General features: G+C 37.9%; 14 protein-coding genes and 1 long non-coding RNA gene across 27 annotated transcripts; 6 read left to right on the forward strand and 9 right to left on the reverse strand.

Moving 5' to 3' along the window:
- Nucleotides 1-1,080: 1,080 nt before the first annotated feature.
- Nucleotides 1,081-8,135, reverse strand: LOC133533358 (cyclic GMP-AMP synthase-like receptor). 3 transcript variants are annotated; one of them, XM_061872315.1, is made up of 7 exons: nucleotides 8,004-8,135; nucleotides 6,765-7,062; nucleotides 6,273-6,501; nucleotides 5,082-5,387; nucleotides 4,490-4,699; nucleotides 3,890-4,051; nucleotides 1,081-2,957 (listed from the first exon to the last, which is right to left on the reverse strand). In XM_061872315.1, the coding sequence occupies exons 2-7, from the start codon at nucleotides 7,052-7,054 to the stop codon at nucleotides 2,589-2,591; spliced, it is 1,566 nt and encodes a 521-aa protein (XP_061728299.1). In that variant the 5' UTR covers nucleotides 7,055-7,062; nucleotides 8,004-8,135; the 3' UTR covers nucleotides 1,081-2,588. The 3 variants fall into 3 exon arrangements, with proteins under 3 accessions (XP_061728299.1, XP_061728300.1, XP_061728301.1); XM_061872316.1 differs by lacking the exon at nucleotides 8,004-8,135 and adding an exon at nucleotides 7,922-7,991; XM_061872317.1 differs by lacking the exon at nucleotides 6,765-7,062 and having other exon boundaries at nucleotides 8,004-8,112.
- A 6,418-nt stretch (nucleotides 8,136-14,553) lies between these two features.
- On the reverse strand, nucleotides 14,554-28,670 carry LOC133533361 (cyclic GMP-AMP synthase-like receptor). 3 transcript variants are annotated; one of them, XM_061872323.1, is made up of 8 exons: nucleotides 28,201-28,670; nucleotides 27,296-27,408; nucleotides 26,094-26,295; nucleotides 23,704-23,921; nucleotides 21,086-21,221; nucleotides 20,154-20,285; nucleotides 16,817-16,960; nucleotides 14,554-16,112 (listed from the first exon to the last, which is right to left on the reverse strand). In XM_061872323.1, the coding sequence occupies exons 2-8, from the start codon at nucleotides 27,346-27,348 to the stop codon at nucleotides 15,741-15,743; spliced, it is 1,257 nt and encodes a 418-aa protein (XP_061728307.1). In that variant the 5' UTR covers nucleotides 27,349-27,408; nucleotides 28,201-28,670; the 3' UTR covers nucleotides 14,554-15,740. The 3 variants fall into 3 exon arrangements, 2 of the variants coding, with proteins under 2 accessions (XP_061728307.1, XP_061728308.1); XM_061872324.1 differs by having other exon boundaries at nucleotides 28,197-28,670; XR_009801862.1 differs by having other exon boundaries at nucleotides 15,995-16,112; nucleotides 16,671-16,960.
- Nucleotides 28,671-28,725: 55 nt separating this feature from the next.
- On the reverse strand, nucleotides 28,726-39,796 carry LOC133533360 (cyclic GMP-AMP synthase-like receptor). The gene is made up of 8 exons (XM_061872322.1): nucleotides 39,594-39,796; nucleotides 38,424-38,546; nucleotides 37,361-37,568; nucleotides 35,823-36,064; nucleotides 35,458-35,581; nucleotides 34,415-34,567; nucleotides 33,780-33,941; nucleotides 28,726-32,057 (listed from the first exon to the last, which is right to left on the reverse strand). Exons 2-8 carry the CDS (start codon nucleotides 38,465-38,467, stop codon nucleotides 31,677-31,679), a joined length of 1,314 nt encoding a protein of 437 aa, XP_061728306.1. The 5' UTR covers nucleotides 38,468-38,546; nucleotides 39,594-39,796; the 3' UTR covers nucleotides 28,726-31,676.
- A 561-nt stretch (nucleotides 39,797-40,357) lies between these two features.
- Nucleotides 40,358-55,171, forward strand: LOC133533359 (cyclic GMP-AMP synthase-like receptor). Of its 3 annotated transcripts, XM_061872320.1 has the most exons (7): nucleotides 40,358-40,725; nucleotides 42,823-43,014; nucleotides 43,740-43,966; nucleotides 44,891-45,139; nucleotides 47,080-47,239; nucleotides 49,943-50,359; nucleotides 54,173-55,171. In XM_061872320.1, exons 2-7 carry the CDS (start codon nucleotides 42,841-42,843, stop codon nucleotides 54,221-54,223), a joined length of 1,278 nt encoding a protein of 425 aa, XP_061728304.1. In that variant the 5' UTR covers nucleotides 40,358-40,725; nucleotides 42,823-42,840; the 3' UTR covers nucleotides 54,224-55,171. The 3 variants fall into 3 exon arrangements, with proteins under 3 accessions (XP_061728304.1, XP_061728303.1, XP_061728305.1); XM_061872319.1 differs by lacking the exon at nucleotides 54,173-55,171 and having other exon boundaries at nucleotides 49,943-51,478; XM_061872321.1 differs by lacking the exons at nucleotides 40,358-40,725; nucleotides 42,823-43,014; nucleotides 43,740-43,966; nucleotides 54,173-55,171 and adding an exon at nucleotides 44,069-44,235 and having other exon boundaries at nucleotides 49,943-51,478.
- Nucleotides 55,172-63,996: 8,825 nt separating this feature from the next.
- On the reverse strand, nucleotides 63,997-74,352 carry LOC133533362 (ADP-ribosylation factor-like protein 8). Its single transcript, XM_061872325.1, has 5 exons — nucleotides 74,110-74,352; nucleotides 70,022-70,102; nucleotides 67,873-67,946; nucleotides 66,668-66,829; nucleotides 63,997-65,510 (listed from the first exon to the last, which is right to left on the reverse strand). Exons 1-5 carry the CDS (start codon nucleotides 74,230-74,232, stop codon nucleotides 65,387-65,389), a joined length of 564 nt encoding a protein of 187 aa, XP_061728309.1. The 5' UTR covers nucleotides 74,233-74,352; the 3' UTR covers nucleotides 63,997-65,386.
- A 6,345-nt stretch (nucleotides 74,353-80,697) lies between these two features.
- Nucleotides 80,698-122,221, forward strand: LOC133533351 (uncharacterized). Its single transcript, XM_061872308.1, has 7 exons — nucleotides 80,698-81,393; nucleotides 110,940-111,039; nucleotides 115,400-115,583; nucleotides 117,461-117,622; nucleotides 118,191-118,361; nucleotides 120,631-120,818; nucleotides 120,983-122,221. The coding sequence occupies exons 1-7, from the start codon at nucleotides 81,341-81,343 to the stop codon at nucleotides 122,198-122,200; spliced, it is 2,076 nt and encodes a 691-aa protein (XP_061728292.1). The 5' UTR covers nucleotides 80,698-81,340; the 3' UTR covers nucleotides 122,201-122,221.
- LOC133533363 (transcription factor cwo-like) lies at nucleotides 122,204-127,674 on the forward strand (the record flags this gene model as incomplete). The annotated part of the gene is made up of 3 exons (XM_061872327.1): nucleotides 122,204-122,680; nucleotides 123,163-123,253; nucleotides 124,114-127,674. Coding segments are annotated over 3 exons (762 nt in total), but the record flags the coding sequence as incomplete, so codon positions are not given.
- Nucleotides 127,675-136,924: 9,250 nt separating this feature from the next.
- Nucleotides 136,925-159,310, reverse strand: LOC133533354 (uncharacterized). Its single transcript, XM_061872312.1, is given in 12 exon segments — nucleotides 136,925-137,316; nucleotides 139,031-139,147; nucleotides 146,604-146,826; nucleotides 148,746-150,398; nucleotides 150,467-151,084; nucleotides 151,658-151,844; nucleotides 152,773-152,951; nucleotides 153,220-153,474; nucleotides 153,525-155,631; nucleotides 155,848-157,556; nucleotides 158,294-158,412; nucleotides 159,063-159,310. Coding segments are annotated over 11 exon segments (7,179 nt in total). The 5' UTR covers nucleotides 158,333-158,412; nucleotides 159,063-159,310; the 3' UTR covers nucleotides 136,925-137,224.
- Nucleotides 159,311-163,864: 4,554 nt separating this feature from the next.
- Nucleotides 163,865-175,190, forward strand: LOC133533355 (GPN-loop GTPase 1-like). The gene is made up of 9 exons (XM_061872313.1): nucleotides 163,865-164,722; nucleotides 164,802-164,927; nucleotides 165,242-165,409; nucleotides 167,130-167,326; nucleotides 167,636-167,830; nucleotides 169,286-169,338; nucleotides 170,067-170,152; nucleotides 170,724-170,864; nucleotides 171,568-175,190. The coding sequence occupies exons 1-9, from the start codon at nucleotides 164,656-164,658 to the stop codon at nucleotides 171,648-171,650; spliced, it is 1,116 nt and encodes a 371-aa protein (XP_061728297.1). The 5' UTR covers nucleotides 163,865-164,655; the 3' UTR covers nucleotides 171,651-175,190.
- Nucleotides 175,191-175,338: 148 nt separating this feature from the next.
- Nucleotides 175,339-194,065, reverse strand: LOC133533353 (FAD synthase-like). Of its 2 annotated transcripts, none has more exons than XM_061872311.1 (6): nucleotides 194,033-194,065; nucleotides 189,697-189,778; nucleotides 187,144-187,313; nucleotides 180,769-180,955; nucleotides 179,664-179,785; nucleotides 175,339-178,402 (listed from the first exon to the last, which is right to left on the reverse strand). In XM_061872311.1, exons 2-6 carry the CDS (start codon nucleotides 189,763-189,765, stop codon nucleotides 178,237-178,239), a joined length of 714 nt encoding a protein of 237 aa, XP_061728295.1. In that variant the 5' UTR covers nucleotides 189,766-189,778; nucleotides 194,033-194,065; the 3' UTR covers nucleotides 175,339-178,236. The 2 variants fall into 2 exon arrangements, with proteins under 2 accessions (XP_061728295.1, XP_061728294.1); XM_061872310.1 differs by lacking the exon at nucleotides 194,033-194,065 and adding an exon at nucleotides 193,118-193,434.
- LOC133533352 (tRNA (guanine(37)-N1)-methyltransferase-like) lies at nucleotides 191,156-193,124 on the reverse strand. The gene is given in 2 exon segments (XM_061872309.1): nucleotides 191,156-192,640; nucleotides 192,642-193,124. Coding segments are annotated over 2 exon segments (1,338 nt in total). The 5' UTR covers nucleotides 193,080-193,124; the 3' UTR covers nucleotides 191,156-191,740.
- A 2,418-nt stretch (nucleotides 194,066-196,483) lies between the features above and the next one.
- On the forward strand, nucleotides 196,484-200,548 carry LOC133533349 (uncharacterized). 5 transcript variants are annotated; one of them, XR_009801861.1, is made up of 5 exons: nucleotides 196,656-197,120; nucleotides 197,405-197,548; nucleotides 197,783-198,729; nucleotides 198,887-199,064; nucleotides 199,699-200,548. It is a non-coding gene; the product is annotated as an uncharacterized LOC133533349 (long non-coding RNA). The 5 variants fall into 5 exon arrangements; XR_009801860.1 differs by lacking the exon at nucleotides 196,656-197,120 and adding an exon at nucleotides 196,484-196,636 and having other exon boundaries at nucleotides 197,783-199,064; XR_009801857.1 differs by having other exon boundaries at nucleotides 197,783-199,064.
- A 25,958-nt stretch (nucleotides 200,549-226,506) lies between these two features.
- Nucleotides 226,507-234,718, reverse strand: LOC133533364 (odorant receptor 49b-like). Its single transcript, XM_061872328.1, has 5 exons — nucleotides 233,849-234,718; nucleotides 232,289-232,388; nucleotides 231,116-231,220; nucleotides 230,363-230,518; nucleotides 226,507-228,073 (listed from the first exon to the last, which is right to left on the reverse strand). The coding sequence occupies exons 1-5, from the start codon at nucleotides 234,655-234,657 to the stop codon at nucleotides 228,023-228,025; spliced, it is 1,221 nt and encodes a 406-aa protein (XP_061728312.1). The 5' UTR covers nucleotides 234,658-234,718; the 3' UTR covers nucleotides 226,507-228,022.
- Nucleotides 234,719-239,986: 5,268 nt separating this feature from the next.
- LOC133533366 (odorant receptor 49b-like) lies at nucleotides 239,987-248,057 on the reverse strand. Its single transcript, XM_061872331.1, has 5 exons — nucleotides 246,765-248,057; nucleotides 245,201-245,300; nucleotides 242,081-242,185; nucleotides 241,291-241,446; nucleotides 239,987-240,175 (listed from the first exon to the last, which is right to left on the reverse strand). Exons 1-5 carry the CDS (start codon nucleotides 247,580-247,582, stop codon nucleotides 240,125-240,127), a joined length of 1,230 nt encoding a protein of 409 aa, XP_061728315.1. The 5' UTR covers nucleotides 247,583-248,057; the 3' UTR covers nucleotides 239,987-240,124.
- Nucleotides 248,058-251,793: 3,736 nt separating this feature from the next.
- On the forward strand, nucleotides 251,794-272,696 carry LOC133533365 (kinesin-like protein KIF18A). Of its 2 annotated transcripts, XM_061872329.1 has the most exons (11): nucleotides 251,794-252,585; nucleotides 253,128-253,346; nucleotides 254,225-254,430; nucleotides 255,842-255,986; nucleotides 256,790-256,955; nucleotides 257,656-257,742; nucleotides 259,566-259,660; nucleotides 261,223-262,123; nucleotides 262,407-262,514; nucleotides 265,322-265,413; nucleotides 269,286-272,696. In XM_061872329.1, exons 1-10 carry the CDS (start codon nucleotides 252,037-252,039, stop codon nucleotides 265,405-265,407), a joined length of 2,562 nt encoding a protein of 853 aa, XP_061728313.1. In that variant the 5' UTR covers nucleotides 251,794-252,036; the 3' UTR covers nucleotides 265,408-265,413; nucleotides 269,286-272,696. The 2 variants fall into 2 exon arrangements, with proteins under 2 accessions (XP_061728313.1, XP_061728314.1); XM_061872330.1 differs by lacking the exon at nucleotides 265,322-265,413.
- The last annotated feature ends 15,662 nt before the right edge of the window (nucleotides 272,697-288,358 follow it).

Below are 288,358 nucleotides of genomic sequence, written 5' to 3' on the forward strand. Positions count from 1 at the left end.
TCATAATTTCATAGAAGTTTGGCATTTAAAGTAACACTTGCAGCCCAGTCAAATTCACTGCCAACGTATCTTAGTCTGACTCTAGATATTTTCAATTTTCAAAATGAACCGGTTCTGAAGCTTAACCAATGCGACAAATAAAATAAACAAATACTGGGCTACCAAAACAATACAACAAACTTAATTAGTCACAATTTTTTAAAGGAAAGATTCATTTTCGTTTAAGAACTAAGATTTTGTAAGCTGCGGCCTACTTTATGTGAAGAACATTACGGCCCAAAGAATCTGGAATTTCCTGGATTCAACGGGCATTAGTAATGAACTTTAAAGGGCTGTCACAATAGACCAATGCCTGGTCGACGTGGCATTCAAAGGCCCACAAACTACAATAATATAATACTTTATGTGGTCATTTGGGTTGTCAAAAGCTCACGTTTAACACTCCAGTAAGCACAAAACATGGCACCATTGATATAGTATAATATGTCAATCATTGGGACAGGACAGCGTCAAACAAGCCAGTTGTCAAAAAAGGTATTTCAGCTTTTTTGACCACTAGGTGCACGAATTTTTCTTAAGACTTTACGAGTACATCTTTTCTACTATCAATGACTCTAAGTACCTATATATATATATATATATTTATATATATATATATATATATATATATATATATATATATATATATATATAAGTATTTCTTAATTATAAATACGCGAGGACTATTATAGACACTTCATAAGCACCATACGTACGGGGTGAAATTGTTATCTTTGACCATTACGCTGAGGGGTGGATATGTGGGTCATACTGAACAACTTTTACTATGGGGCTAAGCCCATAATCGTGAAAAAATATTTGTCGTTCCATAGAAAATAGATTTTTTTTCGCGATTCCAGGTTTGTGGTCCCATAGTATAAGTTGTTCAGTATAACCTACGTATCCAACCCTCAGCGTATCGTCAAACATAACCATATCACCCAGTTTTTTAATGGGTTATTCTCCAGGACTAAACCTGTAGTAGGTTTAGTCCTGGAGAATAACCCATTTAAAAAACTGGGTGATATGGTTATGTCCGGGGTCCGTGCTACGGGGAAGGCCGGTCAAAACTAAACATAGATGGCGGTCTCGACGATGGTACACTTTTATTTTATTTACCATAAATAATCAAATTGACGATTACCTTCCCCATTGCCCCCATAGACCCGGCAGATATGGATGGATACATGTATTTAAAAAGGTGAGTCCCACTCCTTGTCATTTCGTACTAATTTATAAAATTAGTACGAAGTGGCGAGGAGTGGGGCCCACTTTTGTGAATTTATTTATTACAATTAATACTGTAATGTCTAGCGTCCTTCATAATTATATTACACAATTATTTTAAGTAACCATTGCTGTAGGTATCTTTGAAAATGAGATATTATAATCTTATCGAAATAACTTTTCGATAGGTATTATGTAATTACACACAATTATTATAAATATTATTAAATAATTATAATTACGATACAAGTGCGAAAAATAGGAAATTCGAAACGAGTGGCGATAAATAAAACACGAGCGAAGGGAGTGTTTTAAATCGACACGAGTTGCGAATTATCTATTCGCACATGTATCGTACAACGTTTTACAGTACATATGGCGTTTTAAATGTTCGACACAGTAACGTAATATGCTAATTTTCGCGCTAGTGCGGCTAAGTAGCACCATATGTACTGTAAATAATATTTATATAACTAGCTGCTTTATAATGTGGCTTTCCATCAGAGAAGATCCTCCTTTCTTAAGCTTCATGCGCAATAAAGACCTTTCTATCAGAATTTCTGTTGGGATTTCAGATAAAAGGACCTTATTGCACTTGAAGCATACCCTTACCCATACCCTTTTGTAATGGAAAACCAAAATCGAAAGGGTCGTTTTTCTTTTTTTACCGACAATGATTGTATCTCCCATAACTTGAATAAGGAATTAAGTACTTGCATATTCATAGCACGCTAGATGTATTAACTTTGTATCAGAAATGGGGCGCTTGGCACTGAAAGTTTTAAAGTTATCACTACAATATTTAAACGTTTCACATGAAAACAAATCCTATATCTTGCCAACAAGATCGGCTACGTCAGCCACACGAGATCATACGAGTATGAACGCCAACAAAGGATATATATACAAATGTAGTATGGAGACATGGACCGTCGGAAAAAAAGAACTACACAAAAATGTTTCATAAATGCAAATAATTTCTTATCATAAATTTTAATCCTAAAATATTTTTTTGCTCAAGATAAAAGTTTAACTGGCAACAAAATTGGCCGTATTTTGTATAAAAAAATATTTTTTCGAATTTGACAGCTAATGGTAGATGGCGCTACACGGCTTCATTCGCGTCCGGTAACTAACTAACAATTGTTTTGGGAGTTACCGAATCAATCAGTCAATTGACTGATTGATTGATTGATTCAGTTACCACACAGCGCAATCTTATTCAGCTGTCCAATTCAAGGGAACGATGTTTTTTTAGACTACATATCTTACAGATTTTCACAAATACGTCCAATCTCACTGCCAGCCAAAAAAATCACTTTTCAAATGTGCAAAAATTTATCGTTGTACTCCTTAAACTGACTATCCGTCAGCAAATACTTCGCAGCCCACTTATATTTCGACGGATCGTCCAAAATCGGCACCAGTTTCTTCAGCTTATTCGCATAGCCTGTCAAAGTGGATCTCTCAATATGGCCGATGAGGTTATTTTCTTTATTCCAAAAATAAGCTATCTCCCCGGACTCTAGATGCTCGATGAACTTTTTTACCATAATGTTGAACAGGTCGGCGGGGCTTCTTCGCCAGAAATGGGGGTCGCTTTGCCGGGCCATAGCCTCGTGGTAGAAGATTGTTTTGATGTAGTAACTTGCTATTTTGTTTAACCCTTGGGAGTCGCGGAGTTTTTTGATCTGAAAATGAAACAGTATTACCTACTATACTTCTTTGACACTAGTTTTTATCGTTTATTACGTAGAATTGAATGGATATATCAATATGGGTTTGATCTAAATATGTCGTTACTGATTCCCATCTATTATAGAGGTATTATAAGTACATTAAAATCCAGTCAGTAGTTTAACGGGAACATACCAACTTTCGCATTTAATATTAGTAGGTATGGATAAGCATTATCACATTTACTTATATATATATGATAACGCTACTATTTATGTATTTCAATATCTTTGCAATGTGTCTAAATTATGATGCAACAATAATATTAAAAAGATACAAAAGAATATCGAGTACCTGTTATCTTGAGATTATATTATAAACATTAAACATGTGATTCATTTCACTTCAGTAACTATCACCAAAGAGAATTGATTGTAATAGAGAGGTAAAGTGTAAGAAAAAAACGTGCCCCTAATTTTGACATCCAAAACAAATTGCGCCGTACTGCGACATATGTTCGAAGCACGAAATTGTCTTAGATTTTACACATCTTACTCAACAAATGTATCTTTGCTATCACTAGAGACGAAGCCATCACCAGCCAATTTTCCCACCATATGGGTCTAGGGATAAACCGCTCTGCGGGATGGGGGAGGGATTGGGGGTCTTGGTTACTCAGATGGCAGAGCGCTGGAGTATCGATCCAATGGCCGTGAGTTCAAGTCTCACCCAAGGCAGTAATTTTTTCGACTTTTAAATTTATTCTAAGCTTAATAGCATCGTTCGCAGACGTTTCTACTTGTTCAAAATTAACAAGGTTAGGTATTATTATTTCCAAAATTGTATGCCCGAGCAGGGAATCACGTACCGACTATAATTATAAGACTAATGTAAGCCCACTGAGCTGGGATTGCTGAGAACATGATAACAATTGAATATAAATTACCAGTCGTATGGCCTGGCGCATGTTCTCTGAGGCATGCATGATGTCGCGCTCCTGCAGGTGCATGGCGATCCGCCACGAGCGGTCCGTGTCGTATCGGTTCAGCCCGCCCTTCATAGGCTTCGGCACCACCATGAATATTTCGTGGTGGCATTTGTCTGGCACCTGCGAGAATAAGCTGTATCTACATTTTTCGTATTTTCAATTTGGCTCGATCCAAAGCTTTGAAAAGTGAATTAGTAAGATGCTGACGCCAGCGACAGTCAAATTCCGAAATGGAATGAATAAATAAGTTAATTAGTTATAGTTTAGTTACGTATGAGTATGAGTTGATTAAAGTGTTATCTTTGTTTTAGATTCAGACAGATTGCATGTGGCCAGCCTAGATTGGTCTCTGACGGATATATTTAGCTCCTTATTTTGTATTCGCTTGGAGCCTGTTTTCTTTATTTTGGACTAACACGAATAAGTACGTATAGTAGGTAAGCCGAGTTACAAAAGCAATATTTGTTTTATTTGAAACTTATTATTCAATAAAGATTCAAACTGTAATTTATAAACAATATTTTGTACTTTGAGCCTCACGTAAGTAATAAGTCCTACCTTTCTATACGGTCTGCAGATAGGCCAGCGTTCCTCGGGGAACTTCAGGGCCGGGACCAGGTCCACGTCCAACCGGAACCCCCTCGAGTTCTCGATGATGAGCGTGATGGCGGGCCCGCTGGACGACAGCCGCAAGGTGTACGCAATACCATCCACGTTCATTACGCGGCGACCGGGGAAACTGGGGTGTACGGGGAAACTGTTCATTGCCTATGAACAGAGAATGCTAATTAGCCTTTGAATAATAAAGAATATAAGCTAGGTAAGGTAAAAAATAACAGAAGCCTAGAGTGATATAGTCTTGGTCTTCAGAGATATTGTGGTGTAAGTATGTCTGCAATAGTTACCTACATAATACAAGTTGCTATACTTCTATAATTTTATAATTATTGGAAACAGGTTTCTATGCAGGGGGGTTAGTTATATCTGCAGCTTATTATAGGTGCATACTATAACTTTACAGCTGCTTAACTGCTTTAGGTCAAAGTGAACGTTAGAAAGATGCAAAAATTATTGTAACTAATAGAGCATGTCAAACAAAATGTTATGATAAACATTTTGTTAATTTGCACACAATATCAAAAAGGTTTACCTTGTTGACAACGCTTTTGAACCAGTCAGTAAACTTCGAGCGGAGCAAATAGTTTCTCTCATCCAACCAGTCATGCGCAGTTCTATTGATAACCCAGTCCGCGCCGTCTCTCTTCGGCAGGTTTTGGAACTGTGTCCCGGCCTTCAGCTGTATGAAGCCGGGGGCCTTGGGCTCGAGGACTATGTCGCTGTTGGCCGGGTTAGGGGCCTCCTTGAGGTTGACGGGTAGACCGATTATGATGTCCATGTCGAATTCATCGGGCTTGTTGATGCGTAGCCGGTCGTAGTGGCTGCCCGCAAATTGTACCTGAAATTATTACAATGTAAGTAGTTATTTTAAAAACTTGTATGAGATTCATCTGATTGTTCGTTTTACTGCTCTTGGGAACACTATTATTTAATGTATTATCAATAATCTTCACTATAACCTTAGGACAAACATTATAAACATGATAAACATTATACAGTGTTCTAATTTTTTTTTCAAGGCACTTTCAGTTTAGAGCGATGTCTACTGTAGTGAATAGAATCTCGAATGGGACCTGTTTTCGTTGAATCTGTTTGTTGTCTTACGTTTGAATTAGGATCCTTGAATCGCTTTTTCAGACTAGGCTGACTGAACGAATATTCCGGTCCGTTTCAAGGGTGTCACCAGGTGGGAGCAGGGGGGAGGCAACTGCCCCCTCCTAGAGACTAAAATTCGTAACTATATTATTATTATTATTTATAAATGCACAGGCAGCTTATAGCTGATATGTGCACATCAATGTCCTGCACTTGTGTTTTGTCCATTAATAAAATGTTTGTCGAGTCTATTTTTAAAAGAATTCACTGAGGGTGCACTGATTACGGATTTGGGCAAACTGTTCCACACTTTCACTACGCGGTTAGACAGGAAGTGTCGTCTTGGGTTGCTACTACTCTGCGTCCGTGTCAGCTTCAGAGAATGTCCTCTCAGTCTGTCACACATATTCCGAGTGAAAATATCACTCAATGCGGGTACGTTGGAGTGTCCTGTAAGTATTTTGTATGTTTCTATTAAGTCACCGCGTTGCCTTCGCTGCTCTAGGGTTGTCAAGCCCAATTCCTTTAACCTATTCTCATATGGTCGGTTGCGAAGAGATGGAACCAGTTTTGTTGCTCTTCTTTGGACTTTTTCAATAATATGTATGCAAAACAAAATAATACTCACTGTGCTTGAATAGCGGTTGTAGTATTTATCTGCTACCTTCATCTGCTCATGCAACCGGTGAAATATGTTCATAAACACATTATAATGCACCTCAAACTCTTTATCCTTTAGCGCTATGTACCGCACATATATGTCATGCAGCAGCCCATTCATGTTTGTGATCACCGGCTTCTCCGGAACAACCAGCACAGGCTCTGCGGGTAAAGCTGCAGACAACTGGGATCCCATTCTGAAAAAAGACATTGTATAAACAGAATGACTTTGTTGCCATTTTCAAACAAAGTTAGTTACTGGGCCAGACTACAGACTGGATCCCACGAGGATTGATATCAGGGCAGAGGAAGACCAAATAAGAGTGGCAGGCCAACTACACACACATTGTTAAGTGGCGGCACAGCACATTATTATTGTGGGATATAGGACCAAATCGTGGGAAAGAGGGTAGGCCTTTGCCCAATAGTGGAAAACTAAGACTAAAAAAAAGGAACTAACACAGCGCTGCCTACAGCACAGACCACGTTGGTAAATAAATTCCACGCAGAATATCCTCCTTGGTTTTCCGCTTCTTGCCTGGCCAGTTCCCTCTGCCTTGCCTCTGCCCTCTCTCTTTCTTCTTTTTTCTTTTGTTCCTCTGCCTGCGTGGACGAGGATGAAGTCAGGTAGTATGCTCCGGCACCTATGGCTAAGCCGGCTAGGCCAACCAAGCCTGCTACTTCCCAGCTGCTTAGTGACTCATCATCATCACTACTATTGCCGTTGGTGCGATTTCGATTTTGACTCATGATTACGGCTGAGAAAAATAAAGCATATAACAATTCCAAGTACCTACGTATTTTAAATAGATTACTTATTACATTATAAGCTAAACCTCGTGGTCAGTATTTTGCTTTGACATATATCTAAGGATGGGCCTTGGTGTCACTCTCGAATTCGAGCCAATCATGCAATCTAACGGAACTAGTTGCGACCAATCGCGCGCGTGATGCGAACTCATCAACTAATCGCGTTGCGGCGTTAGACTGCACGATTGGCTCGAATTCGTGTGCGTGACACCGCTGTACTGGCCCCATTCTTATTGTTCGTAAGGCCCGTCCTTATACATGTCAATGCCTTACGGGCACTAAGAATGGTGCTAGTTCAACGGTGTCCCTCACGAATTCGAGCCAATCGTGCAGTCTAACGCAACTAGTCATGCGCGTGATGCGAACTCACCAAACAATCGCATTGCGGCGCGTTGTACGATTGGCTCGAATTCGTGTGCGTGACACTGCTGTACTGGCCCCATTCTTATTGCCCGTGACGCCCGTCCTTAGATATTTGTCAATGGTATTTTGCGGTTATGGAGCGGCGAACCTGAAGCCCATGGCACCAAACATCTTAAAATAAGCCACTGACACGGATAATTCTAAAAAAAGATATCGGTAGCGGAACAATATTAAATTCTATATTATGAATGAGTTGAATGCCTAACCCGATAATAATTAGAAGTAAAAAAGTAACGAGTCTTATTAGAATACAATATACTATGAACTACATTTACCTATCTCTCATACTTATTTGAATCGAATAGCATAGGAACATGGGCACTTGAAACGATAATCAAGTGGCGTGGGCGTGGCGCAGCATTTACACACCAAAGATATACCTACTCGTATGTGCCGCTATCACACATTGAATGTACGTTAGGTACACTGAGCATAATTATTTTCAGGTTAAGAACTAAAAACTTACATTACAAAACACAAATGTAACACCGGAATTCTGATGCCAAAGTGTGCACTTGCGATAATATCTTCGCGAAAATTGTTTGCTCTTTCGACGACAGACTGCTTTTATACCGACGCGTCAGTTGATACCAGCGACAAAAATCTTTTATTATTCGGGGAATTCCAGCTCCGCGCTCTACACTTCTACACTAGGGATGGGAAAAAATAATCAACTGCACAAACAATCGATACTATTAATCGACTTGCATGTTAAAATGAATCATTAGACATTTTGTGTTTTATTACTGAGGGCCTACCGCGAAACACAGAAATTTCCAAATTGCAGGCATCTTTCTCTTTTACTACTCGTACGATTAAGGCTTACGCCTTAGGCTTAAGCTTACTAGGTATATACTTAGTGTGACAGAAAGATGCCAATTTGCGAACTTCGGTGTTCGCGGTAGACCATCTGTTGATTAGTAGAATTATCCTACTTTTCCTTTAGAATTATCTATCAGTATAAAAAAATGTAGATTCATAATGCAAAATTGATTTATTCTTTACAAAATCGAATGTGGCGTCTCCTCTCAGTCAGACAAATCTCAGTGAACTTCGGTCCACATACACAACTCCCGCCAGGACAGAGTACTTTCTATTGGCCCTCTCTCTAGAGAGGGCTCTAGATGTTAGTTTTAGTAATCGATACACGTCACTAAAATGAATTGTGTACTTAACAAAAATTGTGTTCATAAGTGTCAAATACATCCACACTTTATGAAGTGCCAATTACATCCACACTTTATCAGACCTGATATCAGACCCGATTTCGGGCCCGAGAACAGTATTTTTACAGTTTTTTTAGTTATTAGAAAACAATTATCAGGAGACGTAGTGATTATATGCTCTTTGGAGGCCTGCCGCGAAACCGAAATTCGCAAATTGCTGGGATCTCTCTCTTTTACTCTCACTAAGACGTAATTATTAGAGTTACAGAAAAACTCTCGTAATTCACGAACTTCGATTTTCACGCCCAGGCCCGAAATAGGGACTGATTTCGGGCCCGATACCGGGAAGTGTTTTTTCATTTTAATTGTAGATTAGTAGAATCAATAATACATTTACGATACCTATTTAAAAAGATTAAGAACAAATCGATTATAGGGTATTATAAAAATATTACATTAACCTCTTCAGTTATTTTATTCGATTCAGAGCTCAACGAGGGGGGGGAAATGCTCAGTCAGCAACGCGCATGTGACTCCTCTGGAGTTGCAGGCGTACATAGGCTACGGAGACTGCTTACCATCAGGCTTGTTTGCCACCGACGTAGTATAAAAAAAAATAGATCAATTTTATCAGATTTCTAATGCTAAGGAAAATAACCTAAAGGGCAAATTATATCCACACTTCCCGATATCGGGCCCGAAGTCAGTTCTGATGTCGGACCTGATAATCGTTTTCCGTTTCACGGAATATCAGCACATCGTTTACAATATTTGAAATGTAAAAAAATGGTTCATATGCAAAAATATCAAACATTTTGGCAATTAGAGACAAAGTATTTTTTACATGTCAAATATTGTAAAAGATGTGCTGATATTTGGCGAAACGGAAAAACTCTTACTCGGGCCTGAATTAGTGTGAATGTATTATTAGTGTCAGACATCATTATGGACTCTGTTAAAGACTATACCTTTGTAAAGGGTGATAAAGTTGTTTTATCGCTTGGAGAGCACGACACTAACCCCATGAAGATTGTTACTGCCTTAAATAGTGTCCTAAAATCATTAGAAAATTGTACCGTTTTTATTTTAGGGATTAGAATTAGTAAGGACATAGATGTAAATGTCTTGAATTATCTGCTTCGCCAAAGCTGCATACAAATCAATAACTTTAGATTTGTTGAAATTTTATGTAATAAAAAGAGTAAACTGAAAAATAAATATATGTACATGAAAGAAATTTGTAAAAAAATAAATGCAATTCTTGATCAAATGGATTATAAGGAAGCATATTATAGCTTTGTAAATGATGTTGCTGCTGCTGATCTCAAATGTTCTGCTGTACCTTCGGAGGCAGCTGAATCAATTGTACAGAACTCTGTAAATATATGCACAACATCAAATTTGCAGGAGCCATTACCAAAAAAAGGAACGATTCCTTATTATTTTTTTCGAAACCGGGAAGAAAACCCAAACTAGCAAAGCTTTTTTAACTAAAAGTGAGACAAATTACCTTAGTATATTTCATCAAAATGTCCAAAGCCTGAAATCTAAGATAAATCAAATAGAAATATTAACATCAGCCTCAAACATAGATATATTATGCTTCTCTGAAACGTTTCTTAAAAAAAATGAAACTTCAATTTTACAAATTGATGACTATAAATTGGTCACATATTTCTGTCGAACACGTAAATCTCGTGGTGGTGTTTGTATTTATACAAAAAAGTCGTTGAATTGTCAAAGCATAGACTGGATATCAGAAATGTCAATCGAATTACACTTTGAGGCTTGCGGAATTAGTATTTCCGAAATAGACCATATAGTTGTATGCGTATACAGATCGCCTGATGGTGACTTTGACTTATTTATCTCTCAGTTTGAAACTCTTGTAAGCAAACTAACACTTAGATCTCGATATTTAAATCGCAAAATTATTATAGCTGGTGATTTCAATGTAAACATTTTAAATACAGATAAAGCCACAAACACATTTCTAAATATACTAGCCAAATTTAACCTTAGACATACAATAGATGAGCCTACAAGAATAACTCCTACTTCAGAAACATGCATTGATAATCTACTGACAAACTCCCATAAATATACATCTAAAGTAATGAATTTAGGAATGTCAGATCATACTGGTCAACTCATTGAATTACCAACAAATTATAGCTATAATCAAAAGTACTGGTTTGTTGAAAGACGAAGGATTGATTATCATCTTGACATCTTCAAAAAGTATATTGCTCAAATTAACTTCGCGGACGTTTATAGGGAATCAGATCCTAACACAGCCTATAAATCATTTGCCGACATTTTTTCACTGGTCTTTAATCTCTGCATCCCACTAGAAAAAACCAAAGTCACATATATGAAAAGACCAAACTGGAAATCGAAAGGTATTTTAAAATCCAGTAAAATCAAACGAAAGTTACACGTTACCAATCAAAAAACAAAAGATAATAGGCTCACTCTGATGAAGTATAAAAAATACTGTAAAATATTAAAAAATGCCATTAGAAAATCTAAGATTATATCAAACGATAGATACATTTCAAATAGTACAAATAAGCAAAAAGCTACATGGGGCTTAATAAAATTGAATACCTGTTCCACGAATACAATACCAATAACTTTAACGAAAATAGACAAAGATGGAACAACATTTGAAAACCCTCAAGACATAGCACAAGCATTTAATAAACATTACACATTCCAAAATATATTAAATACGTTTGACCCCAAAGAATATAAATATAAATTAAATTGTATCCCAAATAGTATTTTTTTGACTCCGGTTGATACTAGTGAAATTAAAAAGATTGTGGCCTCCTTAAAAAATAAAAAATCCTCGGGTCACGATAATATACCAATTCAAGTAGTTAAATCATGTGTGGACTATATTTCAGACCCTCTTATGCACATTATAAATTTAACGCTTGAAACTGGAATATTCCCCGATGACCTTAAGAAAGCAATAATAAAACCACTCTATAAAAAAGGAAACAAAACCAACTTGAGCAACTACAGACCCATAGCTTTATTACCTACTTTTTCTAAAATTTTTGAAAAGGTAATACACATTAGATTAACTAAATTTCTTAATCAAAATAAAATCCTGAACTCATGCCAATTTGGATTTCAAAAGGGGAAATCTACTACAACAGCTATATTTGAAACGTTAAAGCTTGTTTGGGAGAGTGTAAACAACAAAAACCTTTGTGCCTCCCTCTTGATCGATATGTCAAAAGCTTTTGACTGCGTAAACTTTGAGATTATTCTAAAACAGCTTGAAAATATTGGAATAAGAGGAAATGCTCTTCAACTATTTTACACTTATTTGTACAATAGGGAGCAAGCTGTAGAAATTGTTAGTTACAATGCTCAGACAAAAACAGTTGCACGGGTACAGTCATCATTTGAGAAAGTTCAGCTTGGAGTTCCCCAAGGTAGTATTCTCGGCCCACTCCTATTTTTAATATACCTAAACGAACTTCCAAATATAGTTGACGTACCGTGTACTTTATATGCAGATGACGTTACTCTTTTGTTCTCAAATGAAAATACATATGAAAACATGCAAGAACATATAAACAGTGTACTAACAAACATTTTAAAATGGCTAAACAGTCTTAACCTCCATGTCAACCTAGATAAAACTAAACTTATACAATTTAGAAATTATAAAACTGTGCCTGAATCTATTGTAGCGTCAAATGTGAATACGTCAGTAGATGACGTAAGCCATGTTAGTTTTCTCGGCGTTGAAATAGATACACATTTAAATTGGAAGGCACATATAAATGAGCTAAATAAAAAAATTTCTAGTAGATGCTATGCTTTATCGATATTGTCAGAAACTTGCTCCGAAAAAATTGTTATCAGTGCATATTATGGAACAGTCTACCCATTACTGACGTACGGAGTAATTTTTTGGGGAAATTCTGTTGATGTTGATAAAACATTTATATTGCAGAAAAGATGCTTAAAAACTGTTTTTAGAATGTACGTGGATGAATCGCTACGTGAAGTGTTTAGAGAGAAGCGCTTTTTGACCCTTACCGGTATTTATATATTAGAATTAAGCCTATTTGTAAAAAAACACCCTGAATATTTCACAAAGCGTTCATGCAAAGAAAATATCAGATCACAATATAAGTACAATATGGTACTTCCGAGAACTAGCACCTCAATATATAAAAAAAGTACGTTCATATCTGCTATTAATGTCTTCAACCATCTGCCAAACGAAATAAAAAGCCTCGAAGGAAATACTTTTAAAAGATGCTTAAAAAACTTTTTAATAGACAAAGTTTTCTATAATTTAAAAGAATTTTATAACTATGTAAACCTAAATGTATATTAAAATATAGTTTAAGATAAAATATTAAAACCTAGTTTAAGTTAAAAATAATTGTATACCCGAGAAGGGTAAAACTGTTGATACTCATCAAAAAATGTACCTAAGTCATATTCTTGTACCTACACAGTTTGCACAATAAATATTTCTGATTTCTGATTTCTGATTTCTGTAATTGGCCCATTCAACGATTTTGATAGAAACTGGCACGTATATGTGTCTAGACTCTAGCTGAAGCCCTGAAGATGAGTAGATAAGAGTGCAAGTTAAACACGAGTTGCGAATTACCCATTCGCACGTGTAAGGTATCGTACGATTTACAGTATATGTGGCCCTTGAAATTTTCAACATTGACACGTATAGTGCTAATTACCAGGGCTCGGAACTCGGAACCGCCGGTTTATTTTTAAATCCCGAAATAGCCAATATTTTTAATTATTTTATACTCTTTACGTAGGACTGGATCATGTATTTAGGTAACAACTTCGCATTATTAGATAGTCCCATTAAAAATGAAATAATAAACCAAAGAACGAAAAAGAACGTAATAATACCGGTATTTTTTGTATGAAGATAAAACCGGTTCCGAGCCTTGCTAATTACCGCACTAGGGCGGTAAATTAGCACCATAATATATTTAATATAATTAACGATGTCCTTATATTTCGTGAAACCGAAAACGACCTTTGCTCGGGCCCGAAATCGGATTCGTCCGCAAGGATGGATGTACCAGTAATAAGCCTTTGCTGCGGTCTGATAAACGTTACCGTTTTGCTAGATAACGGTGGAAATAAAACAATTTAGATGTTTTACAAAGTTTATTACAAGTCTAAGTATAACAAGTCTGCACTTAGGACTTTTGTCCAATAGGGCACACATCTGACATCATACACAAACATATATACACATAGGGGTCACATGTTATATTTTATAACATAAGTAGTAAAATATAGGTAGCAAATGAGCAATTTATCACAGTAAAGTGGATATTAAAATAAGTACCTGGGCGACCGAGCTTTGCTCGGTTATAACTATTTATTGTAATATGGTGGTGTATAGGTGATAATCTTAACTACATTTTTTTACTAATTTAAACTTGTCTAAAACAATAAAAATTAAAAAATATATATAAACTTGAACATACAAAAAAAAACAAAAGTTAATCACCGGGCGAGATTCGAACCCGAAACACTCGTTTAGCCGTCCGCGTCTTAACCCGCTGGACCAGACGGACAGTGGCCGGCAACATGAAATTAGCGACCATATTTTGCGTCGAAAGAAAAACGCATGAAAACTCGAAAACACGCGTTTTCCCAAACATAAGACTAATCTAGATCGATTGTATACCCCCAAAAACCCCCATATACCAAATTTCAGCGAAATCGTTAGAGCCGTTTCCGAGATCCCAGAAATATATATATATACCTTTAAACGAGCAATTCTTGTATATATATATACAAGAATTGCTCGTTTAAAGGTATAAAATTTTAACATTCGATTCCTTACAGTCTATCCAAAAAGATTGTATAGCGGCTATAAATATTAACGCAATATTTAACCAACAAAAGGGCAATTTTCTTGTTTCCTATAATTACATCCATACTTTATCAGGCCTGATATCAGGCCCGAATTCGGGCCCAGGCAAGAGTATTTTTCCGTTTCACCAAATATCAGCACTTCGTTTACAATATTTGAAATGTAAAAAAAATGGTTCACATTCAAAAATATCAACCCTTGAATATTTTTGGCAATTAGAGAAAAAGTATTTTTTTACATTTCAAATATTGCTAACGATGTGTTGATATTCCGTGAAACGGAAAACGATTAACAGGCCCGAAATCGTAATTGGCGCTAAACATTCCTAAACAAATTTAAACATTCCTAAGAATGTTTCGCGAGTGAACTACTTACGACTGTCGGACTGACTATCATTTCTGGCTTGTGTATTGCTTGAATGCAATGGGTCCCATATAGACATTTGATCCTAAAAACAAACCTGATCGATTAGAATTGTCATCTAGTCTAGCCTATTACCTTTAACACGCAATCATGTAGCTTGTTTTTTTTCTTTATGGTAGAGGAGGCAAACGAGCAGTTGGATCACCTGATGGTAAGCGATTACCGCCGCCCATGGACACCTGCAACACCAGAGGGGTTGTAAGTGCGTTGCCGGCCTTTAAGATGGGAGTACGCTCTTTTCTTGAAGGTTTGGTTTCTACAGAGATCTGTCATTGAATAGTGTAAAGATTTCATTTCATTTTCAAAGATAAAGTATTTTGTTCCATCAACGGTCTAGAGTTAGACCAAGCTATGTTGGCAGCGATTTTGATAGCACAGACTGTATAAGTGTTATGCTAAACGTCAAACTACTATGGAATTATGACGTTTACCTAAATACCCTTACTATGATCTTAGCTAAATACCAAGGTCGCGTTTATATTTGTTAGAAAGAGTAGCAAACAACAGTTACTAGTTAAAGCTGAAACTTGGTCGGGTCCATGGCTTAATCGATCGAGTGGTCCGCCGTACTTCTGTTAAGGACGCAGCTTTAAGTGTGAGCGAGAAAGAGATATGCGAACTAGAGCAGAACTAGATACAAGACTACGCATTTCAGCCAATCGCTGTAGTTACTTTACTAACAGTCTGTAACAAGTGTAACATGGCTTGGCAAAGGTTAGATCTTTAAAACTTTCTTTTTATATTCCTTAAACTGACTCTCTGACATCAAGTACTTCGCAACCATTTTATACTCCGACGGATCTTCTAAAACATTAATAAATCTCTTCAGTTTTTTCGCGTATCCGTCTAGGACGGGCTCGTCAATGTTGCTTAAGAGATTATAGTCCACATTCCAAAAGTAGGGAATGTTTTTAGTCTCCAGATATTGATGAAGTTTTTTGACAATATGTTTGAAGAGTTCTGCAAGGCTATTTCTACTCCAGAATTCGGGATCATGTTCTTGTCCGATGGACTCATGGTAGAATATAGTCTTGATGTAATAGCTCTCGATTTTGAGCATGCCTTGGGAATCCCGGAGCTTCTTGATCTGAAAGAAATCGTTTAATGTCTTAGTGTTTTATAGGATATCTGAGCAAAGCAGAGTTTTTGGCCAGTTTGACTTCGGAAACGGCATACTTTCATCAGTGGTACATTATGCCCAGAATATAACTAATCTAGGCGGGTACAGGATTGCCATACGTTAGGAATGTCAGGATTTACCCTGAATCTATTTTCTGAGGATTTTATCCTGATATAGGACCAAAAATCCTGTTTTTTTATCCTTTGTCTGGATTGCGGGAGGACTGCTTGGACTTTGTCTGGTTTTTCAGGCTTTCTTTGGAGAAATAGTGGTCTAGGGAATGTCAGGGGATTTTTACGGTTATATCAGGTCAGACTTGTCAGTATTTGATTTTTTTATATGGTTCCCATATTCCAACCTTAATCAAGTACAGTGCTGGTATACCGCGGACATGGAAAGCCATCATCACCATCTCCAGCTTTCTTCAGCTACCCGTACATCATACGGTGATCCTGGTCCCCAAGGCTTTACAATTTTATTTTATTCTTCTATAATCAATTTTCGTAAGTAAGGAAATGTCCTAACCTTACAATGATAGTTGGAAGTAGTTTAGGGAAAAATAGTCCAATCAACAAAAAATGACAATAAAATTTGGACGTTCTGTCGCAAATTTTTGAGGATGAATCTTTTTCGATAAACTACCTCTACGTCTAGATACACATGTTTAATACCAGCCGAATAGCCTGTTTCATGTACAAGAGGTCGCACTCCTCTAGCTGCAGGGGGCGCCGCCAGGCCGCTGCGTCGTAGGGTCCACCTTTCATAGGTTTAGGCACCACCAAGAAATTTCCTTTTTTACGTCGCTTGCTGGGCATCTGTAAGAAATTATAAGAATTAAAAAAACCGGACAAATGCTAGTCGGACTCACCCACCGAGGGTTCCGTACTTTTTAGTATTTGGTGTTATAGCGGCAACAGAAATACATCATCTATGAAAATTTCAACTGTCACGGTTCGCGAGTTCCTGGTGTCAGACGGACAGACAAACAGGTGGACGGACAGCGAAGTCTTAGTAATAGGGTCCCGTTTTACCCTTTCGGTACGGAACCCTAAAAACCCTACTTTCAATTAAGCTCGAGATACAGAAATGACAATTCGATTGGTAATTTTACCCAACCAATTTTTGTACTACAATAGATCGGTTTGACAAGCTGGGGGACATTTTCAATTTCAATGTAGGGCGATAGAAGATTTTTATTATTTTGCATTACACATTTTTTCCACACGTCTATTTTAGGAAAAGTATAATAAAAAAAATCATTCGCACGTCCAACGTCCGAGCGGGATGTCGCTATAATACGCGCATAGCGTTGTCTCGCTCAAACATCGGAGCGATGTGTGAATCGGTTCCAGTGTGCTAAGTATGGTTGTCAGCTAACAAGATGCAACGAATTCAATAGGTCGATAAAATGTATTAAATATCGCATACGATTTGTTGCAAGTTAGAGTCTGTGCGGAAAGAGAAGAGTCGGAGGATCTGAGGGCGTGCCAGTGCTATTTTATGGTTTTTGTGATGCTGACAAGGTAGATAGATAGATAAACACTTTATTCATTTCCACAACAAACACATGGTAATTACAAGGAGAGATACTTATTAAACATTAACATGCAGCTTAAATTAAAAGATGAACTAACGATAAGAACAAAGAAATTAAAACATAAAAGGACATAACCATGTGTCGTGGCAGAGAATTGGCGCTGGCTCAGCATGATGATGCGGCAAGCCATGGCAAGCCACATCGCTGATATTCTGCCAGGACCTTACATAATGTAAGAAAAATGGTTCATATGCAAAAATATCAAACATTGAACATGTTTGGCAATTAGAGGCAAAGTATTTTTAACAGACTTCAAGATTTCAAAAGGAGACGGTTCTCAATTCGGTTGTATGACGTGTATGTTTTTTATATAATGTTTGTTATATGGAAGGTAGAGGTAAGGAATGCAATCTCCATAGGCTCAACTGATGCAAAAGTGTCCAGCTGTCAGCTATAAATAATAGTTCCAAATCTCTCCAGAGTAGCGCTAGAGTAGCTAAGAACCTGGCGTTATTGACAGAGTGAAGTGCGCTGTCTATGATTTGATTTTTTTTCAAGTATTCTAGGTATTGTAGCGTCACCTATTTAAGGTTTTTTGATGACACTTTGGGATATGGAGATTCCATTCCTTACCTCCACCTTCCATAGTTTGTTACTTCATAACTCCGTCATTTCTGAACAGATTAAAAATTTTTTTTTTGATTTAATTTATATACAGGGTGATTCATGAGACGTGAGCTGGACTAAGACTACACAATCAGTAAATGTTAATGAATCGTTCACCATCATATTTAAGTAAAACAATCACGCTTTTTATCTGTTATTTAACTTTTTCTTAAGGACAAATTTGATTATCTACAATCATGGACACCCTACAACAATTAATTAACAAAGATAAAACCTCTTTAACTGGTATGACAGCACTTTGATTATGAAGAAAATAAAATGTCACACTTGAGTGAGATACGATTTTATAAAAGTAACCACACTCCGATGACATTCAATTTGTCACTTATTATGGATAAAACAAAGAGGGTGACCATAAATATCGTAAATAAAATAAAACTCTTTTTTTTGAACAGTAAAAATTAAATTAACGTTAATCTCACAAATACTGGTACGAAACAGTTGCTGATAATTTACCGAATATGCAGGCTTGATCCTGCTCACGTCTCCTGAATCACCCTGTATATACAGATTGGTCCCGTTTTTGTCAAAACTCAGTTCTGATGATGGGATCCATGAGGAATCTAGGGAACTATTAAAATGTGAAAGGCATACATATAGTAATTTTTATATTTTCATCAACAAATCAAGCACTTACATTTAAAAAATAGAACCGGCCAAATGCGAGTCGGACTCGCACAGGAAGGGTTCCGTACCATTATCTATAAAAACGGTCACCCATCCAAGTACTGACCCCGCCCGACGTTGCTTAACTTCGGTGATTGGATGAGAACCTCGAGATTGGAAAGAAATATTTATTTTATTCTGTTTTTAGTATTTGTTGTTATAGCGGCAACAGAAATACATAATCTGTAGAAATTTCAACTGGCTAACTATCACAGTTCATGAGATACAGCCTGGTGACAGACGGACGGACGGACAGCGGAGTCTCAGTAATAGGGTCCCGTTTGACCCTTTGGGTACGGAACCCTAAAAAAGTGACATTTGATGAAGTGGAACTGCGGATGTGCTGATGCTGATCAGAGTGGAACTCTTCAACCACGAATAGTTCCCGTTCCCGCTTGGCGATTTGTCGGCTTTGTTGTCTTTGTTAGGCAAATTAGGTTTTTAAGACAATTTTTTGTCAAGCTCGAGATCTGATGGTAAAAATCTATGAGGAATCGAGGGAACTCTTCAAATGTGAAAGGCATACATCTAGTATTTCATTAACAAATCAAGCATTTACATTAAAAAGTGACATTTGATGAAGTGGAACTGCTGATGATGATCGGAATGGAACTCTTCTAAGACGCATAATTCACGTTTGGCGATTTGTCCTCTTCGCTGTGTTTGTTAAGCAAATTGGTTTTCAAGACAATTTTTGTGAAGTTCGAGTTCTGACGATGGTGTCCATGAGGAATCGAGGGAACTGCTCAATTCTTTTAAGCAGACTTATAGCCATTTTTATTATTATTTCATGCATGGTGTGAAATAAATTATTTTAAATAAAGTCGAATACCCTATTGCGGGTATCTTACCAGTCAACCATAAGGCAAATCTGAAATGTGTCAAGGTGGGTGCACTGACAAAAAAAAAAAACATTTTACCTCCATTTCTACATAAATAGGCGTAAGACGCTGTCGTTTTAATTTCATTGTACATATGAAATCCAAAATCAACAATAATCTTTCATTCACCGGTCTCCCTCATTGAAGTCGGTTATTTTTTTCTTTAACGTCGGGCTTGACATCTGGCGATAGCGGGTGTGGATGTAATTGGCACTAATATTCTTTATGGACTCTAACCCTTGTACTCTCCTTGTCAAGGAACTCGAGTGCCGGGACCAGATCCACGTCCAGCCGGAACCCGCACTGCGGGTCCTCGACGATCAGTGTGAAGGACTGGCTGTTTGCCAATCGCAGGGTGTACATATCCCCCTAAAAATGAAAAACACGCATCACTTCAGGCTGGGTTGCCATATGGAATATCCTGACAAAAGTCCGGATATCACCCTAAAAATCCTGACATCTCTTGAAGCGTAATTTCTTCAAAAATCCGCCCATTATATTCCTTATTCCGAAACCTTTCGTGGGTTACTAAACCTAATAGAATAACCTTCCCTTTCCTCTGCCCAACTCTAAACTTTTAGCCAGCTTCTAGCGGTGAATTGAGGTTTCTAAAAAACGCTGATAATCGCCAAGTCCTAGCAAAGGACTGAAAATTCTGACATGTCAGGGGAAATCCTGACGTATGGCAATCCTACTCCAGGCGGATGGGATGAATTGAGCACTTTCCTTAGCCGGTAGCTTATTATAGTTTTTAATCATGAACGGTATAAATTTAGGAATTTTGATGTGAACATGATATCAGGTACTTTGGCCAAATAAGTAGAGGCAAACATATGTATAGATCGTGTCATTCACGAAGACGTGCGCCATGACTAGTATTGTCATGTAATTAAAGGTTAGATTTGACAAATCTTCGCGTCATCGTGGATGACACGAACTATAAGTGGCATTGCATAAATCACTGGAAGGTGCAAGATTATTTGCTTCTTAATTAGTTAAACTTGTAAGTATAAATTAACCCCCTTATTCATAAACCTGTACTAAAGTTACGATGCCGCTAATAGTCGTTTGTCCCTTTACGACGTATTAGTATGATGGAAAGGGACAAACGATTATTAGCGGCATCGTAACTTTAGTACAAGTTTATGAATAAGGGGGTAAATGATTACCTCAACCATTATGCCATTCATGGCAAAGGGGAGGTTATCTTCAATCGCATCGACAAGGTTCAACGCTTTGTCGACTACAGTCTTGTACCAGTCCATGAACAGGGAGCGGAGCAGGTAGTTGTCCTTGTCTAACCATCTGTACAAATAGAGAAAGAAAGCCGGCATCGGTAGTTGTTATGTAGGAAATCATATAACAGATGTCACATCGGCGAGTGCACGTTCAAGTTCAAGATTTCGGTTTGTTAAGAGGGAAGTATACTACGTGATTGAATAGAATAGAAATCTTTATTGCGAAACCATGGTACATAATAGTTGTTACATAGCATAGCAAATAATTTTTACATCTAGGCAATTTTTGAACAGTAGGACTAGTGTTTGTACATAACATGTAATGTTCCTAATTAAATATAAACAACATTGTCCTAACTTATTTCTACTAAGAATTAAATAGTTGTACCTAACTTAATATTTATAGTAAGTACACAAGGGGTTAATTATATAGGGATATATAATATATGCAATATATAATATGCAGTAAAGGAATTGTCCATACAAAAAGAGAAAACTTTTCTAATTTTAAATATATTCCATTCTCCATGATTTTTTAGCATGTTATTGACACAATGAAAAAATTAGGTCTATAGGTTTTCCTTTTTTTTCAAAATTTGCATTACAATTTTTTATTCTAATTATTTAAAAAGTAGCGAAACCTATAAACCTAGAATATATTATGCTGAAGCGATCGACATAAAAATCAAAGTGATTTGTTAAGATTTAGTAAGTGGAAAACGTTTTCTCCCGAAATGGAATTTAATAAAAAAAGTACCGTTATTTCGCTAGGATCGCAAATCTATTCTTTCCTCTTACGGCCCGTTCAGATGGATGGTTAAATTAACAAAATATGTTTTGACGGATGCTTTCGCGCCCAAAACGCTCTTTGAAAATTGTGTGACGTCCTGACGTCACAGTTTACGGTTTGACACATAACTACATACACACGTAGAAGATACGAACTGTCAACTGACATTTGTCATTTGTTGTTTATCGCCTAACTGTCAACAGTGTCAATCCGAGAGTTGTGACGTCATCAGAATCTTCAATGACGTTTCGAGTTTGATCACGTGACGTGTGCGAAAAGATATTTTAAATTCAATATTTACAAAAATATGGTCATTACAGGTCCCCTAAAAGTAGTTTTACATGTTCTTATAATCCAAAAGAATTTATTGGGATACAATTCTGCCCTAAGATTTGTAGATGGAAACAACCCTATTTTATCAGGTAGTGTCGTAGTAGTGTAGACGCAAAAATGAAATTGCAGGACATTGGCTCGCCGATTCTACTATGAAATTGTGCACGTGTGGACGCTCGATTTTATTATTTAAGGTTTTTTAATGGACACTTTTTGTTACATGGAGATTTCATTTCATTTTATCATTCTTATCTCTACCTTCCATGCCGTTTGGACTTGGTTCACGTGACGTGTGCCAAAGATATTTTAAATTCAATATTTACAATATTGCTCTTTCTCCTTTAGGTCCACTAAAGGTAGTTTAATATGTTCTTATAATCCAAGAGAATTTATTGGGATACAATTCTGCCCTAAGATTTGTAGATGGAAACAACCCTATTTAATACGATAGCTCCGTTGCTCCTACTTAAACGCTTGACACACCTTAAGGGCCCTCCACACTCGTGCGCGAATCGAGGCGCGAAGCCGCGAACGCGAGTGTGGATGGCCCTCGCGTCGATTTCGCAGATTGTTCACGCCTTCGCGCCTTATTCCCCGTTTTTTTGTCGATATTTGGCCCGCGTCAAAGGAGACGGGAAGCGCGAACTTGCAAGACTCCACACTCGCAATCGCTTCGCGCCGCGATTCGCTCACGAGTCGGTTAATCTGTTAAACTGGCATAACCTTCTATGGCGGCTACTTGGTTATATTGGGTGCGAACTTGATCAACCAAAAATCTATTTGACAGTACCCAGTTTGAATCAGTGTCTTGCCGCAAACTAAATCCGATCAGCTGACGCTTCGGCGCCATCTTGCCGCGAACCAAACTGCGAAATCGCCGTAAAGTTGTGCGAGTGTGGAGTCTACGTCAACGTCGCGGTATGTTCGCTCCGCGAAGTCGCGCCGCGATTCTCGCGCATAGTCTGGACGGGGCTTTACTTCCGTCAGAGTACAGCACTAGCACCTATCGTATACCATAGAGTAACTTATTCATACTGTGCCTTAAACTGTGTTTTGACAAGTTTTCCCAGATAATCAAATATGACATTTATGCATCAAGGCGGTTTGTTTACAAAGGTCCTACCGGGAAACGCGTTGGTTGGCAAAGTAAATCATCTGCGAAAAGTTGGTTGGCAAGTGAAATTCGGTCAAAAAAACTTCGGGGAAAAGGCAGGACATCTTTTTTTCTATGTCTTTAAGTATTTATAAATATCTATATATATCGTCGTCTAAGTAATCCCCACAACACAAGCGTTATTGAGCTTGCCGTGGGACTTAGTCAATTTGTGTAATATTGTCCCATAATATTTATTTATTTTATACCTAAGTTCTTTCCCAGCATAAAGTATCCGGCGACCAGATAAATTTAATAAGCCCTTTAACTGACCTGTGAGCAGTTTCAATTATTCGCCAATCTCCGCCTCTATCCAGCAAGCCTTGCAACTGGTCTCCAATGTTCAGCCTCACAACGCCGGGAGCTACGTCCTCTACGATGTCGCCATGCGCAGGATCATGTATGTTGACAGGCAGCCCGATGACGATTTCCATGTCGAAGTCGTCAGGCTTGTTGATGCGTAGACGGTCTCTTCTACCCTCAAATCGGACCTGCGGGTTGCATTTTTATCACTTGTCAATAGTGACAAAATAGTGGCATATACCTGTCCCTTTCGCACTTACATACTCGTTAGAATGTGACAGGCATGGTGACAGCCGCTGGATTCGTTAAAAAAATAACATTATTGTATCTGTACTGGACTGATGGTGGTCCCACACTAGCTGTTTTATAACATTATATAATATTGTGTGACAGAGACAACATAATAATACAGTATCAATACTATCATGTTGTCTGACACGATGGTGCATAACATTTTATAACCTAGGATCCTATAGATGTGCTATACGCGTGCGCCCGTGAGGGACAGAACATACGCAATGCGATAAAATTAAAAACACGTTTTAATTACAACATACCAAACCTGACAACATACCAAACCTTCGTAATTTGGTCGGGTTATTGTTGCCCACCATAACATAAACCATACTAAAATTTACGGTGGGGAATAAAAAAAATGACACTGTGACAAGGACAAACAATAATAGCGCTTTCTCAGCTACTCCTACTGAAAGATACAAAATACTATCCCGTTCGGTCATTTTCCCCCCTCCGCTCATGCCTGATCCAGTTATACTAGATTCATGGACCGCCATAAAGCCGTCTTATATGGATCTCATACGGACACTTTAAAAGCACGCGGTTGAAAGAGATGGACGCTCAGCGGCGGATTAGGGGCGGCAGCAAGGCAGCAGTCCAAGGCTGGAAACCGGTGAATACCGGTTTATTTCGGTTCGCCTCCGAACATTTTACAAGAACGCGAACGTTTTAAGAACTTTATTGTAACCTAAAAAAACCGGTTTATTCGACGAGCGACGAAACGACCGGCCGGCCTGGTGGTGTGCCACGTAAACATAGACACCGACATGGGAAGAAACCGTTTTTTATTGCTCTAAACCGGTTAAGTTGACAAGAACTGTTGTCATAAAAACAGGTTTAAAAATAACGGTTTTTCGAGCGAAACTGAAATTAAAAGGTTTTGCGCCAAGTACATGATAACGGTTTAGAAATTTAACCGGTTTCCGAGCCTTATAGGCTGCAGCAGTCTATACGATGGGTGCTGAGAAAGAATCGGCTAATAGTTACTACAGGGCGTGGGGCCTAGGGCGGCTAACACTGCAAATCCGCCACTGCGGACACTGTCTTCCAGGGAACGGAAACCGGTATTTTCTGTATGGGAACGAAAACGGTATTTTTCGTTCTTTGTTAATTATTTCATTTCTAATTGGGCAATCTAATCATACTAATAATACTGAGTCCTACATTAGGAGTATAATAAACCGAAATATATGGTTATTTCGATGTTTTTGCATAAAACCGGTTCCGACCCCCGCTGTCTTCATCACGCTGCCGCGTAGACAAATACAACCGTCATATCTGTTATCAGTAAAGGATTTGTAATAAGAACCGGGGCCAGATTTCCACCTAGGCCTACAAGGCCCGGGCCTAGGGGTCCAGACGCCCTTGCAATGGTTTTGAGATGGAGAAGGGAGCCCCCTAAATTCTAAGTGCTATACCAAGTGCCTAGGGTAGGTCTCTAAGTCTAAATCCGGGCCTTATAAAAACTGGACTTATTTTTTATCCCACATCAAGGGTATACAATTGTAAAGGCCTTCCTAACTTGGGTAATTAGCGTAATACTTATGCCTTATTTACTAATTTCGTTAAAATTTCGAAAGATGTTCTTTCTTACTCAATTCATCGGGATCTCTCTTTGTCCCCGTTCTCGAAGATGGCTGAACCGATTTTGAATTATATATATAATTTTTTTTTGTTACAAAGGGTAGTTTCATTATTCAAGTTATCAGTCAGAAATGTCAGAATCTAATGATCGGATCATAGACGATTTTGGTATTTTTTATACTAACTCGTGCAGTTTAGTAATTCTGGATATAGATAGGCCCACTGCCAACATCTAAAAACGTTATTTTGCCTCTCGGTCGGTGGAAAATGCCGGAGCGATAGAGGCAGATATTTTTCGATGTTTCTTGCGCCACCAGAGGGCCTCGCTGAATGTGCCTTACCCTCATAAAATCTTGGTCTTGCCCCGCCAGTGCAGAGGCGGCGCTGGGTGCGGCCACGTCGCACCAATTCCTTAATATTGCAAAGGGCTTTAAACACGAATAATTGTACCTACAAGTTGTAAGATTGTACATACTCACTAAGGAATACCGCTCATAATATGGATCTACTTGCTTCATCAGATCGTTCAACTTTAAGGAAACAGCTTGGAACACTTTAAAGTACTTCGGGAAATCCTTGTCCCTCACTGGTTTGTCTCGCACTTCGTATATGTCTTGTAATAGATTGTTTAAATCTCGGACTAGTTTCTTCGGCTTTTCTCGTGGTTTCAAAGTGTGGACTCTGGAAAATAAGACATCATACTTTCAAGTTTAAACCGATCTTGTGTGTGCAGTGTGCGTGGTGGGGGCCTGGGGGCTCTTGCTAATTGCTATACAAAGTAGATACAGTCTGACCAAGTTAGCAGCGATTTTGATAGCCCAGCCGGCTGTGCAAGTGTTAAGTAAACGTCATAATTTCATAGAAGATTGACGTTTAAAATAACACTAAACAGTTACACTGTCTGGGCTGACAAAATCACTGCCATCTTATCTTGGTCTGACTCTAGGTAATTAGGTATTATTAAAGAGAATTTGAAATAGAGGTGGATTTTCAAAGAAAACTTTGTAGCGAGGTAAATTTACTGCCATCTTTCGACACATGATTAAAACTTTTAAAACGCCATTTGACTTTGATCATTATTCTTTCACTGATACGTGTTCAATTTGTTCAATATCAAAAAGTGGCGCCATCTGGTAAGGTCTGGTAGGTACTCGGTAGAGTACTACCTAAAGGTTATGGCGCCATCGCTCGAAACGATGCTGCTATACCTTTGGCCTTTGATCTATTAGATGGCGTCACTTTTTAATACACAAATTTAACTCATATCAGTAACAGAATAAGGATCAAAGTCAAAAGTTTTAATTATGTGTCGAAAGATGGCAGTAAATTGACGTCGCTACAAAATTTTCTTTGACCATACACCTCTATTTCAAATTCTCTTTGATATTATCAAACGCAGCTTGAGCCATACGGTACAGTGTACGATAGCGGTAATGTTTATTTATAGTATTTATACCTACCAGCCGGTGAGCTCAGTACATAGATATGTTTGTTTACGCTTACAGTGCAAGATGGTAGATAGATTACAATGAATCGTGATAAAAAAATCGTGTATTTAAACCACAGGCGAGCCGAATAGAATAATTTTGTTTTTTAAATGATTATATACTCGGTCAGAGTCCTTATCATCAGACACACAAGAGGTTAATAGTACCTACCTACTATTTACTAAAATACTTACTGAGCCCCGCTGGCCCGCAGTTCTTGAAGCTCATTTGAATAGAACATCTTCATTGTACGTTTCCCCTTAAGTGCGAGTTTTCAAGTCAGCTCTCCAGTCATTGGCAACGATATCTGTAAAGCGCTGTGTATAAGTAATAGACAGGTCTCTTAAGTTATTCTAAATGATGTTGACTCATGCTAGAAAGGTCCAGTTCCGGGCCAATGCGTCCGATACTTCGTTTTCTATAATGTTGATGGGTGATCGCGCGAAGTTTTCTATATAAAATAGTGGGGAACAGTTTAAGGGCATATTCGGTATCGTGTAAAGTAAAAAAAGTAGAAAACATTTTTTGACGCGAAAAAAATATTTTGTTTTCTATGGGGGGTCGTTATGCCCGCCATAAAGTTGTGCCCGCTCGATCTTTAAAAAGAGCGCTCCGAACTCGGTCAGTCGGTCAAAGGAACTAGTTCGCCCTTTGAGTTCCTTTCGTTCAGGAGCAAATCTCGAGATCTGAATGAAGATGACTAGGTATGTGTCTTGCTCTCGCTCGCAAATAAACAGAGCGAGAGCGTAAGCGAGCGACTTTCTTGACCTTGACTCATTCCGATCATTCGCTCCCGACCGATTTGTTACTAGGTACCGACGTACCGACTACCGAACTAAAGGACAGAGACCGATTAAGAGCGCTTAAGATGAACTAGTTCTTTTCGGTCCGTGGTGGGATGTCGTTCCTTTTAGTTCTTCGAATAATACAAAGACCAAAATTTTTCGCGCCTGTGGAAACGGAAAGTGTTGAACGCTTCGACCCGGACCATTCTAATGTTAGTCGTCCTTAAAGCCATTATATTATTAGATTTATAAACTTGATTAAAATAGCTGTCCTAATAGATAAAGAAACAAAATATTGAAGACAACGTACTTACTTTGGTACCGAAAGTAATTCCCATAATATGTATTAAGTACCTATTGTGTTGAGACTATATGTGTGGTTTTATGCAAAACATGTGTAGCTTGTGACGTTTCTAGAATCCAACTGGGATTTAATCATCTTGTGACGAAGTTGTTGTTTATTGGTCGATGGTTGCCAGTGGAAAAAAAACAGTTGCATATTGCGGGAAAATATGTGTTGTTAACTTTATCTTGTTTAACAAATAATTAACATACAAAAGTACCTTAGTAACTTAGTGCCTGGTAAACATAACTTTTAGATATCAAGTAGATTTTTTTATTTAAATCGTATTTAAATAGGTAAGGTGGTAAATACATTAGGTGCTTATTTACAAATACTTATGAATACTTAGTTCATAGTTTTCATAAATTAGTAAAAATAACAGGGAAACCTTTCTGGTTTTTTTTTTTATGTAAATAGTTGTTGACCGCTTTTTAATTTGTACATTTTACCTACTATTGATTTTTAGAGAAATTATTTTTAAGTAAAATTAAACATCTTTTAATATATCCAATCCAGCTTTTATTAGAAAAAAAATGCGGCCTGCCATCATAACATACAAATCTCAATTATTTCAAAATGAAGACTACCTAAAGTAAGGACGCCAATCACGAAGATTTTCGTAGATTGACGTGCCTGTTCCTATCTCTATCACACGCGCGTAATTATATTGCTTCCCGCCCATGATTCCGGGGGTACCGGTGGGGAAACCGGTTAAATTTCGAAACCGGTTTATATGAGAACAGTTCTTGTCGATTTAACCTGTTTAGAGCAATAAAAACCGGTTTCTTCCTATGTCGGTGTCTATGTTTACGTGGCACACCACCAGGCCGGCCAGTCGTATTGTCGCTCGTCGAATAAAGCGGTTATTTTACAATAAAGTTTTTAAAACGTTCGCGTTCTTATAAATATTCGGAGGAAAACCGTTATTTAAAGGTATTATTAAAACCGGTTCCGAGCCTTGTGGACAGCAATATAAAATTATGCGCGTGCAATAGAGATAAGAACAGACAGGTCAATGTACATTATTCTTAGTGCTTAACGTCCTTACTTTATCTAAGTATGACCTAAGACCTAAGAGTAAAGCATAGACTACCTCCATAAATCATACTATTAAAAACTACAAGACAATTATGCATTACGCGGTTACCACACTGATGCGGATCCGAATAACGCTCCGGTACGTGATAGCGTTATGCACGTAAGTAAATAGCGATGTCCCGCTCGCACACCGGAGCGGCGTGCGGATCCGCATGCAATGAGAAAACTGCCTTATACTTAAACAAAACTTATACAACTAAAAATAAAATCAGTCGTTAATTTACAACCGTCATTAATTTTACTCAACACCAGAAGTTGTACCTAAGCCGCCAAGGTGTTCAGAATAAACTAAAGAGCGTGCGTAGCTCATTTTGAACACGTGACCCGCATAGCTCTCGCTACTGACTGTACAATCGCCATCAGATATATCGGAGCGGCCAAGGTGCTCAAAAATATCTGAACATGCACGTTAACGTTTTCATAATAGATCAGATATTTGTGAACACTTTAGTCGACACCTCCTCCATCATCAGATTAGCTCGATGATACCATAATATTGCAATGTCACCCGACTTACATATGAATGCAAATTTTCAACTTCATCGGAAACCGTGGGTCAAATTTAACTTGAGAGATTTGACCCGTACATACATAGTTACATTGCAAGTTAAATAAAAGCTTGCAAACGACCTCCTTAGGCGTTTATTACTTATTACGCTTATGCGGATCCGCACGACGTTCCGGTGTAAACTAGAAAGCATTATGCATGTACAGCGATGTTCCGCTCGCACACCGGAGCGGCGTGCGGCTACGCATACAAATGCAAAGCCGCCTTGGCGCCTTGTACGAAACGGAAGACGGGTGGTCTTAATAAATATCTAAAGCCCGACCAGAAATACATGATCATTGTCAAGAGGGCGCTGTATTCTCATGTATGGGGTGACAGGTCAGTTAAGTATGAAAAATTTAGTTCCAATGAAATTCCGCAATATGGCGCGTGATCATAGATTACTGGTCAAGCTTTATAAGAGATCCGACGAGATCTATTTACGTATCTAATAACTTAAGTATTATGTCTAAAAATATTATTTTTCTTTTTCCACCTGAGTGTTTATAATAAACTATACCTACTTAAAAACATCTATATAGAAGGTGTAACAAAAAAAATGGGGATCGGTTTTGACGCCAAAAATGTAGGCCGACTTAGACGACCTACTCCATAGATTTTTTGCCCGTCAAAAAAATGTTTCTTTTACTTTCCCTAATCGGAACACGATATCAAATATGCCATCAAATCCCCGCTATTTTTGTTACACTTTGTATGCGATTAAAATATTTTGTTAGCACCATATACTTTTATATGTTTTATAACATTACATATTAATTCCATAAAATCAAATGTATGCATTTAAAAGTTGCTGCAAGAAGCTGCTAAAAGAAGCTGTCCCAATGAAAATAAGACTGTCATTGTCAAAATAAAATATTAAATGGAAAAGATAATTTTAACTCTAGCCTCGTAAGGCCCAAGGTCCTACCTATAGGACTTATTCAGTTCGATGAAATTTAAATCATATTCAATTGGAACAGAGTTGTTTTGTTTCGTTCAATTTTCAAAGAAAATAAAATCGACTGTATTCCCTGCACAATAAAATCTGCCTTTCGAAGCGTATAGATTCGAATATGGAAGGTAGAGGTAAGGAATAGAATCTCCATTTACCAAAAAGTGTACGTCAATAAACCTTAAATAGGTGGCGCTACAATACCTAGAATACTTAAAAAAAAAAAAAAAACATATACAGCGCATTTCACTCAGTCAATAACGCCTACGTTCTTAGCTACTCTAGAGTGCTACGCTACTGTGGAGAGATTTGGACCTATTATTTATAGATGACAGCTGGACTGGACAGTTTGGCAACAGTTCTGCCCATGGAGGGTATAGGTAAGGAGAACAATCTATGTGTATGAGAAGTGTCCATCAAAAAACCTCAAATAGGTGGCGCCACAATACATCGCGAACAAAGGTTTGATTTTGATTAAAAAAAAACAAATCACTGACAGCGCACTTCACTCTGTCAATAAGGTCTAAGTTCATGTCATGTCCTTGTGCTACCCTAGCGCCACCGGAGAGATTTTGAACTATTATTTACAGCTGGCGCTGGACACTTCAGCAACAGTATGTTTGTATGTATATACTTTATTGTACATTGAAATAATAACACGAAAACACAGTTACGGAGTAAATTAAATACAACAAAGGCGAACTTATCCCTGTATGGGATCTCTTCTAGTTAACCTTTGAGGAACTGACTAGAACAGTTTCCCAAAAGAGATGGTTCTTCTTACCTCTACCCTCCATAGTTCTGCCTATGGAGATTGTATTCCTTACCTCTACCTTCCATAGTATATAAATTATACACGCAATATTTTCTTCCTGTACAACTCATATTGACTCTCCGTCAACAAATACTTCGCAACCTCCTTATAGTTCGATGGATCATCCAGATTGTTCAAAATCTTGACAAGTTTCCTCAGTTTATTTGCGTAGCTGACTAAAGTCGAGTCATTAATGTGTTCTATCAAATTATTTTCCGGGTTCCAGAAGTATGGAATGTTCTTATTTTCAAGGTATTGTAGAAACTTCTTGACCATATGTATGAAAAGATCTGCAGGGCTGTTCCTGCTCCAAAAATCTTCATCATGTTGTTGTTCGATGGCCTCGTGGTAGAAAATGGTCTTTATGTAGTAGCTTGCAATTTTGTCCATGCCTAGGGAATCGCGGAGCTTCTTTATCTGAAAAAATAAATAAATATTATAGGATATTCTTACACAGATTGACAAGTCCCGCAGTAAGCTCAAAAGGCTTATGTTGCGGGTACTCAGACAACGATATATATAATATACATATACTTAAATACATAGAAAACATCCATGACTCAGGAACAAATATCTGTGCTCATCACACAAATAAATGCCCTTAACGGGATTCGAACCCAGTACTATCGGCTTCATACGCATGGTCACTACCCACTAGGCCAGGCCACTAAAACAATATTAAAGGTTAGGAATTCGTTTTAAGTTGAGTCACAAGAACCTAGCCTTGTCATAAAATCGATCGACGCGTTTTAATAAATAAATAAATATTTGAGGACAATCTTATACTCTGTATCTTTAGGTATTTTAATAAAAGTAAACAAACAATTTGTATATTCGGGTAGTTAAACAAAACCGCCTAGATGTCTCACTGAACGACCTGACTTTAACCTACATTATTTGATCATGTAATGTTTTCATCTACCCTCAACTGGCTTAAGGGGCCATTGGAGGGTAGATTTTGTTTACATTTATTTAAATACCTAAAGGGACGGAGATTAGTATCTTACACAGAATTTTGCAAAGCTTATACTATGGGTACTAGGCGACGATATACATACGTATATACATAATAAGTTTTAAGCAAAATTTCATTTTAGGTACAAGCTTTTATCGCTGACTGTACTATTTTTTCCATTGTGGTAGTTATAATCCGCCATATTGGATTTAATGTGACGTAACATTAATTTTCGTGTTCTCCTTAGCAAGCCCTTTTATTTGATACCCATATTGTGGTAATGCAGAAAAAAATACTAGTCCGCCATCTTGGATAATCCGCCATATTGAATTTAGTAAGTTGTCTACTGTACTAACCATGCATTGTCATGTACCTAAACTAAGCGTGTATACAAAATTTCAGCTCAATCGGTTGAAGATAACTGGTTCAAAATTAAGTTGCAAGATTCCACCCGGATTAACATATATACATTGCAAGTTAAGTAAAAGCTTGTAAAAACAGCCATGACTCAGGACAAAGCCAAAGCCATCTCACACAAAGAAATGCCCTTACCGGGATTCGAACCTGAGACCATCGACATCATAGGCAGTGTTACTACCCACCAGACCGGTCGTCAAACCAAGTCAAGTTTTTTTTAAATAACTTGCTGAAAAGACATGAAACTTTGCATGAACATTCAAGTAACCCATATCTATGTCTCGTACTAGTTTTCGTTCGTAGAAATTGTAATATGTACAAAGAAATTAGATCCACTAGAAGTTCTCCAATTTCTCCATACAAAACTAAGGTACGTACCTATACTCGTATGTTACCTAGGACGTAAATGTTCATGCTACGTTTCATGTAATTTAAGCATGTTGTTTTAAAATGACCGCGTAACTTCGTTTGTATGGAAGCGGTTTTTGGAGGGTTGGTGTGACTCTTAAGATTTCCAAACTTAATTGAAATTAAATGAAACTTAAATTACAACAATTTAAACGGATTAGGCTATCGCGTAAAATTTACTTCAACTTTGACATCCCAAAATCGCAATATATAAAGGGATTTGGGAAAAATAGTATACACACCTCGGTCAGTAAATAAGAAATCGTCATGTTTTTCGATCTCAGCTTTACGATTACATGCGATCCGAGACAGTTCTTACTTCACTGCCCTAGGTATGTAGGTAATATACTATTACCTACCAGGCGTATGACCTGCTTCATATGACACGTGTCGTACATGAGGTCCTTCTCCTGAATGTGCATGGCCAGCCGCCAGGAACGGTCCGAGTCGAACGGGCTGCGACCGCCCTTTAAGGGTTTGGGCACCACCATGAAGAAGTCCTTCTTGCAACGCTTGGGTATCTGTGAGAAAAATTTAATATTTTATAGTTTTAGCGCTATTCAAACTGTTATTTGACAATTGGTAAATCTTATTAGAAAGACGCAAAGTCCGTTAGGGATTGCCGGTCAAGTAGTACGCTCGGCCGCAAAAGATACGAGGCTCCCATTTCAACCGAAGTATTTACCTAGTGCTTTCCTGACAAGAAAACGCTAACATACGTGTTATTGATAGGCCAACGTTCCTCAGGGGACTTGAGAGCTGGGAAAGCCTCTACTCCCTCTTTTGACTTCCTCCTCCACTTTGCACGGTCTTCTGTATCCTCTTGTGTTCTATTGGCCCGCATGACCCTCAACGCCCAGCCCGCATTTCTTGGACTTTTACCCTTCTATCGGTCCCAAGCGAAGGCGGCATACAGAGAGGCGAACCAGTGCTGACGCTCTTACAGTATCTGCTAGGTATGTCACAAAAACAAGAAGAATTACTAATGACTAACCCTTCTATATTTCTTGGTGATAGGCCAGCGACCTTCAGGGAACTTGAGGGCCGGGACCAGGTCCACGTCCAGCCGGAACCCGCACTGCTTGTCCTCGATGATGAGCGTGTAGGCGGGGCCACTGGCAGATAAACGGAGAGTGTACGGTTCCCCCTAAAAATCATTTATTAAAATATTACTAAAGGGACTTCCCATTTGGCAGAAAAGTCCCACCTGGGATAACTGGGAAAAAATACTCTCTCGTGACGTGACCACTAGACAAGCAAATGATTCGTTAACAAAAGGTTAATCACAATAAATTTATGAAGATTATTTTAAAACTGTTGTTAAGTACTTTTTTAGTTTCACGCGTTGTTTTATTATTTATTCTATAGTTATCCCCAGTGGTAACAAATGGAGAAAGTAGGTATACAAATTAAACAAAATAATAGATTCATTTAAACGAATATTCGGAACTTGGCACTCATAACATAACCTAGCCGTCATTTAAAATATTATTTGTGTACAGTTTGTCTTCGTCACCAAAATAATAGTAAAATATACCTACGCACTTAAAAACAAGAGTGTATACTAGTATATGGGAAAAACATCTAATTAAAGTTTATCGATACGATACAGGAAAATCCTGCCTGTGATTAAATTTAGCCCCCCAATACGGGAGATAAATTACACCAGATTCTGAATTTATCCGTGTAATCACTAATTAAGTTTTTTTTAAAGTTACAATTAATTATGACTCCGTAATTACCTTTTGAATATTTACCGAACAGCAATGTACTGCAAACATTACGGAGATAAAATGACATAACATTACGAAATACGAGCTTTTTAACAAGCGTTGACAGTTACTTTAAGAAGCTCGTATCTCGTAACTTGTGTTGTTTTACATTACGGGCCGAATTATTTTGTTTGGTCATTGTATTTCTAAGCAAAATTCATCTCAATATACATCTTAAGTCCTATGCTATCCCGTATTGAATTTACACATGTATATTTAGTGTTTAGGTTTAGGAACATGTACCTATGTTTATTATTTTGTTTACCTCTACATCCATGTAGGGTTCACCATACTCATTCTGTTCGAAGAGGTTCATGGCTTTGTCGACCACACTCTTGAACCAGTACATGAACTGTGAACGCAGCAGGTAGTTGTCATCGTCTAGCCATCTGTACAGATTTATATTTTTAAATTGACTGTCAAAACATTTATCTTTCTAAAATCTAATTAAATAATTAGGTAGACATATAGATCCAGACTGTGGTAAGGTAAACATACGATAACGGCGCCATAATCCATCCGACATTTTAATGTCACTACACTTTTTCATAAAAAAAATATTCAAAGAAACTTTTGAACGGCATTTTTTTAAATAAAGTTGTTTGCGTTAAACCATTTGTCAATCCTTACTTGTAAGCCGTCTGGTTTATTTCCCAATCTTTCTTTTGATCCCTATTCGGCAAGTTCTGAAACTGTTTCCCCATCTTCAGCCTCACGAAACCGGGTGCAATGTCCTCCATGACCACGTCGCTTTTAGCCGGGTTTTGTGGGTTTTCGTCCGCGTTGACCGGCAGCCCGATGACGATGTCCATGTCGAACTCGTCGGGCTTGTTGATGCGTAGTTTGTCGTAGTGGCTACCCGCGTATAGTACCTATATTTATAAATAGGTATTAAATCAAATATTATGGGATTTATGGGACTAAATCGACCTAGTCCACAGTTTATTTGGGCGAGAGGATTTTTTCCATAGAGATAGATGGAGGTAACCACAATAAGTATAGAGATGAAATGGTAGAGCCAGCAGATGACCGAACGAGAAGCTCTTATGGAACTTTCAGTAGGAGTAGCAGAGAAATCGCTATGATTGTTTGTCCTTGTCACAGTTTCATTTTTTTTATTCCCAACTGTAGATTTTAGTATGGCTTAAGGTGGGCAACAAATAACCCGACCAAATTACGTAGGTTATTTTTGGTATGTTGTCAGGAATGTAAAAACGTGTTTTTAATTTGGCGCATTGCGTATGTTCCGTCCCTTACGGGCGCACGCGTATAACACATCTAGTTGATCCTACCATCTATGATTTTTTCTTACATTTTATGAGTGTGGAATTAAAAGGAGTGAAATCTCTTATTGTAGAACTGTTGCAAGTGTCCAGCTGTCAGCTATAAATAATAGTTCCAAATCTCTCCAGAGTAGCTAAGAACCTAGGCGTTATTGACGGAGTGAAGTGCCCTGTCTATGATAATAGCGCCACCTATTTAAGGTTTTTTGATGACACTTTTTGGTACATGGAGATTCATTATACTTGTATTCTACCCTTAGTGGGATACTCGCTTGAACGCCTGCCTAGGCAGTAGGCAGTTACTGGAACAACGCAAGCGCAGGCGATTGTACATTCGGTAAGAAATTCTTGGGCGTATGTGAGGTCCCCAATCCGCATTGAGGCAGCGTGGAGATACTGGAGATGGAGACTATAGCCCACGCCCTCTTGTGCATGAGAGGCCTGTCTCTGCCCAGCAATATGTATATAGGCTGAATTATTATTGTTATATAATACCAGTAAATGTTAAGTAGCAAGTTTTAAATGGCGTTCAAACAGCATTCAGTCAGCAGTATTAGGGGAGTGACTCACAGCAATTGTTTATGGCACAAGGATTTTAATTTGATATCGTTAGTATTACACGTATAGGTATAGGTATAGGTACCTATTCTATGCGGATCTTTCTATTGTGAATTCAATGGATCTGTTTCTGGGTAAAAAATATTATTATTTTAATATTTTAACTTGGGCGAGGTTGGGCACCAAGCGTAAAGTTAGGGTTCCCTATGGTATCTACCATAGCCATTTCGCCAACATTTTCACATTTTCAATAAATTTTAATATTAATAAAGGGGTTTGTCAATAGAATTATTGAATTGTTTTTAAATACTTGTTATATATACTCACATTGCTGGAATATTGCCCATAGTAAGTATCTGCTTCCTTCATTAGTTCATGTAACTTGAAGAATATTGTTTCAAACACATAGAAATATTTCTCAAAATCCTTATCTCTTAGTGCTATGAAACGCACATATATGTCCTGGAGGAGGCTGTTCAAACTTCTGATGCTTGGTTTCGCTGGAACTTTCACTTCGGGCTTCAAAGGGAAGATTCTGGTAAAGACACAGGATGTATTACTTATTATAAAAAGTTAAAAATATAAATACCGAGACATAAGATTATTTCTATCTTATCTGAAAATATGTGGCTTTCCATTACAGAAGGATCTTTATGCTTCAAGTGCAATAAGGTCCATTCCATCTGAAATTACAACAGAAATTCTGATAAAAAGGTCCTTATTGCACATGAAGCATAATGTCCCTTCTCTGATGAAAAGTCACATATACCTACAACTTGCTACAAGAGAAGAAACAGAATACCACTGCCTATCACTCCCATAAGTCTCATAACATAAGACAGGATAGTGTAGTAAGTGGAGTTTTGCATAAAAAGGAGTATTATGAAAAATTAATATTTCCTTTTTTTTCTTCTACTTTTATTTTGTCATCCAATTTTTTTTACTACAACTCATGTACATAGAATGCAACAAGCATGTGAGATGAGAAAGCAAAACCAATAAGGCCTAATTTCTACCAGGGATGTATCAGGATGCATACTGCATAGTGAGGGATGTGTTCGTTAACCCTTTATTAGGATTATATCAGAAATTATGCAAAATTGAACCCTATTACTTTGAAATAAAGTTCAAAACCAGGTGAGTAATATATTTTCTCTGCCTTATAAAAGCTTAAAAACCAATAGAAACACTTTCTTTTACCTATCTTCCCTCAGGGCAGCTCTAGTTGCCATTATTCGATTGGTTCCTAACACACAAACATCCCTCGCTACGCATCCTCGCACATATCTGGTAGAAACGCATCCTAATTAGATTAGGTACCTGGTACCCTTTTTTTTACCCAAAGAAAGCTTGCTTATAATGTAGAACTCATGACTATAAAATTACTTACTGAGCACCCTTGGCCCGCAGATGATCTGTAAAGAATACCACCATGATGTGCTAAACTTCTCTCCCTGTTTTGAATTTTTGGGCTAATCTTCTGTTTTTGTACAAGGCACTATGGCATTAACTTCTGCAAAGGAAAAAAACAAACTTCTGGTATACAAAATTAAAATAACCACCTCCACCATTATTTGTTGACTTGATCAACTTGTACAATGTACATATTTGACCGAATGTTCGGTTCAGGTCTTGCCGAACTGAATATTCAGCCGAATTATTTGGTTCATACATTCTTATAAAATTTCCTGAAACGTTTGAATCGGGTTGGCCAATTAAAGTATTTTAAGGATGGCGCCTGCATAGGTTTTTTATGTGGAATTTTATGGCCTGGATGATAGGCTACCCTTTAAGCCAAATCTCATAGAATATAACCAGATACAGGGAAAATTTATGCTGGCGCCATCTATGCATGCAACCCCATTGCTATCGCAATTAAAGAAATAAACTGCTCCCTAGAAGCAATCAGGTTTCATAAGAGGCCAATGAAACAAATTTTCTATACTTGTTTAATGATCTTCGAGTCCTATGGACTATGGATTCCTACCTAGGTACATTTTACATTGTTAATTAAATTTGTGTGGTTACTTAGACAAAAGTGGGTACTTAGACAATGATATATATATTATATACAAATTTATAAATACTTAAATACATAGATAAATTCCATGACTCAGGAACAAATATCCATGGTAATCACACGAATAAATGCCCTTACCAGGATTTGAAAGTAGGACCATCAGCTTCATAGGCAGGGTCACTGCCCACTACGCCAAACAGATCGTCAAAGGTGTTAATTAAATAAAAATGCATGCAATATTGGATGTTGCAACGAGACAATCATTAGAAATATTTGGCATTTTATGCGAATAATTCGGCCGAATACCAACATTGAAAAACATGCCGAATAGGTACCGAATAATTACCGAAAATTCGACCCTTCTCTAAACTTCACGTAATATGCACAGTAGGTATAGATTACACTTATTAGCGAAATTTTTATTTAACGATTAGACCCTGTTGAAAATAAATTCACGCAATTAAATTGAATCACTGTTAACCAAGAAAACTGAAGATAAATATTAGAGATTATTAGTTAAAAGAAACTTAGTAAACGTACCTTAGCATGAAAATACCCTGTGTTTGTAATTCAACTGCTTTTATATTTGCGGTGTAGTGAATCAAGCGACGTTATCTTTCTTAACTAAAATGTAATCAAAACAAACTAGAATTTTCTGCGCGAACGACGAAATCGGCGAAATCCTTGCGAAATATTATGCGAAGGATTGATTGTTACCAGCGGAAAAATATGGAACAGTCATAAAAAAAATCCTATATTTTATATTTTTTAGAGTTTAACATAAATAAATATTACAAAAACTATGTATTACTACATTATAAAAGAATAAATCTCATTTGAATAATATCAAATAATGCTAAAGTGTATTTGTGACTGATAGGAGCATGACAGAAGTAATTATTATTTTACACACAGCAACAATTAACGGGAAAGGCCGGGATTTTATAATAGCGTTCGCGTTCACCTATAAGTGTGACAGAGAAAAATGCCCGCAATTGTCGAACTTCGATTTTCGCGGTTGTAGCCCAGACGGGATGATCCGACCGACCGATTTGATCAGAAAAAAATCTACAATTTTATCATACATTTTAGGTTTAAGGCGAAATTTGAGCGCTTTAAATTTAAAAAAAAATGCCTCCAAATGTGAATAGTAGCGTAACAAATTGCTATTCTTGGATCCACACCTTCATTTTATCAATAATATCGGTCATAATGCGAGTAAAATTCGATGGCCTGATTTGATCAGACAGTTAATCAAATTGGCGAAATAATGTTTCCGTCAGGACTGGCCTTTATCTTGGTTTTCTAGAATTATTTTTACTTTTACTACATCACATCGTAACACACTGACATAAAATACTTAATAATTATGAACGCAACTGTTATAGAGGATAGATAAAAGTTATTTCTTGTAGCGGTGACTTGTACATTATCAAGTACAGCAACACCACAGTTCGCTGCCGGCTGGGATTGTGATCGCCGGCCGGGGAAGATTTGGTGAACTCGTGAGTGAGAAGGACGTGATATTCCGGAATGCAGTGACCAATAATAGAAGGGCCACGTCTCCCGAAGTGCGACCACCACGGCATGCCTTCATTCCGTACTCCCAGAATAGACTTGTGCGCCGGCAAAAATACAGGAATAAACATCGCAAAGCCAAGAAACATTCTAGGTAAACATGATCGGTCTTATCGTTTTTAAGTATCTACTTGTAATTACGTGTCTGTCTAATTTATTATTATTGATACTGCGCTTTCTGATAATTTGCATAAACTGTTATATTACTTTCTCTACTTTCATTTTTCTAAAAAAAATAGAAACTAGCCAGTGCAGGTGTAATTTTAAACGTCCAACTTCTATGAAATTATGACGTTTACTTAACACTTCCACAGGCTGGGTTATCAAAATCGCTGCCAATTTAGATTGGTCTGACTCTAGTGCTTTATCAGTTTTCACCTTAGTAGGCTAAAATCAATCAAGTTCAATTGTTCTGGGGACTATAACATTAGTATTTAGATGAGAGCTCAACAAGGGTGCGGAGTGTTAGGGTCGGCAACGCGCATGAAACTCCCCTGGAGTTGCAGGCGTACATAGGCTACAGAGACTGCTTACCATCAGACGGGTCGTATGCTTGTTTGCTACCAATGGTGTTGTTGTTGTCCTAGAGCACCCTGAGGTGCAAAGGGCCTTCACAAGCTCGCGCCACGCCTTCCTATCTTCAGCTCACCATCTGGCCTTGCTCCAGTTCAACCCGACCGCTCGTAGCTCTCTTAGGACGAACCGTTGCCAAGAGTGTACAGGACGCCCGGAGCTATGGCTGGCCCGTCTGGCGGTTACCAAGCGAAAGCTATGGTAGCATTATTCATTTTCCCTCTTCAAATAGTCCTGTAGTAATGTCCTATCCATCTCCTTTTCTGCCACCAATGTAGTATAGAAAAAAAAGATGAATATTAAGTCCATGAAAGTTCCCATTCCCATTTTTGCCATGTTGGGTATTTCATTGCTTTTAATTCCTCCACTATGCCCAGGCATGCTTTTAGTTGCCCTAAAAAGATAGCTAATCCAAATAAAGTTCTTATAAAGAGCCTGGAGCCATACACAAAGATGCATTGTCTGACATTCTGTCTCTCTGACTTGTTGTGTTTAATGTGCACTGTATTTATCATATTCATATTTTCCTTATCATGTTCATGTGCATGTTGTTTGAGGTTCCTATGGTAAGCATGTAATTGACGCTGCCTTCGGTAATTAACAAAAACAGTATTACTGGTATAATAAGAATTTTATAAGATGCTTGAATTAAAAAATTCCATATTCTGTTTCTGTAGTCTGGAAAAAAAAATAGAATAAAATACTATACTTATCCCTCCTTCTGGGCTTAGAATACTAATATAAAACAAAATATATCTTTTTCCCGAGCGATTATTTCCGAAAATATTCATTTTATCAAAAAATGGTCAATGGAGCCCCATATTCGTTTTGAAAGACCTATCCAATGACGCCCCATACCATTGGGTTAAAGCGAAGGAAAATATTTTAAAAAAATTGTATGAAAAATTTATAGTTTTTTATTTTAGTATTCCGTCGCCATGTATGATTTATGTATCCATGCCAAATGGCAGCTTCTAGCACTAACGATCACGGAGCAAAGTCGCTGACGGATAGACGGATGGGTTTGGCGAAACTATAAGTGGACTACGGAACCCTAAAAAGAGTATCCTTTCTTTGTCTATGCTCCAAATATATACTCTTTCTTGCCAAACTATACAATGTCAACTGTTTATAACTTAATAATATTGTATTGGTAGGGATGTGTTACTACACGCGTTTTTTAAAAATTTACTCTGGTTTAGATTTAGATTTATTTATTACACAACATACGATTGCATTACAAATTACATTCATGTCAATTTATATGAATCTATATTGTGATTGTCAAAAATAAATTCTAATTATGACAAAAAATAACATCATAATCCAGATAGCAACAATTAATAAATGGAAATGTTCACCTGAAAAGGATCGTCAAGTCAGAATTTATTGAAAAACAATAATAAAATGAAATAGAATCAAGAAACAAAAACAATGTCAAATATGCAAAAATAAATTATACAGTTATGTCAAAAAATTCACTAATTGAATATAATGGGTTCTCCACCAAAAAGTTTCTCAATCGACACTTGAATCGACCGATGTTTCCCGTCCTTATTTCTGCAGGTAATCGCTCATAATAAATTTATAAAATGTTTTTACTGATGTATTGTTACAGCGTACAGATCAGCTCAAAATGGCAGTGAACAAGAAATATATGGACTTGTACCTTACTGAGGTGTACAAGAAGTTCATAGCTATCAAGGATGATGATTATAAAAAGTCACAGGATATTTTCAAAAAGGTGTTTGACCAGGTCAAACAGAAAATGGGCGAAAATTGCAACTACTTCAGCAAGTACAGCAAGGAGGTAGGTCTGGTTTAACTGCGATCCATGACTCTTAGATCATGCCTCTCCCTCACCCGAAGACACGACTATGCCTCTTGTTGCACATCGCACTACGCGACGCTGCGGGTTGTGTCGCGCGAGACAGCCCAACTCTTTCTAATTGATCTGGACGATTGACGACTTGACAGACGGTTATGTGAATAAGTCTCTCTGAAACATACATAAGGGGGGACTAGCTCGAACATTATAATTATTATAATACTGTTTCGTCAATTTGTTTCTCTTTCCTAGCATAATCGAGCGATAGAGAGGCAAATAGACGAACAAAGTGATTTGCTGGTTATAGCCCAGGATGCTTAGCCAAGATGCCAGTCGTTTGCGCCGTAGCGAAAGAAACGGTAATCTTTCTCTCTATCACTCTTCCATATTAGTGCGACAGAGACATTAGCGTTGCGTTCGCTACGGGGCGTACATAATTGGCATCTTAGCAAGGCACCCAGTTCGGAGAAGAGAAGAAAGAAAGATAATGGGAATTCTAAGGATTGTACTTTTATCATATCATGACAAGACAAAAGGCCCTACCCAGTGGTGTAACTAGGGAGCCCTGCGGAAACCAATCCTTTTTTATTACCTCACGACTTCTCTCACGTCCAGACTAGTTCACGCTACCCTACCTAATATTCGTTCTTTAATAGGTATTATTAGTTCCCATACAAAACATCTCAATAGATAATTTCACGTCCCAGGTACTATACGGCGGGAGCGTATCCGACGGCATAAAGGTGTCAAAACTGGACGAGTTCGATATGGACATCGTGATCCGCCTCCCCATCAACTACGAGCAAGGTGACGACGGGATCTGCCTCGAGACGGATATTCCCGGCTACGTTAGGATGAAGATCACGAATGCCTTTGACCATTTAGATAAACAGCCAGATTGGGAGAAGTGTCATAAGGTCACTAGAGAGTGGAGGTAAGTCCTTTAGCCTTAGATACTCACACAAATGCATTCCAGCAGAACAAAATTACCTGATTCTTCCCTTGTTGAAACTCAAAACCCTGAGTTGAAAACTCAATATATTCGTGAATCCACCTCCTCATCAACTACGAGCAAGGCGACGATAGGATCTGCCTCGAGACGGATATTCCCGGCTATGTGCGGATGAATATCACAAATGCCTTTGACCATTTGGATAAACAGCCGGATTGGGAGAAGTGTCATAAGGTGACTAGAGAGTGGAGGTACGTACGATATTATCTAGTCTGATCTGATATACCTATATACGTCTGATCTGCCACAAGAACAGCATTCCAGTTATGTGACTCAGTACCTGTATTCTTGAATCAAATGCATTACTTTCATCCATAAGATTACCGATACATCAACTGTTTCCTAAATATCCCGTAACGAGTAATACATTCATTGGGTGCATCACTCCATTTCACCCAGTGGGTGTTGTGCACAAGCAAATAAGGAGTTGTGCAACAGGAGACACAAGATTACGTTTTTTTTAAATAAATTGTGAACATTTGGATCCCCTAAAATACACATTTTGCCAAGACTTCCGAGTTCCACGACCAATATTCCTATCACCTTGTTCGAAAGACATCTCTGCTTCACTGCTACCAATTCAACATTCCCTCTAATTTCCTATAATACGGTTTGGTAATCAAAATTACGTGACCAGCTAAAGATCAAGATTACCTGTTTGAAGCCGGTTACGTATTGGGTCTGCGTGGTACCGTTTGGTAATTAAGTTTCTTAACTGGCTAGGAATCGTAAATAGAAAATTTCCACTTTGAAGTCAGTCACCCATTGGGTTTTATTTCTAGTTTGAAGCTGGTTAACAATTTATAGTTATCAAACGGTACTAAAAGTTTAAACATCTTTTTCTAGGGACAACGACAAATACTTCCTCCAGAACAAGTTCCGCGCCTGGATGCACGGCATCGTGCAGCGCGCCGTCAACGACATGAAAGGGGAGGTCCGGGTAAACGGGGACCTGTATCTGCTCAGCTATAAGTCATCTGGCCCAGCGTTTACTTTGAATGTGAAGAACGGGCCTGATGTTGCCCCGTTCACGTTGGATGTGGATCTGGTGCCGGTTATAAGGTTTTCGGTACCACGATGGCCTGAAGGATACAGGTAAATGTCTTGCTGTCTACCGATTTCATTTTAGAATATGTGGTAGAATAAGGATCTACAAATAAATCTGGCAGCAGGACGATTAGTTGCCCCTTTAGGGCTCCTCCATGAAGATGTCAAGATTTTGCGCTGTAAGATGTGCGACATGAGCTGTAAAGAAAAGGCCGCCATTTACACTTTGAACGAGAACTGTCCTACTAAGTATGTGTCACGGGTTTCGGTCATAGACCTACATAGCTACAAATCATTTGGCCCCGGCCATTGTATGCTCTTTCGGCCCCGCATTCACATTGAATGTGAGGAATGGTCCTGATGTTGCACCGTTCAAGTTGGATGTGGACCTCGTACCGGTTAGGTTCTCTTTACCATGACTGCCTGAAGGATACAGGTTAATATGTTTACTGTTTGGGTCAGAGGCCTATAAGTTTCTCTATAGTCTAAAACTGTGAATTTCCACCAAACTCTACATTATTCATTAACATAACTTATGTTATAATAATAAGCCCGTGTAATAATAATTGTGGCGAGTTGAATGGGAAGTGACGTCCCTTGGGTCCCATACCCCCGGAGTCGGTCAGGCCCCTCTCTCCGGCTTGCCTTGGTTGGCCGGCTAGAGTGAACACTGAGCAGGGGCCGCAGGACTCACCTCTGGTATGCCTGTACCGGCCGTCCAGAGTGGGGTGTCAGAGTTTTATGCTCGCAGGGTGGAAGTGAAATATGCATCAGACGCCAGTTGGCACAGTGGCTGTTTACAGCCACTGGGTAGAAAGCGGCGCACACCTCTCCACACCCTGAGCCGCTCACGCAATGTCCCCTTGTCGCTCTGTGTGAGCGACCGTTTTCGGGGACCCATATTATGATTTGGCAGGTGCTATAGTATCCTCCATAGTCTCGGTAACCAGTAGCAACTCAACCCAATAGCCCGGTTTCATTTTGTACCTTTTTCTTAACTTAACTAGTCTAGCCGTAAGGCATAGACCTCCTCCAACTGTCTGCATTGGGCTCTATCTGCAGCAACCCTCATCCATTTAACTTGCTATTCATTTAGAATTGTTAGAGTATATATTGACCGTGACCATTTCTACCTACGAGCCCTACGAGTATATAAATAAAGATACTCGTATGGGGTACAGATATGATTGTAATAATGAATGTTAGTCCCAACGTCATAGAATGACACATCGCTAGAAAACCCAAAACGTTTTATCAAATTAAATATCCGGACCAAGCCATTGCGTTCGAGACTCATTCGGGAATTCTACAAATACTACCACAACTGACCACTATTGTACCTTATCTCTTTGCAATAAGGTCTACGAATTGTCAGGTTGTGGACGATGGTAGATAACGACACCCACTTGAGTATGAGAGGGTCCCGATAACTTGTTGACGTGAAATCTCATAATGTTTCCTTTGTTTCCTGTGAACAAGTTTTTTAGCCCGAGTCTTGGAGCCGTATTTGTGAAAATAAGAAAATATACCAGGCAGGGTCAAATTATTATGACGTGGTTTCCAAAACTAGACGTTTCGACTACAACTCTGATAAAAAACACTTGTTTATTATGTTTAGGCGTTTTTCTATTCCACCATTGTAAGCAGGTAATGGCTGACAGGTGTATTGAATACGTATTATATTATTGTCTATGGTATTCTATAACCGTTGTAACTTTTCTGTCACCCAGTAATCCCAGTAGTGTTATGGATTTTCACACAACTTTACGGCACAGATATTTTTTTAATTCGTGAAGGTGGCATGGCATACGAAGTGTACACAACTAGGCCTTAGAACACTCGTGAACCACACATGTTTTAAGGCATATTATTATTATGTTACATTACCTACAATTTCTTCTCCAAAGCAGTTGATCATAATTTATTTAAACCTTTACTCCCTTATTCATAAAACTTTATGAGCCTGAATTTATTAAATTATCCTCCAGACAAATAGAGGGCAGCCAGTGTCGCGATTGGCTGGTGGTGCCTAAACCCAACAAGGGCCTCGAGGACACGCAGCAGAACCGGTGCTGGCGGCTCTCCTTCCAGGACTTCGAGAGGGACATGATGAAGGGGTGCCAGCAGCTCAAAAGCACCATACGATTGGTAAGTGTTGTTCTGCAGAGGCTGGTGGTGGAACCCAACAAGGGCCTTGAGGACACGCAGCAGAACCGGTGCTGGCGGCTCTTCTTCCAGGACTTCGAGAGGGACATGATGAAGGGGTGCCAGCAGCACAAGAGCACCATACGATTGGTAAGTGTTGTTCTGCAAAGGCTGGTGGTGGAACCCAACAAGGGCCTTGAGGACACGTAGCAGAACCGGTGCTGGCGGCTCTCTTACTAGGACTTCGAGAGGGACATGATGAAGGCATGCCAGCAGCTCAAGAGCACCATACGATTGGTAAGTGTTGTTCTGCAAAGGCTGGTGGTGGAACCCAACAAGGGCCTTGAGGACACGCAGCAGAACCGGTGCTGGCGGCTCTCCTTCCAGGACTTTGAGAGGGACATGATGAAGGGAAGCAGCTGAAGAGCGCTATACGATTGGTAAGAGCTGTTCTGCAGTAGCTGGTGGTGGAACCCAACAAGAGCCTCAAGGACACACAGCAGAACCGATGTTTGCGGCTCATCTTCCAAGACTCCGAGAGGGACATGATAAAGGGAAGCTGAAGAGCTCCAACTGATTGGTGAGGGTTCAATGAATCAATCAAAATATTTAATTACACCGGCCTAGCCAAGGTGCCAATCTTTATCAAACACAACGGAACGCTACTAAAGAAGTATTCAAAACGTGAAGTATCGAGACAAACCAATCTGGTTCAACGATGCTTTTATAACAAATTATATGTAAATAATCGCGATTTATCTGAATGAAATCAATTTATAACATAAGTCAGCCTTGTGACAAAGGTTTACGCTATGCTTCCACCTTGTTTTCGGACTCCCTTTGGATAGTTTGGAGTACCTGAGTAGGGTAATGTAAAACACCATTGTCAAAACTTATGGCTATTAATTTCTGTAGAATACTGCAATAACTAATATAAATATATGAACTGGCACCTACGCTCCTATGATTCAAGGATTATTTTTGGGTCAATGACTTTATGATTTACTACTAGTGAAACCTTCCAATAGGCAAATCCGAGGTAATGACAATAATACACTTTGGTACAAAACCGCTTATTTTATTCACTTTCAATATCAAACAATACTTTTTTAAATTCAACTGTACGAGTCTAAGTTAAACACAAACTGTCCGTTTCGAGCTGGATCCTTACCTTTTATAACGTCAAGTACCCCAACTGGTTGTACCCGAGTTATATGTACCCTAAGTACTAACCGGTGGTGGAATAATAATCATATTGCAATAGAGGGTAGGCGAGTTGTTACATTAGGAATAGGCAGGCTTTGCCCCATATTTTGCACAATAGTATTTTATGCAACAGTTGTATAAGAAGGGTCAAAAAAGGCGAGTGGCGTGAGTTACAATGTGAGCCGGAGCCGAAGGCGTAGGCGAACATTGTAAAGGAATACGCCACGAGAATTTTTTGACCTACTTATACAACGTTGCATACAATATTTTTCCTACGAGTCAACAAAAATAAATCTTAATTTAGGTAAACAAATTACAGCAAAAGTATATAGCCAAGACGCGCCAGCATAGCTTGTTACGCGCCCGGCCTGCCCCGGGCCGCGGCCGGCCGGTCGGCGACACCTCCTCGTAACTCATGAGGCCCTGGTACTTGCTACTTGCTAAATTAATTTTTTGGACAGTTTTTTCTCAATTTTGGCCACCGTAGCCTATGGAGACTAACAAGCAACGCTAAGCGGTCTTCGTAGTCTATGGGTGTTGCTATATTACGGGTGTCACATGCGTGTTTCTGACTTATGAAGTAATTATTTTTACTATGCAACCAAATAAATATTTTGTAAGTTGGCAGCAATGCACTTAGTTTAAAACTGTATTCGTTTTGGTTTTGTTAGGTTGGTAGCCATTAATCGCAGTAACGTTATAGCTTATAAAAGCACAAGAGCTTTTATGAGGAATAGACAATATAGACTTTTCTTGAAATCTTTTATGTATGTTCTTATATTCGTGTTAATGAATGCATAAATGACAGATAACAGTAGAGGAGTAGGAAAAAATAATTAAAGACATGGCGTCATAGAGTAAAAACTAACAAAGCATTCACTTGTAAGTACTTAACGACGGCCATTGTTGACTTGTATGGACTGTAACATCTTTTTTTGTTACCGCAAAGGAATGATAGCAACAATTGTCAGGATGCGACGAATAGAATACTAACGAACTAATTATATTATACACGAATATACTTAGTTCCCTTACTATTTTACCCGACTGCGACGAAAGGAAAAGGGAAAATTATGATTATGCAGTCTATATCTGTGGATGTTCCACCGTAGCTTCGATACTATTGAGTCGATTTTTATGAATAAGATGTCATTCGAATCGTCTTTGTAGATTGGATGACATAAGGGAGCGTGCATAAACTGAAGGAAGCAGCACAGGAGACGTCAGATTTTTGGCGCGAGGTGTAAATGCGAAGTTTATGCTTCCAATGTAGCCCACTAGATGGCAGAATGCACAAAAAAACGTACGAGAACGGTAGATGGCAGCACTTGTTTTGGCGTAAAGTGTCAACGTACATGTTTATGTTTCCGATTCAGGCCACAATATGGCAGACCCTCCAACGCGCACGGAGGAACCGTGCGCGTTGGAGGGTGGTGATGAGTTAAGTAGTTTCAAAAATTCATTTTTATTTACTTCTAAAGTACTTATATTTATTTACAGTTAAAAAAGCTGCGCGACGCACTCTGCCTCAAATACATCGCCAGTTACTACATCAAAACCCTTTTCCTCTGGAAAATCACTCAAGAAAACGACCGCAAATATTGGCAGAACAAAATCTCCTTCCTCTTCCAAACCATGCTCGAAGAGCTACACAGCGCCATCGAGAAAAAAGAGATCAAATATTACTGGAATGAAGAACTCAATCTCATAGAGGGTTTAAGACCATCCTTGCAAAAACTCTACGCTGAAAAGTTACTAGAAGTGATAAATTCTTTAAAAGCAGGCGCTATTGAGAAAGTAGTAGCCGCTTTGCTGAACGCTGAGGAACTCGCGGAATATAAGGAGTCCGAGTTTTATGAACAACATTTGGCCGTTCTTAATAATGCTACGCTCAAACACCAGAGTTCAGTGAAATCTGTAAGTAGCAATTGCAGTAATGGGAATCAGGACGACGTTACTGACGCAAAAACCACACAAATTGACGCGCTCGGTTTAAAAACCCTTATATCAAAGATGGATAAGTTGTCAGACAAGTTTGACAAAATGAGCGTGTGTTTGTTGGATAAAGTCGACGCGTTGTCGGATAAAGTTGACGCTTTGGTAGATAAAGTGACGCTGCAGGAGATGAAATTGGAGGGTTTGGGTAAAAAGAAGGTTGAGAATGATATGGTTTTGAATCTTCTTGGCGCGGATCCGCTGCCGGGGGGTTTTGCAGATGTAGTACATTAAGCAAACTTGTATTTGCCAAGGCTCGGAACCGGTTTTTTCTTCATACAAAAAATACCGGTATTATTACGTTCTTTTTCGTTCTTTGGTTTATTATTTCATTTTTAATGGGACTATCTAATAATGCGAAGTTGTTAGATAAATACATGATCCAGTCCTACGTAAAGAGTATAAAATAATTAAAAATATTTTGCTATTTCGGGATTTAAAAATAAACCGGTTCCGAGCCCTGGTATTTGCACAGTTAAGGTACAAGCTGGAACCCGGCGACGTATCGCGACTGCAGACAACACATCGCGGCGACACGACTGGTTTCTATGTATGCAACGACACGAAGTATGTAATCAGTATTGCCTGTCTCGCTTTCACTCGGGACCAACTGCATATAGCGCTACCGTACTGCAGTCGGGGTCGATATTATAACAGCGACATATATGACGCTGTAATATTTTTGTACATAGAGACAAGTCCCTTAATGTGTTTCCGGACCGATATGACCTTTCATTTCGTTCAAAAAAAGAGCGTACTCCATCTTAAATGCTGGCAACGCACTTGCAACCCTCTGGTGTTGCAGGTGTCCATGGGCGACGGTAATTGCTTAGTATCGCGTGTTTCGTCTCCTTGTTTGCCTATTATATCATTTAAAAAAGTAAGACTATTAGAGATGGGTGGATGGGCACCTTTGACGTGTAGTCTCATCCGCTACTAATTAATTATACTATACAATCGCCGTCAGTAATATCGGAGTATGTGCTCATTAATATCTAAAGCCGGATACACATTTGTCTGTCGTGTTGTATTGTGTCGTGTCGCATCAGAACGGCAATCGGTTTCATACATTTAATATGGAAGTGCACATTTGTCTGACTCAGCGTGCATCACATAAATGTGAACGCAACCATTTTAAATGTGAATCCGGCTTAAGCTTGCCTCTATTACGGGGTTAAAGTTGTATAGACATTTTTGCGTATCTTAGCTGTCCAGGTACATCTGCGATAGACTGCCTGGATGGATAAAATAAGCTCATTCGTATAAATTCACATTCCATTGTGTTACAATGGGTAATCCCATTATTACATAACCAAAAAATGTAACCTAATTCAGATGCATGCTGTATTTTTGTTCCGTCTAAAGGTACAAGTTGGAACCCGGCGACGTGTCGCAGCTACAGACACGACTGGTTTCTATGTATTTCTATGAAACACCATTCGCAGCTACATGAAGCCAGCGACGGTACAGATCAGAATTGCGTCTCTCCTCACTCGGAACCAACTCGGGTTCCAACTCGTACCTTAATGGTGCTTTTTAAAGATCGCAACGAAAGCACTTTTAGATCTCTTTCTTTTGACTATTTTATATAGGATTTAAGATTTATTATAAGGTAAGGTAACTAAGGTATAGTACACGTAGGTATCTACTCGTAATAAGTTAAAATTATGGTCGTAGTGCAATATACAAGACATCACTTTTTAAATTATGTATATAAATACTATGCGAATATTTGCATCATTTTAAATATTAGTATCAATATTCGCATCAAATGAAGCGAATGTTTTGCGAATGCGAATGTGCGCAGGTCGTGTCCTGTGTCGTCGACTCACATAAAGGCAGTGCGCGCAAACTGTTTTCAAGTAATGAATTTTTACCAGTAAACAGCATTTTTCAACATTTTATAACATCCCCTTCTAAGGCCACCTATGTTTTATGTACTAACTGATTTTTTCTAATTAGGAATGATAATAAATAACAACTACATATTCCCTCACATTCGTATTCGCATTCGGACATTCGCATCCATTCGCCTTCGCGAATGCAAAGAATGCGACATTAGTGGCATCCCTGATAAATACTTATTGAATGAATGAATGAAAATCTTTATTTCAGGCAACTAGTGGCCCATAGATAACCTTAAAACTAGCATATATATCATAAAAATATATTTTAAAATTAACCAGTACAATTCACATTATGGTTGCGATGCATTACGCAATCCCGCAGTGTCAGGGAACCGCCGGGACTTGACACCCATCGGCCAAAACTCCCTGTTGAAGATTGCTAGACATACAGTCGGAATGCTCACCACAAACGAACGTAGGTACAGTCAGTTAAAGGAAACTGCATTGATTTGGCAAGCTTTAACTTCCTAAGCCGGCGGCCATACAAGAAATAAAATCAAAATATGCCAGTGAAATTTTTCATTGGCGGTGTATTGTTGTTGATTTTGCTTTGTTAGAAAACTAACGAAACAAAAGAAAATGTAACTCAAATTAAAAATAGTAAAAAATATTTTTTTCGAACTTAATAAGTACTATAGTTCCTTTTATAGCATTAAAAAGAAGGTAAGAGATCTTGACGTGTGTTTTTTATCAAAAAAACTATTTTGAAAAATAAGTCCTAGCAAATAGAGTTAGACCAAGCTAAGTTGGCAGCGATTTGGACAGCCCAGATTGTGAATGCGTTCACCTTTTGACCGTCACCGTCGGCTATGGCCGACATCTGAATGACTTGCCAAGGACGCCAACGACGGCTACAGCCGACAGTTTCGCCAATGCAATAGCGACTACTCGCTACTAGCGCGGGACTCTGTAAAGTTCAATTTCGCTTAAATAATCGTGATAGCCAGCGTCCGGGGCACGGCATGTTCCTTTGTCGTCTGGCGTTCAGAAGGTTAAGTAAACGCCATAATTTGATAGCAGTATGACGTTTAAAATAACCCTTGCACAGTCTCAGCTACCAAAATCCCTCTCTAATATTAAGCCTAACAATAATTAGAAATCAGATACGATTATTTACATTCGTTTACTTTCATAAGTAAAATAAACAATTTTTATAAATCATTATTCAACCATTTTCAATAAAAAGACACGTCAAAATTGTGTACCTTTCTAATAATGCTAAAAAATGAACTATGACCGTGACACGAGGATAGTTTGGGAAATCCACCATAAACTTCAAATCCCTCTGGGAACTAACATACAGGTCGTTTATTTAGTCACCTGCAATAATGTAAAAGGTAAATATATAGGTCATACTGAGCAACGGGACCAACCCCGAAATCGCGAAAAAAAAATTTAATCTTCCATAGATAATGTCAAGGTCACACAGCCAAAATGTATGAAACAGCCAATTTTTTTCGCGAGTTCGGGGTTGGTCCCATAGTAAAAGTTGCTCAGTATGACCTATATTTACCCCGGAAATTATTGGAGGTGACTAAATAAAAAACCTGTACTTATATGGTGGTACTTTATCTCTGCGAAGTCAGTGCAGAGATAACTTAGACGGGCTCTTGTAGTTATTATTATGAAAAAAAGAAGAAAGAAATGACATTTATTCCATAATTATGCGTATTATTATTTTAGAATATAACGAATGTCCCCATCTGATATGATAAAGGAAAAGCTATTAATTAAATGTTCGTATCTTGTATGTTGGTATTATTGTACCTAATTATGTGACAATCATGAAAATATATAAGTAAATTAGTAAATAAGCGTTTCGTTGCAGGAGATACATCCCTTCGCATTCGTGTCGCAAGCGAACAGGAGCAAACTATGAGTAAGCATTCCTATACTCAAGATTAATAGTTATTGTGTATCGTACACATGCGGGGGGAATTTGCAATAAGAGGCGCTAAATCAAAACACGACCGAAGGGATTGTTTTAAGGGGGTCCCTAGCGCCAATGACCTTCGATCTGATTCCCTTAGTTATGTAATGTTTTTCTCTGCCCTCCGGGCGGAAAGCGTCAACTTTGCTCCAAACGAAGTTACCGCTGTCCGCTTCTGTCGAACAAAAAAGTAGTATGTGCACCACGGGAGGAAGCGTAGGACACTCCATCCCGCGTGTTTGCCACCCTCGCCTTCGGCTCAGCTGACAATTTTACACGCGGCACGGAAGTGGGAACTTTTCCTCCCTTGGGACACAAATAACTATTGCAACTTATCATATTAACAGCAACGGCTTTAAGCAATATAGCATACCATATTTACTTCAAAGTTCACTGTCTTCGAGATATTTGGCATTAAAGTTGAACAATTTTTTGGCGAAAAAACTGGTTTACTGGCCATAACTTTTGCGTTAATTAGTTTAAAATTAAAATATCTGACCAGTTTTGAAAGACGTCAAAGACGAACCCAAATGTGTAGATTTCGTACATGTAAAATCCTTCACAGCACTAGATGTAACGAAAAAAGTGTTTTTTAGACCATGTTAAAAAAAATAAGTGTTCATTTCTTTCAAAATCCGGCAGACCAGAATGGAGATAAAAGATTGAAGAACCGATAACCGTTTGTCTTATACTTCTATCTATAGTACAAATGTAGGAGTAACGACTCAAAACTAGTCAAATCGACAAATAGGTAATTCGCATGTATATCATTCAACGTTTTACAGTACATATGGCCCTTTAAACTCTTCCGCACTTGTATCGTAAATAACTGATTCACCACACCAGCTCGTAAAGGCTTTCTTTGTACTTTTAAACTGATTAGAAAGTTGCATTTATTCACATGTGTGGCAAAGTAATTCATTTTTTAATTTGATTTTGCTCGTGTTTGTGTTGTGTGTCGTGTAGTTTCGGTGTGGTGAATAATTCTGTATTTCACTCGGAAACAGTCTGTTTAATCCTTGTGTGCCTTCAAACCCTCGTAACGCTTAAGATTCCACTTTTTATTTTAGTTTCTTTTATTTGCTCGGATATCAATATTAGCACGAAGGCTTTAACAACAACTTACTATTGCTCTTCAAATAACTATTATTCTTCAATTTAGGTATTTTAAATACGCTTTCATAACGTCAAAAAGGAAAACTATTACACCAAAGATTCATAAATTTTACAAGATAAGGGTGCCGCCACACATATCGGGCTTCGGCGAATATTTGTAATCTCGCTACCCAAGGAAAATAACAAAGACGCCATCATGAATCCCCGCATGTCTGGCCGCACCTTAAGACAAATTCGTAATGCCAATTTGACAGCAAATTTAGATGCCGCCATACTTAATGCAGTAACTCTAGTTGTCAAAATGTCGGCGGTCAAACTCGGGGCATGATCTCTTTGACACATCAATGAATCTTTGATAAGTACAAACGCTATTTCCAGGGTCACTTGCACCAATCACTAACCCGGGGTTAACCGGTTAAACCTGGAGTTTCCATGGTTAACAGTACAATTTGACACTGGGGTTAACGGTTTAACCCAGTGGTGGGCAAACTTGGTGGGACAGAATGTATATGAAAATTCAGAGGAGGGCAAGAATTACAGCAAAATATATTTTGAATTAAAACTGTTAATTAATCATAAAAGATAAACATTAAAACATTTTGGCTCGGCGGCGGGCCGGATGAAAACCTTTCGCGGGCCGTACTTTGCCCACCACTGGTTTAACCGGTTAATGGGGTGGTGCAAGTGGCGCTGAGGTATGTTAACCCACCGATTGATCGTTTGCATAACTAATAGTTGCATATGCAATATGCATCACCGGTCTAAGAATAGATGATTTTCCTCTTTACTTTCTTTAAGTTATTTTCGTACAGATTTGGCAACGCAAAGGTGTAGTGATGGTAGCGCATTCACACTGGCCCTTGCCAAGTCTGTACTTAAACGGACTATGCTAATATTATTTATATGCAGATAGTTTAATTTGTATTCTGTATCAATTATCCAATTCAATTGAAATCTTTGGCTTAATTAAAATATTTTTATATTTGACTGTCTCATTAAGTAATATATATTTTATTACTATTTTAATCAACTATATCGTAAACGTTAATTATATTTGGCATTACTCACAACAGTGACATAAACATGTTCAGAACTGTTGTTCCCGGCACATGTGTTAACTAACTTATAAAGGAAAATCGTAAAATATCATCAGACAAAAAACTTGCTTTCTAGTATTCTTCAGAACTATTAAAAAAATGGCATTCTGTGAGCGATACTGAAGGAATAATCCCTTACTTTAACTTGCTAATATTTTCCATTCTCCATGATTTTTAGTATGTTATTCACACAATAAAACTAGGTTTATTTTTTGCAAAACAAAAAAATAATAATTTAAAAAGTGAAACTTATAAACCTATAATATATAATGCTTATGGAGTGTGGAATTTAAAGGAGTGAAATCTCTTATGGTAGAACTGTTGCAAAAGTGTCCAGAGGGCCTACCTTAGCCACGTTCGACGTCTTGCCTCCCTGTCACACTTACGTACGAATTTACAAGTGCGATAGAGAGGCAACACGTCGAACGTGGTTCGCGGTAGGCCCTCAGCTATCAGCTATAAATAATAGTTCCAAATCTCTCCAGAGTAGCGCTAGAGTGGCTAAGAACCTAGGTGTTATTAACAGAGTGAAGTTTAGTGTGCTATGATGTTTTTTTTTTTTTTTTTTCAGGTATTCTAGGTATTGTAGCACCACCTATTTAACGTTTTTTGATGAGACTTTTTTGTACATGGAGATTCCATTCCTTACCTCCACGGCCTCCAACTTCCATAATTATGCTGAAGCGCTCGACGTCAAAATCAAAGTGATTTGTTAAGATTTAGTTGGTGGAAAACGTTTTCTCCCGAAATGGAATTTCATACAAAAAGTACCGTTATCTCGCTAGGATCGCAAAGCTATTCTTCCCTCTTAATAACTTCTCTTCAAGATTCACCGCGCTGTTATAACACTGCCTATTGTTCCCTCTAACAATCTCCTTCCTTTATTTTTAAATAGGTATTTAGGTTCGACTTCTATAAATAAGTAATTAAAAAAATACACTAAAAATAATACAAAATACATGTTTTTATTGCACTTATGCGAGTTTCAATAAAATAAACCTAATGATGCCGTGGAAATAGAAAATAAACTATTGCATACAAATCTAAATTAAATTCGACACCATAATTAAATCTTATTACAAAATTAAGCAAGTTGTAATTCATCGAAAAACAATCGATTACTTTGTTCACTGACGAAATGTTATTTTATCTGTCGAGCGACAATTGTTATTGTCAGTTGACAATTGTCAAGTTGGTACCTAAAACGGATTTATTGGCTTGTATAGTAAAAAAAGACGTAACCTTTATATTCATAAAAAAACTTTATATGATGTACATAATGACGTTTTTTGTGTATAAAAAGTGGCACGTCGCGAGACTAACATAAAGATTAGTTCGATTATATAACTAAGGCTACCTACGTCGTGTTTTTAATATGCTATTTAACAATTTCTAGAACTACTGTCAAAATTCTGAGCAGTAAGTATGCCTACATTTGTTTACCACATAGCGTAGTAGCTCATCCGAGAATTGAAAAACTGAGCAAGTGCGAATCGGACTCTTCCACCGAGGGTTCCGTACTTTTTAGTATTTGTTGTTATAGCGGCAACAGAAATAGATCTGTGAAAATTTCACCTGTCTAGCTATCACGGTTCATGAGATACAGCCTTGTGACGGACGGACGGACAGCGGAATCTTACTAATAAGGTCCCGTTTTACCCTTTGGGTACGGAACCCTAAAGAATAAGTCCTTAATGTAAGTTATGTAAAATAAGTCACGACACTTTGGTGTCAAAACGTAATGTACAATAGTCTAATCTTGTATTATGTTATTATTCGCTCCCTGCTGCTGGGCTGGGCTGCTCGCTGGCCAACACGTTAGTACCCATAGTTATTTACTGAATTTATTCCGAGGTTTAATGGTTAGTTTAGCTACAATCTACAGCTTCAAATATCTTATGGCCTTAACATTTACATTCTAACTGTTCTGTACTTAATTTGACCTTTTAGCGTATTTTACTTATGGCCTATGGGGTGTTAATAAATTGACAAATTGTATAAGTTACCGTATTTTATCGATGTAACTGCTAAACAATACAGATTTATGTTTTGTGTGTATATTTTGTCTCATTAACAGATTTTCAAAACCAAACCGGGCGTTAGATTAGATTCTTAAATGTTATTGGTCAACCTCTTCCAAACATCTTCAATAAATACAAATTGGCATTTTACATATCTGTTATATTCGTGAACTCTTTACTACTATTCCCATATCATATAAAAGAGATACATAATTTTATTTATATATACTATATATACAGCGCTTGTCATTAAAATCAGGTGCGATCAAGTTTGAATCAAGGCCCTTATTAAACCAACTTGACAATTGTCACATGACAATAAAAATAGACACATTTGTGGTCCAATTAGTAGACTGTTACTTATCGTTTTAGAAATGAACGTCGAATTGTGAAGTGTCAGACGCCAATTTGTCATGTTGGCTAATAAGAGACGTGGGCAAACATTAACTTACTGAGTAAATACTAAATTATTAACTACATTCGTTTTATGCGGTTATATCGGCTGCAACTTTATAGTTGCAATTTCCCATTGTGAAAACAAAAATATTTTCGCGTATTATACAGTAATCCAAAATTTTACGATTTTAATGACCGCTCGTGTATAGGTAAGGTATAAACTATTTATATATATTATTTGATTCGGCCAACTCCGAATTGAACGAGTAAGTAGGCACCGTAAACATACTATACATACACGTAACATAATTTTTGTGATCACATTAAAGACCGCCTAACAACAACAGGTTTACGTTATTTTTTGGCATAACTTTACTACTGGGTTCTTTTAAATGGCATGTTTGCATTACCCCGCCGCCTCGAAACGGTACAAGAGAAATCAGTCGCTGGCGAGCGGACTAAATTAAACATGGCATTTTTATTACAAAACGAAATTCTTGAATATAGGCACCATTACAGTACATTGGTTGCCGCATCCGTACAAACAGGTCAATGCACGTTAAAATTAGATGTATACTGACAATGACATTTCCTATAAATTATACATTTTACATTGCTGGTCCAACAAGTAAACATTGGCGCTAAGTAGGCAGCGTCGTTACTAACCGACGCAGAAATTGTCATAGTCAGCTCACAATTATCAAGATGATGAAATAGGAGCATATTATGGTCGCGTTTTCATGTCTTATCTCAGTAGATGAGACATAAATACTTTTCAAACAAGTATGCGAGTGATGAATGAACGTCTCATCGAAAACGATAAATACTTATATTGAAAATTCAACCATAATAAGTCTAAATACTGTAACTATGCCTTATCTAATAACTGGTTACTGTAACTAATGCAAATAACAACGTAATCCTATAAACCCATCGGCATTCTTTCCCTCATGAATTTCACCTTCAATTATTCTACAGTGTGCATTCAAGCTGTAAACAATTACAATTCTAATGACTTCATAACTATAACATAAGAATAATAAATAATATAGCGCATATCAACTCGTAAAGTACCAAAACAATAAATTTGTCTGAAATTATTGATTGTCACTGTTAGGAGACTGAAAGCCCGTATATACCAACATGACAATTTACAACTGGCACTGACAATTCGCCATGTATTGGCAAATCGTCATTGTCAGGTGACAATTGTCAGAGTGGTAAAACAGGCTTAATTCAGTTTTTTTTTGTTTCAATGGCATGTGATGATGATGATTTAATTACGCTAATATTATTTACTATTAATATGAATAAACTCGTTTGTGAGCCTAATTTTGCTAGATAATCTTAAAAAAAAATTTTAAAAACTTGTAAATAATAAATATTTCCTACGTATACTGAATAATTTATGGAGCAAAATTAGTCCCTCATTAAATTTTCACCTTATCGTTACTAACAGTATGAGATAAGTATATTTATAATATATATATAATGCGTAATACTAGTATTAGAGGATCTAAATATTCTAACATAGTACATTAGTCGCTCAACATATAGTTACTTTAGATTTTGAGTGGGTAAGCGAACAGTAATCAACATATTGCCACCTTACAGACAATCCTAAATGTACCTAACATTTCATTTGAAATTTATTTTAACTTAGGCTTGATTTGACCAATATGAAATGAATTATTTAATAATTTATGATTAAATGGGTGTGTGGCGAAAATCGGAATCACCGCGTTTTTTTTGCAACATGATAATTTTCATAAAACGATTAGTCTTCGAATGTACGTCAGTGTGCTTGGTATCACAGGTTTTCGGCTTTTTTGTATTCTTATTATGTTTGTTCCACCGTAGCGTCAAAACTACTTAACCGATATTAATTTGATCAATAACGTGTTAATCATTTAGTTTTATAGTCAATATTTTAACAGACTTCCAAAAAAGGACGAAGTTGTATTAAAAAAAACTTCAAACTCATTACTGGTTACGTACGCCCACAGGATTGTCCTCGATGCACAATAATAAATAAAAGAAAGCTAGTGATATGTGGCTAACGTATCCATCAGTAACTATACACTGGCCGAATGTACGAATGAGGCAATATTCTCATTTGGAATGAGGCAATTTTGAAAAAAAAAATGTTAGAAAATACTGCCACAGTCATGGATGAAATCTCGACGTTTGATCATTAAAAAAAAACTGCCTGGATCCAGTTCTTAGAGTCCGTCTAAGCTATAGTTCTACCATTTAACTGAGGCGGTGTAAGAAGAAAGGGGACTGCCGCTTCTCTATACAAACGTAATCCCCATTTTCCTCTCTGGATGATTACACTTTGAAAAGTATTTTTACACAGTGGATGATAAAAACTTTCTTATTCATAATATGACGTATATTGACCATAGCTATGCCCATGCCTATACGTTAGACTTTTTTAGATTTTTTGATTATTTTAAAAATTAGGAATGATTTTTTAATGCTTCTTACTCTTATTATAGTTATAATAATAATAAATCTAACAAACGTTGGGGCATAGCTGTTATAAATATACATTATATTATGTAAAAACATTTTCAATAATGTAATTAGAGATTCACATATGTATTGTCACTGCAGTTTGTGCAGAGTTAGCTCGGTCGGACTCTAAAGCCGTATCACATGTATCACCTTAGGGATTTGAAAGCAAAAACCTCGCGCGCTGAGCAATACATACAAAGCAGACAATAAAACAGTTTCCATCTATCTCTAATTCGTCCAACAAAGTGTATATTAGGTGCGGCCTGTAACACGAGCATATAATTAAAACATAGATTGTACTCCCTGACACTTTTGTTCAATAACTTTAGAAAATCAGCAAGTCTTTAGATTTCCTACTTCTCATACAAATTAAATCTTTAATGTATCATTGAAATTGACGTCGACTGTTACGCCTTAAATGTAACAAAACACAAGTTATTTTTAAAAGTCACTGAACAAATACGCCCACAACTTATTTTTTGCTCCTGTTACAGGCCACACCCGGTATATACAAACGTGTACATTACACGGATCAATTTTATACGTCACACGAATCCGACGCGAAAAAACCGCTTCGTACCGAAGTTACGCCCTCATTTCAAAACGGCATGCTTAAATTACATGAACATTTACGTAAGGTACATTGACATATATCTAAGGACGGGCCTTACGGGCCATAAGAATGGGGCCAGTACAGCGGTATCACGCACACTAAGTAGAGCCAATCGTGCAGTCTAACGCCACACCGCGATTGGTTGATGAGTTCGCATCACGCGCGAAATGAGTCGCAACTAGTTGCGTTAGACTGCACGATTGGCTCGAATTCATGAGTCACACTACTGAACTAGCACCATTCTTAGTACCCGTAAGGCCCGTCCTTAGACATATGTCAATGGTAAAGTACGAATCTGGCACCAAATAAAATAGAGCGAGTGGAAGTTTTGTATGTAAAATTTATACTCGCTCTAATTTCTTTGTATTACATTTTACAATTTATACAATGTAAACTATACTCTGTATCTTTAGATATTTAAATAAAAGTAAATAAACAATTTGTACATTTTCGGTAAGTTATAATATAGTATTTATTGGAATACAAAACCGCCTGGACCTGTCTCTGAACAACCTGACTTTAAACCTACACTATTTGATCATGTAATGTTTTCATCTACCCTCGACTGGCTTAAGGAGCCATTTGAGGGTAGATTTTGTTTACCTTTTTTTAAATACCTAAAGATACAGACAATGACCACCCATTTAATTACAATTTGTTGTGGAACGATAAATGGTCACGTACCTTCCTACATGCGCCTATTTCACCAACATGACAATTGGCATACCCTCAATACTTACTTGCTGGAACATCAATGTACGGTGAATTGTCAATGTCAGGCGACAATTGTCAGCGTGGTGAAACAGGGTACTAGGTGCCAAGAAGACAATCGTAAATCGACAAACGCCGTTTGATCGAATAGAAAAAATGTATCAGGATGACAGATGCAATGAAAAGGCACGTGATCATTTTCATATATTATTTCACTTTCGATTGGCGTTTTCTATCGACGATTGCCACTCTGGTGGGCAAATTGTCACGTCTATATAACCTTTAAATATCAAAGCCAGGGTATTATGACGTCGCTTATTATAATTGACAACAATCTTGAGGTGCAAGGAATTTCTAAATACTTGCAACCATTTCCAAAAAGTAGTAAGTTTTTTTTTTTACTTTTTTTCTTGTAGTTGTGACACCATCGAAGTTTACATAATAGACATACGCAATGGAAGCCAAGTTAATCTTACATGTGCGACATTAAGCCTCCGAATATGCGCGTTTAGACGCCCTTACGCGGTTATCACTGATGCGACGAGACAGCGCTATGATAATATAGCGATGTCCCGATCGCATACCGAAGCGGCGAGGGGATCAGGATACAATTTGAAGACGCTTTATTGGCACAGTCAGTAGGATGTGCAGATTCAACACTTAAATAATTTTATCACACTCGTGCGGCGATTTAAGATTTTTAAGCACTTATTCACATTTCCTAGGTTTTTTAGCCAGGAGACATCTATTAGGCACAACCAAGCGTTACTCAAATTTTTAAATCTTGTAAATTTACTTGTACTTTACCTATACCGTCAAATGAGGTGGCAGATATTATTGCGCGATTTATCGTACGAAATATTATTGCACATAAAACTGGACGACGCCGGATAGATGGAAAAAATAATAAATTTATTTCTATAAACGGTAATACATCAACTTTTTGAAAAAAATATGTATTTATAGATTAGCTATTTTTAAGGTATAATGCAAAACTCGAGCGTGCTTGTTTCCTTTAAACATTAAATATGTATATTCATGATATATTTAATGTTTAAAACAATTAGCAATTGAAATATCTTTAAATCGAGTGCGAACATAGACCGCTTACGCACCACGCTCGATCTTCATGCGAGGAAACAATTTAATATTGTAATAGAAAAAAGCATATTAAAATGTGTCGAATTTTGGGAAAATGGACCGTAAAATCGTGAGCGCTTACAAAGTTGATCAATTGCACAAAACAGATTCTTTGATTGTCCTAGATGTGTCTAAGAAAAATTCATGCCCGAATTTGACAGTAGATGGCGCTGTTGTACAGTTCCGCACTTTATGCTGTAACTCTGGTCGTCAAATATTAACTTAATTTAATTAAATAAATAAGTGGAGGCAAAGACAATTTGAAATAGAGGTGGATTGTCAAAGAAAACTTTGCAGCCACAGTAAATTTACTGCCATGTTTAAACCATGATTAAAACTTTTAGAACGCCATCGTTATTTTTTCACTGATGTGTGTTCAATTTGTTAAAAAAGTGGCGCGATCTTACCGGGCATAACCCAAAGGTTGTGGCGGCATCGTTACCTTTAGCCTTTGATCTATTGGATGGCGCCACTTTTTGATATTTAACAAATTAAATACATATCAGTGAAAGAATAAGGATCAAAGTCAAATGGCGTTCTAAAAGTTTTAATCATGTGTTGAAAGATGGCAGTAAATTTACTGTGGCTACAAAGTTTTCTTTGACAATCCACCTCTATTTCAAATTCTCTTTGGTGGAAGGTACCAAAAAACATATGGCGCCGTACTATCTACTTGACCAATATAAAATTTTACAATCGACACACGAATTTTTTTTTAGACTTTACAAATCTTATTCTATACAAACAAGGAATCTTTGATTGTACTAATGTGTTGTGTGATCCACCCGTCTAACGTACTTATCCATAAAAATCTAGTCCGCATTTTCCTCCCTAGATATTGGCAGTAAGGAAAATATATGTATACAATTCATTATATATTAAGCATATCTGTGCCCCTTCGTTAGAGTTTTTTCGATTTTTTGATTATTATAAGAGTTATGAGCGAAAAACAAATTACATACAAATTTTTAAAAGCTAACTCTTACAATATATCATCGAAAAAATCAAACAAAGGGATGCCCCATCGCTGTTATTAATATACAACTAATCGTGTAAGTAAAAATATTTTCTATAATGTATTACCAGAGAAGAATCTAAGGACTACGTTTGTACGGAGAAGTGGTCACGTGACGTCCCCTTTCGTCTTAAGTGGTCTCAAAATCAGATCGAGTGTTGTGCTACACGGGTGTAGGGCTACTAGCGGTACCTAGTCTAGAGCTAGGTCTACTAGCGGTACCTAGTCTAGTGCTAGGTCTACTAGCGGTACCTAGTCTAGAGCTAGGTCTACTAGCGGTACCTAGTCTAGAGCTAGGTCTACTAGCGGTACCTAGTCTAGTGCTAGGTCTACTAGCGGTACCTAGTCTAGAGCTGAGTCTACTAGCTGTACCTAGTCTAGAGCTAGGTCTTCTACTAGCGGTACCTAGTCTAGAGCTGAGTCTACTAGCTGTACCTAGTCTAGAGCTAGGTCTACTAGCGGTACCTAAGTGTAGAGCTAAGCCTAGCGCGCGGCGCCGGACTTGCTGTGCTGGATGAGCCACTGCAGCGTGATGTCGATGTTGTCCTTCTCCTTGCACGAGATCGAGTAGCAGCAGATCTCGCGGTCCTGGATTGCTGACAGGTTCCTGGAATTCATGTTGTATAATTATGGGACAGTTTTAGTGATATGGGTACCTACAAGACGATGATATACATTATATAAAGAGTATCGAGTTGAGTACGGCTCGAAGGCCAATGATAGAGGCCCGTTTCAGGAATGGAAAGGGACAAACGATTATTAGCGGCTTGTCAACTTTAGTAGACGTTTATGAATAAGGGGGTAAGGCTGTCGTTCCATGATTCGTGGTACTGTGAAGAAGCTAGAGTAGTGTAGAGTGTAGAGAATATCAATATTTGGGCGGCTATTTGTCAAAGAGCTCGGTTCCTATTTGACAGTTGATATGTTGTGACGATAATTATTTTCTTTAACTAAAAACGTTTCTGAATCTCCGAAAGTTTCACATTCTTCATCTCTTTCGTTGGTACAATACGCAGGCGCGTCCACACTTACGTTCGCTCGATGTGTCGCAACAGCACGGGGATGGCGGTGAGCTCCATCTCAAGCGGACTCCCTAGTCAAGGGACGCTTCCCTCCAGCAAGATCAACAATAGAAACATATGGCTTGACACTTTTTCAGCAATCGAATGTATTATGTCGTCTCGTCGGTACATTACTCGCGTCCACACTTACACTCGCTCGATAAGTCCGTGCTCGTTAAGCGCGTGCGACAAGTCGAGGATGTCGGTGAGCTGCTTCTCAAGCGGACTGCGTAGCCAAGGGACGCTGCTCTACAGCAAGATCAACAAGAAACAAAGACTATTATCTCGTTTCGTCGGTACATGACGCAGGTGTGTCCACACTTACATTCGCTCGATGAGTCCTTGTTCGTTAAGCGCGTGCGGCAAGTCGGGGATGTCGGTGAGCTGCTTCTCAAGCGGACTTCCTAGTCAAGGGACGCTGCTCTGCAGCAAGGTCAACAAGAGACAAAGCGTGTATACATTACTCGCGTCTACATTTACATTCTCTCGATGAGTCCGTTACTGAGTTACTTACGCAATAATGTCGTCAATCGGTCGATAAACGCTGTCGTTGCATGATTTGTAGTACAAGGAAGCCGTCAGGGAGGATATCAACATTTGTACCACTATTTTATCAACAAGACTTCTGTTTGACACTTTTTGACTCCTTACATTGGTCTCACACTCGTTCGGTAGAGGTGCTAACTGTACAGTGTGGACTTACATTCGCTCGATGAGTCCGTGCTCGTCGAGCGCGTGCGGCAGGTCGCGCTTGTTGCCGAGCACGAGCACGGGGATGCCGGTGAGCTGCTGCTTCTCGAGCAGACTGTGCAGCTCGTTGCGGGACGCCTCGATCTTGTCGCTGTCGGCCGCGTCTACCATGTATCTGTAATTTATACACTACCATCAAAAAGTTTAAGACCAAACACAGAACATGCCAATAATCAACATTTTAATGATTTTTTTACGAAAATACTACTTTGCAGTATATACCCACAATCCGAAAAATAAAGCGTTAAACAATTTATTAATTAACGCTTACTCTTTTGGAAAAGAGTCAAGGATTTTTCGATGAGAAACTGTGAAAAAAACTTTTTATTAGTATTATACTTTATTACTTTTTTTTTAATATATCCTAATTAATAAATTGTTTAACGCTTTATTTTTCTGTAGTGGACTACAGAGTAATCTTGACATTCATTCTACAAGTTTGTGTAGTAGCGCTTCTTGGCTTATGGATTTTCACTCATATTGCAGTATGACCCATAGAGTTTTTGCTGATGTCGGACATTGTTTTTGGACCTTACGGGCGAGTTCATCCCAGGAAAGCTCGATTAGGTTAAGGTCTGGTGATTGTGGTGGACAAATTATGTTTTTTAGCACACCTTGCTGTTCTTTATTGGCTGTGTAGCCTCTACAGATCTTTTCCGAATGCTTGAGATTGTTGTCTTCTTGCAAAACAAATGGGTTACCGATCAAACATGTTCTCGAAAATGAAACTAAAAATTGGTATTAAACTTTTTGACGGTAGTGTATATCACCAAAGCTAAAATTAGTATTTGGAATAAAAGGAAAATTGGAAGAGGAATAGGAAAATAGTAATACTCCTAAAGAAAAGACAGGCCAGCAGGAAAGAATTGTTTTGACTTCTGGACACGAGCTCGCGGCCGTGGGGTACCAGCCCACGGGCGAACATATTCTACATGATTGGGAACCTCCAGCTTCCCACGGTCCTAATACTAGTTTCCTCTCTTTTTTTGTTCGATTTTAAAACAAAACAAATTCTATTGTATTTTATAATATTATTGATTCAAATTCGACTGTCAGCTTTTCTTGTTAAGGTGAACCGCTAAAGGATAAATATACAATTTCGACAAAAAACTTTAACAGCTGGTATTTTATTAATAAAGAGAAGACGAAAAAACTCACACTATAGCGTTGACGCCGCGGCAGTACCTCTCCCACATAGAGCGGAACCTGGGCTGGCCTCCAATGTCCCACACCTGCACATACAAATATACACATTCATACATATTCATAGAAAACATTATAGCCTAGCGACAATGGTTGTATGTCAACGCAACGACCATGCAAGTTAAGCCGTGACCAATTTTATTTAAATAAGTCTTCCGAAAATACCATTAATATAAAAAGCGGCCAAGTGCGAGTCGGACTCGCCCATGAAGGGTTCCGTACCATTTATGACGTATTAAAAAACTACTTACTAGATTTGGTTCAAACCAATTTTCGTTGGAAGTTTGCATGGTAATGTATATCATATATTTTTTTTAGATTTTTCATTCCGTTATTTTAGAAGTTACAGGGGGGACACACTTTTTTTCACTTTGGAAGTGTCTCTCGCGCAAACTATTCAGTTTAGAAAAAAATGATATTAGAAACCTAAATATCATTTTTGAAGACCTATCCTTAGATATTTTTTTTAATTTTTATGACGTATTAAAATAAACTACTTACTAGATCTCGTTCGAACCAATTTTCGGTGGAAGTTTGCATGGCAATGTATATCATATATTTTTTTTAGATTTTTCATTCTGTTATTTTAGAAGTTACGGGGGGGCGGGGGGACACTTTTTACCACTTTGGCGGTGTCTCTCGCGCAAACTATTCAGTTTAGAAAAAAATGATATTAGAAACCTCAATATCATTTTTAAAGACCTATCCATAGATACCCCACACGTATGGGTTTGATGAAAAAAGATTTTTTGAGTTTCAGTTCTAAGTATGGGGAACCCCCAAAATTTATTGTTTTTTTTCTATTTTTGTGTAAGCATCATAATGCGGTTCATAGAATACATCTACTTACCAAGTTTGAACAGTATAGCTTTTATAGTTTCGGAAAAAAGTGGCTGTGACAGAATCGGACAGACAGACGGACATGACGAATCTATAAGGGTTCCGTTTTTTGCCATTTGGCTACGGAACCCTAAAAAAGCGGCCAAGTGCGAGTCGGACTCGCCCATGAAGGGTTCCGTACCATTTATGACGTATTAAAAAAAACTACTTACTTTTTTTCGGTGGAAGTTTGCATGGTAACGTATATATATATTTTTTAGATTTTTCATTCAGAAAAAAAAAGAGATTTTTCATTCTGTTATTTTAGAAGTTACGGGGGACACATTTTTCCAATTTTGAAGTGTCTCTCGCGCAAACTATTCAGTTTAGAAAAAAATGATATTAGAAACCTAAATATCATTTTTGAAGACCTATCCATACCCCACACGTATGGGTTTGATGAAAAAAAATTTTTTTTTTCAATTTTATGACGTTTTAAAAAAAACTACTTACTAGATCTCGTTCAAACCAATTTTCGGTGGAAGTTTGCATGGTAATGTACATCATATATTTTTTTTAGGTTTATCATTCTCTTATTTTAGAAGTTACAGGGGGGACACATTTTACCACTTTGGAAGTGTCTCTCGCGCAAACTATTCCGTTGAAAAAAAATGATATTAGAAACCTCAATATCATTTTTAAAGACCTATCCGTAGATACCCCACACGTATGGGTTTGATGAAAAAAGATTTTTTGAGTTTCAGTTCTAAGTATGGGGAACCCCCAAAATTTATCGTTATTTTTTTTGTATTTTTGTGTAAAAATCTTAATAATGCGGTTCATAGAATACATCTACTTACCAAGTTTGAAGGAAAAAAATGAGTGAATCTATAAGGGTTCCGTTTTTTGCCATTTGGCTACGGAACCCTAAAAACATAGTTCCCACGGGAAAAGTTCACCTACCACGCCTACCGCGAACAGCGTAATAGTCTGTCTATCGCTTTCGCGTTATTAGTTTTATTCCCATTTGTCACTACCACACGTAACCGCCGCCATATGAGGCAGTGACAACTGGGAATGATTTATATGAAAACACCTATTCCCTTTTGTGCCCGGCGGGGACAAATGGGAATACACCCAATATTCGAGAAATAAGAGGTAAATGACTGCACGGTTATCCTGATACAACAGGGGAATTTAACTTGGGGACCGCTTGAAGCCACTCGCTTTAACTGATCCTTTTCCTGATATAAGGTTGAACATGCCAATAACTGGAGGTGCTTACCTTGATAGTGACGTTGCCTTTAGTGATTTTGCGCATATTGAAGCCAACGGTGGGGATCATATCTTCACTGAACTGGCCAGACTGAAACAAACAACGTTCATGTAGTTATAGCCAATCATTTACAATATTTTGGCTTTTCATTTAACTGTTTTGGCTAGATAACGAGGATGGCGCAGTCTGCACTGGGCATATGTTGAGACAAACAGTTGTAGTGGAAATCCTGACAGACGTATCCAAGGGTCTGAAAACGGCGCCAGACAAGATCCCACCTTTTTTGACATTATTACACAAATTGACTAAGTCCGACAGTAAGCTCAATAAGGCTTGTGTTGAGGGTACTTACACAACGATATATATAATATATAAATATTTATAAATACTTAAATACATAGAAAACACCCATGACTCAGGAACAAATATCCATGCTCATCACACGAATAAATGACCTTACCAGGATTTGAACCCGGGACCATCAGCTTCGTAAGCAGGGTCACTACCCACTAGGCCAAACCGGTCGTCAAAACCTTTTACCAGTGGTAACCAGTAGTTACCTCCAAGCCGAACCAAAGCAAGTTGATGGCAACTACTGGGAATTTTATTTTACCCAGTGGTTACTACTGGTGAAAGGTGGAAAAAAAATTCCCAGTAGTTACCACTGGTAACAACTTGGTGGTAACTAGTGGAAACAACCCATATGGGAGTATCGACTTAAAGTAACGCTGAGGAAAGAACTAGAGAAGGCATTTGCCAAGCGGAACAGAGTTAAGAGATGGTTATAAAAGTAACTAAACTAATTAGAAAGAGAAGGGCCATTTATCTCGCACGTCAGATCACTATATGGTCAGCATCAAACAACTATATGGTCCTCTATTCTCCTCTCCTCTAACCTGTAGAGTAGTTATTAAATTAAATGCCATTAATCTTTTGAACGCCAAGAACACCTTAAGGCGTCGTTACTAGTTATGCCTACAGCGCCAAGGACAACTTTAGGTGTTATGGCGGACGCTCTCAAAGTAACCTTCACACTTCAGAGTAAGGTTTACATTAGCTCCCTTGCGCCCGGGACCTTGGCGTTTAGTGATGTTTGTGTTTATGATCAAAGGGTTAAAGAGTCGGCAATGCGTATGTATTACCCCAAAATTTGCAAGCGTCCGTAGAACCAATTAGTTTAGATATTTTAAGTTGCAGTTGAAATGCAATTCTTATTTGTACTGTAATTTCTGTAAGTCAATAATGTTACTGATATGATAAGCATGTCAATGAACTTAGGCCGATTGATAGATAGGCACAACCTGAACATTGACATTATTGAGACAGTCAAGGTTGAAATGTTAATCGGATTGTAAACTTTGCCATTGTAATTAGAATCTTACCAAGACGGCGTAAGATCTGTTTTCACTTTACAAGCTAGTCCGTGACTAGTCTTTGAAAACTACGTATCTCTATCTATTTTAGTTAAGTTGTCAAGCAACTACATGTTTTTTAGTGAATTGATTCTAAATTCTTTAGAATATTAGTTTAGCGCACGATACATTAAATGATAGGTTCTAAATCAATTTAGATTTTATTTATTTAATCTTTATTGCACAAAAGAAAAACAATCTTATAGTACAAAAGGCGGACTTAATGCCACGAGGCATTCTCTATCAGTCAACCTTAAGGCTAACCAGAGTGATTGTGAGCGGTGCTACAATTACAACAGGAAAACAAATCAATTAAAATCAATTAAGATTTTAGACTGTTTTTGATGTATTCAAATAGGTACTATAATACCTACAGTCGGTTATTCTCAATAGTTGCAACCAATTTGTTACCAATGGTAACTGAGAAAAAAAAAACCCGTATTTATTTAAATATATAATGTATGTAAATAAATAATGAAAAATATTTATATAAATCGAGTTTTAGGGGTGAACCTGTAGTGACAATTATAGTAGAAACTAGTGAAGAATGCTACTCAATAGTGCTGCTTCAAACATAGCTGTTTCAAGTAAAACTGCACTGATATGTGTCTAGCACTTTTTGTTAACGCTTCATAATTTAAAAATAAAATGTGGTGTCTGTGTATGTGTAATAAGTGCATAAGTCTAACAGATGACTCATTACCCTCTAGCGGTCGACCTTACAAGAAAAACTGGCAATCAAATTTAAATCGAGTAGCGATCGAGTTAGATTTATTTCTTTGTTCTTTGAGCGAATTCACAAGGGCCACGCTGTATGTATTGTGTTACTGTAGTTTGTAATACTTAATCTATTTACTGTATACCTATGTAATTATTTTATTTTGTGTGTCAAATTCCATACTGTCAAATTAGGATATCCTGTAACGATGGTTGTGTGTATGTAATAGAAAAAAAAAAAAAAACAATCCCTACAAATATTATAAATGCAGAAATAAGTCTGCCTGTCCTTTTGTTACCTCTTCACACTGCAACCTCTGAACAGATTTTGATTAAATTTAGTATGGAGATAGCTTGCGGCCTGGCAAAGCTTTTACTCGTATATGTAAAGAACAAGGTGGTTAAAAAGAGATGATTGTGACCATTTATAAAGACGGGATGCAATACTTAAATACGATGGCAGTCCTGTATATGTGGGACGTATGGCAACCTTACATATATTTAAGATAGACTATCAAGTTTGTACTACTAAAAAATACAACTTGAATGTTTTGTTTTAAAATGGAACAGCAACGCGCATGTTACCCTAAAATAGAAAGATAAAAGCATTTCACATCTAAATATGAATCATTGTATTAACAATATGACAATAATTGAAATTGTGCTTTTGAAGTGTGTTTTGACATTCAATTTAGAGTATGGGTCAGGGGTGCAGTTGATTATGGATACTGTTGAAATATTTTCAGTAGTATAAATTGAGAAAAGCAGAGCAGACAAATGCCGTAGGCTTGAACGGAATAAGCCTAGAGGCATTAATACAGAGTTCATTTTACCCATCTCTCTCTCTCTCTCTCTCTCTTTAGCCCTTCTCTACCCTTCGGGTGTAGGTATTTTACCCATATGTATCCTTTATTATGAGGTTCACTGTTTGCTGCACGAAAGGACTATGAGGGCCTTTTGTGATGAATTTGCCACATACATAGTACACTACTCCTTTTAATACATTATAAATATATATAGGGTTCAGCTGGAGCGAGGCCAGAAGGCAAGCTGATGATAGGAAGGTGTGGTGCGAGCTTGTGAAAGCCCTTTGCACCTCTGGGGTGCTTTAGGACAACAACAACAACAAATATATATATGATTAAGTTCTGTAAGAAATTAATGAGAAACTTATTTGATTTTAGCACACTTAAAGAAAGTGAAAATAGAGAACCTTAAGGGACAAATAAGAAATAGTTTCATGTAATATGTATCTTGTAGAGCGGTCTGGCCTAGTGGGTGACCTGTCTATGAAGCCAATGGTCCCGGATTCAAAACCCGGCAAGGACATTGATTATTGTGATGAACACAGATATTTGTTACCGTGTCATGGGTGTTTTCTATGTATTTATCTATATACATATGTATAAAGATTGTCTCCAAATATTTCTTTATTATTATTTATCTTACATATCAGGACAGGCTAATAAACCAATTTCTTATTCACAATTGTCTCATTTATAAATATTAGATATCAATATAGGAATTGCAAGACAATGTAAGTCTTGTGACTGATTTATCATTGTCAACAAAAAAACATATTATTATTTAAATTATCCTTTCACTTGTTACCTGCAAATCATGAGGCTCCAAATGCTACAATAATTAATAAGTCAGAAAATCTCAGGTTCATAGAGATTTTCAACAGTTATCTATTTCTATTTGAAAAGTTTTGTTGACTCGTTCAATTCTTTACCTAATATAGAAGTTTTTACTAACAAAGCACATTATATAAAGCAATACGCAAGCCCAAATATCTTAGTCATTATTCACGAACTCTACAACATACCAATATTACAATATTGGTGTCTGAAATACGATCCCTCTCAAAACTAACGATATCAACGTTCAACAGGCGTTTTGTTTATCGCATAATCGCCAACCATAACTATGTTTAACACTTATTTATTGTTTTCCAATGATACTAACTGCAATGACGTTCACAAATGTTGTTTTTCCAGAGTACTGCAAGCCGACCAACGTGAGCTCCATCTCTTCTTTCCAGAACAGGCTTTTGAACCAATCAAGGATACGATTAATCAAGGCTAACATTTTGAATTATAATAATCACAATAATTTAGCCTTAAAACGTAAGAATTATAACGCCTCTCGCGAAAAACTGCTGTCGACAATCGACATCGACTGTCATCAGTAACGTTTAGTTCACGATTTGGAAAACAGTTAGTAACGACGTGTCACAAATTATAGTTGTTTTGTCACTTTATAATTACATTATAATATGTTATTCTTAATTTCTATTACTGAAATTCATGGCCTAAAAATGAGGAATACACCGAACTATTGTAATAATATACATATTTATGTCTAGTTTGAAAAACATTCTTTTTGCTTTATGTAAAACGAAACGTTGCAGTATTGCAATGTTGCCATGATATAAAGTAAAATTTCCCTATAGTGAGCGTGCATAAACTGTGGGGGGCAGCACATGAGACATCAGGTTTTTGGCGTGAGGTGTAAATGTGAAGTTTATGCTTGTGAAGTTTATGGAGCTCACAAGAAGGCGGAACCTACTATGCACAACAAAACATACGAGAAGGATAGATGGCAGTACTTGCTTTGGCGTGAATTGTCAAACATGTTTATGTTTCCGATTCAAGCCACAAGATGGCAGACCCTCCAACGCTCACGGTCCCTATCAAATGTCAAATAGTTAAAATAGTGAAATGTTTGAATAACAAAATCATAATTGAATATTAATTAGGCCTTTAAAAAATATATTAAATATAAATAAGTATACCGTAAGTATAAGTAGACCAGATATATAAATATTTATTAAAATGTGTATTTGTTCTTATTTTTGTTTTTGTTACCTTATGTTTTATTTTATTTTTAATAATTGTCAGTAGCAAAAGGCGTGAAATTCAAATTCTGTCAGAGATGAACCCTTTGCGCCTACATTTTTTTTAATTTGCAGCCTTTTTCTACTGGTAAAGTGTAGTCCTGGGTCCGAATCCCGGTAGGGGCATTTAATTGTGTGATAAGCACAGATATTTGTTCCTGAGTCATGGATATTTTCTATGTATTTGTATATTATATAAGATCTGAGTAGCCAAACAAGTAGGATTTCTGCTCGAGAATTTTAAGGCGAGAAATCTTGAGAAATTTGTCCTTTGTCGAGGCGGAAAAAAAAACTTAATGCCTCGAGAATTCTCGAGAAATAAATCTCTTGCAATAAGTAAAATAAAAACACACGTGTACTCGTAACACGTGATGTGTCTAGCTTCGTTTGTCCGTTTGTCTGTCCTTTATCCCGGAAATGCGTGGAGGTATCGAGTAGAAATTAAAACCATATACTCAGGTCTACAGTTCCTTGAAGCTGTGAAAAAATCGGACGTTTATACCGCAAAAAACGTATATATCGACACTTTCAAGGGAATTCATATTTATAGGGTACTTTTCATTACCTAACCTCATTTTCATTTTCATCAGATATGAAATTTGGCAATTATACGAAATAAATCTAAACTAAAACATAAAAAATATTGTCTTTATTTAAAGTACGTAATTAATCATCGAGGTTAAGAAACGGTATGCGCGGTCATACTCATAATTGTATAGGTAAGTGACCTCTTTGTAGATTTTTAATTTTTGTTTTTACTAATTTGTACAGAAGAGAAAAATCTGAAAGCCTTATATTTTTATGTACGGAACCCGCACTTTTTATAACCCGGTTTTATTTACTTTTAGATTGTTGTAACATGGAGCAACTGGTATAATTGACAAAATATTATTTGCGCCGATCTTTGGAACAACTTGTATGTATGGCGAAACGCTGCAAATTAATTGTTAATCATGTTACCTACTGTTAGAGTAACTAATAATTTTAAAAAGTTAAGTACCTCTCTTTTTTATTTTTATATACTAGACAGGTATAGATTTTTTGTTTGTTGTTGATTAGTAAGTGCAATTTATGGTTACCTAAAACCATTACCAGTTTTGTTTGATTATTTGTCTTACTTACGCGACTTCTATGTTACAACCTTACCACTTTGAGTTAAAGTTTAAACTTGAATGACAGTTGCGGGGTACTTATGTTTCTTTGTAAAACATGTCCTAATAAGAGCGCTGACAAGCCTTATCGGGATCTTGTTCTAAAAGTAATTGGAAAAATAGATAAATTTAGTTCAATTCAAATTGTCCTTTAATAAATAAATGCTGGTCTGTTTTCCTATTAAGGGTATTGTAAATACTCACACAGTCGGGCCAAGTTAACTGGGCCAAGCCAAAGTGTAATTTTGTCATTTTTAATGTCAAATTTCTATGAAAATATGACGGTTATTTAATTATAATGACACTACCTCACTTTGTTCGTTTAAGTCGGTGCAATGTTAATTTAGATGGACTCTAGCTTATACTTGATTTTATTTACGCAATTTTCCGATAGATGTCTCTGACTGTAGAATAGAACACGCTATTGTTTGTTCTTCGTGGTTTACGTAAATTAATTTTAAATATTTCGTTGTCTTAAAAAGGATACATACGTTAATTTCTTTTTTTGGATTCGTTCTTATTAATCCCAGTAAGAACGAATATTGAATATGGTGTAATGGGGAAACTATAAGCAAAATAGATAACAATACTACGTAGATATTTGTCAGTCTTACAGAACTGATGTTCGTGAGCGTCATCTAAGGTAAGCTTATGTGATACGGCAAAAAAAAATGACATGGTGTTTTACTGAAACTTTTAAATTTTCTCGAGATACTCGAATAATCCTCGTCGAGAATTCCCGTGCATTGAGAAATAAAAAAAGTCGAGAAACCCTAAACACGAGTCTTCTTGAGCTTACTGTGGGACTTAGTAAATTTGTGTAATAATGGCTTATAATATTTATTTATTTATATTTTGTAAGTATAAGTGAACAAACGTATGTAAATAAAAAGTGGCTGTGCTGTGACATAATCGGACAGACAGACGGACATGACGAATCTATAAGGGTTCCGTTTTTTTGCCATTTGGCTACGGAACCCTAAAAATATGAAACAATATAACTTTATAAATAGGTACTTTTAACGAAAATTATGTTAAGCTTGAAACTTACTTAATACGTACTTAACGTTAAAAATAAAAAGCGGCCAAGTGCGAGTCGGACTCGCCCATGAAGGGTTCCGTACCATTTATGACGTATTAAAAAAACTACTTACTAGATCTGGTTCAAACCAATTTTCGGTGGAAGTTTGCATGGCAATGTATATCATATATTTTTTTTAGATTTTTCATTCTGTTATTTTAGAAGTTACGGGGGGGGGGGGGACACACTTTTTACCACTTTGGAAGTGTCTCTCGCGCAAACTATTCAGTTTAGAAAAAAATGATATTAGAAACCTCAATATCGTTTTTAAAGACCTATCCATAGATACCCCACACGTATGGGTTTGATGAAAAAAGATTTTTTTGAGTTTCAGTTCTAAGTATGGGGAACCCCCAAAATTTATTGTTTTTTTTTTCTATTTTTGTGTAAACATCATAATGCGGTTCATAGAATACATCTACTTACCAAGTTTGAACAGTATAGCTTTTATAGTTTCGGAAAAAAGTGGCTGTGACAGAATCGGACAGACAGACGGACATGACGAATCTATAAGGGTTCCGTTTTTTTCCATTTGGCTACGGAACCCTAAAAAATAATCAAAAAGAGCATTAGAAATCCACAATTGTAATATAGCATAGAAAAAAAAACAGCAATTATTACGATTAAAACATTATATCGGCTGCATAACCAATTACTTTATTTCACCCCTTTTAACTAAGTAATTCGTAACAGTATTAAAGATAACGGTTCGTTAAGTGACGCTTATTAAGTTTTCATAACCATAAACATCGCAAGACGAGCAATTGAGCATAGATGTGCGAGGATTATTTGTTAATTGTTTCCTAGGAACGGAACTAGGTACTTCTTACTGTAAGTATCTACCTAGTACGTTAGTAAATTAAGTAGTAAGTACTTAATTTATCTGAAATTTACTACGGTGCGTAAAATGTTTAAGTACATGCTTTGTACGAAGGATTAGTTATTAAAAATAAGTTTGTCATTCGATTTAGACTTTGTCCCAATACGAAACAATAAAAAAATCTCATTAACCGTCTCAGTTAAGTGACGAATCCATGAACAGCTAAAAACTGTTTTTATTTATTAGAAATGTTTTTTTTACAACAAAGTCTTGACCCATACTATACCTTTCACGTCGAATGATGGTCCCTACCCTACCCATAGAAATAGGATGTAAAAGAACGACGAACGACTGTCAAACTTCAAAAGTGCGACCAAAAATAAAATGCAAGTGTGTGCGTAAATTGTCTATGTGAGATCAAAATTAGTGATATCATGTTACAACATATTAATAATCTATCACTGTTTGACTGCTTTATCGACTACTTTTTCAAATGTGTTTGTTTTTATACAAAAATGTTTTAGGTATGAGTATAATTACTACTATTAGACCCTATTAGCGCGCATAGTACCTTTAATTTAATTTATTTTTTAAATTTGATATTCGTGCCTCTTTCTGGTTGGGTGTGTATTGTGTGGATGTACGTCTTTTTACTATGAAGGGGAAACTTTTTGCGGTAACTTAAAAACAGCTAAACTGATCATTTTTCTTTCGAAGCGATTATCTCCGAATATATTCATTTTATCAAAGAAATGTTTTTTCAAGTCCCCTATTAGTTTTGAAAGACCTTTCCAACGATACCCCACACTGTAGGGTTGAAGCAAAAACAAAATTTCTCCCCTACTTTACGTGTAGGGGAGGTACTCTAAAAAAATATTTTTTTAGATTTTATTGTACGACTTTGTTGGCTTTATTGATTTATATCCATACCAAATTTCATATTTCTAGCACTAACGACCACGGAGCAAAACCGCGGACAGACGGACAGACAGACAGACGGACATGGGGAAACTATAGTTGACTACGGAACCCTAAAAATGGTCACGTTTTCTCATATGTAGTCTGCCTCTTTCGCACTCATGGGATGTTCATATACGTGATGGCTTCCCTTTCGCACACTTCATCTGTCTGTCGCGCGAAGCGTTTGAGATGTCTGTGTCCCTACCTAATCCCCATGACAGTTCCTTCAAGTCTCTCTTGGTTGGGCTTAAATAAAATAAAAAAATTCTTTCACAGTATTTTTATTACTTAAAATTTTCAAAAAATGTCTACAAACATTGTACGTAACAGATACGTCACATAAAAATGACGTGAGAGAAGTAGATATACATATGTATATGTATAGGATTCAGTTAATTTCACGGTTTCACACCTCCTCAGTTGGACCCTCTTTGTGGTTTACGAGTATGTTATGGTGGAGGGAGACTTAGGTTCTTCGAAACATGTCGCGCAAGTGCAATGCATGCAACGCAAGTGACTAAAAAAAACCAAAACCGAAACTGAAAAAGTAAGCCGAAGTATTAATTTAATCTTAATTTATTTTCCTAATTTTAACGATATTACCTACCTAACTCTGGATCATCAATTATCAAGCTATATAACTAGGCGCCTGTAATAAAATTCTGTACGACATTACGAGTACACTGAAAGCAGTAATTGCTAGGCCTAAAATTTATTTTTTACTAGTACTTATGCCAAGTTTTAATTTCACAATACAATTTTTATAAACTTATTTGTAATATTGGCTTAGGAATGTTGGTAGCATACCGTGGTTCTAGAATCTATGGAGTCGCAAAATTTAATTTTTTCAAAGCAAAGAAAATATCTATTATATGTATATATTTTTATGTTAAAACTATTGGAGTGGTTGGAGGGTCCTTTGGAACATAATTTTTTTTTTTTTTTTGCTTTTACCATCGTAAAGAATGTGTTTAAATAAGTATGTTTTGTTAGATACAGTTTTTTCTCTGATAAATATTTAATAAGATATTGAGGTTTTTCAGTATATCTCGGTAAATATTTATCGCAGAATAGAAGTGAACATAACATAACACTCTTATTTAAACACATTCATTACGATGGTAAAAAGAAAAAAAATCCATCAAAAATTTTCTGTCCCAAAACCGACCCCCTACCCCATACCCCAACCGTTTATTTAGTTTACCAGCATTAACTTAATTATTACATACAAATATACATGTAATATTTTATATTTACTTTGACTTTGACATTGAAAAATAATAATTTCGCGACTCCATAGATTCCTAGAACCACGGTGTGCTACCAAAAATCCTAAGCCTAAACATAAGAAAACAAAGGATCACTAAGCAACTATTGTCAGAAAACAAAAATTAACATTTGATATTTGAATATGAATCAAAAACGATGACTTATTTTTTACTCCTAGGTCACATAAATGGTGGTAACATTTTCGAAAACGTATTCATTCTTTAGAAAAAAAAATTGCCCATAGACGAACAAAAATTGTCATGTGATTCGCAATAGTGTCTTATTAGTAATTATGAAGTTGATATGAATTTAACCGGTTATTTGTATATTAATTTAATTTATGTTTAAGTATAATAACATCAGCAGTGGGATAAAAATGCTGCCTAAGCTGTCTCAAACCATTTTCAGATGCACACTTTTTTTTGAAAAAGACGAAATCACAAATAGAAAGAAAATAAAATAAAAGCAGTTTGAAGCTTTTTGATAGTAATAATCCTTATTGGGAACCCATAAGTCGCTTATATGACCTTTAACCAACCCAGTATGATGTCTTTAATCACCTGCGTGCAGGGCAGGCCACGTTCACCGTTCACACGTTACGTTCTTCTCCAGGCACGTAACGTGGTCCTAACAATGAAGAGTCGGGCCCGGAGGGGGCAGCGGCGTGGGCGGCGAGGTCCCAGTCACGTGCAGACAAGCGTGGCCTGCCGCGGGCGCCGCACATTCCTTTGCCCGTGCCGTGCCATATTTTGATGCCGCCAGTCATGTGACTAAACCGGCCGGCATTCAGTCAGTCTTGTTCAAACGTTGAGTCGGGGCGCTCGCTAGTGCCACCCGTACGTTTCGTACATTATACATGCAGATTAACGGAAAAACCTTACTCTACTACGGCGTTTGGTTACCGAAAATGGATTGCGAGGACCTCACTTAAACAAATTTGTGAAGTGTGTGTTAACAATTCAGGATTTACGTGATTGTGTCCGTGTTGACATTGTGATCTTTTCCGTTGCGAAGTAAATATGGAAACAAGGCATTATTGGGAGGAGAACGGGCATGCCGTCAAATACGAAAGGTATAGTAATATCCTAATAATTATCTTATAAGAACGCAATTTCTTCAATTTCCAATTTCCAACCGGACATGTAGCTAATTTTTAAAATAGAAGGAAAACAATTTGAAAAGTTGAATTGGATTTCAAGATTAAGGTGCTTATTAAAATTAAGAAAGGAATGATCCTGAGATTTTCGAAAAGGGTTATTTTGGCTATCACACTCACACAACACATCAACGGCAGGCAGCTCTAAAATATTTCAAAATTTTCGCTGCTCACATATAGGTGTACTACTACACGATCACCTGACCTGCCTATAGGTATTTTTCGTAAGATGCACCGTAATTATCATCTACATCATATATACTAACACTGTTTCAACATACCTACAATAGTATACATTTAAAAAGTCAACCCGAACATATAATTTATTTAATTTTCCATGGATGGCTCACTGCTCACTTCCACTAAGTGCTATATCAGGTTATCTGTCTTTTCCTATATTTGGTCAGGAGAGGCGAGCCGATCGATATTTTTTGATATCCATATTTTTAGGAAAATAAAGCGCGAAAGGGAAAATCCAGAGGAAACCTCCGCTATTATGCCAATTGTAATAAACAGGAATAGAGAGCAGAAAATAAGCAGGAACTTTTATCATACGCTCTAAGGCAAGGTGTTTCAATTATAGTCGTGTCGAAGTTAGAAATTTCCATGTACTGACATTACCTGTTCGTGTAGGTAAAGCAATACTATTCGCTTAGCACCTTTGCATACAAACTTATATGCAGGGTCACTTTTCTCTGCAGCTGACTGTACCTGCTATCCATGAATATAGAAAATTATTTATTTCAAAATAGACACGTGTAAATAATGTAAGGTCATTATTTAAATGTCGCTGAATATTATATACCAAATATCTTTACCTAAAGGAAGATTAAGATATTTTATTTAATATTGCAAACCTCGTAACTCCGCTTCAACGACATTAGGGATTTACAACTTAAGTCAACAATACCTTAAGTTGCATGCGAAATGCAAACCTCTTAACTCCTTTTCACGAAGATACAAGGTTTGCGACGTAAGCCGACGATAAGGACAATTTAAAGAAAACACAGACTTATGCGATTGAAAAGCAAAACAACAATACATACTTACGTACCCTAATGGTTATAATTGTTATCAATAAACGACTCCATTCGCAATTTCGCAGTGCCTAATTTAGAGGCAATAGTCATACCGATAAGAGAATTTTCACTGAAGATACTCTGAAGACAAGTATAATAACAAAAGTACAACAAAACAAGGAAGTAAAAGGTACCAATTATATATTTAGAGGAACGGATTACCAAGTAAGTCTTCCATGGCATCACGTTTCCATTTTCCGATAAGCGGATCACGTGAACGGATCATAATGATATTATTGATATTAGAGAAAGTGCAATATAACTCTCTATCAAAGCAATTGCGATAAGCAGAAAAGTAAACAAAATTATATGTACGAGTACTAACAATTTCCTTCAGTTTCCGGGAATCTGCAGAAGAGTTTTAGAAATTAAATACGGAAAATATTAATTTGCAATTTAGTCTGAAGAGTAGGCGGAATATAAAGTATAATATAGCAAAATGCCAAGTTTAGTTAGGACAAAATGCCAAGTTTAGTTAGGACAAAATGCTAAGTTTAGTTAGGGCAAAATGCCAAGTTTAGTTAGGACAAAATGATAGATTTTTTCTCTTTTGATTTGGCTGAGTTAAAAGAAAAGATCAGATGAATTCTTATTAGATTCTCCAAATGGCAAAGGGGTATTTCGATTCACATTTCCAATCGAAATAACTCCGTTTAAGAGCATATTCAGTGTCGTGTTCTGATTAGGAAAATGTACCTAGAAGAAATAATTTTTTGGGGTGAAATTTTTTATTTATTTATTTTATGGGCCAGGTCGTCTAAGTCGGCCAACCCTTCATACAAATACTTACCAATTTTTTTCTCTCCTGAAATATTGTCCTCAAGAGAATTAAGGAGAGACAAACTCAGTTATGGCATCTTTACTCCAATTAAGGAGAAGTTAAAATTGACAGATATAGATGTCCGCAATTTAAGAACTTCGGTGTTCGCGATAGGCCCTCTGCTGGGTTTAATGTCGTATGACCAAAATTGTGGCTGACAAAACGAATAAAGTTCTTCCAGTAAAAAGGTAAAATCGGTAAGGTAACATACCGAACACATACCAAAGCGATATATAAAACTAAACTTCCAAATCAAGGAATTTGAATGCAGGAGTGAAAACTACCACATGAACAAGAAAGATGTCTAAAATACTAAGTAACACCCAAAATTACGCTAATACAACGAAAAAGATTTAGATATATGGTGGAGTAGTAGATCGAACACTGAAAATAGTGATGAGAATGGGTAGGGCAAATTATTACGCGTGGAATGTGGACACTACGCGAGACAAACTGTCCTATGCAACTAACCAATGTCTATGCACAGTAGAGTAGAGGCGGACCGTCCATAACACGAAAGAATGATGGATTGTATGCAGAAAGCAACAGATCGATGATAGTGGAAAAATGGGGAAGAGGCTGACATCCCAAAAGGGCGCAATAAAGGTGAGGAGTGAGAGGAATTCTTTTGGTTCAAAACATCTAAAAACACAAGCTTTCATAATCAAATGCAACGAATATAGCGACAGCTATTATTAGGATATGATGACTACCTATATAATGTGCTGTTGTGTGACACTGACACGTGAGACCGAAATAACGCACGAGTCATGAAGCCCTGAGTTACATTGTGTTTGCAATTCACTTTTATCATTAACGAGCGCATTATCGCTGCGTGGCGCGATAGTGTTTAAAATGCTAATAAAAAAGGCCAGCTAATCTTGAATGAATTCCCAATTTAGACGTGGACTTACTTTAGTAAAAACCGCGTAATATGACATTTTTCACTGGTCCCTGCAACTCTTCCGCACTAAGCATAAGAACAGTAAATACGATATACTTTACAGCATAGATTTATTATGTACTTATTTTGCCCTATTCTGCGTCATCTGCTTTGAAGTATGTGGTTTTTATACCTTATATTTTTCTCGCGCATGAGAGGAGGCCTGTGCCCAGCAGTGGGACGTATATAGGCTGAATTATTATTATTTATATTTTTAAAATTCAGCGCTCCTTACAAAGTAAATGTATAGTAGAGGATTTTGCAATAATCTGTGCTAATGCTAACCTTCGATAGCATGTGCGTCACGAGCCGAGAGTTCAATGCTATTGATGCAAGTACATCTGGTGCAGTGTGAATGGTGTAATGCTTACGAATCATGTGACGCGTACTCCCGCCAGTTAGTGGTCAGAGAAGATAATCTAATGACCATGGAGAAGATGGATGAGATAGAAAGGCTACTGGTATAATGGCATATCGTATCAATACGCATCTGTATGGAATGGATATGATAAATATGAAGATTATACTAGATAGGTATGAGTGTCTGTAACTCTCTTCTATTCGCGCAGCAAACGTGACCTTTGCTCTATCACATGGTAGTGGATGACCTCAGTCATCATACGCTAGCTTGATGTAACTAGACACTTTGTTTTCCCGAAAGGTTTATTTTCCATAACCCTGCGAATTTCTACAAAAAATATTATTTCTCCTCCTAACTCTCCTAAGTTCCAGACTCATTTTTGCAGTGTTGAATTTACGAGCTTCTTTTATTCCATTATAGTTCAAACTTCGGTTTGATTCTGTCCATAGGGACATAGGGACTTAGGAGGCCTATTTAATAATTTAAACATTTTAAACAACCCTCGAAGTTGAACTTCTGTTTCTTAGAACCATAACACAGAACAGTACACCTGCACATGTTGTAAACGATTACAAAACTGTGAAAATGTCAGCGTTAGCCTTCGTGCAGCACGAGGCCCACGAGGCGCGACTCATCACTTTCCTGTTTTACTGTTGTGTAGTTGCCCTGTATCCGAAGTCAGGTTTTATTAGGCTAAACTAGGCTAAATTGATGGATGTAAATTCCGAATACCTACAATAGTTAAATATTTGAGGCTTTTTTCATATCTAAAACTGATATTAAAATTATACAATTTTAAAAACAAACCCATTGCACTATAGGCAGCAGCGGGATGAAGAACTGTTAACTACAACGTCAGAATCGTAAAATAATGTATAATTATATGTATATTGAAAACATTGGGAATTCCTCCAAGGTGATTTAACCCATTGTGAGTGTGACTCATTTTTTAAAATCCTGGTTTGCCTTTTTGTTATCTTTTCCCGAGCACTAAAATTAAGGATACCATTTATGAATACGGTCTGAAAAACAATTATATGCCTATTATAAACTAATACAACACAATTGTAACTAACTAAAGTGTAACTAACAATTATAACTAAATTTAGTTCAGCCAAAATAGACTTAACGAAGGAAAAATGATACGCAGCAATAAGTAGCAGCTGTAATTATAATTGGGTATCGGAAGTCAATGGCGAAAGCGGGCGTGATCGAAAATAGAACCTAAGTACCTACTGCGCAGATTTCCCAAGGACATGTTCACATCTGCCTACTAGAATGTTTATATATTTATTTATATAAAAAAAATATTTTAAATAAAAATTATAAATACAAATAATATAAACTAATATTTTATAATTTAATAAAAAATAAAAATACAATAATTATAAGTTATAAATAAAAATTAAACCGTATTCAGAAATAAAACTACACTAAAACTTAATGAAATAAAATTATAATTGAAAATAAACTAAACTAAAAAAAAACTTTAAACAACTCGTCCCGCGTCTTTCCAAACGCAAAGGTCACGCTTGCTGCATTACCACATTGAATCACGAATGATACATCAACTAGGTATAAAAAATAATATTAATATGAACACATGAATATGATATTACTATGTTGTTCAGATATTCAGAATATACCTATTTTATGTAATTTAGTGATGAGGCCAATATGCGTAAAGTTTTCACGCAGTGCAAAAATTCACTTCCTGAACTTCATAAAAGTAATTCGAGGACAATGTATTGCTTAAAATTGTAGGTATAGTTGTTGTAATATACTTAACGTATCCTTAGTTGTCTAAAAAATGTACCTTCATATATGGAAAATGTAAACCTATGTTGAGAAAATCAGTGTTGACATGGGAAAACATTACTAGTCACTTTGGTATATTTATGGTGGAAAGTTTATTCGTAGGTAAAACCACTCAGAAAAGAGGTCAAATGTAAATATTATGTACCTATGAAATTTTTATTTATACGAATAGGCAATCGTTGATGGGCGTCGCCAAGAGAGGCAGGGAGGTGGTAGCCCCCCTAGAGAACAAAATTTCTAACCAAATGGATGCCCCCCCCTCTCCTTGGCCATCGGCCTTATGAACCCCCCCCCCCCCAGCCGATCAGCTGGCGAAGCCCTTACGTTGGGCATCGTGGTATTTTTGTCACATACCTATGTCAAATTAAAATAAGGTATACCTATGCGCGTTTCAGCAACCATTAAACTATAAACATGACATTATAAATAATATGTATAATACATATTATAAATAATATGTATAATACATATTATAAATAAAAAGATTACCCATTATAATAGGCAGGTACTAACTGAAAATGATGGGTTGCCATTTGGCTTGGTTTTCACGTGATGCAGCCCCTTTTGACAGCGAAACAACAAACGCCAAACCATTTTTCAATCACTTTCCCTTTCCATCACATTTTCCGATCGTAAAATAGATCGCGAAGTGTGAACGGGTGTTAAGTTAACACGAGACCCGGCGCGGGGGGCGGCCTTGCACGCGCGCGGCCGCGCACGCCGCGCGAAACGTGACCGCACGCACACAGCCATCGCTCACACACACAGACCCGTCTTATCGCTACACTACTGTGCCGCTATATTCGTTGCATTTTGTTTACTTTATAGGTTTTTGTTCTTTTAGTTAACGATTCTTGAAATGGGGCCTAGGTTATCTACGTGTCAATTAGGTTTCACAAGTTTCACAACGTTGTAAAAGTGACGTTGATGACTTATTGCATTCCTTGAAGGCATTGACCCTAACATTAACATAGTAGGTATAGGTATCTACATATTATATTCTGCCAAAATATTATAACATTTTCTCTTAATTTGCCTTAATAATAAACTTAAAAACTCTTAATTATTCATGTTTTCGAGGAATAAAAACTACACATTTACTTACGCGCTTGGGCACCTACTGTCGATGTTTTTTTTAACGCCGATTGCGCGTTTTAGAATCTGCAACCGAAATAAATAACAAATATTACATTTACCAATAAAAGAACAAAACAAATAATTTTATGCAACTACTTTATGTATAACCCTAATTCATTTTTGCGATATCGTACAATTCGTACATATACATATTGTATTAGATTAAACACTGATTACTGAGCAAAACATTATGACCGAGAGATGACGTAGGGTATAGGTACTTACACGCTATGCTATGCTATTACTGTTTAGGTACCAACGTTTTCTTTTCTACTGTGATATTCAGATTTTTTTCCTTTTCACGTATATTTTTAATAGGAAAGGGATGCTGCTGCTCTCCTGATGCTTCTCCATTCCAACGTAGTCCTCATTTTCCTTTCGGGATATTAACATTATAGAAAGCATATTTACACAATTTGTTGTATAATGACATAGCTATACATGCCCCTTCATCTGACTTTTTCGATTCTTTGATTGTTGTAAGAGTTATGCATATGAGGGAAAACAAGTAATATACAATTTTTGTATGTGCCTAATTCTTATAATAACTAAAAACATGAAAAAACGAGACAAACGAATGAGCATAGCTATGGTGGATATACATCAAATTGTGTCGAAAAATTAGTTTTCAATAATGTTAATAACCAGAGAGGAAAAGGGGGCTATTTTTGTATGGAACAGCGGTTTTAGGGCGATTGCCCACTTTCGTCTTAATGAGATTAACGCGTTGTGGCACTGATTGAATACTTTTTATATGTTAAAGCTACTTTTATTTTCTTGCTTTAATCTTTCTTATAAGTTTGTAAGTATACACGTACTAACAAAAATATGGATTCTAATTGTCTGAAAAACTTAAATGCATTTTATTTATTTTTAATAAAAAAATCGTTTACTCATTTTTAATAATGAATGCCACGTAAATACTAATATAGCTGATCAGCTGATCCCTAATTTATCCATGTTACTGTGTATTGACAGGACTGTATGCACATTTACATGTGTCAATTTAATGTAAAAATATAGCTTTATTAATAAAACATTATGTTTTTATAATAAACGTTTAACGTTCTCAATTGTGACTTGCGTTGCGTAACCTACTGGTGCCATATATCTTTGTATAAAAAATGATTCACTGAAAATTAAACTTGAACCTTACAAACTTCAAAATAAAGACAATATTTAATGAAGACAACCAACTTCCTTCATTACAAACACATAATATATAGATTGTCCTCGTGAGCTGCGTCGCCGTCGTACCACTTGGCACAGGTAATTTATGGGTAATTTATATTTCGACAACACCAAACACCTTTTTTTATGTAATTTAAATGTCTACTGAAGATGAAGTGATCTAGGTCAAAGTATTCATTTATCTATACACATTGGATGTTTGAATGTTAAGTTAAAATATACACGATACGAGTGGGTACCTGGGTACCTAATTGAATACCAAGAACATACAAACCCCGAAGCAGTGGAGTTCATCTAGTTATGCACAAATATATTGTATCTAATGATGAGCCACATGATTTTTTAAAACTTTTAGTTACATTTTATATGGAGTATATTATATATTTAAAAATATATTCTACATTTTTTTTTCGAAACTAAGAATCTACTAACATAATACATATACACCTACGTTCCAAAGGTTATAAAATTTATCGTAGAGTTTTTGAGTAAAATGACTGTGACGCACGCACAGACCGACAGACATAAGGACATGAAGAAACTATAAGGGTTACATTTTCGCCATTTTGGCTACGGAACCCTAAAAATACTATTTAATAGCGCTACGAATTGATTATGATAATTTTTTTTCTGATAAATCGTTGAATTTCAATTATACAACATTTTTAGTGCAAGATTCGTCTTTTTTTTCTATTTTATAAATTCTTGGTCTCGGTCTCGGCCGAGAATCCAATTGAATCTCGGTCTCGGTCTCGGCCAAGATAAAAAAAGCGTTCTCGGTCGGACCTTAATATATTGTTAAAGTCAGACCGATCTTGATAGCCCAGCCTGTGTAAGCCTCGTAATTTCATAGAAGTTTGACGTTTAAAATAACATTTGCACTATCTGGGCTGTCAAAATCGTTGCCAACTTAGCTTGGTTTGACTCTATTGTAATAATTTTTACGCATGGATCAAACGAGTCACTAATAGGAACCGTAATAGTAATGTTTAATCTAGTTTATTCTGATTATATAATAAAATTGCATGAGACTTTTATTGCTAAAAATTTACTTTATAAAAGTGGACAACAAACATATTTCTACATGTTATATTATATCCCGAAAAAAATATATAAATATATATTTTGGCAAATGGTATTTCTTGTATCCTTAATTAATTTTAAGATTTGTTGTACTACGAACACTATAATTATGGAGCTCCCACATTCGAAATACATAAAAACATTATTGAATTGAATTAAATTGAAAATTAAACTACATTTAAATTTAGTATGAACATTAAACGTCAGTTTTAAGAATTAAAACATTATGTTTGAACAAACGGGAGTACCTATGCATCGGGGTTCGTATTACAGAAGTACCCTAAAAATTGGGTAAACTTATTTCATAGATATAATGGCAATGCCATATAAGGTGTCTACACACCTTGCAACAAATAGCATGCGATTTTAGATAATTGCCAGTTAAAGCGCTTCACACTTACTCAGAATCCTAAATCCTGAAAGGTGCAACCGCGCTTAGAAAGTAAGCATTCTAAACAGCAATGTAGTCTACATTTAGGATGCTATTAGTTAGGTCGACCGGAATAAGTAAGGTGTGTGACTGTGTGAAGCATTTAAGAAGGAGCAACGAATTCAATCGATCGTTCAAATGTAGAGGCCATGAATTTGAACAAGAACAAGAAACATATCATCAAACATAGTCATAGAATTTTAATACACCAACAGCTCTTGAGAAGCAAAAATACCTCCAATTTACGTATTAGCATGCCCCTTTTAACCTTTTGAACGCTTTCTCTCTCGCATCAAAATGTGGCATACACGGCAACATCTCAACTAGTGAGAAACGAATTTAAATTAAACCTTATCTGTCAACAGTAAAATTGCTTTGACAGCGTCTGCCATGACCCCTTTAGTGGTCGTTGGCGTGGTAGGCACGACAGCACACGACCACTTTAGTGGCTCTTGGCGTTCAAAGGGTTAAGGGTGACGCCCATAGTTGCACACAATATTTTTTTATAAGAGTAGCAAACGCCTATCAGAGAAACACCAAACAGCACACCTACCTAAACAAGAGTAAATCAATTTTGTTTGTAGGTCTTTGCCTAGCACGTTAGTCTTTAAAAAATTCAACTACTACTACTAACTAACTACTACTACTACTAACTACTACTACTACTAACTACTACTACTACTACTACTACTAACTACTACTACTACTACTACTACTACTTACTATATTGTAAGAATATTCATAAGATGACTGCTAAGGAGTTGTATTATGATCCTAAAGATAAGCGTCACCGCGCCTTGATTTAGATATCACTGGCAATCATTTAATTGACTGATTGAAATGCTGGAGTAGAAAAAACTAATTAAGAGTCACAGGCACAATGAGGTTAAAAACCTTCAACTGGAACCGAAAGTCTGTAGCTAGTCTGTTTCTTTGGATTTTTTATAGAGTCGACCGAAGCGACCTCTGCAAAAACTGCATATCACCAGACTTCGGAGATTTTGTTGCAAAAATAAATATTGTTTAGCACAAGATGCACACTTTTGGGTTGTGGTAGCGATTGATAATAATCATGTTTTTTTCGTTCGCTAGGTTGTGGTTATGAATGAAATAAATTATTAAAATATTAGTACGAATTTAATTTATTTTGTTTTATTTCGGTGTTATATTTGTTTTGCGATATTTTTTACGACGAATAGCCCTGGCAATGACGAAGTGTGGCGATGTCATGATAAATGTCAAATTTCTTGGAAACTATGACAATTATTTAAGTACCTAACTACATTTCCACACGTTTTGTTCTGTCAAAGTCTGTGCAGTTAGCGTAGACGAACTTTAGTTTAGATAGAGTCCGTCCAAGTTTTTTTTAACGATTGCAGCGCCAACTGCGTTAAGCTGCGCCTTTACCCTCAAGTAGGGATTGCAAACCGGATTGATTTTCAATCCGGCCGGATCCGGCCGGATTTTGGCCATGATCCGGCCGGATCCGGCCGGACCGGGCCCGGTTTGGTATAGGGATATTAAAGTTAATTAAGTGACATATTTTTCTAGTTTTTTGCGTAATGCGTATTCCTAAATCTATAATTTGAAGTTAATAAATAACTTCTTAAAAATAAAATAGAACTTAGTAGTAAAAAGTGTTACAATGTCAATATCACTTTAAAAACAAAATATGAAATCGGTTTTTATTATATTTAACCATTCACAAGTACTCAAATTTTCGATTATATTTATGAATTTGAGTAGTTTACAAAGCCTGATGATGGGATTTGGGGTGGGAAATGGAAGTCCTTGAAAGGACAAGTTTTCGTAACTGTTCTTTGATTGAATTCTTTGTAACGTTGACATCCATTCTAGTAAGAAAAGAAGATATATATTTTGCTCTCATTTTTATGTGCGTGAAAGTAGTAGAATGTATGATTTAAATAAATGTTGTTTTGTATAAGTCTAAGGGCAAATTATAGGGAACGAAATACGACACAGCGATCTCGTGCAAAAATAATAGAGTGTAGGATTAAAACCATCGCGGAAAGAGACTCCCTAAGAAAAGTTACATGGATCAAGTAAAGAATTGGCTAGACGTAGAGTAGCACGTACGTACGAAGATGTAGGAATATGCATAAAATTGGATGAAATTGTGAAGACAAAAGATTCCTTCTTAAATTTGAATAGAGAAGAATCTAGATCTACTAAAGATTATCGATATACATATATATGATGAGCTCAACTCAAGTCGGTTGAGTACCGGCGACTTAATCCTGTTCATTTGTTTAGTTTTAATCTTCTATCACAACATTATGACATAACATTAACCTTCTCTCTAGCATAAATTACAAATGCCTTCCATGGCATCTCCATCCCTTAATTTTTCCTTCTATTACAGTATTTATGTAATCGTCATATCGTGCCACCAAAATGAAAGAAGAAGAAATTCTCTCCTGTTCCCAGTTATGGTCATAATAAATATATTTTTATCTCACTATATTTAAACTTCTTCACTAGTTTTTTGTTCTATCCAACTTTATATCTCTCATCCGTCGCTTTTTCCTCACCTAAAACGCACAGCGCGTGCTGTATTTAGGCGTCTTTTTTATTTTACCGGATCCGGTCCGGATCCGGTGATTTTTACCGGATCCGGTAGCTCCTGAAAAGTGCCGGATCCGGCCGGATTACCGGATCCGCCGGACCGGATTGCAATCCCTACCCTCAAGGCTTCTTTTTTTACATTCAGCATAAGTAACCTAAATTGTTAGGACTTAAGGCTTTGCTTTGATATTATAAACAAATATTTTTTTAATCATCCAATCTCCTATAAAAATGATTTTAAATAATAATTATTAAAGATGAGCTGAATATGGAGCTAGCCAAATATGGGATCTTACCGAATCGAATATTCACCCGAAATAATCAGGTCATCTGTGTCATTTAATAAACTATTTGAAAACGCTTCCATTAGGTATTAGCAGGTAAAGGTGAATCGCTACCTAAAAACAGCTAGAAACAAACAAGTCAAAAGGCAAGGGACTTGCAAACAAATTTTCAATACTTACTCCAAATAATTAAAATATTCCATGGATTCAACGTGTGTTTTATGGAAAAATTTTGATCGAATAGAGTATGTACTTGAAATGTTCTCTTGACAGAAATAGATGTCACATACTAACTAAAGAAAAAGTGTCGAAGCCCTCCAGTTCCCAAAGTTGAATCCAAGGGGGTAAAAATAAAAATACTAAAAATAGGATTGGAAAACTTTCTTACAACTTCGAACAAAGTTCCGGAGGAGCTCAAATTTTACAGTGTTGCAACAAGACAAATATAGTAAAAAATGTATGCCGAATATTCGGCACTTTAACCGAATAATTTCTTTTGTTTTTGTATGTCATTCATTCATCGTTACTGTTTTTCTACTCATTTGCTCAAAGGTTAACTGGAAGAGATCCCATACGGGGATAAGTTCGCCTTTGTTGTACTTAATTTACTCTGTAACTGTGTTTTTCGTGTTTTTATTTCTATGTACACAATACATAATATATAATTTTATTAACTTTCTAAAAACAATTAACTGAAATAGATGTCACATACTAAAGACAAAAAGTGACGAAGCCTTTCAGTTCCCAAAGTCGAACCCAGGGGGGTAAAAATAAAAGTACTAAAAATAGGATTGAAAAACTTTCTAACAACTTCGAACAAAGTCCTATTGTCATGATTATTTGTATTTTGTTCAACTTTAAATACCAGCCTAAAATTAATTCCAGCTTTGTTTGTTTTGTTTATATTTAAACGTTCGGCAGCGTTGGCGTCCACGTGTCAGGGCACGCGGAGCGCAACGCGACGTGACATAACGTGGTGGTTGGTTTCCCTAGGGCAGCTATTTGTGCGTAGTCTATTTTGTGGGTGGATGCATGATGATAATGATAATACCCAGAAATAGGAACAGTATAAACTGATAGCAATTTGAAACCAGAAATTTATACCCAGGCACGCGAAAGATTCCAAATTTCGGTTCGAAAAGTCTAATCTTGAGTGTTGTGTGGATTTCAAGATACGATCGAGGGTTAAATAAACTTTGCTTCTGAGTGAATCACAAAAATTTTCACCACCCCAACGCGTGGAAAATACTAAGTATAAAACGTTACAAATCAAATTGATCAAAATGTACGTTATTACATATTTATTATTCTAAATCATCACTTAAAAGTAAATTCTACCAACAACAACTCAAAAAATGAGATTAGTACTTGCAATGCAACTCTTCTGGATAAGATGCAACTTTCTCGTCAGTTCTTCAAGAATAAAAATAGCTGGTGTGGTGAAAAAATATGAATGAGTGAATTCGATATAAGTTGTAAAATATTATGAACTATTTAACGTACTATTAGGTATTAAGTTTGTGTACTATTAGGTGTTTCAATTGTTAGAATTCCCGAATAATTCGGATTCCAATTGTTAGAATTGGACTTATTCCAATTGTTAGAATTCCAGAACAGGGATCGGAACCGGTTTTTTGCAAAAACATCGAAATAACCATATATTTCGGTTTATTTTATACTCTAAATGTAGGACTCAGTTGTGTTTTCAGATAACGACTTTGTATTATTAGATTGCCTAATTAGAAATGAAGTAATTAACAAAGAACGAAAAAATACCGTTTTCGTTCCCATACAAAAAATACCGGTTTCCTATCCCTGTTTCAGGATAATTCGGATTCCAATTGTTAGAATTGGACTAATTCCAACTGTTAGAATTCCCGAATAATTCGGATTCCAATTGTTAGAATTGGACTTATTCCAATTGTTAGAATTCCAGAACAGGGATCGGAACCGGTTTTTTGCAAAAACATCGAAATAACCATATATTTCGGTTTATTTTATACTCTAAATGTAGGACTCAGTTGTGTTTTCAGATAACGACTTTGTATTATTAGATTGCCTAATTAGAAATGAAGTAATTAACAAAGAACGAAAAAATACCGTTTTCGTTCCCATACAAAAAATACCGGTTTCCTATCCCTGTTTCAGGATAATTCGGATTCCAATTGTTAGAATTGGACTAATTCCAACTGTTAGAATTCCCGAATAATTCGGATTCCAATTGTTAGGATTGAACTAACTGGAACAAAAACACCTAGACACCATCACCAACTACGTAAAATAGTAGGATTAATCACAAATCACTAGACACACTACTTATAAACAAACACCAAACACCTATTCATATAATATTGGGTAAAACAGATATTTAGCCCCATGTGCAGAGCGCGCATGGAATCAGAGGAAACAGCAACATATTTTTCTGGACTGTAGACATGTATATAGGAGCAAATACCTAGGGACTCCATGCACACTTAAAGGAGGCAGTCAGCAACCTGCAGACACTGCTAGGCTTCGTGGAGGAGCTGCATGGGGCGGTTAGAATAGCGCTACCTCGTTTTTCACGCAAAATACGCAATGGTTGTCGATTCGCGGAAAATGCCCAGCTAAACTAACTAGTAACTAACTGGACTAATAATTGGAGAATGGTGGTTTAGAAGTTTAGGGGACCGTGAAATCGTAAGTTTTTACCCCGGCCAGACTGAAGTGGCCCCGTTATGGACATATACCTATAATTCTACTTATATATTTGTTCATAGTTACACAACCGACCAAAAGGACACGTTATTAATCTTCATTAGCCCAGGAGAAACTTTTGTGCTTTTGAATTTGGGACTTACTTATCTTGGTCTGACTCTAATCAAATCGGTGAACAAAGTAATGGAGTTTAATTAGGGGGCATACATTAATTGCGTGAGGTGTTTTTAAGGATTCTTTGACACACCCTCCACCCCTAATCTCATGTGAGATCTTTCAAAATTTGTATTTTGAGTATACATGCGTTGGATTTATTTAAATAAACATTGGCCTGTGTACAATATTTGGCTCAATATGTACAACGGCCATAATAAATGAGTACCTAGGTGGGGTACCATGAAAGAGCATCTACATTTAGTGCAGAGAGCGTCGCGCCGCAACTACGGTATCGGTAGGGTAGGGTGGGACACCGATCACCTTGAACTTGGGGCACCTGTCTGCATTCATTTACTGACGTCTATATTTGCAATTCTATATTTTGCTGGCAGGTGGAATATTTGGAATACTTACACTGTCACGTTTACCGCAAATAACGTGTTTGCATGTTTCCTTAATACCCTACCTGTTTACTACGCGGCGGTGAAATGAACAACGAATGAATGAAAAATGTGTTCAACTCGGCAGCAAAGCTTGTTCACTTTTCGTGCTTTAAATGAAACTGAAACCCCTGCAACGCTTGAAATTTCACTTTTTTCCGTCTTAATCTTTAGCACGAGGACAAGTATTAAAAACTCGTGGCTCTGTGAGCTTTACTCTACAGCTCACTTCGCGGGGCTCTCCAAGTCTCCACCAATTCCGCCATTTTGAAAAGTAAAAACTTCGTAAAAAAACGGGTCTTTGCGTTCTTTTGACCCAGTCAATTAAAACTAGCATTTAAAAAATGAGATCTCAATTATCGAACTTTCTCACAAATTTTCACGAAATCGTTTGAGAAATGTGACTCTGTATTTAGAGGAGAACACTATTAGAACAGCCGGGCTATACTTGTCGCAAAACTAAGTGGCGAATCAGGTCATAAACTCATAATGCCACCTCGTTCACTCTTGGTTGGTCTTCACAAGGGTATATGAGATAGCATTATGATCTCAGCCGCCAGTTAGTTTTGCGGCAAGTATAGGCCCCCGATGAAGGCAAAACGGCAATCGAAACTTAAATAATGTACATATATGGATAGTCATGTGACTTTTCGTAGCATCTGTCATTCCCATGCATTATTTTCTTTTCGTTTGGCGTCTGTCGATGGGCGATTTATACGATTGTCATCTTGGCTAGGTTCCCTGGACAGCCGGACAGAAAGGGGGCGTCGATTAATTACGTGACGGGGTTTTGAGAAAAATTACGCGCTATTTGGGTAATTAGAACACTGATTTCGTGTCCCTAGACTTCCTATAGCGAAGGAAAATCGATTTTTCAAAAACCATGTTGGATTTTTAACTTTTTTGTTTACACGGACATTATTAGATCCATAAGTATTTAATTAACACATTAACAACTAAAAGTTTGCTCCTAAGCAAAAATCAGGGACACTGCAACTTTTTTCTGCTGCGTAACCGTACAAACTTTTATCAGATCAAGTTGTCCCCTCTCCCCCACGTGAGATTTAGTGAGATTCGGCTTGACCCTCCCCTTAAGCCCTCACGTAATTAATGAAGCCCCCCAAATACGCGAAAGCATTTTCACCCAAGCTGAAGCGGAGACCCGCAGCACGCACTTCGCACTTGCACGGTCAATAAATCCATTACAAAAGTGATCATTTGATAATTATCTTACATGTGTCATTCTGAATGGCCATCACAAATCCGCGACGATATCGGTTATCACTTATCAGGTTATTTGTGTTATCAGTAATAATGTTGTGATGACGCTGACAGTGATTGATTTTGAGGATCTACTGTCATTCGATGTGAACTTTTACGGTTTTATTTAGGTGGGTCGTATAGTAAACAACTAAACACCAGTGGCGGATCGTTCAAAGAACTCGATTCCCACCGGCTTGTCTAATTTCAGCCCGTTGAGTACTTTCACGATAGGTTTATGGAGAAAAGGAAACCAAAATTAGCTCCGGGTTCCCTACGAATATTTGTGACGCGCCGCCACTTTAAACACCCCTATAATGGAACAGGCACCAGTAATGGGATGGTATAGACAAATCCTGTAAAACAAGTATTTACCGTCAGTTTTTAATCGCTGGCAACATTTTAATATAAACAAGCGCCAAAGAGCTGCTTAAGTTTGATTTTTCATTGATATTTGTTATTTTGAAAATGAATGGCGCCATACATTCCATGACTGCAAAAAAAAAAAACACAGTTTTAATTGGTTAATAATATTGAAACCAATTGCATTAGTTTTCATTAAATACATAGAAAACATAAAGGACGAATTGGACATTTAACTTTTAAAGCGTAAAGCGGTCCCTAGAAATTTTACAGGAGTCGGTGAAATATTAAAAACACTCCAAATTTTCTCTTAAATGTTCCATGATTGGTGCCGTTAACATAGGTACCTAATACCTATTAAGGTCGACCGGGATAATGCAACCATGAGGTTATTGCGTCTATTTGAGTTATTTATTTAAACAGCGTGAATGACTAGAGCGCGATCTAGCGGCTCTAGCGATAAAAGCCAGAACTTGTAAATAAAACGTAGTAAGGCGTTCCGCCTAATCGTTTTCGAGAAGTAACAAATTACCAATCCACCTAAAAAAAGTGGCTGTGACATAATCGGACAGACAGACGGATATGACGAATCTATAAGGGTTCCGTTTTTTGCCACTTGGCTACGGAACCCTAAAAAGTATGTCTAAGTATGGAATTTAAAAGAAAACTTTTTCATTGGCTTGTGGAAAAATGTTCCAGCATCTGTGATCAATAAAGTGTGTAATATCAAGTAAATTTGTAATGTCTAGAATAAGTTAATTAAAATTAAGTTTCCATATCCATATCTAACGCCTCTGAGGCAGAACATAACAATGAAGACCTGTTGTAAATTATAATAACATCTCTGTAAGTCATGACCAAAAATATATATTATGATTTCGTGAAATTGACCGTCTAGAACTTTTTACCCGCAAATGGGCGATAGTAGCGGATGAAACAACGCTGCAAAACTCCACAGTTAGCGGTCTAAAGGTGAAAAGTATCTGTCACAGACCCTCACAGTCTAATTGTTCTTTATACACCATGTGGGCCAATTAAACCCGACCCGACAGAATTTAAAAATGTATTCTTAGACTATAAACTTTTTCAAATGTTTCATTTTGGAGTGGCTAATAACAGTTTTTGAATCGTGCTCTTGCAAGAAAAACATACAAAGTGCAGGAAAATTTCCAAAACGTCGGAAAAGTTCTAGTATATTTCAGAAAAAAATCAGAGAAACTAAAGGAAAATTTAGGACGGCGTATAAGTGGCCAGTTATTCTGGTGCGAATGGTGCGATCGCTTATCCCATTAATAAAATTGATATTGCCCACCTGTTGTCTTGTCATGTCGTGGAGGTTACTTATAGTGTCTATCGGAAATAAGAAATAACCCTTTTAAAGGCCAGTCCCGCAGCGCCGGAAGTTTCCGTTCACGTGACGTCTGCACGTGTCGATGACGTCACGTCGCCCTTAGCGCTGTATAGAGGAGACTTCGAGATCGTGAGTCGTGCCCTTCATTTAAATGCCAGTCGTCCCTCGAATATTCCAATTTTAAACACACAAACACACAACTTCCACACAAAACACAAAACTTCCGTGAGGCTCAGACATATTAATTATATTAAAAACCGGGTCAATCACGTTTTTCGAGTCGAACGAATATTGCCCGGAACGTTTCGCTTTGTGACGTGGAGTTTTATAGAAAGCCTCAGAAAATAAATATTGTAACTAAAGGTATGGCCCTCCGCCCTCCACTTGGCCATCGGCCATATCAACTGCCCTCCCCCAGCCCACCAGCTAGTGACGACCTTGGATTTACTGTTTTTAGGGTTCCGTAGTCAACTAGGAACCCTTATAGTTTCGCCATGTCCGTCTGTCTGTCTGTCTGTCCGAGGCTTTTGTCGTTAGTGCTAGAAAGCTGAAATTCGGCATGGATATATAAATCAATAAAGCCGACAAAGTCGTACAATAAAATCTAAAAATTTAATTTAGTAGGGGTAAAAGTAGGGGTGATTTTTTTTTGCTTCAACCCTACAGTGTGGGGTATCGTTGGAAAGGTCTTTCAAAACTAATAGGAGCCCTCAACAAACATTTTTTGAAAAAGTGAATATATTCGGAGATATTCGCTCCGAAAGAAAAAAAAAATTGTGTCCCCCCTCTAACTTTTGAACCATAGGTCCAAAAATTATGAAAAAGATCGTGGAAGTAGAGCTTAAGAAAGACATTAAATGAATACTATAGCGGACATGATCAGTTTAGCTGTTTTTGAGTTATCGCAAAAAGTTCCCCCTTCATAATAAAAAGACTTACTTTACCTAATAATTAGGTACTGATTATGCAAATTTGCCTATTTGTTTAACTCGCGTGAAAGGTACCGTTTCATCCCTTGGTTAACAATTTACTATACTTTAAGCTCCAGTTTAGCTTATTGTGACGGAAGAGTAACTACGGAACCCTACACATTTCTACACTGAGCGTGGCCCGACATGCTTTTGGCCGGTTTTTTATTATTACTAGGATTAAGTATAAAAGCGCCCATTGTTCCGAAACTTTTCGTGGGTCACTACTTACCTCGCCATGCACTATATTATACACCGTGTTTTTTTTGATTTCCGTTAATTTCAAGGGTGCATCCCGAGCTTAAATTAAGTAACTTTCTCAAAGACACCGGTATTCTAAGTAATTTCATGTCACACATGTGTACACTTGCCTTAAGGCCTGTTTACATATTGATTAGTGTTTAGTACGAGTTCATACATTTGCTACTAAACGTAAATGCTATCTCGGACGATCGATGTTCGAAAAGACATTGATATGTCACAATTGTCAATTGTTTGGTTGAAATAAATGTATTGCTCGTAGTACAACACCGCTTTACTTTTTAAAAAAGTGAAAATACAATTTTTTTTTTAATTAACTAGGTACTTATTTATTTATTTAGTCTTTATTGCACAAAAGAAAACCTTATAGTATAAAAGGCGAACTTAATGCCATGATACATTCTCTACCAGTCAACCTTTAGGCAAAGCAGAGAGATAACCATGTGATTTAGTTTCTTTGAACGTACTTACCGATACCCCGAAGTTAACGGAATTCAATAAAAACACGGTGTATATCAAACTGTAGCTACAGCATAACCTAGCTTTTCCTCTACATATCTCCAAACTTTTAGCTAGCTTCTAGTGGCTGAGGTTTCTAAAATACCCTGCCACTCGCCAAGTTCCTCCGCAATCCTGACAAAGAACCAAAAATCCTGATATATCCTGAATAATGTCAACCCTAGTCCCATAATGAAAGTTGTTTGGTATAGCAAGGTATAGGTAAGAAGTACCTATTCTCCTCGTTGAATATTGTTACAGAGTGAAAAATATCTATACATGTTTACGTACCTAGTACCTACGAAATAAATAATACAGCCTGATTACTGTGTTTGAGTTAACATAAAGCAATGGCCGTACCGGCGTAGCCGGTTTGGCATGGTGTGTATTCACGTGACCATAGCACGTGCGAGACAGGGGCGCTACCGAGAAGAACGAAAATGCGAGAAAAGTTATGTTCCTCTCTATCGCTCGAATGTACAAGAGCGATAGAGAGGAAGATAACGAAACTTCAATTTCCGTTTTTGCAGTAGGCCCTCAGAACAGCTACCGCGAAAAGTCTACGATCTACGTCCGTTACTATCGTTCTTCCGGTAGGTATAAAGGAACACAAATGGCCTACCGCGAAAAACTAAAATCGAAATTTCGTTATCTACTTATCTATCGCACAAAAATGCAAGATACATACAGTACATTGGTAACGATGTCCTTAATTCCTTATATTTGTACTACGTGGAACGGGAAATTGCTATACCTATAATTAACAGCCATTGTAAATAAACACATTATATTATTTGTTTATCGTATTGGCGCGCAACAATTCCAAATTTAAATTGGTTTTTCAATGGCTGTTACTACTATTTGCGTCGTGGGTAGGGTAGGATTTCCCCTGACATGTCAAGATTTTTGGTCCTTTATCAGGATTGCGGGGACTTCAGGACTTGGCGAGTTCAGGGTTTTTACTTCAAGTAACCACTAGAAGCTGGCTATTTGAAGTTGGACAGAGGATAGAGTAAGGTTTTATGCGAGGCATAAATCGTAGCGCGACTAGCCCAGTGACCCACGAAAGGTTTTGGCATAAGGGATGTATATTTATGAAGGTTATTTAACTTATTTTATTTTTATTACTTGTGTGTAAATGTATTGGGTTGATGATTGAGAAATGGCCGCCTAGAAAATGTCAGGATTTTTAGGGTGATGTCCGAAACTCCGGATTTTTGTCAGGATATTCTATTTTTTCTTATGGCAACCCTAATCGTATTGGTGCGTAACAAATCCCAAATTCAAACTGGTTTTTCAATGGCCGTTACAACTATTTGCATCGTGGGCAGTAGGTATAGTGATACAGATAAGCGTGTCATGCAAGGATTTCGGGAGGAGTGTGCAATGAAATTCGAAAATTGTCTACCTGCATCCTTGTCACTCGTATAATGCGAGAGCGCTAAAGACGGGCGTAGGCTTTCTTCGAATTTCGAATGAATTAACTCCCCAATTCGCGTTCACGTGACCGCAGCACGTGTGGTGACATCACTGTGCAGGTGTCGCGAGTTGTCGACCTTTCCTATTTGAGACATCTTAAATAAATATGTAAATAAGAACAGTTGCAATGTTAACTATATTAACCTATCCTACGTCATAAGTTATACACTTATCTAGTCACGTATATACTAAATAGGTGAGAACATTTGCCGATTTTGCCGTGCACTAAATGTTTCGATCGGACTTAGCCGCCGCCATACAATCGAAATTACGTTTTAATCGAAGTACAAGAGGGGAGTTTTTGAAAAATCGTACCGCTTTTTTTAGATAACAATACAGTTACCAAATATTTAATAAGCAATCTTGAGGATTTTCTCTATCGAATCCAGATTTTTGACATGTCAGGATTTTAGGTTTATTGGCAGGATTGCGGGATTGGGTTTTTAGAAACCTCATCTAACCACTAGAAGTCAGCTAAAAGTTTGGAATTGTGCAGAGGAATAGAAAGGTTATGCTGCAGCTGCAGAATATCGCAGTGCTGCCTGTGGCCCGCGAATGGTTCTGGAATAAGGGATTTAATAAAATAACCTCACTACGCTTGAGAGAGAGCACGATTGCCACTCGGAGCGAGTGTCACGTCAAGTCGGTGGTCGGTGACATTTTGGTTTTTAGGTATACGTGGTGGGGGCAGTCTGTCACAGGTAATGAGGCTTAAAGGGTCTATCCTTTTAGGGACACTTTGTGCTGAACGCTGGTATATGTATGTAAATAATAACAGATGTCTGGCGAAAGGATAAACATAATAAGTATAATAACCCAATTTTACTGATAATACGGACATTAGCCTTTTTTCACCTCTATCACGTCTAGCAAGCAAAAGACGACTTTAAATTACTGTCTACACGGTTGGGCCCGGAAATCCTTGACTAACAACTAGTTTTCTTTACACATAGTTAACACAAACCAGCAACCGCCGGAAACGTGGTAGAACACGTGAGAGATACGTTGCCAACGTTTTTTCAATAAAATGTCGCAATCTTATTGTTTATTAATAACTTTCATATCTGACATGACGGTGATGAATTGGTAAGATAGGGATTTAGGGATCTCTAGGTACAGAAAAAGTAACTAAATAAACATTCTTTATTGCACCAATAGTTATACATTTTACATACAAGTAAAACTACAAATATTTTTTTAAGGAAAATGGAACGAGGTAATAACAGGCGGTCTTATCACTAAAAAGTGATCTCTTGCAGACAACCTATAGGTTGCAGGAAATGTAGAACTCATACAAAAGTGTAACCTAAAGTCTACCTTTTCACGTGGAACGTAACAACACAATTGCCAATACAGGCTAATTCGAACGTACACTCACATCAGAATGTTATTTAGTTATTGTGCGTCTCGCTACTCTCGCTTGCGCCAAATACAAGTACGCACAAGTACAAGCAAAATGCACGATAACTGAATAACATCAGTTAGATGACATTCTGATATCAGTCGTGTATGTTCGAATTGGCCTGTGTAGGTAATAAAAATAGAAAATCGAAAAATATGTAAAGAGAATTATATAACAAAAATACATTTCATTAACTGAAAAAATACTACTGATTATGTAAAAACCAGAAAATGTATTGCCAGTTACCTACACAGCAACGTGTAACCTGCAGTTTCGAAACCGGAAAATCGAAAAAAGCTACGTTAACCCGCAGTTTCGAAACGGGAAAATCGAAAAGAGCAGTTTCGTAATCGGATATTAAATAATAATTGAAAATTGACGTCAAGAATTTCCCAATGCCTGGAACCCGTGACGTCACATGCCGGACCTGCCGTCATGCACAAAAACTTTCACCACCACGCGACGAAAACAGCACGAGTTACGTTTTCCACGTGACAAAAGTACGGTCGAAGAAATTTATTCTTTCGCAATTTGCGGTTCAAGTAAAGTTGGTTGTACATACTTATGCTCTGAGACCAATGTAAAGTGAACCGTAAACTGCTAAGAGTCAATTTCCTCCACTGTACCTAAACAAGGAAAATCCATGGCCGACATTTTGGAAGCCTGGTCTTGCTCGTGAGTTTTCAGCGTGAGGACTCTCTCTGAGATCGTGTTCGTCATTGGTACATGCGATCCCGACAAAAATGAGTTTATATTGTTAAATAGTCTGCCCGTAAAATAGTAGTACCTGGGCGACCGGCGACTGGCGAATAACTATTTATTGTAATATGGTGGTGTATAGGTGATAATCTACATAAACTTAAAAAGTAAAATGTGAACTGACAATTATTATTATTTACAATCGATTAACCTAACCTTACAGCACTTGTCACAGAGTAACGCCATCTATTGTCAATTTCTCTTATTACATAGGTCATTTTTTTACTAAATTAAACTTGTCTAAAACAATAAAAATTAAAAAATTATATATAAACTTGAACATATAAAAAAAAAAAGTTAGTCACCGGGCGAGATTCGAACCCGTAACACTCGTTTAGCAGTCCGTGTCTTAACCCCCTGGACCAGACGGACAATGGCCGGCAACACGAAATTAGTGACCATATTCTGCGTCGAAAGAAAAACGCATGAAAACTCGAAAACACGCGTTTTCCCAAACATAAGACTAATCTAGATAGATTGTATACCCCCAAAAACCCCCATATACCAAATTTCAGCGAACTCGTTAGAGCCGTTTCCGAGATCACAGAAATATATTATATATATATATATATATATATATATATATATATATATATATACAAGAATAGCTCGTTTAAAGGTATAAGATATATGTTACGGGCAACCTGATTAACCGGGCATAATAAATAATGGCCGGTCATCATGAACAATCCCATAAGCGTTGGACAAAGTGAAAAAATAATTAGGTTGGCTGGTCCATATTAATAATGCCCGACGGCCCGTGGTCCATTTAGTAAAAGAAGGGTTAAGATAGCTTGAATTTATCAGTTGGACCGGGCAGTGTGATAATTCCTAACCTAACATAAACAAAACTACTGTGCTGAATATTCTGTTTTATCACATTGCCCAAGGTAGGGTGGTTATTATTCATACTGACCGGTCGAAGTGATACATTATGCAGTATTACATAATTACATTTTGCCCTCTTGATGCAGGCATTATGCATACAAACCAATCATGCAGTGACCGGACTTATCAAGTTGCCCGTAACATAAATATCATACACTAAAAAAAAGTGACCAAGTCCACCGGTGGTTACGCGGCTAACGTCCTAAGGGCCTACCGCGAACCACGTTCGACGTGTTGCCTCTCTGTCGCACTTGTAAATTCGTACATAAGCGTGACAGGGAGGCCCGGGCCGCCGCGCCATCTCTCGCTATACCGTAATCCAGTCTGCCTCCAGAGGTTACGTGTGCTTACTTCTATTATTTGAAAACCGTTATCAAAGTTTGAGGTATCGTGAACTGTACAGGCATTTAACGCATAATTAATGTACGTCTATTTAGCCGAGAATATAGGATGAAGGCTGCAGTGGCCGTGACGCAAGTTCACACGTGTCGCGTCATTTGCCGCTACCACGTGTAGTAGCTGGTAACAGGTAAGTATAGCAAGATGTCGATTCTAATTTTAAGTTTTGTATGGTTATAATTGGTTTTGATACGACCTTGACGATCGTCTTTGCGGTTGGCGCCAATCTCGCAAGTACTAAGTCATATTTTTTCATTCATAAACAATTTACATATAACATTTTCTTATGTAATATACACAAACAATTATTATAAAATACTTATAAGACATAACATAACGTAAAATTAAACACAAATTAAAAAAAGTGCCCAAGACTTTCACTTCATTTCACATGTATCAATATACAAAAAAATACAATTAAGGTCTTTGAGAACATGTTATTCTTGCCCCTAGCGACGAAGGTCTCCCTTTTGACTTGGGAATTTTGCTTTCATATGTCCGGATGTGGTCGCAATTCTTAACCGATTCTCACAAAATTGGAAATAGATTTTCTTTTGTCGATTCAGTTTTTGGAATTTTTTCAAAATGCGGAAGTTGCCATCAGGTACTTAAGCGCCAATAGTGTATATGGCGCTTAAGGTCATTGTGAGTTCACTGTGATAACGACTTAACGAACTAGGTATTTTTCACTTTTACAGTTTTTTTACCTTAACGCGAGGTCTACAGCTCACATAGCCACTAGTGTAAATGGTTTTACTTTGGGACTGTTACAACATTTATACTTAAGCGCCACATGAAGAGCAACATTGCATTGCAACCCATTTCTGTAGGAGAACCAGGCGGCCGGCCGCCCTGTAAGGAGATTTTTCGTCGCTAAGGTTCGTCCATTATTACATGAGGGGTTTTTGAGGATTTTTCTAGCCTGACTGCTTTCTGATGCACCCTAGGGAGCCGAGGTGAAGCGTGGTCTATTATAGGGAGCTTTACTTTCCTTTGCTTTTCATCCATTGGTTAACAATCTACTATAAGGTCAGTATGGATAAGTGTAGCTGTCGGGTAAGTGTAGCTCACGTGTGGCTAGCCTTCACATTGGGTCCTCTTTACACATTGATTAGTGCTTGTCACTAGTTCATACAGTTGCTATTGGCAAATATAAGAACTCGCTGTAAACACTAATAAATTCGTAAACAGCCCCAATGTGAAGACCAGTCACACTTAGCCGTTAGCTATACTTAACCGTATTGCACAGATTCTTTCTATTTTCTAGTAGACGCTCTTCCGAAGGCCTACCACGAACACAAAAGTTCGCATATTGTGGGCATCTTTCTCTGTCACTCTAATAATTACGCCTCAAAGAGAAAGATGACTGCAACTTGCGAACTACGGTGTTCGCGGTAGGCCCTTTGAGGGCTCTCCTCCTTAAACATGCGACAAAAATAAAACATAAGTTGAAAATTTGTTTATAAGTAGGTATAACTACAACTATTTACCAAAAACTTATTTTTGACTGTATCCTCTCGTATAATTTATTTTCTCTACAACGTGACACTTACACAAACATTATACATATTAATATAACTCCACAAAATAAATATAAGCGCAGGCAAACACGATTTGCTACGTGTACAATGCACGTGTACCAATATGAGTTATGACAAGTATAAATGTATACCGGCATGTTTTTTCTTCGAGTCACGCGCATCGTACCTATTAATATTTTTAGGGTTTCGTACAAAAATGATAAAACAAAATGCTGACCTCATTCATAAAGACCTATTACCTATGAGACATGAGACCAATTTTCCTCATCACTCGCACAAAGGACTTCTACTAGACTTCATAAAGTTTAGAAGTGAAGTGGAAATCACTTCCAAATACCTGTACCTATAAAAAAAAATCTACCGTGAAAACATGGAGGTTATATATTTTTGGCCGGTATGCAATGATTGCCGATGCGGAGGCGACCATTCGTTATGTGCCCATCTATCGCTATTAGGATTGCCATACGTGAGGATTTCCCCTGAAATGTCAGGATATTTGGTCTTTTGTCAATATTGCGAGGGAACTTGGCTAGTTCAACCCTGACACTATACAAAAACATTTTTAAAAACCTCAATCACTAAAAGTTAGCTCAAACTTTGAAGTCGGTGGTGGGAGGAAAGGGAAGAGGTTATGCTGTAGCTACACTATAAAGGTTTTGAAATAAGCAGGGCCGGATTTAGGGGAGGGCAACCGGGGCTACTGCCCCGGGCCTCCACAAAAGAGGGGCCCCCCACAATAGAGAATTCGGTAAATTTACCATTTTATTTGGAAAAAATTTGGGGCCAGGGGGCCTCCACTCCTTTATTGCCCGAGGCCTCCAGACCTCTAAATCCGGCATTGGAAATAAGGGATTTATTTTGGGTGAAATGACCGTTTGTCAGGATTTTTAGGGTGATATTTGGACTCCTCTCAGGATATTTCGTTCTTACATATGGCAACCCTAATCGCTCTTGCATATTCGAATATTAGGCTTAAGGTTTAAGATGTTTGTTTCTCAAAAGATTACAAATAATGACTTACTGAGAAATACATATTTAAACTTACATAATACAAAGGAGAGGGTAATTATACAACTTAAAAACCAATTTTAAACAACTAAGTATACAATTAATTATGTACCTAAACTATTGTATTACTTACTAAAACTAAAGTGGGTAGATATAAGTAACGAAATATGCATGCGCTTCTACTAAGTTGCATTATAACAGGGTTTCGCCGTAAACTCTACAGAACACTAATGTTTTTGCTCGGAACTTACTCTTGGCCGATTTTCACAAACACATTGTACCTACACTGAATGACAATCGGATCATTTATTCATCGTTGTGCCGATGAATAAATTCAAAAGCTGTCGTATATAGGTTCTTGAATTGGTAAGTGACTACCTGGCGCGTAACACAAATTTGAGAGTGGGTACTATTGTCAGGGGCTCGAAACTGTTCCTTTCAAGCATTTTCAGCTCCGTTTGGCTCAGCTTTGCTCCGAGCAATTACGCACAACTTGACGTCCTTTGGGCTTGTGCACAAATCACGCGCTACCTTACTGCTACTTTTTGACTCCCCCCTCCGGTCTTGACTACCCCTCGTTCCCCACATAACCTCACGTGTATTTTTTGTTTTATTTTTCATTCGACCTAATTTTGAGATAAACAGTATTCTATATAGTAAATCATGTTTATCTTTCTGTTTGCGTTATGAACGTGATGTATATTTTACTATACGCGCTCCAAAATTTCGTAAAATAGTAATTTTTTCTCAGTTTAATTGATTGTAGAAAAATACACGTGAGGTCTCCGTATACGTCCCCCAACGTGGCCGCGTAGACAACGTTACGTATATTTTTTAATCAAACTATATCTAGAAAATCCTTGATTCGTTAGTGACACGAAACAGGAGACACACGAAAAATTAAACGACCGCTATTTCGTGAGTCGATGTATTGCAGTTTTAAGGTACTTGTATGCATACTCGTATAGTTATTTATTTTTCATATCAAATTAATGACTAAGGAACCCACAGAAACACTCTCATAAACTTTTATTCGAATAGATTTACATTTTCCTTCCTGTAAGCTTAACAACTCAGAGCGCGTACCTTACGGCTACAAAAAGTACGCGCATACAACCAGTTGATCGCGGCCAATCGCGGCCGTCTGACAGTTTCGAGCGTCGTATTACTTTCAGTTTAGGCACTAAAATATTGGTCCTTGGTTTTTTAAAGAGATTAAATAACACAGTTTTTTTTCTTACGTATAATTTGAATAAAAAATATTGAAATTGCTTAATATTTGCGCCAGAAAAAAACTAACGAAATAACGTACTATCACGAACTTACGGACCTTTACCTTATTAGCGCGAGCGAAATGCATAGAAAGTAAGTTACGCAGCGTTAGCGAAGATGTCAGTATGACACTGCTGAGGCAAGGTGGTAAGGCTACTAAACCACGATCGATGGCATGACGTGACGTAGATATATGACGTCGCGAGAATGACTAACGACAAATCATCGTAGCAGCTCCAGTCTACACGTGAAGACGTATATGATATCAGTCGTCATGAGATGTGAAAACGTGACTTAAATATGCATGCTTCTGTGGTGATGGACCACGGGGAATTTAAATCGGCAAAATCCTGATCACTTGCATAAGTTATAATATTGTAGAGTACGCCTTGAAGAACACTTAAACATAAGTCGTAAAGGTCTTGTCCTAATCCTATCTCAGCGTTACTAAACATATGCAGGGTGAACAAGAAAATGGTTCTGTTATACCGAAACTATGTATAAGAGATATTAAAGTTTATTTTTTTATATGTTATTTAATGTGGCGCATTGGTGAAGTCGGACTACTGATGATACGTTATGAGCGTTTCCGTCAAAAAATCCACTTTCATAAATGTTGTATTTTTTTCATAAATTTTGTGTATTTTGTACTCAGAATCATGAGCTCTTTCGATCCTAATGGGATAAAAAAATGTCCCTTAGTTTTTCCGAGTGTGTTACCATTCCACCGTATACTTTTTATGGTGGTAACAAAAAGGAAAGTTTGAAAACTGCATGGAAATTTTGGGACACTTTTTTTCTCCTATAAGGGTGAAAAGGGCTCGTGATCTTGACTAGAAATAACACAAAAGAGCCAAAAAAGGGTACATAAATAAGTGGCAACAAAAAAGAAACGCTGTTATAATGATGACACTTTAAACTGTGTACCGAAATCGGTTCTTTTCTTGTTAAAAGTTGAGTTTATTAACTTATTTTTGTCTTGTTGCAGCTACAACACGACCGAGGAGTTTCGGAACGGCGAACAACTGGGCTTCGCGGCGCCCTCGGAGGACGAGGACTACCAGGCCGGCTTTCTGAAGAAGGGGAAGGTCGCCAGGGCAAGTTTATACATGCCCGCTTTTATATCTACTTTTGCATTTATAGTCCTCCTAACTACCGATTTGGCAGCAACTAAGTATGGCAGCGCAATTGTAAAAAACATAATTTCATAGGAATTTGATGTTTATTTTATGGTGACGCTTTAATTCCACATTCTGTCATTTGCCCGATCACTGCAGAGTTAGCTTAGTTAGATGGACTCCACATACATAGACTGCTAAATGTCTCTTACTGTCATGTCGCTACAATTTTTAACTTCAAACATAAGGAGACTGGTCTAATCGCTCCCACAACACTCTTGACATCCCTGCAAAGAAAATATTGACAATATAATATGTAGCGGAACCAGTACTCTTTATAGAAAACCTTTAAAAATAGGTTTTTTTTTCACTAATTTTGCGTCACCTAAGAACAAGGCTTTGTCGTCACCTAAGAACCACGTACATAAAATTAACCAAGTTCAAATGTCAAAATGGGATAATAAGTCAAGATATCCATCAACCGTTTGATGCAAATTGTCCAGAGATGCAGATAATTCCATCTTATCTACTAGTCTGAGACATAAAATAGAAGAAAACTGTCGTTTACACTACAATTTGTGAGATATTCGCGTGATGTTAGACCCGCTGGTCGTTACATATCTTTGTATCTTGCGCGCTATGATGGTCGATCTGACTGATGTGAGCAATCGAGATATATAGGCAAGTGAAAACGTACCTAATACCTACGGTCAACATTAGGAATTTTCCGTGCTTGGTGATCAAACTTGTTCAACTTGTAGTAGTACTAGTAACTACTCAGTTATTAGTTAGGTAAATACAAAGAATCTTCGTAGATAACCAGTTATCTAAAGGGAAAATTCTACCCAATTCTCCAGTTATTTGACCCCGGCGATTATCTGCGCTGCGCACAACAAGGGTGCTCGACATGTTTGGGCTGCAATTATGATTTCACTTGTCCATGAATCTCCTTAGGGTCGGTTTACCTTAAATACTAAGTCCTAGTCCAAAAAAACAAAACATTAGAGATTTAAATCTAGTCCGAAACGCAACAGCGACACACCAATGACATAAAAACCCGATTGCAGTGTCAAATACCTCATCCAGTAACAGGCTTAAGGCGCCGATCAAATCCATCGCAACTTAGACCATAATTCACGGTAATGAAGTATATTTTTCGAGTCCATAGAGTAGGAGTTACGTGATCCAGGCGCGAGCGAGTTGTGCAACGTGGACGCCGCACGTGGCTCGCCACGCTCCGGCCTAATGCCAATTATACTGCACTATCTCGTATTTCTGTACCTGGAGGCGAATTCGACTTGTTTGAATGACGGCTGGTGATATAGCGATTTTATAGTTAATTAGTTAGATAAAGATTTGAACTTATCTTTTATGTGACTGATTAGGGTTAGATACGCTTGTTTATGGTAGGTATATGAGTTTTGATTTTTTGCAAGAAACTTAATATTAAAAATATTTCCTATTTTTAATTAATTTGTTGATGGCTACTTACTACTAAATATCCCATGTAGGTAACTACAAGTTTAACTGCCAATTTTTCTGTAGGATTCATCTTTATTTCCATCTCCATACCAAATTATATCTAAACTGGCTCGGCAATTTAAGCGTGAAATGGCAGACGGACGAAGATACTTTATTCAATATAATATAAGTCTGACTACCGACGACCGGTCTGGCCTTGTGGGTAGTGACCCTGCCTATGAAGCTGATGGTCCCGGGTTCAAATCCTGGTAAGGGCATTTATTTGTGTGATGAGCATGAATATTTTGTTCCTGGGTCATGGGTGTTTTCTATATATTTAAGTATTTATATATTATATGTATCGTTGTCTAAGTACCCAAATTGACTAAGTCCCACAGTAAGCTCAATAAGACTTGCGTTGTGGGTACTTAGACAACGATATATATATTTTTTAGGAATATTTATAAATACTTAAATACATAGAAAACACCCATGACTCAATTTATTTATTTATTTTTTCGAATACTTTAGGCACACATTGATTTCTGTATTTTCTATCGGAAAGCATAATTTGGTAAGTTGGACTGCTAAAAAAAGGCATTTTATACACTTTTGTGATGTCGGCTTTAAATATGAAATATAAGTTTTTCCGTGAAAATCTCGGGAGCTGCATATTTCTGGCCAAGGCTGCATTCTAATGAGCGCCACGCCACGCACGTGTACCACGTGTCGCGTTTCTACCTACCAAGTTTTATAGAAGACCTTTACCATATTTCAACTTTACTACTACTAGTTACCCATAGTAATGGATCCACGGTTATATTAAATCAGTAAAATCTCCTAACACTACACAAAATTTCCCTGTTTTTAAATTTCGGTTAAATGTCGTTTGTGTGATAAAGAAAAGTTTATGACCGGTTCTAATTACTTAGATTGAAACGAAGTGTACTAGTAGGTACATTATACAGTATAATTGCACATTGAACTTTGCGAGTTTGTAAATCAATATGGCTTAATATTCATCTATTGTCTTGGTTAGATGAATATTAAGCTATATTGATAAATTAACACATATAAGTTGGTAGTTTTACATACGTATATTTTTATGTATGTACCCAGTGTGAATTATCAAGAGGACGATGAAGAACATTTGTCAGGAAAATGCTTGCGCAACATGCCTTGAAAATAAAAGACTTGATATGCACTTGTCTGATAGTGTGGGAGAACGTTCCAGAGTCTGATTGCTTGGACAGTGTAAGGATTGGACATGTAACCGGTTTGATATCGGGGGACAATTAATTTAAGGTACGGGAATAACGAAGATCTGTGCCGTGTGGGGTAATATATTTTAATTTTGAAAGGAGATAATTTGGAGCGCACACGACGGGACTATCGGTATATGGAGGGGCAGGATCGTAGGTTTTTGAGTTATTTATTCAAGGTATACGTACTCTACAAGTATAGATTAAAACGCTTAGGAATTTGCTAATTTCAATTACTCGTGACTCCATTAGATAGGTACAGGTGTTATTGGCCATGATATATATTCGCTCGAATCATAATTTTGCCATAATTTCAGACCGAGGACAGGTTCTCGCATGTAAAATGCGTACATGTATCTTAGACCATAAACCACAAGAAGAGCTGTTATAATCCAAATTAAAAATGATTAATAATCATGTAGACTACGAATTGACGTCTGCGTATAGTCTGCGGTTTAGTAGCCTTACCCTAATTGTCTCTGACTTCCACCGTTTTACTACAGAATAATAGAATTTTGACAAAATAATGAAAAAAATATTGTATTTACCTGGGAAAATGGAAAAAAATAGGACAGATTTGAGGCGAATTGCGGCGTTTCAAATCCAAGTCGCATACGAGGCAATATCGGTGACATTTGTTACATTTGTATACCCCTTTCTTTAGTGATGAAAATACAGTATTTTTCGTACTATATTGTTTTTGTATAATATATCTTCTCTCTTCTCTTAATCTTTCTTTCACCGGTGTCCCTCATGTAAGTCGGTTTTTTCTTAAAAAATATTTATTACCTATATTGGTAAAACACTACGTGGAACGGATAACTGTTACTTGCTTAGCTTCCGTTGACCGGCCTCCCCACAAAAAGTCCCCTTGGATCGTAATCCGTATACTTAGTATCACTATGTCTCTCGGATCTACGGCCTGCAGGCGTTTGGAAGCCCCACCCTGACCTGCCTCAAACTACTCTTGAGTCTGAACTGTTTCAAGTACTAATTGTCTCATCCGCCACACTCGTCCATACCTAGACGTGACGTGATGCTACTGCGTAGTTCCCTACTGTGAGAAACGTGTGCACGTGTTCACTATGAATTGGTAATTTTAGCGCACTGTTTGCGGCTAAAATATGCAGCTGAGCGTATTTTAGTCGTTATATTATTTTTATCTGACTCATATCTACGGCAAAAGGATTTTAGCAGTCTATCTATGTATTTGTATGTGTGTAATATATAGCGCCTACTATGTATGAATGTATGTTGATTCCTATGAACCATGTAGAAACTACCATGGAGCCGATTTTGTCGATTTATTTTTATGACCCGGGTAACAATATTGAATAAAGATGTCCAATAATGACTAGTCTCTTTACGCAAAAAAGCTACATATGATTAAAGTTTTAAAACTATCTTCCTTTACCGCTTTAGTACTTAGGTACATACTACAACTCTCGTAGCTTATCTGTAAAGCCAAACCGTATGATTTTATAAATCGTAAACATTTTATGGTCCGGTTTTAGGTATAAGTAGATATCATCGGAATAAATTATACGTCGGTACTGATTAAGTGCTCGAGACATGAAAAAGCCTATCACGTTCCCTTTTGTCCACAGCAAGATCCGATGTCTCACAGAATCATCGAGAAACGGCGGCGGGACCGCATGAACAACTGCCTCGCAGACCTCTCCCGCCTCATCCCCCCCGAGTACCTCAAGAAGGGCCGCGGCCGCGTCGAGAAGACCGAGATCATCGAGATGGCCATCCGACACCTCAAGTTCTTACAGGAGCGAGCCAATGGTTTGTACCATGGCCTTGCCTTGGGCTGCGACTACGGTAATGTCTTTACTTATGTCGGTGGAGTTGTTAGCCGCACGGGTTGCCAGTTTTGAGTTTGAGGTAGAGGTAAGGATGTAAGGGCACCGATGGGTTATTCAGGAGGGTTGTTTCGATTGCGGTTTGCGTTAGGTGAAAGGGCGAATGCAGAGGTAACGGGTCAAATAGGTGACTGTTTCAATAGTTATAGGTAGAATTATTGGCTAGTGTAGAATAGTTAATTTATTAAATAACTTCTATATTTTCTTGTTTAGTAATAAACATAACGTAATCAAGCCAATAATTAATGTTAATGCATTACTTACTTAAAGGGAGTCCAATAACTAGTAAGTCTACGTGTAAATCAATCAGTGAAATCGTGTAGTGAACTCTGATTTAGACGTACCAGCTTCAGCTGCCTGTCTTAAACCAAATAATAATAATAATAATAATAATAATAATAAATATGAATTTCCTGCATCCGTTTTTTTTTAAATTTGCGAAATGAATTTTAATTTTTGTTATATTAATGTTGTTTTATTATATTCTCGGTTGTTATATCTTTTGGGATTATTGGATTTGAATATAGTTAATGTGGTCTGGGATAAGTAAGCGAAATTGCTAGGTATTAATCGATAACTAAGTTTTATTAGGTACAACTCTGATTTGTTGTACAAGAATCGAGTGGCAGTGAATATTCAAATAACCCTTCTCAATAATTTACTTACACCTGCTTAGTTGGTACTCAGACCTCCGCTGGTCAGATTTGGTTAGATTTGTCTGGCAATCAGGATTCACTTTTTATGTTTTACCGCGGATGACAGCTCCTTGCCCGTTATTTTATAAACATTAGGGAATCCGCTCGATAATTTTGCACTTAGAAGCTTCCAACGAACCTTCAAAATATAAGCATTATATTCGGTTTCGATGAACGACATAGCATATGATACGCAGGTCTATGTATCAACAAAATATTGCTTATCTATTTTTATTAATGATTGATTAAAAATGCAAAATAGATAAATTTTCAGTTATTTCTGTTTGTTATTACATTTAATATCATTTAGCTATTCTAGAAGATATCTAGGACTCACTGGCTGCATAAATTAAAATTGTAAAAACGTCGTGTAAATTGTGAAGTGGCGACGGTGCTAATATTATAAATAAATGAGTACGAGTATAGTAACAAGCGAAGCACGCGTCTGACCGCGTTTTCTAAAGGCCGCGGTTCGAATAACAAACGCTTCATACCGACTCATATAAAAAACAAAAAAAATGCTAAAACTGCTTCAGGATTATCTGAAAAAAAGAATTTTCCTAATAAAGACTTTAAGAGGAACGTAAATGCAGTAAACGGAGTACCCGTTTTACACTTTGTCATGGTTCCTGCTCTGCCCATAACGGCAAAGTATAAACGGAATTAGGTAGGAATTTCCATTGCAACAGATTTTAAACTCGTCGCGTTACCTATTTGCCCAATGTGATAACATTTGGCAGAGTAGGCATTATGCCTTGTCGATCTATTAAAAACGAAAAGTTTGACAACTCCGCGTAAAGGGCCCCACTGATTACCAGTTCGCCGGACGATATCGGCCTGTCAGTTATTCGCAAAAGCTGACAATCGCGAATAACTGACAGGCTGATATCGTCCGGCGAACTGGTAATCAGTGGGCCCCTTTTTGCTAAAACTTTTATTGAGTTCCGGAAGTTTAGTTTAGACAAAACCCCCTCTTAGGCCATAACAAAAGCCGAGACAGCGCCTTAGCGATGAAGATGACGATGTTTAGCTTAGGCAGGGTATGTTTAATCCAATGCGTTGGCACCAGCGCATCAGTACCATGTTGTCGCGGATTCTGTTCTAGCGGCCGATCGTGTGGCGGGCGAGGAGTTCCGTGCTGGCTTCCAGGAGGCGCTCGCCGAGGCGGCCAGGTTCCTCGTGGAGGTGCAGGGCTACGGGCCGGCGGACGGGCTGTGTGTGCAGTTGGCCTCGCATCTGCAGAGACACGTTGAGATGATCACTAAAGGTAAGCTATTCAGTTATATTCCCCTCCAGTTTCGCGTCGGGTTCCAGGAGGCGCTCGCCGAGGCGGGCAGGTTCAGGTGCAAGGATACAGGCCGACGGACGGGCAGTATATGCAGCTGGCCTCGCATCTACAGAAACACGTCGAGATGATTACTAAAGGTATTTGGGATTATTTATCCTGCTGTATGGTTAGTCAGAAATAAGCAGTACTGCTTACCCTGTACTCCTGGACTGTGTGGGATAACCTATACTTAATTATATATCTAGCTGAGTTTACCAAGTTCTCGGAGTGTTGGCAGCTGATTTCACACATGGTTTAAGTTAAATTAGCCTCATGGACCTTAACTATTAAATGGTGAAGATGCTGGGATAACCCAGTAACTCCGCCATGGCGCATGCATTGTGTTACGTTCAACTGATCCCCAAAATTTAGCATCCAAGGTACAGTACTAGTCCCTATCTGTCCGTTTCTGCGTGTTCTGTAATTTGTATGACTCGACTCGAGAAATATCTATTTTTTGGCTTAAAAAATAAACTTTCATAGACTAATGATCTTTATCACTCTCCAGGCGAAGCCCCCCGCGAGAAGCGGCACCCCACCTCTTCCTCAGAGACGGCCAGTTCCTCCAGCTCCTCACACAGCCACGCGCAGCGCGACGTCGTGATTGCACGCCACCTGGAACCCCCGCAGCCCGAATCCTATGAACAGCCCGAGCAGTACCCGATGGAATGCGATAGAGGTACGAACTAGTAGTTAAAGTTTTTAGTCACAGAGTCTGAAGGCTTCTCCGTTGGCTACACGCTTGCTTCGTGTAGATAGCCGGGGTTATAATGAGTGATCGGTAAAGATTTTTTTAACTTTGAGCACCTGCTCGCACCCACACACCCGACACAAGCACGCTCCGAGCATGCAAGGCTATTGGTTAAAATAAACGTCCAGCGTGCATTCCGTACCTCTCGGGACAAAATTCATCTCGTTCTTCGAGATCACTGATTGTTAACTCAGCATCTACTTGGCAAGGGAAAGTAGGTATAAACTTGCCACTAGCCAAAACAGCTGTCAGTGTTCATATCGCTCTATTTCAATTATACTAAACTTGCGAGGAGTAAAAGCCATTTATGGAAAACATCTAGACTTTCCCGAAAGTTACCTTATACGCCTTATTTAGGTAATATGTACAATTAGGTCTCAATAGCGCTTTTACGCCTATGTGACTAATCCTGAGGCATCGCTTTTACTAAAAATTATGTGTATTTATTCCGAGATTACTCTTTTCACAATAAAATTTGACCTATCGTAACATACGGGTACGAGTACTTGTATACTCGTATGATCACCAAGTTTCCAGCATGATATAAAATATGAGAGTAATTCCACAGAAGGTCTCATCTCTCTAGCAGTACGCAGACTTCAAGGTCTGGCGGTGCCATGGACTATGCCGGATCGCAAACGCACCGGTAAATAACTATAATATCTGGCTGTATGGGGAAGGCCGGTGAAAGACAATTGTAGATGGCTCTCTTCTAGATTCCATACGATAAGGGAGAGAGATAGGGAGACCTGTAAACCATATACAATCAGAAAACAGTTACCTTCCCCAGAGCTTTAATCCTTTTAAATGTGTTTGTATCTAAAGACAGTGGATTTTGGAATAATTCGAGATCAAACACTGGTCATTTACGCAAAAGTAAAATAAGAACTGATTCCCGCTATAGAAAAATACCGATCTTGAACGCTTAATTGTCCTAATGATTCTGGTTCGGAAAAAAAGATTATAAAATAGGGTCAAAAGATTGGGTTTCTGATTCTGTAGGTACCTACATATTATACACATTGGATAAACTTTATCCAATGTGTATAAATTATATAATCCTTTATCCGATAAAGGATTATATAATTTAATAGATTAAATAACAGGAACGTACGTAACAGGTACGTGTTGTAAATTTTCGTGTGCCTTACTTACGCGATACATGAACTAAATAAAAGGGAATTGAAAAAAAAAAAACAATATCATCATTTCCGTACCTACATGTTTGGAAAACTATAAGTACTGTAACGAATCTACGTCCTTATTTATGTTTTTTAGTTTAAAATCATCAAAAGCCTAAATTTTGGACTTTTTATTTTTTCTTTATTTTCTAAAAATTTCGTGTTCTAGCCGCTTTCATTCAATAATATGCTTAAAATATGGTAACAAGTTTTTAACAGCGAAAGCTAGTACCAGACATAGATACGTGTTACCTACTTTAAGCAATTCGTTTTCAAAATGAGAGCGTAACTTCTGTTGTATGGGAGCAGCGACGGGTTCATGTAACTCTTAAGAGGAAAGGGGACGAAGCCACGTGACCGCTTCGCCATACAAACGCAAAACAAAATTTTCCTTTCTGGATAACAAAACAACATACAACACAAAAGAACATACAACACAAAAAACATAAAAGAAAATAAGTATGTTTAGCTATTTTATGGGTATTGACCACAAAGCTATTTGATTTTTATTGGTTTTTTAATAAGGATGAGAGTTAAGATTTTGTATGGAATTTGTTTTTTGCTCCTAACGTTTGTAATAATAAAACAATCGAAAACAGTCGAACGAAGCCATGGTTAATATACCTACATCAAATGGTGTAAACATATTTTCCATAAACTCAATATCTAGGGCGGAAAGTTTGGACTACGTTTGTATGGAGAAACGGTCGTCCACTATCGTCTTAACCCCATATTCATAAACCTTTACGGGCCTGATATTTAGTTACCTAAATTATGTTTCATCCCTTTCTTACAAATACATAAGTCAAAATGACAGAAAAAGACAAAATCAGACAGAGAAAGACAAAAAAGAGTCATAGCTATACTCTGTATCTTTATGTATTTAAAAAGAGTGTAATTCAGGCCAGTAACGCGTTTATGAATAACGCCAGTAATTTATACAATAGTAAACTGGCGTTTTGTGTGATTATGTATGAAGCGGTTATCACTCGCTCGCATTCTCGCATTGCTTCCAGTGGCCAACGCGATCCCAGCACCCGAGGAGGTACCTCCGGAGGGCGAGCCCATGGCGCTGGACGGGCGCCGCAAGAGGGAGCCAACGCTGCGGACCGTAAGGAAGCCCGAACACGGCGAGGACTTCTTACATTCGTACAAGTTCAAAAATTCTATTGAGAGAAGATTTTCGAGGTCGCAGGATTGTGAGGTAAGCTTTACGAAAAGTTACGAATCGTCGTAAAAGTCGTCCATCCCTATTGTATAACACGTTCTTTTTCTCGCTCGCTAGGACTAAACTGATGTGCTTCAATTACGTGTTTTAAGGTACTAACAAAACCACTAACAAAAGTAATAATGTAGTGCAATTTTCAGGCGACGGACATGACGGTGCGCGGCGCGCCGCACAAGAACTACGGCCACAAGCGGCGACGCGCCACCAAGCCGGCGTCCTCCACCACCTCCACCTCCAACTCCAACTCCAACTCGGGCTCCACGGAGGACGCCCGGGACACCTCGCCACAGGTATATACTACATTGAACAAGAACTACGGCCACAAGCGGCGACGCGCCACCAAGCCGGCGTCCTCCACCACCTCCACCTCCAACTCCAACTCGGGCTCCACGGAGGACGCCCGGGACACCTCGCCACAGGTATATACTACATTGAACAAGAACTACGGCCACAAGCGGCGACGCGCCACCAAGCCGGCGTCCTCCACCACCTCCACCTCCAACTCCAACTCGGGCTCCACGGAGGACGCCCGGGACACCTCGCCACAGGTATATACTACATTGAACAAGAACTACGGCCACAAGCGGCGACGCGCCACCAAGCCGGCGTCCTCCACCACCTCCACCTCCAACTCCAACTCGGGCTCCACGGAGGACGCCCGGGACACCTCGCCACAGGTATATACTACATTGAACAAGAACTACGGCCACAAGCGGCGACGCGCCACCAAGCCGGCGTCCTCCACCACCTCCACCTCCAACTCCAACTCGGGCTCCACGGAGGACGCCCGGGACACCTCGCCACAGGTATATACTACATTGAACAAGAACTACGGCCACAAGCGGCGACGCGCCACCAAGCCGGCGTCCTCCACCACCTCCACCTCCAACTCCAACTCGGGCTCCACGGAGGACGCCCGGGACACCTCGCCACAGGTATATACTACATTGAACAAGAACTACGGCCACAAGCGGCGACGCGCCACCAAGCCGGCGTCCTCCACCACCTCCACCTCCAACTCCAACTCGGGCTCCACGGAGGACGCCCGGGACACCTCGCCACAGGTATATACTACATTGAACAAGAACTACGGCCACAAGCGGCGACGCGCTACCAAGCCGGCGTCCTCCACCACCTCCACCTCCAACTCCAACTCGGGCTCCACGGAGGACGCCCGGGACACCTCGCCACAGGTATATAATACATTGAACAAGAACTACGGCCACAAGCGGCGACGCGCCACCAAGCCGGCGTCCTCCACCACCTCCACCTCCAACTCCAACTCGGGCTCCACGGAGGACGCCCGGGACACCTCGCCACAGGTATATACTACATTGAACAAGAACTACGGCCACTAGCGGCGACGCGCCACCAAGCCGGCGTCCTCCACCACCTCCACCTCCAACTCCCACTCGGGCTCCACGGAGGACGCCCGGGACACCTCGCCACAGGTATATACTACATTGAACAAGAACTACGGCCACAAGCGGCGACGCGCCACCAAGCCGGCGTCCTCCACCACCTCCACCTCCAACTCCAACTCGGGCTCCACGGAGGACGCCCGGGACACCTCGCCACAGGTATATACTACATTGAACAAGAACTACGGCCACAAGCGGCGACGCGCCACCAAGCCGGCGTCCTCCACCACCTCCACCTCCAACTCCAACTCGGGCTCCACGGAGGACGCCCGGGACACCTCGCCACAGGTATATACTACATTGAACAAGAACTACGGCCACAAGCGGCGACGCGCCACCAAGCCGGCGTCCTCCACCACCTCCACCTCCAACTCCAACTCGGGCTCCACGGAGGACGCCCGGGACACCTCGCCACAGGTATATACTACATTGAACAAGAACTACGGCCACTAGCGGCGACACGCCACCAAGCCGGAACCCTCCACCACCTCCACCTCCTACTCGGGCTCCACGGAGGACATTAAGACATTATAGAATTTCCCTTAGCATAAGTCGTATCATACATACGACATTGGTTTTCAGGGCAGGTTAACTATTAATTGAAGTAGGTACCCATAAATTCACTGCAGGTATCTATGTATGTGTCCGCTTAGTTGTTAGAAATTTTTTGTTGGGTTACAATACTTTTTAAGCTTGTGCTTAAAATAGGTATAATATAAATGAACTTTGCCCAAATACGCCAGCTGCATTTTGCCACGCTGAATAACCTAAAGATAATTTTCTGGATCAGATGAAAACCTGGGGTCGCAGCCCCTCAAGCAGCGCCCTATTGACCTGTAAACAATAGTCATCGTCATACAGCAGAGCACCAAAATTAATATAAAGTAATTGTTCTACAGGACACGTCGAGCGAGTCTCCCCACCAGCACTACGAGAAGCCGCTGGCGCCGCCCGCGCAGTACGTGCCCGTGTTCGCGCTCAACTCGCTCGGTCAGTACCCGCCTGCTACTACTACCTGAGTTACTGATAGCAGAAGAGTTGTAGACTATTGTAGAGTAAAATAAGAAAAATATGAATCAGTCCAAAATAGATTTGAGCAACCATCTAACAGTAAAATCGTGCTAAGTCAACCAGAAGTATCAGGGACAGCTGCCTGTTCTAGTACCTACCTATATTTATAAAAATACAGCTGAAGTAGGTTATGCTTTACGGCGTCACCTGAATTGTCGAACGGTGCGTGGTGTTTGATAATCTAATTATTGTATATAGTACGAGTACGGTTGTATACTGTAGAGGTGCGTCTCTGTCTAGCGAATGCCTCGCCATTCAGAGGGGCTACCGCGAACCACGTTCGACAGGTTGCCTCCCTGTCAGACTTACGTACGAATTTACAAGTGCGACAGAGAGGCAACACGTCGAACGTGGTTCGCGGTAGGCCCTCAGATTACGCAACTGAAACCTACCTATGGCAAACATGCGTTTGTTAGATTTTGACGCACCTTTCCACTTTTGACATCACGATTTTAGTAGTGCGTTTGCGATGTTTATACATTTAATAAAACGGGACGTAATCGCGTATAATTAAGTTTTAAAATTTACCTCTCACGTTTTGCGGACGGCATTGTCCTCGTGGTCTCGGGGAAAGACGGCTAAAGTTGACGTCAACATCTTCCAGTTCGAAAAACTCGCGCAGTTAAAAAATGTCGATATCAACTTTAGTCGGTATTTCTCCACGAGAATTAAGCCCCGTTTTAGAATTAATAAATTTATTAGTGTTCGTTAGTAAGTTTTGATTTCAAATTTCTTCTCCTATAGCTATAGAGACATTAACATGTATAGTCTGAGTGCAGGCAAGTACTACGTGCCGCTGAGCGTGGACTACTCGTGCCTGGCGCGGCACCTGGGCCCCTACGACGTGCTGGACGCGCGCGCCGCGCAGCTGGCCGCGCCGCTGCACCCCGTCACCATCCACGTGGACTTCCAGCCCTGCCTCAACTACCACGTCAAGCGCGAGCCGCACGAGCGCGACTGGCGCCCGGTCTGAGCGGCCGAGCCTTCCTGCCCCACTACACTACAGCTGTCGCTGGTGGGTTTATCTGTTGACTAACAATTAAGAAAGCTAAGACGAGATCCGCCAGTCAATTACTTTGAGAAACGCGAACGTTGCGACTCCGAAGCGCCTCACGCGGTATTATGATGGTTTGAACGGCCGAACTTCGTCTACCAAACTGAGCGTCTTACGGGTGATACCTATAGAGGTACCGCTGAAAATGGTGATTGAGTTATTTCTACTTGTTGGATAAAAACGCAAGGCATGTGAAATTGAATTTTCATAAACAATACAGCTGTTAACTGGCAGACAACTATGTTATATTACGCCAGAGTGACCGCAAAATCCATTAGTCATGCTGAGAGAAAATAACGCAAAGCAATGGTCACAGACTATAAGGTCGCATCAAGACCAAGAACGGCAACAACAGTGGCTTGGAGAGAAAACGAAAGAACCACTAAACACAATCACGTCATCATTCGCTTGCCCTTATCCCATACATTCGGCGCAGCATGTCTTTTTCTTCCATACCTCTCTCTCGCCCACCTCCAAATACAACCACAATCATATTCAATTAAACTTGCTGAACCTGCGAAGTTCAATACATACTCCATACCTATGTAACGCGCTCAACACGAGATTATTGATTACAGTATAAATGCAGTGCTTGGAAAACAAATAGACGCTTATGTAGACGATAAAGTGACGGTCTAGTGCAAAGACGATTTTAAGTTTAACGGTAGCGGATTTAAGTAATTTAAGAATTTTTATCTATTTTTATTCGGTTTAGTGTTAAAGTGACTTTGGGGACAAAGTGTTGAGACAAAAGGGATGGGAGTAATATAGTGTAAGTACATATCGATGACAATAATCGATGATCGGTTCGTGGAATATTAAAGTTTAAGTTTTGACGAATAGCAGTCGCTTTACAGAACCACTCAGGGCTATAACCGCGAAAATCGAAGTTCGTCGATTGCGGGCATCGACCTCTGTCACTCTAATTACGTGTTAGTGAGAGTAAAAGAGAAAGATCCCCGCAATTTGCGAATTTCGGTTTTCGCGGTAGGCCCCCTGTTTCACAAAACTTGTAACGCTTCGTAACCATACCAGTGTATGTCTGACCTGCAAAGACGCATCGATGCGTATCTCAAATTTTAAATTAAGCTAACAATACCGACCTACTTATTTAAAAAGGATCGAAACATCTCGCGAGTCGACGATATCATTATTGATATTTTAACCTAAAACTTAAAAAGTAACATACCCAATGTTAAAATAGTTTTTTCCACTATAATATTTTTATCTTCTGATTATCATATGTCATGCGAAACGATGAGTCTTTGCAGTCTTTAAGATGCTGTCCCTGATTATTATACTTGAATTTCATAATAATATTTGTATTAAGAAGTGGTGAAACGGGTTTTAAAATTAAATGTTATTTTAACAGATTGTTATAAATGCAAGTACTGTGTACCTTTTTAAAGTAACTATATCATGGTATATTTCAATTGGTAATTGCAATGTACTTATAAGAAACACTGACTGTACCAACTTCCAATGTTAAATGTTTGGAAAAATTTATACGTAAATATTTTAGAATTGTTGTTTAAGTAAGTGTCATGTTAATATTTATTGTTAATATTAACTCATTCCAAAACAGATATGCTATTTTATTTACCTTTGGTATGTTTGTCTAGAAATAGAAAACGCGTGACAGCTTTCATTGGCAATATGCCTCTGCCCAAGCTGTAATTTTATAAGCTTTTAAGGAAGAATTTCATTAAAATGTTACATTATTAAGGGCTTTACTTTGTTTGCATATTAATTGGTTCCATTGTGTAACCATTTAAATGTATGGCTCTAAGATCATAACATAAAGGAATCGACTTATTGTGGACGAATTAAGATCTAAGTTAAGGCCTTATAATATCTACAAATATATGTACTTCACACATTTAAATATAGGTAAGGTGTATACGGGTAATTCCGAAAAAAAAAAACACTTTAAAAGGGGCGGATAATTCCGAAAACGGACTCTTATTACAACGGAATATGAGCGATTTTTAAATAATTTTCGGTATTTCCCAATTTCTGGAACTACCCGAATATACCTTAGAAGTAAAGTTAATGATTCTAGTTCTTAGTTATGGCTGTGAACCAACGGTAGTAGTCAAAGAGCGTTATTTTATATGACAAATAATTTGTTGCAATTGGATATAGGCGATTAATTAAAATTACACAAAGTACACGTTTTTTTTATTACAGGAAGAGACTAATTATTTATTAAGCTGATACTCTGTTGTCATCTTGTTGAATTTCGAGATAACATTTTGACGGTATTATTAAAAGTAGAGATATATAATATTATATTAGGTATATTGTTATCTCGTTGTACGGGCATTTTCAGAAAAAAGTGTACCATGTAAGTACTTTGTTTTAAACCTAACAAATTTTGGTTTATTTCTATTCCGAATCTCGAACACTATCGATTTAAGCAATAAAAATGTCTCCCACATTTAATTATCAGTTTTGTAACGCAGTTAACCATACATGTTATATGGACAATGAAACTTGTATAATAAATTTTTGTATGGAAAATTAAGGATAAGATGTTTTTGACTCTGACTATAATTAATAGGTACATACTCACCCCACTTTTGTAGAACTGCAAATATTTTGTTTAGCCTGATTGCAACAATGAATTTGTTTTTATCTATATTTTAAGAATAATTCATTATATGGATATTTTTATATGTGTACGAGCATCTACCACAAACTACTGAACTAATATGTACGTTTTAAGCCAGGCCTATTACTGTTAACGCCATGTTTTTACTCTCCCAGAGCGCTCACTAGATGGCGTGCGTGACGGTGTTAACTGTTAAGTGAAGGGCAAACTTAAATCTGAGCGACTCTACAGAAATTGAGGTGCATTATCAGTCCTTATTACATTCTAAGCGTCTACCGCGAACCACGTTCGACGTGTTGCGTCTCTGTCGCACTTGTAAATTCGTACGTAAGTGTGACAGGGAGGCAACACATCGCCTTTGAACGCCATTCTTAATGTGGGGCGCGTCATAGTGAACCTTATCTGAGTGCACGAAGATTGTTATTGGGCTGTAGGCGCGCGGGTCAGTTGACGTCTTAGGGTTTGGGTTATAGGGTTTGTCCTTCACTGAACATGTTCCACGACTTCCACGAGTGTACGCTCTAAGACTGAGTTGTTAATCATAACAGAGTAAAGATGGATGTACTAAGTAGTTAGGAAATACGTGTCAAATGTATATTCGATGTTGAGTTGATTGTAATAGATATTTTTGTAAATACAGTTAAGAATTATACGTTAATATTTTACGATAAATTATGTGTTTGCTTGCAATTCGAGCCCTTTTTAGAAACACGTTGCTGCTTTGCTGAAAAAAGTAGCCAAAAAATGAAATTAAAAAGTGATTTGTGCACAAGCCCTTTACATATTTGAAGCCATCTACTTAAGACGAAAGTGGAGGCCTCGCGCGAAATCACCTTTTCATACAAACGTAGTCCTCATTTTCCTCTCTGGATATTAACATTATTGAAAATATTTTGACACAATTTGTTGCATATCAATCACAGCTAATACAGCTATGCCCCAATGTTTGATATTTTTCTAATTTTTTATTATTAAAGGAGTTAGAAGCATTTCAAATTTTGTATGAAATCTGTTTTTCACCCCTAATTTTAATAATAATACAAAAATGTAAAAAGTCAAACGTAGGGGCATAGCTATGGTAAATATACATCAAAATATGTTAAAAAAAAAACAAAATGTCAATATCCAGAGAGGAAGACGGGGACTACTTGTGCATCGAGAATCGGCCGTCCTCTTTCCTCTTAATGAATTGTTTATTTGTATAAAACTTATAACTGACCGAGCGCTAATGAAGAAGCTTGGGCGAAAATGTTTTCGTGTGTCCGGATATTCTCCTCTACAGGTCGCATATTTCTCAACCGATTCTCGTGAAATGTTGTGAGTAGGTTCGGTAGTTAGATATTGTGCAGTTTCGTTTTTTGGAAATGTTCAAATTGGTAGAAATTGATATAAAGGACTTAGTGCCAGTACGGTATATGGCGGTCATTGTGAGTACGATGTGATGACTCAAAAAAATAAGTATATTTTATATTTAATTTTATGAAGCTTATCGCGAGGGCTACAGAGGTCTCTTTTGTACCACTAATAGAGGTAATTCAGTGGCAAAGTGTCGGGACCGCAGCATGCGTCCCAGTTATAGAGTTATCTCACTTACCCAGGTCCCACTTAACCAAGTTTCACCGTAGTAATAAGTAGTATGAGCGCTATGGTTAAACGTTTTAAACTAAATCTTAATACTTATTAGCTATTCTTATTAAGCTACTATAAAACTTTAAAAAAAATCATGTATGGTACTCTCAGCTTCTTTATTTCTGTACCAAAAGTCCCTTTCCAAGTGATTTTACAACACCTGTGCTGGCCTGCCATTTGCATCCGCCAGAAGGCTGGATAAAGTTCATCAATAAAAGTATGGTACCTACTGCAAAGGTTGTGCATTAGTCTCTTTACTTTGACTTGCGCTTTGTTTAGGTAAGTACAGGGGCGTAGCTACCGCCGTATCTGCCGTATCAATTATACGGGGCCCCCGGGCCACGGGGGCCCCCAACGTGCGTTTTTGTGAGAAATCTTTACCCTTCCTAAGGGCCCCCAAACAAATTTTTATACGGGGCCCCGCCAAGGCTCGCTACGCCACTGGGTAAGTACTTACATACTTTTGAGTGCCAGGTATCAGGGCGGCTACCGGGAAATTCGAAATTCGTCAATTGCGGGCATTTTTCTCTGTCACTCTGTCTCAATTACGTCTTATTAAGAGTAAGAGAAAGATCCCCGCAATTTGCGAATTTCGGTTTTCGCGGTAGGCCCCCAGAGGACCTACCGCGAACCACGTGCGACGTGTTGCCTCTCTGTCGCACTAGTAAATTCTTACGTAAGTGTGACAGGGAGGCAACACGTCGAACGTGGTTCGCGGTAAGCCCTCTGGTCCCTACATAACCCAGCTTATCATACCAGCCCAGCCCACAAGTACCTAATCGTATTCGTTATCTATACTATTTTTCAAACAGGAAGGGTACGCTGACAGAATAATGAACAATTTGATAAAATTTGGCGTTTTAAGCTTGTTACGGAGATGACACCTGTCACCGTACTCATAGTGTTTGAAAGATATAGTGGCGGTGAATGCAAAATAAAATACTTCACTTTCGTATATTTTGAATATACTTACATTCATACAGAATGGGTTAATTGGGGTTACCATTTAGATAAAACCTACAAAATATTGACGGATTCTATAATAGGAAGCTCTTTTTTTAGAGAGTTCCGTAGCCAAATGGCAAAAAAACGGAACCCTTATAGATTCGTCATGGCCGTCTGTCTGTCCGATTATGTCACAGCCACTTTTTTCCGAAACTATAAGAGCTATACCTACTGTTCAAACTTGTTTCAGCGTAGTCTCGTAAAAACAGATTTAGACTTAAAGGACTCCTACCAACACTACTCTGACACCAACTGATACTTACTGATACTCGAAGTACTTACATAAAATTGATTACTCGGGTGTTTTTTATACCATGACTGGCAGCATATGATCCACTTCTCAGTAAGCTGACATCGAAGATTGTTGAATAAAGATGCTCAAGGTATTTCGTCTGGGCTGCTAAAATATGTAGACACCAAAAATATATTAAAGAATGCACTATCTATATATATATATATTAAACACGAAGATAGAGTCAGACCACGATAAGTTGGCAGCGATTTTGAGTGCAAGTGTTATTTTAAACGTCAAACATCTATGAAATTATGACGTTTACTTAAAACAGCACACCCTTGCACAGGTTGGGCTATCAAAATCGCTGCTAACTTAGCTTGGTCCGACTCTCAAGTTCCCGATTCTTATTTCGTCGTATTCTGACGTACACAACTGTACGTGACGTACGTAAATCCGGCAATATAAGAATCCGACGAATCGGGAACTAATCGGCGCGAAGGGCGACTATGTGTGCTGTCGTTAACTTTCCAAAATTGCGAAAATTCCTCCAGGAAGCAAATCCGTTACTTCTCATATTTTTGTATACGAGTCGAAATTTTCCACTCCCAAACTGAAAGTTTCCTTTTTTCTGTGAAATCCTGTAATTTTAAAGAACCTTTCGCAATTTGCACATAGCATTTAAAGGAAAAAGGAAAGGCGAGATTCAAACGAAGATTTTATGTAATTAATTATCATAACATCTTTTATTCTATATTATTATTTTAAATTTTACATGCTTAGTTCAAACATTAAGAAAGAAATAATAATATTTAACATCTGGATAATATACAGCTCTATTTTATGATCACTTAGTGAATAAAAAAATTATATTAATATATTGCAAAATATTCCATTGTTAATCGCAACACGCTACAGAAACGATACGGGCTGGGAGCACAAAAGGATTGCGGTATGGCAAACTAGAGGGCGCATTTCGTTTTACAATAACAAAATATAGCTTTTCACTTACATATTACCCGCTACTATGTACATAAACGCTCTACCGATGATAATAGCTTCCGTGATTATCACAAACATTGTATCTAAAACCCTACGTGTCTTGATTATGCGACGGTCCGCGGCGGACGGCCTCTATATTACAACCTCGTCTCGCACAATACTGATAAAATCACTTTACAAGTGACAGTTCGCAGTTTGGACGTAGAAGGTAGTTGAAATTATTTGTTACAAATGCCGTTTTAATTAGAAATATGCTTTTACTAACCAGAGGATCTAGCCAAGAAGACATTCGTTGACAGAAAAAGCTAAACTATAGAAATACTCATGTGACTTTTCGTAGCATTTCGCATCCCGGTTTAGTTTTTCTATTAATTTTGTCGATGTCCGGTGGTCATCTTGGCTAGACCCCTGGAGTGTAGATTTGAACGCTCAGCTCAAATAATTTCAACCACATTGTAAAATAACCATTTTCATTTACTTTTCACAAAAATTAAAACTGGTGGTTATTTCACTTCAACAGTCCGACACAATAAGCAGTATGTTGTAGTCTAATAAACAACCAGATCGAAATATTTACAAGCTCATTTCATCTAAGGACAATTTACCTATTTAGATTATTGATCTAAAATTGATTGTATCACAAAAGATATACAAAAAAGCTATAATTCGTTATACAAAACAAAAATATAAAGCATTAAAATCAAATATTATTTACGAATCCATCTTGAAAGCTGCTAAAATTATAATTGTAACCTTTAGGTGAAATATTGCAACATAACGACTTAGATATAATTATGCATTAAAACCGAATTGCTATTAAGTAGCCCGTGAGACGCCAGGCGGTTTGTGAAGGTAGCGTCTAAAATTATAACCAAGTAAATAAACAATCATAAAATTGAACACAATTTTGTCCGGTGCGACTTAGCGTCGCTCACGAGAACTGGCAATTAAGCTGCATTGGAATAAATATTGAATAAATGTTTAAAAACTTGTCTGAAATGGACAGGTGTAACGAGACAGAATAGGGGAACATAATTCAATTATTGGCACCTCTATTGAAAGCATTTTAACAATTCTGTCAAAAAGTAGTCTAGTTGCCAATAAATGAATTTACCCTAGTTTATGTAAGTTAAAATTAAATCAGCATAGTTTGTGTACCGGGTGCTGCAGTGCCTTCAAAATTAATAAACCTAACGGAACTTACAGTTCGTGCTGTTGAACTGATGTCTATGCCCGTGCGCTTTCAGATACACGGTTGGTATGGATCGATGGGGATATGCCATTAATAAACATAATCATTATGCGTATAAAATATGTGTTTTTCTAAGGAACTCTTTTGAGAACTTGTACATATTTAAGATAATATGTGATAAAACAAGCAAATACATAAACCAATATGGAAATATCAAGCCTATCATGACACGAAAAAATGTGATGTGTGTGTACTAAATATACGAAACGAAATAACTAATATGCTTAAATATAACACTGGAAGCGCACAGACTAGACAGCCATCTATAAATGCTGTATTTGAGAAATCATTGGCTATTCCTATTTATCCCCGCTTTTCTTTATGCTAAAAAAGTTCACCGGTATTTACCGGTATTCACATAAAATAGTTTACCGGTATTTACCGGCGAAATGGGGACTAATAGTAACCACCCTGAATCATAGCACTGGCCTAAATAAAGATAAAAATTCAAATCACATTCTTAATTATTCTGCTTATCAAGAACGCGGGTACTACTCTAACATCCAGATTAGGGGGATACTAAAATCTTAAGTTTATCGAACACGAAAAGCACACGTTTCGTCATTGAGCAACTGTGAGGGATGGAGTCGCACGACTGGGCGCTTGCACGTAGCTGCTACATTACACAGGCTTAGGCGGTAAGAACAACTGCTTTATAGCCATTTTTGTGAAATGTATCTATTTTATTGTAATCGCAAAACGACTGAAGAGAGTTTAACTCTCCTAGGAAGTAGGTAATATAATTCGAAATACATAAGACATGTCAGGCACGATTTTCCGTACCTCCACGAGAAAAAGTAAATAGGTTCAGCCGTATCCGAACAGGACCACACGTAAAAACACGCGCCTCCTAATTATTGGAAATAAAATCCGTTGTTAAGTTTTAGAACCGGCCAAAAATAGAGTCGGACCAAGACAAGTCTGCAACGATTTTTATATCACACGCAGTGCAAGTGTTACTTTAAACGTCAAACTTCTTTGAAATTATGACGTATTAATAACACTTGCACCGCGTGCTATCAAAATCGTTGCACATATCTTGGTCTGACTGTAGTCTTTTGTATTTGTAGCATATTGGACCACCTGTGCCACTACGGAAACTTAACTAAACTGCAACCTCATCTCTCGTTGGCTCGTCTATCGTACGTTTATTAAATTATTAGGCCACATATCATCTCATACATCTTATTTCATAATTCTATGTTACAATGAATCAAATAAATGGGGTTCTGTTATCAGATCTCCTTATAGTGTGTAGTAGGGCTAAATACCTGACCATGACAACCAAGTATTGCTATTGCTATTTCCGCTACAAGTCCGCAATTGGCGAGGTTACCCTACGAGATTTTTAAATGCGTATTTTCGAGGAGAGTAAAAAAAGAAATAATAAAAGAATTACGCTGTTCCTGTCTATTTTTTTAACAGGTTTATAATTAGAGTGTTTAACTGTGTTATGTGTAAATGCAACGTTTTAGCCTATTAACGAATAAAATATTTTGCAAATGTTTAAGTCACTGGGTTTAGTGTCGCACAACATTTACTCGTTGTCATCGCGATTATTGTATAGTGTATGTATGTATGAATAGTGATGATCTCGCAGCCATAGTTTGGACCACATACATATATAAATAAAAATCTCTACAACATAATTATTTCTGCAAGGTGCATGCTCGAAATTTTAGCATAAGTGGTTATTCTTAGGAGTTTCCTATATATTTTGAACAAACTTTGTTTTTTTTTTTGCTGTTCCACTTCTTTGAAGGAGAAATGTCTGTCTGTGAAATGTAGCGGAGAAATCGGGAATATGTAATCGCCGTCTAAACTGTAGCTGCGTGACTTATATGAGTTTGGGGAAGCATGAGCATAGTTTTGGTTACGACCCTTCTTATTTAAAAAATAGCTAAACAGAAGTTTTGTGATTATAATCAAAACGGAGGGTGAAGGGAATATACTGCGATCTATGTTCTCAATGCTTGTTGTAGCGTATGACAAAAAGACTCAGAGGATGGCCTGTTATAGAAATGACATAAAACTACCACAAAAATGCATGTTTGATACATTAAAATACGATAAATGGTTTTAAAGTAGATGGCTAGTTGATGGAGGGTAGATTTAGTTTTTTTTTTTCTGCCAACAAACTGTACTGCAGTTTGGCAGATTAGTAGTTTAAGGCTTTTTGTAATCTTCTTTTGATTCAAATAAATAAAAAAAAAAAAAAAAGAGTGGTTGTCCAAGGGAAAACCGTAACCATAGCAACGAGTGACACAAAAAAGTTGTTCCACCCTTTCACGTTACACCACGGAGAAAAATAGTTAATCTTTTCCTGTCGTTTTTATATTTCTGCCTAAACGTTGATTATGATTGAAGGAAACATAACACGAAAACTATGCCCGCTTCCAAATCTTATTATACAACATGAAATTTTTACCGATTATCCTACAGACCTACAAAATCATTTAAAAATCACGGCTTATTTTATTAAAATTGTATCTATAGAGTTTATAATTGGCTATTTAACACTCAATTGAATATGTACAAAGTTCCCCTAATTGCAAGATAAAAACATCATGTTGTATAGACACAGTACTTACGGGGGGTTGCAGTCGGTGTGACATCGTTTTGCTAAAATTATTTTAAAATAGATTGCTGAAATGAACCCAAAATAGTGCTGTCAAAACAGCGTCTTACGAGACGGTTTTTTCACGCGGATAGATTAAAAAGTATCACGTCAAATCGTCTTCAATTTATTTGATCAAATCGTCTTCAAATCATTTATTTGTCATCATTGTGTAACGAAAGTTACCCTAAAGTACGACTAATTTTCGTGGCACATTAATCAAATAAACTGTAGACGTAATACAAAGCTCGTTCCGTCCATATATTTTCTAATAGATTGGCTAGTTTTTGTAAAAATACTACAAAAATCCCTATTTTGTCAGCAAGATTTTTGTTCAACTTCAGCACTCTATCTCAGTATGTCTCTTATAATTCGGCCACTATACGATCGCTTCGATGAGACGAATAACTTCTATTTACTATAAATAGCTATTGTTAAATCTTATTCACTGCGTGTATGCACCTTGTCTTGTGTACAATAAGGGCTAAAATTCACTGATCAAGTGTATGCCATGATTCTCTGAATATGGCAGTGAAGGCATAGTTGCTTATGAAGTTATAGAAGCAAATCATTGCTGTACGGCTTTTTAGTCGAAACAAGTGAGCCTATACGAGTAAACTTAAAATATATGTCATATTTTAATAATTTAGGGTTAACTTTTGAACGCAATATATTTGCTAGTATCTCAAAGCTTCAAATGTAAATAGCCTAAAAAAGGCATTTGCCTATTAGAATATAAGCATTCTTTAACCTTTTGAACGTTTATGTCATAAACACAAACATCACTCAAACGCCAAGATCTCGAGCGCAAGCGGGCTAATGTAAACCTTACTCGAGAGTGTGAAGGTTACTTTGACAGCGTACGTCATGACACATAGTTGTCCTTGGCGGTGTGGACACGACTAGTAACGACGCCTTTAGGAGTTCTTGGCGTTCAAAACGTTAATTGGTAAATACCAATTAAGGAATGCTTATTTTTGTACTAGCTGTGCTCGCGTCTCTGCTCTTGTGGGATATGGTTTGTTATTAGCCCTCCTGCCTCCTAGTAGGGGGGGTAGTTTCCTAAAATAAGTAGCGCCTACGTACATCCCCAATTCCCTACCAAAACGAAGACATGAGCATCCTATATTTGCATCAAAATTGGTTAAATTGTAAATAGGTGACAGAGATACAGACGCTTACATTCGCATGTATTATATTAATAGGGATTTGCTACAAAACTGTGCTAGAGTAGTATGTGCGTCTCGAAAAATTATGCTAAAAACTAGTCAGTAATTTTACTAGTTACTGAGAGTGATGCCCGCAAATACAAACTTATATGAGGCGATGCATTTATCTTTACAAATGGCGGACTTAAAGCCATTCACCAGTCAACCATTGGATCAAACAGAAACTTGTTGCTACACATGTTGACTATTTTGCCGTTTGCAATAATTTGCATCGATAACGTGGGTGTGGATCGGAGCTAGCTGCCTCAACTTCGTGGTGCGGGACCAGATGCCCAGAACCTTGATCATGGGACGATGAAATCAAAATGGAACGTGCCATGTTATACAACATGTACAATAACGTTACATAACTCGGATGGTTACTTTTTTACTTACTAATAATAATACAGTCACACATAACCTTGAACAAACACACTACAGTCAACCATGATAACTTTTCACCAACCGTCTGAGTTAAGAGATAGAGCTATACGTAAGATTAGTATAGACTTGCAAGGATTTATTGGACCTTCTCAGTGAGCCACCAGATGGCGCTATAAGTCGAGCTTAAACGCCAAACAATATTTATATGGATCTGCTTCCTTGCCTAAGACGCTATCTTGAAAGATGATGAGGAACCTAACATTTCCTATATGTATCATTTCCTTGTCCTTGCTTGTACAGATTGTGTGACATGTTCATTTCCATTTCGATTTTTAACGTCTCACATTCATAGATGTTCGTATAGGCTGTCCCCCGCACACGAATGATTGCCTGAAAGTGCTTCCGCAGCCGCCATTATCAGCGCAGTAACAAAGCGCTTACTTAAATTATAACACAGATTTAACCTCTAATAATGGCTAACACGAAATCGGTATCCAAACTAACCGTTACACCGGAGACGCCTACCCTAACGAGACCTACACTTAGGAGGAGCCCGCATAGCTCTATACACGCTAAAAAAGTAAAACAAATAATAAAAACAACTATAATTTACTTAAACATTATGCGTACAAAAATCCTAGCAATCCTTCTATAGACGGTCCTTCTATTAAATAAATATATCCGACATACATAAACATTATACATACATAAAAAAAATATACCATTATACATATGTACCACTACATCCTATCTTAATTCATCTCCTATGTACAATATTTACAAAGGGAAATAAAAACAATTTGTACTTGCAGAAAAACCGTGAAAAAAACACTGAAGTGAAACGGAAATATACAGTTTGAGCGCTCGGGCGCTCCCGCGGTACAAAACGTACGTTAACTTAGATCAGCTGTACAGCGGCGCCCCGCGCCGTGAGATTTACAAAAATATGCCTTACGCTCTATCTGTCGCAGCGCCGCGCCACCGCCTCTGGAACAACGCAACCTACACTTTACTGTGCGGCTATACATACAGGCAAGCGGGGTCGGGTGTCTTGCTAAAGGCAGAAATGCAGCTTGTATATTTTGCTAATGAAAATAGAGATTTCATTACCAAAATATACAAGGTGCCCACGTGGAACCCGAGAGATTTTAACCATGGATTTCTGAGGCTAAAAGAAGCTAACAACCTTATATGGGTTTAGGTCAATTTCACAAAAAAATGTTTGTTTATTTTTATTTTCGATTTTGTGTATGTATTTGTAAATAAAATTTAAACGCAATTTGTAAAACTGTAACTAAAAAAAATTTGAACTTATAACCTATTTTCGGCAAAATGTTACTTGTCACTTTTTGACATATCTAAAACAGAGACATTAGTCTTTAAATATGATCAGAAACATACTGTTAAAATCTCTCGCAATGCTCACGAACTCCGTGCATATAAGCATATTATAGACTCTGTATCTTTAGGTATTTAAATAAAAGTAAAACAAAATCTACTTTTCAAATGGCTCCTTAAGCCAGTTGAGGGTAGATGAAAATACATGATCAAATAATGTAGGTTAAAGTCAGGTCGTTCTGTGACAGCACAGATTAATAAATAGTTACCACGTAACAGATACATCATTCCCATACAAAAGCGAAAATACAGAAGCGCTGCTGCTCAGGACGAGAAGAAATGTATCATAAGTACGCGCACAAAGAGTCGAGACTGTGTTGCCCGCCGTGCGAGTCACGTGCCAACACGTCGTCGTAAAAATGCGCTAAGGTTGTACCTAATTATTGTAATAAAACGAATGTTGCGAATCAACCAATTTTTTTTATTAGTCAATCAAATATGTTTTAGTTTTATATAATGACATACTTGTAATTTTTTTCCCTTCTCGGAATTCTCTGTTATTAAATTTTGTAGTTGAAAATATCCTAAATCGCGTAAATGATTTTAATAATACAGAAACCAGGACTAAAGCGACGGAAAATCAACGGTTTTTAAAAGTTGTAATACGGTGCTACAAGGCTAATTCATTATATGTCTTGTCAAAATTATTTAAAAATACTTTTTTCTAAGTCTTCAACATAATTATTAAACGTTTCAGGTGGAATAAACGGCAAATTTTCCTTTGATTTTTGCCTTTTACACCCATGTACTGCACAATAATTACGTGGTTTCGGCATTACGAAGCGTAAGCGCGGGAAACGTGCGGCGCAGTGCGGTGCGAGCACTCGGGCGGACGTGCGGCGGCGCTCTGTGGGTTGTATCGCCGACGATACGCCGAGCGGTAGGCATATAGCGCGTGGCCTTGAGCCAGTGACAGATCCAGGCGGTTTTGTATTTGGTTGATGAACCAATAAATGTTATAACTACCCGAAAATGTAGAAATTCTTTGCTTACTTTTAGCAAAGAATTTCTACATTTTCGGGTTCATTTAAATACCTAAAGATACAGAGTATAGTCATTGGTACCTAAGGGGAAAGCTAATACCACAAACATCGTTTTGGGGTAGTACACAAGCACAGCCGGACGATCGATCACGATCCGTCAAAGGCGCACTGCGTACAGCAGAACAGAGCAAGAGCTAACAATGTGGCTCAAAATAGGAAGGCAAAGGGAGCTTAACAAAAATCTCTGTGCCACCTATGAATTTCAAGAATTAGGGGGAGCTTTGCTAATGTATACTAGAATTAGAAAATATTAGTTACCTGCGGGGGGCTCGTGCCGCTCGTCCTCGGGCAGGGCGAGGCCGAACTCGCGCCGCAGCCGCGAGCTGAGGTTCTCGCGCTGCCGCTCTGACGCCGTAGGCTGTGCGTCGAACACTCCTGCGCATAGAAAGAGATCTTGTTATAACACACATTCCAATTTATTAACTTATTATTTGAACCTAAAACTTAATAAATGTAGGAAGTGGAAATGTTCTTTTACAATTTCAAGTTTTATTTATAATTTGCACACTTAAAAAGTTTAAAAGCTTTAAGTTTAACCAGAATATGGATTTCGGAAATTTCAATCCACCATATAATACGTCACCCGGCCATTAAAAATAATCCATCGACACCTCGCTTATAAAAATCTGCCGTTGTTTGGTGGAATTAGGGTTTACGGGTCTAAATAGGGTTCCAACATATTCAGAGCCGTAGGGTTCCAATATGTAAATTTGCTCAAAGGCAATGTGAAATGCAAGCTTAAAAACACTTCAATTTTGACATACGGCGACCGCATGGTCCGACATAAAAATGTCAGATTACTGCCCATTCGGAATACTGACTGAAATATCAAGAACGTCCCCACTTCCCGTTTGAGATAATGATCGCTACCTGTAAGCGCCCCGCTGTCCGATGGTACGACTAGTGAAAAGAAATTCAGAGTTTAATCAATATGTAGAAGACTACTAACATACATTTATGAACAGCGTGTTCTTTCGACCCTTGGCCAATACTCGGCGAGGTTAATATGTAAATCATACATCATTATGGGAGGAAACACGAAATTCACATTTTAGAATAAGGCTAAGGGTTGGAGAAACACTAGAGATACCACGAGAATTGTGGTTTTGGCCGAATACCGAATATTTGTCCACACTCTCGGCTGAAGCACCCAATATTTGGCGGCCGAATATTCGGTAGAGCACGTGTTCACTTTTCAGCACTATTCGTATGAAAAATAGTCGCCTACAAAGGACAATGTTTGCTAACATTTCAGTTTTATTGCTCAGTAAGTCTAGCAATAAGCTCAGTCAGAGTCGAGCATATTTAGCCGATGATAAAAATAAAATCTTTTATAAGCAACAATTGCTCAAAAAAATCGTCATTAATAACAACATCCCATTAATACAGTTTGAATATAAGATGATTTGCGGTTCACTTTTTTAGTGCAATATTTTTCCTTAGGAGGGATATTAGCTATTCAGTATTCGGCCCAGTGAACAAGATACCGTGTAACTGCGTCGAAATATCAGGAGCTCAAAAACAATATAAAAGGTTATCACGGTGTATATCCCGTTCGATTTAAGACTAGTGAAACTAACCGTGAATCGTTCAAAACTGTTATCGAATACAGAATAGTTGCCGAATATTCGTAGCATCTCTAAAAAAACACCCTGAATTAGAAACATACATAAATCTAACAATCAGTGGCAGGGAATCCTGCTAAGCGTTATATATATTATGTGTAGGTAAAGTTCTGTGTTAAACTTCGGCTAGGCCATGCATAACATTGGATTATTTTAGATTAGAGATAATGAAAATCTGTGGTATCGATTTCTGTTGCGATAAGTAACGCAGTAACATTTGGACAAATACCAAAGTATTTAACAGGCACAGACAACTTCTTTAAAACTATGTTTGTTTGCTAACATACACATGTATTCACAATAAGAACGCGGTGATCTCACCACTTACGTGCAAGTGTACTAACAACAACACTGTTAATCACTGACCATTCGCATACCTTATGTTTTTATAATAAGGATTATTATCAGTCACTGTGTCGATTTACTAAAAAACTGCTCAACTCATAAGCTCTGATCAAAGGTAACCATTATGTCGTAGCAATAAGGATTACAATAAGTCGACTGTGTCGATGATGTTGGTATGGGTTGCACGTGTATCGCATACACGGATGCTCGGGTCTGCGTAAATGAGAATCGTATGCAATTAAGGTGCCCGAGCTACACGTTTTATACAGTCATGCTATGGATTATATTAGCATTACGATGCGTACGAATCGCGCTCAACGTATTTAAGAGCTCTTTAACTTGTTAAGACTTTGCCGCACCATTTTACCTTAGACTGCAATAGCTCATGTTTATTGGTAGTGTGCAGGACATGCCCACAAAAGTTTACATTTTGACGTTTAGTAGTGCAGGAGATTGCTAAGCACATAGAAAATTATTCTCATGCCTTTCTTTTGGGTGCTAGTTCTAGCATAAGACAAAGACAGTCTGATTCTCTCTCTCTGATGTTTGAAATGAGACAGTCCTGAGCGAAACTATAAAGCATACATGGCATATAGTTTGGCTCAGGACTAAAAAGTTATGACTTTTGCTACTATATTGATCGTAAAGTGTGCTTTCATACTATTCGTGGCGCGTTCTGTTCTAGACGTCATAAATGTTCCATCTAGAGTAAGGTTTTAGTGATCTGCCCCCCTCCCTCCCTTTCCCTAAATAAAAATGTCTAACTAAATGTATGCTCCCCCCCCCCTTGGCCATCGGCCATATCAACTGCCCCCATAATCCATCAGCTGGAGACGCCCTTGTATGCAGTGTCGACGAACTCAACTGCAGAAGGTTAATGGTATAAAGATGTTGAATGCCGGGAAACTTACTACGTTTTTGTTTTGTAGATGAGTGACATTTGTAAATTTTATAATAGAAACCTTGGCTTGGCTTAAGACGTAGTGGTAAGCATATTGATTTTTAACTAGTTTTCAATGCTGACTTCAATATCATTTTCTTACAATATTTATATTTTTTTGGGTTTTGTTTTGATCAAGCACTTCGTCATAAATCCTTTCTAAATTAGTTTTTTGGAACGAAAGGTTAACTAACTCGCAGACAGACAGGTGGACGTAAATGACGAATATTTTCCTTGTTGACTTTGGAACCAACACACAACACAACGATACAATTTGGAACAATATTCAAAATTACGCGTTCAAGTTTGTATCATTTCAATCATAGCCCCGCCATACAATACAAGAACTAGGGAAGTTTGTATTTTGTTGTATTTTGAATTGGGTTGAACTCCATTTGTTCGAAAATTTTACGAGACAAGAAATGCTACTCGTACTTTGTTTAGTTTTAGAAAGTTGAAATCCATTGAAACGGAGTGTAATCGTAATGTACATTGGGCGGCACGAGGATAGCACGTAAGTCAAATTTCTTAACTTTCCATCTCGCAATTTATTCGCACGGGTGCTCCGTTAACTTTGCCCGTGCGAAGATTGAGGATATCAACTCAATTCGTGGAACATTGCACCGCGGCGAGAATTGGGTCAGACGTTCGTCAGTCGGATCTGGCAGTTCGCGGTGACACGAAATCAATACGAGACGTCGCAACACTCGATAGGTTACGTCTCGCGATTTGAAGCGACGAATGAAAGTAATGATGAAAGAATGGAAATGGAATGGAATTACACGAAAGTATGCAGATAGGAATACTATATCGCAATAGCGCTGATTTTAACACGCTTAGGTCGACTGTAACTATGTAATGGAATCTAAGGTAACTAATTTAACCATCTTCCAAGGATCGTAGTGTCATGAAAATTGGCAGTTGTATGTAGTTCTGATGACAATACAATAATATGGTACTGTCGAACTGATCTGATGATGGAGCCGGAAGATATGAACTGGAACTTCATGATGAAAACCGTATCATAGCTGTGTTTGGATTTGTTACAAAAATCTTGTAATGAACTTTGACCACGATTAGGTTTAAAGGTCTGTTGATGAAGCCGGAAGATAGGCACTGGCATTCCATGATGGAATATCGCATCATAGTCGTATTTGTACTTGTGAGAAAGGTCACGTAATGGACTTTTTACGTGCATTTATAAAAGCGTGTTTTTCTAGTGTTTTTTTTTAACTATTCATTTATTGATGTGTATGAGACTGTTGTGTGAGGCCTCTCTCCATAATCTCTCTCTTTGCGATTCCACGATTTCTAATTTAAAATCTAACTGTCGATAGCGATTACGAATAGCAACCACAAAAACACTGTTTTAATTAAATCGTAATAAAATAACTTGCTAGATTGCTAACGGTACACTAATATTGCATTATCAGAAAATCCACAATATCCACATTTAAAGAAATCGTTCACACAAAGCTTACAGGGATCGGTATGAATGACCCTAAAGCGGCAATACCTTACGTATACACGTAGACGTCGCTACTACGCAGCAACGCCGTAATATTGAAATCGCGTTTTCAAGGTCCCAAGGGGCACGGTGAATCGTTGTGCGCATATTGTTGCGTACCTGACTATTCTTAAACCTTATTGTGAAGACATAAGGTCCAGTTAAGAATGTTGCTGTAGTGTTGATACCTATACTTTGACTGGCAGATTTGAGTCTAAATAAAATAGCGAGTTCATGTTTTGCTTCGTATTTGTGATGATTAAATTAACCTATATCTTAAGCTATAACATCATCTTTTTGTATTTTTTTTTTCTTGACTAGTCTAACACAAATTAATTTTAATACTTTTTAGCCTCGAATGCCTCTTTATAGTTTTGCAACCTTGGCGTGAGCATATAAAAGCTTACAAAAACTCCTTTCTTCCTCCTTATAAAAGTTAGTTGACGTTAAACTGGATGGCAATAAGTCACAATAAGTTTCCGTCGCGATAAGACCTGCCAGCGAGTTGCACAATCTCAGTGTTATTGCTACTCGCTTCCTCTGCCGTATACGCGAATAGAAAAGTGTTGGCTTTTGATATTTTTATAAATTGGAATCGGGCAATATTTTTTGTCAATAATGATAAAAAAAATGATCTGCATAATAATTCAATATTAATTTTAACATCAATAAATTATTCAAATTTAGCTTAAGATAATATGTGTTTACAAAATACAAAAATTTTTTTTTAATAATTTTGTATTCTTTTAGTATGATTTTTTGTATGATTTTTTTGTGTTTTACTTTTATATTCAATGCCTAACCTAAGACCCAAGAAAAAAAATAGATAATGATAATATTCTTTATTGTGCACAATGAAAACATGATTAAGTATAGTTTTACATAAAAAACTAAGCAACAACAGGTGGTCTTATCGCTAAAAAGCGATCTCTTCCAGACAACCTTCAGGTAGAAGAAATTACCGTAAGGAAAAAATATGTATAATGGTAGCAAAAATAAATAAATAATACCGAGATAACCGCTATGTGGGATGTTGACTCGACGATCATTGTTCCGATAGTCGTGTCTGCGAACAGTCTCATAGCGAAGAGTCTCGACCAACACCTAGAGAGACTCTCGCTGGGTGGATGGATCAAGGGTCAGATGCAGAAGGCGGTAGTTTTGGATATGGCGCGTATAGTACGTCGATATCTTTCTCTGCGGCCCTGACTACCGGCAGATTGGGCCCTGCTCCGCTGCTGGCGGCACCCTAGATTGCTATATGCTATATTAATAAGAGTATATTTGAACTTGACAGGAAGGATGGGTCGAACGGTTTTTCGTGTCTCACCGTATGGTTCAATCAAATGACACGGCAAATTTTCAACCAAACAGACACCAAAAAAGAATAAGCTTTCTCTACAAAAAAAAACAATGCAGCAAACCAGTAACACGACAAAATACGTTATTATTTTAACTAAACTTCCGTGAGACTCGGACATGTTAAATACCTATAATAAAACGAGTAAATTTGTTTAAATTGAAAATACTCGACATGTTTCACTCCATAACGGTGATAAATTATAACACGGAAAATTCGAATTATGTTATATTTCTGGCACAAGCACTCGATACTCTAAGATCTATTTGCCAATTCAAGAAATAAGGTTGTATATAATTACACAACATTTTTCTTAACAATAAGTCATACAATCATTTTAATTATGTTTACATAAACACAAGTGTCACAAAATGTGCACACCAGATACGTAAACTACACGTGATGTAATTACTGTAACTGTGTCAACACTGACTCATTCAATGTTACACTTTCCAGCTCGACGGTACATCCTTTCAAAAGTGCATTTACAAAGGAAGCCGGTCGATAAAGCGCAACAATTTATTGACAAAACGACTTAAACAGCTCATTCTTATAATGAACCTTAATCCTTGGGAGTAGACATGAATTTGTCTTGAAACGTAGCAATTGAACTTTTCAACGACATTACAGTGACAAAATGACAATCGATTATAAGCTATAAATTACGGGAACAGAGTTGCAAATAGTTTGTTTGTACATTTACATGCGGCATGCGTTTATCTAATTGAGGGAATTAGTCGCGGAACGTGAACGCGGTCACTCGAAGCTTAATTTGTACGTTCCGTTGTTTACTGTCAACAAACAAGTAGCACTTGCATAATATAATATTGGGCCAGCGTGAGGACTATAGCCCAAACCCTCTCGCGCATGAACAGAGGTCTGTGCTCAGCAGTGGGACTATATATAATAATAAATAAATAAATGTTACTGACCAAAATGAGCAATAAAATAATAATCAATAGTCATTACTTACATAACATCAACACTTACCCCCTTATTCATAAACGTCTACTAAAGTTGACAAGCCGCTAATAATCGTTTGTCCCTTTCCATCATACCAATACGTCGGAAAGGGACAAACGATTATTAGCGGCTTGTCAACTTTAGTAGACGTTTATGAATAAGGGGGTTATGCTTAGCACACTGGATCCGCGCGTCGCTCCGATGTATGAGCGAGACAATGCTATGCGCGTATTATAGCGACATCCCGCTCGCACGTGCGAATCGGATCCAGTGTGCATAGCACCTTATCTGACCATCGATGGACCTGTTTTTTTTATCTTCAAAACGTCATTTTGTGAACAAAAACTGGTATTGCAACATTAGCAACGTGGGTTGATTTTGCACGGGTGGCAGATTGAAACAGTTGAATAAACTGATTTACGTTCAAGGCCACGACATTGTTTTGTCTTTGTGGCGCGGACTTGCAATTTTTTATCAATATAATATACATTTTTAGTATTAATAGCCGTTTAAATGGTTATTATTAAGATTTTGGTTTGAATGCAGTAAAATGGTGCGGCTCTCGGCGTGATATTTTAAAAGTAAAAGAGCACTTATTGCGGCAATTCTCTTAGCTTATTACTCACCGCAAGCACAAATTATCTTTTACACTACACATCATGAATTTGGAAAAGGGGTTTTTCTTCCTTGAAACGAGTGATCAAAGTGGCACTTTTCTGTTCTAGGATACAATTTCATTTACCTCAAATAATATTTAGAAACATAATAATTTCCTTATAGGTGATGTGAAAAGCAGCATGTTACATGGTAGCAAAATTATTTCGCATCACGCATTACTTTGCGGGCGGGACATAAGTGATAAGGTGCGTATTTTTTATATGTTCATGTGACCAGCTGACGGTCTTTCCACCGCGATACAACCGGTTATTTTTTAGTTCACGATAGCATCTAAACTATCATCTGACAAAGCATCATCCGGGGGGCGATGAGACGATATATGGTCTATAATAGTAGCTGCATAAAAGTGGCGAACTCAAGATGCTCGTAAACGCTTATAAATATCGCTATAGATAAAATATGATAGCACTAACCTTTAGGCAAATGCGCATTAGCGAGCTCCCGATGCAGCCTCTGCTCCAGGTCGTCGGCGGCGGCGGCGGCGGCGGCGTCGAGCCGCTGCGGCGACAGCGAGCCGGCGCCGGACGCGCCCGACGACTCGGACGACCACTCCGGCCCGTGCGCCTCGCTCTCCGACGGGTGCGGCTCCTCGCTCAGGGGCCCTCGGTGCCGCTTGCGGTATTCGGTGATAGAGAGCTGCCAGAGTGGACTGATGTTACTTTTCAGGGTTGGACGGAGCGATAACACGCGTCGAGATATAATGTATTATGGTGTATGGGTCAAAAGTCTTTCCGTTGTTTTGTTCCTAAGTACTCTGTCACGCTTCTATTTTTGTCTTTGATCAAGAAACAAGACACGAAAAGAATTTTAACCCGTTTGCTCGATTGAATTGATTGTAATTCAGTAGTGTAGTCGGCCATATAATAGTTATTTGTTTTATAAGAGGGCAAAGTTGTTGTTTAACCGCTCGTGCTAATATTGATACCCGAGCAAGCGAAAGATTCCAAAATTGAACCACGAGCGTAGCGAGTGAAATCTTGAGCGTTGCGATGGTTTCAAGGTATGAGGGCTAATAAATATATTTCTATTTCTATTTCTATATTTCTATGAAATACCAAAAAAAAACAAACCAAATCAAATCCAAATGAATAAGTTCATTATTAAAAATATATCATCCAAAATCATCATTTAAAAGTCAATTCTACCAGCTAACATAAGGAAACGACTCAAAACTTGCATCTGATTACTTTGCCCCACATGTGGATAAAATGCAACTTTCTCATTAGTTTTTGAACAATCAAGAGGGCCTTTATCAGTTGGTGTGGTGAAAAGAAACTTATGAGATTTCGCGTACATTATAGAGGGTGGTTTATATGTGGCTTAAATGGTGAACCGAGACATATTCTCAATACCGCTGCTGGTCAATGCCAAATACACTCTCAAAAATTATCAAACAAAATTACTTCAGGTTTTTTTCAGATCAGAAAATTTGTAACCTTAAAACTAGCGATAACTTTTTCCTTCAAAATTAAATTTGAGTAACTATACACTGAATTATAGAGTCGTTTACATATTATTGTACCGCAATATTAGATATCATTTTGCAGCATTTCGGAAGGAAAAGTCAATTACCACTTACTTTTGAGTTTAGAAAAATTCTAATCTTAAAAAAAAAAGGGGTGTAATAATTTTCATTCTCCGTAAACTATGTGCAGTTTTATCTAATTATTCAAAGAAAGAACTTCATGCAGTTGTCAACTCTTTACATTATATTTGTCTGGTGGGATTTCTTCACACACATATTGCCGAAAAAGCACAGACAATTTTTCTTCCAAAAACCCTTAGGTTTTTGTCTTATTTTATACGTTTCATACCAGGCTTCATCCGCGCAGTACAACTGACCCCCACCAATAACTCACGTGGCTTCCGCAATGCTTGCGGAATAAACAAACATCTGTACAGGTCAACGCACCCATTAGAGAAAGTGCTTCGCAGTACGCCACATGTTTTATGTATGTCAAGGCAATTGTAACTTTATGAATGATTAATTGTCACAAATTGTGTTAAAAATGGAATAACGTTTGGTAACTTTAAGTCGTTATGAAATACATGATAAGTGGAGATACGAGTTGTTGACATGTCCAGTCTTATCTGTGACCTTGAACTAAATTGTGTTAAGACGAGATAGTCTTAAATGTAATTAAATTGCATGAGAATGCGTTTACATGATAAAGTAATGCTGTTGTAAAAAAATAAGTAACCTGCAGATTTTCAATTGAAGGCCGTTTTTATCTTGGTGGCAGATTAATAATTTGACGTGATTAATAAAAAACAGAATATGGATTGCTAAAAAAAAAACAGTTTACATTTACACTTTTGCACTTCCTTTGTAATGAGGGCATAAAATAAACACATTTTTGACGTCGAAATCCAGGGGAGGGGTCACCGGAGGAAGAGATTAATTTGAGAGACTTTTAATGTGCAAATAGGTCAATAAGATTAATTTTTAAACTAAAACTTGTCACGCGCTAATGCGAGAACAGTCTGAATTGACTAAAAATAGTAAGGCACTTTAATTGACATATTGAATGAATTTAGTAATGCAGGCGAGTTACCTTCCTCCTGACGGGTTTGGGCTTGTCCTGCGGCGGCGGGTGCAGGCGCGGGTCGGCGGCGCGGCAGGGCCTGGCGCCGCCCGGCGGCCTGTGCGCCGCGCCCGCCTCCGCCAGCGACGTCTGCAGCACGCCCGACAGCAGCACACTGTTATTCGAGTCCATATTGCTCACGCGAGTCAGTATCTCCTGCACACTCTTCAGTTCGTCCACACCCGTAATACTATCTTTGTCGAATATACTATTGTCTAAACTTGTAGTCCTATCTATTGCACTTTTTATTATGGACGGCACCGGGTCCGCGGACGCCGGCACGTCGTAGGGTTGCGAGAAGTTGCTGAAGATCCCCGAAAACAGTCCGGTCGAGCTGAACCTCGACGAGAAGGGGAGCGGGCTCTCCAGAACTGAGGGTTTATCTTTCCCTGGTAAGTGTTTTTCTTCAGGTTTGCTCGCGGGCGACGCGGGCACTCGCACCGGTTCCATCGGTTCCTCCGGCAGAGGGATAGCCTCTAGTGAAGGGATGTCGTCCGGTAGAGGGATGGACTCCACTTCGGAGTGCACCTCGCCGTTGACTTCGGACGACTTTGAGTCTGTATCGTTGGATAACGCCTCCTTCTCCTCTTTTTCGATCATCTGCTTGACCCGGGCCTTGAGCGGCCGCCGCGGCTCCTCGGGCAGAGGAATCGTCTCCAGCGGCGGTATCACAGATAACAGGCCCTGGTCTTCCGGCAGGGGGATGTTCTCCGGCGCCGGCAGAGCCATCGAGTCCCCGATCGTGTAAGAGTCGTGCATGACTCCATTAATCACCAGTTTGGAGTTCTTCATGTTCCCCGTAAATTGCTTCTTTATAGGCCGCATCGGCTCCTCCGGTAGCGGTATCGCTTCTAGAGGAGGAATCGGGCCCGGATCGTCCGGCAAAGGTATGTTTTCGGGGGCCAGTAACGCCGAATTGCTGATATCGTCGTGAATGTCACCATTAATCTCTGGCGACTTCGAACTTTCTTTCTCTGTGCGCAATTGAATACTGATTTGGTCGTCCACCATGTTGAGATCGAAGTTCAGATTGACCTTCTTCCGCTTTTCTTTCGGAGGTTTCTTGTTCCTGCTCTTGAGGATGAGAATGTTTTCGGTGTGGAAGGAGTGTATCTTCTTCTGTATGTCGTCCATCTCGTCGCGCTGCGGAGACGAGTTCCCGCTAGTATCTGCGGATCGGGAACTGTTCTGTTTATCATTGAGCAGGTCCATTCCTTTTATATCACAGTTTGTGGGTTCACTGCTTTCTAATTTCGGTTGAGGGGTGACAGTGGTGTCGATGTCCATCGGGACGACCTTGTCGTAGTTGGGGTCGTCGGGCTCGACGTTGTTGTTGTTGGTGGCGAAGTCGGGCTTGGCCGGCGGGGGCAGCTCGTCCTCGGGCGTGGGCACGCCGATGATGCGGCGGATGTGCTCGGTGTCGGCGGTGGCCACGTTGACGTTGAGCACGTCGTGGTCGGGGTGGCACTGGTCGTCGGAGCCCTGGCCGCTGTCGGAGCGCGTGCGGTCGCGGCCGTACACGCCCTCCATGATGCCGCGCACGTTGTACTGCCGGATCAGACCGCCGTCGTCCTTCACCGGAGAATCCTCGGACGTTAAATTGGGTGACGTTTCGTCGTGACACTGCAGAAAAATTCAAGAATGAGAATCGAATATGACACGATGTTAGATTAAGTTGATGTGATACTTACAGGCACAATATTATTAGGTTCGCAGGATAGCGATTCTCTCGCTAACCGTCGCTTCTTCAATGGCGTCACTATTTCGTTGGGCGGAGATTCTACAACAAACGCATCTAAATTTAAACATTAAAACATTTAGTCTTTACAATCTTCAAGGTACCTCAAATGAGCATGTCAATACGCACCCGCATTAGGAGAATCGCTTTCTTCACTGATGGCCTGTCTGAGCCACCGTTTCTTAGCACTATGCTGGGGTATCACAGTAGGCGTCGTTTCCACGACTTCAGTCGGAGGGGTACTCCGAGTAATCCTCCTAGCCTTCTTTGGGGGTCTGCTCCGATCCCGGCTGGGGGTTCTGGGTGGGGATGCCGCATCTTCCTCGTGGAAATCTGGGGCCCCACTTAAATCGCCAATCATCGTCGAGGCAACTCTCACGAGGCTCTCTAAAGATGTGGCGGACATCAAAGGCGGTCTGTACGGAGATCTGTAGGGCGACGGCGTCCGCTCGGGCGACCGACCGATCCATTCCGTTGCCATCGTTTTCTTAGTTTTAGGCAGTTTAAAGGCGGATTCCACTGAACCGACGGCGGCTTCTACTAGTAAACATGCTGAGCTTAGGCCAAGATCCTGAAACAACAAAAAAAAGATTTTTTAATTATATTCGCTCCAAGTAGGGTTTTTTCGGCAAGATCTGTACACCCAAGGTCAGGGTCACATTTTTGCATAATATTATCACCTTATTCCATAGATAAAAAATACACACAAAAGGAACCTCGAATAAGCACTTGAGTGGGTTATCTTTATTGCTATGTTAACATTTTAGCTCAACTTTCGAACGTCAATAACGGATATATTTGTACCTCCAGTTCAATGTCAACAACAGATAAACCTCAACAGGTCAAATGAGGTATTGAGGCTAAACGTTCGGTGACAAGTGTACTTTACGTTTCATATTATGCTTATTATTTAATATTTTGAAACCAATTTCCGCCCATCTTTGTAGTGCAGAATTGGTAAATTCACAAATTATCGGATAAAGTCTGAAACTTCTCACTTCAATTTAAAGAGTGTCGAGAAGTTTGTGACTTTCTCCGACTATACCTAGTCACAAAATTCTCAACTGCATAAGTTACGCGGTTATCACACAGATGCGAATCCGAAACAGAGCACACGAAGAGGTTGTAAGTTTGGTTCGCTCACTTCGCTGATGGCATCGTTGTTCCTGTCGGCCTCGTTGTTGTGCGGCGCGCTGTCCCTGCGGGGTGGGCGCGGCGGGCGCGGCGGGCGCGGCGAGCGCGGCTCGTCGCCCGACGTCACCAGGTCGCTGTCGGCCGAGTTCAGGCGCCGCCGGTTGGACTGCGACGTGGTGCGGGCGCGGCCTTTGCGTCTACAATCCCACAATTTGTTACACGTAAATAATAGTATTTTATACAATCGTGATATGATAGAAAGCTTTTCAGTCGATTTGCGTGTTTTGGCAACGAAGCTTGCTGAGTTGCCTAAGTAAGGTACGAGATGGAAAAGCTTGATTATATCACTATTGTATACAATAATTTTTCTACAAGTCATCTAAAATAATACTTTTTTTACTATAAAACTTAAAAATTAATGAAAATTGGTAAGTATCTCGGTAGACAAAAATGTAGTACAAAAGATAAACTCCGCGACTCCGCGCCCCGTGCCCTTTAATCTTTTCTATGGGAGCGCGGCGACACGTGATTGGTAATTTTTATAATTGACTATGTAGTATCGAAAAGAATCTTACAGTTAAGTTGGGAGCCCACACATGAAAAGTACGCAATTATAGTTTGCTATACGAAATCGAGTAGAAAAAGAAATTAAAAAGAAAAATATAAGTAACTAGGTAACAACAGGCGATCGTATGGCTAAATAGCGATCTCTTCCAGGCAACCCAATATAGAATAATTATAACAATAGAGGAGCCTTAATTCACGACTTCTTGGATGCATTAAAATATATCAGCTCTGATAAACTCTGCAATCAATAAGTTTCCACCAACATTTTATATTCCATTGAAGCACCTTTCTTGTTAAAACTTAATCTTTTGACAGTAGTTGACTGGAATTTACTGTCTAATGAAAAGTAAGGTCGGGAATGTACATAAAATCAATAACATATTTGTTCATTATGATAAAATAATTCGGTCTCTGTCATCAGATTCATCGAGCTAGCTCATTGACACCTTAAGCTAGTTATTTTTAACATCTTGGTTAGTTAAAAAAATTAAGGTGTCTTAAATTTTCAAGACATTAAATTTATTTGATATGCCAAGTTTTAGTATCAATTTAACTTACTTCTTCCTCTTTTTCGAGCTGCACTGGAAGTCATCATCCTCATCTTTGTCCACCGCATTTGGGTGGGGATCGGATTCCCTCCGCTTTTGCCGTTCTTTCACCTCCTGTTTGCGCTGTTCCGCTTTCTCCATGCGTTCGAACGCCTTCATTATGGCTTCCATTTTACGCTCCTCACGAGTCTAAAATAATAATAATAAATTAGTTAAAGTTCAATTTATCTTTAAATTTTTTCTACAAATTTCTGTAAAGTGTAAGTGATAATTTAAGCAAGTTTCACATCACCAGTAAATTTTAATAGTACAAATAATACAATTGTTTTTTTCTGATTCCACTTAGTAACTTAAAAATCGATCATCGAATCGTAAGGATGTGTAATCAAAATATGATAGACAATTACTAAAATAAATATGAGTTTTAGTTATTACACATTTTTAAAAGATAACTTACCATTTTCTTCTTATCCTTCTCTTTGTTGGTCGGCAGTTTGTCCTGCGAATCATCAGTTTTATCATCCAAGGAGTCCTGGTTGGTACAAGTGTTCCTACTAGACCTGGATGATCGGTCGTGGCACGCCGACTTGGCTGTATATTCCCGTGTAGCCGGTCTTTCATCATCAAGCCCATCTCGTCTAGTCCTACGCTCCCTTTCTTCCACTTTAGGAGACTCTTTCTTTGGACTAGGCTCCTGTTTAACTTCTTTAGGCTCTTCTTTTATTTCGTCTTAATTTCCTCTTTCAGCACTTCTTGTTTTACAGGTTTTTCTTCATCAGATTCAGGTTCTGCCTTCGTTTCTTCCTTTTTAGGAATCACTTCCTCTTTGATTGGTTCTGGTTCTGCCTTAATCGGTTCTGGTTCTGGTTCAGGTTGAGGTTGAGGTTGAGGATCAGGTTCTGGCATAACCGGTTCTGCCGGTTTCTCCTCCTCAGTCTCCATTTTCACGTAATCCGGCTCGTCTATTTCCGGTTTCATCTCCTCTTTGGCCGTTAAATCCATTTCTGGTTTGGTATCTTCTGGGGCCTCTGTTTTCACCGGCTGGTCAAAGTTGAGGGCCATGATGGCGCTTTTTACGGGAGACATTGGTGAGTATTCGTATTTGATAGGCGATTTCTTTTCCAACTTGATGGGTGTTACTGGGCAAGGGTATTCTTTAGCTGGGGAAGCTAGGACAGCTGCTAGCGGTGGCGATGCAGGGGAAGATGAGCTGGAACACCTGTTTCTGCTCCTCTTTTCTCTTGGAGGGTAATCAATGCTTTTCCTCGTAACTAGTGAGGAATTAAATCCGTTGATCTTGCAGTGTTTAGGGTTTCCGCAGGCGCATGGCTGTTTGCTGCCGTTAGTGTCGTGTCCGACTGTTATTTCTGTGTTCGAGGGGATCGTCCCAATAGTGTATAAGTAGACGTGTAGCGCGCCTTTGATGATGCAATGTTGGAGTTCCGCGTTGGGTTTGCAAGATCTCCTAACAAACCTGGCTTCGTTGCCATACGTTCTTGTATCAATACAGATCTGCGTGTTATCCTTGGGCAGTCTGTAGAAGAAGACGAAAGGCCCTGGTTTCTGGCTGCCCGCACGCGCTGAATTCTGCAGCTGCGGCCTGTGCTGGTTCGACAGCATATATTTCCCTCTGAGTTCTATCACTGGTGTGTTTTCTTTCAAGTCCTTTGTCGCAATAAGGATTTTCCCTCCCGCATGCGGCACAGTAGTACATAAATGCGCTGTTATAGCGGAGGACATGTTCGGCGTATTGCCTAGTTTACTGCTATATTTCATTATTTTTGCCCTCAGTTCGGGGCTGTAATGGTTAGTCATCGCCTGCTCAAATGATTCTCCCCAATGGGATTGACTGGATACGGTCGTGGCGTATTTGCTTCGGTTCATCATCAGCTCCTTCTTACGTTTGACCCTCTTTTCTGCGAGTTTTCTCTTGGTTCCTTTTCTGACAACTTCGGCCTTCTTAGGGCGCTTAGGGCCGCGTTTTGGTAAAGTGAGGGTCGGCTGCGGCATGGGAGGTAGCGGTGGTAAGGTAGGTACGGCCGGGGAGGCCGAATTATACGTAGTGACACAAGACCCGCTAGTGTCAGTGTAAGTGGTGACAGTGAGGAGTCGCTTGCGACGCGCTCCGGGCACCCTGGTGCTTTCTGAAGAGTCCGTATCTGAAGCGCCGAGTGCGCTAAGTTCCTCTCGCTTGCGTAGCTGAATCGCTCTCGCATGCCTTCGGTCAACAGCTCGAGGTTGGCACAGTTCACACATGTAAGCATCGGGGATGTTGTTACGGTCGATGCCCATGCAGTCAACGTGCTGCCATTCGCCGCAGCGGTCGCAACAGATCATGTATCCGTCGTCGTGTGTAAACTCGCAGATGCATCTAGTTTTTCCTTCCTCCTCGCCTTCTGGTGCGGTTTCAGTGTCGCTGCCGCCGGCGGCGGGGCGACGGTCGCCGTCGATCGATGAGATGACGGAGGCGGTATCGTCATCTTGTGTCGGGGGAGGCTTGTAACTCAGAGTGCTCAGTGGCAGTGCTGGAGCGGCGGGAATGGGTACTACCAGGGGTGCCGGCGGTTCGTAAGGCGCGGTTGACATTATGACCGGCGAGTGCCTCTTCAACGGGCTCGGAGGCGTCGGTGCCGGCGGAGGCGACACGACCGCGGGCGGCAGCGGGAGCGGGAGCGGCGGCGCATAGACGGGAGCGGGGGCGGGCGGCGGAGCGGGCGCGGGCTGCTTCTGGACCGGCAGCGCGTATGTGTGGTCCAACATCACGATGGCCAGGTCGTGGAAGGTATACCGCTGTAATTCTTCCGATAGATTCGGCCGCTCCTCGCTGCCGATTATATCGTCTGCTGTTAAACGTGTCGACTTGTCACCGCTGAAACAGGAAATAAACATTAGTCTTAGCACTGAAATTTACAAAACATTGTCTATAAAAGTTCTCCTATTGTTAATGGTTTTAATTTTTAATCTTGCAAGCAAAGCCCTCTCACATCCCCTGATGCAATGGAAATTGCTTAATAGAATGAATTAAGTACAGCAATCCCATTACTTGAATGAGGTTAAAAAAAAGCTATGAGGAGTTAGCACTTACAACACAATTCTCCTTTGATTAATCGGTTTTGGCTCCATGGGTTCCTCCACAGGTTGAGGAGGTGGTATCAGTGGAGAATTTGCACTGGGATGCAGCATCAGCTTAGGCTGCGCTAGCGACTGCAATATCTGTGCAGTCAGCTGCTGGTTTGCAGACACTTGAGACACAGTAGAGAGCTGATTATCTGTCGGAGTGTACGTCTGTACGTATCTTAAGTTGGGAGTCGCACCAGACTGTACATAGTGAGGCCCGCGCGGCATACTTGTGCTTATAGGTGCTGTAGATATAAGTACGGGCCCACAAGGAGATTGGAGAACCAACCTCTCCCCTTTAGAAGGCAACTTTTGAATCTGATGATGACTCTTATGTGTCGGACTTCCCACTTTTTGTATAATCTTAGATGTGTTTGAGTCCACTACACCATATATTGGCTGCTGGTTCTTATATGTAGCCACACTAGCAATAGGCCAGGCCTTTGACTCTGATTTATGTACGGTGCCTGCCTGCTGTATTATCTTGATAGCTCTTGATTGATTCTTCTGTCCCGAGAGCTGTCCAGAATTTTTTGCCTGTTTTAAAGTATTTACAGATTTTCTGCCTGAGTGAACAGACATCTTATTAGGGCCCGAGACAACCCGCGATAGTATATGGCACTGTGTGTTGCCCGAGGACGCCGCAACCACGGCGTTTAAGTTAGCACCATTGTTCACTTTGCCCAGAGATTTTAAATTCGAGCTTTTTGTAAAAGTGTGACTATAAGAGACATTCTTGATAGGGCTGCTGATTACTGCAGGTGACAATGTAGAGCAGCCGATTAGAGACTGACTCTTTGGAGGCTTCGAGCATAGTACTGAATTGTTTAAATGCTTTTGTGACATCACATTAGTGCTCAACTTGTACACATGATTCTGTGTGCCATATACTGGTGAGGAGAGATCTTTGCCCTGGGTTATATACTGTGATGAATAACTCGTGTTCTTTGGGATAGATATGTTGCTCAAAATTTGCACTTTTGATGATTTGGGTCGGCTCGCATAGCTAGTCTCCGTGACTATATTTGTCCGCCTTCCCAATTGATTTGTATCATTGACATAGCTTTCACTGGTTATAATAATCTGTGATAGACCAGATTGGGATCTGTCCTCTTCACTTTTGCTGTCAGTAGGGGCAGCACTTGTGAGAATAGTGGGCAGCCATAGGGTCTGATTGCCCACATCTTGTGATACATTTTGAATAGCTGTAATGTTGCTAACAGTGGCATCTACATTTATAGTGAAATTCTGTGGCAGCTTTGCGACATTCTGAACAATTGCAGTGTTCAGTGGAGCCTGGATGAGAGTGGCACTTGTGTTTTCATAGTTGCCATCACCAGAGTCATCTCCTTCTTGAATAATAGGGTAAGTAATGCGTCCAACATTATCAAGACCTTCCTCAATCCTTACAAGTCCAGCTAGTGCATCCACAGACATCTCTGTGTCCCGTCTCTTGTCAGTAATGTGGTATTCTACTTCTTTATCAATATTACTGCGTGCAGACTGAATAATACTTTCAGGGTGAGTAGAATCAGGTTCAGGGTCACCATCGGGGGGGGAAAGGGGCAGAGCCCTTAAAACTGGAGTTCTAATGCTTGGTACACTCATATTATCTGCTAATTTATGTTCCATAACATGTTCATACACATTTTCACTGGAGGTGGCCGGCCGGTAATCCTGTAACAAGGTATAGCAAATTAAACATGTATATTTGAACACATGCATATTCCTCACATTATAGTTGTAACAATGTCAGCTGTAAAATAACTTAGCATATTTAATGAAGTACAGAACATATGCAATTGGCTGCAGTAATATTTCAGAAACATTTTGTAAAGCTTATACCTATTAACAATATTAATAGCTTGTGTCAGTGAACCCATGAATTTATAATTGTCCAACATAATGTAATATAGGATTTCATGATGTTCATATCAAAATTTTGTTTGTTTATGTAAGGATGTGGTGATAAAATGTGAACCTGTTTGCATTATCAATAAATCCTTATTACTACACTTACCATATATAGAAAAACATAACATGAATAATGATAAGACTACTAATCCTAATAGGTTATTAAAAATGCACCTTGGTTTCAAAATCTTTATTAAACACAACACTCAAAATAGTAGAAAACAGATACCGAACAAAAGTAAACTGATAATTTTTTTACTGAAAATAGCTTCAGTTTAAGTAAGATACCTATACATCTTATGTAATTAAAGATTATCTCAATAAATGGTATTCATTGTAAGAATGAAACTGGATGATATTTTGCGCTTCTCAACAGCAAAAAGAGTAAGGAAGATCATGCCAATAAGAATAATATAATATGGTTATGTAGTGAGTAGCATGGTTAGCAAAGGCAGGGCATTGGTGTAGTGAAGGCGGAGGTGTAGGGGTTCAGGACTTACTTGCCGGGCAGCAGGATCAAAGTCTGGAGAAGCTGACATGCTGTAAATATTATCATCTTGGGTCAAGCCCGAGATGACGCCGAGGAGACCACTGCGGCCTCCGACCTTATTTCATGTGACTGCAATCGAAAATTGACTCTTTACCCACAAATCTTCACAGTTCACACGACAACACGCGATGCACATCGTAATTTTCTCGCTCAAATATTTTTAGTCTACAAATAGGATAATGTGACAGTCGAGGTCATTGTACAAAAAGTGATGAAACTCGATTTATTTCATGCCCTACGAGAATGAATAAACAATTAATACAAAATAAAGCATATAAAACGCAAGAATACTGGTAAAAAAAGGTTAAAATAAGTAGATAGGTTAATCCACTGCCGCCATTATTGTGGCACGAAAACTGAAATGTCTCACTGATAAACATCAAAAGAAGTAAACACTAACCTAATAACGCTAAAAGAGAAAGAAATAAAGCATTGAATTGATTACTTGGGTGGAAATAATGCATAATTGGAAGTCTGAAGTAAGTAGTAGAAACAAAGACCCTACAAATATAAGTACATACGCAAATGAGGTTTGTATATTTATATAAATTGGATATAAATAATATTGACTCAACCAAACAAAAATCCCATAATGTAAACCTTTTATAACATAAACACACAGATATTCTATCATAAAAGTGAGTATCGCATTAGATAGGAACTTAGAAATCCAGATGTAAACACTTGTACAGCAAATACTTAATAAAATTAATACTAACCTGTGCGTGAACGTAACAATAACTCCTACAGTGTAGCGAAACAATTTCCGTCAAATAACTGCATAGCACTTGTAAAATTGCCCTCAAAGTCCGAAACTACGATCAAAACATTCACGAGAGTCGAAGATGGCGGCCATTGCATTTTCTTGATGCAAAACAACGGGGTTTCACGAAACATGTCGAAGTTCTGAGTACTTCCGGTTCAAATAATGCCTTTTTTCTTGTAATTATTAGAATGTGTTTTAGATGTCATAAAATAATATGTAAGTATATAAAAAATTATTATTAAATCTGATTTTCTCAAAACCTAAACAAAAATATCAACTATGAAAGAAATATTAATAAAAAAGTATTGTTATTAAGTACAAAATATTCTGGAATAAGTCTCTAAAGTGTGTTTATGGTTGCTTGTCTCTGGTAACGAGTTGAGCATAGACAACATTGTGTTTTACTTTTTTTCGAAGAGATATGGATGCGTTCAGATATAAGCAAGCCAAAGGTTACCATAGACACTTCAATGCAGATCCTATCTTTATAGAGCCAATTACATCCAAACTCGCTATGGCCCGATATCAGGCCCGACGTCGGGCCCGAGCAAGAGTATTTTTCTGGTTCACCAAATATGAGCACATCTTTTACAAAATTTTAAATGTAAAAATACTTTTAATCTCTCCTTTTCGGAAAGTTCACCTTTCATAGGCCGATAGTTGGGTTAAAAATTGCATTTCCCACCTTAGGGCAGAAAGTATTTTTATTTAATTTATACTTCAAGCTACGGCTAACAGCCATATATGCCATTTATTCAGTTACAACAGACGTCAAGTGCTAATAGGGTTGTTTCCGTCTACGAATCTTAGGGCAGAATTGTATCCCAATAAATTGTTTTGGATTATAAGAACATGTTAAACTACTTTTAGGGGACCTGTAATGACCATATTTTTGTGAATATTGATTTTAAAATATCTTTTGGCACACGTCACGTGACAAATGTCAGTTGACAATTCGTATCTTCTACGTGTGTATGTAGTTATGTGTCAAACCGTAAACTGTGACGTCACACAATTTTCAAAGAGCATTTTGGGCGCGAAAGCATCTGTCAAAATATATTTTGTTAATTTAACATATTTAAAGCCGTTCTTAGTATAAACGTTGAATTTTAGGGCAAGTTGTAGTTACTATAGAACGTAATACAAGCGTTTCAAAAAATTGAAAACAACCCTATTGCATCCACACTTCCCGATGTCGGGCCCGAAATCAGTCCCGATCTCGGGCCTGATAATTGATTTCCGTTTCACGAAATATCAGCACATCATTTACAATATTTGAAATGTAAATAATACTTTGTCTCTAATCGCCAAAAATGTTCAATGTTTGATATTTTTGCACATGAACTATTTTTACATTTCAAATATTGTTAACAATGTGCTAATATTTGGTGAATCGAAAAAATGCCTGGGCCCGATTTTGGGCCTGGGGGCATACAGACCGAGAGCCAGGAAGAGATTTCCATTACCAATCACCAATCCCGGTCCTCGTGTAGTGGTTAACGGCTATGTATGATGAACCCTCGTGAACGTCAGCTGCCACTCCGTTGGTAAACACATAAAATAATTTTAGGTCATCGCTTCCCGTTTGATACTTTGTCAGATGATAGTTTAGATTCTATTGTGAATTTCAAAAAAATCGTCAGCCGGTTGTATCGCGGTGAAAAGTACGTCAACTGATCTCATGAACATGTAAAAAATAAGCGCTTTACTTTTTTTATGATAGTGATAACAAAATCATGAAGCTTTGCATGTAGCATTCCATCAGGCGTTTCAATAAACGGATTACGCATTAAGCATACTCTGCAGATATTTGTGGTAAGGCACGCATTTTTTACATATTCATGTGACCAGCTGACAGTCTTTCCACCGCGATACCTATTTATATAATATTATTCTCATTGCGCCATATAACCGGCTAGCCCAGTTTTTTATATTTAAAATAGCATCTAATCTAAACTATCATCTGACACAATATCAATTGGGAAGCGATGGTTGGAAAAAAAAATTATTTACATGTTGATGACAAAAAAGTCAGCCGGTTGTATTATGGGGGAAATACCGTCAGTTAATGGTCGTTTTAATTCATGATAGCATCTAAACTATCATCTTACAAAGTGTCAGTCGGTAGGCGATGACTGACGATATATGCTCCTTGCCCGCGGTCTAATACCGCGAAAACCGCAATTCGCGAATTGCGGGGATCTTTCTCTTTTATTTACTCTCACTAAGACGTAATTAGTGACAGAGAAAATGCCCGCAATTGACGCGGGCATTTTTCTCTGTCACTCTAAGGCGCGTATTCAAAAGAGCCTATTACATCCACACTCGCTATAGCGCCAATAGGGTTGTTTCCAGTTTTTTGAAACGTCGTATTACGTTCTATATTAACTAAAAGTTGCCCTAAAATTCAACTTTATACTAAAAACGGCTTTAAATATGTTAAATGAACAAAATATATTTTGACGGATGCTTTCGCGCCCAAAACGCTCTTTGAAAATTGAGTGACGTCACAGTTTACGGTTTGACACAAAACTACATACACACGTAGAAGATACGAGCTGTCAAACGACATTTGTCATTTGTTGTCTATCGCCTAACTGCCAACAGTGTCAATCCGCGAGTTGTGACGTCATCAAAATCTTAAAAGACGTTTCGAGTTTGGTCACGTGACGTGTGCCAAAAGATATTTTAAATTCAATATTTACAAAAATATGGTCATTACAAATCCCCTAAAAGTCGTTTAACATGTTCTTATAATCCAAAAGAATTTATTAGGGTACAATTCTGCCCTAAGATTTGTAGGTGGAAACAACCCTATTACATCCACACTTCCCGATTTCGGGCCCGAAATCAGTCCCGATTATGGGCTTGATAATCGTTTTCGTTTCACGGAATATCAGGGATATAACCGCGAAAATGGAAAATTGCGGGCATTTTTCTTTGTTACTCCAATTACGACTTAGTGAGAGTAAAAAAGAAAGATCCCCGCAATTTGCGAATTGCGGTTTTTGCGGTAGGCCCCCAGTACATCGTTAATAATATTTGAAGTGTAACAAAATACTCTATCTCTATGGTTCTGCTATCGAAAACGGGTATACGCCTGCGAGCGTTACTCCAAATTTTATATTAAGGGGAAGAATGGAAAAAGTTACGCTTCGGCAGGACCCGCAACCTCCGCAATCCGTGCGTTTTCTCTTAACCAATTGATCTACGGAAGCCTACCAGAACCTCGCAAATCTTTCCATTCCTTCCCCTATGTATACACGCCTTTGGGGTGGCGTTAAGCGACATCTACCGAAAGATGATTACATCATCAACGGCACCAACTTACAACTTGATACAACTTGAGACTGGTATCCCACATACATATAACTTCATGGTCCCGCTAATTAGAAAGAGATGCAACGGCCCACTTTGACTTCTCATGTGAACACATTTTTTGGCCAATGTACACTATCCGGATTATTTTTCAGGTCCGTGCCGGAACGACCTTTATAGGGCCAATTACATCCACACTTTCCGATATCGGGCCCGAAATCAGTCCCCATGTCGGGCCTGATAATCGTGTCAGTATATCATTAACAATATTTGAAATGAAAAAAAAAGCGGCCAAGTGTGAGTCGGAGTCGCGCATGAAGGGTTCCGTACCATTTATGACGTATTAAAAAAAATCTACTTACTAGATCTTGTTCAACATTTTACCACTTTTTGGACACACATTTTACCACTTTGGAAGTGTCTCTCGCGCAAACTATTCATTTAGAAAAAAATGATATTAGAAACCTCAATATCATTGTTGAAGACCTATCCGTAGATACCCCACACGTATGGGTTTGATGAAAAAAGATTTTTTGAGTTTCAGTTCTAAGTATGGGAAACCCCCAAAATTTATTGTTTTTTTTTTCTATTTTTGTGTGAACATCTTAATGCGGTTCATAGAATACATCCACTTACTAAGTTTGAACAGTATAGCTCTTATAGTTTCGGAAAAAAGTGGCTGTGACATAATCGGACAGACAGACGGACATGACGAATCTATAAGGGTTCCATTTTTTGCCATTTGGCTACGGAACCCTAAAAATGGTTCAAATGTAGAAATATCTTATATGAAATACTTTTGCCAGTTAAAGACCAAGTATTATGTCAACTCAAATATTGTAAAAGATGTGCCGATATTTGGTGAAACGGAAAGATACTGTTGCTCGGGCCCGATGGTAAACCAACCTAAAATGAACAAATAACTGTTATAACACAACTTTATACATTCTTATCAACCAGTATCAATTTGTGAGTTTGATATTACAATAATCAACGGCGGACATCCATGGTACACCGGCCAAAACCAACTAAAATATGTTTTCCGCAAAAATTAAGTTATTTTATTATATCATAAAGTATTCATTATCCATTAGCATTTCTATGATTTTAATTTTTAGTGTAGATATCAAAGCTTCAATTAATCGCTATTCCGTTCTACTGTATAAAGACATCACGCTATCACGTGAATGTCACGCTAGACAACGTCCATAATGTGTTTATTTAACTTTATTTGGGGTCGCCGTCATCGAAAACGATGAGGAGGACTATATATATATATATATATATATATATATATAAAGACATTGTAGAGATCGACAAATCCTCATTGCTAAATACATACCAATAACCTACGCATACACAATTACACATTTTAACGCACACATACACAGCTAGCCCACCACCTAATTGACTATTGCTTGATAATCAAATTGTGTACTCTGAAGAGAAGGGTGGGGGGGAGAGGGGGGCTTGGTTTATTCTCTAGGTTTTTTTTATACCACGACGGTGGCAAACAAGCATACGGCCCGCCTGATGGCAAGTAGTCACCGTAGCCTATGGACGCCTGCAACACCAGAGGCATTACATGCGCGTTGCCGACCCTTTAAAAACCTGTACACTCCTTTTTTGAAGAACCCCATACTACAGTGAAACGGAAAACAATTATCAGGCCCGAAATCGGGACTCATTTCGGGCCTGATATCGGGAAGGGTGGATGTAATTGGCGCTATAGCTATTTATTTGAAGTGCTCCTCCCCCGCGAAAAATCGGCAGACTGTTTTGTATAGAAAACATAGATAGAAAATTATAGACTAGGTGTCTCCTGCGGCTACCGGGAAAATCGTAATTCGTCAATTGCGGGCATTTTTCTCTGTCACTCTAATTACGTCTTGTGAGAGTAAAAGAGAAAGATCCCCGCAATTTGCGAATTTCGGTATTCGCAGTAAGCCCCCAGTTGTTAAATCCTCCACGGGACGCTCCCATAACAATGCCGCAATGTATCAAAAATCGCATGCGATTTGTGACAAAGGCAAAGAAGCCGTTATGGCAATGACTCGAAGAGCTTGAATGTCAATGTCAAAATATCCATCAATCTCAATCATCAAGCCATCCAAAACAACCAACATTTTGAATGTTAATTTGTTGATTCATAAAAAAATCTCCCTTCTGTTTCTAAAATTACGTGAAATACGCGTTTTCTGTTTAAACCTAATGACTTTGGCTTCATAATGGCTGCACCTAAAGTAGAGGCAATGGATCTAGATTCCAAAAAACCTATTTGTTTGATAATTTTAGGTTAGGAAATTGTATGATTTTCATGGTAATGTTTTTTGGAATATTTTGTATTGTTCTCGTTCCTTAATCATGTTTTTAGGTATGGCTGGTGCTGGAAAGACTTCCTTTACCAAACGTATTGCGGGACATGTCGTGGAAGGCGCCAGACCGTATATAATCAACTTAGATCCTGCATGCCGTGAAGTGCCGTATCCAGCTAACATTGGTAATATTTTTCAAGTAATATATATCTATTTAAACCAGCTTCAGGCTTAGCTTTCCAGCCTATCCTTTAAAAGAACATTATCATTACAACTTATAATTAATATGCATTAATTAAAAAAAAAAACTATTTGCGTAATTTATCTGAACTGGGCCCCCTACTATAGTCTCCTAGACATAATGCAACACAATTACAATTTAAATCTTCTGGTTTAGGTTAGGTTATGCTAGAAGGTTGAAATTACAGATTGAAAAAATGTAACCAATCATTACACCATTGTTTGAAAATCAGTTATATACAACCTAGTTCTGTTGCAGATATCAGAGATACAGTGAATTATAAGGAAGTTATGAAACAATACGGCCTAGGTCCGAACGGAGGCATTGTTACATCCCTAAATCTGTTCTCCACTAAGTTTGGCCAGGTTGTGGAACTCATTGAAAAGGCCGGACAGAAACACAAATATTGTGTCATTGATACTCCTGGTAAGGTCCTTACCTATTCATTCATTATATTATTCATTATTATTAAAGCTTTATTTGTTCTACAGTCAGATTGTTATTTTTATTTTTTAATTCTTTAACTTTGTTTTGGGGCTGACTGCAGATCCCATCTGCTGGGTGACACTTTTTACTTCTTTCTTACAAATATATAAGTAAAAATGAAATGAGTCAAATGGATTGTAGCATGTTTTTGAATAATTACATAACTAGTTTTTAAATCTGCTGTGTTCAGAGCAGGATAAAATATATTTATGAGAGATAACTACTGATTATAGTGATGTAAAGTTATTTTTGTTTTATTATTATTTATATAGTCCGTGTCATCCATGACGACACAGATTTGTCATATCTAACCTTTAACCTTATGAACGCCATGCCTATCGTACGTGGCTTGTAATTATGAACCTTGTCTGTACACATGAAGGGTGATATTGGGCTGTAGCCGCGCGCGCCATATGACGTCTTTGGCGGTCAAAAGGTTAATAACATGACAATATGAGTATAAATAATAAAATAAAAATAAAAAAACCTTTTATTTCGGGGTGAAAATATTACAAAATACTTAACCTAGGATCTTAAACCTAATATAATTTTTTGTGAGATAACACACCAGAACCCTTAGGAGGTAAAGGCCTCTTCTAGAACCCTCCACTTCTTTCTGTCTTGGGCCTCCCACATCCAGCTGGCCCCTGCCAGTTTCGTTATGTCATCTGACCAGCATGCCAGTGGCTGTCCACTAGTCCTCTTACCAATGGGCCCTTTCCAGCCTGTTGCTTCAGCGGTCCATCTTCTGTCTTGTAATCTAGCAACATGGCCAGTCCATCTCCATTTTTGTTTCTGGGCCTGACTTAGTGCATCTATAATTTTTGTCATGTCTCTAATTTTGGAGTGCCTAATCTTCTGTACTTTTCTTAGGCATTTGCCCTTTGGCATGAAACTAACATCCTCTTTGCTTTTGATGTGAATTTCCATGTTTGACGTGCGTAGGTTAAAGTTGGGAGTAAGCACATGTCCATGACTTTCTTTTTCAGCTGAACAGGCAGGTTGCTCTTTAAAGTCTCTTTAAAAGCTCCAATATGACAATATGAGTATCGTCAAGTATCTATATAATCCTGCATCTATATGTTCAAGTCTACTTGCTAATAACAAATAGACGTAGATTAAGCCCTTACTTCATTTTATACAATTAGATTTTTGTTTCTTCTTGGTGATTTAGTATTGGACGTAATTAGCCGGGTCCACACAGAGCGAGCATACGCGCGAGGCAATTTCCTCACGCACAAGTCGGAGACGGCGCGCTCGGGCGAGGAAAACGCACGCGCCGCCTCGGCCGAGGCACGTCTACACTGGCCGGTTTGAGCGTGAGGAAATTGCCTCGCACGTACGTGCTCGCTCTGTGTGGACCCGGCTATTTAGGAAAAAGAAACCTATCAACAAAATTAAAATGAAAAATTTTAGAGGATGGATCCACTAAGTCCCATTTATAATTCATATCACATCATGAACATATACTATGCTTGTCAAAAACCTGATGTCAATAATTGATGATCAATTTCGAAGAAGTTTTATTTTTGCATTATGTTGTTTTAGTATTTATATCAGAAACCTTAATTTCAGAGACAATTTTTTGGTCAAATGAAATTGATGCATTCTATTTCATTTATTGATACATGGCACTTAAAACTATTTTTTCTTCTGTCAGGTCAAATAGAAGTATTCACATGGTCAGCATCTGGGACTATAGTCACTGAGACACTTGCTGCCTCCTGTCCTACTGTAGTCGTATATGTCATGGACACTGTCCGCAGTGTATCACCGGTGACATTCATGTCCAACATGCTGTATGCCTGCTCCATACTCTACAAGGCCAGGCTGCCGTTCATTGTTGTCATGAATAAGGTTGGTATTTAGGGACTAAAAGCGATATAGGGTATAGGAAATTGTGATGTAATGGAGAGCTTTTAAAAGATAGTAGATAAAAGGATACTTAGAACGAAAGACATCAAGAAGCTTGTTGAACTCTGTCCTTTGGGTTTGTCCGCTTGACCGCGGCGAGACGTGATTGGTCAAATTCATTATAGTTCACTAAAGCATTTCGTAATGAAGTCATTATAGTTGACTCTGTCCACAGTAAAAAGTATGCGATTATATAATTTAACCATTAAAGTCGACAAGTAGAGAAAACAAGTTAATTTGTGTGTATTCCAGACGGACGTAGTAGACAATGCATACGCCGTCGACTGGATGCGCGACTTCGAGTCCTTCCAAGAGGCGTTAGACGCCGAAGGGGACGCCGAGGGCGGCGCCACCTACGTCGGCAATCTGGCGCGCTCCATGGCTCTCGCATTAGACACCTTCTATAAAGACCTCAAGTGTTGTGGCGTTAGTGCACATACAGGCGCGGTGAGTAATGAACCATCTATTGTGTCTTTACCTTTAGTACCCCTACGTTGGCAATCTGGCGCGCTCCATGGCTCTCGCATTAGACACCTTCTATAAAGACCTCAAGTGTTGTGGCGTTAGTGCACATACAGGCGCGGTGAGTAATGAACCATCTATTGTGTCTTTACCTTTAGTACCCCTACGTTGGCAATCTGGCGCGCTCCATGGCTCTCGCATTAGACACCTTCTATAAAGACCTCAAGTGTTGTGGCGTTAGTGCACATACAGGCGCGGTGAGTAATGAACCATCTATTGTGTCTTTACCTTTAGTACCCCTACGTTGGCAATCTGGCGCGCTCCATGGCTCTCGCATTAGACACCTTCTATAAAGACCTGAAGTGTTGTGGCGTTAGTGCACATACAGGCGCGGTGAGTAATGAACCATCTATTGTGTCTTTACCTTTAGTACCCCTACGTTGGCAATCTGGCGCGCTCCATGGCTCTCGCATTAGACACCTATAAAGACCTTAAGTGTTGTGGCGTTAGTGCCCATACAGGCGCGGTAAGTGTATTGAAGTATCCATTGTTGTATCTTTGCATTACAATGGAATAGTGCATTGGCACCTTAGCCTTTTGATTTAATAGACTTTATTAGATGGTGACGGTATGGAAGAAACGAAAATTTATGGAAATTTTAGGACACCTTTTTTCTCTGTCTAAAAAGAACAGTGAAGTATAGTGTAGTGTAAATAAACTTGAAACAAAATTACCCACCTACGTCGGCAATCTGGCGCACTCCGTAGCCCTCGCATTAGATGCCTTCTGTAGACCTCCAGTGCTTAGTGCCCATACAGGGGTGGTGAGTGTAATCTATTACTGCGCAACTTTTTTACCTACCGTCTTAGTGGCATCTCGCACGCTCTATTGGCTCGCATTAGACACCTTTTATAAAAATCTTTGTGGCGTTACCGCTCACACAGGCACAGTAAGTGTATATAAGCATCCATTGTTGTATTTTTTATTTAACCTTTAATCCATAAAAGAACAAAACCTTACAGTACAAAAGTCGGACTTCAAGCCATAAGGCATTCTTCTAACCTGCTATTCTTTGTATCTTTCATTGTTTGCGTAGAAACCGAGCGTGTTGAGGGATAAATTTAAATAAAAAAACTTAATATTGACACTTCACGCTACGGAGTGCTACCTATGTAGTTCACGCTCTCTTGTGTATTTGAGAGACCTTGTGGCTTGAATTGGAAACGAACTTGATAATAAGTAATAACACTTCGCGCTGAGAAACGGAAAATGCTACAGTTCACCATGCTTTTAATGAAGGCATAACTTACATGTAGCGTTCTCCACACCAGAGGCGGAATAGTGTAGTGTAGCGTTCTCCACACCAGAGGCGGAATAGTGTAGTGTAGCGTTCTCCAACCAGAGGCGGAATAGTGTAGTGATCGTTTTCAATTTTTTCAGGGCCTTGACGAATTCTTTACACTTGTGGACAAGGCAGCTGAAGAATATGAGACGTAAGTAAATTTTATCACTTTTGCTGTTAACGGTGTATTATACGTAGGCGCTGCGGTCCGTAAATCCTAAATTTCAACCGAGGGCTGTATTGTATTTTTACAGTACATATGGCGTCACTTTACTGTCCTGGTGTGGTAACTCGCACTATACGTGCGTATGTGGAAAATTTAAAGGGCCTTATGTACTGTAAAACGTTGTATAATACCCGTGCAAAAGGTAATTCGCAACAAGTCGATTATAATACTCCCTCCAGTCGTGTTTTAATTTATAGCCACTCGTTGCGAATTTCCTACTTTTCGCACTTGTATCGTAATGTACTATCTAATTCATTACATGGGCCTAGGTGATGCGGTCCGCAAATCGAATCTAAATTTCGACCTAGGGCTGTACCTAATGTATGTCCGAAACCAGTGTAACGAAAAACTCGTTTTTATTCAATTCACACTCGCTTAATTCTTGTTTACCGCCCTTAATACACAATGTACTATTTCTTGCTACCTATAGTGTTGTCTGCTTTGACAGAGGATGGAATATTGTCACACTACGGTCTCACAATACCTAAATAAAATACTATCTCGACAAGTCTGCCATCTCGCCTTCCAACACAGAAGGGAAACTGGGTCTTATTAGCAAGAGTCTAGTTTCAATATTGTCCTTTAACGAAAAGCGACTGGTAAATATCATATGAAATAGGTATTGAGCTATTAAATTGCGAAATCTTTTACAGTGAATACAAAGCCGATTGGTTAAAAATGCGAGCAGAGAAGCTAGAGGAACAGAAAAAGAAAGAAGAGGACTTACTCAAAGGCCCAAGTATGTATTGAATACAACGAAATTATACTTACCTACATATTCATAAATCTTTGTTATATTTTGTTCCTTTCTAACAATTAAATGTGAAAATGACAGATAAGAACAAACGATTATCAAGGACTTGATGGGCGTTATGAATAAAGCCATTAGTCAACATTGTATGTATTGACAGCTCTTAAAATTGTCCCGAGATAGCAGGTGTTACACCAAAACACATGCACGTCGCAGAATACTTCTGTTGACGCACGCAAAAAAAAATTGAAGAGAAAAGCAGCGTTTACAACTATACAACTTGATACATAAATTGCCTCGGACGTCATAGGTCGCTTTATGCCTTAGTTGTATAGTCTAATCTACTATTAGGTACCAAATTTGATTATAGTAGGTACTTTTATAAAAAAAAAATTCAACCCAACGAGCGACTTAAAAATATTATAGTAGGAACAGGCTAGCCCTGCCCAGACTTTACAGTGACAGGTGCGGAATTACTGCCGTAAACGCTAAATGACGTTTATATTTTGTCACATAAAGTCGGTGCGAAGTTAGCTCCAATATTCTATATGTATTTCAGATAGTTCAGACGCGGTGATAGAGAAACGCAGTTTGATCGACGAGGTACCGATGGGACGAGAGATGAGCGACGTGTATCTCTCGCATCCTGGCGACGAGAGCTCTAGCGACGAGGAGGGCACGGAGCAACAGCCGGAGATCGGTAATACTTGTGACCTGACATATTTCAGATAGTTCAACGTCTATAGAGAAACACAGTTTGATCGACGAGGTACCGATGGGACGTGAGATTAGCGATGTGTATCTCTCGCATCCCGACGACGAGGAGGGCACGGAGAAACAGCCGGAGATCGGTAATACTTGTGACCTGACATATTTCAGATAGTTCAACGTCTATAGAGAAACACAGTTTGATCGACGAGGTACCGATGGGACGTGAGATTAGCGATGTGTATCTCTCGCATCCCGACGACGAGGAGGGCACGGAGAAACAGCCGGAGATCGGTAATACTTGTGACCTGACATATTTCAGATAATGGGGTTGGCTGGTAGGAGTTTTTTTACATATAGCGCCAGGATAGGTTTTTCCCTGCCAATTCTACCGTGTAAATTTTTTTTGGAAATCGGAAGTTCTGGATGCCTTTTAGGCGGTTATCACACTGTATGCGTTGTAGGTACAGTCAGAAAAGCTATTAGCTTAGCACCCTTGCATACATTTTAATCATTTTATATGCAAGCCCCTGACTTTCCTGACTGTACTTACCACATGGTTGATACCAAAAAGATTATACTGTTCACGTATCCAAAATGAATTTTACATACCGCATGCTTGCATATGATTTAAGAGGCATGAAAGCGTACAATAATTATATTTTTAGACAATAACAAAGTTGTATTTTTTGCAGATGACAAATCAGAAGATGTGGCGATGTTCCAGGAATTTCTAAGAAAACATGTGAAGCCGAATAACACTGAAAATAAATCCTAATACATAAGCTGAATTGTGATCTGTACAAATAGATGTCGCTTTAAGTTAGACATTAAGATTTCGTATTAAATACAATACTGGTAATATTACGGTTTTTACTAAATACCTTAACGAGATTTAAGATGCTATGAACGTATCGTTTACGCCGGATTATCTATTTAATCTGTTTCAAGAAGTTATGAAAGTAGCATTTTTCCCACAGTGAATGGACAAAAAATATACGTTTTAAGTATTTTTAATTCTAATGTGTTACAAATGTTATTCTGATATTTCGTAAAACGAAATGTTCATTTCAGCCGTTTAATCTAGCGCAAAAGATAATAAAATATACATCTGTCACCCTTTAGGAATGTAACGTCACAATTACTTAGTCAGCTCTTAAGTTCTGTCACAAAGCTTTAAAAAAAATTAGCCATGATTTTAAAGCTTGTTTTATACTGATCAAAACTTAATATAATTATTTTGAAATTTAGATCACGGCTTTATTTACTATTTATACAAAACTGAGACAGCAAATAACGTTAAATTATTTTGTAAGCAATAAAGTATTAAATAGGCTTTCAACCCATATATATGAATAAGAAGCGATCAGTACCTATAACTTTATTATCAGTAACAGTCTTTGTGACACTATTTATGACCTAAGTTTATAGCGTATAGGATTTCTTATTAAAAATCTGCTTCATGTTAGAATGTTACATAGCTGCAACAAACAGAGGGCTTAAATGGGCCTTTGGAAATGACAAGTTTTAGGAAAAATTAATAAAAACAAGAAAGCGCAAAATAAATTCGTATATTTGAACTATGAGTATGCTACATCACGTGATATTTTGGTGTTAAATTATTGTGTTAAGCTTGTTCGAAACGTTAACATTGATTAATTAATATTTACACAACAAAATAGTGCATTAGATCACCATAAAACTATATCAAATCCATCCTAAGTCAACTGGACAATACTCGCTAAGAAATTTCAAAACATAAATATAAAGAATTAATGTAAATATCTAAAAAGTGGCTGTGACATAATCGGACAGACAGACGGACATGACGAATCTATATGGGTTCCGTTTTTTGCCATTTGGTTACGGAACCCTAAAAAGCGGGTCTGCAGATTTTTAATAAAATCAGTGCCGAGCGTCCCATTTCCAATACAAAATGATCACCTAGCGAATTCTTGGCAGTGAATGTGTTTTGTTTTGGTCAAAATCAATTTAACACAAGATTTAAAATAAACTTACGGCACCGCTGCATTAACCTTTTCACCGCCACGTAAAAACCAAACCACCTGACCAAAACCACGACTATATGATATATGAAGTCGTGGCGTGTGGGGCACGAAATGCACTGACTATATCAAGTTAATGGCGGCGGAAAAGTTAAATATAACAGAGATTAGGGCACGTTTTCAATAGAAATTCCTTACTCTTAAGAATTACTACGAATACAGTCAGTTTTTGATTGACTCCAGTCAGGATTGTTAAGTCATTTATTTTAACAATGACAATTAAATTTACCATAATTATTTTGTCACACAAAATATCTTAAGTACTTTAAAATTAAGTTGTTGATAACTTGGTGGAAAATCTAAATCAAAGAAAATTTTAAATATAGGTGTGCCATTTTTCGACACATGATTGAAACTTTTAGAACCCCATTTGACTTTGATCCTTATTCTTTCACTGATAAGTGTTAAATTTGTTAAATACCTATCAAAAAGTGGCGCCATCTAATAGATCAAAGGCTCAAGGTTTCGAGCGATGGCAACAAATTTAACACAATATCAGTGAAAAAATAAGGATCAAAGTCAAATGGCGTTCTAAAAGTGTTAATCATGTGTCGAAAGATGGCAGTAAATTTATGGAGGCTACAAAATTTTCTTTGACAATCCACCTCTATTTAAAATTCTCTTTGAACTAAATTAAAGGTAAAATAATTAAATAAGTTACAAAAATAAAACTTACGTATCTAATTGTATAACAACAGCTGTACGCGAATCTGGCAGATAATTAAAAAATAATACGTTGACAAAAGGCAAGGGCGACGTGAACACAAATATTACTAAAATACTGTCGTCCTGGAGCCATTTTATATAAACCGCCATAACCTGTATACTTGTATAGTATGAATTTTCTTAAATGATTTTTAGGCCTCGGAAATAGATGCCTCAACCTCACTGTCCAAGGCCTTAGATCACGCGGCCGCGGTAGGCCTAAGAAGCGCTGGCTGGACGTCGTGACAGCGGACATGGGAGAGAACAATCTCACACCTGAGGATGCCGAAGGCCGGGCAAAGTGGACAAGATTAAGTAGGAAAGGGGACCCTGGCGCTAGGCCGGGATAACGCTAGCTTTAAGAAGAAGATTTTTAGGCCTCAGATCCTAATCTGTTTAACATAAGCTATTGTTTCTTTTCTGCCAGCAGTCAGCGTATTAGCCACTTGGCAAAGCAACAATATGATTTAAAAAGAAACTGTATCGTGATATTGAGGTGGTCGATCGTCCTACATTACCAATACATGTCACATGTAGCTACATAGATTTGAACCTTAAAACCATTAAGATACAGCCGTTTTTTACACGACATTTGTTGCTCTGCCACGCGCCCAACACGGGGGCCGACCGATCGCACAAAAGAAACAATGGCTTTTGTTTAACAGATTAAGGCGTAAATATCATTTGAGAAAATTCATTCTCTAATACATTGTTGGATTAGGTTAGCACATTAGAGGTACTTAATTTTTTCGTTACGTATTTATACTAGAATTGTCATCGGCTTACAGAAATAAACGAATTAAATTAAAAATATATTTTTACATCTACATAACGTTTGTTGATAAAATAATAAGTTAATAGTAATTTATAATTATCTATATATATGGATATCATGTAAAGGTGACACAAGGCTTAAAGCCTGTGCCTGAGGCTGGATTTCGACCAGCAATTTTAGCAATCAAGACATATTAAACCTACAAAAATTAAATGTCAGAAACGGGAACACAATGTAAGGTAGAAGTACTAGTGCTCGACGCTGCACTAGTACTCGACATGGGCACTTTATGTCAAAGTGACAAGGATTAAGTTCGAATACAGAAAAAACTCCGTTGTTCAAATTTAACCTATATTTCCATGAAATAAAGTGCCCATGTCGGTGACTAAATAGTGCAACGTCGAGCACTAGTACTTCTACCTTAATATAATACCAATAATAAATCAAAATTGTCACAACCTAATGTAAAACTAATTTTCTAAAAACTTATAAGAAGTTACGCGCTACAGTATAGGAACGTGTAGTAAAAACTGGGTACATAATTTTCTAAAACTTCACAAAATTTCTGAATGGTTTTTATAAGTTTGATTTTCTATCTTATTCCGAGAGATTCCGAAGCCGGCTCCTTGTCACTGCGGGGTTGCGTGATGCATCGCAACCATAATATGATTTGTAGTGTTTAGTGTTAAGATATATTGTTATAATATGTATGTTAGTTTTAAGATATTTATTTATGGGCCTCTACTTGCCTGAAATAGACATTTTAATTTTATTTATGCTTAGTTTCATTTTAGTGTTACCCTTCAATTTCGTTTTTAATAACTTTAAGTAAGTATTTCTGTTTATTTTTCTTACAAGTTTTTTGCTTTGCCTCATACCCCACCTAACCTTAGTGTGACTACTTAAAATAACACAAATCATAATATTTCAATGAAATTTGATTTATTCCCAAAGTAGTAGAAACCATCAGTCAACCAGAAACTAGAAGTATCGTATACTAGTATGGAGCCTCTGTTAGTAAAATAAATAAACAATAATCAGCTATATCATAGGAGCGCACTTGAGAAAATAAAAGAGATGAGAGCTTGCGCCGTGGCATAAATAATTTCTCTCCCCCTCCCCTTGTCCATCGGCCACATGAACTGCCCCCCCTAGCCCATTCGGTGGCGACGCCCTTGCGATAGAGATAGACCGCGTATCGGATAGGGATACGCGGCCGGCAACCCCGTTTCTCGCCGAGATTTGTATAGTGCTTTTCTCAAACTTGCATTGATAAATTAAAAAAAAAAGGATGATGATGATTATTTCATGTCCTAATGTGATAGGTTATTCAGTGCGTGGGGTATTGAAAGGGAACGAAAATTTGATTATTTTTACGCTACGACGCACGGTTTAGGAGATACAGCCCTATAAAGATTTCTGCACGACTAAAAAAAAAAAACTTTATGGGGCTGTATCTCCTAAACCGTGCGTCGTAGCGCAAAAATAATGAAATTTTTCTTCCCCTTTGAACTCCTGATATAATCTTTAACAAACACAAAAAAGAAAAAAAAAAACGCAAAAAAGACAATAAGAAAAGCATAATAGCAGAATTTTGCTTATAGGTTTTTTATGGTTGAATGCCAAGACGTGCCATAATTTGACGTTTAAAAACAAAAGACGGTTGCCTTACAGGCCTAGGTGTGTAAGGCTGTATGAAATTCCTTTACATATCATTTTCACTCATCGCACCTGATATGTAGTATTTCCGGACCTAATTTGAAGTAAGTCATGTCAACATTTCATTACAAGTTTGAGAAAAGTAAATCTTCATCACACTTGCTTGTAAAACGTGTTAACTTATTTATTACACGTAGGCGATGCGATTCGTAGATCCTAAATTTCGACCTAGGCCTGTATTTTTTTTTATCACACTTGCTGTAATGTACGTTCGAAATTAAGCAGAAATGTGATGAAAAACATTGTGTGTGCCACGGGCGGTACAGGAATCACTCTTGTAAATTAAGCCCTCGCCTTCGGCTTCGGGCTTCAATTTACACTCGTTCGTGATTTCTTACCGCCCTTAATACACAATGCACTGTTACGAATAATTATATCTTCGAAATTTAACTATTAAGTATACAAATTCCACGACTAACTTACAAAAATATACAAAACTATTCTTTCAATGGGGTTGGCCGGTCGAAGTATTAAACAGATGGCGCCATCATAGCTTGCCCTGTCAATCCCTAGAATTGTGTCAAATTCTTGTTTTTTTTTTGGAATTTTGTGACCTGGATTCCAGTACTTTAAGCCAAATCTCATAGAACAAAACTAGAGACAGGGGCAAGCTATGATGGCGCCATCTATGCAAACCTTTGACAGTTGCCAACCCCATTAAATCTAAGTATATGTATGTCTAATGAATAAATAGTAAGTAAGTACTAAAATATTTACTAACACTTGGTCGATTAATAGAACTTCAAATTTAATCTTAAGAAAGCTGCCTGTGTGAACATAAAATTTGATTTTCTTTTAACTTATTACCACACTGTATTTTATTTACGAGTATTATTAGGATATATATGCCTAAAATGGTTTTATTATTCGATTGTAGCTTTTAAATAGCAGCGAGATGAAAGTTGAATAGCGTGTGAAGGCACAAAGCTAAAATACAATAAAAAGCGCCATCTATAAGATGATGAGGCGTGACGCTTCAAAGTTCCTGTGTAATGTTTTGAGGGCAAATTAATAGATAGGTAGGATAGGTTCGTCAGGTTGCTTCATATGTCTGAAGGGCAAACTGTCCAGAAATAGGAGCCCCGCTGGGCTCCGTCGACTAAAAGAATGACACCAGGGATCGGAACCGGTTTTTTGCAAAAACATCGAAATAACCATATATTTCGGTTTATTTTATACTCAAAATGTAGGACTCAGTTGTGTTTTTAGATAACGACTTCGTATTATTAGATTGCCCGATTAGGAATGAAATAATTAACAAAGAACGAAAAAATACCGTTTTCGTTCCCATACAAAAAATACCGGTTTCCGATCCCTGAATGACACAATGATTTTCACGTTTCACAATATGCCTAGGAATTTAATGATCTGGCGGATTTTACTATCGGCCCCCGTTATAAATAATACATATACGTTATATATGTGTAATAATGTCCTATAATATTTATTTATTTATCATTTAAATAAGTTAAAATTTGATTCATTTACTAGGTGTTCTTGTTTTAAACATTATTTCATTTTACAATATTTGTTATCTCGAATAATTGTTAGTTTTTACACGAGGCACATTACCGAGACCATCAACTACGCTAAATAATACAAACATTTCGATCCAGATATTTCAATCAAGTACAGGACGATTTAATTGTAACGGTTTAATGTAATCGTCTTTTGTAAAAAGGCTATCAAATCAATTCGGTTGGTCACAGCTAGTTTATTAGCAAAGAACCATTTTAATTTGAATGGCTTAATGTATTAAGGAAAATTGCATTGGTCATCCTCGTGTACAGTTACGGACTTTTAAGGTTCAAGCTAATTTGGTTGTATAACGGTATGAAATGTCTAATGTAAAGTCAACCCTAAATGCATCAACAATTAAAGTCCAGGACTGTACATGATTACGAAAAAAGGCATAAAACGCTAAATATGAATCTGCATTTATCTACTCCTGATACGTACGGACCTATAAAGCTTTTCACGTTCCATTGACTCCATTCTGCGTGTCGGGTGGAACCCGACCGGTGCACTCTCGGGTTACGTCTCCGAGCGCAGGCCGGGTTGATGTGTATCTGTGTATTTACGTTTCTGTGGTTTTATCACTATAGATTCTCACGTTTCGCATTGAGTCCGTTCTGCGCGTCGGGCGGCACCCGGCCGGCGCGCTCGCGGGCGCCGTCGGCGAGCCGCCAGGCGGGCCGGTAGCCCGACTCTAGGGCTAGCGCCGGGTTCGGCCACGTGTTCAGCGTGCTGCCTATTGATGTGTATCTGCGGATTCCAGTTTTAAAAGTTATACAACTGAAATAAGTTTATTGTCAAAGGAACCATTCTTGTTACAAACATTTATTAGTCGGCTTTCTTTTCAAAGTTATTTGAAGATGATTTTTACGAGCCTAAATTTAGTGAGATTGCATTGTTTTATCATTGAGTTCCTATGGGTAGGCATTATATATTTCCACAGATCATTTGAATGATGCCAAAAGCTTCCACTGTCAACTTACGTAAGTAGGTACCTATAGTAAATTTTAGGTCAATCGGACATCGAGCACTGGTTCAAATCTTCCTTACACATACCTGGAGGTTTTCAGAAAAATGTGTATGTACCATTTACTACAAAAAATTAACAACTAAATAAAAAAAACTATACTGGGTGCCCAGTAATTAACACCAAGACAGAAAAAGTTCGATTATCTCGAAAACCATGAAACTTTTACTAGACCTATTAGAGCCAAATAATGCACTTTTATCATGACCAGCTTAAGGTGCCCTGTCGGTGGTTAGAAGGTTATCCATTAATTACCGGGCAGCATGTATAACAAACATCACAATCACGAAGACTAATCATTCAAACCTAGAAAAACAAAAGTGTTCCAAGTTTTTCCTACATAATTTAGGTGTCCGTTTTGTGACGGTTTATACAAAATGCATGTGAAGATGCGTCACAAACTAAAAATTTCAATCGATAGTCTTCGTTGTTCTGAGTATATATACCCTAAAAGTTGATAGTTTGGCGAAAAAGTAAATGGTACCTACCCTTTTTCTAAAAATTTCCACGCCAAAAGCTTGTTATAGCTTGTAGGTGGGATTTCGGGATTCCCGGTTATATTATGTAGCGAATTTATATTATAATAAATAAATCAATAATAATAATATTTTGTAAAAACAAATTGATTAATAAGTTGTATAAACAACGAACATGTTAACAGATGCCAAAAAATAAGCCATACTTTACCTACATGTTTTATGCCTATAGTGCTATTTTCATACCCAAAAACGAATTTCCAATTGGTTCGTTATATTTTTTACATGTTCATTTTACAGCTGACGGTCATTCCACCGCGATAGAACCAGCTGACGGTTTTATTAGTTTAAAACAGCATCTAAACTATCATCTGACAAAGTATCAGCCGGGTGGCGATGACTGACGAAATATGATCCTGGCCCAGGGTCTAAAAGCTTGCGCCGTAAAATAATAACTTAGCATTTAGTTTGAGTAAAAACTGTAAAAAAGCCATTGGACCGAACATACCCCTGATCGTAGAGACTGCAGTACGGCACCTGCCGCGCCAGGATGTAGCTCCATATCTGATGGTACGACCAGTTCAGCAGTGGTGATACTCGCATTATTTGTGGCCAGTTGGCATCCGTTTTCTGCAATACAGAGGATTTTTTAATACTAACGTCGGTGGCAAAAAAGAATACGACGCGCCTGATGGTAAGCAGTCTCCGTAGCCTATGAACGCCTGCAACTCCAAAGTAGATACATGCGTGTTGCCGACCCTCACATTCCGCACCCTCGTTGAGCTCTGGCAACCTTACTCACAGGCAGGAACACAATACTATGGGTAGGGTCTAGTGTTATTTGGATCAAGTAGCTCATACATTAAGGTAGTGTGTACATATTTTTGGCACTTTGTCAAAGTCAATATTACATTCACTACCGGTCTGGCCTAGTCGGTAGTGACCCTGCCTATGAAGCCAATGGTCCTGAGTTCGAATCCCGGCAAGGGCATATATATTTGTGTAATGATCACAAATATTTATTTTGTTCCTGAGTCATGGGTGTTTTCTATGTATGTAAATATTTATATTATATTTATATCGTTGTCTGAGAAACTAGTGGGACTTGGTCAATTTGGGTAAAGATATCGTATAATATTTTTATTTTTATTTACCTTTTTATATTTAAAGTAATGTTCCTGTTTGTAATTTACGCCTTTTTTGCCATACAACTTTTCGCAGACAGTTCTAAGAAACTTATTTCTCCGCAACATGATGGAGGTGCCGAGATGCTGGGATCAAAATCCATCCGACGAAATAGTTTTAGTGAAACCTTTATACATAATGCCCGATACACACATTGGATCAATGAAGGCCAATTTAATAAAAGTAAAAGGTGCTACCTTTTTCCGTCGTAATTGCGTCCGGCGTTCCGGCGTAATCTTGCAAACGAGAACCAACCCCACGATAAAAAATTGAAAATCAAACCTTCGTGTTACAACATGAAGTAATGAATGGAAATTTAGTGTGGGTTCGTCCCCGTTTGCAGAACTACGTCCTTGAACTACGAACTGTACCGGACATAACGTAAAATCAAAGATGAATATGAAATATTAAAGAAATTGTTTAGTTACCTGCATAAATTGCAAATCTTGACTATACGGGTCGGTCCGCCTCGTGCCCATGAGACAGGCTTTAAGCCTACTGTCTTCGTCCACTATCCTTTGCAAGGTGCTTTTCAACTCGCCTTCGGTTACTTCAAGTGTGATGCCGTAGTGGAGCTCCACTTGCTTCACGAACGCTTCTAGTTCTCTAAATGGACTGGAAAGCAAAACCAGATTGGAAATCAAAGCTTGAAAGTGACTGATCTCTACTGACATATTTTTTGGAGTTTTTGACTTCAACATATGACTATTTTGAACGGAATTGATATATTTACCTAACAATATAAAAAAACATTTTAGGGTGGTACAGTCGAGTTCATAAATATGTATACATTTCTTCGCCTTGTTGCAATGGATTAAGGTTAAGGTGAAGAAATGTATACATATTTATGAACTCGACTGTAACATGGGAGGATAAGCGATTACTGGACTTTTCAAATACATATTAATATGTATTTATAAATTAATATGTATTTCTGTTCTCCATATTTATATTATAAGGTTTTCTACCATTCACCAAAAACGTATTTATGCGGTTATTTTACTAAAAATACTAAACATGTAAAAACCTATTCTACAACAATATTAATCTACACGCGCAAACATTTTTATCTGAACCGACGTAATCGAGTGTAACTAATTAAATTACACACGCACATTCTCGGAATTTACTTTTTTGTACATAACTTAAGACGCATTGTAAATTTTGGCTTTATTATCTGGATTTATCCCAGCAATTATAAAACTTATGAAAGTATTGTTTGGTGAACGGTTATTCATGGCATCGACTTCATTTCTGCAATTGCCGTTACACGATCGGTTAACATTTATAGCAGATAAAATCGTATTAAAGATGCCTCTTTTTAGGGTTCCGTAGTCAAGGAACCCTTATAATTTCGCCATGTCCGTCCGTCTGTCTGTCCGAGGCTTTGCTCCGTGGTCGTTAGTACTAGAAAGCTGAAATTTGCCATGGATATATAAATCAATAAATCCGACAAAGTCGTACAATAAAATCTAAAAAATTTTTTTTTAGGGTACCTCCCCTACACTTAATTTTTTGCTTCAACCCTAGAGTGTGGGGTATCGTTGGAAAGGTCTTTTAAAACTAATACGGGTCTTCAACAAACATTTTTTGATAACGTGAATATATTCGGAGATAATCGCTCCGAAAGAAAAAAAAAATGTGTCCCCCCCCTCTAACTTTAGAACCGTAGGTAAAAAAATTCGTGGAAGTAGGGCTCAAGAAAGACATTAAATGAAAACTATAGCGGACATGATCAGTTTAGCTGTTTTTGAGTTATCGCAAAATGTTTCCCCTTCATAGTAAAAAGACGTACATCCACAGTTCATCCCTTGGTTAACAATCTACTATACTTTAAGCTTCAGTTTAGCTTATTGTGACGGAAGAGTAACTACGGAACCACTCTGAGCATGGCCCGACATGCTCTTGGCCGGTTTATTATATTGACCAACCGATTACTATTACGTAATTACTGTGCGAAGTTTGGTGTTTATATAAAATTCTTCGTAACGAGGTCAGATAAGATGACTACGCTTATAGTATTTTGATGCGTGCGTGGCGTGTAAGTTGTTTTACTTTTGATTCTCAGTGGCAAGTTGATAATTGGGACAAAATTAATAAAACTTATCTCTCACAAAGGGATGCGCGTCCAATATAATAATGGTTTCAGGATGTTGTTGGGGCTGCCCCGTTTCTGCAGCGCATCAGGCATGTTTGCACAAGCTCGCATGGCTGACTACTATGCCAAAATACCAACGAGAATTGCCTCGTTGCTCTGCAGAGTGCGGGCCAGCTCCAACCTCACCCTGGCTACTGTAGCCGGGACCTGGCTACTGTAGCCGGGACCTGGCTACTGTAGCCGGGACCTGGCTACTGTAGCCGGGACCTGGCTACTGTGTACGGGCCGATACGACTCACCTATTGTGCGACATTTTGAGTGTCATTATCGCATGGTAAGACTAATAGAGAACTATGAAGTCGACATTAGCAATAAAATTAAACTCATACTCATTCATCTATTTAATTACAGATTTTAATTTTATAATCAAGGACAAGAATGTGGACGAGTTTGTAAACGATCTTTTAATTTTATCTTTGAATATATAAATATGATAAATAAGATTAATGATCATTTTTGTATTAATTATATTAAGAAATTTCATAAAAAAAAAATTGTATATTAAAAGAGGTAAAAATAATATAATCGTAATAATAATAATCGTTTTTATGAAAATGGCACGCAATGATAGAAAGATAACGTTAGTTAGTTTTAATTGCAAGGGTATTATGAGGTCGGTTAAGTGTGTAAGAAATATTTGTCGGTCTGCGGATATTATTGCCATTCAGGAATCGTGGATTATGCCACATGATGTGGGCTTTTTTGGTTCCATAAGCAATGAGTTTTCGTACACTGGAAAGTCTGCAGTTGATACGACGAGTGGAATTTTGAGAGGCAGACCACATGGAGGAGTGGCTATTTTGTGGCGGAAAGCGGCGTTCCCTTGTGTGGCCGTGATAGATTGCCGTAGTGTGCGTTTGTGCGCGATCAAGATTGTAAACAATGACCGCTCGACGTTAGTGTTCTCCGTATATATGCCTACGAACTCAGCTGATAACTTAATTGAGTTTACGGAGTGTTTAAGCGAAGTGGCGGCAATCGTAGAGAATAGTAATGTTGAATCGGTTTTTATGCTTGGCGACTTCAACGCGCACCCGGGCGAGCTGTTTGCAAACGAACTTTTAGACTTTTGTGTAGAACAGGACTGGTCGTGTGTTGACATGGATTTGCTGCCAATGAACTCATTTACCTTTGTTAGTGATGCACATGGTTGCAAACGCTGGTTAGATCACTGTATAGTTACACACGCCGCGAGGCGGTCAGTAGTAAATGTGTCGGTATTGCATAACACATACTGGTCGGACCATCTCCCGTTAGTGATTGAATGTAATTTCAATATTATCAATCCTTTGGTACCAGCGCATGTCGTCATGACTGATAAGGTGAAATGGGGTGTAAGAGATGACATTCAAATAGAGAAATATCGTAACTTCTGTCATAAAGAGTTAAGTAAAATAGAATTTCCGTCCGATTTTAGTACTTGTGCCCATAGGTTGTGTTCTGATGTAAGTCATAAGTTGATTTTGAATAAGATGTACCTGTCGATTGTTAACACACTTAGTGTGGGCGCTGAATGTAGTTATGTCGAACCGAGACGTAGGAAGCACAAATACGTAACGGGCTGGAACAAATATGTAAGCGACGCACATAGGACGGCCAGAGTTTATTTTTTGAATTGGCTGGCATATGGGAAACCTACTGTGGGGCCCATTTATAACAAAATGTGCGAGTCACGCCGGCTTTTTAAATCTAAATTAAAATATTGTCAAGAGAATCAAAAGCAAATCAAGTTAGATATTATTGCGAAACACCACTCTAAAAAAGATTTTGGAAAATTTTGGAAAGAGACTAATAAACTAAATTTAAACTCGGGCCGACCTGTGAGCGTCGGAGGTCTCCACGACCACAAGAGCATAGCCAATGCCTTCAAGCAGCATTTCAAGGTCGATTCGCCACTCGGACCAAGTTTGCTAGCGAATGAAACGGATTGTCACAGTCAGGAGAGTTCGGTAAATTTCTCTGCCAAAGAGGTGTCTTCTATAATTAAGAATATGGTCAGAGGTAAGTCTCCCGGGTATGACAATCTTAGCATAGAGCACCTCAAATATGCGGGCAACCACCTGTCGAGGGTATTGGCATTGTTCTACAGCCTTTGCATTAGTCATAGTTATCTACCGGATGAGCTAATGTACACTGTAGTAGTACCAATAGTTAAGAATAAGACTGGAGATGCATCAGATACGAACAACTACAGGCCCATCTCATTGGCGACCATCATTGCCAAGGTACTGGATGCTTTGCTTGATAGGCAGCTGGACAGACATGTTCGTCTACACGATGCGCAATTTGGCTTCAGGCCGGGCCTATCAACTGAAAGTGCTGTTCTCTGCCTCAAGCAGACCGTCCAGTACTATACCTCCAGGAAAACACCGGTATTTGCATGCTTTTTAGATCTATCTAAGGCCTTCGACCTCGTGTCTTATAAAGTTCTCTGGCGGAAAATGCAGCAAGTTGCCGGTCTTCCTAGTGAGGTAACTTCTCTTATTAAATATTGGTACCATAGTCAGAAAAATTGCGTGAGATGGGCCGGTATGTTTTCGGAGGAGTACGGGTTGGAGTGCGGAGTGAGGCAGGGGGGGATCTCGTCTCCTCGGTTATTCAACCTGTACATCAACGGTTTGATTGATGAGCTGAGCAACGCCAATGTCGGATGCTCGGTTGATGGTGTTTGTATGAACAACTTCAGCTATGCAGACGACATGGTGTTACTGGCGCCATCTCTGGGTGCTTTGCAAACCCTAATCGGTATCTGTGAGAGATACGCAGGGACCCATGGACTCAGATATAATGCCAACAAAAGCGAATTTTTAATTTTTAAGGCTGGTGCTAAAACATACGAGACTCTGCCTCCAATTATTCTGTGTGGCACTAACCTGAGCAGGGTAAAGCATTTTAAATATCTGGGTCACTGGGTGACTGAGGATCTCTGTGACAACATGGACATCGAAAGGGAGAGACGGGCGCTGTCCGTTCGCTGCAACATGTTGGCCCGTAGGTTTTCAGGGTGCACGAAGGAAGTCAAAGTAACCCTATTTAGGGCATACTGCCAGTGTTTCTACACCTGTAACCTGTGGGTCAATTATGTGCAGAGGACGTACAGCGCTTTGCGAGTGCAATATAATGATGCCTTCAGGATTTTGCTCGGTCTTCGACGGAGGTGCAGTGCTTCGGGCATGTTTGCGGAGGCAAGTGTTGATGGCTTTCATGCGATTATAAGAAAGCGCTGTGCCTCCTTACTTGATAGGTTGTTAGGGAGTCCGAACAGCATCCTGAAGGTGTTTGCCAGGAGGTGGGACTCACCGATGATGCGTAGATGGATCAGTCTGCACTCCAGTTTCGTAAATTATGAGTGTTAGTTATAAGATTATTTAATTCAATTTAAATGCTTATTATTTTATTTCTGTTCATTATTATATTATGATTTTTTATTAATTTAAATTTTTTGCCAGTGAAGAATTTGTACTGAATAATATAATTATAATTATTGCAATTTGATTAGTTTTTAGATGTATAATTAATGCTGATATGTCTGAATTATTTTTAATGAAATGATTTATATATTGTAATTAATGCTGACATGTTTGAATTATTTTAATGAATTGATTTTTATATTTTAATTGGTGCTGACATGTTTGAATTATTATTATTATTATTTTTTACTTGTTTATTTTTTCATATCACATTTTATCATATCAAAGTGTACGTATTGCTCACCCGGTATTGTATAGTCCTAGCCCTAAGTATACGTGTTGCATGGTAGATTATAGGAAATTGTAATAGTCATAGTCATAGTTTAACATTATTATTTAAGTCTGTTACTAACACTTATATGGGCTATGCCTGAATTAAACGATTATTTAATTTAATTTAATTTAATATGAATATAAATTAATCAATACAAAAAAATGGTCATTATTCTTATTTGTTTTATTTGTGTCCTGAAAGACAAAATTAAAGGATCGTTTACAAACTCGTTAACATTCTTGTACTTGACTATAAAATTAAAATCAGTAATTAAATAGATGCATGAGTATGAGTATGAATATGAGTTGAATTTTATTGCTAATGTCGACTCCATACTTCGCTATTAGTCTTACCATGCGAAATTATTAATAAATTATTAATAATAATTAAATTACCAGTCTGAAAACCAGCGCTAGGCCCTCTGCTTGGCATATGCTGAGATTGGAGCCCATTGCCCAATCATCAGGTATTAAATGTTGAATTACCTATCTTTCTAATTAATTTGTATTTAGTATTTAAGGTTATTATATTGTACTTTGTTGATAAGGTTTTTTGTGGCAATAAATATTTTCTCTCTAAAAACTCCGATGCCTGGCTCATGACCGCTACCAGGTGATTGTTTTTTGCTCTGCTGTTTGCTTCTTGTTTTTGTTTTAACAACGCTTAGTTTTAAATCTTAAATGTTACTAACCATTATGAACCATTGTTGTCTGTTGAAAATATAAATTGAATTTGAGATTAAATTGGAAAACTTAACATAATTTAAGCAGTTGATCAATGATGAACTACGTTTTACATGACAGCCGCTTAGTATGAAGTATTTGTTTCCCTTTGATATCATTATATGCGGATTCTACTGTACCTATTCCAACCGTATAATTCAATAGCATAATAAAATTACCTGTTAGTCCTTATGTAAAGAACCTTAAGGTTCTTAATCACAGATTTGTCTTTGTATACATCGGTCAGCACATTGATGGCTATGTCCAGGAGCACGGTGCAGTCTTTGCCACCGTTGAATGACAGGAACACTTCGTCGGTTTTGTATTGTTTGAAGCATTTTCGTAGTACCTGAGGATAAATCAATTTTAATCAAACCAATGATACTCGTAATTTTTTGGCAAAAAATTCATTTTCGGTACAAGCTTTTATCGCTGACTGTACTTTTCTTTCCACAGGCAGCTAATACTCATCGAGACAATTATAACAACCCTAAACACATTAGTCTGCGTTGGTTTATCACAGAGTTCCTATGGCCTCCTCCTGTCTCCATCATCAGATCAACTCCATGTCATCATAATATTGCATTGTCATCCGATTAACATATGGATGCATAATTTCAGCTCAATCGAAAATGGCAAGTTGTATAAAGCTTGTAAAAACGGATTCATTCGCATGTAATGAAATAAATATGGAAATAATTCTTGACTCATTAGCATTACGTATGAGTATAACCTATCTATATATTAATATCATTGATGACATCACGAATTTTTGCGTTAAATTGATACCCAATTATCTACTCTAGGCTGGACTTTCCGTGGGATTTTTGAATTGTCATAGTGACTTCTCATTTATCTACTTCCGATATACATACGGATACAATATAGAACGCAACAAATAAAGAAAATTAAAAGTAGAGATAAACAACAGGCGGTCTTATCTTTAAGCGATCTCTTCCAGATAACTTTTCCATTATCCACGATGACGCGCAGGTTTGTCAAATCTAACCTTTAATAACATCACAATACAAATCAAGGCATGCGTCCTCGTGAATGACACGATTTATCACGACTGCCTTATACAGTCACGTCTGAAAATATCGATACGAAAATAGTGCCAAAAATATGTATACACGACTTTATTGCCCATATTTTAAGGTAGTGTATACATATTTTTGGCACACTTTTCGTATCGATATTTTCAGACGTGACTGTATAAGGCAGTCGTGATAAATCGTGTCATTCACGAGGACGCATGCCTTGATTTGTATTGTGATGTTATTAAAGGTTAGATTTGACAAACCTGCGCGTCATCGTGGATAATGGAAAAGTTATCTGGAAGAGATCGCTTAAAGATAAGACCGCCTGTTGTTTATCTCTACTTTTAATTTTCTTTATTTGTTGCGTTCTATATTGTATCCGTATGTATATCGGAAGTAGATAAATGAGAAGTCACTATGACAATTCAAAAATCCCACGGAAAGTCCAGCCTAGAGTAGATAATTGGGTATCAATTTAACGCAAAAATTCGTGATGTCATCAATGATATTAATATATAGATAGGTTATACTCATACGTAATGCTAATGAGTCAAGAATTATTTCCATATTTATTTCATTACATGCGAATGAATCCGTTTTTACAAGCTTTATACAACTTGCCATTTTCGATTGAGCTGAAATTATGCATCCATATGTTAATCGGATGACAATGCAATATTATGATGACATGGAGTTGATCTGATGATGGAGACAGTAGGAGGCCATAGGAACTCTGTGATAAACCAACGCAGACTAATGTGTTTAGGGTTGTTATAATTGTCTCGATGAGTATTAGCTGCCTGTGGAAAGAAAAGTACAGTCAGCGATAAAAGCTTGTACCGAAAATGAATTTTTTGCCAAAAAATTACGAGTATCATTGGTTTGATTAAAATTGATTTATCCTCAGGTACTACGAAAATGCTTCAAACAATACAAAACCGACGAAGTGTTCCTGTCATTCAACGGTGGCAAAGACTGCACCGTGCTCCTGGACATAGCCATCAATGTGCTGACCGATGTATACAAAGACAAATCTGTGATTAAGAACCTTAAGGTTCTTTACATAAGGACTAACAGGTAATTTTATTATGCTATTGAATTATACGGTTGGAATAGGTACAGTAGAATCCGCATATAATGATATCAAAGGGAAACAAATACTTCATACTAAGCGGCTGTCATGTAAAACGTAGTTCATCATTGATCAACTGCTTAAATTATGTTAAGTTTTCAACTTACTTTAAATTATGTTAACAACAGGCGGTCTTATCTTTAAGCGATCTCTTCCAGATAACTTTTCCATTATCCACGATGACGCGCAGGTTTGTCAAATCTAACCTTTAATAACATCACAATACAAATCAAGGCATGCGTCCTCGTGAATGACACGATTTATCACGACTGCCTTATACAGTCACGTCTGAAAATATCGATACGAAAATAGTGCCAAAAATATGTATACACGACTTTATTGCCCATATTTTAAGGTAGTGTATACATATTTTTGGCACACTTTTCGTATCGATATTTTCAGACGTGACTGTACAATTCGGTCGCAGCAATATGCGAGTACGAGCGAGATGCATAGAAAGTGAGTTACGCATACGCTAGCGAATAGGTCAGCCTCAAATTGGTGGTAGCCGTAGATGAGTCTTAAATTGTTTAGAAACTCAAATTGAAGGCGATACAAACCTGTTCAGACTCCTCCAAGACATCTGCAAAGCCCGGGAGTTCACACACGTCCTCACCCTTCTGTGGCATTTCGCTCACTACACTGAAAATATACACCATACTGCTAAATAAACCCATATTTATATAGAGCTATACATAATTTTTTGCCATTTGACTTTGAATCTTGAGTAGAAAACCAAAAGTCTAATTTCCATTGAAGATCATTATAACCGTCAGAATGTCACTAAAATTATAGGTTACATTATATAGAAAACCATTAGTGACAATCGGACAGAAATTTTTGTGGCAAAATAAAGTGATTGACAAAATCAAATATCGACATGTCTATTATCGATATTACCTTAGCGTTATAGATATTTTTAACATTGTATAAAAAGATAGCTACCGCGAAATACACAACAAGTTCGATATCTTCTTTGATACACCCATTAGTAGTTTTCTTATTTTTTGACACCTTATTCTACATTGTACAGTTTACGTTTTTATTTTCAAGTACTAATATATGTAATAGAGACATTATGGTCGGATTTGTAATTGATTTGCATTCTTGTAATTCTCCGGTAAATTACAGTAAGTAGAATTTACATCTTTTAAGTATTAGTTCATGACTGACTTATCGATGTTGCATTTTCTCAAGCACTCGTTTTTGCCACAAAAACTTCTATGTCTGGTGACAATACATTATGATCATTAACGTTTTGGCCGCTAGATGTCAAATGACGCGCTTGCAGTGTAATATCAACCTTCGTGCATTCCTATAAGGTTTACAATGGAGCGTTGTATATAATGGGTGTGGTAGGTTAATATAAAAATTAGATTTAAATTTTACCTAATTATCAGTACTACTTAAAAGAATAAGAACAATAAGGTACTTACGCATATACATACATATATGCTTTGTTGGTAATGTTTAACCAGCTGATAAGTATGTTAATTACAATTAATATTCAAAAGAACTTTGCAAATAAAAAAACTCAAGGTTCTTTGAAAGTAAGCAAATTTTAGCAAACTCAAAACTTGGTTAGTTATCTTCATAACCTAATTATTTGCGCTAATAGATATATGCGTTTATTACATGTAGTAATAATTCCCACTCAAATATTCAAGCTATAAACTGAAATACGGCATCACCAAGCCGATAATTGGCTGGAAGCGGCGCAGGAGCAGGAAAAGTGGCGTGCTCTTGTTTCGGAGCCCAGGACCGTCTTTGGGTCGCTGAGCCACATTAGTCACAAAACTTACATATTGAAATATGTGTCATATGTGTGTATGAAAGAAAAAGCTACCAAGGCCTCTGAAGCCATGGTCACTGGAGCCCTTGGTCAATTTTTCTTTTGTATAAGGTGAATATGGAGAACCGTCTATAAGGGAAGACCTATTACAAGCTCTTTTGTCGTTTCAACTCTTACACTTACTCCATTTACAGAAGGTTGGTACGGCACACATATATACAAGAAATTCTTACCACGCATTTCTGAGGCCAAAAGAAGGAATAATTCTTATATGACTTTAGATCAATTTTACAAAAAAAAAATTGGTTTTGTTGATTTTTTTTCGATTTTTTACCTAAAATGTAAATGCTTATTATAATACTGTAACTCAAAAAGAATTTGAGCTTTTTATTGTAAAACCATGATTTGATCTGAAGTCGTGGCGTGTGGGACAGAAATGTACCGACTTTATATTAAGTCAATGGCGGCGAAAACCCTCTTTCAGTCCTACAATATTCTAGTCCTATAAATTATCTCTACAAATGGCCTGATAAATATATTTATTTATCGAAATATAACCCTTGAAGTGGTAGGCTGTCAACTCTCGACCGATAATGTTATTTAAATTTCAAATTTGATTTATTGGAATAAAAACAAAATCCCAATAACCCAAAAATTACATATGCCACTTGAAGAGATAAGATAATCAAATAAAACACTTGTTACAGTAAGCTATTTATTTAAATACTCTTATGTGTTAACAGAACTATCTCTTTAGAAAACATGATACACTTTACACTTTATTAAAGTCCATGAACACTAGTTTAAATGCACTATTCGTTTTCTAGACAAAGTTTTTTCTTAGGTGGTTCACTGACACTGTCACTAACACTAAATAGAACTTTTTTACCGAGTCGAAAAGTGACTCTTATCATTTCCTTCTTCGGTGACACATTCCTTACATCATAAATATCTATTATGTCATCTGTTATGTCACAACCTATGTTTTTAATGACCATAGTCTTTGCTGCCAAAACATCATCACCTGGGGCAAAACAGTACACATAAACAATTATTTCAAAGTCCAATTTTGCAGCAAGACTTTGATCTTCAATTAAACCATTGAAGTATTTTAAAAACTCCACAGCTATTGCTGGCAAATTCATTGTTATATGTAACTTTGCTCCCTTTTCTAACTTCTCCTTACCTAAACAACAATCTGTAATGTATTCTTTGAAATTATTCAATATAAAATCTTTCCCATCCAGATTATATGACTTGAAAAGACTCATGTTAAGTTTATTTAACTTGGCATTTTGATTTAACCATTTAAAGGAGTCAGGATTCAGATCATTAGCAAACACTTTGCATTTCTTCTTCACTGCAGGTATGGCAAATGGGCCTACGCCACAGAAAACATCAAACAACACATCTCCCGGCCTCAAAAAGCCTAGGATCCTCTCATGTTCTTGTCCAAGACGGGAGTTCCAGTAAACTTTAGAAAAATTAAACATAAAGTTGGACTGGTTTGCTTTAACAGTCACAATAAAATCTTCTTCTCCGGCAATAACTTCCATACTGAAGTTGCGGTAGGTGTTGTCAATGATGCTGCTCTTATTTACCACAGTCCGGCAGCTCTTAATCTTGTCTAGAAGCACCTGGCCTATTAGTGAGCGGTACTCCAATAGATGCTCCTTCAAATTTAGATGAATGATGTGCCCAACTTGAGTGAAAACCGCTGACTATATCTTCATTTTCTGGCAAAACAGCCTTGAAGATTGTCCCATACGACCAGTTCTCATACGACAAGTGAATATCTTTCAACTCAAAGTTATTCTCTGTCACTCCAACTTCTAAAAGTCCCTGGCGATGACTTTCAGTGACGTCAGTATACATGCTGATTTTTTCAGGATTAAAGAAGATGCATTTTAGCTTATTATCACTGTCATTCTGAACAGGTTTAAAGTTTTCTAATTTGAGGAAGTAATCCTTGCAATTTGGTGTGATTTTTGACAACTTCTCAGCTGGAACTCTTAACACGGGCGTTTGGATCTTGCGAATGAATTTTTCACGTTCTAAAATTTTCATACCCCGGACGCCAAGTGGCGTCAATATTGCTGACGCGGACATTGTTCGATAAAATACTACTAAAAGAGTGTGAGCTAAAGTCATGCCATTCGAAATTAAAATGAAGACAACTTCATACTAACCTATATGTTAGAGGTCAGAGTGTATTTGTTCCAAATTTCAGGCGATGGCAGGTTTTTAAGTTTTTCTAACACTTTTCTGTTATAAAAATGGTTGCTGATTGATAAATCCACGGTGTAATTTGTACACTTTTTCAATTTCTATGATGCAAAAATGTCTTGTCTTGTCAATTTGACTTTGACTTTTGATTTTGTCATTACTTTTTTTACGTTGATCTTACGTTTCGTTACACGTGCACGGTATCAAGTTCGACAGGCCTTGCTGCTCACCAAATTTCACGAGAATAAGGAATATTACGCGAAACTCTGCGTAGGGGGGCGCCACTACCACAATCCATCACAAGCTGAGGGTCTACCGCGAACAAGAAAATCGAAATTTCGTTATCTAACCTCTCTATCGCTCTTGCCTGTTTGAGCGATAAAGAGGCAGCTAACTAAATTTCGCGGTAGGCCCTTTGTAAACAAACCGTTTTGATGCATCAATGTCACATTTTATTCTCTATGAAAACTTGACAAACTACATTTTAAGCAAAGATTTTAAGGCACAGTATGTATAAGTTACTCTATGATTTAATATACGTGCTAGTGCTGCACTCTGGCGGCAAAACATTGCGGTAATATTCCCTATTGGTTGAGAAATTGTTGAGAAACTTGAGAATTTCGATTGCGACCTGTAGAGGAAAACATCCGGACATACGAAAGCAGTTTGTCCGAGTCAAAACGGTTATTTGTGTGATGAGCACAAATATTTGTTCCCGAGTCATGGGTGTTTACTATAAACCTATTTAAAAATATGTCCTATAACATTAATTTATTTTATTTTTATTGTTTTTGTATTTTACTTTTATATTAATGTTGTTAAGAAACAAACCTAAAGAAGAAAGATGATAAAGGAGATAATAATATATAAATATTTACCTCTTTAAAATTCGACTGATCAAAGCAGCACCACAAGTTTCGACGAATACAGACAGGTACCTTCAAATTAGCTAAATTGACTGTTGCAATTCCTTACCTACAGCGTCCTACAGTACTAAAACATAGATATGAATAGCTATAGCAGTTGTATGTCTTTACCATCACAACAATGATGTTCTGGACCCTTGAGAGGTGTGCGCAGAGCCGAAGCCAACACGTAGATGCCCTTTTGATATTTAAATTAAATGTAAGTGGTAGGTATACCGAGCGGATGCTTGCCCGTGTAATGGGACGCACGCAGAGGCAGCAACCGCCAGGGAGTAAGGACTATTTGAGACTTGATGGAATCTAAAATGAACTGGACTATTGGGTGTAAGCGATGGACTAAATACTGGTTGACCACGTGGTAGTGGAGTGCCCCTTCACTAAATACCCAGGACACGCAAAAGACTTCAAGACCATCTCCTATGTAAAATACTACCTGATCTGTATTTATAATTTTTAATTATTTTGACAATTTATTGATCCTGTGAGGGCTCCTCTTCACGATGGCCCAGCGTAGGCCAGTCTTAAGGGACGCAGCTATGTGGTGGAATGAGATAGCAATATCACTTACTCCTTCTAACGCATAAATGCGTGCCATGATGTAGAATATGCCATACGATAAAAAATTAAATTGCTATGTATTTATCGAGCATTTGCTGACTAAGGGTATCTGAGATCTCCACCTATTTACTGTAATTGCAGATGGCTTTAAGGTGTAAACATGGAGTCCATAACTGTGTGACCAATCCTGTAGGTACCTATTGTCCATGAAAAGAATTTGCAGTAAAAACTACATGTCTTCAGAAAAACGTGGACCTTTAAACCTTAACACCTTTTAAAACTAGCTGCAGGTAAGTGGAGCGGAATGTAAAAGCCATAAACAGATCAGATTGAAAAATCGACTTAACCAGGCCAGCCCACCTTTAATAGCGACTTAGATCAGAGGGCCTACCGCGAAAATCGAAATTCGCAAATTGCGGGTATCTTTCTCTTTTACTCCAATGAAGGCGTAATTAGAGTGATAGAGGAATATGCCCAAAATTTGCGAACTTCGGTTTTCGGGGTTATAGCCCAGGGGTCTCCAACCTACGTCCTGAGAGCCAGCCAATTCGGCCCGTGAAAATTACTTTATTAGTATACAAAGCCTTCGCGCCTACATTTTCAAAATTACCGCCCACTGACAAAACTGGCTTGCCAGAATATATAGGTAGGCACCATCACCCCTACTGTTAACTGTCCATTGGTGGACCTTATTATAAAAGACATAAGATCCAGAGATGGACAGTTAAGAGTGTTGCTGTTTATACTCGTATCTTTGCATACAGTCAGTTGGGGGCTCTCGGATCAAAAGGTGAGGTGAGCTGGTGAGTTAATACGAGTAGATGATAATTGCTTGAACAAGAGACTCAAAATAAAGAAAATTCTTATAAGAAAATATTCTGTTACATAGTTATGTCGTGTTTACCAGTGCGAAACACTAATTTCTTATTGATTTGTTGTACAGAATAATAATTTAGGAGTCCGATCCCGATGTAAGAACTTGATTTTGATCTTATGATAATACGATCTCGTAGATCTCTCTCTCTAGTCGTTGCCTCATGACTGAGGATCGTGGTTATCACTATCAGACCTACATCTGGAGTATATGATTTGCTTCCATCGGCTTCTGTCCATCGCATCCTTCACTCGATACCGAATCGATTGGTGCATGTGAAAAGTGATAGTAGTGCGCGAGATGCGTTGTGTACTAATCACCAACGAACGACAAGGTCGTATCAAAACCATAACAAATTGTTAAATTAGAATCGATCTCGGTTTCAGATCGTGCATTCCTTAAACTGTATATCTGCGGGGAATAATTTAGCCAAACGCTCCAGTGTAGCGAACTCAGGCGAACTTTGTCAAAGTCCCGTAAAGCACCGAACCATTATTTTCACTTTGCCGCCGAGAACTTTGAACTCTGCCCCTGAGTGCAATACAAATATTTAGGATAGTACTAGTAGATTTGCAGGATTACAACTTCAACTATCGAGCGTTGGGACAAATTTTATATACACGGTGCTCACGAGGAACGCGAAAGATTTTGACAGTGTATTACTGATCACATTTATAGACTAAAATGTCATATAAACTTTTCTGGATTTCGCCTAGTTTCAGAGTTAATACCAATGTAAAAAAAAACATCTTCTTATCGTAACTTAGTGCAAAACGCCTTTTTGATCGCGATAATGCCATTATGGGGCGTAGTCTAAATATCCTTTTTTTTTTTTTTTTTTTTTTTCTTCTTCTGGCTTTTACTCCCTGCCAATTTGCACAGGGTGAATTCGCCAATGTCGGTGTTGACTTTCACACGAGAGGAGAATGTTCGGTAATATTTTGAGCTTGTGGAAGGATGTGGTAGGGAGAACCTAAAAAACAAATAACTGTTATGGACATCACAAACGAACACATGACGTATACAATTGTTAGCAGATAAGCGGGAAGCGGATGACAGAACGTTAATAGTGCCAACATGAAGGAAGTGGGAGAGAAGAAAACCATATAAATGTATAATGTAGAGTATGTATAAAATTAAAGATATATAATTAGGTCTGAAAAGATAATACTTTATTTATAGTTTAATGTTATTTGCTTGTAAATATTTAATTAGGATAGAAGTTAGAATCGAATCCATGTAACAAAGTAGCGAGCTGAAGCATATAGGTCGTGGAACATTATCGGGCAATACATCGTACAGTGAGTAGCTACACTTTGAGCATGCAAAGAAGATGTGGTCCAAGTTGCCCTCATCAAGCCCACAATCACACAATGAGTTCGCACGAACACCTATCATAGCCAGAAATAACGGAGTACATACTTTGCCCAAACGTAAACGACAGATGGTGGATATTACCCATTTCGGAGACGTACGGAATCGATAGAACCACGGTTTTCGAGATATACGAGGTTGTATACAGCCATAATGTCTACCTGTCACTAATCTCGAGGTATCCCATTGTTCCTGCCATGTATTAAATAGATCCGACAGTGAACCACTCAGAAGGTCTGTACTGTAAATATCCTCTTTTATTAATCCAATGTCAATAGCTCGTTTTGCCCATGCATCAGCCATCTCATTGCCGCTAATACCACAGTGGCTTGGAACCCATCCGAGAACAATATTTAGGCCCCTTAATTCACACCTACGCAGTACAGCTTTGATTTCTAAAATCAAAGGAAATTTGGCTTTCAGTTTGAATTGGTTGCCTACAATAGCCTGTAGGCAGCTTCTACTATCAGAGAAGATAATAGTTTTTTTAATACTATGGGTCTCTGCATATTTGGCAGCTTCAAGAATAGCAACTGCTTCACCTGTGAAAATCGACGCTTGAGGAGGACACCTAAATGAGAGGACAATATTGTACCGAGGAATCCACACTGCTGCTCCCACACATCTTGCAGGATCTACCTTTGAAGCGTCAGTATAAACCGGTAAATAATCTTGCCATTTACCCAAAAATTTATTAAATTTGTTGTTTGCTGCAGGATCATTTTTGAAAATTCCTATGTCTAATATAACTTTAGGGGTATATATTAGGGTTTCAAATGCCGCCTCAAATAAAGGATTAGTGCCGGATGTATATAAACTTGGGTAAATATTAATTAATTTTGAAAAAGATATCATTATTTTAGGAGAAGTTTTATGTGTCCAATATTGGTTTTCAGTGAGTTCCAGTGCAAGTGACCGCAAACGTGGAAGCAGCAAATGGTTGTAGTAAGAACTGGCTTTGATTAAAAATCTATCGGCAAGATATTGTCTGCGGAGAGACAAAGGAGGCTCAACACCTTCCACCTGCATGGCGTTCTTGGGAGAAGAATGCATAGCTCCGAGTATGATCCTCAAACATTTAGCTTGTATGAGATCTAATTTACCTAGTCCATCCTTATTGCAAGGTTCCATTAAAAATGACCCATAGTCTATATGACTGCGTATGATGGCATTGTACAGTAGCTTCTGACAATATGGATGTGAGCCCCACCATACACCTGACAATGCTCGCAGAATATTGATATTTTTTTCACACTTACCTATTATATACTTGTGATGTGAAATGCCAGACATTTTGTGATCTAAAATGACACCTAGGAATTTTACTGACTCCTTACTTGGAATCATAACACCGCCATAACGGACATCTGCAGCAGGCATGATTCTTCTGCGACTGAACGTGACTACACAACTCTTCGTTGGCGATAGAGTAAGACCATGTTCATCAAGCCAATCTTTGAGGTAACCCAGAGCTGTGTTCAAACTAGCAGCGGCTTTATCTATTGACTTTGCTGAGGTGTATAAGACCAGATCATCAGCATACTGCAAGATATTACAGAAGGATAAGACAGATTGCTCCAAGTCGTAGGTGTAGATACTGTAAAGCAGAGGGCTGAGTACAGATCCTTGCGGGAGGCCCCGCCACAAAGTCCGAGGTGGATGATAAGAATTACCATTCCTAATTTTAATTGACCTACCCATAAACAACTTGGTGACAATATGTACAATCTTCGCGGGAATGCTCAGATGTAGCATTTTTGCCCTGAGCACCGGAAGAAGGACATTGTCGTAAGCCGCAGAGATATCTAGAAAACATCCTAGCAGATATTCGTTTTTTGAAAAGGTAAGTCGGATATCAGTTGCTAAAATGTTTAAACTGTCCATTGTACTACGGCCCTTTCGGAAACCAAATTGAGTGTCAGCTAGAATGCCCTTATTTTCTGCAAACCATTCCAGTCTATTTTTAACCAGGTGCTCCAGTATCTTTCCCATTGTTGCAGAAAGAGCAATCGGCCGATATGAGCTAGCCTCGTCTGGGTTTTTTAGACGGTTTTAGGATTGGAATAATTACTTGGGTCTTCCAGTCTCCTGGGATCTCCCCCGTGTCAAAGGCATGGTTTAGGATACCAAGTAGATATTCCTGTGATGATGTATTTAACTTGGACAAGAAACAATATGGTATGCCATCCTCTCCAGGTGTAGTATTCCTTAGTCCATTAAGCACTACACTAAGCTCTGAGAATGAGAAAGGCTTCTCCAAGTCGCTGGAGGTGCATAGCAACGGGGGAAGTAACAAGCAGGATGCTTCGGGGACAGTTGGAGGGGCAAGTCTATCTGCGAACTCTGATAGCCAGGGGGAATCCGTGGTAGTCTTAGACTCTGGATTAAATGAACCCCTGAACCTCTTTACGTTTCGCCATATAAGTGTTGAGGGGGTTCTAGGAGATAAGCTCTCGCAAAACCCCCTCCATCCCTTCTTCTTAGCCTTTGCTAGGAAACGCTTTGTACGGGCCGAGATTTTTTTTAATGAAATAAAGTCATCCAAATTTCCTGACTCATTGAAAGCTTGTTCCGCAGCATTTCTTTTTTTTACGGCTGCTGTGCAGTCAGCGTTCCACCACGGGGGTGATGGAATTTTATGTTTAACAGCTCTCTTTTTTGGGATAAACTTATCGGCAGCTTCTAATAAAACATTTTTAAATTTTAAATATTTTTCGTCTTGACTAATTTCGCTCGTGTCCCACTCTTTTATATTTTCCTCTACATAAAAAGCATAATTGGGCCAGTCTGCTGATTGTATTTTGTGTTTCAGCAGCGGTTCAGGGGAAGGAGATGGAAGAATAGATGAAGGCTTAGTGATAATAATAGGGAAATGGTCACTGCCAAATGACTGACGTAATACCCTCCAGGATAATAAAGAAGATAAACTAGGAGAACAAACAGATAAATCGAGAACTGATTGGGGATTCTGGCCTGGGTATACCCGATGCGTGGGAGTTCCATCATTAATAACTCCTACATTGATGTCATCGAACAGATCCAGCAGGGCTGACGAAAACGAATCTGAATGGTATGATCCCCAGGAGATATTGTGACAGTTAAAGTCTCCTAAAATTATAAGAGGAGGTGGGACAGATGTGAGAATAGATTGTAATTCATCTATATCAACTTCTTCAGGATGGGGGATATATATAGAGATGAAATTAATGCCCATAACCTTGGCAGCTACGGCATTAATCCCATCCGAGTGAGGGGGGATAGGAATTTGGTAGAAAGGGTAACAGCGCTTGATCAATAACGCGCATCCGGCGCGTCCGTCACTACGGTCTTCCCGGAGACATGAGAAGCCCGGGACTCTAAAAAGAGCGCCGGGACGCAACCATGTCTCCGAAATAGCCGCAACAGACACGGCGTGGTCGTTGATGAGCTGAATAAGGTCAGGTTTTTTTTGGTATGATACTTCGACTATTCCATTGTAGAAATGTGACCGGGGGGGCCATTGTGGAATGTAAGTCTCTCCGCGAGTGTAACCATTAAGGGTGCAACGTCGTTCGGTAGGAAATCGCTCCATTTAGCGATGATGTTTGTTAAAAATTTCAAACAGAGTTCCATTAGGTCTTCATTGGGAGTGATTCTATTGTAAGAAGAAGAGCCATTCAGAGCCTGACCATTGGGGAGTTGAGGTGGGGGGGTTCGGACGATATTGTTGTGAGCTTCTCTATCATAACCCGGGGACAGAGGGACCCTCGTCCGGGGTGCTCGGTATACGGTCTTACGATACGAAGTGGTGGGCGGAGGAGTGGGCATGGAAGTATTAGGGTGGCATGGGGACTGGGAAGATCGGGAAGAGTCTGTAACCTGCTCAAACATGACTCTTGCTATATCTGAATATGGTCTGCGAACTGCTGAAAACTGTGCTGCTGCTTCTGCGTATGAGATGTTCTGCTCAGACATGGCAAGTTTAATGGCTTTTTGTCTACCATATTCATTGCATACTTTATCTGTAGCAAAATGCCTACCTGTACAAAAGATACATGTCACATGTTCTGGGGCTACATTGCATCCATCACCGGGGTGTTTCTGTGCACACTTATAACATCTAGCATCAGACCGGCACTGTGTTTGAATATGACCAAACCTAAGGCACTTCCTGCATTGAATTACTGGCAGTTGATATACTTCTACCACTAGAGAGGTGTAATAGGCGAAGATTTTCGACGGTAAGGATTGCCCTTCGAAAGTAACTACAACTGATTGGGTTGGCACCCAGGATGAGGAGCCATCATTGTTTGCCACCTTCCGTTGCAGACGGCGAGCCTTAAGAATCTTCCCTTTGCCTTCTTTGAGATTCGTACCATTGACTAATTCCTCCATAGTCCAATCCGAAGGAACTCCACGAACAACTCCCATACGCGATACATGGTATGAGGGGATATCAGCTGTAAACTTATTTTTGTCAAGTAGTGGGTGCTTTAAGAAGCTATTTGCATCAGCTGCTGTGGAGAAAGTAACTGCTACTCTGTTGCGACCTACCGACTTAATACCACCTTCCTTCTGGATGTTGTTTACATTTCCTTGAGTAAGCAAAAGGCCTACATTGATGGGTTTCAGAGAGGCATTGGACGATGGAGCGGACTCTCTAGAGACATGAACTATAAATGGTCCATCATCTTCGGCATTGTACTCTCGGTATTTGCTGTCTAGACTAGGGTGTTTGTATAAATGTGGGTTGAACTCGACTGTATTATTTTCATTTACCTCAACTGGATTATTTTTATTAAACTCTGCCACATTACTAGTATTAGGTTCGACTGTATTATTTGTATTGCCCAACTGCTTGCTAGTCTCTATCGGGTCGATTACAATTTTTTTTGGGGAAGGCTCCAGCTGGGTCGGTGACAAATTCAAGTTGCGTTTACGTGAGGTTGTCTCCCAATTCATGTGCCCAATTCATGTAAATATCCTTATTGATGGATGTCAAAAAGTGACAAGTAACCTTTGCAAGAACTAGTTTTTACAAAAAAAAATCGTAAGAAAATATTTTCCTTGCCAGTTTTACCATAACATTAACGTTTTATGTATTTAAATTTAAAAAAAAAAACAAAAAAAATCTTTTTGGCGAAATTTATTGAAACTCATATAACATTTTTTCCGTCTTTAGGCCTCAGAAGTACGTGGTTAAAATCTTTCGGGTTCCTCGTGAGCACCGTGTATATCGAAGTGTAAACTAGATCTAAGTATACAGGACTGGTTAAACACAACAATGCACGCAGGTAGTACCTACATCCCTAAGAGGTTAGGTATTTAACGCGAGACTAGGTATAACGCGAGGCGAAATGCAGTCTCCCTATTGCAACTGCTCACTGAACCGCGTTCAGTCCCAGAGTGTGCCCTTCCCGGCCTTCACCCTCACTGATTAGTCTTGTAACGAGGGATGCGGTCTAACCCTGGTGGCGAATATAAACGCAGACGTAGATTTCTGATATTAAGTATATACCTATTCTTTTCATAACATTCAGCTACCCGTAACGACTGCCATCCCCCGAATGGCCGTCTGCAGATCTTTATTCATTTAGCAGGGCGATAATTCTGAATTCAAATCTATAACTGAGGCCAGTTCAGCCTACTTGAGCCTCAATCTTCCATCTTTATTACGGCGTTAAGCATGAGAGCCTGCTACGTTTTTATGATAAGTGACCATTATTTGAATTTACTAATGATATCATATGTATATGTATACTCAATAATGTCAACAAACCTTACATGTTTTATAAGTAATTATAAGTCAATTTTAAAATGTGATAGTACACATCTTAGTCCGTTTGATATTAAATTTTCAGGAATAAAATAATACATTACTTACTGAACTGAATTTTATGAAGCTGGACACGTAGAAACCTTTGGAATTTGGGACGGACTTATTAAGGCATTTTTTTGAAATTCACCAAATGGTGTGAGTTGGTTTGGTGGATCCGCGAATAAAAGATTTTTTTAGTGGATTAGCAAAATAATATTTTTTGAATAATTAATAGAATCACGCGTTACTTTGCGGAAATACATGCTAATTAAAGCAAGAAATATTACTTTGCTAATCCGCGAGAAAATAACGTGTTAGTCAATCAGTGCTAACCCGTTATACTTACTTGCGTATTCTTACATGCAATTAACAACAATTCAGTTCAGTTGCCGGGTGTCAGACCATCTCCAGCATCTCCTGAGGATGCCTCTTAGAGAGGCGAAACACGTGTCGAGTTTTGTACTTTTGGTGGTGGGTTGTTATATTTATTTGCGTATTTATTTTTGCGGTGGGAGGATGGGAACATTGATTGCATGTAAAAATACGCAAGTAAGTATAACGGGTTAGTAATGATTGACTTACACGTTATTTTCTCGCGGATATTACTTTGCTAAGTAATATTTCTTGCTTTAATTAATATTTTTTGTTTTAATTATTATTATGGATTTCCGCAAAGTAACGCCTGATTCTATTCATTATTTAAAAAAAATAGGCGCGAAGGGATGGTCTCCCATAGACAAGTCGGGAGTTTAAGTATATGTGGTTTAATGTAATATTGTGTTGTGTTACTGACAACCCAATAAAACAAATGTTTCTAAACGAAAACTGTCCAGTTTCGAGTATAATCTAGTTTTTCAGCGCCAGAAATCAATTTGTCCCGCTAATTTATGGATAAAAACAAATATTTGTTCCCCTTGTTTGCACAGCGCAATTCGGGCGCCAATTTGGCAATTTCGTGTAATTCATTCGGAGCTAATATTGCCAGACGTCAGGATTTTACCGGACATGTCTGGAGTTTAGATGAGTGGACTTGATCCGGATTTTATTTAATATTCAGGTCCTATTATTTTAAATTTAAATTTTGTTGATTTCGTAACAATTGTGGTCACACTTATATGTACTATAGCAAAATTGTGAATTAATTATTTATTTGTATGTTTATAACTTTAATTCTGGTATTATTCGAGAAGTGATAGTAACCACTTAAATAAATTAGTCAACAAGTAGCAAGAGAACATCTTCACTGAATAAGAATTTAAATTGTATGAAAAGTAATGGAAAGTATATACTATGTTTTTAGGTACGGTAATTTCATAGGGATCAAATCTTGACTGGTGGTGGGACCAGGGGACCAAAATCTGAAGTACCTATCTAATACATTCTTTCAAACAAAAAAGATTTTTGCAAATCGGTTTAGCTGTCTTAAAAAAACTGGAACAGATTTTTATAATAAGGAAATAAAAAATAAAAATCCCGACGAATTGAGGAGTTCATCTTAAGCCAGTCAAAAACATGTTTAAAAACACTTAGTGTGACAATAAATTAATTAATTTTCAGGACTTTTTTCAGAATTTTTCATTTATACATATGGAAACCCTATTCAGAGCTGAAAGTCCATTATTTATACGCACGTGAAAATATATTTTTAAAAACAATTCAATGTTCAGCCGATTGTTAATGTCAACAAGCACATGAAAATTACGGGCTTTTTAAATAAAGTTGCGTTTTCGTATAAAATAGTTTATTTTTGTGTGATTATTACATCAAATAAAGCGCAATCAAGATTAATTGTGAGACTATTCAATGTATGACGTCAATGACGTGGTATTGGGCCAATTACACCCACATTTACCGATATCGGGGCTGAAGTCAGCCCCGATGTCGGGCCTGATAATTGTTTTCCGTTTCACACACATCATTATTCCGTTGCACATCATTAGGTATAGTGACGAGTGATTGACGACCGGTCTGGCCTAGTATAGTGGGTAGTGACCCTGCCTATGAAGCCGATGGTCCCGGGTTCAAATCCTGGTGAGGGCATTTATTCGTGTGATGAACATGGATATTTGTTCCTGAGTCATGGGTGTTTTCTATGTATTTAAGTATTTATAAATATTTATATATTATAAATATCGTTGTCTAAGTACCCTCAATACAAGCCTTAATGAGCTTACTGTGGGACTTAGTCAATTTGTGAAATAATGTCCTATAATATTGATTTATTATTATAATATTGAGTGACGACACTAATCATGTAATGTTTAAGAGAAATTTTGGAGTATTATTGATATTTAACTGATACCCTGTAAAAATTACTACCTCTATGCTTTGACCTATTTCTATAACATTGAAACATCGAGTGTAATGGGCCCCGCGCCGCGCTATCAGATTTTGCTTGTACGTCGTCATGTCATATTCAGCTAATGCTTGGTGTATGACGCAAATTGGACAGGTGTCAGGCGGCGCGGATCTTTACACTCGTCACAGCACTACATAGGGTAACGAGTTTCGGTACACGGGGCTAGGGCTGTCTCGTTGATGAAAATTTGATAGGACCCAAAAAAGTTCCGTACCCAAAGGGTCAAACGGGACCCTATTACTGAGACTCAGCTGTCCGTCCGTCCGTCCGTCCATCTGTCACCAGGCTGTATCTCATGAACCGTGATAGTTAGTCAGTTGAAATTTCTACAGATTATGTATTTCTGTAGCCGCTATAACAACAAATACTAAAAACAGAATAAAATAAATATTTCTTTCCAATCTCGAGGTTCTCATCCAATCACCGAAGTTAAGCAACGTCGGGCGGGGTCAATAGGGATGGATGACCGTTTTTATAGATAATAAGACAAAAACACAAAATAACACAAATAACAAAAAAATAACATAATGGTACGGAACCCTTCCTGTGCAAGTCCGACTCGCACTTGGTTTTTTGTTTAATAACTGAATACTTACCTAATTAAACAATTAAAGATATGAAATAGAAATATTTATTTGCCAGAATACACTTGTATAAAATAAAATTAACTTATGTAAACATTAAGCTAATTTTACGGCTTAACCCACATGTGTTTAGTGACTCACGCGACATGTTTCGGAGAGTCTAGGTCCCCTTTTTCAAGCACTACTTAACAGTGCGAGTAGCGTTCACGATGGCCACGCTTCGCGTACTGCTGCGCGCCGCGTCGCACGCTGCGCGCGCTCTTAGAGAATCGGTTGGGGGAGACCTTTCTCTGTTGTTGTAGGCAGGCATGGTGACAAACCACCTTTCTGTGGGTTGGCCCAAAAACCGCTGGAGAGACTAGATTTAGAGAGACGTCCAACTTGTACGGCACAAGACAAGGCGCGCTGGCGTCGACTCGTATCGAAGGTTAAGACTCTCTTCGGGTCGCTAAGCCACGTAAGTAGGTAATATTTTTTTTATGAAATTTCGTTTCAAGAAACAGTTTTTACAATTAGATCGTAAAGACGGCATTTATCGTTAATACTAGAGTAGGTATTTGGGATATTCTCATTGAAAGTTGCATACGGCTATCAGTGCCATCACATATACGAGTATACACTATACAGTATATTCCTATATAGGGAAGGAATGTAGTAATTGTAGTATAGTATGTTCCTACACTGCCTCCAATCCGATATTAACTTTAACATTGCACGTGCAAATTTAAAATTCAGTCATTAACAATATTAATTTCCATCCGGTCGACTATTACAACTTCAGCTGATTTCTTAATATCTTGATGTGTACTTTGCCTTTTCAGAAAATTCTACGTCAATTGAAATTGTCAGCCCTAGCGCCACTGACGCGACAACGACAAGCCCCAGCTCAAGTCGACAGGATCGTCGCGATGGCCTAATAAAGGCTGCAGCGAGATTTCAATTTGGTACACGATAGCCCCCGACTCCAGGCAGCCTAGTAATGGGATACCTGAGTGGTAGATTACACAGTGCGAGAGATTTGGCACTAACGCACTTTTGCTTGGGAAGCTATGTGCAGTCACACCAGAATGATTTACCTTTTAGTGTCTCTCGTTGCCTGCAGGCATGGTTACGGTTAGTTTTCCAGGGGATTAAATAATTCTTAGAATACTTTTAATATCCTTATAACCCTTAAAATTATTTAACAAACTAACATTTTTGTGATACGTATAAGTTATTTCTGTAAGCCATCTACTGTTAGTGGAACGTGATACAAATTTTTTTTCTTATTCTAATAAATTATGCCACTAAGTCACTAAGACCCAGAATAACAAATATATATATATATCCACCCGCTATAAATATTTTTAACGTTGTGCAATTAGACGGACGAGAACTTGCATGCGAATTTCGTTTTGACCGTTTTCGGCCACGGAGACTGCTTCAACGCCTTTTTTGGCGTTCATGTGCTCTCGTGTGGCTGACGTAGCCGATCTTGTTGGCAAAGACCCGTGCGCACAACGGGCACGAGAACACACCATCAATATAATTATAGCTGATCACCGCTGGTGGTCAGGCTTTCAGCTCATCCCTCTTGTCGTCCAGTTCTGTTCGACGACGGGATTCAAAAATATCCGTTTGTTTCCTAATCAAAGATCTCCACCCAGGGCGGTTGGCGGCCTGCTTCTCCCACTGTAGGGACTCAATGTCAAAGTTCTTCATATGGCGTTTAAGGTAAGTATCTCTACTTCAGTGGTATGCAAAGTACGTACTTTGCATACCACTGAAGTAGTGATACTTACCACATACAATTGTCATACATATTAATAAAATACCGCAATAAAACAAAAATGCGACGCCGTGGTGGAGTACGTCCGCTGGAAAACTAGCTATAAGCTGAGGGTGCACCAACTGCAGTTGGGCCACCACGTGCATACTATCGCAAGTGCCACGCGTTACGTCATCGCCGAAATTGAATAAATTTGTGTTTTCATCATCATCATAGCTGCTTCGCATAGTAATGCTATAGAACTAATTTAAATAATAAAATAGGTAAAGTAAAAAATATGTGTCTAAATATTTGGAACCCCACAAACTAAATTACTTATTTAAAACCGTATATCTTCTATTCTTGCATCTGTGACTGGACTAACTGTCGACCGCGATACACCTGAGAGATGGTTTTTCGATTGCGGTGTCGCTGTCTAACGTCAGAAGCGACTTCGACAAGAGACTTGCATCAAGCCAGTGATGTCGACATTGACGACACTTAACTAGGCATTAATTTAGGACTTGTTCATGTTAAGGCCTTTGCACACTGGCTGAAAGAAAGAAAGACATTTATTGTAAAAACCTTCTACATATAGCGGCACTTCAGCTGCGTATGTGTACACGTGCACGTGCATGGGCGCGTTGTAATATACAAGATCCTTATTAATTATTGATTAAATCAATTTATATTTATACTGTTAGTCTATTAGTATTGAAAGCTATTAAAATTTTGGTGGTAACAAAAAATTCCCACCTTTTCGCAGTAGTTACCAGTAGTAAAAGGTAGGAAAAAAATCCCAGTAGTTACCACTGGTAACAACTTGGTAGTAACTAGTAGGAATATCCATCATGTTTAATTAACCTAAACGCATAGCACGTTAGGGTTATCTCTCTACTAATCTTTGTCTCTACTAGGGTTGATACTTAAACTCCTAAGGGCCACGGTCTACCCCGTAGTATTAATTACTTCAATCTAATTTAAACCATTTTCAATTGGGACACAGTTGCTTTTCTTTTCGTTCGATTTCAAAGCAAAAAAATATCAACCATATTTTCTTTCACTATTCATTTCATGCATAGAGCAATTTTTTGTATGGTGGACTCGTGGGTGGTTAAAAATTAGTAAGTAGTATGAAATAACGGTATGGACATGGATTATATCGCGTAGCGTATAATGAACATGAAAAAAAAAACATGAAATGGGACATTGTAATTTTGATATCGGTAAATACATATCTTTTCCTCAGTCACCCTTTGACCACGAACGCTATACAGGATTCTAAATGTCGGGATATATTTTATAAATTTCAAATGATTAGCGATATAATTCATTTCCATAGCTATTTCATGAGCATCTATCGAGGTAACCCAAGACAATAGTTAGTAGTAAATAACAGTTTAAACTATTTAAAGGATTTAAAACTACTGAATACCTACTTAAAGATAAAAAAATACCATGTAACAAGAGACCTACACGCAATTGGCCTATGCGAAAAGGGAAGCCCCCAGACGCCGACAGGCCCTTTCTATACGGAACGTCACATTTATGTAAATAAGGGCTGAAGTAAGCGAACCCGACGTATTATTCCCCGAGGCGGTTTTTGTAAACACGTTCACATATAGATTACCTCCGCTAGACTTCGTTCTTTAACCAACAATTAGCAAATCTTATTCTAAGGTCCTGCCTGTAGTATCTACTAATTACTTTAATGTAATTTAAAATGGGAACAGAGTTGCATTTATTTTGTTTTGTTCGATAAAAAAAACATACCATAGGTATTTACTCCTTTTACTATTGATTTCAAAGTCAACTGCCATTTTTTGTATGGTGGGCCTTAGGAGGTAATTGTGATTCAGATTCAGAACTTAATTCATAAAAATCAAGTATTTTACATGTCATTTTACAATATGTACAATAAACAACATAAATAAGACACAAGACAAAAGATCGATGTGAAGACATAAGATCGTCGGAAGGTGATGAACTTAAGAGATGTTGCTATCAGGGCGTACGAGTATTATCGATCGGTTGTAACAAACCATCTGTCACCGTTAAAACGTTCGTTAAATAGTATTGCATGGAAAACTTCATAGTTTACGGCTGAGTGGTGTTGATCAGGAAGCCAAGTGTGGTTGGTGCAACTGGCCTCTAGTCTATCAGTTAAAGTTTTAAACTTTTTACTAGTTAGGTACATGCTCCCTCTAGTGTGCTAGTTATCTATCTTGCAAACACATTCGAACATAAATGCTTGGGATTTGTCGTTGTGAAGGGGAGACGGCGTTGCTAAGTGTTGTTTTTTTGTTTTAATGCTCTGAACCGTGTTGGGAGTTGCCATAATTTAAAGCGTTCAAACGAGTCCGTTTTTAGATATTTTTGAGCAGCTGTCATTGTAAGGGTTGATAAATGTACCGTTGGTAAATATCAGTCGGTCGGCCACCGCGTGAGGCTCCTGTTGATTTGTTGAAGCTACTCGTTATGGAGCGAAATTAGTCGAGAATTTTTGACTTAAAGTACTTGTGAATCTTGTGATATTTGGGCATGTTGAGATGACAGCGTTTTTTTTTATATATATAACGATAGGCAGGCGTTTGACCACGATCTCACCTGATGGTAAGTGATGATCCGGTCTACGGTGGAGCACGCTTACCTATAAAGACACATATTAAATACATGACATAAATAAATATCCTTGAAAAAATCTATAATAATATAATGATAGCAACGCCGGGCCGTGCTCGTCAACATCAGCATCCCCCATGATGTGAATCTCGTGAAAGCAGAGAAGGACAAGTCCAGTAAGTACCTAGACTTGGCTCACGAGATAACCGCCATGTGGGATGCTGATTCGACGATCATTTGTCCCGATAGTCGTTTCAGCGAACGGTTTCATAGCGAAGAGTCTCGACCAGCACCTTGAGAGACTCGCTAGGTGGTTGGATCAAGGGTCAGATGCAGAAGGCGGTGATCTTGGACACGGCGCGGACAGTCCGGCTCCTCTCTCTGCGGCCCTGACCACTGGCAGCTTCGGCTCGCCTCGCTTTTTTTTACAATGTGTTTATATGTTCTGTATTGTTTTTATATTTTACTCTTATTTCTTATATTGTAAAAAACCTTATCCTAAGGAGAAATAGAAAAAATAACCGGCCAAGAGCATGTCGGACCACGCTCAGTGTAGGGTTCCGTAGTTACTCTTCAGTCACAATAAGCTAAACTGGAGCTTAAAGTATAGTAAATTGTTAACCAAGGGATGAAACGGTACCTTTCACGCGAGTTAAACAAATAGGCAGATTTGCATAATCAGTACCTAATTAAAGTAAGTCTTTTTACTATGAAGGGAAAACTTTTTGCGATAACTCAAAAACAGCTAAACTGATCATGTCCGCTATAGTTTTCATTTAATGTCTTTCTTAAGCTCTACTTCCACGATTTTTTTCATATTTTTTGGACCTATGGTTCAAAAGTTAGAGGGGGGGGGGACACATTTTTTTTTTCTTTCGGAGCGATTATCTCCGAATATATTCACTTTATCAAAAAATGTTTCTTGAAAACCCCTATTAGTTTTGAAAGACCTTTCCAACGATACCCCACACTCTAGGGTTGAAGCGAAAAAAAAAATTTCACCCCCACTTTACGTGTAGGGGAGGTACCCTAAAAAAAATTATTTTTAGATTTTATTGTACGACTTTGTCGGCTTTATTGATTTATATATCCATGCCAAATTTCAGCTTTCTAGCACTAACGACCACGGAGCAAAGCCTCGGACAGACAGACAGACAGACAGACTGACAGACGGACGGACATGGCGAAACTATAAGGGTTTCTAGTTGACTACGGAACCCTAAAAAAGGAAATAATGAATCACACTAGAGATAAGAAGAGAGATAACATTTCCTTACGCCTTTGTCGTAGTCGGCTAAAAAGTGCAGCAATAATACAGCTTCCACAACTTTAATAATAACAACCCGGGCTGAAAGTTTATCGTTCAGAATTAATATGCCGAAAGTTTTTGACAGCCGTTGAGGCAACTCCGAGTTTGGGCCAAAGACAATGCATTTTAATGTTATACGTGATACGATGGCGCTGTGTGGTACTACATGTTCTCGAAATTGTGTTTAGTAGTTTTTGGAACGAAGTTCCGATAAGGATCGGACGGTTGGTGGACGGGGGCTAGGCGAAAAAAAGTGTAAGCTTTTTCCGTCACGACCCTCTTTTGTTTAAATTCTTTCTTGAGAATAAGTAGCCTAATTTCACAGGCCTACGTATATCCTATTATCCTATAGTGGCTAGTGGCAGTTGGCAAACAGCTGCTTAGAAACAGGTGGTGACAGCGACGATCCGGGTTCAATCCCCGGACTTGTATTTAATACAGATATTACTTGAATTTAAATTTTTTGATTGACTGAGCGAGTGTGAAGCACGGGCTAAGCGTACCAGTTTCAGCTTGTATAAAAATGTTTTCTTATGTTTGGTTGTTCTTCCTGAATGTAAGTCGCATTTCTGAACTGATCTGTGAGCAGTTTCGATAATTATTATTTTATCGTTTTTTTTTTTTGTATTTGTTAATCAATAATACCGGGTGTGGCCTGTAACACGAGCAATAAATTTAACTGTAGGCTGTTCTCCTGAAACTTACCAACATTTGTTCAGTGATTTTTGAAAATTATGAATTCTTTAGACTTCCTCTTTTTCATACAACTTGAATATTACCTTCAATGTACGCTGTCATCAGTGTAATTGACGTTCATTGTCACGCTTTAAACATAACAAAATTCGCAATACATTGCGTCTTAGAATAAACTTTAAAGCCTTCTAAAAATCAAAATAAAAGCTATTTTTAAAAGTTTCTGAAAAAATGTTAAGTCACTTTGAGGAGTACAGCCTACAGTTTAATTTTTTGCTCTTGTTACAGGCCACACCCGGTATAAATATTTAATTGAATTTTATAAATACTATTAGTATACCAAGGTCGAAAATGGCTAAAAAGTCTTTTTAGTTTCACCACAATTTACATACGCCATCGCCACATCACTTGCGAAATTTATTAACATTATAATGGAAAGGTTTTGAGAAATCTGTGGAGAATTTCGCTATAAAATTCGCGGAAATTACTAAAACCTTTGTCGTTTTCGCGCAACTCATCAAATACTGGCTTTTCAATTTTATGGAAAAGCCAGTAAGTATTTTATTTTCACTCCTATTATATACACGCAATCAAATCTCCTTCTTACTGCGTAAAAATTACGCGGACATTTTATTGAACATATTCTAATTTTGTTTTATTTAATAAACGATAATTAATAGGCATTGTATGGATATAATTTTGTTTGCCAGGGCACGTGTGTCTGTAGATATAAACCGACCTTCAAGCGGGCGCAGGGGCTAGGTGGCCCTCAAGTGGCGGAAATACCAGGGTCTAGATGTCAATTACAACTTTGTTGCTTATGCATTACGGTGAGGAGATCCTCGGTCCGCGGGGTCCAGCAGCGCAGGATTTATTTACGAATTTGGCCAATCGACTGGTCGACGTCACCGGGGACATAAGAGCTGGCAGCTTCTTCGGAGGGCCAGTCCAAACGGGAACAATTTTTTGCCAATATGATTAAATTTTTTGATCAAATCAGTGGGTGTGGTCGCAAACGCCAATTTGGCTCGCCGATTTAAATAGGTCGATTTGATTTATGAAATCGGTCGATTTGATCATCCCGTCTGGACTGGCCTTGAGCATTGCGATTCAGCGATGAAATGTTGCTATTTAATTTAAGATTATTAGAAAGTTTCCAAAAAGACGATACTTACTCAATTTTTACAATCTCAATTTTGGCTTTAGGTTAAGTCTATAGTTATTGGTCAATGTTCGGATTTCTTCATGATTTCTCATGTCAATTGTCAACAAACTCAAAATGTTATAGTGCGCGTTACCGTAGTACCGTGTACAGGAGATGAGCTAGGGGCCCGGAACAAGGTTCCGGAACGAAAGTCCGGAACTACACGCAGTTATTTTAAGCTTCTTAATCAAATCTCTTCCTTCTTCCCACGTGCAAATTGTATTTTCTAATAATGTACATAATTTAATTTTGTAAACAATGCCCTGCACGTTAAAATATAAGTACCTACGTTTCGCAAATTTTTTTATGGTTTTACCAGTCTGTTGTTTAAAAGAGATTAAAATTGGGTACCTATAGGAACTAGTCTTATTTACGCGTCTAAAATGTACCTATTCGTGCTTTTAGCGCAGAAATAAAACTGCAAATCAGATATTTCTGGCTAAAACACTTAAAAATCGAGAATCATACAACAATCTACAACACAACAACACAATCTGGATCTCTTCATGGCTAGGGTAAATAGGTATCTCAGAGGTAAGCGTGCTCCACCGTAGACCGCATCATCACTTACCATCAGGTGATATATTATCGTGGTCAAACGCCTGCCTATCCTCCATAAAAAATAAATCGCTGTGGTTGGTTTTTCCGATGAAATTTTTTCTTGATGAATATAAGCGAGGGTTTAGCGATCAAACGCAATACCAACGGGTTAGGCCACAAGTAGATACTTGACAAATTGATATATAGTATAGTATAGTACCTTTTCCAAGCAATGCAGAACCCCGAAAATCCTAAAGGTTTATCCGACTCTACCTATAAACATTCGGTAGCAGTGCATTAAGCCTGATATTTAACTCACGCTGTATCTGTAATTTTGTAGAGACCGTTTTACCTCAGCTAGAGATGAACAAGTCGTAAAAACTGCTATTCTTGACACTAAATAAAGCTCAGCGTCATACAAACTTTCGACTACTCTTGAGTTTTGACTGTGCAAGTAAAAGAAAGTTTAAAAAAAGTCTCTCCTTTTGAAAGTTTCCTGTAAGAAATTTCGCGGAATATTTAAATAGCGACAGGTAAGACAAGGAAGTTGAGCGCTGTGTTCAAAATGCCTGGAAGAGCTACTGGTCCATGAAGGAACTAATGAAAGGCGACCTTCCAATGCCACTAAAGCGTAAACTTGTTGACATTTGTATTCTACCTGTCGCTCACAGAGAGTCAGAAGTCCAAATTGAAGGTTTGCCAGCGAGTAATGGAGCGTAGCATTCTAGGTGTCACAAGGATGGATCGCATCCGAAACACTACATTATTGCGCTCCAAAACACGCATCGCTGACGTAGGGGCGAAGACCGCCAGGCTGAAGTGGGACTGGGCGGGTCACGTCTGTCGCATGCATCCGGACAGGTGGGCTAGTATAGCCACCAAGTGGAAGTCGCAAGTTAAGCGCGGACGTGGCAGGCCCAGACGGAGATGGCGGGACGACCTAGACACCTTCATCAGTAACTGGCCAGAAATAGCACAACAGCGGGAGCTGTGGAGATCACGAGGAGAGGCCTTCGCCCAGCAGTGGGACACTATATCGGGCGATTAAAAAAAAATAGCATTTATTGCATTTGCAGCATTTGTGTAAACGTCGACCCATCGACATCAGTTTCACTGCTAAAGCGATTGGTGTTATGGTGCTCCCATGTAGTTGAAGCCTCGACCCAAGTAGAATTCATACTTCTGGCTGGTATCCTCGACCATCTACTCAGCGGAGACGGATCAAAACATGTAATAAAGAGAAACGATAGCGAGTGATCCATTAATCGCATTATAATCTTACTTAGTCTTTATCATTTATTCGTCTCTACCACAATCACAGTGGCCAACACGCAAGAATCCGTGGCAACATTTTTAAAAAGAAATTCTCGACCTTCGTCAGTTGTCCGGGCGCGTTCCAAATTTAATTTGCTTTACACTGTGTGAGTGTTCGAATGAAGCGTAATTTAATAAAGGTGATTTAGTAGCTAACTGGGTACAGTAAGAAGAAGTATTTATTAGGGACGAATTGGAGCTTTTATATTGCTTATTTTCGTAGAACTCGAATTTGTAAAAGCAGTATCTCTACTGCTGATGTTTGCGGCTGACCCTTAGAGCACTTAATAATCGGAGTCACCTTTAGAAGCTTACCCCTCTGCCGAAAACCTTGTACAATGCGCATACTTATTGTATGGACTTTTTTATTTAATCGTATGGCATTAGGTAGGTATACATATTTATTTATTTAATCTTTATTGTACAAAACATGAAGGTACAAATGGCGGACTTAATGCCTGAAGGCATTCTCTACCAGTCAACCAATCAACATATTATACAGATACAGAGAAATTATCAGTCTAACTCCAGTGAAATAATCCACTGGAGAGCTTCGTCGTTCAGTTTAATCAGGTCTTCCGGGGGGCATACAGTATATCGAGTGGGCACGATATACTGGAGGCCTCTACTCGTATGACTGTATGGATTGACGTGTACCTCACATGGCTATTTGTAAGTTACGTACAAATACAAGTAGTTATAACTGTTTAGTGTATTAGATCTTCTTTCTTACTTTTTTTTGTTTTCTAATGTGGTGCTGTTTGTAGATGGTTTTGCAATAAACGTTTTTCTATTCTATTCTATTCTAAATAGCCATACATTTGACGTGCCCCTCCCCCGCAAAGATCGGCAGATTGTTTTGTACAGAAAATAACAGACAAGGCGCCTCCAGTTACTAAATTCTCTAAGGGTTGACCTTCAAAAAGTTGGTTTCGTAACTCCCCTTTCCTTCTTCCTCGCGTTGTCCCGGCATATTGCCACGGCTCATGGGAGCCTGGGGTCCGCTTGACAACTAATCCCAAGATTTGGCGTAGGCACTAGTTTTTACGAAAGCGACTGCCATCTGACCTTCCAACCCAGAGGGTAAACTAGGTCTGGTTGGGATTAGTCCGGTTGCCACACGATGTTTTCCTTCACCGAAAAGCGACTGGTAAATATCAAATGATATTCCGTACATAAAGTTCCGAAAAACTCATTGGTACGAGCCGGGGTTTGAACCCGCGACCTCCGGATTGCAAGTCACACGCTCTTACCGCTAGGCCACTAGCGCTTCCGTTGGGTTTCATAACTCTATTCAATTAAAAATAAAAATAAAATCTCCCTACACCAATCATAAGATTTTAAACCATTTTATGCCAAAGATGGCTTTAATCATTTTATAAAAAAGCTGATACTTTTCAAATGGATCGATTTTTATGAAACATAGCTAAGAACCACCGCAATTTACTTTCACGTTAAAAAAACGCATCGAAATCGGTTCTTCTATCTGAGAGCTACGACGCTACAGACAGACATCGGAGTCAAACGTATAACACCCCTTTTTGTCTCGGGGGTTAAAAAAGCTTGTTGATATGCAAACTGGAGATTGCAATTTGCATGTCAAGTAGACCAAAAAGGTTAGAAAAGAAATTGTGACTGAATGGCGTTACTCCATGTTTCACGCCTTTCTGCAGAGAGATTCTCTAAAAAGTACCGTCGGTGGATGATTAAAAGTCACTTTTATTAAATGAAAACTGTATTTTCACTTAAAAAATAGTTACAGAGCGATGTTAACCGTGATTTTTGAGAAAGAAGAGATTGAGTGAGTTGGTAAATGGATACATGAATATAACCATTCGGTCATATGGTTGCGTTCAGAAACATAATCCCTGGTTTCGGCACCATTTATGTTGGTGGATGATCAATAGTCACTTTTATTAAATGAAAACTGTATTTTCACTTAAAAACTTAAAATAGTTACAGAGCGATGTTAACCGTGGTTGTTGGGAAAGAAGAGATGGAGTGAGTTGGTGAATGGATACAAGAATATAACCTTTCGGTCATATATATGGTTGCGTTCAGAAACAAGTACCTACCTACGTAGTAATAACGTAGAACAAGGTAGAGCATAATGTTAAAACCTATTCCTCAAATTTATGTCCAACGTGCAATCTCCAGGTAGCTAAGCTCCTTGGGTAGTACATAATCGGTCCAATTCACCCTGAATGTCCAGGTATATTCCCTTTTCCGACCAGAATTACCATATTGTACAGAATATTTGGTTATAACAGACACCTTGCCTCTCCATAAGCAATTACGAGAGCGAACTTACGTACAAATTAAAGCAAGACATGCAAATCTCACGCTAAACCGGTGTATTCGAACGAGTCTAGCATGATGAGTAATCAAACCTGTGAATTAAACAAATAAAACTATATATTGTATTCAATGGGGAATTGTGCTGTGACAATTTTTAAGTAGGTAAATTATTGCAAACTCGATTCTTTAATTCACTCCAGCGGTCCAGCCTATGAAAACTATATCACAACCTTATTTAAGTGTTACAACATGATAATAGTGATGGTCTAATTATTTGACCCACCTGCGGAAGATACAGAACAATAAAACATTGAAATGAAAATAAAATAAATTTAGAAATTAAAAAAATAAAATAAAGGAAGAAATTTGGAGCAAAAGTAGGCACATTTTAGGGGATATACTTAGTGCCAGTCTGCCAGTCAATTAGTGCTAATCCGCTATACAAGTATTATGCGGTATTATTATAAGGTTGCGTATTTTTACAGCAAATTTTTATTGCAAAAAATATTTTTGAGCACTTTATTTATTTTAGCCGCTCCTATACATCTTATTGCCACTAAACAAACCTCCACCAAAAGTACAAAACTTGACATGTGTTTCGCCTCTCTACGAGACATCCTCAGGAGATGCTAAATATGTAGCCGGTCTGGAGTCCGGCAACGGAGGCGGAAGACTTTGGATAAAGGTTGAAAAACTCGATATTGATGACCAAAAGAAGTACATACAAAAAACTGATAGGCAATTTCCCGTTCCCGAACTTCCATTTTTTAATATTCTACCAATCACTTTCAAACACAACCTAATGGTCCCGCCATCTCTAGCTATATTTTTTATATACCACGACGGTGGCATACAAGCATACGGCCCGCCTGATGGTAAGCAGTCACCGTAGTCTATGGACGCCTGCAACTTCAGAGGTGTTACTTGCGCGTTGCCGACCCTTTAAAAATCTGTAAACTCCTTTTTTGAAGAAACCTTATACTGTAGACCCTCGGGAAAACCTCGGCAGGTAGCTCATTTCACAGTCGAAGCGTCCGAGGGAGGAAGTTCCTCTTAAACCGCACAGTGCGCGACCATTTAGGTTCTAGGGTGGGAGGATGAACACCCTGCCGTCGGCGGGCGGTGCGGTGATAGAAAGTAGCCGTGGGCATCATGTCAAACAATTCTACTTCTTTTTTTCTTTTTTTTATTACGAAAAGGTAAGCATTTGACCACAATCTCACCTGATGGAAAGTGCCGATGCAGTCTAGGATGGAACATGCTTACCTAAAAGATGTTTATTCACTCTCGATTTAAAAAGGTCCAAGTTATAGTAGACTGGGAATAGATTTGCAGGAAGTGAATTCCACTCCTTAGCCGTTCGCATGATATAGCTGGATGCGTAGCGTTTAGTGCGAATCAGTGGTAAAGTAACGACGTAAGGGTGAAACGCAAGTCCGCGTCTAGTCCCACGGTGGCAGAACGGAGATGGGGGGATAAGATTATGTAATCCCATCGCACACTCCCCGAAATGTATCCTGTAGAATACCGATAAACAGGCTACCTTTCTACGGTGTTCTAGGCTCTGCAGTCTAGCCTCTACCAATCTCGCATCCCCAATACGCTTCCTAGCGCGTTTGTCTATAGAATCTAGGGTGGCTAGCTGATACTTGGCGGATCCATCCCAAAGGTGACTGCAATACTCCATACACGACCGGACTTGAGCTAGAGTAAAGGCACCTATTACCGTGGTAGTTAAGGAACTTTTCAAAAGAGATCCAAAAATTAAGGGTATCAATGCTGTCTAACAGCCAGGAATATTTTTTTTTCATCAGAGCATTTAATGAACTTTCCGTTTCACACGTTTTTGGATTCATTTTGGGTTATTATATGTATTAAAATATTTTTTGAAGCCAAAATGACCAAATCTTCTATTACCGTGGCAAGGGCCAGGCTGTGATTCTATTATCGCGAATTGAGCTTTCATTACTGAGGGTACAATTGGCATGATTTTTCTGCACTCGTTAATAGAAACCAAACTCAAAATTCGAAACCTAATACCGAGGGTTAAAACAATAATAACGACGTGGGTTCTGTATGTCATTAAGTTTAATAATGACACAAAAATAAAAAATAAAACTATAGGAGTATGTTTAAAAATAAGAGATATATTCGAAGAGATTATAATTACACTTTGGCACAATCAAATACTATTAAATAGTTTACTTACCAAGTACCCACGAGTACCTGTATAACAAGTTATAAGTTGAATGTTTTACATGTAAAACAACAAAAATTATTGTTAGTAAAGTTTTACTAAGGACGTATATGACAAATAGGCCTGCCTGTTATTAAATAAAGTAATTTTTAAATGCTATAAAGATTGATAAGAATGTGTCTTACTGACAATTAGCTGCACAAAAAAAACAAGTAAGTAACATTTTCTCATAAGGCACAGCGTAAATTATAGTCAAAATTTTATAAGCTGGACGTTTACTACCTGAGTGAAAGTTTACCACAGTGAAATGGTAAACGTCCACCTCATAAAATTTCGACTATATATAAAAACATGAAAATTTTTAATTCTAATATTTTTGATAAGGTAATTAAGTTAAATAAAGTCTCTCACATATTATGTGTTATAATTTACCCGTTTATAATTAACAAATCACAGTACTTTTCTTATTGCTGATTCTTATAGCTAAAAAAATCATGTCTGAGATTTTGGACTACTGTATAAATAAAATTATATAAAAAAAAAAATCGGAACTGTCCGGCAGTTGGGTACCCTTCCTTGTCAGAGTAATAACTGAATCAGAAAACAGAAGAATTTAAATCTGATAATGATAACTGAAGTCTAAATTTTATCAACGAAATCTGTACTTGCGGTACCCTAAATGCGATATTTTAATACAATACCAAATAGTCACTCGGTAATAGATAACTCTTTAAGAGCCTATTACCGACCCATTCGATATTTCTCTGGGTCGGTAATAGATTTCTATACATTCTATTACCGAGGGTAATCTGATCATACCATCGGTAATAGGCTTAATTTGGAGTTTAATTAAACCTAATTCCGACCCATAAAAAGAATAAAACACAGATGGTTTTTCAAATCAAATCAAACACGTATATTACAAGCTTCTTGTAAAGACAAAATCACATAACTGGCAAGTAAATTTTAGGATTTAACTCAAAATAAAAAAAAAATTGACAGATTAAGGGTTCCCATAGAAACAAGGAAATCGGTGCTGAAGTTTTTGTCAAAAATTAAGGGTTAGTTGAATACTTTCCATACCACGGAAATAGCTCTTTAATAGCGTGAATAGATCAAGATTGGAATAAATAAAAGAAATTATAAAATTGATAATGTGTACCAAAACTAAAGAGTAAATAACAAAACTACCACTTTTTTTATTACCGTGGCATACCACGGAATTACTTACCACAGAAATAATTGGCGCCTATCACCGCTGTATTTTATTTTCAATTTTAAACGTATTTCCCGGTCAAAAACTAAGTTAAAAGTAATTCAAAATCGTGTAGAAAACAATACACAACCTCTTAAAAGGCACTACGTAATAGTTATGGCAATTGCACTAGTTTATTTGCCATAACTATTACGTAAAACACTAAGTAAGATTGGAGTGCACTTACCTGTGGTGTCACGCGTCTGTATGGAACAACCGGTTCTTGCGCCGCCGTCGCACAAACTGACGAATCGCGAGTTTTTTGTTACACTCACACAAATGCACACTAATGGGCACGATAGACCAATGAATGAGCTTGTTTTGTGTATGCTTTATTTCTTAGGGAATAGATCTGTTTGCTTGCAAAATGAGTATTTGTAAACACCGCGGTGTTAGACGTCGATTTTGATACCCGCGTTAATAGCCGCCGTTACCCTATGTAAAGCTGACGAAGCTGTCCCGGTGTGAGTACTGCTTGACCTTAGAAAGGACTTTTTATCGTGTAATTCAAAACTGACCGCGAAACTCGGCTTACGCCGCCCCTCGCAGCGCTTGACCTCGGGCCATAGCACCTTTTGGCCCCAATACTCTTTATTGCACACCTCAGATAGTTTACAATAAATGTACAGAAACAAACAAAGTCAATTTGATAGAGGTAACAACAGGCGGTCTTATCGCTTAAGAGCGATCTCTTCCAGACAACCTTTACCTACTCCTTAATTTTTTTAAACATGCTAGCCGTGTTTCCCGTAATCTGCCTTCCAAATATCTATCTCAACCCCCAAAGATATCCACAATCAGGGATCCAACAACAAATCTTGAGTTTTAGCAATTACCATGTAAATTTGAGAAGTTGGCGAAATAATTTAAACCGGATTCAACAAACAATTTATATGTTAATTTTGGAGGTGTGGGCCGGAGTGAATTAGTCGACTTGCGAGATCGTAGGGCAGGCATTCTGTACTTTATACGTGAAGAAATAAATAAGGTTAGGCGGAGAAAGAAAAACTACGGGAGAAGAGAAACACTGTAAGGAACCTATATAGTTGGCGATACATAAGGTATTAAAAAGTAAATTTGATGATAATAATTTACTAAAAATATAACGAATGCATACATAAAATTAGCTTAATAATACTTACGTAGCACTTTCCTTATCGGTTTCTTTTCTCTTGCCCCGAGCAAAATAAACCAGGGTGCCAAGAAAAGATGCCAATCGTTCACGCTTTTACATATTAGTGCGACAGATACAGTTGCCTTTAATTCGCTACGGAGCGTTAACGATTGGTATGTTGTCTATGCACCTAGGTATGTCTCTCTTATTTCACCTGACCTTACATTGAAGAATTAGTTTAACACATGGACGAACAATTTTAACATTTAAGCCGCCGAACGCCGGTGCGGCGGCGGTATAATACGCACGTTTGGTTTTTAGGGGCCATTTTCATATTTTTTCTTAGATTTGGATAGATAAAGGTCCTTATTCTGTACAATATAAGCGCAATTTCACCGTATGACCTACAAAATCTTCCACTCAGTTATGGAAAACGTATGGAATTTTCTGTAACTCAATGGGAATTTTCATACAATTTTTATGTCCCAGATTTGGATTTTGTGTCTATTCCGACCAGAATAAGGAGATTTTCATACCTATTGCCCATCTTTATCAAAATCTGACAAAAAAATAAAATCCAATAGGGTACCTAGTATTTGTAACTATGGAATTTTACGATCCATGGAACCGGTGTATAATAATAGGAATGTAATAAAACAAAATTGAATGACATCGCTTTCTACCATTTTAATGAGTTAATTCTGCAAAAATACAGTGACTACGGTGAACAATTAAATTTGGTTTTTAATATGTTTTTATAGTTTTGTTATGAAAATTACATTTGAACAACTTTTACTCTAAATAGTGCAATAGTGTAGCGACCGAATGTCATTTGTAAAGAACTACGAGTAAAACAGACCAAGACTAATATAGACCATAGACAAAGAGTATTAATAAAGTGTAAATTCAAGAAATATAAATTAACTTTAAACATTACAATGAAAATAATATTTATTATAATTAAGCACAGTCAATCAACAAACAAAAATAATTAGAACATTGTCTGTTAAGCCATTTCCATTAGTAGAAAAAAAAGTCACATATATCTAAGGCAAGTGTTTCTAGTAAGCGTCAAATATTATGTTTTGTAAAAAGTATGTGGGTTAATTTATATCAAAGTTCCAGTTCTTAATACATGTGACCATTTTGTTCCAAGCAGTAGAGGTGTGTTCATATATTTATGAGCACCTTAGCTGCTCCGATGTATTGATAGCGAGAGTATTAGGTGGATCCACACTAAACACTTACACAGCTTTATATGTTAAGCCTGCGCAAATAGTTTGAAAGCTCAGACCGAGCAGGGCTCTTAAGACTGAATCCATTGGACACACTTGCAGTAATCCGGTAGATTTGGATTTGGGCATGCGTGGCGTCTTACGAACGTGACCTTGTTGAGACATCTAAATATACCTAAAATAGGTAATAAGTACCACAAGGACCTCGCGAGACAACAGGGGACCCTCGCGCTGGCAGCTTTCTCGAACAAAGATTCGCTATTGCGATATTTGCGATACAGCGCGGGAATGTTGCTTCGCCGAGAGCCCAAAGTGTTTATTTATAGTAGTTTTATTTTATTTTACTAGTAGTTATATTAATCTTATCATAAATATGGTTTGTTTGTTATATAATATACGAGTATCATATCGAATAAACTCGATTTTGAACGAAATTTTTAAACGTAAGGTCGATTTTCACAACACTTGACTCTTGGGATGTGTCCATATCGGGTTGTTATTAAGAGGCTGTCAATACCTAAAGCGCGCACACTGTCTATTTCTATCGGAGTAAATGAGATAGCACTGTCGCATGTTACTGGCAGGGATCGGAATCGGTTTTTTGCAAAAACATCAAAATAACCATATATTTCGGTTTATTTTATACTCTAAATGTAGGACTCAGTTGTGTTTTCAGATAACGACTTCGTATTATTAGATTGCCTAATTAGAAATGAAGTAATTCACAAAGAACGAAAAAATACCGTTTTCGTTCCCATACAGAAAATACCGGTTTCCGATCCCTGGTTACTGGGCCTGGGCAAGGGAATAATAAGAAAATTATTAGTGTAATATTTTACACAACCCCGGTTTAGATATAAATGTTTTGAAATTGTGATTTTAATTGCAGACCCATAAGTCAAAACAATAAAGACATAAAACCGTTTAATTGTGATTTTAAGACCAATCTTTGCAATTATTTTCTATCGAGCCGATTTCGTTCAATCAGGTATCGAGTACAACCACGGTCTTTGAAATATAATTAATATGAACATATATTTTTCTTACTTGACTAAAACAAATAGTCTTTCTTAAAAAACTGTTTAAGTAACATCAATTTCAAGGACATTGGGTGTTGACAGCCTCTTAAAAACCGGCTAATTGCGTACCGTAGCCCGCATAATGTAGGAATTGTAGGATTCCGAGGTTTCTAAGGCTCATTTAAATAAACTTTTTACACAAAACCTAAAACGCTGTAAATTTCAGCAAATAGTGTTTAATTTCACGGCAGTATCTACTACCTGATTCGATTTCACCCTAACCAAGTTAATATCGATCTATGAACTCTTAATTAAACATTGCACAGTTGATCATGTTGATCTATTTAATCAGTAGTCGGATTATTATGGGAATCTATCGCATTTTCATTATGATCTGTAACGGAAATTTCCTAGAACTTTCTTTATTTTGATTAGAAAACTGCAATGAGACTGGGACATTTATTATCTTCATTTATAAAAGGTCAGTTTACGCCTTAAAATCAAATACTGGGCTGGGCGATATTTCCGTGGTAGGTCTAAGGTAGCGGCCTCAACTTGACCAGACGACGACGTCCGCGGCATTTTTTAAAGCGATTATATCTGAAATTATTAACTTTATTAAAAATGGTTGTTAGAGGCCCGTATTCGTTTTGAAGAACAACCCCACACTAAAAGCAAAACTCCAAAGCAAAAAAGAAATAGTAGATGTACACTAAGAGTTTTGTAGTTTTTATTTTACCACTTGGTAGCCATGACTGATTTATGTATCAAAGCCGCGGTTCCATCTGCATCTAGTTGTCTACGGAACCCTAAAAAGGTACTAAAATTACCAAGTAAACAACAGAAAGGAGCGAACCTTTATTGATCAAAGTTAATTCTATCAATTCGTCGTTAATAATTTAATTATGAAATCCCTCCTAAACCATTCTGAAAGACGGCCCCTAAGGTCCGACCTAATTGCATAAATATGTTTTGAATTTTAAATGACTAGTAAGACTTTTCAGAGGTAAATTTTATTATTCTTTCATTATCAACTTTGGCCATTAGTTCCCTCTGGGAATGCCCGGATTGGACTGAGGGACTTTACCAAAATAGAGACCTTTCATACTAAATTCGGAAATGTTATTGTTATTCGATACTTTAAGCTGTCTTTTATTTCAATTTCTGTGTTGTTCAAGTTGTGATTTATAGTAAATTGCCTACTTTCTAGGGATTGCAAACCGGATTGATTTCCGGCCGGACCGGATCCGGTTTGGTATAGGGATATAAAAGTTAATTAAATGACATATTTTTCTAGTTTTTTGCGTAATACGTATTCCTAAATCTATAATTTAAAGTTAATAAATAACTTCTTAACAATAAAATAGAACTTGGTATTAAAAAGTGTCACAATGTCAATATCATTTTAAAAACAAAATTTTAAATCGGTAATTTATTATATTTAACCATTCTAAAGTGCTCAAATTTTCGTTTACAACTATAAATTTGATTAGTTTCCAAAGCCTGATGATGGGGTGTGGGGTGGGAATTGGAGCTCCTTGAAAGGACAAGTTTTCGTAACTGTTCTTTGATTGAATTCTTTGTAGAGTCTGTTCGGAATGTATTGGGCCCCATACATTCCACGACTCTTCTCTTTCCTCACAAACTCTAACGTTGACATCCATTCTAGCATAGAGAAATAAGAAGTACATAGAGTGCTCACTCCATACATCAGTTTTGGTATCAAAACGCTTATTATTTTCGTAGTCGACATCTAGCAACGAGTAGCGGAACTCGCAGTACTGCTACTCGACAATAGATATCGCGGCAAACAAAAAGTCTAATCTCAACGATTTTCCGCTAATATTATAACCAGAGTAACCGGAACTCTATTTTAAACTCCTACGCTTACTATTATTTATTACTTTTAACGAAGATATTTTACTTTTAACCAATAATGATATTAAATGCGCTCTAGTATTATCTTGCTCTAATTAAATTTATTTGTCCGAAAAAGTAGTAGACTCTATGACTTAAAAAAAATGTACTTTTTTTTAATTTATCGAAAAGTATATTGGTCAAATTATAAGAAACAACACACGACACGACGATCTCATGCGAAAAACAATAGAATGTATGATTGAAAACCATCGCGGAAAGGGACTCCCTAAGAAAAGTTACATAGATCAAATAAAGAATTGGCTAGACGTAGAGTAGCATGTACCAGGAGATGAAGGAAATTGCATAAGATTGGATGAAATTGTAAAGAAAAAAGATTCTCTCTTAAATTTGAATAGAAAAGAATCTATATTTTATCATATATATACATATATCGGAGAAAACTAAAGATTATCAATATTATCATATATTCTTCATTCACACATATTGATGAGCCCAACTGTAGTCGGTTAATCTCGTATCACAACATTATGACACGACATTAACCTTCTCTTTAGCATAAATTACAAATGCCTTCCATGGCATCTCCATCCTTTCATTTTTCCTTCTATTACAGTATTTATGTAATCGTCATATCGTGCCACCAACATGAAAGAAGAAGAAATCCTCTTCTGTTCCCAGTCATCGTCATAATAAATATATTTTTATCTCACTAAATTTAAACTTTTTCATTCGCTTTTTGTTCATTTCAACTTCATACTTCGTATCCGTTGCCTTTTACTCATCTGAAACGCACAGCGCGTGCTGTATTTAGGCGTTTTTTTATTATACCGGATCCGGTCCGGATCCGGTGATTTTTACCGGATCCGGTAGCTCCTGAAAAGTGCCGGATCCGGCCGGATTACCGGATCCGCCGGACCGGATTGCAATCCCTACTACTTTCTTTCTAGGTACAGCCAGCTGCAGAATTGCACGGATGAAGGATCAAGGGATAACTCACGCTAGACCGGGTCGGGGCCTGGCCGGAGCGCTTCGTTTTCTATGGAAAGCACCACGTCATCAATTGATCACCGATCAGCCGTCATAGAAAATTACGTGTCGGACACCTCGGCCCAGGCCCGGTCCGGTCTAGCGTGAGTCATCCTTTGAACAGAATTCATTTATAAAGTGCACTTTTGCAGCAGGGTGTACATGCAGAAACCTACTGCTATATAACTAAATAATTATTCTACGTGCTACTTAGTTTCCTAATGGTGATCTAATTGGTGATCAGTACCCTTAGTGTAAATTTAATCGATAGCGAAACGTGACGTACGCGTTTGCGTTAAGAGGCTGTCAACACCCAATGTCCTTGAAATTGATGTTACTTAAACAGTTTTTTAAGAAAGACTATTTGTTTTAGTCCAGTAAAAAAAATATATGTTTATATTAATTATATTTCAAAGACCGTGGTTGTACTCGATACATGATTGAACGAAATCGGCTCGATAGAAAATAATTGCAAAGATTGGTCTTAAAATCACAATTAAACGGTTTTATGTCTTTATTGTTTTGACTTATGGGTCTGCAATTAAAATCACAATTTCAAAACATTTATATCTAAACCGTGGTTGAGTAAAATATTACACTAATAATCCACTTTTTTTTATTTAAATATTTTTTTATTATTCCCTTGCCCAGGCCCAGTAACATGCGACAGTGCTATCTCATTTACTCCGATACAAATAGACAGTGTGCGCGCTTTAGGTATTGACAGCCTCTTAAGTCTAATTTTGTATGAGATTTTGAGTTTCCAAAACGTCCCGCTTGGGGCGCTGTTTCTAAATCCCATACAAAATGAGATTTAACGCAAACGCGTTCGTCACGTCACGCTATCGAATAAATTTACACTAGGGGCTCAGTAATTAAAATATATGTACTATGTACATAGTTTGGTGTGGTTGTGTAGAATTATAAATTGGGCTCGGGATCCTACTTTGTTTCCTTTAGTAGAGTAAAGAAACTGTAGCTAGTTTTTAGGATCTGAAACAATATTAATACACGTTTTATATTTACCTTGGAAGGGACACTACAATCATTTGCTGTTAACAAATGCAAATAATGTTTCGTCTTTAGGGTATCATCATATCATACATATACATTAAAAACATTTATATCAGACATCCCAAGCCTGTACAGAAAACATATACGTTATATACGTATACAGTAAATATAATCTTAAAAAAACATTTTGGCTACACAACTGGAACTGTTAGGTATTATCATTTGGAACTTACAGTCTACGCACATTTGTACCTACAAAGGTACATTTATTTGCAATATGTTTTGAACCTATTTCTTCTCTATTCTTTTCTTTTAACTGTGTTACACCAGTAGACTTTGTAATTCATATCTAATCGCATGTAGGGATTGCAATCCGGTCCGGCGGATCCGGTAATCCGGCCGGATCCGGCACTTTTCAGGAGCTACCGGATCCGGTAAAAATCACCGGATCCGGACCGGATCCGGTAAAATAAAAAAGCGCCTAAATACAGCACGCGCTGTGCATTTCAGATGAGAAAAAGGCAACGGATACAAGGTATGAAGTTGAACAGAACAAAAAACGAATGAAAAAGTTTAAATTTAGTAAGATAAAATATATTTATTATGACGATGACAGAAGAGGATTTCTTCTTCTTTCATGTTGGTGGCACGATATGACGATTACATAAATACTGTAATAGAAGGAAAAATGAAAGGATGGAGATGCCATGGAAGGCATTTATAATTTATGCTAAAGACAAGGTTAATGTCGTGTCATAATGTTGTGAAAGGAGATTAAAAGTAAACAAATGAGCAGGATTAAGTCGGCGGTACTCAACCGACTACAAATGGGCTCATCAATATGTGTGAATGAAAAATATATGATAATATTGATAATCTTTAGTTTTCTCCGATATATCTATATATATGATAAAATATAGATTCTTTTCTATTCAAATTTAAGAGAGAATCTTTTGTCTTTACAATTTCATCCAATCTTATGCAATTTCCTTCATTTCCGGGTACATGCTACTCTACGTCTAGCCAATTCTTTATTTGATCTATGTAACTTTTCTTACGGAGTCCCTTTCCGCGATGGTTTTCAATCCTACATTCTATTATTTTTCGCATGAGATCGTCGTGTCGTGTGTTGTTCCCTATAATTTGACCAATATACTTTTCTATAAATTTAAAATAGTACATTATTTAAAATCATACAGTCTACTACTTTTTCGGACAAAAAGCAAGATAATACTAGAGCGCATTTAATATCATAATTGCTTAAAAGTAAAATTTCTTCGTTAAAATTAATAAATAATAGTAAGCGTAGGAGTTGAAAATAGAATTTCGGTTACTCTTGTTTGCCGCGATATCTATTGTCGAGTAGCAGTACTGAGAGTTCCGCTACTCGATGCTAGATGTCGACTACGAAAATAATAAGCGTTTTGGTACCAAAACTGATGTATGGAGTGAGCACTCTATGTTCTTCTTATTTCTCTATGCTAGAATGGATGTCAATGTTAGAGTTTGTGAGGAAAGAGAAGAGTCGTGGAATGTATGGGTACCAATACATTCCACGACTCTTCTCTTTCCAAACAGACTCTACAAAGAATTTAATCAAAGAACAGTTACGAAAACTTGTCCTTTACAGGAGCTCCAATTCCCACCCCACATCCCATCATCAGGCTTTGCAAACTAATCAAATTTATAATTGTAAACGAAAATTTGACCACTTTTAAATGGTTAAATATAATAAATTACCGATTTCAAATTTTATTTTTAAAGTGATATTGAGATTGTGACACTTTTTACTACCAATTTCTATTTTATTATTAAGAAGTTATTTATTAACTTCAAATTATAGATTTAGGAATACGTATTACGCAAAAAACTAGAGAAATATGACATGTAATTAACTTTTATATCCCTATGCCAAACCGGATCCGGTCCGGCCGGATCCGGCCGGACTACGGCCAAAATCCGGCCGGATCCGGCCGGATTGAAAACCAATCCGGTTTGCAATCCCTAATCGCATGTTGTATTGTAATGTAAGAGCAAAATTGCATGTATTAACTTCCAGTGGAAACTGTTTTGGCTAACGTGTTAAAATACCTTTCTTTTCTTAGGCTATAAGAATTATATGTGCTGTTTGTTTCCTTAAGCAATTTAAAAAAAATGTGTACTCTTCGCCCGATCACTGGATATTAGCCGAATATTCTAGCCTGGACATAAATATGACTAAAGTTTCAGTTGAAATAGGGTCTTCTCGGTGTAATTTTCATTACTTACCGCAATAAAGGTGTCGAGAGACATTTCATTACATGGTCCAGCTCTGAAACAAAGCCGTTTGGACGTGGTGAGTTGCAGCAAAGCTACTTCCTTTTGAGTTTTCGCATCCATGGTTGTCCATTTGCTTTCGAATATACCGGAGCTAACGGATAAACTCTGTAATAGACAAAATTTTACAAAAAAAAAAACCGATTAACGGCCTTATGCCCAATCAATCGCAACAATCGCATTTGGTCTTTCATAGAGGACGGTAGGGTGCTTTACATTCTTTTGCATTTCACTTTCGTAAATACCACGAGCTATCAGGACCTGAAGTATGAGGTATATGGACCCGGGTATGTCCTTAAACTACGTCCAAAACCAAAAGAGAGGTATGGGCATTGTGAATGTCATCTCGCTTTGAGTGGTAGGGCACAGCCAGTGGATGTCATTCCAGATCTAGAACAGAGCCCAACTGGGGAAGTACCTCCACCTTACAGAAAACCGCAGCCAAATAAAACTAGACCCTACTCATAGTGTTGTGTTCCTGCCGGTGAGTGAGGTTGCCAGAACTCAATGAGGGTGCGGAATGTTAGGGTCGGCAACGCGTATGTAGCTTCTCTGTAGTTGCAGGCGTACATAGGCTACGGAGACTGCTGACCATCAGGCGGGCCGTATGCTTGTTTGCTACTGTCGTAGTATAAAAAAAGGTGTATTGAGCCTAATTCAAATATATTTTTAAATTTTACCACTTACCTATAATTTTTTACTAACCTCTACTGTAACTTGATTGCTGAACCAATAGAATATCAAAAGTTGGGTTAAAATGCCAAATACAAATAACATGGCGCCCATCATTACTGGTAAATCGCCTGACGCCTGAAGTAAAAAAAACACTATTAAACATTGACATATATCTAAGGACGGGCCTTACGGGCACTAAGAATGGTGCTAGTTTAGCGGTGTCACTCACGAATTCGGGCCAATCCTACAGTCTAACGCAACTAGTCGCGACCAATCGCGCACGTGACGCGAACTCATCAACCAATGGCGTTGTGGCATTAGACTGCACGATTGGCTCGAATTCGTGTGTGTGACACCGCTTTACTGACCCCATTCTTATTGCCCGTAAGGCCCGTCCTTAGATATATATATATATTATATATGTCAATGCTATTAAATTATATCTCACTGGTGTTTGGAATAAATAAGTTTCAATACATGCAGTGAAACTATATTTTACACATACTATTTTTCATTAAATTTTCTATAGCCAATCTTGCTGGCCTGAACATCAAAACTGACAAACCCTAATTTACATACATCTGCGCATTGCGAGCTGCGAAATGTAAAAAGCGTACCGAGCGCAGACCGCACTATTTTTTCTGCGAAAACTTTGTTGTACCTACCCGCAACACAAAATGTGTGCGAATCATAGAATCATTTATTGCATGTCATAAACCAGTTATAAAAGTGGTACATGTGGTTAGTATGTGTCGGAGACAGCAACATAAGTACTGCAGTGAACTTAAAACTACTAACTTTACAATTTTAAACAATTTCCATAATTAATAAATAATTATAAAAGCATTTTAAATCACCTGCCTGCTTTGATAGGCGATACCGATCATATATTAACAGGAAAAACAAATGTACCTATTGAGTAGATACTTTTAAATAAAATTTGGGTTTCCGTCAGTTCATGGACGAAAACTAAATACCTATTTCATAAAATTGCTATGTTCAAAAAATTCATAAAACCGATAATTTTTTGTTTTATGATACATCTATACATACGTATACATTCGTGCTAAAAGTGTTATTTAAAATAAATAGAATAATAATTAAACTTTCCATGAACATTTTTAAATCATATTTTTCTTTACAGTAGTCTTTCACACTATAAACTTATTAATAAGGAAGAGTAGAAGTTAAGATTACACTTACATTTGAGATTTGTATGATGCAGGATCCTAGGTTGATAGATATCACAATGAGGTATAGGAACATCACGGATGATATCAATTTTTGGAATAATTTCTGGTGCCTGTAAATATGCGACGAAGACAAAAAAAACTGCTGGATTTTGTCATTTTTCTAACGGAAGCTACTGTAGCGCCGCCGGCGACCAGGCTTGGGACCGGTTTAGGAAATTGCGGTAAATACATACCGGTTTATTTCGGTTTCAAACCAAACTTTAATATTAGACCACCAAAAGACGGAAAAATAGGGGAAATAATTCGTGTAGAAGCGAATTTAGGCATAGTTGTAGGTAAATATGCCTTATACAACATACTGAAAGTACTGATAGATGGGTAGCGCTAACGGGTTTAAAGGTCCCTTTTTTTTGTTAAATAACGTGTAAACGGTGGCGTCGGTGGCCAATAGCAAAAAATATTGTTAAACATCAATAATCTAAAAAGGGGGAAAGTTATTACAATCAATTCACAGGTCCCTTTAGTTTTTCGTAAACGGTGGCCCATTGGAAAAAAATGTTATACATAATATTTTCTACAAAAAAATACTAGCCACTTTTTCGCTAAGATCAATATTTAATGAGATATTAAAGGGCGAAAGTTAATTATCATCAATTCTACACGTTATTTGAGTTTCCCACTTTAATAGCTTTATAAATATTGACCCTAGAGAAAAGTGTTCCATATGTTTCTTTCAGGAAATATTATGTTAAATAGTATCAGATTTTTTTGCTATGGGTCATATTTTACAAATTATTTACGAAAAACTAAAAAAAGGGACCTGATTTTAATTAACTTTCTTCTTTAATATATTTTTAAGTATTGATCCTTGCAAAAAGTTAAAAGTACTAGTCTTTATTTATTTTGTAGTAGTTTTCGTGTAGACTATTTACGTTTACATTTTTTGCTTTTGGCCATCGTTTACGCATTATTTACGAAAATAAAATAAAAAAACTTACCATAGAATTGATTTTAATTAACTTTCCCCTTTCCCGCTTGATTATTTTTTTAAATATTGATCCCAGAGAACAAGAATGTGCGTAATCTTTCTTGTAGGCAGTTTTGTATAGATTATTTGCGTATAAGAACATTTTTTGCTATACTAAAAAAATGGACCTCTATACCCTCTCTACCCGTTATCGTTAGTGCCACCCTCATCCATCAGTACTTTCAATATATTGTGTAAGGCACCGCTTTACCTACAACTATACCGAAAAACGCTACACGAATTAATTTACCGATTTGCCTGTGTTTGGTCTTCGTTTTTAAAACGTTTGCATTCATATAGCTCACATATGAATGCAAAAGTTTTAAAAACTTTATTGTAACCTAAATAAACCGGTTTATTCCGGTTGGCCTTTATGGAAATGTTCTCCTTAAAACCAGCTTCCGAGACTATGAGACTATGAGACCTCGAGACGAGACAAGAGCAAAAGACAAGTAACAGCAAAGCAATATTTCAAACAATACTACATATACAGCAATATTACATATAAACATGCTTAATAAAAATAAATTATATGTATCTTACTCGATGAGAGCCGTGTGGAAACGGTGACATTTTATAATATTCTCATGACTCCGTTCTTTGCTCTCAGGGTCTATAATTTTGGTACAATAGACGCGAGAAATCTTAAGCTGACCGGTGAAAAATATGAACGTAGATATTACCAACGAGTCCCAAGAGATGATGTAAGAACTCATTATATTACCAAGAATTGTCTGAAGAACCATAGAATAATAGTAGCCTGGAGGAATGTCTTGGTTGAAAGGAACGTAAAAATGGAAAAGCGGTACGTAAATATCCGTTCCATTCTCCACCATTTGATTTTTCTGGTACGGCTCAGTGAATATACTTATATTGCAACAAATAACCATAAACCAAAATGGGTAAATTACTCTTCTACCCTTCTTAATATACTCGTCCATAACGTCTATAACTTCTACATCTCCATCAGAAAGCTGTCGCAGCTCTGTGCGTGATATGTAATCGATCAGTTTCTCCCAGAGATGATAATCCTTTCGGAAATAGATGGTCTTAGGAGTACCCATGTGAAAAGGGGCAGTTTGTAGAATGAAAAGGACAGCACTGAGATTTAAGCTGATCACACATTTTAAATATTGACTGAAGAAAAAGGCCATGGTCATGTAATATACCAACTGTTTGAAACGGGTAGATTTTAATTCCATGTTCGGGTGCCAGTTTCCCGTGAGGTTCAGAAAGCGGAGATACGGACCCGCTGAAGGGTGTTCAGGGTCTTCAAGACACCTTAGCATATTCTGAAGCGAAAAACGCGATATTTTTTTATTTCTAACTCGTTTATAACCCTCTATCGACATTTTTTAACGTTGGATGGCTTCCAAAGATAAGTCTAATGCTGTCTGAACCTATCGAATAAATGAACTGTCCGATCAAATATATTGAAAATTGGCGTGAGAATTCTAGTGGTGAATTGCAGTGACCATGAATGTTTGATGGCGAATATTTCAGGCATGCGATTTGTGTTAAGTGTAATAACAGTGTGAGACTTCCCTGATTGGATTTGTGATTGAATATTTTATTGCTATCATTTTCTTTCCCTCCTGCAAAGTTTATTAATCTTTAATAACTGTATTAAACGACAAATATTAATATAACCAGTAAATTTAATTAATCGTGCGTAAGTCATGTCTTAATTAGCTTTCAACGTGTTTATGCTTTTCATTTAATAGTTTTAAATTTATCGCAGGTAAATTAAAACCTGAACCAAAATGAAAATGGGGGTTGAGTTGTTATTTATAAAAACATACTGTAAGTTTATTAACCTGGCCTGGCTGGTTGGCCTGAAATTCAATCAATATAGGTATCTAGCAGTAAAATACCCGGGTCATTCTTCAGATTTGTGCCTGGGTCTAAACTCCATCGAATCATTCTAAATGTATGAAAAGTTTGACGGAGTTGAGTTGAGGCTGACCACAGTCATATAATTTGAGTATGACTCATCCATTTTCTATAAGTTTAATAATAATATATGTCATTATAGTCTTAACATAACTGATGGTTAATGAGTACTGCAATGCAACAGCAAGTACCGAACTAATTACAATTTTCATGAACCAGGTAGATACGACGTATAGGTAATTAAATTAGGTGAGCTGGCGGCTTCCTCGCACAACGTATCAGCATTGCGATACGATAAGGAAATGCCGCCAGCATCCTTGGTACAATGCCTCAAGTATTGTATCACCAATGTATTTATCCATTGTGTATAATGTCATTGAAAATACAAAATTAGGTGAGCTACTTACGCTTGCGAGTAACGAGTAGATACAGGTACCTACTTATTTGATTGAATAACTTAGTCCATGGAGGCTTATTTCTATCTACCGCGCAGCTTAGGCGTTAGAATTATCAAGAATACGACTTTGTAACATCCTTTGCCAGCTGTAGGAATTATATATAAAGCCCAATAAAACCCTGCCAAACTCGGGAGGAAGTTCCGTTGAATGCTAAGACTCTCGTTACACCCTGATAAGATCAGTAGCGGAAATTAAGAGGAAATTGTATTTGTTTCTTATACAGCGACGTCCGCACAATAAGGTCTTCTTGGAAACGAAATTAATTTTGATTTAGTTCGGAGTACAAAAGGTTTAACGAAATTTTATTATTCCTCGTGCACTATTCGAGCGTTTAATTCTTTTATTGTCAGCAAAATACATTTTCACTTACAAGGAAAGGTACCCAACTGTCCGGTTCCGATTTGATTTATATTTATATATGTTATAGAGTAGTCTAAAATAACAGACACGTGTTTTTTTTAGCTGCCCAAACTCAACCTATTGGGAGAAATTGTTCTCCAAAGTACTAAAAAATGACTATAAATCTTCTAACTCCTATAGAAAGTGATGCAGTGTTGCTAGTTAATGGCTGGTTTGAGTATATGTTTGAAAGCAGCAAAAAATAATGAGCACGTGTTTTGTTATATCGGCTAAAACTCATTTTTTCCTTAAAAAATCGACATTCGAAGTTTTATAATATCTTATCGCTAAAGTTACACATAAAGACAGGTGTTTTTTTTTAGGAAAGCTTGAGTTTAAGCAGATATAACAAAACACGTGTACATTATTTTTTCCTGTTCTCAAACATATACTCAAACAAGCCATTAACTAGCAAGTTGCTTAAGCATCACTTTCTATAGGAGTTAGAAGATTTAGTAACTTTTTAGTACTTTGGAGGACAATTTCTCCCAATAGGTTGAGTTTGGGCAGCTAAAAAAAATACGTGTCCATTATTTTAGACTACTCTATAACATATATAAATATAAATCAAATCGGAACCGGACAGTTGGGTACCTTTCCTTGCTAGCTACAGCTATGTGTTTTGGGTTTTTTGAAATAAAATGAAATACTTGCATTAGGTACAGTAAGTGCCTAAACTACTGCACTACTGTACTAGCTGCATAAATTGAAAAGTTGAAGTTGCCCAAAAAAATTAATCCCTAATAGAAATAGTTTACAAATTTTGTTTCTATAGAGACAAATTAGTTAGTAAAAGCAAGGATCATATGTAAAAGATAACACGTCATATTTTTTTTTATATTCATTAAGAATGTTTATAATGTTTTAACATATTATTAATGCCAATATTTAAAAAAAACTTGGGATGTGATGTGATGTCACAACAACAACTGCGTTACTTCACTAAAACCTTATACATATTTTTTTCGAAAAAAATGTTGCAGGATTAGCACTGGTTAGTTGTAAACTACAAGAAACTTTTAGAGTGCAAGTATTTTAAATAAATATAACTGTATTTTATATCATCTCATCACCTCATCACTACATACAGTAAAACAGTTGAATTAAGGAAAAATAAAGAATTTTATTGAATGTCATGTATTACATTGTAAGTTAATTGTATTACTTATATTTGAAAATAAGTGTAATATTCTCATAATTTACTTGGAACTTTTGCGTTAGAAATTGATTTCAATTTGAAAAGGGACAAGTTTAAAAAAAAAGTATTTTCGCCCAGGTACTTATGTTAGCGCACCAACTGTACTCGTAATAATTATTATTATAGTTATAATGCGAAGGTCGGTTTAGACAAAAACATGTTTTCTTCACTCCTCATGATACTTTGCTGTTTCGCGTCTTGTTCTGATATTTTGTAAAACATCACAGGAAAGGTTTTGTAAAGCCTTTAGGAGTCAGGTCAAATTCTGAGAGACTATACAGGGCTGATTTCGGGGTCGTGGAGCAAGAGGACAAGACATCACACAGAATTCAAAGATAAGTCTAATGATATTGCTCATTATTTATTATCACCAATAATTATGATTATTTTTCAGATGACAAGTAGAAAAAAACATGTTTGCGTACAGTTTGGTCACCCTACTCAATGTGACGTCTTGTCGCTTTCCATACAGCGTATGTCAAAAGTCATAGGGTGACCATGAATCCTTCATATAAGATTAATTTTACTTGAAAAATAATAAAAATTGAACAAATACTACCGTATGATAATGTAAATCATTTATAGATTCAGAAAAAGTGGTTCTGGATCACGACCCAGAAATCACTCTGTATATACATTTAATTTACATTTAATAGTAATCCGATAAATAAACTTGTATTAGTACCTATACCTACTGGCACATATGATACTTTTTGCTCTAGCTATAGCGAGCAAGGGGAGGCAATCAATACGATTACGTTATCACCTTTAAAATATAAAATGCACATTATTAAAAACCCCTAGATTGAAGTGTTTTATATGCTGAACACCAGGTAAATGCATGCATATAGTTAGTAGGTATTTATAAACAAAGTGTGACCGTACTAATGTTCAAAGCATTGTTTACTATCAAAATGCAGCCTTTTATGTTGACACAAAAAAACAACATCCATCGTCACGCGATGCAGAAATAAACAAAGCATCAGGGTAGCAATAGTACATTACGATACAAGTGCGAAAAATAGGAAATTCAAAATGAGTGGCGATAAATTAAAACACGACCGAAGGGAGTGTTTTAAATCGACACGAGTTGCGAATTACCTATTCGCACATGTATCGTACAACGTTTTACAGTACATATGGCGCTTTAAATGTTTGATACAGTAACGTAATATGCTAATTTGCGCATTAGTGCGGTAAAGTAGCACCATATGTACTGTAATAGTTATTTACGATACAAGTGCGAAGTACACAAGATACACGATACAAGGAAATTCATAACGAGTGGCAATAAATTAAAACACGACCGAAGGGAATGTTTTCAATCGACACGAGTTGCGAATTACCTATTCGCACATGTATCGTACAACGTTTTACAGTACATATGGCCCTTTAAATGTTCGACACAGTAACGTAATATGCTAATTTTCGCACTAGTGTGGTAAAGTAGCACCATATGTAATGTAATGTACTATTACAGTACATATGGTGCTACTTGTCCGCGCTAGTGCGTGCACTTGTATCGTAATGTACTATTATGATACAAGATCAGGTACGCAGTACTGAGACAATTGGGTACTTGACACATGTTGAATATTATAACAAAATTTAGATAAACGGATAAAAAATGAGCCATCTATTATAAAAAAGTGGAATATAAAAAGACATATTGAGATTATAAAAAAATTCAAGGCTCCAAAGTCTGTAAAAAATTTTTTTTTTACTTTCAAAATATAAAATATAACAAGAAAATATTACCATTCGATTCCTTGCATTTTATTGAAAAATAAATTGTATGACAACTATATACATAAACACAATATTTTAGGGTTAAAATAGACATTCTCTTGATCTTCCATACATTTAGGACAGAATTATGTGATGTGACGTCACATCACATTATCATTTTGTTAGAGGCGTTTCAATCGTCAAGTGCGAGCGTCAGACTTTAACTCTCATTTCTGACCTTTGTATTGCTTAAATGCCATGAGTCCTATATAGACATTTGATCCCCAGGAAAATCAAGATCGATTGACATTATTTCCAAAAAATTGTCAAGTAGCCAATTGGAATGATGTGTTCATAAACTTCCGTGACCGCACTAACCACAAAGTCGGGCAAACTCTTTTTTGCTAGCGTTGTGATAATAAAAATAAGAATAATAAAAATATATACCAGTCATAACCCTGCCAGTAGAAAAATAAAATAATAAAAATGTGTAATAAATCCAAGTTGCTTGAAACATTCGAAATTTAGATAAAAATCCCAGACATAGGTAATCCCTGAATCTAAAAATGTCCTTCATGAAGAACATTTGGATGAATAAAAAAGAATCCAAATGCTTGTTGGACGGGACATAGCTACTTACAGTATTTGTTTTCGTAATATTTATTTTAAGCGCCATCTATGTTATATTTTCTTAAGTATTATTAATTATAGTATTTAGATAGATGTAAACCCAAAACTCGAACATTTATAGCTAATAGGCCACAAGGGCACTTTTAAATGTCAAGACGCAATTTACATAGAAGCAATATAAATAAATCATCATCAATTACAAAATACAGATGCATAAAATCTGTAAATGTCGAATTACATAAAAATAGGTCTTAAAAAAAAACACAAACAAATAAATACTTTAAAAAATCTAAAATTCTTAGACGTGTAAATATCTCTAAGTGTCACAAGTAATAATAAAATAAAGATATTAAATTATTCTTAGAGATGTATAGTATTTGATGTAAGATACTTTGTGTGCTTGCCTATTTAAACAAAAAAAAAATTGAATAACGCAGTGTTCACATTTAAACTCCATCAAATACACAGAAGATATAATCTACACAACTACTACTTTGAATTGGGCTTGGGCTCCTACTTTGTTCCCTTCAGCAGAGTAAGGAAACTGTAGCTGGTTTTTAGGATCTGAAACAATATTATACACGCTTTATAATTTTATATTTAGCTTGGACGAGAACATCCATAACATAATATCTAAATGCATAACAATATTTTCGTCTTTCAGATGGATTTTGTTTTAAGTACATCTAATAAATTTGTAACATTTTGATAAAGATAAAAAATGTTTATTGCCACAACTACCAAAGACAAAAAGGTAATAAACATAGAACGTGAGATAAAACAAAATACACTTTATTACACAACAAAAAAAAATTATACAAAAAATTAACTACATCTCTATTTTGTGGTAAAGGCAATTGGTACCAGTCTCAGCTTTTTTGCTAGATATATACCCAGCGCTGATTTTCAGAGGGTTTTCTTTTGTGACAGGTCGGTCGTCACCATTTACCATTGTGATTGAAGCAAACAGATTACATAGGTATGCGGTTTAGTGGTAGGTATAATATGTATAATCTGCGCCTGATCACTGGATATTACATAGGTATGCGGTTTAGTGGTAGGTATAATATGTATAATCTGCGCCTGATCACTGGATATTACATAGGTATGCGGTTTAGTGGTAGGTATAATATGTATAATCTGCGCCTGATCACTGGGTATTAGCCGAATACTCATGGCACCTCTAGCCTGGACTGTACATAAATAGGTACCTAGTTTTAAGTGTATATTATATACCCGAATTGGGTTGCCGTTGAAACTTACACATGTAATTAAATAACACCTCTGTAACACGGTTGTACAATAAAGAATTATCTTATCTTATCTTATCTTATCCTATGATTCTTCTTCCACGCGTCGTCCCGGCGTTTTTACCACGGCTCATAGGAGCCTGGGTTCCGCTTGACAACTAATCCCCAGAATTGGCGTAGGCACTAGTTTTTACGAAAGCGACTGCTATCTGACCTTCCAACCTAGTAAAGTAGTTTGGGATTAGTCCGGTTTCCTCACGATGTTTTCCTTTACCGAAATCAATGATATTTCGTATATAAGTTCCTCAAAACTCATTGGAACCCGCGACCTCCGGATTGAAAGTCGCACGCTCTTACCGCTAGGCCACCATTGCTTCTGTACCTATTATTAGAGTTTCAATTGAAATAAGTAGTTAGTTAATTACTTACTCCAATAAAGGTATTGAGAGACATTTCATTACATGGTCCAGCTCTGAAACAAAGCCGATTGGACGTGGTGAGTTGCAGCAAAGCTACTTCCTTTTGAGTTTTCGCATCCATGGTTGTCCATTTGCTTTCGAATATACCGGAGCTGACTGATAAACTCTGAAATTAATAAAGTATTAAAAAACGATCAACATTAGATGACGACGTATACAACGTATTTGGTCCTTCATAAATATCATAAAGAAACCAACCGTTCTTTTGCTTTACATACTTTTGTATTTAATAATTGTCCCATCTCAACGGCTTGATTTCTTTAATCCTTTGTAAATGCCACGAGATATTAGGAGTATTAACAATTCTTCAAAACTAGTTCAATTATATTTTTCACTGTCACTTTTCTCGTAATTAATCGTGCAAACAACGTGTTTTAAAACATGTAAACAACACAAGTGCAAAATTTGTTAAATATTTTTCATAAATATATTATTCAGGGTTGGCAATTGTATACGGAAGATAAATTGGTATGACTCTAAGAAATAAATGTTTGCTGCTAGAGGTAGAATTTGGCAGAATTTTATCTTCCGTATACAATTGCCAACCCTGAATAATATATTTATGAAAAAATATTTAACAAATTTTGCACTTAATGGATTGACTCTAAATGATTGTGTTGTTTACAAGTTTTAAAACACGTTGTTTGCACGATTAATTACGAGAAAAAGTACTTACAGAGCCACCAAAGAGCGTATGTGTTCAATACGTTCTAAAAGCCACTACTTAATATATTACTGACCTCTACTGTAACTTGATTGCTGAACCAATAGAAAGTCAAAAGTTGGACTAAAATGCCAAACACGAATATCATGGCCCCCATCATTACTGGTAAATCGCCTGAAAACTAATTGTTGTGTCTTTTAAATTAAATTTTCTACAGCCAATCGCTTGCTTGAACATCGAAATGTATGTCAAATAAAAGCCTAATAAAAATAGGTAGAGTCAAACCAACATAATTTGGCAGCGATTTTGATAGCCCAGACTATGTACGGTTTTTTTAAACGTCAAATTTCTATGAAATTATGACGTTTACTTGACACTTGCACCGCCTGGGCTATCAAAATCGTTGCCAATTTAACTTGGTCTGATTTTAAAGAAAAAAATTACATTATTTTTTCTGCGAAGACTTTACATTCGCAGCACAAAATATGTATTGGGTCATTCTTCAAAATCGGATTATTCATATCATTCGCTTGGCGATTTTTATTTGTACAAATTCTGATCAAGTTTTAATAAAATATGAAATTTAATATAAATATAAGCCCATCAATCGAATAGGCATCACTTTTGGTAAATTTATTACATTATTACAGCAATTTGAATTTTAGCTATCAGGGGAATGACAAAATCGATAAGATGTATTAAAAAAACGACAAGGGAATCACATAAATGAAAAAAAGGCAAGGGAATGAGAAGGACATTTTGATTTTCGGAGCTGTTTCTGAACGCAACCATATATATGATATACTCGTATATGACCGAATAGTTTTATTTCTCTATCCATTCACCGACTCACTCAATCTCTTCTTTCTCAACAACTCCCACAGTTAACATCTCTTTGTAACTAATCTGAGTTTTTTTTGGTAAAAAATACACATTTTCATTTCATCATCAATCATCACCAACATAAATGGTGCCGAAACCAAATAAACTAAAATGATACACTTAAAAATTACAATAGTTATCAAATTAATATCAGGGTTATCCGCAGTAATAGGCACGCAGAAATTGGATCATTTGCAGTTATAGGCACGCTGTAATAGGTATCATCGTAATCGTATCGTTGCCTTCGGGGTCAGGGTCTGGTACCTACTAGACCCCGCAGTAATACATGCATAATATACTTTTTCATCACACTTGCTCGAAAAAGTTCTTATTTCATGCAGGTGTACTCTGGGCCAACAGCTGCGTAAGATGTACTGGCTTTTAGAACGCAAATCCCAACTCAGCCTAAATAATAAGCTCCTACTTTATAAGTGTATACTAAAACCTATATGGACTTATGGCATCCAGTTGTGGGGAACAGCCTCAAAATCCAATCTAGGAATACTACAGCGCTTCCAATCAAAAATACTACGAATTATCACTAAAGCCCCATGGTACATCAAAAACGAGAATTTACATCGAGATCTCCAAATCAAAACAATAAACCAAGAAGTGTCAGACACCTTAGACAAATATAGTAAAAGAATGGAGAACCACCCAAGCTTACTCGCGAGAAACCTGATGAAGGAACTACCTAATACAACTTTTACAAGGCTGAAGAGAAGAGCACCTCAAGATCTTAATCTAAAATATATATAAGATCTTTTTTTTAAATTGATGGGCGTATCAAAGGATATCGCACCACGCACGACCTCAAAAAAAAAAAATACGTAATCTCCAGCTAAATGTCAAAGATAGACAGCTTGCAGGATTAAAAAAAAAAGTATCAAAAAAAAAAAATGCAGGTGTACTGAAGAACAAAGGCCTATTTTGTTCCCACGGGAGTTATTCATACAAACCAAGTATCATAAATGAGTTTTACTTTTAAAATACTGACATTTATAATTTAATATTTTTGTTTATGTTTAAAATTAAATAATTTGATTGATTTAACAGCTGTTTAAAATATTTTTACATAATTTTCAATCGTGGCTGAATGACGAATAGGTCTTTGCCCTCGATGCTAACCTGTCAAGAAATTACAAAATGGCGGACGAATGTTTGATATGTCACCGTATTTAAGAATTGTTTCGTTTAAAATTTAGATTTTCTTCGCATGTGTGATGAAAAACATTGTGTGTAACTCCGGGGGTAAGAATATTGCAAACTCGGGTCTTTAATTCCCTTCAGCCTGCGGCTGTCGGGAATAATCACCCTCGTATCCAAAATTTCACTTACCCCCCCTCGTTGCACAATGTACTATTTAATGCTTATTAATTAAATAATCGTATTAACGAGGGGGCAGTGTTAGGGTCGGCAATGCGCATGTAACTCCTCTGGAGTTGAAGGCGTACATAGACTACGGAGACTGTTTACTATCAGGCGGGCCGTATACTTGTTTGCCACTGACGTAGTATAAAAAAAATTAAGCTGTTGTTTTTTTAAGTTTAAAATGAACTGAATGAATAAACTTTGATATAACATAAATAAAAGTTAACGTTATCTTGTGATAACTTTCAGAAAAACGCTTTCCAAGGCCTAAAAAATTTGAGGCCGGATCTACCCTATTTCCAAAAGTATGCACTGAGCAGGCACTGTGTTTAATCTTCAGTCCGTGTTGTTCACATTCAACGAAAACGCAAATGCAATTTTTCAACATGATTGAATTTACCAAAAAAAGGCATCGATAAAAAAAAAAAACACAATCTTGTTATATATAATTACTAACAGAATGTCGTTCGCTAGTTTGTAGTCAGTACACCGACATCTAGCAGGGAATTAAGACATCAAGCAAAATATAATAATGTTTGTATATTTTATGATAACATGTCGTTAGCCAGTTTGCCGTGGGGACAGCGACCTCTAGCGAACAATTAGGGCAAGAATATACGTTGTACACACCAGTTTGTGGCCAGTACAGTGACATCTAGCACAGAATCTTATTACTAAACTAACATTAATCTAAACACTTTAACACACTGAGCCCTAAATCACTCTTAACAACCTTAACGATCTATCGAATTATGCATCACGCGTTAGTTTCGCTTTGTTTTAAGTACAAGTTAGAATACGTGGTTAATTAATGAAAAAATAAATAAAATGCGATCATATTTTAATTCCTCGGGTACCTAATTTTCTCCTTGACTCATTGTCAGATACCATTTGAAGAATGACCCATTGTGTGTGCAGTAGACGATTACGTTTAGGAACTTACTCTTGAGATTTGTATGAGGCAGGATCCTATGTTGATAGATACCACAATGAGGTACAGGAACATCACGGATGATATCAATTTTTGGAACAATTTCTGGTGCCTGCAAATATTCGACGAAGACAATAAACGTTACAGGATTTTCTATTTTTTCTAACGGAAGCTACTGTAGCGGCGTTATTATGGCTACTTTACTTTTTTAACCTTTCGTATGCGCCTGTCAAAAATTTGCCATTTATTTAGCAACCATGACTTCTTCATGTTTAAGTTGAATTTGGTTTAATATATATGAAGCAGATCTGCTCCGAAGCATACCAAAGGTTAAACTATTGTTCATGATGACTCAGCATATAGGACAGCACAGCAAGAACAAAAGGCTAGCAAGAATACAGCAGTACCGTAAAAACACCCAAATTATAGTCCAAAATCTCCCAAGTATATCCAAAGCTAACTGAAATATCTTCATTTACCTAAGTTGATTACTATTTGGATGACGCAGGATGAGAGAAAAAAGCGGCCAAGTGCGAGTCGGACTCGCCCATGAAGGGTTCCGTACCATTTATGACGTATTAAAAAAAACTACTTACTAGATCTGGGTTAAACCAATTTTCGGTGGAAGTTTGCATGGTAATGTATATCATATATTTTTTTTAGATTTTTCATTCTGTTATTTTAGAAGTTACAGGGGGGGGGGGGGACACATTTTTTCACTTTGGAAGTGTCTCTCGCGCAAACTATTCAGCTTAGAAAAAAATGATATTAGAAACCTCAATATCATTTTTGAAGACCTATTCATAGATACCCCACACGTATGTATGGGTTTGATGAAAAAAATTTTTTTTTTAAATTTTATGACGTATTAAAAAAAAACTACTAGATCTCGTTCAAACTAATTTTCGGTGGAAGTTTGCATGACAATGTATATCATATATTTTTTTAGATTTTTCATTCTGTTATTTTAGAAGGTACGGGGGGGGGGGATCACACATTTTACCACTTTGGAGGTGTCTCTCGCGCAAACTATTCCGTTTAGAAAAAAATTATATTAGAAACCTCAATATCATTTTTAAAGACCTATCCATAGATACCCCACACATATGGGTTTGATGAAAAAAGATTTTTTGAGTTTCAGTTCTAAGTATGGGGAACCCTCAAAATTTATTGTTTTTTTTTTTTCTATTTTTGTGTAAACATCTTAATGCGGTTAATAGAATACATCTACTTACCAAGTTTGAACAGTATAGCTCTTATAGTTTCGGAAAAAAGTGGCTGTGACATAATCGGACAGACAGACGGACATGACGAATCTACAAGGGTTCCGTTTTTTGCCATTTGGCTACAGAACCCTAAAAACCCAGATTAAAACAAAAATAACCATACTGAATTACGTAATTGAACTTGAGGACCATAGTTGTACTCATGTTGTAGTATTTCAGTAGGTATACTATGTAGTTGGATGGCTTTGCGGTACCTATTTCAAAAATATCTCATATTATGAGACGACGAACCGTTTTGGCTTTGAAATTCACTACTATAATTAAACATGCTTAACAAAATGATATCTTACTCGATGAGAGACGTGTGGAAACGGTGGCATTTTATAATATTCTCGTGACTTCGTTCTTTGCTTTTAGAGTCTATAATTTTGGTACAATAGACGCGAGAAATCTTGAGCTGACCGGCGAAAAATATGAACGTAGATATTACCAACGAGTCCCAAGAGATGACGTAAGAACTCATTATATTACCTAGAATTGTCTGAAGGACCATAGAATAATAGTATCCTGGAGGAATGTCTTGGTTGAAAGGTAAGTAAAAATGGAAAAGCGGTACGTAAATGTCCGTTCCATTCTCCACAATTTGATTTTTCTTGTACGGTTCAGTGAACAAACTTATATTGCAACTAATAGCCATTAACCAATATAGGTAAATTACTCTTCTACTTTTCCTAATATACTCGTCCATAACGTCGATAACTTCTTCATCTTCATCAGAGAGCTGTCGCAGCTCAGTGCGTGATATATAGTCGATTAGTTTCTGCCAGAGATGATGGTCCCTTCGGAAATAGATGGTCTTAGGAGTACCCATGTGAAAAGGGGCGGTTTGTAGAATGAAAAGGAAAGCACTTAGACTTAAGCCGATCACACACTTTAAATACTGGCTGAAGAAAAGGGTCATGGTTATGTAAAATACCAACTGTTTGAAACGGGTGGATTTTAATTCCATGTTCGGGTGCCAGTTTCCCGTGAGGTTCAGAAAGCGGAGATACGGACCCGCCGAAGGGTGTTCAGGGTCTTCAAGACACCTTAGCATATTTTGAAACGTAAAACGCGATGCTTTTTTATTTCCAATTCGTTTTTTAATTTCTAGTCCCATTTTCGACATTTTTTAACGTCGGATGGCTTCCAAAATATAAGTCTAATGCTGTCTGAACCTAACGAATAAACGAACTGTCCGATCAAATATATTAAAAATTGGCTTGAGAATTCTAGTGATGAATATTTTAAATAGGCATGTGATTTATGTTACGTGTAATAACAGTGCGAGACTTCAGTGATTGGATTTTTACTTGAATATTTAATTGCTATCATTTTCTTTCCCTCCTACATCTTCATAAATGACAATGATTCATTAACCTTGAATAAATACAAACCATTAAATAAATCGTGTGTAAACTATAGTAGATACCCGTGTAATGGAACAGGAACCGGTAATGGGACATAAAACCACAAATTTTGTAAAATAAGTAACTAAAACTAGTTTATAAGAACTGGCAATATTTTACCATAAACAAGAGTCATAGAGCTTCTTAAGTTTGAAGTTCATTAAATTTGCTTTTCTCTTAAGAAACAAGCCAAAAGTTGTCGTGGAACTGAAAAAATAATCAGTAAGAATTCTTAACAACCCCGCTAAGAGAAGTGAGTACGTGTTTTAAATTATAATAATATATTTACTTCGTATAAATAAGAAATGAGTTTTATTTATTGAATTTACCATGAGATTAGGTATACAACACATGTTGTTACTCCAGAGATGTAAAAAAAAAAGATATTTTGCCCAATCCCATTATACTCGTAGGAGCTGTAAAACTACCTCCTATGATGGGACAACCTTATACAATGATGCTTACCCAGTTACCATGCCGTAATTTCATGTTTTAAGAATACATAAGTAAAATATAGTTAACAAACATGTTAACTATTTTAAAATTTCACGTTTGTGGTAGTATGGTATGATAGCAATAGCATTACTGCAGCATTATTGCAACGCGACATTACTGCTGGCCGCATTTCAGAGGCAGCAGTGCAGTCGGCAGTTATGTCACGCTGCAATACTGCTGCAGTAATGCTGGTGCAGTCTGAATACGAACGGTACCTTAAGGTCTTATTAGACGGCGCGCAAACCCGCATGGGATTTTAGGTACATTGCGGACTATTGAGGATATAGTACATTGAATTCCGCCGACCGATCAAATACCGCAATGTCATTAATCTCGTATGCGACTTCTCTCATAGTCTAAATTAGCCATAATATATTGAAATGTGGAATTAAATACATTTATTTTAAATTAATTTCGTTGTCCCTATTCTCATTCTAATATTGCAGATCGCTAGGGTCATGTACTCATGTCCCATTATAGGAGACCCATCACTGGTTCATTTCCATTACTGGGGTTCCATCACTGGAGCTTTGTGGTCCATGAATGGAGATAAAAAACGTAGTTTTAATTTGTTGATTATGTGGAAACGAATTGCAGTATCTTTTGTACAATACGCCTGAAACATAAATGACGGATAGGACATTCAACTTTTAATACGGTAAGGAGTAGAATTTGTACTATGTATCAGGGAAATGTCACAAATTTGCTCTTAAATGTCCCATGACTGGTGCCGTTACCATAGTCTCTAAGGATGCTACTCCACCCGGCCAATGTCTTTGTCCAATGTACATTGCGTCTCATTTTTAAATCAATACGTTCTAACTTCTAACCTTTCGAACCATAGAGGTATAAACGGTATAATAACATTGAGATGAAATAGGGGGAGGGGCAACAAATAACCCGACCAAATTACGTCGGTGTTTTTGTTATGTTGTCAGAAATTTTAAACCGTGTTTTTAATTTTGTTGCATTGCGTATGTTTTGCACGCGTATAGCGCATCTATATAAAATACTAGGTCTATGATATTTCATTTTGATGGACACTTTATACATAGAGATTTTGCTCCATCTTGTACACTGCATAGTCTCGGGCTTTATATTGTTGACAATAATTCTAAATCATGTGTTTTGATTAATAAAATTCAATTGGGCTATTTAATTCCAAGCAAGATTCAATAATACAGCAAAAAAAGTTTTCTTGTATTAAATTTCTATTAGAAAATGCCATGTTCGCACGATAAACGGAGCGTGTCGTATTCAGTGTTGCCAACTTCGCATAAAATATGCCAGAACTGGCATATTTTCACCTGCTTTGGCATCAAAATTTTCAATTTAGCATCTGGCATATTTTTTTAGCATATTTTGTCTAAGCCAAGTTTGCACCCACTTTGTACCAACAATATGCGCCATCGCCTTATGTGGTTCATATTTTCATGTGAATTTTGACTTTTGTGGTGGTGGATGGGCGGATGGACGTCGATGGATTATAATAATTTGAAAATGGCAACTAAATACAGTTTATACAGTTTAATTGACCGCTGATTTTTTCGTGGATTGACATATTTGATTTTCGTTTTGCATTCTTTATGCTTAGTCAACCCGCTGTGTAGTTTGTGATGGATTATCTACCATTTTTTATTCTGCTACTCTAGCAGTTCACATCGTCATTTAAGTTTGCGTAGTGTGCATTATAACATTTCATACTTTTGTATTTTTGAATACATGTACCTATATATTATAATCAATTTATTTGATTTGGCTTTCTTTTTGATATTCCGAGGGATATAACTTAGGGCCCGTCCAGACGGGAAGATCAAAGCGAGGTCGATCAAGAAAAAAATTGGTGTCGATCCTATCTAGCGTCCACAGTTCCACTCGTACACAATTAAAACACCAATAGGGTTGTTTCCAATTGTTTGAAACGCTTGTATTACGTTCTACATTAACTAAAAGTTGCCCTAAAGTTCAACTTTTATACTTAAATCGGCTTTAAATATGTTATATTAACAAAATATATTTTGACAGATGCTTTCGCGCCCAAAACGCTCTTTGATAATCTTGTGACGTCACAGTTTACGGTTTGACACATAACTATATACACACGTAGAAGATACGAACTGTCAACTGACATTTGTCATTTGTTGTTTATCGCCTAACTGTCAACAGTGTCAATCCGAGAGTTGTGACGTCATCAGAATCTTCAATAACGTTTCGAGTTTGGTCACGTGACGTGTGCCAAAAGATATTTTAAATTCAATATTTACAAAAATATGGTCATTACAGGTCCCCTAAAAGTAGTTTAACATGTTCTTATAATACCAAAGAATTTATTGGGATACAATTCTGCCCTAAGATTTGTAGATGGAAACAACCCTATTTTAGATTTATGGTGACAGCGCCAGAAATTAAATATAAATGCCCCCAAAAGCACACACTGCGTCGAAAATTGGGATTCTTGCATCCGCATCTCCATTTGATTGGTCAAAATCTTAAAATCTAATCAAGTGTGATCGGCCAGCCATTTTTATTTTTGCGTCCACACCATCTTATTGGATCAGATCATTTAATCAGATTGGGCAATTGTCCCATCTGGACTGGCCTTCACTGATTTTGAACAGACATTTACACAAATCTCTGTTTTGCTATTTTGCTGGGATGGGATAGCAGTCGGAAATGTCGGAATTTTAGTCTTAGCAGAGGGCCTATCATGAACATCAATAATCGAAAATTCCGAGCAACTACCTCTTTTACTCCACTTAAGGTGTAATTAGAGTTACAGAGGTAGTTGCTGGAATTCTTCAATTTTCGATGTTTGCGGTTATACGCCTGAAACGGAGACGGTTTGCTCGCGTTTTACACGCACGTGGTCAATAATAAACCATTAAATAAAATTCTATCAAATGTTTTCCAAACAACAGCAGATTCGTAACTAAATAACAAGCATTTTACTGTGACACCGTGGGATTAAGTGTGATTGTAAAGAATGAATTATTTATTGTTATGTTATTAATGATGAAATTGATAATTCAATGTATATATATACCGTATTTTTTGACATTTAGATTTTATTCTAGAAAGGTTCTAGGCTAGTATTTTTATACAATTTTGATGTTTGACGATCTTTTTGTGAAATTCTTATTATTAAGTTTACCATATCTATAATAGTTCAATGTTTTTTTTAGAACAATAATAACTGCATCAATAAATTGCTCTGATATTTAGATTAAGATGATATTTGTAAAATTTGACGATTTAAAAGTGCTTGTTGCTAGGCCTATTTGAATAAAGAATATTTTGACTTTGACTTTTGACTTTGACTGCGTATTTTTAGACACACTCACGGACATTTTAGCATTTTTTATAGCACATTAAAAAATAAAATGTAGCATATTTATGGCATATATGCTAGACATGAGTCTAGCATATTTTCGAAATCCGAGTTGGCAACACTGGTCGTATTCCCTGTATTCCTTTGCTGTCAATTCAAAATTCGAATCTTGACGGTTACATAGTAGACGCTGTTTAGTCGTTGACTGTTTATGAGCTATTTTTCAAAAACTTAATTAAAGTGCTAATTCAGCTTCATTGAATGTCTTATGACTGGAAACAAAGTTGAAAATATTAATCGCAGTGTTCAGAAACAGTGTAATTTCATTATATTGATGATCGATGTATTGAGATGAAAATGGTTCGAGCTGCTCCGTTGATCGGGGCAAAATCAAAGTGTGGTGCTTTGCCTTCAAAGTGTGGATCTACGCAGAACATGGCAGCTAATATAAAAGTGGTGGTTCGCGTCCGGCCTTTGAACGAAAGGGAGAAAGCGGCAAACAATCGTGTGGTGGTTGATGTTGTCGACGATACTATGTTAGTTTTTGATCCCAAGGAAGAAATGCGTCCGTTTTTCTACCAAGGCGTCCAGCAACCAACAAAGAATGTGTTACGGCGAGCGAATAAGGAGTTGAAGTTTGTATTTGACAATGTTTGTGGACAAACTGCTTCTAATAAGGATATTTTTGAGTTGACTACAAAAGATGTCTTGGTGTCACTGATGGAGGGTTACAATTGTTCGGTGTTCGTGTACGGCGCGACGGGAGCGGGCAAGACTTTCACAATGATAGGTAGTAAAGAGAACCCGGGGATAACTTACCTGACTATGGAGCATCTCTTTTACACTATACATTCCTTCGAAAAGGAAAGAGAGTTTGACATCGGTGTTTCTTATATTGAAGTAAGTAAATTTACATTTAAGTATGGCGGTACTTTAAGTATTTTACAAGTGAAATCGGGCACTTGCCAGAAAATTAACTTTAAAGCATTATCAAAGTAATGGACTAAAAACTTAATTACTGCTTTGATGACCAGTCTGGCCTAGTGACCCTGCCTATAAAGCCGATGGTTCTGTGTTGGAATTCCGGAAAGGGCATTTATTTCTGTGAATAGGCGGGTCCACACAGAGCGAGCATATGTGTGAGGCAATCTCCTTGCGGTCCAACTAGCCAAGTCACGGCTACACTGGCCGGTGTTTGTGCAAGGAGATTTCCTCGCACATATGCTCGCTCTGTGCCTGTCTAATAACACAGACATTTGTTTCTGAGTGGTTGGGTGTATTCTATGTATTTACATAGTACAAGCAATTTATTTTTGACCTGTTATATTATAAACATTACCAAAATATGGTTTTGATAAAAATGCAAATTACATTATGCATAAGTAAGTCAGTACTATGTCAATTATAATTCAGCCTAGATTAAAAAACACACATTTTCCCAGGTTTACAATGAAAATGTGTTTGACCTGCTTAAACCCTCAAAAACCCCTCTCCAACTCCGAGAAGACTCAAAGTACGGAGTGATGGTAGCCGGCCTCACTTTAGAGAACATCAACACTGCCCGGGAGCTGCTGAATATGCTGGAGAACGGGAATAAGAACAGAACCCAGCACCCCACTGATGCCAATGCAGAGAGCTCGAGGAGTCATGCAGTTTTTCAGGTACTTTCCAAATCACTAAACCCTAGGGTTTCTCCAGTGTTTCTAAAGGTTTTGCAACAAGGCTGGCTCCCTTGCAGCTAAAAATAAAATTTAGAAAAAAATTGCTCATCAAGCTAGTTCAGCATTGTCTGTGAAATAATAGAGGTATGAGATTATATAAGTTTTAGAAATCCTGGTCCTGTTTTACACTGACAACAAATTCAACCCTGATGACTAATGATGTACTGTGCAAATAGTGTACAGTTTCAACAGAATTCCAAGTCAAACATAAACAAAGATTAAAATGTCATGTGCACTCTTTGACTTGCTGTCATTTTGTACGTTTTGAAGCACATTCTTAGTTACTTTACCTGAAAGTGTGACTTACTTGCATCAGATTTATATTGTACCATAACATTTTTATTTTTATAACAAGTTATATTTTTTCATCATTATCATCATCATCTCAGCCGAAAGAGCAGCACTGCTGGACAAAGGCCTCCCCCAAGGATCTCCACAGCAAATGGTTATTTGCTGCCCTAACCAACGGTTTCTCGTTCAACTCGTTAATTTTTTCATATTTTTACATATATTTTACACAAGACCTGCTATTTGAAGATATTGCTGGTTACTGGTTGGTAACTTTAACGCAGTGTGGCATTGCCACTTAAATATTTAATGTAATTACTGTATAGAAAATCATTTATCTCTAGCTAGGCGCACCCTGACATCTTATGCCTGCCACATAAAGACACTCATAGCTATATAAATCAAACCATGATGTTGGCTGGATCTGGTGCCATACATTGGTTTTTCACGCAGAGAGATAGATGTTGTCTATACAAATAATTTTCATGGTTTAAGTAAATATCGGATTTTTAACATAGCATATCTTTCAGGTGTACATAAAAATGCGGTACAAAACCAGCGGCCAAGCCAGAGTCGTAAAACTGTCCATGATCGATTTGGCGGGTAGCGAGCGCGCGTCTGCCACCGGCTGCAGCGGCGAGCGCTTCAAAGAAGGCGCTAATATCAACCGGAGTCTGCTGTCGCTGGGAAACTGCATCAACAAGCTTGCTGACGGGAGCAGCTACATACCTTATAGGTGACGTATATTTAACACATTCACTGCCAACGTTTTCGTATTTGTAGTGTAGGTGTTTTCAATGTATTTAAGAGGGAAGCATACCACGATCATATGATCCATACAAAAAAAGAAAATGTTTTTTCACTTCTAAATATTTTCATTCTCCATGTTTTTTTAGTATTGTTATATGTATATTGAGATGTGAGTAGATAAGATCTGACGGTACCCTCAGTTTGGTTCTAGCTAGCAAGCCAGCACGCGTATGTGACATTCTGGGGATAGGATTTTTTTTTTTTTTTTTATTACAACATTAAAATATAAAATATGTGTACCACAAAACAAAATATTCGCCAAACTGCGAGACAGTTTGTTGGCGATGAGCTCGCTCGTTATACTTATAAAAAGGTACATAATTTTGCACTGTCCTACCGTCCCGGCATGGCCAATTTTTATGTAGGTATTACAATTATGAAGTAGGTATAACGTAGGATTGGTGACTCAATACTGGTGGCGCGGGCGCGGGACAGGAGCACAGCGGTGCGTAAAAAACTACCTTAACGCTAATTACTACGTTTGTTTATAAACTAACAACTCGTTATATTTTTACAACACAAGTGGCAAGAGGCACTACAATAGTTGATTTAATTCGGGCATAGGCTAAAAGTGCTTTAAACATAGTGTTTGAAAGTTTAAGTGTTATTGGGTGTGGTGGAATAAAATGTTGGTCAAGTCATATGGACAAAGACAGTTGGAAAAATTACTGAATAGGTTCGATTCTTGACACAATGAAAAACTAGGTTTATAGGTTTTCTTTTTTGGAGATAATGTAGAAAAAAGCGAAACCTATAAACCTAGAATATATTATGCTGACACGATCGTCCGATCGACATCGAAATCAAAGTGATTTGTTAAGATTTACTTAGTGGAAAACGTTTTCTCCCGAAATGGAATTTCATAGAAAAAATACTGTTATTTCGCTAGGATCGCAAAGCTATTCTTCCCTCTTAAGAATATATAAATATTTTCAAATTATATATACTCGTATTATTGTCTAAGTACCTACAACAAGCCTTGTTGAGCTAACTGTGGGTCAATTTGCGTAATAATGTCCCGAAATATTTATTCATTTATTATTAATTATAAAGGGAAAAATACACATATTATGCATCAAATCAAAATCCATTTCAAATAGAATCATAATTCCATTCTAAATTTGAAACTACGTTTAGTTTGGGCTGGCATATTTAGGTCCCTGATAGTTAAGTGATTAAGGGCTACTTGCACCATCCCACTACCCTGAGGTTAACCGGTTAAAGCGTTAACCCAGTGTCAAATTGTACTAGTAACCATGTTAACTCCAGGTTTAACCAGTTAACCCCGGGTTAGTAATTGCTGCAAGTGGCCTTAAAAGGTTAAATTGTTGTTACAGAGACTCGAAGCTCACGCGCCTACTAAAGGACAGTCTCGGGGGCAACTGCAAAACTGTCATGATCGCGAACATCTCCCCCGCCAGCATGAGCTACGAAGACACTTATAACACGCTCAAGTACGCTGCGCGCGCCAACAAGATACAGGTGAATATGAAAATGACTACTTTTACTCTGTCAAACCATTTTTGTCAAGGGATAAAGGCGCGGTATTCAAATTTTGTCCTTCCTTCTTCCTCGCGTTGTCCCGGCATTTTGCCACGGCTCATGGGAGCCTGGGGTCCGCTTGACAACTAATCCCAAGATTTGGCGTAGGCACTAGTTTTCACAAAAGCGAATGCCATCTGACCTTCCAACCCAGAGGGTAAACTAGGCCTTGTTGGGATTAGTCCGTGTTCCTCACGATGTTTTCCTTCACCGAAAAACGACTGGTAAATATCACATGATATTTCGTACATAAGTTCCGAAAAACTCATTGGTACGAACCTGGGTTTGAACCCGCAACCTCCGGATTGCAAATCGCATGCTCTTACCGCTAGGCCACCAGCGCTTGCAATTATTCAAATTTTGTACGGGACATTTTTCACGTAGGTGTTTTTCAAATTTGGTGCCTTTTCGACTGACAACTGGCAGGCTTGGCAGAGTATATGGTCCAAGACAGCCAAATGAAAAAAAAAGTCAAATGGCGTTCTCAAAGTTTTGATTATGTGTCGAAAGATGGCAGTAAATTTACGTCGCTACAAAGTTTTCTTTGACAATACACCTCTATTTCAAATTCTCTTTGGCCTTGCACAGAAGCTACGCGACAGTATCTCGCCCGCGAGATAGACACGTCTTTTACTCACTGTATTAATCTATACAGGGCCTACCCAAGATTCGCTTGGGCCCATAGTTTGGGAAATCCTGGACTATATTATTCATTTACTAATTACTAATAATTCGTTAACCAGCTAAGCATCAAGAAGAACATAGTGGACGGCGACATGAAACTCTCGCAATACGTGAAGACAGTGGAAGAATTGAAGAAGAGAGTGAAGGAATTGGAGGCCAAGCTGTCTTTGAGTAGCATACAACCTGCGGCAGGCAAGCAACAGCCCAACTTGGCTAAAGAGAAAGGTTAGGCTACACCAATGACAAGAGTCAAATTTAAATCTGACATCATACTTTTTTTTTCATGTGTTACAATGATTTCTACAGTACATATGGTGCTATTTTACCGCACTAGTGTGATAATTAGCACATTTCGTAACCATGTCGAAAATTTAAAGGGCCATATGTACTGTAAAACGTTGTAAGACTAAGATACATGTGCGAATAGGTGATTCGCAATGCTACATTACACACAACCCTATGGTTGGGTTTTTTAATTTATCGCCACTCGTTTCGAATTTCCAATTTTTCGCATTTTGTAGTCTTATCACATAAGTAGTAAAGAACTACATAAATAGAAATTGCGCTTATTCTGCATGACATTGCGGTGCGTTAGATTTCGTCGTGTGTGTAAAAAAAATATTTTTCTCATATTTTTGTATTACTATGTACTCGTATGAATATAAGGGTAGTCTGACTTGTAGGTTGTTACTTTTATACCCCTCATTTGCCGTTATCTACGTGTTAACATACTATTCGGTATTCGGCCGAATACTCTGCCACTATTCGGTATTCGGCCGAATAGAAAAAAAATTGTGGCTGAATAGGCCGAATACCGAATAATGGCCGAATATTCGTTGCATCTCTAGAAATGACACTCCTGTAACTGCCAAGTCAGTGCAAACATAGCAGTGTAAAAACCAAAATTGAAATGTTTTCATAACAGCCCGAGCGGAGTGGCGTCGTCGTATCCTGGAAGCGGAGAAGCTGCACGACGCCTGCGAGATGCATCTCCTTGGTCTGCAAACAAGGGGTAAGATTTATTCTGCCGCATGTCATAAAATATTTGGTAAATGATGACCGGTCTGGCCTAGTAACCCTGTCTATGAAGCCGATGGTCCCGGGTTTGATTATTGGTAAGGGCATTTGTGTGATGAACACAGATATTTGTTCCTGAGTCATGAGTGTTTTCTATGTATATAAATATGTATTTATCTAGATACGTATGTGTAACGTCGTCTAGTACCCATAGTATAAGCTTGGCTTAGTTTGGGGCTAAGTTGAACTGTGGTAGATTGGGGACAATATTTATTTTATTTAAAAATCTTTTTCTTGACGTCAACTCCCGCTTTTAAGAGATAGACAGAAATTCGAAGTTTATAATCGAGGATGCGTTTCCGTTTTTGCTTGGGCAAAGAAGCTTATGTATGTCTGTTCGGTTGCTCTCCTCTACACTCATCCATGGATTTGTGACGTTCTCAAGTAAATGGTACCCGTTTTTCGCTTACCATAAGGACGAAATTTGTTTGTATCTCTATACGAGTAACCTGTGCCTGCCAGAGCGTCCTTATGGCAAGGGACAATGTGGTACCTTTTGCTTGAGAACGTTACTTTTTGTCATGCAATTAAGATATCATGTTTTAAAATGGCCGAGCCAATAATATTCATTCCGTTTTATGCTCGTCAGAGACAGACCCTCAAGGTTTACAGCTCACAGAGCCACGTTGTATACTCCGTGTCATCCACGATGAAGCGCAGATTTGTCGAATCTAACCTTTAATAACATGACATACGGGTCAAGGCACGCGTCGTCGTGAACCGACACGATCTATATGTATGTTAGTCTGTAAAGCGATGCGTGAATTGACAACATTTCATTTTTATAACACCTGAAATTTTACATATGATTTCGAAGAATTTTGCTTCCTGAACACTGCAATATATTAATATAAATTTAATATCGCTTATTACAGGAAATACAAAGGAATAAAAAAAAAATTGAAATTTCACCAATTTACGCCATAATAGGTGAAATGCCATTGCCATTCACCACAAGAAAAAGATGGGTGTCATAATATTGTATTTGACATTGTCAATTAAATACGATATATTGATTGAAATTCAAAACAAAGAGAAATTTAAGGCCATAATTAAGTTACTATCTATCAATCGTTTTTATCGATGAGGTACTCATATTCCACTCCTCCAAAGTATACCAAATATTATTTCATCCGTTACCTACTGCAAAAAAAATCCTCGAAGACATCGGACAAACATTGAATTACATTACTTATATTCGTTAGTATTTATCCGTCGGTCCATCGTATCCGTATGAAAGCCTGGTGTCGTATTCATGTATCAGTATTCGTTATTATATCCAAAATCGTCGTAATAATCTGATAATTTGTCAAAATTGTTTTAAACCAACCACGGACCAGTTTAAAACATTGACAACGACAAGGTGGGGTCAATGAGATATTTTTCCATCGAGACAAGACTAGCTTCTAACGTAGAACTGGAGTTACGTTATTGTAGAATTCCTTGTGAAAAAATACTATCAGCGTATTCCTCGTTTCAATTAAAATGGAGAGAAGCAATAAAATTATAGGGTCAGAAATATGAAATGTTGTCAATTGCATGCAATTTACGTTACCACTACTAAGGTAAACTGCATTCAAAAGTTTGATCAGATACCGCAATGTGGCGAAAATTGCATGCAAGTTGCTAGTCTAAACCTCGTTTAAAATATTTCAATGGGCTTTGTCTGAAAATAAATAGGTATTTTTTTTGTGAAAGCGGACCGCAACATTATGAATGTGTGTATGTGTATGTGTATGTGTATGTGTATGTGTACAGGCAACGTGCTGGCGCTGCGGCACCGCCTGCGCGCGCGCGCGCACTCGCACGTGGCCGCGCTGGCGCACCGCTCCTCCAACGAGGCCATCGAACTGGTGAGCGCTTATACTGATTACCTAGCGTTTTATCATAGGTATGTGTGCTGAATAAAGTATTCAGTGCGATGTTCTTCACAGTCATTCTTACTGCAGGACTGCTTGCACATTTCCTGTGAATCGTGCGAGAAGGACGCACCTATGCGTCATCTTGGGGTAAGTCCGGGGTAGATGGCCATATTTTTTTTGACACGCGATAAATAAATTAGATTAATACTACCTAATCGACTTTCGAAAATGACTGAAAGAAAAAATATTTCTTATAAATACAGTTTGAAAATTTTTTTAAAACAAAATTACAATTATCCATCTCACCCGAGGTCCAGATCACTCCCGGACAGTGATTAACTGTGCCATAAATTAACTGTTCAGTTTAGTTTTTTACTCAAGTGCCTTCTCTTCTTTAGTAGTCTAAACCTCATTTAGGTCACCCAGTATCAGCAAACAGCGCACTTCTATGAAATCTTGGATGAAAATGGCGATAGTATATTCCACACCCACAATAGTTGTTTTTCTCTCTTTTCTTTTTTTTATTCGTTATCATGCATAAGGGGACATCGTCACTGCTTTTCGATAACCTTCAGAATACCCTATCCGTGATAGAATCTTCATCACTGTCTCCCTCCAAGGCCATATGGCCATAATACCCCAGCTAAAACTGGCCATCTGCCATCTCTACTTTTCGTCTGGAAGTAATGACCACTCCTAAAAACGAAACAAGTTGAGACTCGATGATCATCATAAAAAATATTAACCCTTTAAAAATATTTCCTCTAGTCAAAAGAATCAACAAAGATTTTACGTACATTTTCGTTTTATTTCGTCAAAATTTTGGTCATATTCTTGCTCCCATGTATGATGTGAAATGTGAAACGTACTAAATAAAAACTAGTGACATTTGTCATAAGAACTATGAAATATTTCGATGGACCATCTCGCCCTTATAGCCATCTAACCCGGAATTACCCTATATCAAGTCCCGCGAAAACGGCGAGGTGTGCTAGCCATGCAGAAGGATTTTTGATTTATGTATGCTTCAAGCAAGGTTTGAAGATTATAGAAGCCGTATTAACTACATTAATTAATAATTAGCTCCCCTTCTGTTCTATTGGGGATTAAATAGAAACCTTATACGTCATACCATTACGAGGTATTGTGCCTAATTGATATATTATTACATTCAAAACGAGTTAAAACATAGTTAATGATATTATGAGCGGCTGAAACTATTGAGTAAACTACGCGAATATCGAATAATTAAGATTCCAACATAACAATATCTACTTAGTAAATAGCCTAACATGCTATAGTGATAGGACATCAATTAATTAAACTTAATTTTCTATTCTGTAGCTCTGTCGAAGTATTTTTGTTATTGATACGCTCCAATTACTTACCAACAAGTTTCTAACTACTTTATAAACTCAAGTTAAAAACTTACATCAAGCTCGAAATTTAATTGAGCAAATTTCTCACTGCTTTAAATATTAAATTTATAATTATTCCATTTGTATCAAAATTTAGTTACAGTTTGAAATTTAATCGATTATTCCATTGTTCAGATGGTTACCGAAGACATCCCCCGTCAAGAGCGAGCCGCCGAAAGTTACGAGAAAAAGGCTCAACATTTAGACGCGAAAATACTCGAAGCAAAAACCAAATGTGGCGAGAGCTGGCAACAGTTGCAAACTACCTTAGAACAAGCTGCCACCGACTGCCCAGACCTAAAAGACTTCACAGACAACATCATCCTCCAAAGAGAACTGAGACTTACTAAAGCCAGCGACAATATGAGAAAGAAACTACTCTGGATACAGCACAAGGAAATAAACATGTTCACAGAATACATGAGCGACATGCCCAGCATGCTCAAAAAGCTTTACCTAACCTTAAGAGGTTACGAAAAGGTACCTCCAGCGTTAGCTATGGAATACAAAGATGTTATGAAAAAAGCTAAATCTATGAAATCTATATCCTGGGACACGGAAGATGAGTGTAACGATCCAGAATTCAAATCAATTTGTTGCCTTAACATGAACGAAGACGATGTCCAGAGTAAATCGAACGCTACGGTCGATATTGTCACAGACAGTGACGAACTAACCGATGCCGAGAACCGTGAAGTTTCGCCGAAGAAACGCAAGGGTACGCCTATAAAGCTGGCCAATAACGTGACTATAGTCATCGATGATTCTTTCGAGATTTTAGACACGACGAGAACTCTGAATTCAGCCAAAAAGGTAAAGCGGGAGGCTGATGTCGTATCGGATAAGGAAAACGCAGGAATTATAGATCCACACGACTTAAACTCCACTTTTGTGCTGGCGGGTAAAATGGAGGCGTTGAAGAAACCTAAATTGGAGCCTAACTTGAAACCGAACGTGAAACATGAACCTGTGTATTTGAAGAGAGGGCTGACAGACAGGACGAATGTGCAGAGGACCTTTAATTTTAATGACAAAGGTAAATATTATTTATATTCTTTAAATGTTATGTTTTTGTTAAATAGTTTGTGTAGGGTATTTAATAGCCGCGTAGCAACATGGATTGCGCACGATCAGAATATGTAATTTCTCATAATGTGAAATATTTATGTAATTTCTAACAGCTTTTTTGGAAACTTCTCAACCTGCATATTTGTATTTGTAATTTTGTGCCGTCGTATGCTCGTTCTTATTATGTATATTAGGAACGAGCATACGACGGAGGAATGTATTCGTCCTCACGTTGTTGTATTGTGGCGCAGTATCGTCGGTGAAGGCCGCGGTGGGCGTGGCGCGGCCCCTCCGCCGCGCGCCCGGCTTCGGCTCCAGCCTGGCGCGCGACGGCAAGCCGCTCGCCAGGCCCGCGCAAGGTACTGTCCGCCTTCATGTCTAGCCGATAAGGTCGTGTGGTGGCGCGCCCGGCTTCGGCTCCAGCCTGGCGCGCGACGGCAAGCCGCTCGCCAGGCCCGCGCAAGGTACTGTCCGCCTTCATGTCTAGCCGATAAGGTCGTGTGGTGGCGCGCCCGGCTTCGGCTCCAGCCTGGCGCGCGACGGCAAGCCGCTCGCCAGGCCCGCGCAAGGTACTGTCCGCCTTCATGTCTAGCCGATAAGGTCGTGTGGTGGCGCGCCCGGCTTCGGCTCCAGCCTGGCGCGCGACGGCAAGCCGCTCGCCAGGCCCGCGCAAGGTACTGTCCGCCTTCATGTCTAGCCGATAAGGTCGTGTGGTGGCGCGCCCGGCTTCGGCTCCAGCCTGGCGCGCGACGGCAAGCCGCTCGCCAGGCCCGCGCAAGGTACTGTCCGCCTTCATGTCTAGCCGATAAGGTCGTGTGGTGGCGCGCCCGGCTTCGGCTCCAGCCTGGCGCGCGACGGCAAGCCGCTCGCCAGGCCCGCGCAAGGTACTGTCCGCCTTCATGTCTAGCCGATAAGGTCGTGTGGTGGCGCGCCCGGCTTCGGCTCCAGCCTGGCGCGCGACGGCAAGCCGCTCGCCAGGCCCGCGCAAGGTACTGTCCGCCTTCATGTCTAGCCGATAAGGTCGTGTGGTGGCGCGCCCGGCTTCGGCTCCAGCCTGGCGCGCGACGGCAAGCCGCTCGCCAGGCCCGCGCAAGGTACTGTCCGCCTTCATGTCTAGCCGATAAGGTCGTGTGTTGTCGCATCATCCTGCTATACTTGATACTTTTTAGGGTTCCGTAGTCAACTAGGAACCTTTATAGTTTCGCCATGTCCGTCTGTCTGTCTGTCTGTCCGAGGCTTTGCTCCGTGGTCGTTAGTGCTAGAAAGCTGAAATTTGGCATGGATATATAAATCAATAAAGCCGACAAAGTTGTACAATAAAATCTAAAAAATTTTTTTTTTAGGGGATCTCCCCTACACGTAAAGTGGGGGTGAATTTTTTTTTTCGATTCAACCCTAGAGTGTGGGGTATCGTTGGAAAGGTCTTTCAAAACTAATAGGGGTTTTCAAGAAACATTTTTTGATAAAGTTAATATATATGGAGATAATCGCTCCGAAAGAAAAATAAAATGTGTCCCCCCCCCTCTAACTTTTGAACCATAGGTCCAAAAAATATGAAAAAAATCGTGGAAGTAGAGCTTAAGAAAGACATTAAACGAAAACTATAGCGGACATGATCAGTTTAGCTGTTTTTGAGTTATCGCAAAAAGTTTTCCCTTCATAGTAAAAAGACTTACTTTAATTAGGTACTGATTATGCAAATTTGCCTATTTGTTCAACTTGGGTGAAAGGTACCGTTTCATCCCTTGGTTAACAATTTACTATAAGCTCCAGTTTAGCTTATTGTGACGGAAGAGTAACTACGGAACCCTACACTGAGCGTGGCCCGACATGCTCTTGGCAGGTTTTATTAAACTGATCGCTTACACTTGAACAATGACATTTTCTAGCGTTTAAGGCTACCCCTCGGAACAAATTATAGTAAGTATAGTCGCTCGTTTTGTGGTGGCCCCGAACGGCTAATCCTTTGTCTATTGTAAGTAAAATCGGACGTGCCCGTACCTGCAAAAAATAATTCTAATTGTCACCTGAGCGTGGGCTAGTCCGACGCTCAAAAAACCAGTGTAAATGTGCTCTCCGATAAGACGCCTTTGTAACGGATCTCGATGACACATTTTAGATTGGTTATTAGCGTTCGACTCGCCGGCACTCGGTAACCGTAGAGGGACCACACCCAGCCTCGGAACATATTTTTTCATTACTTAATTTTGAATCTTATTGCAATTCCCATAGAGTCGGAATTCGATAACCGGTTAGCGTACAAAACTTTTTATGCAGGTAAGTAGCACGTACGGTTTTACTTACAATATACAAAGGATTAGCCGTTCGGGGCCAGCTACAAAACAAACGACTATAATAAAAATGCAAACAAATAGCTACGATCTTCTCTATTTCACTAGGTTGAAATTGCAATAGCTTCACTCAGTAAGTACTGCATTTTATCTTTGAAAGCGGTACAACGCCGGCGACTTACCTAAGTACGGCTTTCAATGTCCAAGTGTCGTTATCGAATGTGCTATGCTATTGCAATTTCAACCGTGTGAATTCGACTCCAGCTTCAGCGCGATGACACGCCGCTCGCGAAGAAAACGCAAGGTACGTCGTATATAAAACGCATGTCACTTTTTTCCATTTCGGTGTGAAGGTTTTTGTAACATAGTAAGATTTAGTTATTATACTGTATGTAAACTGACGTAGAGCGTATAAAGAAAGCTGAAAACATTCAGATCAGAAATATAAATAATTAATTATGATGCCTACTTTATTCTAATTCGGACACTTAACGCGGTAGTTTTTTTTTGTGAAATCTGGTTAGTTACCGGCAAGACGATTACCGCTCTGAGTGAAAAGAAACGAGTTCCTGTATAAAATAATTTTATATTTATATAATAATTCATTCAAGAGTAACACATATGTAGCTTCGCTTGCCTGACCGTCGTACTTAAACTAAAACTGTTACGATGCTACAAAAATCGTTTACCGACTACAAAAAAGGCACTCGTATAATTGTAACAATTTAATATCATAAAAATAACCCAATTATACGCTTTGCCTTTAGTGAGATTACATACTGTATAATTTAAATTGATTGTTTTGGGTAGGTATATGTTACTAACAACAACCTATTGTTCCATGTGCCGTCCTGTGCCGTGACTAACACTAACAGTGAGCGAGAAGGTTGTCGGGTATAAATCCATGCGTGCGAGGGAGAGGATCCCCGCGCATCCTTATTCGAGGCCCGCGCGCCGGTGATACAAGGTATGTTACTGTATGAGCGAGCGAGAAGGATGTGGGGTATATGCATGCGTGCGAGGGAGAGGATCCCCGCGCATCCTTACTCGAGGCCCGCGCGCCGGTGACAGGTAAGTTACTGTATGAGCGAGCGAGAAGGATGTCATGTCATTTTAGAATAAGAGTTACCGCAAAATGGATAGAGCTGTACTGTACAGGGCCTTCTCGTTTACCTGTCAAATTAGAAGTGCGAAATTGTGTTAGATTTTACATACCTTAATTAATGTATCCATGCTGTATACCGATACATCTGTCACTCACAACCAAAGAAAATTTGAAATAGAGGTGGACTCTCAAAGAAAACTTTGTAGCCACAGTAAAATTACTGCCATCTTTCGACACATGATTAAAACTTTTCGCTATCTTATTAAAGACCAAATGTATGGCGACATCGTTTCGAGCGATGGCGCCATAACCTTTAGGTTGTGCCCGGTAGGATGACGCCACTTTTTGATATCTAACAAATTTAACACATATCAGTGAAAGAATAAGGATAAAAGTCAAATGGCGCTCCAAAAGTTTTAATCATGTGTTGAAAGATGGCAGTGAATTTCAAATTCTCTTTGCTCACAACGAAAGTTTCGTTCATTCTATTCGTGTTATTTTTCTTGAAACGACCTGTAGAATTGTAGGTACATAATGAACTATGCTAAAGTCAGCAGAGTTCCGGAACTTCCTTCTCTTCTCTTCTTATACTTTCATTTTGCGGATTTTTTGGTGACGTGGTGGATGGTGACGGATAGTTTAGTGCAATTGTGCAACCATGGACTAATAAAACAAGGTGCTACCGACCCTAACACTCCCAAGAATCGGCGTAGGCATTACTTTTTACAACACCGATGCCAACCAGGGAAATTAAGTCTTATTTAAATTAGTCCGGTTTATTTACTATGTTATCTGGGCATTTCTATTTAAAGTTGTTCAATTTTTTTTTGCACTACAATTTTCTATTTTTTAATAAGAAAAAAAGTGTTTTCAAAATGTTTGGTTACGGTTTTCAATACTACCGTCTATGACCATAACAAATAAGACAAAAAAAAATTGTATGATGTTTTGGGGACACTTTTTTTTTTTGGGGGAACAACTTGAAATAGAAATGCCGATCTATTACAAATATAGAAAAAGAAAGTTTATGTTTTTTTTTATTCCTTCTTCATTTAAATTGTATTTTTTTATTTATGCATTATAAGATGTCATGTTTTGAAAAGATGTGTCCCGCCGAGTTTCTTGCCGGTCCATATTGGGAGGGATATAAATCTTGTAGCATTAGAGCCGGCGTAGCTTAATTGGACGTTCATAAGCGAATTGTAATATGCCTACTTGGAAAATAAACTATCTTTATATCACAAAGAGTAGGTACAGTCAGCGTCAAATAATTCGTAGCAGTCAAAGTGGCCAAATAGTTCGGTACACCATACTAAATATATGGTGTACCGAACTATTTGGCTACTTTGACTGCTACGAATTATTTGACGCTGACTGTACAACATCCTAAATACCTCCTTAAGACCATAGGACGCTAGGTTTCAACAAGAGAATATAATTATAATACTGAAGCACAAACTCATGTCTAGAGGGCCTGCATGTTGCCTGAATTCCAGTTAGGTTGCCAGACGGGCTTAGAGCGCTTACAGAGTATGGGTATAAACGTTTCTTGCCGTGGACGAGTAAATGGTAAAGACTGCGTATCTCCATACAGACGCGTTCTCAGTATTGAAGTGGGTAATGTTTAACCTTTTGAACGCCAGACGGTGAAGGAACATGCGGTGCCCCGAACGCAGGCGATCACGATTATTTAAGCCAAATTGAACTTTACGGAGTCCCGCGTTAGTCCCTGTTGCATTGGCGAAACTGTCGGCTGTAGCCGTCGTTGGCGTCCTTGGCAAGTCTTTCAGATGTCGGCCATAGCCGACGGTGGCGGTCAAAAGGCTAAAGAACTGCGAACTGCCAAGGAGTGGAATGTCCTGCCCGACTCTATGTTTCCGCATGAGTACAATCTGAACCTTTTCAAGGCTAGAGTAAATATGTATCTCATAGGTAAGCGTGCTCCACCGTAGACCGCATCATCACTTACCATCAGGTGTGATCGTGGTCAAATGCCTGCCTACTTCATAATAAAAAACCGGCCAAGAGCATGTCGGGCCACGCTCAGTGTAGGGTTCCGTAGTTACTCTTCCGTCACAATAAGCTAAACTGGAGCTTAAAGTATAGTAAATTGTTAACCAAGGGATGACACGGTACCTTTCACCCGAGTTAAACAAATAGGCAAATTTGCATAATCAGTACTTAATTAAAGTAAGTCTTTTTACTATGAAGGGAAAACTTTTTGCGATAACTCAAAAACAGCTAAACTGATCATGTCCGCTATAGTTTTCATTTAATGTCTTTCTTAAGCTCTACTTCCACGATTTTTTTCATATTTTTTGGACCTATGGTTCAAAAGTTAGAGGGGGGGGGACACATTTTTTTTTTCTTTCGGAGCGATTATCTCCGAATATATTCACTTTATCAAAAAATGTTTCTTGAAAACCCCTATTACTTTTGAAAGACCTTTCCAACGATACCCCACACTCTAGGGTTTAAGCGAAAAAAAAAATTCACCCCCACTTTACGTGTAGGGGAGGTACCCTAAAAAAAATGAAATTTTTAGATTTTATTGTACGACTTTGTCGGCTTTATTGATTTATATATCCATGCCAAATTTCAGCTTTCTAGCACTAACGACCACCGAGCAAAGCCTCGGACAGACAGACAGACAGACAGACGGACATGGCGAAACTATAAGGGTTCCGTTTTATGCCATTTGGCTACGGAACCCTAAAAAAAGACTTCTCGGGCATTGAAAGCGTAAGATAACCTATAGCATGCGTAAGATTACCTCGAATTATGTTTTCGCGATTTCGGGGTTGGTCTTGCTTGTCACGTTTTGCTTAATGAGAGAGTGAGACGCAATGCACATTGGACAAAGAAATTGGACACGTGCAATACAATCCTAATAACAATAAGGGTTGATGTTGTTTTGTGTTGGTAACCGAAATTTAGGTCAAACGAAATCCTTTCCGGACGATTTTAAAGCCGAAATAATAATAATATTAGGGTAAGGTCGGAGCGCGGTTTGTTTATATTGAAGCCCTAATCCTAAAACTACTAACACGTTTTACTAACTTTTGCTTTAGAGTTGGTTTATGAAAATAAACAGTACCTGTGCTGTATTTATAAGTTTAAATAAATTTGTTTTCAATCCGTTCCTTTATTACCGATGATAAATATTAGATTGTGTCACGAGGGAGCAAAATTATATACTTACGAGGGCGTACATTGAATCCTGCGCGTAGTGAGGGGTTCAAGTGTTCACGCCCAAGGTGGAAATAATTTTGCTACTGCTTTTCATATCATCTATGCGGAAATAAAGTTTCAATTAATTTAGCATTTGTTATTATAGCAGCAACAGAAATACATCATCTGTGAAAATTTCAACAGTCTAGCTATCACGGTTCAAGAGATACAGCCTGGTGACAGACGGACAGACAGGCGGACGGATAGTGGAGTCTTAGTAATAGAGTCCCGTTTTACCCTTACCTAAAAAACAAGTAGCATGTATAAAAAAATAGTGTCCTAGAACAGAAAAGTGACATTTTGATCCCTCCTAGCAGGGAAGACAAGGGCCCATTTGATGCCTCCCAGCAGAGAAGACGAGACCTTTTACGAATAGGTGATGGGAAAATGATATTTTGTGTGTATCCCATTATTAGTATTTCTATAGAAAATGACCCGTGTTCATTGCTCTCGAGTGTATTTCAAGTAAGTATACATAACTTCAAGTTTTGTGTTTGTTTCAGAGCTGACAGAGCGCGCGTTAAAAAGAAAATATGCGAGCAAAGTACTTTATAAGCGGTGACTTCCATATTCAGAATAGTGACAACATAATTTAGTTCTTATTGTGATTGAAATTAGGTTAGATCGGTCGCCGCATGCATATCAAAGGTTACAAAGCAACCAACATACCCACCGCATTTACTTTTAATATCCCACATATTACAATGATAGATTGACCCAATTTGTCCAACCGATTTGTCAGGAAAGCGGGATGATTGGTTGATGAACATTGCCTATCATGCCCAACATTGCCTGGCTTATTAAAACAGATTCTCTACAAAACAGTAGTCTTTGTCTAGCCTAATAATGGTAGCGATTCTCAGATAATTTATTGTAATAGAGAAGTGAAGTCTATGGAAAAACGTGCCCCTTAGTTTGACATCGAAAAAAGATGGTGCTGTACTGCGGTCACTGAATTGTCAAACGTCAACTTTTGACAATAAGTTACTGCAAAATGTATGGAGCTGTACAGCGCCATCTCGTTTCGTTGTCAAATTCGAAGCACGACTTTGTCTTAGATTTCACACATCTTTATTTTATTTTGTAAATAAGCACCGTTAGGCCAGGCAATGTTGGGCATGGTAGGCAATTTTGAGTAGGTTGAAGGTAGTAAATTGGCATAAAATTGGCCAAACTGTCATTTTAGTATGTAGGAAATAAAAACAGCTTAGATGAACGAAGTAGCGTTGCACCACGATTTCATATCTAGGACTTATAATGATTTGACAACTAGGACACTTGTAATAATTACATCACGGAATACAGGCCACTCTGGCCAATTCGAAAGTGCACTGACATTAGAATCATATCAGTTATCTGTCATTCGCGCGGGCGTCTCACTCGCACTAATACTGGTACGGACAAGTCTGAGCGAAATGAACGCGCGAATGACAGCTAGAGTCAGACCAAGATAAGTTGGCAGCGATGATAGTCCAGAGAGCGCAAGTGTTATTTTAAAAGTCAACACGAAGACGTTTACACTTGCACAGGCTGGGCTATTAAAATCGTTGCCAACTTAGCTTGGTCAGGCTTTAACTGATATGATTTTAATATCATTCTAATATCGGTTAGATGTTAGAGCACTTTCGAATTGGCCTGGTAGTTTGATTTCACTGAAATAAAAATAATCAGGAGACACGATTAGGCTTGATTTTTATAAGCTTTAAGTCCGACCTTCATTTGTAACGGAATATTACGGTAATTATTAAGAATTTAATTTTTAGTCTTATTGTAATTTGTAAGCATTTAGACTAAAGCATATTTAGATTACGTTGTTTACTGAGAATATTCATTGCTTTAATATTTTTAATTTGTATGCTTAGTAACATAGCTTGGCTGTTGTATTTTATATTGAAATTGTGTAATTTCTATAATGATTGTACTTTTTTGTTTTATATGGAGGTTTGATATGTACCTTATTAAATGTAGAAAATTATGTAATTATTATTGTATTTTATTGTAAGATGTTGATCTGCGATAATATGACTATAAAAAATACTACCGACAATAACGTGCCTATTTTAAGAAATGTTCTTTTATTCTTTTTACGCAGATTTTATCTTGCCTTACCGTATTAATCTATATGTGTGGGTAAAATTTTGGACGCCATATTAGAATTACTTTCTGAAGTTCTATTAGGTTCAAATTAGGTATACGTATAAAAGACCAGTGACAAATATTTGAGGTGTTTCAGAATTTTTTCTATGTGGAGAATTTCGCTTTTGGATTTTTTCCGACTATACATCAATAGGTACGAGCACACATGCTAAGGATACTAGATTGGAACCATGCTAACTCTGCCTTGCTTTTGCAATGACAAAGTATGGAAATGTCATAATTAAATTAATTTTTAACAAGCAGAAACGTTTGCGAACGATGCTATTAAGCTTAGAATAAATTTAAAAGTGGGTAAGCTTATTGTCATAATTAATGTCTAATTTCTATGAAAATATGACGTTTATAATGACACACCTCACGTTCGGTGCAATTCGGTGCAAAGTTAGCTTAGACTGACTACCGGTCTGTTTTTTATCGCAGGTACAAAAGTGGTAGTTCGATTGGCCTATTTACAACCCAATGTTTTGGACCAATTTGTTGGACAAATTTAAATAACTGAACAGTCTTTTACAGTACATATGGGGCTACTTTATAGCACTAGTGCGAGAAGTAGCATATTATGTTACTGTGTCGAACATTTAAAGGGCCATATGTACTGTAAAACGTTGTACGATACATGTGCGAATAGGTAATTCGCAACTCGTGTCGATTTAAAACACTCCCTTCGGTCGTGTTTTAATTTATCGCCACTCGTTTCGAATTTCCTATTTTTCGCACTTGTATCGTAATGTACTATTATGTATCTGGGGTATCGAAGGTTTACAAGACAGCTCCCCCCCAGCGTCGGCGTCTAGTCAGCGCTATGGAAAATGGCGTCGCTGCGCAGTTGCGCCCAAATTGCGTCGAGCAACGACCATACAGTTGACTAGACGCCGATGCTTGGGAGACGCTAATGGGGTGGCCTTAAGAAAATATATATTACAGTTATTATACAATCCTTGAGTCTTAGCCCACTCTTATCTTGATGTTGGCAAGATATGAAAGTGTACACAGAGGTAATTTCCCTTCGTCGAGACAGACTAGCTATCGACTATTTTCTTATTAAAGAAACGGTCGTGTAGCTACTGAACCCGCGCGATGAAACAGATGCATAAAGGGTTATACACAAATGTAACTTCTAATTTGATATTTTCTGTACTAAAGGTTCAGAAAATTGGTGAACTATGTATTTCACTCACGATTCTCAACCGGTTTTAATCGATATAAGTCAGAACCCGTAATAATGGATGACGAACATTTTTCAGTGTCGTCATTTTCCTCATAGAAAAATCTCTGAAATTCCTGAGGATAGTTAAAAAATTTAAGTAAAATGGAAAATTTGTTTCTCGTGATATTTTCAAAAAAATCTGAGAACCTTTCCACGTTTTGGAAATTTTCCGTAAAATATATGTAAACTCCATTATCCTTAACGAGGGAACAGGAATTCCAAATTAATACTTATACCATTTTGATCTGATATGAACGATTTGTATTTAGTGTTACCACATTAATTCAATTGATAGCGACCATTTAATTTGAAACCTAATTATTTATGCATAATATTACCGTTGCATCGGTTTTGGCATTAAAATGCAAATGTCGGTCGAATACCGGAGTCGATTTGTTTGATTAAACATTCAACTAGATTATGCAGACTAATGTATTTTATATTAATAATAAGTTAGCTAATTAACTAGCAAATGTATTTTATAAATATATTGTGTATTTTGTATTATGTGTGAAGTAATAACTGATTTATAAAAAAGGGTTGACTGTAAGATTTGTTTTATTTCAATGAGTTTTTTACTTAAAAAAAATGAGTTTCGTAGAACCGGAAATTTTCTGAACTTCTATTTTTAGTGTCTTTTATTATGAGCGATGAATTATTTGATTTGAAACAGTTTGTTGGCTTTCTTTGGCCTTTCTTATAATTAAAATAAACACAATTTCCAGGTAAGTACTTATTCATTATTTTATTTAAGTCAGAAGCCAGATTTCAGTAGTAAATCTAACGGCGCTTGATCTGTCAAATCAAAACTCAGTTGGCAAAGTATTAATAGGTTACTTTTAGACGCTTCTTGTCCTATTAGCAGAAATCAATTATCATGGTGGTAAGTGCCTGGGGACTAGACAAGTTAACAATCGTACCTACATCGCCAACGTCGATCGAAAAGACTGAATGTATCGGGATGACAGATGTAACAAAAAGTCACGTGATCATTTCCGTACATTATTTCACTTACAATTGGCGTTTACCAACGATTGGAATTCAATTTCTTTGACCTAGAAAATGCGTACTCTGTGGGGGTAGCTGACTTTTTGTAGCTTCAATTACTCTTGCTCGCCGCTTAAGTCGTGCTATAAAAATTCATTAAGAAAAACCCATCGAAAGATAGAATGAAACTTATATGGTAGGATAGCTGCCTTGATAATAAAAAGGTTCCTCGCGAAGGCGCGGCCGACCGAGAGCAGTTGAAGCTACTATAAGTCAGCTACCCCCACAGAGTAGGCATTTTCTATTATTATTTTTTTCAGGTGAGTTTCATACAGGCGGTCATCTGACTAAATTTAGACCGACTGAAACAGCATAACTTTTGTTTTTGAAATTCACCATTTGTACGGTCAACTCTGAAAATAAAGATACGAACGACAAAGTGCCAAAAATATACATATATATACGGCCAATGAGGTCGTGTATATGGGTGTAAAATAATTTGCCCTGCCAATTGGTAAACCTTGCAAAGATATAAGGCCCATTGATGGTCATTGTTGATGCTACTTGATACCAAACCTACGCAATGGTATCACAGGTAAAGAATAATAGAATCACGACACAAGCGTCCTTGGCAGTAAGGTGCAATGGGTTGAGTCCATTGACATACGAGTATATCTAAGGACGGGTCTTATGGGCAATAAGAATGGGGCCAGTACAGCGGTGTCACGCACACGAATTCGAGCCAATCGTGCAGTCTAAAGCCACAACGCGATTGGTTGATGAGTTCGCATCACGTGCGCGATTGGTCGCAAATAGTTGCATAAAGACTGCACGATTGGCACGAATTCGGGAATGACACCACTGAATTAGCACATCACCTTAGCTATTTTATGTCAATGGTTCAGTCAGTTTTTAAAAAATCGTAGCTCTTTTTTAGATCAATACGGTTGGCAAAAAATATAAATAGCAATGTTGAGGCGTGGTTGAGGCATTTTTGATAGAAAATAATCACGAACATAAGTCTGAAAACCATAAACAAAATAAGTAATTTTTTTTGCAAAAAAGCTATTATCATGAAAATGGCTTTTAAAAATGAGTATGGTCAGGTGGAGTAAGAGAAACATACTTTATTTGGCTCGGGGCAAGAGAAACAGTATGAGGTTTCCCTGCAAGTGTTTCTCTTATCCCGGTGTTTCTTATATAATGTTATTTTTGATGGAACTCATTGATAAATTTTTTTTTGTTAAAAATAACAATAGCGGAAAGGTGGTTAGCGAGCTGAATTCGGAGAAGATCCTGGGGGCCTACCGCGAATACCGAAGATTGCGGGCATCATTCTCTTTTACTCCCATTAAGGCGTAATTAGAGTGACAGAGAAAGATGCCCGCAATTTGGGAACTTCGGTTTTCGTGGTTATAGCCCTGAACTCACTGCACCTTAAAGGCTTACCTGGCCTGTATTACCATCTGTAATGCACGTTCATACATTATCCATAGATTGCAGTTTGGCTGGCAATGTATGCGCAGGGGAATCGTTGATGAAGCGGGCTTTCCCGATGTGCCCTATCAGTAAGCCGCACCATGTTAATTCATACACGCTCGCACTGTTTTGGTACGTTACGAAGCTAGTATTTTTTAGTAAGTCGGTAAGGAGCATGCGGTCTTTTTGCCGGTACAGCGAGGAAACTGTTTATAGGTACAATGTCATTTTTTACCTAAGTATAAGTACGGAGTACGGGTAGAGTTATTAATGGCTGTTATGTAGGTTCCGGAGGTACTTTCCATTTCCAGCCTGGCTGTTCCACTAGATTCAAGTGAGATGATAATATGTATACATACATGTATATTTATATTAAGGAGATCCAACATCTTTAAACTTACAATAGGACATCAAGATTCTTCTCTCTTCAAGGGTGTTCTTGACTCTGTAAATGTACTGTTATTATTAACATATTTTTTAATTTATTTTTCTAATGACTTATTGATAGTGACATTCATTTTAATCTGTGTAATACTGGTAATTCGTAAATGTGATTTATTTACTTAACAATATTAATAATTTGTTGACATTTTTGTAATAGCCTTAAATTTTCTATATTAAATTTGTCTGTGTTATGCATGTTATGAACAACTGTTTATAGTTTTTTTTATTGTATACCATGTAAGCGTGTTGGTGAAATACTGTTAGCTTATATGTGGGAAATAAATGAAATGAAGATTAAAACAGAAAGCCAATTACAGGAACTCACAGGTAATTACAAAGTATGCTAAAAAAAGCGGCCAAGTGCGAGTCGGACTCGCGCATGAAGGGTTCCGTACCATTTACGACGTATTAAAAAAAATCTACTTATATATCTGCTGATATTGAGAGGGAGCGGAGGGCCTTGGCCGTCAGGGCCAATATGATAGCTCGCAGGTTCAGCCGGTGTACAGCGCCAGTTAAAATAACATTATTTCGAGCATTCTGTACATCGCTGTACACCTGCAGCCTGTGGACTCGGTACACGCAAAAGGCTTTTAACGCCATGCGCGTACAATATAATGACGCGTTCAGGGTACTGTTGCGGCTGCCTCGCTACTGCAGTGCGTCGGGCATGTTCGCGGATGCACATGTGGACGGATTCCACGCGACACTGCGCAAGCGCTGCGCCGCGACGCTCCGCAGGGTGCGCGACAGCCGCCACAGTCTCCTGACCGTCGTGGCTGACAGATGGGACAGTGGCCTGATAAGGCACTGGTCCTCTCTGCATTTATCCCTAGTACCTAAGATAGTTATTTAAGTTTATTTTTTTAAGTTAACCTTAGTCATAGCTTTTAATTCTTAAGATGTACTAACAAAATTATGGACCATGTTTGTCTGAAATAAATGCATTTTATTTTTATTTATTTATTTATATCTTGTTCAACATTTTACCACTTTGGACACACATTTTACCACTTTGGAAGTGTCTCTCGCGCAAATCATTCAGTTTAGAAAAAAATGATATTAGGAACCTAAATATCATTTTTGAAGACCTATCCATAGATACCCCACACGTATGGGTTTGATGGAAATTTTTTTTTTTTTATATTTTATTACGTATTAAAAAAAAAACTACTCACTAGATCTCGTTCAAACCAATTTTCGTTGGAAGTTTGCATGGTAATGTATAATCATATATTTTTTTTAGATTTTTCATTCTGTTATTTTAGAAGTTACGGGGGGGGGGGGGACACATTTTTTCACTTTGGAAGTGTCTCTCGCGCAAACTATTCAGTTTAGAAAAAAATTATTTTAGAAACCTAAATATCATTTTTGAAGACCTATCCATAGATACCCCACACGTATGGGTTTGATGAAAAAAAATTATTTTTTAAATTTTATGCCGTATTAAAAAAAAACTACTTACTAGATCTCGTTCAAACCAATTTTCGGTGGAAGTTTGCATGACAATGTATATCATATATTTTTTTTAGTTTTTTCATTCTGTTATTTTAGAAGTTACGGGGGGGGGGGGGGGACACATTTTACCACTTTGGAAGTGTCTCTCGCGCAAACTATTCATTTTAGAAAAAAATGATATTAGAAACCTCAATATCATTTTTGAAGACCTATCCATAGATACCTCACGTGTATGGGTTTGATGAAAAAAGATTTTTTGAGTTTCAGTTCTAAGTATGGGGAACCCCCAAAATTTATTGTTTTTTTTTCTATTTTTGTGTGAACATCTTAATGCGGTTCATAGAATACATCCACTTACTAAGTTTGAACAGTACAGCTCTTATAGTTTCGGAAAAAAGTGGCTGTGACAGAATCGGACAGACAGACGGACATGACGAATCTATAAGGGTTCCGTTTTTTGCCATTTGGCTACGGAACCCTAAAAAGTAATGCTCTTAAATTCGCACACACATGCGTACAAAGAGAGAAAAATAAAAACATAATTGAAAATGATAATAGAAGCCTAACAAATAGACCATTAGGTTCTGGAAAACTTAGTTCATCAAATTATTCCACTATGGTTCAGTAGCGCCCAGAATAACTGAGGTCTCGGAGCTGTTAAATAAAGGTCAAATTTAAACAAATATTTTTTTCATCACACTTGCTCGAAAAAGATCTTATTTAAAGCAGGTTTACTGAAGAACAAAGGCCTATATTGTTCCCACGGGAGTTATGTATTGTGAAAAAAAAAGCTGTAACTTCCTAGGGAGTTATAATTTATTTTTAAAATTATGTCACGAATTTTTAGAAACCACAGTGTCAATGAGTTTTACCTTAAAAATACTACCGTTAATAATTTAATATGTTTGTTTATGTTTAAAGATATTTAATTTGATTCATTTAACAGCAGTTTAAAATATGTTTTCATAATTTTCAATCGTGGCTGAATGCCGAATAGGTCTGTGCCTTCGATAACTAACGTGTCAAAGAATGAAAATATGGCGGACGAATGTTTGAAATGTCACCGCATTTAAGAATTATTTCGCTTAAAATTTAGTTTTTTCTTTGCAAGTGTGATGAAAAATATTGTATGTAACTCCGGGGGTAAGTATATTGCAACCTCGGGTCTTTAATTCCCGACAGCCTCCGGCTGTCGGAAAATTACCACCCTCGCTACCGCGTATGACAAGTCTCTGCTCGCTACCAAAATATCACTTGACCCCCTCGTTGCACAATGTACTATAAATGACATGGAGTGAAGTGTCAATTCTGCGTTGGGTAAGAAAAACAACTTAGACTTCGACTGTGCGCGCCAACTTCTTTACTTTAGAATCTTCTGCAAAATTATGGCAATGTACACACAACTAATTGTAGGTAAGTCGAGTGAGCTCGAAACGAGTCTATTCTACATTGTGGCGCTAGACTGCATAGTTTGTCAAGACTCCAAACTGAATGTTTAATGTCTCCGCAAAATCGGCTGGAAGAAAATGTAATACCCGGCAATTATATAAACGACCTGGCGTCCTCATTTTGAAACGACGAATAACGTGTTAAGGTTGAGCTCAGATGGAGCGTTCTGCGGGAGCTCGCAAACGCGCGTACCTTGAGTATTGCGGATTTTGCTTGGCGTGGTCGCTTATATGTTTTAGACCCTAGGGTCTATAAGCGTGTAAACACAAATATCCATGGTCATCACACGAATAAATGCCCTTACCAGGATTTGAACCCAAACCGGTTGTCTATAGATTCGGCCATAGATTTTATTGGTGTTTTTTTTGGTGGTCGGTTATAGATTTTATTGTACCTATTGTCAGAATAGGTATAATATTTTTTATTATATGTGTTTGATCCAGTCACACCAGCCCCGCTAACGTTCTAGCGACTCCCCAGTGTCACTAATTACTTACTGTCGGTACAAATTAAAGGCTTTCACACACGCACACACACACATCTAACGTAGGTATAAAAGGCTGCGCGTTTAATCGCATAAGACACGCATGCAGGTGTCACATGTTTGGTCCTCCAGAGGGCCTAACGTGAAAACCGAAGTTCGTAAATTTACACAATAAATGTGTGATTGCGAACTACCGGCAAGTCGACTCTCCGTTGTGAAGTATCATGATGATCGGATAGCTGGTCGCAAAGCACACGATCACAATCTGTATGTTATTTACAACCTTGTCATACAACGGAGTCAAGACGTCACACCTGCAATTTACACGAACGTCGGTGTTCGCGGTAGGCCCTCTCGATCGCAAAACGCGCGTTTACAAACGACGGCGCTTAAAACGCTCCACCTGCACACAACCTAAACCTGCACCACATACGACGTTCTACTACCAGCCTCTCTAACGTTCTAGCGACTCCCCAGTGTCACTAATTACTGACGCTACAAATTGAAGGCTTTGTAATGCAGACTCCATGTCGCAGCGTGCATGAGTGACAACTTACCTGCTTGTTTCATTACGGCGGAACGTGCCACGTATTTAATTTTATGCTATTCATGCGCAGTTTGAGGTAAAACAATGAGCGCTAGGTTTTTGGACTAGGTTGAATGCAGTAGAATTTTAAAACGGTATGTCATATTATATAGTATTTAGAAGACGTTACACGTTAGACCGCCAAGCTGAAATGGGACTGGGCCGGCCATGTTTGCCGCATGCACCCACAGAGGTGGGCCAAAATAACCACGGTATGGGTGCCGCAAGACGGGCGACGTGTTGCATTCCTGTCACTCTTACGCATGAATTTACAAGTGCGACATAGGGGCAAATATGTCGAACGTGATGGTTCGCGGTAGGCGGAGACGGCAGGACGACCTGGACGCATATCTCAACGACTGGCCGGAGATTTCTCAAACCGAGACGAATGGAAATCGAGGGGGGAGGCCCATCAGTGGGACAGCGTATAGGCTTATAATAAATAAATAAGAAGACGTCAATTTGGCCAGCACAGTGCTACACCTCTCACATCAGATGATGGTATCTATGACCTTAAAGTGTCTTTTGGTTATTAAAAAATAAATCTGAATGTTACATTTTATGTGACAGCTACGCGAGAAAAATTAGCAAGGGTTCTTTTTACAAGTTTTACAACATTAACAGTGATATGAAAAATACATGGCAACATTTATAAATACAACAGCGAATACCTAGGTAAAAATTACATTATAGTAATCCTAAAATATATAACTGCTACAATATAACAGAAATTTATCTCTATGGTAAATTCTAAGGTTTTCTTAATTTAACTATACATTTTCCAAGACTTTCACAAAGGGCCACTTAAATTATTCGTTTCATGTTTCCGCGTTCTCGCAGACAAAGAATTTCATTCCCATTAAAACGTTCAAAATGAAACGATATTATTTTCCCGTTTACCAATCTGCGCAGATAATTACTTTTCTATTTTAATGATTAATGAACGTCGACAGTTAGGTATGAGTACCTATTACCATGGACAAATTAATAAGAAGACTGAAAGCAGGTGTGTATACAAGTTCCGTTGCTCCAATATTCAGCGCCATCTGTTAGATGGAAGTTCATTTATTTTGACAAGAGGCCTAAGCGTCAAATAAAATGGAGTTGGCAACTGTCAAAGTTTTGTCATGGTGTTGAGTCATGGGTGTTTTCTATGTATTTAACTAATTATAAATATCATATTATTATATATCGTTGTCTACGAGTAAGTACCCGCAACGCAAGCCTTATTGAGCTTACGGTGTGACTTGGGTGGGTCAATTTGTGTACCTAATGATGTCCTATAATATTTATTGATTTATTTTATTTGTATAGATGGCGCCAGTATATTTTTTATACCTGTCTCTAGTTATAGTGGTTATATGAAATTTGGGGTAACGGGCATACAGGCCATTAAATTCTAAAAAAAAACAAGTATTTGACACTTTTAATAGAACTGACAGGTTACAATACTACCTATGCTGGCGCTATCTGTAAAATAACTGGCCAATCCCATTGATCATTTCGAACGGTCATCTGGCAATAAGCTTAATATTGGAGTAGCCCCATTCTGCACAGACGTTCGACCCGATTCGAACTTTAAGATACGTCAAATATTCTTCAAACAAAAACGTCACTTTTGACACTGACGTATCCGATTTATATCGTATCTAGACTGAATATTTCGAGTCGGGCCGAATGTCGGTCTTCTTGTTTCATTCGTCACTATATTAGGTATATACATAGATACTACTGGTACTAGAACTCAGGAAAAAGGTCGGAGGTTAATTAAAATCAGTGTCGGGACTCATTGGGTAAGATGGATCGCTTAACAAAAAGCAGGGTACGAGGTATCAACAAAAACGAGGGACCACCGCAAATGAATTGATTTCAGTAATCAATTTTTTACATCACTTGCCGAGTTGTGGTTATAATTTCGCAAGGCTTACCGAGCTAGAGAGTGTTCGATTCTACGAAAGTTGGTTGCAATTTTTTCGTCCATTTTTCAAACGCCATAAGCCTCTATAAAGCCTTCGTTTTTATCATGAATCTAGTATTTAGTATGAATTGGGCATGAGTGGTGGAGGGAACTGACAGAACAGGATAGTCTTATGCAGGGATCTCCAAACTTTTTTACCTGAGGGCCATATTGCACCTCAGAAACTTTCGCACGGGCCACTATCGGTTTTTGTGCCGAAGGGGGGTAGGGGGGAGGGAGGTTGGGGGGTGGGGGGTCTAGTTGCTGCTGTTAGGAACAGTTCCATTGTCAATGAATTCGCCTAGAGCCTGGGATCCATTAGGCAATCCCCCACGGGCCGGACCGTTGGGTGACCGCGGGCCGGATCGGAACGCCTCGTGGGCCGGATTTGGCCCGCGGGCTGGGGTTTGGACACCATTGGTCTTATGTATCTTTCAGTAGGAGTAGCAGAGAAAGCGTTATTATTATTTGTCCTTGTCACAGTATTTTTATTTATTCCCCACCGTAAATTTTAGTATGGTTTAAGTATGTTGGGTAACAAATAATTCGACCAAAATACGCAGTTTTTGGTATGTTGTCAGGAATGTTTAAATGTGTTTTTAATTTTGTCGCATTGCTTATGTTTTGTCCCTTACGGGCGCACGCGTAAAGCACATCTATACGATCCGACCATATACGGTTTTTATTATTGTTTTTTTTACAAAAAAGCTTAACTAATTGTGCCGCTTTTGAAAAACTAGCTTCATGATTTGGTACATATGTGACCGTTTCGAAAACTTTGTGTAAGTACCTATTTAAGCAATGTAAATTCATGGGCCAAAAATTGAAATATTCTTCGTTTCAGAGCGCGTGGAAGCCCACCTTAGAATAATGAAGCAAACACTTGCCTGGAGTCCAGGCCTTGACTGAATGAGCAATAGCAACACGACGGACTCCCGGTACTCTCCGATCTGATTGAACCGGTCAATCATTCGTTCACCGTTCACCTAACTGGAAAATTAGTTAGCTTCAATTAGATGGAGTAAGGTGATAAACTATTTTGTCGAGTTTCGGGGCAAGTTTTTATCGGGGAATCGGAATTATTCGGTGGCTTGGTTTAGGGAAGGTCTCATCAAGCTTTGTGTCGATTGCAGAAGCATTCATTTATCAGACAATGGTTTTCTATCTTTATATTTATAAACCGTCCGGGTTAAAAACAATCGAAACACGAGCGTCTTTTAAGTAGACAGTAGTAGGTAGGTAGATAATAGTAGGTACACAATAATAAAGTAAGCTGCATAGATAAGTGACCCCCTGCATAGAAATTTGTTTGTGGGGGGGGGGTCAGTTATCTCTGCCGCTTACTGTACATGGGTACCAAATTACTGAAATATCCAGCAAGAAAATCAGGCTTAAAAGTTCACTTATTTTATGATGTTCACAGGCAATACACTCATACTATACCTAGTCTGTATCTTTAGGTAGTTACATAAATGTAAACAATGTGTTTTTCCTATTTCATTTAATCGTGTAATATTTTCATCTATCCTCAAATGGCTAAATATTCGATCTCGATTTAGGTTCTTTACTAGGGCGAAGTAATAGCAAATATTACAAAACTAAATTACTATTGATTAAAGAAATCATCCCGATATATCCTTATTAACAACATAGCACGATTACAGCAACTTCGTTGTTACGTTGAGTAAGTAGTACGTTGTACTTATAGTAATACTTCGGTGAGTTTTGGCATGAGTATAGCGTTAAATTAATTGATTTAAAGAATTTTCTTGCCCAATAAAATACCTAATAAATAAACCTAAAGATACAGACTATTAAAAAATCCACCGCAATTGTGGGTTCTACGTGGGTAATGAATCGTAAAGGATCGCGCTAGAACGGAACATAGGCTATGGAGACTGCTTCCTTCAGGCGGGCCGTATGCTTGTTTGTTACCGACGTAGTATAAAAAAAAAACGGTCCGGGACCGGGCCGAGGCTCCCGACACTTCGTTTTCTATGAAGGCTGATCAATGATCACGTGATGCTTTCTATAAGCCTGGACCCGGACCTAACGTGAGTCATCCTTAACAAGTTAGGTATTCATTTAAAGGCTATTACGCCTGAAACGACTACGGTTTATTAAAAAAAACCGCCATTTTTATTTTTTACATTATCTTTTAAGGTAGTCCGTTTTTTAAGGGGAAAAAGTACGCCAATTTTCTGTACAGCAATACCACTTAGTACGAATGTTATACACGTCCACCGAAGCCCAAAGCGACCGGGAGCCAGACTGAACTCCGCGACATGTGGGGGGGAGGGGGGGTCAAAGTATAGAGTTCCCGGCGCTCAGAAAAAAAATTCTGGTGGATTCGTTTGGACCTTTAAGTCAAGTTTGGTGTCGTTTTCAGATAATAAGATGATGCCCAGTTCATTCCCCATACCAGTTCTTTTAGGGTTCCATAGCAAAATATGACGCAATACTTAAAATAATAAACTTTTAGTAGTAACACAATGTAAACAAACCCTTATATTTTCATATTTTTGTATGAAACTTGGTTTGTAAAAAATACTATCCGAAAGCCCATCTAATGCAAATTATAAAAAAATTAACAATAAATAAACATTTAACTTTTTTCAGTGTAAAATAAAATAATTATTGTACATACCCTCTATAGCCGCATAGAACGATTTATCTTCGAACTACTGGAACTTTTCATTTGTGCTTTTTAGCTATCACAACTGGTATCGTTGGATTCCTAGTAACGCCCAAAACACGAAACTATCGGTCGTAGAGTGTTAAAGTAGTGGAGGGGGGAAAGGAAGGCAATCAAAGATGGCGGAAGAGCAGTTTGGTTTTCACGCCATAAATTGATAAGTACTCCACCGATTTACAGAATTTAAATGTTTTCTTAAAGTTAATAATATGCTCCACGTTTCGTCCATATACATATTAGATGTATTTATTACAGTTGATGAGTTATGTAAAATGAAATAATAAAGTTTACAGACATTTATTTACAATTTCCTCCACAATTACATAGTTCTGTGCATTTGAGCTGGCGTTTGGAGCAATTACATTTGTTTCTGCAAGATTTCAAGCACCTACATCTAATCAACTCCAGGCATGCTTGAGCAGCCATAGGACTTTGGGTCCACAGTGGCACCCAAACTTCTCCTTCTTTCTGCCAACCCCATTCAGATGGGCAAGGAATATTCTGGTTTTTTATTAGGCACTGCCCCCAAACATAAACAGCCTGTAAAACTGCCCTTAAGGTATGTTGTTTGAGAGCAGCTTCAGTAGGAGGCAAATTATCGATTTGCCTGTCTTTTTTTGTAAATAAATTCTTGCGACACTCATTTACTGTCTCAGAGGGGCATGATCTGAAAAACAAATACTCTTAGATAAAGATCTTAGATAAAGGACAGGTCTCGCTGCACGCAAGTTCTGGATAAAAGTATATTTTAAATAAAATCGTTTTCTTACCTGTCATACATGGTAATAACAAATTTTTGAATTTCAGGGTCCGCTCTGTCATATTCCCCCCTATACAGTGCTTCAAACCCCCGTGTGACATTCGGATATGCTTTCCAAGCTTCAAACGCGGTTTTTTTTCCCTCTTCCGTTAAAGGATGAGGTTGTGTCACATCCGGTGAAAGAATGAAATAAGGGCAAAACGTGTGTTCTTTCAGGGCCTGTAACAATAAAGAAGACCATTAATTTAGTATTAAATTTGATTGATCTTGTCATAAAATTGATTAGGGTACTAATAAGTCTGTTACCTAAACATGAAGATATAGTGTGACACGCCAGGTATTGGTGATTTCGTCCTGTTCCAATGTGCACCCATAGTTCTTCTAGGCCTTCTAGCTTTGGCACACAAGATATTGCTAGTACGACGACATCTGTGTCGACTGTTCTTAACATTACCTTGGAGTGCCCTTTCAGCACAGCGTCAGCAAGATGAAGCATTATCCGTGTGTCCGCTTCTTCGTGATTGCACGGTGCCATATTCTCAGTCGGAATGGTTAACAAACTATAGATTCCAAGCCACGTGTGGTACACTTCGAACGAAAGTTGAACGAAAACTGACTGTACGAGTAAGTATGTCGGTTGAGTGAGTGAAGTCGAATGAACGCGAATGGCGAAGATCATGACCCCGCCCCGCTGAGCGTCGCCGCGTCGCCCGCGCGCGATCAGTGAGACCGCGCTGCGGCTCTATTACGTATGTGCAACAATTAATTTATTTTACAATGAAAATAGTTAAATGTATATTTATTGTTAATGTTCTTATAATCTGCATTAAATAGGCTTTCGGATAGTATTTTTTATAAACCAAGTTTCATACAAAAATATGAAAATATAAGGGTTTGTTTACATTGTGTAACTTCTAAAAGTTTATTATTTTAAGTATTTCGTCATATTTTGCTATGGCACCCTAAAAGAACTGGTATGGAGAATGAACTGGGCATCATCTAGTTACCTGAAAACGACACCAAACTTGACTTAAAGGTCCAAACGAATCCACCAGAATTTTTTTTCTGAGCGCCGGCAACTTTGTACTTTGACCCCCCCCTCCCCCCCACATGTCGCGGAGTTCAGTCTGGCTCCCGGTCGCTTTGGACTTCGGTGGACGTGTATAACATTCGTACCAAGTGGCATTGCTGTACTCCGGAAAATATATCTCTCCTTATACGAATTCCTCTTAAAAAACGGACTAAGGGGGAAGACTAGCTTTGCAATCCTAGCGATATAACGGTACTTTTTCTATGAAATTCAATTTCGGGAGAAGACGTATCCACTAAATAAATCTTAACAAATCACTTTGATTCTGATGTCGATCGCTTCAGCATAATAAATTCTATCTAGGTTTACAGGTTTCATAAAAAAAAAATGTAAAAAGCAACACAACTAAAAAAATATGGAGAGTGGAAAATATTGAGAAGTGGAAAAACTTTTCTCTTTTGGTATGGCCGATCATCTGGAAAACTCCCTCTTAATGGAAAACGGTAATCAATAATCATTTGTCTACATACCAGTGTTTATAGGCAAAAAGCATTTATTATAACAAAGAAGTAATGACAATAATGTATAAAAAAAGTTATAATAATTCACATATCTGCAATGCATGGTCAGGTGAAGTTGGTGCTGGGGTGCTGGGAATGGCTACATACCAATTTTTATATAAGTAGTGGTACTCGTGGAATAAAGCCAAATGAGAAAACTATTCCATAACAATGTTTCTAAATAGATAGTTACACGGATTAATGACCCGTAGGTATTTAGGAGAGGCAAGGATACTGGTAGGTATATCTCATGTACCTAAACCTGTATTAATTATAATTTGATATCCGCTTACGGTATAATAATCATGGATCGTTATTAATGAGCTCACGTATTTGTAAAACAGGTTTTTTACAGTGGAACCCGCTTAGTACGATTACGTTTCATACGATCTCCCGTGTAATACGTGCGCCATTTTACACTTGTACACAACTTGTTTTTACTCATATTATTTCAGATATTTTTCACGTTTTCTCGCTGGACACTTTTTATTTATTTATTAAGAAACAAACAGTCTTACAAAACAGATAAGTATATAAAGTAACATCTTTCTAGTTATAGACCTATAGTTTCCTATATGTAAACAAATATTAATAAAAACTTATCGTTTTTAACGTGGTTCCTTTAAAAAAAATCGAGTTTTACTGTAGTTACTTAGAAGGATTAACTATCATAAAGATAAATACTTACGTACAATTCGAAGAAATTTCGATTTGAAACAAACAGGTAAACATCAATTTAATAACACTTTAGAACCTGTAAATAAAATGTATAAACCCAAAATAATAAGACAGAATAAAATATAAAAGTATAATCATTCAAGAATTAGAATAGAACTTTAACGTAATTGTCCGTAAAGGCTAAATAAAAAGTCGGCAGGAAATCCATCATCACACTGACACGGTAATGAAGCACTTGCACGCTCGAAGAATGTTTAAGGTAACAGTAACAGGGTGTCTAACAGACCACAGCCCCCGGCGGGACAGTTAACACTCCAACTTGAGGTAAAGTTGTACCTACACTTCACTTCGGCTTTCTACTTACCTCTCGATAGCGGTCGTACATAAGAGTTAAGACGCTTCATTCCCGTACTCGTAACCACTAAATGGAGCATTAGAAGTTACTAATTTGGAAACGGGTTTTAAAATGGCCTTACCTATATGTTACGAAAAGTGAAAAAAAAAGTTAAAGGCGATGTGAAGCACTTCATGCGGGAAACAGGTTTTAATAAAAACATAAAGTTTGATAGGTTTTTATAAAGACAGACAGATATCTATCACAATGAAAAAATTAATGAACCGTGATTAACCCTGGTCATCGCGGGATATGTTATTAAAATGTTTTGATTTATTAAGAGTAACATGTCATAATCATGAGATTGAAGACCGTCTTTCATTCTCGATAGATCAAGAATATAGATCCGAAATGGATCTAGTGAGAAATGTTTTTTAGTGGCTGAACCTAACACCACGGGAGAAAGTAAAGCTACGTTGATTGGGCCACCTTGAGAGAATGGATGAAGATCGGAACGTACCTGGGTCGCGTAACGTCGGTCAGCGACAGGATAGCGACATGATGAAGGCGGTTCTGCGCAAACTTTGAGTCAACAATTGGCCAAAAATCGCACAGGACCGAGAAAATTGGCGCTGTCTTGATTCGGAGGCCAAGTGTCATTTTGGGTCGCTGAGCCAACGGAGTAAGTAAGTTAGTAAGATGTCATAACCAGAACTCAAGTTGTAGAAAGTACTGAGGTGGACATGTCTGCCGCATGAACCCGGAAAGGTGGGCCAAAATGGCTTCCGAGTGCACCATAAATGATGCAGGCATGGCCGATAGACCGGACAGGAGATGGCGGGATGACTTGGACGCATTTTAGCCGGAATGGTGGGAAAATGCAAACAATAGAGTCGAGTGGAGGAAACGAAGGGAAACCTTTGCCCAGCAGTGGGATATTAAACCACAATAAACTAGATTAATAATAAAATAAAAAAAACTAAAAACGCAAACAAAAGTAAATTCACCACCAACACACCACACAACACCTCTGGAGTTGCAGGCGTCCATAGGCTACGGTGACTGCTTACCATCAGGCGGGCCGTATGCTTGCTTGTCACCGTCGTGGTATAAAAAAAAATGAAATTTAGTGTTTTGTATCCGCGCGCGGCGCAATGGCCGGCAGTGGCGCTATTTCATAATTCCCAGTTTTGTAATCCAAGAGGTGCAAGGCGCCAAAAAACAAAATCCCAATACACATTATCAGCATTGCTGGCACAGAAGCCGGCAAGTTACGCATTGCCGAACACCGAACAATCCAAAGTGTATTCA

This window comes from Cydia pomonella, unplaced genomic scaffold (assembly GCF_033807575.1).
Source record: "Cydia pomonella isolate Wapato2018A unplaced genomic scaffold, ilCydPomo1 PGA_scaffold_159, whole genome shotgun sequence".
Lineage (NCBI taxonomy): Eukaryota > Metazoa > Arthropoda > Insecta > Lepidoptera > Tortricidae > Cydia > Cydia pomonella.

Coding starts and splice junctions, on each gene's coding strand:
- LOC133533359 (XM_061872319.1), top strand. CDS start 42,841: ATGGCAGTGAACAAGAAATATATGGACTTGTACCTTACTGAGGTGTAC. Junction 43,015..43,739: donor TCAGCAAGTACAGCAAGGAG/GTAGGTCTGGTT, acceptor TTCACGTCCCAG/GTACTATACGGCGGGAGCGT. Junction 45,140..47,079: donor CGATGGCCTGAAGGATACAG/GTAAATGTCTTG, acceptor ATTATCCTCCAG/ACAAATAGAGGGCAGCCAGT.
- LOC133533358 (XM_061872315.1), bottom strand. CDS start 7,054: ATGAGTCAAAATCGAAATCGCACCAACGGCAATAGTAGTGATGATGAT. Junction 4,700..5,081: donor TCAAAAGCGTTGTCAACAAG/GTAAACCTTTTT, acceptor CTCTGTTCATAG/GCAATGAACAGTTTCCCCGT. Junction 4,052..4,489: donor TCTGCAGACCGTATAGAAAG/GTAGGACTTATT, acceptor TTATTCTCGCAG/GTGCCAGACAAATGCCACCA.
- LOC133533364 (XM_061872328.1), bottom strand. CDS start 234,657: ATGTCGATAGAGGGTTATAAACGAGTTAGAAATAAAAAAATATCGCGT. Junction 231,221..232,288: donor GCATCATACAAATCTCAAAT/GTAAGTGTAATC, acceptor TTTTTACTTCAG/GCGTCAGGCGATTTACCAGT. Junction 230,519..231,115: donor GCAATCAAGTTACAGTAGAG/GTTAGTAAAAAA, acceptor TGTCTATTACAG/AGTTTATCCGTTAGCTCCGG.
- LOC133533365 (XM_061872329.1), top strand. CDS start 252,037: ATGAAAATGGTTCGAGCTGCTCCGTTGATCGGGGCAAAATCAAAGTGT. Junction 253,347..254,224: donor GGAGTCATGCAGTTTTTCAG/GTACTTTCCAAA, acceptor CATATCTTTCAG/GTGTACATAAAAATGCGGTA. Junction 255,987..256,789: donor CGCGCGCCAACAAGATACAG/GTGAATATGAAA, acceptor TTCGTTAACCAG/CTAAGCATCAAGAAGAACAT.
- LOC133533366 (XM_061872331.1), bottom strand. CDS start 247,582: ATGTCGAAAATGGGACTAGAAATTAAAAAACGAATTGGAAATAAAAAA. Junction 245,301..246,764: donor TTCCACACGTCTCTCATCGA/GTAAGATATCAT, acceptor GAATATTTGCAG/GCACCAGAAATTGTTCCAAA. Junction 241,447..242,080: donor GCAATCAAGTTACAGTAGAG/GTCAGTAATATA, acceptor TATTAATTTCAG/AGTTTATCAGTCAGCTCCGG.
- LOC133533355 (XM_061872313.1), top strand. CDS start 164,656: ATGGCTGCACCTAAAGTAGAGGCAATGGATCTAGATTCCAAAAAACCT. Junction 165,410..167,129: donor TTGTGTCATTGATACTCCTG/GTAAGGTCCTTA, acceptor TTCTTCTGTCAG/GTCAAATAGAAGTATTCACA. Junction 167,831..169,285: donor TTAGTGCACATACAGGCGCG/GTGAGTAATGAA, acceptor CAATTTTTTCAG/GGCCTTGACGAATTCTTTAC.
- LOC133533351 (XM_061872308.1), top strand. CDS start 81,341: ATGGAAACAAGGCATTATTGGGAGGAGAACGGGCATGCCGTCAAATAC. Junction 81,394..110,939: donor CATGCCGTCAAATACGAAAG/GTATAGTAATAT, acceptor GTCTTGTTGCAG/CTACAACACGACCGAGGAGT. Junction 117,623..118,190: donor CGTTGAGATGATCACTAAAG/GTAAGCTATTCA, acceptor ATCACTCTCCAG/GCGAAGCCCCCCGCGAGAAG.
- LOC133533360 (XM_061872322.1), bottom strand. CDS start 38,467: ATGGTGGTATTCTTTACAGATCATCTGCGGGCCAAGGGTGCTCA. Junction 37,569..38,423: donor CTGCGGGCCAAGGGTGCTCA/GTAAGTAATTTT, acceptor TGTCTTTACCAG/AATCTTCCCTTTGAAGCCCG. Junction 36,065..37,360: donor ATGGGCAATATTCCAGCAAT/GTGAGTATATAT, acceptor TTATAAATATAG/GTACTATACGCGGGTAGCCA.
- LOC133533353 (XM_061872311.1), bottom strand. CDS start 189,765: ATGCCACAGAAGGGTGAGGACGTGTGTGAACTCCCGGGCTTTGCAGAT. Junction 179,786..180,768: donor AAGATTTGCAATTTATGCAG/GTAACTAAACAA, acceptor TCTGTATTGCAG/AAAACGGATGCCAACTGGCC. Junction 178,403..179,663: donor TGCAGTCTCTACGATCAGGG/GTATGTTCGGTC, acceptor TGGAATCCGCAG/ATACACATCAATAGGCAGCA.
- LOC133533361 (XM_061872323.1), bottom strand. CDS start 27,348: ATGAAGATGTTCTATTCAAATGAGCTTCAAGAACTGCGGGCCAGCGGG. Junction 26,296..27,295: donor CTGCGGGCCAGCGGGGCTCA/GTAAGTATTTTA, acceptor CTTATTTTCCAG/AGTCCACACTTTGAAACCAC. Junction 21,222..23,703: donor ATAATTGAAACTGCTCACAG/GTCAGTTAAAGG, acceptor CTATTTGTACAG/ATGGTTAGACAAGGACAACT.
- LOC133533362 (XM_061872325.1), bottom strand. CDS start 74,232: ATGTTAGCCTTGATTAATCGTATCCTTGATTGGTTCAAAAGCCTGTTC. Junction 67,947..70,021: donor AAGGCAACGTCACTATCAAG/GTAAGCACCTCC, acceptor TTGTATGTGCAG/GTGTGGGACATTGGAGGCCA. Junction 66,830..67,872: donor CGCGGCGTCAACGCTATAGT/GTGAGTTTTTTC, acceptor TATAAATTACAG/ATACATGGTAGACGCGGCCG.